Source organism: Lissotriton helveticus, chromosome 7 (assembly GCF_964261635.1).
Source record: "Lissotriton helveticus chromosome 7, aLisHel1.1, whole genome shotgun sequence".
Lineage (NCBI taxonomy): Eukaryota > Metazoa > Chordata > Amphibia > Caudata > Salamandridae > Lissotriton > Lissotriton helveticus.
Window position 1 is genome coordinate 1,851,039,850 of NC_136068.1, and position 288,358 is coordinate 1,851,328,207.

At 45.0% G+C, this 288,358-nt stretch overlaps 2 protein-coding genes across 2 annotated transcripts in view; both read right to left on the minus strand.

Moving 5' to 3' along the window:
• Nucleotides 1-7,807: 7,807 nt before the first annotated feature.
• LOC144767768 (killer cell lectin-like receptor subfamily B member 1B allele C) lies at nt 7,808-158,532 on the minus strand. Its single transcript, XM_078651150.1, has 7 exons — nt 158,387-158,532; nt 147,596-147,694; nt 124,610-124,714; nt 123,715-123,844; nt 123,622-123,649; nt 67,142-67,254; nt 7,808-7,931 (listed from the first exon to the last, which is right to left on the minus strand). The coding sequence occupies exons 1-7, from the start codon at nt 158,517-158,519 to the stop codon at nt 7,808-7,810; spliced, it is 732 nt and encodes a 243-aa protein (XP_078507276.1). The 5' UTR covers nt 158,520-158,532.
• Nucleotides 158,533-181,838: 23,306 nt separating this feature from the next.
• Nucleotides 181,839-288,358, minus strand: part of LOC144767770 (killer cell lectin-like receptor subfamily B member 1B allele C) — a 126,169-nt gene continuing 19,649 nt past the window's right edge. Inside the window, exons 2-6 of the mRNA XM_078651152.1 lie at nt 252,185-252,283; nt 222,560-222,664; nt 220,661-220,818; nt 201,465-201,577; nt 181,839-183,574 (exon numbers count right to left, since the gene is read on the minus strand). Of these exons, the coding sequence (XP_078507278.1) occupies nt 183,451-183,574; nt 201,465-201,577; nt 220,661-220,818; nt 222,560-222,664; nt 252,185-252,283 (599 nt within the window). The 3' untranslated portion in view covers nt 181,839-183,450. The remainder of the gene's footprint in view (nt 183,575-201,464; nt 201,578-220,660; nt 220,819-222,559; nt 222,665-252,184; nt 252,284-288,358) is intronic.

Consider the following 288,358-nt stretch of genomic DNA (forward strand, 5'->3'; position numbering starts at 1 on the left):
TTGGCTTGAAAACTTAAAACTATGTAGTAAGCAAGTGTGGAAACTCCAACACCACATGTCATACTGCATTCTGACGCCCCCAACCCGGATTCATTTATTAAATGTAACCCTGTTGTTTGGGCATTTGCCTGGTAGAGGTGAAGAGAGTCCGGCCACATTCAGAAGAACTCTGTGCACTGGTAAGTGATAGTAATGGTCATAATATATTTATTTGACAATTACACGAAAACAAGGCAATTGTAAAATAAAATCAATACATCAATGCACATATTAACTGATATATTTTAATAAAAAGAGACAACATTCTTGAGCATGTGGCCCTACTCACTCCAACATAATAATAAATGTATCCTGCAGAGCATCTTGCCTCTTACTCGTAAGGCTTATGAAAACAATTGCAAAAATGGTAAAACAATCTTCAGCAAATTGCAAAAACAGGAATGTCGGTCTCCCTTGATGGATCCAAGTGGGCACCACTATGGGTGTAAGGAGTGTGGATCTTAACTTGGCACAGAATTTAAAGTTAAATGATGAAGTAATTGAAGGCTGCAACTGAGGTTCTGTTACACAGACATAATTGTGACACAGCAGAACCACAATGTTTATTTATTTATTTGTTTATAAAGTTTTATATAGCGCGAACAAGATCCCGAAGGATATCAGAGCGCTTTATAAAAAGGATTGAAGGAAGGACATAAGAGCAATGACGTCATTGAGTAAGAATACAAAAAAAACCACAACCCCTCCCTCCCCCCCAAAAAAACAAGGAATAATCACATAATTACAAGGCAGATAAGACAGGATGAGTAATACAATAAACAGGTATATAGCAGGCTACGCAGGAAGGCACAGTATGCGGTAAGGAAGAACAGCATCAAATGTTTGTACAGTGAATGTAGGATCACTGGCTTCGAGCAGGAGAAACCTAGCTCAATTATGGTAAAAATGTATTCATTAGGACTCTTTTGGCTTCCAGTTTGAAAGCAGCCATTGAGGAGATTCTGCGTATTTGTTGGAAGAGAGTTCCATATCTTTGGGACCGCACTGGAGAAGGCTCGGTGACAAGTTCACTTTTTGCTAAGGATGAGTGGTTTCAGGAGGAAAGTGTTAGCGCCTCTTGAGGCTCTACCACCACATGATAATGCAAGCTTTTGCACTAGTTATCTGGAAATATTGAGATGCAGAGCTTTGTGCACCAGAATAACAATCTTTAACAGAATTCCACCACTTAAGAGATTTTAGGACTGGGGATATGTGCTCATTTCATTTGGTATTTCATGTTTCCAACTGCTTGATAAGGGAGGTTGTCCTCAACAGAATCTACTAAGCAGCCCCCATTCAGCTAGTATCTTTCAGGAAGAGGTGATGCTTTCATGAAGGTATCACAGGATTGCACTAGGAGGCACCTGCAGCACCAAGAGAATATATCAAGTATCTGAACCAAGGGTCAGGTGAGGAGTGTTCAAGATTAACTCCACCTTTATAACTGTTTCCATGGCAGCCGGGTGATGGAAGACAAGTCTGTATCACCATATGTATGAGACAAAAGATGTTCTCAACAGACTGCACCCTGCCATGCATAGACTTGGTTGTGGAGTTGGCCATGATCAAGATATCTATGAATTATCGCCCGCTTGTTCCACACACGGAGTTTTATTCTAAACGGGTCTAATCATAATATTGTAAGAGCGTAGGAATATTACATTACCTTTCTGTTCATTAGTTGTCAGTTCTTTGAAATATTTATGGTCAACATAACCAGAAAACCAAATATTACTGGCCAAATCGGGGGCAGGGGATATTAAGTTACAAGTACTTTGTGGGGTGCAAAGCGAGGCCTGGGGGGGACATGATGTGCCAACTCCTTGAGAATCTACACAGACTTTGAATTCCAAAGGTGCCAGGGTACGTCACGGTCTAACCGCCACCTGAAGCATTATACTGCTATATCTGAGAAGTTATTAAGCAGGCCTGTAATAATGTTAGGACAAGTGGGCTTATTGCCCAATCCAGTTATAGTCGCCCTGCGGTAATTACACACCTACTTTATGGGTGATCCTGTAACTTTAGATTGCATTTGCTGTTCTTTTTTTGCATGTTTTAGTTTAAGACATATGTAAATTAATCTGTTACTGACAAGTTTTCATGGTCTGTAGCCTGTGTTTGAGGCTTCCCCGCAGCTTGAAGAATATGCTCAGAACTGTGCGGCTTCAAGGTACCTCCGCTTCAAGGCTGCTGAGTGAAAGGAAGCTCTGAGATCTCGTCTTAGACAGCAATGGCTGAACAAGGAGTCGGTCACATTTTAACTTTCTCATCACTTTTTATACCCCTAGGAAATGTTATTCTTGTCATGTAAGCAAAGTAGAACATTCTGCATTATACTGAAAGCTCTCCAGAACAATTACTCTATTTCATCCTGAACACTCTAGAGAGGTAGATATTACCACAGAGCAGGTAGAAATGTTCTCTCTCACCATCTACTCATTCAAGGAGACTTCAGTTAGAAAGTCAGTCCCAACTGAGATCTCCCCCAGGCGATGGAAGCCACTTAAAACCACTCCTTTTCCTACGTGGAATTTTTTTCAGTCTCTTTAATGATAATAGTTTTTCCTCAGTACCCCTCATCCACTCAGGAACCGAGAAGACATCCTCGTGGCCTATCCGCTGCTAGATGTGTTTCATCGCCTGACGTTGCATTGCCCTGAGAAGATGTAACCAAGAACCTCACAGGATGTAAATGAAAAAAGCCAGCTCCAAACTTTTCAAAACTGCCTGCTGCCTGACTCTACTTGAAGGAGAACATTCAGTTCTTTTGAGATGACTGAGGGCTGATTTAGATCTTGGCGGATGGGTTACTCTGTCACAACAGTTATCGTCCCCTGAAATATAAATCCAATTAGAACATTGGAATGTTGGGAGCTCCATTGAAAACAATGGAGTGCTCCGGGCTTATAATGGCTGGTAGAAGCCTGGAGCTCCAACATTCCAATGTTTCTTTGTTCACAGCTCTGGCTGTGAACAAAGGCTTCAGGGAGCCTGAGGGGATTCCAATCCCCTCACGCTCCCATAAGGCTTTGCTCTTTTTTGTTAGAACATTCTGCCCTCTAGTGGCAGAATGTTCTAATAGCCTTATAGCCCTTCGTAGCTGGGCTATACCGGCTATTAAAGTCCCTCTCCCTTGTTAAAGGCCCTCGCCTTCGGCTCGGGGCCTTTAACGCTGGAGAGGGCCTTTAATAGCCGGTATAGCCCTCTACGGCGGGCTATAAGGCTATAATATATCCTATGAGATTTATATTTCGGAGGACGGGATATCTGTCATCTTTGTGAGATCTAAATCAGGCCCTAAGATTCCTATTGTGACCGTTCTCGGCGCCTCCAGCCAAGAGAAGTGAATCCTTGTGATTCAACAAACAGTGAGCGATGGATCGAGAGAGGAGACCCGCTCAGAGGCGCGTCCTGAGAGGAGGGAGGGGGTATGATCCTGCATGGTTCACTGTGTTTAGATACAAGTGCATGGTGTGGAGTGTTGGTCTTCAGACGTCTTTAATGAATGAATTATCTCTCTTTTAAAAGAAGGGAACACTGCATATTTTATTTATTTTTATTTAAGTTTTTATAGAGCGCGTAGTCACCCGAGAGTATCCCAGCGCTGAACCTCAAGCTCCTAAAGGTTGAAGGGGGAAGGATGTCGGCCACATTAAGGGAAGAGTAGGGTTTTAAGGGACTTCCTGAATCGAAGAGGTTTGGTTCCAATCTGAGAGTCGGGGGGAGTGCGTTCCATTTTTTTGCTGTGTTGACTGAGAAGCGGCGGCCACCTGCACGGGCCTTCTTCACCCTAGGAATCATGATAAGGTTTCCATGTTCTGACCGAAGCGCTCTCGTAGGTCTATAGGGTGTAATCCAGGTGTTGAGGATAGGCGGGCCTACGTTGTGCAGTGCCTTGTGGGCCAGACAGAGGGCCTTGAATGTTATTCTTTCCCTAATCGGGAGCCAGTGTAGTTTACTCAGTGCAGGTTTGGCTGACGTTCTGGCTGGAGTATTCGTGAGTAGTCGGGCTGCGGCATTCTGGGTTTTTTGCAATGTTTGGAGGGTGGATTCCGGTGCTCCCAAGTAAATGGCGTTGCTATAGTCCAGCCTGGACAAAACTAGGCCTTGGATCAGCAGTAATCTGGACTGGAATGGGAGTAGGGGGAGCACCTTTCTGCATGATCTGAGTAGGCCATAGCAGATGCCAGCCGTTTTCCTTGCCTGTGTTCTGAAGGTGAGATCTGTCTCTAACCATACTCCCAGACTCTTAACTTCAGTCTTGGGGGCAGGGGGTTCACCCATACAGGCGGGCCAGATGTTTGGGGGGAGATTCATGGTTTTTTGCCCTAGGAGTAAGATCTCCGTTTTTGACCCATTTAATTTTAGGGCCGAGTCACTCATCCATTGATGGATGTTGGAGAGGCAATCATGGAGATTGGAAGGTTGTAGCTTGGGGTGGGAGAGCGTCACCACCAGCTGAGTGTCGTCAGCATAGCTGACGATGGTGACTCCAAATGGTGAGACCAACTCCTCCAGTGGGGCCATATACACGTTAAACAACGTGGGGCTTAGTGATGAGCCCTGTGGCACACCACACCGAAGGGGGATGGAGGGGGAACGACTTTCACCTTCCCAGACTTGGAAGGAGCGTTGGGAAAGAAAGGACGTGAGCCATTTCAGCACTGTGTCTTTCACACCGATGTCCTCTAGGCATTGGGTTAGGACCTGGTGGCTGACGGTGTCGAAGGCCGCACTCAGGTCTAGGAGGACCACTGCCACTGATCCTCCTGCATCGATGATTTCTCTGGTCTTCTCTACTGCTGCGAGGAGAGCGGTGGCAGTGCCCTGACCTGGTCTAAAGCCTGTCTGTGAATTTTTGAGGAGATGGTTTGATTCTAGGAAGTGTGACAGTTTTTTATTCGCTAGTTTCTCGGCGACCTTACCTATCCAGGGAAGGAGAGAAATTGGTCTGTAATTAGATAAGTCAGCCGGGTCAAGCGATGGTTTCTTGAGAAGCCCTTTTACGACTGCTTCCTTCCAGCTCAAAGGGACTTCTCCTTGGGCTAAGGAGATGTTAATGAGGGCAGTCAACTGGGGCACTATGGTCCGAGTGATATCTTTAACGTACCGTATGGGAACTGGGTCACTGGGGGCGCCACTCTTAGTTGATGCAAATGTTGCTGCCACTTCCTCAGTAGTGACTGGGCCGAACGACGCTAGATAAGGCATATCGGGTTTCCCGGGGGGATTCCATAGTGCGGGAGGTAAGTCCTTAACTTTATCTGAGGTGTCGGGTTTAGCGGCAGGGAGGGAGGCAAGGATTTTTTTAATTTTTTCGTCAAAAAAGGTCGCTAGATTGACGCATTTTTCTTTTGCTGCTTTGGGGTCCATGGATTTCTGCGGAGGGTCCGGGACATGGAGGAGCTTTTTAAGGATGGAGAAGGTCTCCTTAGCTGAGCAGGAGGAAGTTTTTATTTTTTCCTCGTAGAAAGCGCTTTTCGCGTTGTGGAGAGCTTGTTTGTACGCTTTCATAGATGATTGATAAGCGTCTTTCTCCGTCCCCGACTTGTTTTTCCTCCAAGTGCGTTCTGTCCTTTTGCACTCTTTCCTCAAAACATTAAGGGAGGGTGTGTACCATGGGGCAGGGTTGATCTTTTTGACGTGTTTCAGGGTGCTGGTTAGTGGGGCAAGGCTGTCCAGGGGGTGGGAGAGCCATCCGTTAAATTCTCTGTCAGCTGTGTTAGGGTCCGCGGAGAAAGGTCCAGCGGATTCCAGTAACTTCCCTTCCCATTCCTCTGGAATGAGCTTATGCCACCGTCTACCTTGTATCCAGGATTTCTGTTTACGTGCAGGGGTGGTCTGGAGAAGCCAGTGCATAGGGACCAGCAGATGGTCTGTCCATGGGAAGGGGGTAGGGTCTTGGGTTATGAGGTTCCTGATATTAGAAAAAACCGGGTCTAAAAGCTGGCCTTTCTGGTGGGTGGCTTTTGAGTTCAGGAGGTGGAGGTCGGCTGATGTAAGGTCAGCTAGTAGGTTAGCAGCGATATTATCCGTGGGGTCTAGGAAATGCAGGTTAAAGTCTCCTAGGAGGAGGAAGTTGGAAGCTGTAATTGTTTTAAGTAGAATGTGATCCATCAGGGTGCAGGAAAAATCTCCTAGCGGACCTGGCGGTCGGTACACTAATAGTCCCGATAGTGAGATAGTTGGCGAGATCTGGAAGGTAAAATTACAGTTTTCGCAGTCTTTGACAGTACCGCATTCTATTCTACAGTTAAGATGGTCTTTGTAGAGTATGGCTAAGCCGCCACCTCTGCCGACCGGTCTGTTCAGGCAGCGGATTTGATAACCTGGTGGGACTGCATTGACCATATCGAAATCACTGTTAGGGGTCAACCATGTCTCGGTCAGAAACAGTACGTCTAGCGTAGAGTTTTGGGCGAGGATGTGTATTTCGTGAGCGTGTTTTACCAGGGACCTGCAGTTCAGAAGGCCGAGTCGCAGCGCTTGGCCGCGTTCTGTTTCCTCTGTTGCGTTACAAAGAATACATCCTGTAAAGGGGGTGTCTTCCTTGAGGATGAATTTACACTGGGGATGTTTGTTAGTGTTCCAGGCTCGGAGTGTATCTTGGGAGTAGAATATACGCTTTTGCGAGTTGGGCATAGTGTCTAGGCCTGAGGCCGTCTGGGCCCGGACGGGCCCAGACGGGCTTGCCTTTGGCGGGCCTTCGGCGCGCTGACGGCGCGCCCGCTGCGCCCGTCCGCTGCGCGTCCGGTGATTGCACATCCCTTTGGGGGTGAGAAAGGGGCGTGTGGGCGTGGCCTAAGGGTAGGCGTGGCCTCGTTCCTCGCCGTCAATGGCGGCTGGATAGGATTGTTTGCCTGGTGTTCGCTACAGCGCTAATTCCGCTGTGCAGGCGATTCTCTGCCAAATTCTGGTGATGCCAGGGGGTAAGTGCAAGTTTTAAAATACAATTCTAGTATAACGTGACACAAGTGATACAATTTTAAAAATAGGTCCGCTCCCGGCTTTCCGCCTCAGGAGTATGCGAGGTTGTCTGGTGTGGCGCGTTAGAGTTCCGCGTTTTATACCAGGTGGGCGAGTGGGCGTGGCCTAAGGGTAGGCGTGGCCTCGTTCCTCGCCGTCAATGGCGGCTGGATAGGATTGTTTGCCTGGTGTTCGCTACAGCGCTAATTCCGCTGTGCAGGCGATTCTCTGCCAAATTCTGGTGATGCCAGGGGGTAAGTGCAAGTTTTAAAATACAATTCTAGTATAACGTGACACAAGTGATACAATTTTAAAAATAGGTCCGCTCCCGGCTTTCCGCCTCAGGAGTATGCGAGGTTGTCTGGTGTGGCGCGTTAGAGTTCCGCGTTTTATACCAGGTGGGCGAGTGGGCGTGGCCTAAGGGTAGGCGTGGCCTCGTTCCTCGCCGTCAATGGCGGCTGGATAGGATTGTTTGCCTGGTGTTCGCTACAGCGCTATTTCCGCTGTGCAGGCGATTCTCTGCCAAATTCTGGTGATGCCATGGGGTAAGTGCAAGTTTTAAAATACAATTCTAGTATAACGTGACACAAGTGATACAATTTTAAAAATAGGTCCGCTCCCGGCTTTCCGCCTCAGGAGTATGCGAGGTTGCATATAAAGTAAGAAACAAACAACTCTGCTGCATTGTTGACTGCCCCTTGGATGAATACAGAGAAGCTTTGCTGAACTGGCTGCTATCTCCACTTGTCAGTCAGGCCGCTTTGTTGCCGCTCCCACAGAAGACAGTCTCCAGAGTCTAAGGTCTCTTTGCGTCCTTCTCACAGATCCAGTTTGCCTCTATGAGGCAGCTTTCAGAATAGGTTGATGTCTTCTTCGTGGCCGCACAGCTTCCTTCCTCATTGATGCCGGTGACCTGGAACCTGTGAAGGAAAAGAAGACAGAGTCAGGCCAAGAATGGTCATTTTTTTTGTAAATCACGCTCTGCAAGCTAAATTACATCTTGTAACTTAAATAGAAAAGTGGTTTAAAAGCTCCTCAAAGGGTCAACCTGAGAACCATTATCCTCGATGTCATGGCCAGCCGTGCAAAGCTTGCTACAGTGTCTGCCACTCACTTCAAACACATGACAGGTGAACACAGGTCGGGAGAGATGCTTGTCCCCTGTCTCGCGACTGCGACATGTAAAGTTTACAATGTTCGAAACTGAGGGAAAATCCCAAAAACCAAGGCCGGATTTGCCAATCCTGGCACCTGGAAGTTCCATGTGAAGGCCGGTATTTGATGTTCAGCAGTGCAAGATTACACTTCCTGCCGCAGTGACTTTCACCAGCACATTTGCGACCTTCGCATGGCTGAACTTCCAGTCGCGCCCGGCATGACTCGCGGGTAGGGGGTGAAGGAGGTCGCACGGGGTGGGGGTCACGAGGTGGGTGTCGGGGGCTTAATAAAACAAGCATTTGCAATGCAAGAGGTCTCGCGATAGGAAAGTTTGAGCTATTGGTATTGTAAATGACACTTTTTTATTTATGTGTTGGTTTTGAAAATATCGAAATTAATAGCTTTGTGATTTACAATGCCAATAGTTATAACTTTTGCAAATGTGACACCTATAGCATTTGTAATGCAATATGTGTTGTATTTACGTGACTTACATGTATTGATATTACAAATAACAATTGGGCTTTTTTTTAAAATAATTAATACTTAAATAAAAGTTATTGTAATTTATAATGGCAATAGCTTAAATTTTTGTAAATAACTTTTGTGAAGATTATGTTCAGTGTATTTTATTGTGATGAAAATCCAAGAACAGAAGTGAAATAATAACATCTTTTTGTGACATTTGTAATCAAGCTTGAAACATTGAGAGAACATATTTGAACCAGCTGTTGTTGAATGGCTGCACAGATTGAATTCAGTGTTGGCACTGAGTGATGTTGTGGTGGCGAACGAGTGATGCTGTGGTGTTTAGTGATGCTTTGGTAGCGCATAGTGATGTTGTGGTTCCCCTGGGTGATGCTTTGGTGGTGCTGAGTGATGCTGTATGCGATGTTTTGTTATCATATGTTTTGATTTGTTATGCTATGTTTTGCTATCCTATGCTTTGATTTGTTATGCTATGCTATGCTTTGTTATGCTATGCTTTGTTATGCTATGCTATGTTTTGTTATGCTATGCTATGTTTTGTTGTGTTGTGTTTTATTATGCTATGCTTTGTTTTGCTATGCTATGTTTTGTTTTGCTATGCTATGCTATGTTTTGTTGTGTATGCTATGCTATGTTTTGCTATGCTATTATGGGGCAGATGTATCAAGATTCAATTTTGCGATTCCTAAATAGCGATTTTTAAGGAATCGCTATTTAGAAATCGCAAAATGGAATGTATGAAAAAAATTCGCTATTTTTTTGCGATTCCTTACACTTCCTTATTTGCGAATTCGCATTTTGCAAATTCGCAAATAAGGAATAATTTCCCATGCATTCCTATGGGCCAGGAGGCCCATAGGAATGATTTTGAACTAATTCTCAAATTGCGAATTCGCAATTTGCTAATCGCATTTTGAGAATTATTTCAAGGGTGCAGGGGTGTCTTAAAGACACCCTGCTGCACCCCTGAAATGTACATATGTGTGCATATGGCGCACATACATGCCCCATGGGCATGTGTGCGCGTCACATGCCACCTTAAAAAATGCAAAATTGTGCATTTGTTGAGGACTTCCGCAAATTATCATCAACTACAAGTTGGTGGTAATTTACGATTCCTTAACCAAAATTCGCTAAGGAAAAATGCTTCATACATAGCATTTAAGGAATCGCAAAATTTGCGATTCCTTAAAGGCCGAAATTCAGCGAAATTCCGGCCTTTGCGAGTCGCAAAACGGTTGATACATCTGCCCCTAAATGTTTTGTTTTGTTTTGCTATGCTATGTTTTGTTGTGTTGAAAGTCAAAGGGCTACTATCCCTGGAAAAGTTCGTAGACAAGAGAGCCACTGCCAGAGTGCCACACACACTGAGTAACTCGTCTAAATCACTGGTCACTGACTAGAATATAACGTTTACAATCTATTTTTATTAAAACTTATACTCATTCAAAAATCAGTAAGAATTCTATTGAAAACTACTGACAACATCAGATTAAAACCATCTCATAGTGTAAACAAATTTACTATTTAAAAACCAAGCATAATACAAATACTAATGTATAACATATTAAAAAGAACGACAATGCATGTATATAGGACATAAAACAATTTTTTTAACATAAAAAATGGAAAGCGAAGTACATAAATCTCAATCCACAAAGGTAACCACACAGTATATTATCAGTCAACAGTAAAAGAACATACAGCATAACCCCCTTATTTCAATAGAGCACTTGATATTGCTACAGATTAATTGATTCAATAACCTTAATATAATTACATGGGGATTTCCAGTATTTTTCGATGTTATATCTCTAGGATCCCCCAGGTTTTAATGAATTCAGTACAGAAAAATGCGTCGACGCGTTTCGGTGTTGTAGCCCGTAGATATGGTCACACCTTCATCAGGACAGTATTTTTGTAAGGGGTCATCAAGTTCGAACGACCATTTCCTTTCTGTATGTTAGAAAAGCATCAATGAGTATGTATTTATGATTAAATATCAGCATCATAATGTGACCTAACAGATCTGAATATAACAATCAATCATATTTTTCCTCAGAGGTTTCAGTGTACAAGTTATGTCCCTATAACCTGGCATTTAAATTATCATTACGATTTTCTTCCATTACATTTTGTTAACGATATCCTTTTATCTAGTCCCTCTGTTGTAGTATAATTGGGTGACCAGTTTGGAATTCTCTCACTCGTTTGTTCTGTTACATTTTCAGATTCATGGTATCTAGTCCCTTCATTAGTTTATAAAAGGTAACCACCATTCATACGCATCTCATGCCAGTTGCGTATATATTTACTGACCTCTAGGCTCTGTGGTATAGTTCTTTTATATTTAAAAGTTCTCACATTCCATTGCCAGATCATCTTATTAATTCGATGTATGGTAGAAACTAATAAAGGGATAAAGCAACAAAGGAGAGAGTAGGGCAGATCTTCAGTCTTTCACTTCTACCAGCTACTAGTTAAAATGTTTCGATTTGCTCCAATTTCTAATTTTTCATATAGGTTCTTATTTGAAGTATAAAGAAAGGGATTGTGGTCATATTTATTCTCCCATATGTTTCTTCTATTTACCGAGCCCCTTATTCTCGTCCCTACCTTACCTTGAATAATTGGAGACACCTTCTTCCCCGTGGTTTCTCACTATTTTCGGACCGCCACTTGCGTCTTGGTAAAAATTTATAGAACTCGATGGTTTCTACAGCTATTTATCAGTTTTCTCCCATTTATGCCGTTTTTCTCTCTCTTTAAAACCCATAGTACTATGGAGGCCTTCCTCGACGCTAATACTGTAAACTCATTACTGGGGTATCTAGTCTGCCTCTTTCTAACTTGTTTTATGGAGGTCTCCTCACGTTTACCGTTTCTCTCTCTTCCAACCCAGTGAGGCACAAACGCCTACCTCAATGGTGGCGCGGTTGTATTATCACGGGGATATCTATTCACACCCTACCTGTTTTAAAGCGGGTCTCCTCATGTTTGCCATTTCTCTCTCAAGGAGGCACATAAACCTCCCCCACTAGTGGCGCGGTTGTCTTATCACGGGGATATCTAATCACACCCTCCCTGGTTTTAGAACGTAACAGTTCCCCCCGGAGTGTGTAGCATCACCGTCAGAACCTTTCCCGTACCCAGGCTCACCTCTTAGTATCTAAGTTCTTCATTCCCACGGGTACACCTCGTCTCGATAGTTGTTTTTTTCCGGACGTTTCCCTCTTCTATTTATATCCCACATTTCTTATTGTTTGCAGCTGCGATGTGCGTGTTGCGCTTCTACACTCGCGCATGCGTGAACAACGTTCCTTTTGCCTGTATATCGTGGCGGCCATCTTAACGCTATGTATATCTGTTTCTAGTTGAGAGGTTATGTACAGAATTAATGGCATTAAGTGATATCCGTGATCACTGGTGGGCAAACAGATCATAATTATTCGATGGGTGCCATATCATCTAAGTAACTTACCAGCATGCCCATGGAATTTACAGTTTTTAAATTTGATATTCGACATCCCCTACGGTTTCCATACGTTCATGAGCGGTATGTCTCTTAAGCATTACTCGCACATACCCGTGAGGTTTACGATATTTATAGTTAATGTTCGGAATCACCTCCCATTTCCGTGTATATATGGTTGGTGTCTTCGTTTTTAATCACCCCATTCTTCTGAGTTTAGTGATTTTATTTTATTTAAAAAAAGGCTCATCTTCCCGTATATTGTTTCATGTCTAAAACACTCCACATTTGGCATTTGAAACCTACCGAGTTGGGGGATCTTATTAACTGTACACCCGAGATCTTCATATGGGGTACTATAATAATGTCTTCTTAACTGATTCGGATTCTGTGAAAGGTTAAACAATTATGTAGTTGTTCAACAGCTCCCTTAAATGAGAGTGTCCCAGTCTTCTCTTGAATTTAACCCATTTCTAATTGTGTTGAACTTTATCATGAAACACTGTTCTTGTTGTTTGCGTCTCTTTGTGCTGTTGCCCATTCTGGTCTGCCGTCTGATCTTTTCTAGGATTACCCATTTGATGTCAAGCTCACTATGTTTTTTCTCTTGCCAATGACCTATAAAAGGTGCATTCTCCTTTTTTAATCTAATGGCAGATTTGTGCTCTCCTATTCGAACCCTAAGTTCACGACCCGTTTCTCCTATGTATCCTTGGCCACATGGGCATAGGATCAAGTATACTAGGTTTTTACTCCTACAATTATTTAGGGTGGTAATCTTATGTGTGGCTGAATTAAGACAGACCTCCTTAGTCACTAAACATTGATTGCACACGCTGCATGATCCGCACCTGTGGTTCCCTACTGCCTTGTCTCCTGTTACTGTTCTTTGTGTTTCTACTACGTCCTCTCTGTATGTATGAACTAAAGTGGAACTTAAGTTCTTATTTTTTCTGTATGCGTACAGGGGACGAGGGAGCTTACTCTCTGTTCCCTCGTTCAGGATTTTCCAATTGTGATTTATCACATTTTTGATTAGATTGGCTATAGCTGAGAACTGACTGACCATGACAATTTTGTCCATGGAGGTGTTTTTCTCTTTCTTTTCCAGGAGACTGTCTCTATTGTAGTACTGGGCCCTTTTTAATGAATGGCTAATTAACTTTTTAGGGTAACCCCTATCCCTAAATTTTTGTTTTGTAACTTCTGCACGCCTGTAGAAGTCGTCTAGTGAAGTGCAGTTTTTTCTTAATCGGAGAAATTCTCCGAAAGGTATACTGTCTTTCTGACTTTTAGGGTGGTAACTATTGTAATGGAATACAGTGTTACGGTCTGTTTCCTTTTTAAATAATTCTACCATTAACTGATTGTTTACATTTTTTATACTGATATCTAAAAAATTGACCTTTTGGTTACTGTATGTGGCTGTAAATTTAAGATTATTGTCGCCAAGGTTGATCCAAATTAAAAATTCCTTCAAAAGTTCTTCAGGCCCTGACCAAATGAAATATCATCTATAAACCTTACCCAATCTTTTATATTTTCATAAAAGGGGCTGATCTCATTATACACATGTTTCTCCTCAAATTTGCTGACGTAGATACAGGCCAGACTCGGTGCGCAAGTTGCGCCCATGCTGGTCCCTTTGCGTTGAATGTACAGATCTTTTTTGAAGAGAAAAATATTATTCAATAATACCATGGACACGCACTGGACTATGAATTCTTTATTCGCCCCAACTATCTCTGTTTCTTCTAGTAGAGTCCTAATAACCTTTATTATATCGTGTTGCGGTATGTTTGTATATAGTGACTCCACATCTAGAGTCACCATATACTCACTGTCTCCCTGAAACGGTAGACCCTCAACCCTGGTTATCATATCGGAGGTATCTTTTATATAGGACTTCTGTTGTTGCACTAATGGTTTCAGATACCTATCAGCATACTTGCTGAGGGGTTCTAATAAGGAATCAATGGAGGCCACTATCTGTCTTAAAGATGGGTCCTCCATGCTCTTATGGACTTTGGGTAGTCCGTAAAAGGCAGGTGTTTTTGGGCTCTCATTATATAAAAATTTAAATTCCTCATCACTGATAATTTCATTAGTTTTAGCTGTGGACAGGAATGACTCTACTTCACGTTTTAAGGAGTCCATTCTACTCTGGGTCACCTAAGTGTAGTGTTCTTTATTTGGCAAAAGGGATATAGCCTTTTTTTCACAGTCCACTGTGTTAAAGACAACTCCCCCCCCCCCTTTGTCTGCTGGCTTGATAGTTATATGGGTATCAAGGGCGAGGGAGTCCAGAGCTTCCCTCTGGCTTTTGGAGATATTCTGTTTTTGGGGGTGTTTAGTTTCCACTATCTTTCCAATTTCCATTTTCACCATACTCTCAAAAATATCGATATTTTTATCAACCATTCCTAAGCCTGGGGTAAATGTAGATTTAGCCCTCAAACCTGAGTCTACAGGGGGTCCCTCTCTGGCCTATTCTCGAAGAATCTACGTAACCTTATTTTACTAAAAAAAAGATCGCAGATCTTTCTCAAGTTGGAATTTATTGATGCCCGCCGTGGGGACAAAACTAAATCCCATCCTTAGAACTTCCTCCTCAGTATCTGTCAGGTTTCTACGTGATAGGTTTATGATCGGGGTAATCCCTATCTCCAGTAGACCTTGTTCCTTGTCCTCTTGTATTCTTGAGGTTCTTGGTTGTTTTAATATTCTTGGTCCTGGTCTCTCATAGTGGGTTTCCTTGTGTATGAGCCCCTTCCCCTGTTTGAGAATCCCCTTTGGGGTCTCTGTGGGCGCTGGTCTAAAAAATCATCATACTCTCTGTTTGGGTGAGTGCAAGTGGTTTCCTCTCTCTGTGGCATATCCTCTTCCCCACCACTGCTGTCAGAAGAGCCTGAGAAATTCATGCGTTTGGGTCGTCTTTGTTGGAATCTAACCCTTGGCCCTCTTTCCCAATTCTGTTCTGGCTTTTCTGTATAGTAGTCCTTTTTGGGGAAGGGGTAAATTACCTCCTGACTGAACCTGGTAATGTCTTTTCTTAACTTTTGGGTTTTCTTATTGTTTAAGTATTCATAATATCCGTTCATATCTTGATTTATTTCCTCTATCTTTTTCTTGGCATCTTCTAATACATTAGTGTCAATTAATGCCTTTTCTAGTTCTTCCATCTCCCTCTTTTCTATAAGGATGGTGCTCTGTGCTGTTTCTATTATCAAGAGCATCCAATCCCTGCTACACCTGTTGGAAATTAATGTCCAGGTTTCTAAAAATTTCTGATTATTGACAAAGAGGCCCGGCTCATTACGTATCTGGAGCCCTACCGGGATAGTACCAGCCCTCACATATTGTGCCATAAATTCAGCATGCAATTCGGTACGGATAATTTTCTTTTTTAGGTTCACTAGTTGATTCCATTTTTCTCCCCCATTTGGGATTACAGTTATAGAGTTGCCATTTCTATTGGAACCCAACATTTTTGTAAGTTGTTCTTCACTGAAGCCGAAGGTCTTAAGTGTGTCTATTTTTAAATTGGATTTTCAAATTTTAAGGTTTTACAATAAAAACCTACAGTAACTTAAGTTTAATCTCTCCAGCACGTAGCTGTGCACATCAGTGAAAAAGTATGAGAGAGGACCCCACACGTTCCAGTTTTGTTGTGTTCTGTTAAGCTATGCTATGTTTTGTTGTGTTTTGCTATGTTTTGTTATGCTATGTGCTGTTGTGTTTTGTTTCGTTATGTTATGCCATGTTTTATTATGCTATGCTATGTTTTGTTTTGCCATCCTACGCTTTGTTTTGTTATGCTGTGCGATGTTTAGTTTTGCTATCTTATGCTTTGTTTTGTTATGCTATGCTATGTTTTGCTGTGTTTTGCTATGCTATCCTTTGTTATGCTATGCTATGTTGTGTTATGCTATGCTATGTTTTGTTGTGTTTTATTTTGCTATGCTATGCTTTGTTATGCTATGCTATGTTGTGTTATGCTATGCTATGTTTTGTTGTGTTTTATTATGCTATGCTTTGTTTTGCTATGCTATGTTTTGTTATGATAGGCTTTCTTATGCTATGTTTTGTTATGCTTTGCTTTGTTTTGTAATGCTGTGCTATGTTTTTTGTGTTTTGTTATGCTATGTTTTTTGTGTTTTGTTATGCTATGATATGTTTTGTTTTGCTATGCTGTGTTTTGCTATCCTGGTGTGTGTGTGTGTAGTTATGTGTGTGGTTGTGTGGTTATGTGTGTGTGTGGTTGTGTGTGTGTGAGGTTTTGTGTGTGGGGTTGTGTGTGTGTGGGGTTGTGTGTGTGTGGGGTTGTGTGTGGGGTTGTGTGTGTGGGGTTGTACGTGGGGTTGTGTGTGTGGGATTGTGTGTGTGGGGTTGTGTGTGTGGGGGGTTTTGCGTGTGCGTGCGTTTTGTGTGTGTGGTTGAGTGTTTGTGTGTGGGGGGTTGTGTGTGTGGGGGTGTGTGAGGGGGCAGTGGGTGAGGGGGCAGTGTGTGAGGGGACAGTGTGTGAGTGGTCTGTGTGTGAGTGGGCAGTGTGTGAGTGGTCTGTGTGTGAGTGGTCTGTGTGTGAGTGGGCAGTGTGTGAGTGGGCAGTGTGTCAGTGGTTTTGTATGTGAGTGGTCTGTGTGTAAGTGGGAGGTGTGTGAGTGGGCAGTGTGTGAGTGGTCTGTGTGTGAGTGGGCAGTGTGTGAGTGGGCAGTGTGTCAGTGGTTTTGTGTGTGAGTGGTCTGTGTGTGAGTGGGAGGTGTGTGAGTGGGCAGTGTGTGAGTGGTTTTGTGTGGGTGTGTGGAGTTGTGTGTGTGGGGGGTTGTGTGTGTGTGGGGTTATGTGTGTTTCGGGGGTTGTGTGTGTGTGTGGGGTGTGTGTGTGTGTGGTTGTGTGTGTGGGGGGTCTGTGCGTGTGTGTGTGGGGTTGTGTGTGTGTGGTTGAGTCTTTGCGTATGTGTGGGGTTGTGTGTGTTTGGGGGTGTGTGAGGGGGCAGTGTGTGAGGGGGCAGTGTGTGAGGGGGCAGTGTGTGAGTGGGCAGTGTGTAGTTGAAAGCAAGCTGGATGGAAGGGTGAAAATTTAGGCAGGTGAAAAGGTGAATAGATGGAACGACAGAAGAATGGACAGATGGGAAACAGTGATTGAGAAGATATATATATGAATGGATGAATGGACGGAGGAATGAAAAAGGTTGGATGGGGCAGCGGGTGGGATGTTAGAAATGTGAAGCAATGGCAAATAGATTAATAGATCAAAGGGTGAAAGCATTGATGGATGAAAGGAGTGACAGCCTTGCTCGCAATCAGCACTCGGTAATATTAGACGAGTGTTTCTAGTGGGCTGGGATATTTATTTTCTGACTAGAAAGGCACCCAATGCTGCATTTAAGATAAAATATGTAATATTTTGATATCTGCATATCCGATACTTTTCTGTTCTAAGACAGCGCATTCCAGTTTTCACACTAGGAATACGATTTGCTGAAGGGAAAACAATAACTTAGCTGCAAACGGAAAACAAGGGTAACAGAGTTGCAATGCACAGATACCCGATTCCCTGCAATGCACGGTGAGGTTGGTGGTGGACGGGACCCAAGAAAAATACACGAGGGCTTGAAAGCTAAAGTATCAGGACTCACGACACTGAGAACACCATGCCACAAAGACATGGATGGACACTAGCTCAGATGAAAGATGCTGCTGAAGGAATGTAGAGAATTGTGGACAAATGAGTATGAGTATGATGCAGCAGCTGCGCAGTGCGTGACAAGTAAAGCAAGAGGGGGGGGGAAGTCGAGCCAGAGTGAGATGAAGCAGACAGACGAAGATGGAAGGCAAGGATCATTCCCAAACTGCATTTAATAAACACCTACGTGCCTATGACTCCATCCAATGATCCTAGTCTGCAGGCATGCAAATTCTACTGTCTCTCTTGCCGTTCCTCAACAACTGAGTGCACAATTATTTACCTTTGTTCAAGCCATGCTATAAGAACATGTATCCATTGGAAAGGAGCCTCGTAATGTGCGACTCTTCAGTGCTACAGATTAAACAAGTGGCAGCACTGAGACACGTCCAAATGCTTCCCAACTAAATTGAGTACATCCATTTCAGCAGATGCCAAAGGACAGGGATCGGGTATCGCCGCTGTGGAAGTGCGGCTGTCTCTCCAGCATGGTTAGGTACCCATTTGTAAACGGAAGAAGAAGTTATTTGGGCAGGCGAACACTTAGCTGAGACACAAAATGATTTAACACCTGAAAAGAAAGTGACTAATGATGTGCAAACCCCGGAGAGGGCTAAAGGAGGAATATTTGAAAAAGATTAAAGTAACAAAGTTATCAAACAAAAAATAGGAATTTGCAGTGCTTAAAGCAGCTGTTGTGTAATTACCCCACTGGGTGGCAGTAAACGATATTACTGGAAACACTTCCATGAAGATTCAGCTTCAGAAATGCCAATTGTGCACATCTGTTCACGTCATATTATGTCAGTCTGTTTTTCATTGCTTCACTTACTGGATGGTTGTTATATGCTGTGCTCTCCTCGATACTGTTGTTCAGTTAGTTTGGTTTATATTCCACGTGAGGGCAACGGTTTGAGCGGTCATAATGTTTTAGATTTTTTTTTTTACTGTCACTAAGCAAATGCGGCACTCAATAGGTCACGAGTACAAATCCTGACGGAGCTGTCTTAGCATTCAATATTTATTTCAACATCAGAGCCAGTGGTATATGATAGAGGTTTACTCGACTAAAGGCACCGCACTATCACTGGTCCCTTTTCTCAGGGCGGGTGTACTTCTGTCTGCAACACTGACGAAGCCAGTTAGACCCCTTATCGGGGTCAAACATAACTTGCACACATATTTGTATGCACAGGCCAGTTACCAATGATGAAACTGTGCAAACACACTTTCTAAGGTGATCATTACTTGAAAGTGGCAGTCTGACGGCCCCACTAGTCTCTCCAAACAACCAGTTTATAGATTTACTTCGCAGATAAGTAGCAAAACATTTTCAAACATGAACATGAAACAACGTTGCTCAGAATTGCTTTAACTATCTTGAGCGCCTCATCCAAACAAGTATAAGGAAGGTCAAAGAGATGGAACAAAAAAACAAGCATTGGCCAGAGCAAACAAAAAGCAAGGTCTCGGCATTGCTGTGGCGGGGGGGGGGCGGGAGGGGGGGGCGGAAGCGGGAGCACATTCCTTTGAAGTCTGATGCTTGGGGCGTGGGAGCGGCAGCCTTTGAAGTCTGATACGAGGCATGGCCAAATGGTGGTGTGACGTGGCTGGCCTTGTGCACGCGCCTGTCTCACATGAACTGTGTATAATCCGCAGTTTTGGTAGACTGTTCTTTTGCCCTTACTATAATCTCGCCAGCAATGCGCAAGTGCATTGGCAGGTGAGACCTAAAAAAGTTAACTTACTTTCACAGAAAGCAGCCCAGGCAGCCTCCCTCCCCGTAGCAATTAGCCAATCACAACGCAGCAATGGCAGCAATGTGATTGGCTGGGACGCCATCTTCGCAGGCGTCTATGGGCCGGCCATTTTCTCCAGCCTACATGGAGAAAATCCAGAGTGTATATGACTGGTTTTGTCGGCAACGGCATCACTAGGGTTGGTGTCACCTAGTGCGGTAAGTCATGGTGTCACCAGTGCGGTCCGCACCCTCCCTAGTGAAGCCACTGCATGGAGACTAAACCCGTCTCTCCAGCAGCGAAGTCGGCAGCTCTGACCATGACGCCCCCGCCCCTTTCATGGTTAGTAATTGGTTCAGTTTTAGGCGGCGCTCAAAGGAGACATGCGTACCAACTTGTACTTTTCTGTTCCATTGTGATTAACTCGGCTGGTGTTTGGAGGTCTTCTTGGCTGAGGAGTTGTGACGATGCATTATTTGTACTTTTAATGCTCCCGTTCTGCCGTTGTAGTGCAGCCCCGCTTCTGGTCTCGAGTTTACACGTGGCGTGGCCTAGTGGTTCCCTTTCAGGGGCAAGATGGTTTCTGTTTTTTAACATGTGCTTGGTTGTAGGCAATCTTGGCATGGTAATATAGGGCAGGCACAAATGAGTTATGCTTTTGTTTTTTCATGCTGTCTCTTGTCTTGACTGAGCACTCCCCCCGTTTCTCCCCCGCTACCTCAGAGTGCCTAGTCCTTGACAGGCTGGAGTTGCACTTTTCTAAAACGCGTGTTGGGCATGAAAGGGGGCGAGTGTTCGTAAAGCACAAAGCCATTCGGTAGTCGTGTTTTACATTTTTACAAAGTGGTTTAGTCCATCCAGAAAACAGGCTGCTCAGTTAACTTGCAAAAACCAAAAATACACACATAGTTTGGGAGAGCTATCTTTCATATATATGATGCATTAAAGACATTTTGGCTTTTCTATGCTGAAAAGTTTTATAACAATGTCCACTAACACACAATACAGGAAATATACGGACAACAACAATGCAAGCTTCACCTACATAAATATTCAGCACTTGACTGAAGGCGTCACCAGGTAAAATAGAACAAGGTTCCGTCACTTACACAACACAGGCACAACACAGACAGGGGCTGCAAACTGCACTGTCTGGGAGAACAGGCGAGGAAAGGGCGGCTGCTCTGCAGGCTTTACTGGTACAGCAAGGAAGCAGGAGTGCAAGCTTCCCTTCTTTACAGAAAATCTACAGCGTGGGCAGCCACAATGGACACAATTCCTTCAATGTTGTGATGGAGCAAGGTTGCACACATAGAGCGACTTGCTTGTACTCAACCCCCTCCAATAACTCATAATGTACTAAATACCATGTTTTGTATTACTAATAATTGCATTACACAACAGATTAGGTATCTAAGGGAAGCTTGCATATGTGTTTTACTAACATTAATCCGCTTGCATTAAAATGGCTGCTGCTACGCGAGATTTTTTACTGCGCATGCGTCTGTCACACTCACGTGACATGACGTACTACGTGCTTTTGGTGGGAAACTTTTGCTTATGCGCACTAGAACTAAGATAGCTGCACTGTGTCCTAACACGCGAGAAGCTTGCACAGCTGCTTTTGCTAAGCTCTTCGTTCTGCGTAACCTCTAATGCAATAGTTAAAATAAAGTAATGGGAATAGAGTAGAGATAAGTGGTATACAGAATATTAATTTATTCTTTGTTCTAAAACTGTTTCTTTTACACTTTGCTATTAGCTTGTGTTTTGACCTGAGATGTATCTGTGACTCCATTTTGAAAATCCATCCCGCACATGCGCACCAGAATTCAGAAACGTTCGAATCATGGCATTGAATGAATGCCAAGGACAGTCTCGACTGAGATGCGCCTGGGAAGCTTACCTTTTGACCTCACAAGAGGAAGACCAACTGTACAAATATATTAACAATGTATTACTATTAGAACATTCATTGATGGGTGGAATAAAAGTGCTTGGGAAAATAAAATGATGGGCGGGAACGTTAATTACAATATGCAAGAGAAAAGTTTCATTTTGTTATGGTGTTATGACCTCTCCTCTTCCTTTGTCCATTCAAAATTGGGGATCCTTACACTTGCAACATTGGGGGGTGGTACACTGCCCTGGAAAATAGTATAACTAAGGTAGGTTTAGCTAGTAAAATTGTCCGACTTGTCCGAATAGCTGACCTGTCACTTACCCAACGCACTCAATAGGTGATCGAGAGCAGAGTTGCTGGCGGAGCACTCTGTCAGAAGATTCGACAAACCAATCAGGGTTCGGGAGCTAGGGTGCTGGCGCAGCACTCTGTCAGAGAATTCATTAACCCAGTCGGGGTTTGGCTGTTAGCTGCAGAGAGGGTTGTAGCATTGGCGTAGGAACTTTAACTGTGGGTGCCGGTCTTAGCCTGTGGTGGTCCTGTCCTGATCCAATCTGGCTGCACCTGTCTTGATTTCTGATCAGCACCTGTTGTCTTGCTGGCACTTGCAATTAGGGTTTCTATCCTTTGACTGACCCGTGGCTAGGGTTGGTCTTCACACCATTCTAGGTAAATATACTGTGTGGGTATGTCATTATATTGTTTCCTTTTCTCTACCCTCCCTAATGTCAAATGCTTAAAGACAGTCTTATAAAATCTTTGCATATTTTCATTTTAATCATTATCTTCCTAATTGAAAGATCAGTAATGTTTGGATTATGACATTTAAGAATTTTAGATAAAGAGGTTAAACCTTCCCAGAGTTTGTGATTATTATATGAGTGCAAATGTTATTTCTCTACCTATTTTCTTGCTAACTCCCTTGATCCCTTAGGACTTTAGGTACCGATGATGAGGATTGGTAAGTCAAGGGTATAGGTCCTAAATGAAATATATAAATCACTGATTGGAGTAAAAGAGCACAGGTTACCTGGTTAGTTAAGGTTTCACATGCTTATGGGTCCAGGTGAGTATGGTAAAGCTAGTCGGGTGACCTGCGCGCTCTATCAGTTTATCTTTGGGTAGCAGAGGATGGTTCTATGTTGATGCTGTATTACTTTTATGTATTAACCAATACTTGTTTGTACGTGTTTTATGTTTTGTCTGGAATCCCCGGGGGCAGAATAGCGGGTGGTAAATGGAAGCCACACTGCAGTGAGGTCACTTGCCTGCAGGAAGTAGGTGCAAGGTTAGGTAGAACCGGAAGCACTGTTTTACGGAATTTTCTGTATAAATGTGTGAATAATTGATAGCAAAGAGTTCGCTGGCAAAACTTTAAGTGTGATATCACCTAGAAAGGGTCACACTAGAGAAGTAGCAGGTTCTTCTGAGCTTGATTGATAGCAAAGGGGATCGCTGGTAAAACTTTGGCCTTAAAATACACCTAGAAAGGGTAAAGTCCAAGTGAGTAACAGGCTATTTTATGCTTGCGTGGAGGGTAGTTGGAAGGGATCTACTCGTAGTGTGTGAAGAGTAAGCCGAAGGGATTTACTCGCAGTGAGTGAAATTATCTTTCCTTTGAATTAGTCACTCAGGCATAGTGGCGAATGTTTTTACGTTGCTGAATAATAAACTCTGCATTTAAAGTGAAAGAAATACGTTTTTGAATTACCTTGCAAAGGTGGGAGTCAGTCACCGAGCTGCGTTGACATCACTCAGAGCTGTGCTGGTATTGGTTGAGACAGCGTATGTGTAGCTGAGGTAATAATTGTAGAGGAGGGGTAAGTACAGGAGCGTGACAACTAGTCTCACAGGGAAAGCCACGCAACTATTTGTTGAGTTTATTTGAATTCAAAATTTTGATTGGTCTCTGAAAATAAAAGACGTGCTGGTTTCGGAAGCATTTCTGTAAACAATTGAGTATTACCGTAAAGGTTTCAATTTTCAAATTATATGTGGCACTTAGATCCATGGTTCATAGACCTGATAGAAAATATCTGGGTTTTGCTAAAGAACAGATGATAAGAGGAAGCCCTTATATCATGTACGGAGGTGAAAGAAAAATGTCAATTGGCAAGAAAATTAAGACTTTCTTTAAAAAGGATAAAGCAATCAAAACAAGAGAAGGAATTATTGTTCCACCTCAAAATACGCTTGCATCATACATGATGGTTGAAAGGGGCTATCACACTTGTTTGTGGTTAGAGAATTGGGTGGAATACACTAAAGATGACGGAGTTTTAGCATTTCCAGAACATGGTACCTTCAATGGCAGGATTTTGTGTAATTTCAGAAATCGTATGAATGAGTAAGATCCCAGAACTAGACTAACGCAGTATGAGGCACTAGAAGAATGGAAGATTGAGGCTTTTGAGTGAGACAGACCCAGAATTGACAGAAGTTTGAGTAAGTTTTACCCTAAGTTTCCGCGTGAGACTAGAGATAAGCAAATGAAACAATGGAGACAGTCCATGATAGTGGAAGGGGATGTATGTCATTACAACGCATGCTTTTACCACGCATGCCTTTACAACGTAGGTTGTACAACGCAAGTTGTTACAGCGACTTGCGTTAGGGGCGCTGGATAATGAATAGTTTAATTTACTATTCCAACTCCAGTCCCCGTGGATAGTAGGGAAGGTTTTGGACAGTAAATTAAACTATTACCTATCCTACAGCACCCTCCAGCGCAAGTCTTTGTAATGACTTGCGTTGTAAATCCTGCGTTGTAAAGGCACTGCGTGGTAAAAGTTGCGTCGTAAAGGATGTTTACCGTGGAAGGGCTGTATCCTGTATTTACTCAAGAAAATACGTCAGGGAGTAGAAGTACAGACAAAACAAGGGATCTGATGATTAGCGAAAATTCAGAAGATGATTATTTTGAGAATTTGTTAATGAAAAATCCACTACCGTATAATGAGGAGCCAAGCACGAGTAATCCTAGTTCTCCGTTCTTGAAACGGCCTTTGATTCCGCAAGTTATACACAAGACTTCATTAGAAAATATATTACAAGAAAGAGAAAGAGAAACATTAAATAAACAAAGAAGTGAGTTAATTCAGAACATTTCCCAATTGAATACCTGAAGTCCTGAAGCCCTACCAAATCCGGTAACCATTGGCCCAGTTGTTCCTTTGTATGGAGATAAAGAGCCTAGTCCTAAAACTCCCTTTCTAACTACCCCTATAGTACAGCCAAGAAAAGAGACATTAATTGTGGATGATCAAGCAATTGAATGTGAGTTGGTAATTTCCCTTATAGATTTACCTATAAGAGAACCTGAAAGGAGCTCATTCAGAAAAAGTACACGTGTAAGTTCTAAAGAAGTAAGAATAGAAACATCCTCAGGTACAATGAATGCAACTGTGGTTACCCCAGAAGAAATTGAACGATGGTCCAGAGAAATAGAAAAGCCAAAATCGCAACCAAAAATATTGGATATATTCAAATTAAGGGTTGAACTAGAAGAAATGATTCCTGGAAATGTGGGATTGGACAGATTAAATACGTTCAGTGAAGACGAATTCCTATTTATATGTAAAAGCATTACTAGAAATACAAGTGTTTCATGAAAAATTAATGGATATGGCCGCTAATATTGGAATTGACATTGGTAAATCTAAAGTGTTACAGAAACCATATCGAGCTGAATTTTCTGACAAAGACTTAGAAAACATGAATGTGTCAGGTAGAAAAGTACAAATTAAGGAGCTTATGTAATTATTGCAGAAATGGGGTGACCTAGAAAGATGGAAAACTAGATGGGCAAAGAAAAAAGAAGAGGCTCGAACAAAGCAAACTGCATCCGAATATGTATTAAAAGAAGCAGAAAAAGTGGAAAGGCTGAGTCTCATGAGAGAAGTGCCAGGTGGAGGTTATGTACATGCCCCATTGTCACGGAAAGATATTTTGTCATTTACCAATGATTTCCCAAAACTTCGAGAAAAACCTGTAGAGTGGTACAGACAAGTCGAGAGGTTTGTGAAGGTTTCAAAATGTTTGCTAAAAGATTTGGATGGGTTATTTGACATTGGTGTTCCTGTAGATTTGTGGACCGAATGCAAAATTGCTGTTAGTTGGCCTAGTGAAGAGTACCCTGGGGACCCAAAAACAGGAGCTCCATCTGATGAAGTGATGAAAAAGTACAATCAGGTAATACTGTACTTCAAAGGAAAAGAACCTGAAAAAGAAACTGATTGGACTAGAATATATAGAATTACCTAGAATAAAGATGAATCTGTGCATGCATATTATGTACGATTGTTACAAGTATTTAAACAAGACAGTGGTCTGGATAATATAGACATGAAAGACATGACGCATTTCATCTATCGGTTTGTGTCAGGTTTAAGACCAGAAATCTCACAATGGATTAAAGATCATAAAATTTGTTGGCAGGCCAAGCTGATTGATGATATTCTTAAATATGCAAATGATGAACTTGACAATAAACAGAAAGAATTAAAAGAAAAATTAATGTCGACACAAGTAAAGTTAGCAGAGCAACAGGAACTTCAATTAAGCAAAATGCGCAATAATGAGACTCAAGGAGATGGTAATGGAGGTAAGCCAAGGGGAAGATTCAATAGAGAGGAAGCCAAAAAGAAGGTCCCTTGTCACGGGTGCGGCAAGTTGGGGCACTGGAAAAATGAGTGTAAGGCTGTGCAAAATAACACTGTTCAAATTAACTATTTGAATCCACAGATGCAGAATGGGGTGCCACGGAAACAGCAGCAACAGGTAATACAAAACCAGTTACCCCTTGCACCTACGCCAGATTTTGGGAGCAAAGCACACCATAGTGTGGATACCACAAATTGGGAGGGAAGTGGTAGGAGAGATGCAGTGACATCACAGTTTCTGTTGAGTGACACATTTTTCGAGGAGGAAACATACTGACGGTGCCTGAGAGGGGAGGACGAGGAGTGCGTACTTGGCGCATCCTTGCCAGTAGATCAGGCAGGTCCATACATAGAAGGAAAGGTTGAGGGAAATGTTGTCACCTTTTTATTGGACACTGGCGCTACCCGTTCTACTGTGAGAAAAGCAGACGTTCCAAACCTACCCCTCTTGGGAGAAGCGATCCAAGTAGTGGGTGTTTCTAATAAACAGATTAGTACCCCAGTCACAGAATCATGGGAAGTTAGAATAGGTAATTTCAAAGAAATGCACACATTTTACGTGTGCGATTCTAGTCCAGTGAATCTGTTAGGCAGAGACTTGTTGTGCAAAATGAATTGCATCATCTTTTGCACGACAAGTGCTATTGAAATTCAAAACCCAGACAAAGACGGAAACTATCAATTAATGTTAGCAAAACAGGAAACTGAGAATAAAAAGTTAACTGTAGAAAACCTACCAGAAGAATTACAGCATACGGTGAATCCTAATGTGTGGGATTTTACAGGAAAAGATGTAGGATTAATGGCAAATGTCGATCCAATAAAAGTGACAGTAAAAGAAGGTGCAGTCTACCCAAATATTCGACAGTACAAAATGAGCCCAGAAATAAAAGCAGGAGTTGCAGCAGAAATAAAGCGCTTGGTTGTAACAGGTATTTTAGAAGAAATAATGAGCAGTCCATGTAATTCGCCCATAATTGGCATTAAGAAACTGAGCGGAAAGTACAGGGTTGTACAAGACCAACGCAAAATTAATAAGATTGTTGTCCCGTGCTGTCCAGTTGTGCCCAACCCTGCGGTGATCCTGTATCAGATACCGTGGGAAGCTGGATGGTTTACCGTAATAGAATTATGTCACGCATTTTTCTCAATTCCATTACACCCGGATAGCAAATTTCTTTTTCTTTTGAATTCGACAGCCATGTCTACGTTTGGAACCGCATTCCATAGGGGTATACAGAAAGCCCCTTGATTTTTAATCAGATTTTGAAAAAATTTCTTGAATATTTGGTACTGCCTGGACAATCAGTCCTGGTTCAGTATCTAGACGACCTATTGGTGGTGTCTAAAACTCGAAATGACTGTTTTGCGGATACCATTGCTTTACTGAATCATTTGGGTGAAGGAGGACATAAAGTGTCACCTGAAAAGTTACAATTTTGCGCTACATCAGTGAAATATCTGGGGCACCAGATAGAATGAGGTGTCAGAAGAGTTACCTCAGAAAGGATCAGAATAATCAAAAACATGAATCTACCTCAAACTCAAAAAGAGATCAGAATGTTTCTTGGAGTTGCAGTCCTAGCAAAACCATTGATACAAATGACAAAGAAGAAAGCAAAAGACCCAGTAGAATGGGATGACGAAGGCATGACTGCTTTCTTGAAATTACGAGAATGTCTGTGTACAGCTCCGGCACTAGGTATGCCTGACTATTCAAAGGAATTTGCAATATTCTGTGATACACGAGATAATTGTGCACTTTCAGTTCTGACCCAAACTCATGGTCTAATGAGACGTAATGTGGCATATTTTTCTTCCACACTGGATCCAGTGTCATCTGCACTGCCAGGATGTCTGAAAGCATTAGCTGCAACTTGCATGAGTCTCGAACAAAGTGAGTCCAATATTATGGGACATCCAGTAACTGTGTACGTTCCACATGCAGTTGTAATATTACTGACAAGAACCAAAACCCAATATTTAACTCCTAGTCGGCCGACTAAGTATGAGCGAATAATTGTAGGTGCAGGGAATGTAACCATTGCTAGGTGTAACATTCTGAACCCAGCAACACTGTTACCTGATTCACATTTTGCAGAAGTGAGGGGAGAAGTCGTGCATGATTGTATCGACTTGACGGAATACAGTACTAAACCACGTCCTGACATAACAGAAGAACCATTGATAAATTCAGAATATGAGCTATTTGTAGATGGCTCATGCATGAGACATGAGGAATGAGGTTTGAGTGCTGCTTATGCAGTGTGCACTTTGGGGGGTCCAGCTGAAGCATCCTATTTACCTTGAGTGAAGTCTGCACAAGTGGCCGAATTGGTTGCATTGACAAAAGCTTACACATTTGGGAAAAATTGGAAAGTAACCACTGATAGCCAGTATAGTTACGGGGTTGTTCACGACGTTGGCCAACTCTGGATGCAAAGGGAGTTTCTGACTTCTTCAGGTACTCCTATTAAAAATGGTCACTATGTAAAGGATTTGCTGGAAGCAATTCAATTGCCAAAAGAAGTGGCTATGGTCAAGTGTGCTGCTCACCAATCCGGAAATGACAAGGTGACAGCTGGTAACAGATATGCTGACGAATTAGCCCAGCATTGTGCCAAATATAAAATGACTGTAAATCAGAAAATTGATGCATGTGGAAACAGCTGCCAACTTATGTTGCTTGAAGGTTTGAGAACATGGGAAGAAGTGAAGGACTTGCAAAATGAGGCAGAACCCAAGGAAAGGGAAGATTGGAAAAAATAGGTTGTCAGAGAAGGGCTGAAGATGGTGTCATTGTTTACCTTGATGGTAGGCCTGTGTTACCAAACTGTATGCTTGCTCCTATGGCTAGGATGTTCCATGGAGATTCCCACCTACGGCAGAATGCCATGATCAGGTTATTCAGACAGAGTTGGTTCAATGCGAGGTTCAGGAATGTAGTAGAAAGTCTTTGCCAGAGGTGCCTAATTTGTCAACAAATGAAACCTGGGAAGAAAACGGTTGTGTTACCAGAAAAAATTGAGAAGGCAGAGGGTCCCTTCGTACGACGACAGATTGATTTCATCCCGTTACCCCCTTGTTGAGGATTAAAATACATCCTTGTCATTGTCTGCCTCAAAATGGGTGGAAGTCTACCCCACACGTACGAATGATAGCCACACTGTAGCCAAACTCCTACTCAGAGAACTCATACCTAGGTTTGGTTTTCCAGTGACGATTGATTCAGACCAAGGGTCTCATTTTAATAATGAAATATTTAGTATAATCTGTGAAGCATTCAAAATTGAGCAAAAGCTGCACTGTGCATACCGCCCAGAGGCTTCTGGAGTGGTAGAACAACTGAATGGCACTGAGAGAAGTTGGCCTGGTATATGATGTTTACTATTCTAGTGAGCACCTTGCACCAGTCCAAACAACCCTTATGGTGATGGTTGTAAAGTCAACCTTATAGACCAGCTATCCTAGTGGTAGCATGGACAAAGCAGTCTTAGGCTAAAACTTCAGAGAGCATGTGAAGCAAGCTGTTTTTAGATCAAGATTGGGGAGAGCAAGGGTTTTCCACTGTGTGGAAAGGGAGGGTACTCCTGGTCCCCTAGACTTAATATATCTCAACAAAAAGAGGAGTGCCCACTTGAGGTCAGTTACAACCCCAAAATATGTAAGGTGCTATTATTGTACCCCAATTGTGGGACAACCTTTGTCCTTAGAAGACCCCTCACTCACCAACCTAGTTGGTGACATGCTTCATCATCGGGGTCCCACCCAGACAGCCGAATGCCATCTGGGTGTGCTGTGACACCTGACTACAGTGGAGCTGGTTTTTGTCATTTTCTTATATATGCAATTAACTTTAAATAGTGTGTTTAAAAGTTGACCAAAACTACTCACTTGTAGACTTTATTCTGGAGTGATTGGGCAACAATTAAAATATAGTGGGACACTTTTCCCTGATTAGGTAGGCTGTTGGTGTCAAATATAGAAGTGTACTATGAGGAAAAAAGTGTTAAAATTGGTCTACATGTTTCAACCTATGTGTAATTGTAAGGTTTTCGTCAGGACCAGAGTGTGGGAGTCTGGGTGGTGTACACACCCTAAGGTGTACCCTGCCCTCGACCCCTTGAGTATCAAAAATCACAGAAATGTAATTTTTTTTAAAAGATGTTCTTCTCCTTGTTATTCTGGAAAAAAAAGTAAAGCTCTCGAATTACAGGCTTCATGGGCTTCCCTGGACTTGCCGTAGTGAGTTCCACAATTAGTGGTTGAGAATACGAAAGCGGTGAGCCTGAATACCCTTGAATACCAAATGAAAGGACACCACACAGGTTATATATAAAATATATATGTATTTATTATAAACACAACCCCTCTGAACTCTTTATGAGGTCAGAGGCTAAAGCACATAACAAGTTACTTAATTATCATACAATAAGTTGCACAATATACAGTAGAGCCCTAGGGGCACGTAAAACCATATGCTAAAATAGTGGTATAAGAACCATGTCACGAACACAGGATAGGCCTAGGGCCTAGGGAATTACTGGGGCTACGCTGAGCTAACAAGAGTTAAGAAGGCCCAGGGGATGCGTGTGCCTATTCCCACACACAAGTTACCATTGGGAAACAATGGGAACGTAAGAGTTAGAAACTAGTTCTTTTAGGACACTTCCGGATGTACTAGGAGAAAGCCACTGAAAACTAAGACACTAGGATAGTCAATACCTACAGGAGCACCGAAGTGCCCGCGTTACCTCACCCTCAGGAGCCGGGTGCATAGGTGTCAAGTCGTGTCGGGTTTCGTCACTGATTTCTATGGAGACCTGTAAAAAGATGCTGCAGGCGACCAGGAGAGAAGTGTCCGGTTGGATCCAAGGGTGGATCAAGGATGAAGAGTACCTGAAAGCAGAGGGGACAGAGTCTGGGTGACTAGCCAGTGACCAGGAAGGAATCAGGAAGGAACCAGGCGATGTCGGGAAGCAATCAGGTGATGTTGTCTAGCTTGACTCTGCAGCCACGTGGACCAGGATGCGTCAATGACAACCAGGAACTGGATACGGACTGTCCCATGAAGGATCTCGCTGTTGGCGGTGTCGGCTCCTGGATTAGAGTCAACAGGCCTTGGCAAAGGCAACCCATGCAGGAATTGAATATTCGCTTAGGATTAGACCAGCAAGGTCTATGGTGCTTCTCCTTTGCAGGGAAGCAGGGGCCCACCTTAAGCAACCAGGCAAGTGGTTTAGATTCAAAAGTTCGTTGTCACAGAGGCCACTAGCCAACGGGCAAGTAACCGGACAGACGCTTCGAGCACAAAAACACCAGCAGGCCCCACGCGGCACTCGTGGAGTGTGGAGGGCTGTGCATCGGTGCAGAAGGTGCTTGGAGCTGGGGCTTCTCAATCCCCAATGCATAACTTCGAGGGTGCCTCAGAAGCTGCACAAGTAGTAAAGAGCAGGTTATTAATGATGGCCAGTCCCACGTCTCTCGTTGCTTCCACGGGTCTCAGCTTTGCTGTGGCTGTGGATCGGGGTCAAAGAAGTCTGGAAGTCTGGCTCTTGTTGGACTCTGTGCACGGGCTCCGGCAGGAGCGGTGACAAAGTAAACCGCAGATCGCTGGATGGTGCCTGTTTGCACAGGGTGGTCACTCTTTGACCACAAGGGAGATTCTTCAGTCTTCTAGTTGCAGAAGAAAGTCGTAGGTCCAGAGTTTCGTTACAAGTTTCAGTTCAGGATAAAATCTAAAGTCTCTTGACTCAGCTCCTACCTATATACTAATCTGAGGGGCTGGATTGCCTGCTAGGTCCCTCCTATGGGTGGGACCGGGGAAGGGGGTGGTTACACCCCTTTCCCTTTGTCCAGTTTCACGCCAGAGCTGGGGCTGGAGTGCCCCAGCAACTGGTTTGAACCGGGCTATGCATGGGACACCTTGTGTGCCCCAGTCAGTGTCCCATTTCATTCAGCCCTCCCTGCCCCAATACACTATGGCCTGTCTGGGGTGGTGCTAGCACCTCCCATGACAGGAAACCTATTGTCCAAACCTCCCTCGCTGGAAGGACTCCCAGCAGCAGGAGGTCAGACTTGTGTCTGTGGCAACAGCATCCATTTTGTGATGCTGAGGCTCTGGTTAACTTTAACCGGGATTAACAGGAACAATATGTCTTCTCCCTCTAGAAGGGTGGAATGCTACCCCCGTCGCCAGAACTGGTGAGGGGGTAGTATTCCAAAGCGTATGACACCTTACACAACATGTTTTGATAAAGCCAAACCAGAGTTAGCATTTAACCACGAGGATTATAATCCACTTAAGAGTATATGGTATGGCTATATCATAGAACAGCTATAAGGACATGGTTCCGAAAGCTGCAGATAGGCTCAGCTCATGCTATAGCCTCATCTCACATAAAATCAAGCACTCTGCCTTCAGGATTTTTAATCCTGAAGGCCTATGCAATGTCAAATACCGTACTCGCATATGAGAACATGGTGGCCAAGGATGTGTTCAAACTATTCGACACCTACAAACACTGTGCCCAAAATATCACCTAACCGGAAAGGGCGGCACTTGTGAGTCTGAAGAATAACACCGATATTGTAATTAAGGCAGCAGACAAGGGCGGAGCAATAGTTATTCAAGACACCACAGCCTACAAAACTGAAATTCAAAGACAACTGGACGACGGGATCAGCTACGACCGCCTACGGACTGACCCCTCAAAAGATTTGGCCGCAGAAATCTTGACCCTCACCACCGAGGCAATTGAACAAGGCTTTTTGAAGAAACAGGAGTTTGAATTTCTGAACCAACAACATCCACGTTTGCCAACGATCTATACACTACCGAAAATCCACAAGGATCTGTCCAATCCACCGGGCAGACCGATTGTATCGGGCTGCGGCTCACTGGTGGAACCCCTTTGCAAATACATAGACTATTTTCTAAAACCCATAGCAGAGAACACAACTGCATACCTTAGGGACACAATCCGGACAATAAATCTTATCGACCAACGCCCCTACAACCCGACACAACAACTGCTAGTAACCTGCGATGTGGTTTCCTTGTATACCAGCATTCCGCAAGATCCGGCACTAGAACTCATGATGCAATACCTGAACAGACGGGAGGCACCTGTGGAAGTACCAACTAGATTCATCATAGATCTACTAACCATAGCAATGAAGAAGAATTTTTTCATATTCCAAGGTCACCACTACATCCAGATGAAAGGTGTGGCAATGGGGCAGCCTTTGCCCCAGATCTGGCGATCATTTACAAGGACCATTATGAGAAATCATTAATTTTCTCAAACAACCCCTATCATCAGAAAATAGATCTATGGAGAAGATACATAGATGATGTCCTGTTGATATAGACGGGAACTGAAACGGAACTTTCACTCTTTCATGTCTGGATGAACAACCGTGACCCAGATATACAATTTACGAAGCAGTCCCATCCTACAGAAATCGCCTTCCTGGACATTAAGATCTGTCATGAAAAGGATGAACTGATTACCACGCTCTACCAAAAATCCACGGAAAGGAACTCACTGCTCAGGTATGAGAGCCACCACCACAGAGCTCTACGCGATAACTTGCCTGTCGGCCAGTTCCTTAGGATCAAACGGAACTGCTCCAAGAAATCTGACATGGCAGAATCAGACATCCTGGGAGAAAGACTCTCAGCCAGGGGATACCCAAGCAGGTTGACCAGAAGAGCCCAGAAAAGGGTGTGGTTCAGCCCACGGGATGATCTTCTAAAACCAAGAGACCGCCAAGACCCATCACATAAAAGACTAATGAGCGTAACCACTTTTTCAACAAAGAGCAACACCTTAAAAAAAGTAATCAATAGGCATTGGAGTTTGGTGGCTGAGGACATCCAGCAACAAGTACCACCCATGCATGCCTTTCGAAAAGCAAGAGCATAAAGGACCATGTGGTCAACTCTTTTTTTCCGAGTGTTGTTAACCCCACAATTCAATCAATGTGAAGTCTACCTCCAATAAAGGGCCATCATAAGTGCAGTAAGTGTAAAGCGTGTGCAACCACCATACAGACACAAACTTTTGTATACAAACAACAAACGATTGATCTGGAGGCTTTTACCAACTGCAACTCATCAAATGTAATCTATATCATTCTATGTCCATGTGGCCAGATATACGTGGGCCAGACACAACAAAAGATCAAGATGAGGATTCTTCAACACCAAAGTAGGATAAGATGTCACGTACAAGGAGCACCATTAGTTGAACATTTTGTCAAGCAGGGCCACACACCGGAGCAAATACAGTGGCTTGTTCTGGAAAAGGCACAACTGGGCCCAAGGGGAGGCAACATCAGCAGTGTTCTCAATGTAAGAGAATCAAAATGGATGATTAAATTTGATTCAATCACTCACGGGCTCAACGAACTTGATACCAGTAATGCACAACTGGCCTGCCTGAGCTTGAGATAACTGACTTTACATATACACTCCATTACATGAAACCCAACATTGCATACTGTGCTGTCATTTTGTTGAATGTAACATTCCAGACTTGAACAAACATACGGTTCAGCAACCCCAACCCCCCTCCCCCTTTTACCAACGTCCAAGGCTGAGCCTGCAACCACTGAGCCCAATCAGACCCTAGGCTCACTGGTCAGGACTCTCACACACCTGGTCTCAACGCATTTGGTACATGTACAAATAGTGGCCACCATTTCTGTATGATTGTTTTTCAATAACATGTATTGACTCCTACTATTCTGCACCCATGGAGTCACATGATCATTCACTGTTTCTGTTTAAGCTTACATACATAAAACCCTGCAAATGAATTGATTTTACATTGTAAATAGTTGTTGTGTTTCCTACGATTTGATGAGTAAGAATATTTATTTATCTTTCACCGCCGACTGCATAGCTCAATTTCCAACCCCCTTTTAAATCAGGCTGAAGAAGTACTTTCTCTTTGTCTATAAGTGCCGCACACGCCACGCGCGACTTCCAACGTGCACGCTTCTGGCATAATAGGCGGCTATTTAGCATACAGGGTGCCGAACGCAGGCGTTCCCTGCCAGACGAGACACAGAGACCGTACGGGTAAGACGCTACCTCTATCACTGTCCCGGCCTGGACCACCACCCGAGAAAGGTGACCCGCTCGTTTTTCCCAGTAATGTTGATCCATCCTCTAGGGCCCCCTCGCAGAGCCCCCTTTTTCACTGTACCTGACACACGCAACAGACGTCCAGTAGTTTCCAAAGGTAGCGATTTTCAAACTCCGCCACCCTCGTTACCCTAAGATTGCATAGCTGCAATAACGCTTCTAATCTCCATGATGTCAACATTTTGGTCATGCTTTTAACCTTTGGGGAATACTGTTGATCACCGACAGCGCACGTATATCTGTTCCAATAAGATTGTGACACTTTGGGCATGTTTACTACTGTGTTCAAACTCACTTAGCCATTATTCCACAGACACTGTAGGTAATGCTTCTTTTAAGTCGTGCCCTCGGGGGCTACCTTAGAGCATCCACAGTGCGTTCATAATTGTGTAAAATGAGAGGTTGACACGTTTACATCGTTTAGGCATGTTTAGCCTTGTGTTCTAATACCCCTAGCCACCAATGTATCGGCACTGCGTATGATACTGCATTTAACTTATGCTTTACCTACGCATAGTCTTGGAGAACCAGGCCTCTTTTAAATTACACACTAAATGTTCATGCTCCGTACCAATGACACATATTGCCTTGATATTGCGACCTTAGCCGAGTTCTCAATCCAGTTCTTCTTCTAAATGTTTTTTTAGCTGGTTCTTATTTCGATTCCTCCACAGATTACATTGTCCATGATTGATTCGGGCTTTACAGGCCTTCGACTCCATTGATTAGTCCATTGCCTCATGCTCCAGTGTTGATTATGAACCGGGTAGACCAGGCAACCCCTAGGTAGTAAGTTGATACTTTCTCCTTCCTGGGCACTTCATTTCCCAGACCTACTTCAATTAGGCTAATTATCACCCTTTATTACTCAGGTGATAACCTCACTCCTGCCTCCACTTGATGCAATCCAGTGAGCCTCGGAGCCACCTCCCTCGACAACTGATCTGCGAGTGACTTCCCTTCCCCCGCTGCTTTATTCCTGGTAATTTTTTAACAGTTTTCCTTAAGTCTTTGATTCACCATGCACATTGGTCAGGGATTAATTCCACCCCCTCTTTAATTGTCTTTAGGTGTCACCCCCACGCATCCCCACTCCACCAGTCCTGAAGAAGACCCCAGCAGTAAGATCCGAAGTAACTACAGACATAGGGGTCGAAACGTCGACTGCATAACATTTCGCCAATACAGAATTGACAGTGATTAACTAACTGTGTTCACAATTGTTATATGGCAGACATGTACAATAACAGTGGATTTCAACTTTCTGGTATACGATGTATATATACCAAAACTGTACGTGAATTTCGGTCACTTCCACTGAAACTTCCCATCCAATCACTACCTAACACCCCTCCACTCCCCTCCTCGGCACCGCACTCCTTAAAGTGATACTTGTTAAGGGGTTTTTCTCTCTTTTGTAAAATCCAAAAATGATGCGGTTTCCCAATGTGATTAAACAACATTGGGATTAATATTTCCTTTTTCTTCATTTGTTTTTATTGATGTAAGTTATTGAATCTTTTCTTCCCTCCACCACTAAGCTAATCAAAAACTGGGACCACCATTATTCATAACGTCTTATACCCAGGTCCCAGTGACTCCGGGTTTTATCCTTTTGTATAACTACATTTCTGGATTGTTAAGGCGTGCCATAGGAGTGACTTATAGGTATATATGTATCTATATATAATGGTAGGTATAGGAACACTACACCTAAGCAAGGGGTGATTACACGACCTTGCCCCAGCTGAGTGATCAGCCAGTTGTGTCAGTTTGGATGGCCAGCCAGGGGAGGCATAAGATATGCTGCAGCCCCTGGTAGGCCTTGGATGTACCTATGCCCTGGGTACCTAAGGTACACTATACCGGGGGTCATAAGGTGACCCAATATCCAATTGGAGATGTTCCTAAAGTACATGGAGTCCATGTTACAGTGAGAGCAGATAGCCTGGGTCCCTGATTAGCAGGATCCCAGGCCAACTACGTCGAAAACCAGCTAAACACTGGGCAAAGAATCTGGGGTAACCATAGTCAGGTATCCACCTTCCTACAGGCACAATCAAGTCAAGATTGGGATAGATGTATGATTCTACCCAATTAGTTTGGCTTGATGCATTACCTCTTGTTCTGAAGGGCCTCAGAAGTATCCCAGACAGAAATACAGGTTTGAGCCCTCATGAGATACTCATGGGAAGAGCAATGAGGCAGGCATGGGTGCCAGGACATAAGCTAATAAATATATCTGATGACTTAGTACTAGAGTACTGCAAAGAAATGGCTGACCAAGTACGTTCTATCTCTCACCAGGTTGAGGAATGCACTGTGGCCAGACAATCAACTCCAGCACATGACCTGAATCCAGGTGACTGGGTAGTAATAAGGGAACATACTCGAAAATCTTGCCTAGCGCCAAGGTGGGGAAAACCACATCAAATGATATTGGTTACCACCACAGCTGTAAAGTGCAAGGGGATTTCGAATTGGATCCATGCCAGTCGCACGAAAAGAGTGACTGAACCTGATGAAACTGAAGTTGAAGGTTGTGCAGCTGAGGGGTCCCAAGATATCGATCCTGAAGTAGCTGAAGAGGAACAACCGAGCACCAGTCAGGATGATTGGATTCCAGTAGTCGACATACCTGCAGAATACGTGAGAACCAGAAGTCAGACATATCTAGACAGTCAGAGTGATAGTGAGGATGAGATAGGTCTAGAAGAACGAACTCAGAATACAGAAATCCAAGCCATTAGTAATTCTGAGGAGGACCAGATAAGGAAAGATCAAAATACTCAGACAATCGACACCCCACCAAGAACTCTTGAGTCTGAGGAGGGACAGATAGGTACTAGGGTGAGAGCTCAGGCGGAAGAAAATCAAGGGTTCGAAGAGCTTGAACAGGAACAGATAGGTGTAGAAAAACGTGTTCTGGAAGATGAAGGCAAATCAAATCAAAGTCAAAGTCGAATTCAAATTCAGCAAACACCTGAACAAGGCCAGATTAGTAACCAGGCAGAAGAAACAGAAATAAGACCTGGACCTAGTCAGATAGAGAGGGATACAGAGGACAACATTGAAATAGATGTGCCACAACTGAATGAAAATAAGAGAGCATTTGAAGAAGGACAGAGCACAGTGCCAGCTAAAAGGCTCAGAAAAGGAGATAGGTGGCCTAGGTTTGTCAAAAAACTGAAATTTCGCCTCAAAACAATAAATGAAGAACCAGAACAAGTAAATGAAATATCAAGTCAGACTGGACCATCCACAGTGCAGCCCAGAAGGAGGAGTCCACATTTGAAAAGACTGAATAATAAATTCAGAGGCCCTAAATGGACTTACGTCATTCTTGAAGATTTCGAAAACTTAGAAATAAGTGACGAAAGGGATAACAAATTAATTGCTGAGCAGACTGATGAGGAAGTGAGACCAACTTGGGAAAACTTCACAGGTTAAAAGACTGTGTAAGAGTTACAAAGAGGGGTTAGATCTCCTTGGTTAGAAATGGCTGATCATACAGATAATGGAAGACCGAAAAGAAACTGTTTAAAACATGCTGTAGAAAATGCATATGTAGTATAGTGATAGTACTCATAGTTTGGTTAGGACTGACAGTAGCTTTTCTGTATATAATGAGTAGACACATAAAGAATAACAGTAATATACCTGAGAAAGTAGATGTTCCTGAGCAAATGGATACACATGAGAAGGCACTTAGCATTAAACAACAGAAATCAGATTTAAAAGCATCAGATGAGGAAGGGTTACACTATAGTAGAGTCAAAAATGGGAAACATCCTTTACAACGCAACTTTTACCACGCAGTGCCTTTACGACGCACCTTTTACAACGCAAACCATTACAACGCATTGCGCTGGAGGGCGGTCTAGGATAGGGAATAGGTTTAATGTACTATCCAACACCTTCCCTACTATCCACGGGGACTGGAGTTGGAATTGTAAATTAAACTATTCACTATCCTGCGCCCCAAAGCACTATGCGTTGTAATGGTATGCGTTGTAAAACCTGCGATGTAAAGGTAGGCGTTGTAAAAGTATGCGTTGTAACATCATACATCCGTCAAAAATAGAACACACTTGAATGTATTTGCTAACTTGTTAGTATATTATGTAGAAGCTATGGAAATAAGTGATTGTTATGTCTGTATGAAATTACCGACATCAGTAGCTGAAGGCGTGACTTACCATCATTTGCCTTTGACTTATGGTATTTCATATAGTATTTTAGGTAGTCTATTCTATAAGAAAGGACCCATACAGTATTATTATTCTAACTCAAATGTGATATTTTCTGAACTACCTATAAGTAGTAACCTAAATCCTGTAAATACTAAAAGTGACGTAACACGTTATATGGGTGAATATTTTCTAACAATAGGTACTATAGATATAACTGAAGCACACAAGAACAATTTATCATGCATTTTACATGAAAAGGAGAAAATATGTTTTAATTTAGTTGAGAAAAGGAGACAGTATTTCCAGAGAAAAGCCACTGGTCAGAAATGAAAGATTCCCAAATGGGCTGAAAATGCAGGGTTTACCTCTAATGGCAAGACTCAAGCTGCTATGTTGCTGGATTTAAAAAAGAAATGGAAACTGTCTCCACCGGGAAAGAACAAGTAATTATAACAATATATTCAATGGTTCCAGTGAGTGCGAACACAATTATAAGGTAATTGGGGGTTGGGGATTCAAAGATGGGACTGAACATGTGTTTCCTGGAATTTATTATATTTTTCGGAAGAAAGCATATTTTAAATTGCCTGACCATTGGTATGGGAGTTGCTATTTTGGAATAGTATTCCCAAAGGTATATCATGTAAATAAAGTCACTGGAAACAATGAAGAAACAAATGGACTAATACGTAGTAAAAGAGCAACTTTTGCTGAAATTGTAGGTGATATATTTAGTGCAATAATACCTTCAGTGGGAGTGGTTCTGAACATTCAAAGAATTTGAAGATTGTCAACAGTGGTGGATTGTTTATCGACTGACACTGCTGGAGGATTTTTGATGATCAATACCGAATTGGTTGCGATCAGATCAATGGTTTTATGAAATCGACTTGCTCTTGATACATTATTAGCAAAAGAGGGCGGAGTCTGTAGAATGTTGAAAGCGCAACATTGTTGCACTTACATACCTAACAAAAGTGTGGAAATCAAAAGGTATGTAAGAAATATTACACATTTGGAAAGAGAACTCAAACCACTGGAGGATGACAGTGCATGGAAGAGACTTACAGATGGTCTCTCCTCCATAGGTAGTTGGCTTTCTAATGTAGGGAAAAGATTTGTAGGTAAAATACTGATACCAATGGTGGGAATAGTCCTACTGATTTTAGGGATAATGATTAGTTGCAAATGTTGAAAGCACAAAAAGACATACACAGTAAATAAAAGAGGCAAAAAGCGAAATATTGATGAATTCGAGTTAGAAGAATTGAATGGAAATATATACAAGAAAGTGAAAAGCTTTCACATGAATAATGAAACGAAATGAAACAGAAAGTTTGAAGAAATTGAGTTGGGTGAAATGTGAAAGTTGGCATCTGTTTCATTAATTAGTGATGATATAAAATATCATCAAAGAGGGGATTGATGGAGCAAGGTTGCGCACGTTGAGCGCCTTTCTTGTACTCAACCCCCTTTAATAACTCATAATGTACTAAATAACATGTTTTGTCTTACTAATAATTGCATTACACGACATATTAGGTATCTAAGGGAAGCTTGCATATGTGTTTTACTAACATTAATCCGCTTGCATTAAAATGGCTGCTGCTACGCGGGATTTCTTACTGCGCATGCGTCTGTCACACTCACGTGACATGACGTACTATCTGCTTTTGGTGGGAAACTTTTGCTTCTGCGCACTAGAACTAAGATGGCTGCACTGTGTCCTAACAAGCAAGAAGCTTGCACCGCTGCTTTTGCTAAGCTGTTCGTTCTGCCTAACCTCTAATGCAATAGTTAAAATAAAGTAATGTGAATAGAGTACAGATAAGTTGTATTCAGAATATTCATTTATTCTTTGTTCTAAAACTGTTTCTTTTCCACTTTGCTATTAGCTTGTGTGTTGGCCTGAAATGTATCTGTGAATCCATTTTGAAAATCCACCCCGCACATGCGCACCAGAATTCAGAAACGCTCAAATCATGGCATTGAATGAATGCCAAGGACAGTCTCAACTGAGATGCACCTGGGAAGCTTACCTTTTGACCTCACAAGATGAAGACCAACTGTACAAATATATTAACAATGTATTACTATTAAAACATTCATTGGTGGGTGGAATAAAAGTGCATGGGAAAATAAAATGATGGGCGGGAACGTTAATTACAATATGCAAGAGAAAAGTTTCATTTTGGTATGGGGTGATGACCTCTCGTCTTCCTTTGTCCAATCAAAATTGGGGATCCTTACACTTGCAACATTCGGGGGTGGTACACTGCCCTGGAAAATAGTATAACTAGAGTAGGTTTAGCTAGTAAAATTGTCCAACTTGTCCAAATAGCTGACCTGTCACTGACCAAACGCACTCAATAGGTGATCGAGAACAGAGTTGCTGGCGGAGCACTCTGTCAGAAGATTCGACAACCCAATCGGGGTACGGGAGCTAGGTTGCTGGAGGAGCACTCTGTCAGAGAATTCAATAACCCAATCGGGGTATGGCTGTTAGCTGCAGAGAGATTGTAGCACTGACGTAGCAACTTTAACTGTGGGTGCCGGTCTTAGCCTGTGGTGGTCCTGTCCTGATCCAATCTTGCTGCACCTGTCCTGATTTCTGGTTGGGACCTGTTGTCTTGCTGGCACTTGCACTTTGGGGTTCTATCCTTTAACTGACCCGTGGCCAGGGTTGGTCTTCACACCATTCTAGGTAAATATACTGTGTGGGTATGTCATTGTATTCTTTCCTTTTCTCTACCCTCCCTAATGTCAAATGCTTAAAGACAATCTTATAAAATCTTTGCATATTTTCATTTTAATCATTATTTTCCTAATTGAAAGATCATTAATGTTCAATGTTTGGATTATGACATTTAGGAATTTTAGAAAAAGATTAAACCTTTCCCGAGTTTGTGATTATTATATGAGTGCAAATGTTATTTCTCTACCTATTTTCTTGCTAACTCCCCTGATCCCTTAAGACTTTAGGTACCGATTGCGAGGATTGGTAAGTCAACGGTATAGGTCCTAAATGAAATATATAAATCACTGATTGGAGTAAAAGAGCACAGGTTACCTGGTTAGTTAAGATTTCACATGCTTATTGGCCCAGGTGAGTATGGTAAAGCTAGTCGGGTGACCTGCGCGCTCTATCAGCTGGGACAGGTCATAACTGGGCAGCAGCAAAACAAACTTTCTTCTCCAAAAGAAATCCGCAGCAGTGCAAGCTTCAGCTTCCTGAAGTATAGCAGCAGCATTGCCAGCTTCCACTTCCTGAAGTATAGAAGCAGCAGTGGAAGCTTCTATGTCCTGTAGTGTAGCAGCAGCAGTGCAAGCCTCCACTTCCTGTAGTATAGCAGCAGCAGTGCAAGCTTCCACGTCCTGAAGTATAGCAGCAGCAGTGCAAGCTTCTACGTCCTGTAGTGTAGTAACAGCAGTGCAAGCTTCCGCTTCCTGCAGTATAGCAGCAGTGCAAGCTTCCGCTTCCTATAGTATAGCAGGAGCACTGCAAGCTTCCACTTCTTGTAGTGCAGTAGCAGCAGTGCAAGATTTCCGCTTCCTGTAGTATAGCAGCAACAGTGCAAGCTTCCACTTCCTGTAGTATAGCAGCAGCAGTGCAAGCTTACATGTTCTGTAATATACCAGCAGCAGTGCATGCTTCTGCTTCCTGTAGTATAGCAGCAACAGTGCAAACTTCCACTTCCTGTAGTATAGGAGCAACAGTGCAAACTTCCACTTGCTGTAGTATAACAGCAGCAGTGCAAGCTTCCACTTTCTGTATTATATCAGCAGCAGTGCAAGTTTCTATGTTCTGTAATAAACAAGAAGTTTTTCATGCTTCTGCTTCCTGAGGTATAGCACCAACAGTGCAAACTTCAACTTCCTGCAGTATAGCAGCAACAGTGCAAACTTCCGCTTACTACAGTATAGCAGAAACACTGCAAACTTCTAATTCCTGTAGTATAGCAACAGCAGTGTAAGCTTCCACTTCCTATAGTATAGCAGCAGTGCAAGAGTCTACGTCCTGTAGTATAGCAGCAGCACTGCAAACTTCCACTTCCTGTAGGATAGCAGCAGCAGTGTAAGCTTCCACTTCATACTTATAGCAGCAGTGCAATAGTTCACTCCCTGTAGTATAGCAGCAGCAGTGCAAGCTTCTACATCCTGTAGTATACCTGCAGCAGTGCAAGCTTATACGTCCTGTAGTACACCTGCAGCAGTGCAAGCTTCTACATTCTGTAGTATACCAGCAGCAGTGCTTGCTTCTACATCCTGTAGTATACCAGCAGCAGTGCATTCTTCTGCTTCATGTAGTATAGCGCCAACAGTGAAAACTTCCACTCCCTGTAGTATAGCAGCAGCAGAGCAAGCTTCCACTTCCTGTAGTATAGCAGCAGCAGTGTAAGCTTTCACTTCCTACTTATAGCAGCAGTGCAAGAGTTCACTCCCTGTAGTATAGCAGCAGCAGTGCAAGCTTCTACGTCCTGTAGTATACCAGCAGCAGTGCATGCTTCTGCTTCATGTAGTATAGCAGCAAAAGTGAAAACTTCCACTTCCTGTAGTATAACAGCAACAGTGAAAACTTCCACTTCCTGTAGTATAACAGCAACAGTGAAAACTTCCACTTCCTGTAGTATAACAGCAACAGTGAACACTTCCACTTCCTGTAGTATAGGAGCAGCAGTGCAAGCTTCCTCTTCCTACTGTGTAGCAGCAGCAGTGCAAGATTTCCGCTTCCTACAGTATAGCAGCAGTGCATGCCTTCAGTTGAAATCAGCTCAGGAAGTGGGGCCCCATGCGTGACTCTCCGCAAATAATCATGTATATATTGACCCCTCGCCCTGGCACACCCCAGAGTTCATATTAATTAATAAGATACAATGGCGGTCATCATTTTTTGGGACATGATCCTGCTAGAGTACCACGCGATCACAGGAATTTAAAAAAAAATTCTTTCATTTTGCTGAAACATTTTCAGGATGGAGGATTATGCTCTAGAGTTCTGTAATGCGGCCAACCGATCAGATCACTCACTTCTGCGACTCCCTCACTCCCACGGGAATGAGGTGGCTTAAGGGAAATCAGTACGCTCTATTTTTTTAAGTTATGCTTACTGAATTCAAGAGTCCCACAAGCAAAACCGTCCAGATATACAAATACTTTTTAAACTTCCTTTCTCTACTGAACATATTTACACCAAATCTCAAAAAGCACACTTTCTGGACCAAGATCCCGCCTTCTGCAAAGTTGGTGTCATTCCATTCAGCAGCTTTGGCACGTTTTAAATATCCCTATGGAAATTGCATGGAGATTTTGAGTTGTGAGACCCTTATTTTCTCAACCCCAGCTAGATGGATGTAAAGATCCGTCAGACTGTGCCAAAGTTATTAGCAAACCCAAAAAGTTTTTTCTTATGGAAACACCATCCTAAATATAACTTCACAGTGGCGAGCACTTCTGGGGGTAATACATAGGTATATGTAAATCTTTGTGGGACAGATTTACAAGAAACTGACGAATCTGTACAGATACGTCAGTTTCCCTGCGCCTCCATGCGAAATCCTTGCACCACCATGGCGCAGGACTAATAGATGAGTCAGAAATTATGACGCATCTGTTGGAGCAAAAGTCACACATTGCTGGAGTCGTGTCGCAAGCATTACACAGCTCCAGCAATGGGGATTGGTGTCACTACAACGCGTTTTTTTATAACGCATTCCGTTACATCGGAATTTTTACAACGCAGGATCCATTACATCGGATGCCATTACAACGCATGGCATTACATAGCAGGTGCTATTACAACGCATGGCATTACATCGTAAGTATAGGTAAGTATACCTTTTAAAAAAAAATGTAATTCAGTTAATTTAATTAATGTAAATTAATTAATTTAATTAAAATACATTTTAAAATAGTAATTAATTTAATTTAATAGATTTAAATCTTTTTATTTAATTTAATTTTAATTAATATTGTAATTAATTTTAATTAATTAATATAATGAAATTAATTTAATTTAAATATTTTTTAAATTGTAATTAAATTAAATTAATTAAAATAATTTATTTAATTTAATTAATTTAATTAAAAAATGTAATTAATATAATATAATTAATTTAATTTAATAAATATATTTTAATTAATTTATAAATGGTAAATATAATTTAATTAGCCCTAAGCACAAACCCAACCCTGAACCCTAAAACACCCCTGTACCCCAAAACCCAAACCCTGTCCTGAAACCTAAAAACACCCCTGTACCCCAAAACCCAAACCCTACCCTGAAACCAAAAAACACCCCTGTACCCCAAAACCCAAACCCTACCCTGAAACCTAAAAACACCCCTGTACCCCAAAACCCAAACCCTACCCTGAAACCTAAAAACACCCCTGTACCCCAAAACCCAAACCCTACCCTGAAACCTAAAAACAACCCTGTACCCCAAAACCCAAACCCTACCCTGAAACCTAAAAACACCCCTGTACCCCAAAACCCAAACCCTACCCTGAAACCTAAAAACACCCCTGTACCCCAAAACCCAAACCCTGCCCTGAAACCTAAAAACACCCCTGTACCCCAAAACCCAAACCCTGCCCTGAAACCTAAAAACACCCCTGTACCCCAAAACCCAAACCCTGCCCTGAAACCTAAAAACACCCCTGTACCCCAAAACCCAAACCCTGCCCTGAAACCTAAAAACACCCCTGTACCCCAAAACCCAAACCCTACCCTGAAACCTAAAAACACCCCTGTACCCCAAAACCCAAACCCTGCCCTGAAACCTAAAAACACCCCTGTACCCCAAAACCCAAACCCTGCCCTAAAACCTAAAAACACCCCTTTACCCCAAAACCCAAACCCTACCCTAAAACCTAAAAACACCCCTGTACCCCAAAACCCAAACCCTGCCCTGAAACCTAAAAACACCCCTGTACCCCAAAACCCAAACCCTTTAATTATAATTAATATTAATTAAATGTATTAAATAAAAATTAAATACTTACCTATACTTACGATGTAATGCCATGCGTTGTAATAGCATCTGCTATGTAATGCCATGCGTTGTAATGGCATCCGATGTAATGGATCCTGCGTTGTAAAAGTTCCGTTGTAATAGACTCCCGTTGTAAAAGTTGCGATGTAACGGTGCATCACCGCATATGGAGGCCTAGTTACAATATATTGCATCACTCCTTATGCCTGCTCCAAGCAGGCGTGGGGTTTTGCTGCAGTGGAATCCTAGAAGTGGCGCAGTGAAATCTTGAAGATTTAACTGCGTCACTTCTACGAGGCTTTTTTGCATGGGAACGCCCACCCTGCATACATTATACCTGACGCAGGTATAATGTGAAGCAGGGTTTTACAAGGTGAAGCATGTCCCTAAATGTGTCACATTGTAAATGGGCCACAATGTAGCAAATTGTTTATGCCGCCGCTGCATCACAAAAAGAAATGCAACAGCGGTGCAAAAACTTCGCTAGAGGCTTGTAAATCTGCCCCTGTGTGTTTAGTTAATTTGAAAACTAATTGGCTTATGCCAGACCTTAAGAAGCATTGGCTAAAAGCCAAAATATTTTTGGGTCACAAAAAGTAGGCAAATGCCATAGTAGGCATGGGCACTGAACAGCAGTGGAAAAAAACAAGTGCAAATATACACCAGAATGCCGACACTCAGTGAGTTAGCCAATAACTAAAGTCCACTGAACCATTGCCTCATGCTGTTTGCAAAAGTGGGTGGAAGAAAATGTGAATGACACAATGGAAGAACAATGGATGTAGAGAGCTTGTGGGGCAAGAACAGGGTAAGATGGCCGCTGACCGGCCGTAGGGAGCAGTCGCACCCTCTCCTATCTTCCTAGGAATCTCAAAGGCTGCTGTGGTATGCTGGAGCATTCTGCGTATTTTCAGGCTGCTGCGGTGCTTATGATGTTGGCTATCTAAGGTGGAAACTAGACAGCCATATCAGCGATTTATTTTTTTATCGAGTGGAATAGAGAAACCTCACTCCTATCTGAACTCGTGCTTTTTGATCCACAGTATGGAGCCAAGAAGACCAAAGGCTCAGAAAGATCAGAAAGAGTCATCAGCTGTCACCGATCCCGTCGCACCAACCCCTGTGTCTGCTCCTAACCACTGAGCGGTGACACAAGCACGGAGGCAGACCGCCCAAAACCCTGAGTCTCTGAGGATTCATGAGAAGGGGCCAGCGGAGATAAAGTCAAGGATAAGGGGATTGCCGTGAAAAGAACTACCAAGACGCGTCAGAATGAAGTGGCTATACTAAAGGAAAACAGCTTGCGTCAACCTACTTTGTAGGAATCCCTCCCCGTGTCATCACCAAACCCGGAGGAGCTGCTTCCTGGTAGCACTCTCTCGCCGGACGGGATTCTTGGAAGACAAGGTGAGCCGAGCGACGACAGTGCGGCTGGCCGGCTTAACGAGTAGCTCACACAGATGATTGAAAGTGAGCTAGGGAGCCACGCCAATGCCGAGAAGGAGATGGTTGCTTCTGAAGAGACCGTGCAGCCCGAGACTCGGCCCGCGAATCACCCCGCAGCACAGACTGTCCCAGGCACAGATTTCCAGGCGTCACAGGTACTGGGTAATGCTAATGTGGGGTCGGAGCTGCAGCCGCATTTGCAAGCAGTAGTGGATGAGGGTCTGGTTGCTAATATCGGCACAGGCGCTGGGGAGCCCTTGGTTCAGGACATTCACACGACTGTTATGTCGTGGGGCCCTAGGCCCACATGGTGCAAAAACTGCGACACGGACACCAGTAGCTTAGTTGGTTAATGAGCCACGAGCTCGAGCGCTCGGCCCTATTTATTAACTGTGTCACGTGATGTCGTGACATCAGTGGTGGGTGGGTGTTTAGTGTAGCATTACATTTTAACCCTTGCCTGTGTCTGCTAGGACACAACATTCCTCCCAAAATTTGATAAAAATTAAGGAAAGACAAAAGTCCGAATCTGTGGGAGAAAGTACACAAATATACAATAATTACAAATTTACATTGAGTCTCTTCAGCTGCTTGCTTGATGACGACGGTGGAAATTGCTGCTATAACTTTAGTTCTTCTTGGCTTGACGTCTTGGTTCTCGGCGGGCGTGCTCTTCTTTACTTGCGCCGTGGAAGTGTGTTGGTCAGTCCACTGAGATCTTGCTTTTGAAGATAACGTCAAACAGGATGACCAGATGTTAGACTTGAAGGATGTTGTCTTCTGCTGGTCCGTCGGTTTCTTCACTGTAGGCAGCTTGGCTTAACTTTACAAAGGATGGAGTGTTCGAAGGACATTCTTCTCACTAGGATGCCCCTCTCTCTGGTGTTCTCCTGCCACGAGATGTCCCGGAGGCCCTTTTCATCAGGTTTCCACTGGGCCGGGTAATATTCCACAGCGTTGCTCCAACTCCACAGTCTGCGTGTGAATGGAGGAGACGATGGGGGTACTACCTCACAAAGTCCGTAGCTCCACCTGAAGGGTAGTTGTTGACTCCTGCCTTCGCGCACAAATTCCTCATCTTCATGGGACGTGCAGGTTAGACGGCGATGGATTCATCTCTCGTGTTGGGACCCTCTGCCACCGGCGTCCTTGAGGCCTTTGCCCCTTGGATCTCCACGGGCTGGTGTGGAATGGTCAGTTCTCCTTATTCAGGCCATCTGAGCTCCCTCCGCTTCCAGGTTTCCGCTCGATCCCTAAGGTGGGTGTTGCCAATGGTTTCGGCCTGTGCTCTCCTACCATCCACGGGTCGTCGGGGTCTTGTGAATAGGTGCCTGTTCTGTTCTTGGTGCTATCAGTGTTCTCCTGGACGTGCGGGTCACTGTACACGTTGTTGTGGTGCGTCACCTCTTCTTCTTCTTGTAGGTGTGTGGACTTGTTACACCTCTCTCCACCTTTTCCAGATGTTGTTCTTGGCGTCGTGCCAAATGACTTCTTACTTCAGTTCTTTTCTTCATGGCATCGTGCCACTCTTCTCCCTTCTCCTTTTCGCGACACGGTGCGGTCACCTTCCTTCCTTTGTCTTGCTGACCAGGCTTCTTCAAGCAGCGTGCACTCCTGCCTGTTTCCGTCTGGTCTAGTCCTGTCTTTTTAGGACACTGTCTTCTCTCCACTCTTCGGTCACTGAACCGGTCATTACAATTTTCTCTCTTGCCTCCTATTACTTCTAGTTATTGTTGGTGTTGCGTCCGTCTCTCCAGGTCTTCTGATCTCTCAGTTCACGGATGTCTTCTGGCAGGACATATTCATCCTGACTTGGCAGAATTTCTTCTTTCTTCTCTGGCGACCATTTTGGGTGATCGGCTTTTGTTTGGGCGCCCCTCTGGCTTGTCGGATCATCCTTTTCTTCTTGGGTGATCTTCTTTGCTACCAGATGGGGTGGACAGCTTCCTCTTCGTGAATCTTCTCGCTATCCGCGATCATTGGGATCGCCATGTGCTTCTGCTGCAGTGCTTTTTGCGTTGGCGCAGTTTCTCCTGCGCTCTTCGTGTGCTCTGCTTTTTTTTCCAGAGGGTTAACTTCACCTGCTCCATGGACCTTCACCGGTGGGTGCACTTCTCGTGCGCGCTTCCGGTGAGGCTCTTTAGCTTCTTGGGGCGTTGACCGAGCTTGGTTGCTTCGCCTCCTTTTGGCTGCGGGGTAACTTTGCGTTACTCTTCCGTTGCACGTCAGTGTGCATTGCAGTGGCAAGTTCTGGCTTCACTTGGTACCGTTGTGATACATCTTCAGTGTAGCTTTGTTCCTTGCGGTTCATTTGATTCTTTGGCGGCGTCGCTCTTCCACGTACATATCCCACTTTTCTTCTTCACACTTGGGTACTTGCCTCGCACGTCTTCTGGTGCTTTGGGTGTGGCTTCCTTACTTTCAGGCGCTGTCCTGTACTGTCCGCATCCGGGGTACACTTGCGCTCTTCCATCGGTTGCCTTTGGATCTTGCTGCTAGCGGTAGACGTCTTGACTCTCCCTCGACGTCCAGTGTGAGGTTGTTGTCTCTGCGATTGCGGAGAGCACCTGTGGCCACAGGCGTCACTTCTGCAGTGGTGATGGGTCTCCGTCCGCGTCGCTGTAGGCTTGTTCTCCCTGTAGGCTGTCCCTTGTGCTTACTTGTGCTTGTTTGGTACTTGGGCCTTCTTTTCGTGCACTGCTCACCACAGTCCACTAGATGGCAGTGTAGGCTGTTGGTTTTCTTTCAGTAGCAGCCTCCTCTTGGTAACTTTCTTTCCTTCCTGAAATTTTCTTTTGCTGCCCCAGCTTGCAGGACCTGCTTCTTGGACATGCCGGAGGGAGGGGTGCTGGAGCCACTGCTGATTCAGGTAAGTCTCAACTAATTATACTTATTAGCTTGGTGGCAGTAGGGCAGAAAAACACCTCGAGGGAGCTGCAGATGGAGGAGGGATCTTATCCGTGGCTAGCAGCATGCATTGCTGCATTTGCAGTTCGTTTTATTTGAAGGTGCTGGCCATTGGCAGATTTCCATTTCTCCTACAGGGGCCAAACCAGCAGCCATGCTGTGCTTTTCTTCTCCCTCCCTGCCTGCAGTAGCTTCAAATAGTCCTCGCGCAGGCAGGGGGGCTGGCTTCGATTTTCCCGTCATGCTCGTGGTCTCCCGGTGTGTGTGTCTTCTGACCGGCCACGGGCTGCAAGCAGTCTTTTCCCCGCCCGCAGCAGCTCTTCTCTTTACTTGCTGCGCAGGGTGGGGGAACGTCGGTGCTGGTGCCTCTTTTATCCAGCGGGCTGAGTCATGGGCGGCCAGTCGTCCCCGCATGTACTCACTCTCTCCTTTGCTGCTACCGCTTCACTCTCTCCTGCGGTGCGGGCGGGGACAGGGTGTTGGCGCTTTAATGCGGATGGGCTCCGCTGTGCTGTGCAGATGTAAGGGGCTTTCGCTTTTAATCTCCCTGCCCGAGGCAGCTCCTTTGCACACGCTGCGCGGGGCGGGGGATGATTCAGGCAGGCCGCGGGTGGGCTCCGCTGGCACTGCTTTATTCAAAGTTTATTGTTGGGCACCATAGCCACGCGGGTAGGCTCCGCTGTCGGCTTACAGCGCCCAGCAGCACTCCACGCGCAGCGGTCATTTTTTTTCACCTCGCCGCCACTTCTTACACGCTGCGCGGCAGGGGCGCTGCAGGCAGGCCGCGGGTGGGCTTCGCTGGCGCTGCTTTAATTAAAGTTTATTTGCGGCCGCGTCACTCGCAGCAAGGGGCCATGGTCATGCGGGTGGGCTCCGCTTGGTGCTTTTATATGAGGGGGGATCGCTTCTGGCATCTGCGACCCCCGGGGCCATTCGCAGCACCCGGGCTCACCTCCGGCCTACGGGCCTATCTTCTCCTGCGGCCGTGGCGAGTGGGCTCCGCCCGGCCAGCACTCTTCTCCGGGGCACAGTCGCGGCCGGTGCAGGTGGGCTCTCTCCGGTCCGCTTTCTGTATCGATGACTCGGCCCAGGACACGGCACACGCCCCACGGGCCTCTCGGCGGCCGGCACCGCCTCACCAGGGGGTGCCCTTTACACGGGCAGCATTCTCCCCCTTTCACCCATGACGAAAATGGCTGTGGCACGCGTAAACACAGCCACCACTCCTCGTCGCCAAATCGCTCGGCCCTATTTATTAACTGTGTCACGTGATGTCGTGACATCAGTGGTGGGTGGGTTTTTAGTGTAGCATTACATTTTAACCCTGTCCTGGGTCTGCTAGGACACAACAACGACCAGTGAGCTGGTTGAATTGGCCGGTACTGCTGAAACTGAAATAAGCGGATACATTAATGATACTGTGGCTGATCCTGTTGTCACGGCTGCGGGTGATACAGGAGAGGAGCTTTTCGTAGGAGGGCAGCAAGTAGCTTCGCCAACAATAATGCCTGCTCCCGCCAGGCAGACAGTTCCTTCACAGAGAACGGCCCCCTCTAACTAAGTCCCGGGTTCTCCTAGCGAGGACTGCTTCTTTTCCCTGAATGATGACTCAGGCTCATCGCTATCAAGTGGGGAGAGCTATACTGGAGACTCGGACTTGGATTCTGAGCCCTCGGCAGTAGAAAGCACCTCAGTCCACAGGGCTTCGGCTGTTCAGAGATCTAAGTATCAGAAAGACACACCTCGCTCTAAACCAAAGGTGGTAGGGAGTCCATCACAATCAGAGGTGGTTAAGAAGTTGGATTGGGATTATTCCGCTACCTCTCAGTCATATCAGGAGGGTGGGGGTATCTATGTACACCAGCCTCATTCTTCCAGTCCTCCACAGACCCCCACTATGGACTTATTATACACCACCTTGAAACAAATGCCAGGGGAGGCTAGATCAGAAAGTCGAAGGGCCAAGCAGGCAAATAAAATACAGGGATTATTATGGAAAATGAATAAACTTTGTGCTGATATGGCAGGAAGAGTTACTGAGGTGGAGGAGAGGACGGGGAAACTGGAGGACGAAGTTTCTAAATGGCAGGAATTTAAGGAGACACAGGAGAAAATCTTGGAGGATGTACAGTGGAAGCTCGAAGATTTTGAGAATCGTCTGAGGCGGAATAACATCAAACTGTTAGGTGTGGCAGACGGGACGGAAGGGCAGGATGTTCGGGCATATTTCATCGCCTTACGTAGGGGGGCTTTTCCGGCTATAACAGCATGGAACTGGGAGAACGAAGTGCAGCGAGCCCACAGGTTCCCTCTGATGCAGAGGAAAGGATATGCAGCATCCCAGGCTGATAGATCCAGGGCTATACTGGTCTACATGGGGAATTACCTACTCAGACAGGAGGTCATGGACAAGGCTAAACCCTAGGCCAGACGATCAGATAATGGCACGACAATTTTTGCCCGCCCAGATTTTTGACACGCCACAGTGGAGAGAAGGTGGCGGTTGAGACAATTGATATCTCTCTTCGAGAAACTGGGTTGTGAAGCTTTTCTGTTGTTTCCATCTCGTCTTAAGGTGCTGGTAAATGGCCAGAATAGGATGTTCTTTTCAGAAATAAAGGCCCAAGCATATTTAGCAGAGCTAAAAGAAAAAAGGGAGCAAAGTGGTGCCAGTGCCTCATTGAGATAATCGATAGCAATAAGTCTATAGCCTTAGTGATGAATTAGTATATTTACTAGACAAAGCACCACTACAGCACAAGGTTACTAGGGTAGGGCACATAGGGAGGGTGGGGAGAGGGCTTGACTTCCTGGGGGCTTTAGCTGTCACACATAGGTCAGGATTGACCTATTTGCCTGTAAGGTGGTGGGGATATGAGGGAGGGGTATTGGGGGGAGTGGGGAGGGGATTGGGTACAGGGCATGGCACATTTTGGCACTATTTTGAATATGGGTTTGGCACATGTTGGAGTACACAGCACGAATTGAAGGCGGAACTGGATTCAGTTGGAGCACTAGATACTAAAGGAAAATTGATTATATTTTGGCCGGTTAATCGGTTAGGGCAGCCGCCAGATGTATTCTAATGATTACACGAATATTTACACTTAATGTGTGTGGCCTGAATGATCGCCTTAAGAGACAACCAGTATCTGCTTTATTGAAAAATGCGCTCGCAAACTTTGTGTGTCTGCAGGAAACACACATTGAGGAACTAAGGGATTTTTATTACAACAATTAGGGTTTTACTTACTCGCCAACTCAAAACAGGGGGTTAAGACCAGAGGGGTGGCTATTTTGTCAAAACTTAAAGAGTTGTGGTGAGGAAGAAGCTCGAGGATCAATGGGGCAGATGGGTTTTGATAGAATATTTGATTGATGGCGACTGGGTTACCGTGGGGTCAATTTATGGCTCAACAGAATATGACCCGGAGATGTTTGATTTTCTTAACTTAGAATTGGCCACATGGGCTCCACGTGTTATTCTCACTGGAGATTTTAATATCAACGGGGCGGGAGGATTGAGTTTGGATTCTTTGGGAGATACCAGGGCAGGAAGAAGAGAGTTTGTCGAGCAAACCTTAGTCTGGCAAAGAATAATGCATTAGTGGATGTATGGGGAAAATTAAAACCTAGTAATTACGGGTTTACTTATTACTCGGCTCCCCATAAGCTATGTGTCAGATTAGATTATTTTCTTGTATCGAACTCTCTACTAGCAAAGTCACAAATTGAAAGACTGTCCCTGATCATTTCCGATCATAACTCTCTGATTTTGTCTTTGGATGTACCAACAAAAGTTAGTCAGGAACGGGTGTGGACTTTTGAGAGGGGGTTGCTAAAAGAATGATGACTACATTCGACACATGAGAGAGTGTAGTAAAGGCTTCTGGGAGATCAATAGGGGTAGTAGTACGGCTTCAGGAATCACCTGGGATGCCTTTAATGTGGGGGTCTGGTGGGAGACATTAAGTTTTAGTATTTTTAAACAGAAGCAGGAGCGGTTAAGGATGGCAGAATTAACCAGGGTGCTGGTAGACGCTGAAGAGGACTTGGCCCATTGTACGGTGACAGGCGCGCCGCTCGAACAGGTACTTATTAAGGTCACCAGGGTGAAAGCTGAGGCAGAAGAGAGTATAGCTAGTAAGGCTGCTGACACCTTTTTAGCAAAAAGGGAGCAGTGCTATGAATTCTGTGAACATGTGGGCCACACTTTAGCGGTTCGAGCTAGGAAGAAAGCAGCTATAGGCGAAGTAAAAGAGATCACGGATAGTGTTGGGTGGCTTCTTACAAACTCTGAGGGGATTCGCGAAGTCTTTAGACAGTTTTATCTCACACTGTATGATGAGGCACAATCAAAAGACCCCTGCGAAATTCAAGCATATCCGCATGATATCCCATTTCTACTCTCTCTGAGGACGAAAAGGAAATCCTAGACGCACCTTTGGAGGCAAAAGAGATTTTGGCCGCCTTATCAAGCCTGCCTTCTGGTAAAGCAGCAGGGCCAGATCAGATCCCTATTGAATTTTTTTATGTTTTTTGGGATGTAATCAGCTTGGCTCTGGTCACTGCAATACAGCAGGCGCAGCTAGGGGCATCTGTACTGGGCACCTGGGCAGGAGCGGATATAGGGATTATTTTAAAGTAAGGGAAGCTGTCTACAGAACCAGGGTCCTACAGGCCAATTACACTTATGAATTCAGATGTGAAGATTTTTTCTAAAGCACTGGCAGTCAGGTTCTCAAGGGTAATAGGTACACTGGTCAGCATTAATCAACATGGCTTCATCCCAGGAAGAGGTCCAACGCACCACATCCGCAAAGGTATTACCCTATTCGACGCCATGGAGGTTTCAGGAGACCCGATGGCAGTTTTGTTGCTGGATGCTGAGAAAGCATTTGATCGGGTCTCCTGGGAATTCCTGTGGTAAATGTTAAGGCGATCTGGCTTTGGGGAGGGCTTTATCATTCGGTACAAGCACTATATATAGCTTCCACAGCTCGAATTTGTGTAAACACAGGATACACATTGCCCCTTCAGATCATACGAGGTAGGAGACAGGGCTGCCCATGTTCTCCACTCCTCTTTGCTATGTATATAGATCCCTTAGTTCATAAAATGGAGGTGAACGACAGGGTTCCCCCAATAGAGACCCAAAGAGGCCATTGTAAGTTTTTGGCTTATGCCGACAACGTGGCGTTTATCATCCCAGTTCCCATGGAGGCTATAAGAGAGGTGGAGGTGGAAGCTGCGCGTTTTGGCCAGGTTTTAGGATATGCCCTGAACAGATCCAAGACCCAAATCATCAAGAATGGGAAGGCAGATTGTTCGGATCTTCGGGTGGTGCAATCTGGAGTTTACTTGGGGGTAAATATCTCCGCGGACCTCGACAGCCTGGTGGAAACAAATATAAGGCCAATAATTAATAAAGCTAAGAAGGATTTGGATAGGCTATATAACCTTCATTTGTCCATAGTAGGGCGCACCAATATTGTCAAAATGATCCTTCTGCCAAAGTTTCTCTATCTCTTCAGGGCAATGCCGCTTATGTTCGAGGCAAAGTGGTTCACTATATTAGAACAGATGATAAACAGATTTATTTGGGCGCACGGCAAGACTAGAAGGGCGCTGAGGTTTATGTTGCTTCCTAGGGAAAGAGGAGGGTGGGCCTTGCCTGACTTGAAATTGTACTATTGGGCAGCAGCTCTACAATACATGACGGGGTTGTTAGGGGAGCAGAGACGGAAGCGGAGGATACACTAGGATCTATAGCTATATATGCGCTGGTGCTTGGTGGGGAGGCAGAGAATGCCTTCTTGAAATATACTGACCCCAGTTACTTCAAAAGAACGACGTTTAAAACTGTGATTGCAGTACACAACATTTGGATGGCATTTATGAAAAAAATTGGTTTGGGGAGATTTAATGCATACACCAGGTTGTTTGAGAACCCAACACTCTAGCGGGAAATATTTACAGACACTGTTTTTTAGAGTGGGGGCGGCGGGGGTTAACGAAGGTGGGGGATATGATGGGGGTTGAGGGAATGTGCCAATGTTCTGATATTCGGCCATCATAAGGTCTTGATTCAAGGAATTTCTTTAAGTATTTACAGGTCAGGAGTTTTTTAGTCACTAAAAAAGGGGGACCGGCTGGCTTTGGGAAGAATGCAATTATGGAAGTAATTCAAGGTGGAGTTGGTTGCACGATTAAAAGATTGTATGCTGAGTTGATTGAAAGTAAAGAAGATGACCTCGAGAAGTACGAAACTAAAGGGGTAGATAAGTTAGGGATAAGGCAGGAGAGTTTTTGTCTGTCACTAGAGCTCGGTCGGAAAACTCTCTGTTCAGCGGCCCTTCAGGCTCAGCACTATAAAACAATGTATTCGTTATATCACACCCCTGCTAGGATTGCACAATGGGGAGGAACAAATGGAATTAACTGCCCTCGCTGTGACAGCTTAGACGCTGACATAGTACGTATTTTTGCCACGTGCCCACACTTGCAACCACTTCATGGTGCCATGGAATTATTTTAAAGAGATCATTGAGAGTAGAGACCACCTTAACGTCATCAAGAATCTTGCTTGGGGTAAACGGTGATGGCATGCAGGCTCAATCCGGTCACTATATATTCTTAGCTATGGCAGTTTTACGAATATGTATTCCCTCGGCATGGCTTGATCGACTTCCACCTACCTTTCATTAATGGCTGGCCAGGCTGCTTTCTGTTTACAATCTCGAGAAGGGGATATATGCAAGGAAGGGTAAAAGGGGAAGAATATTAGGATCACAAATTTGCAAAGCGAAACCAAGGGGATGATGGACGGAGCGCTTGAGCAAATCACACACTCACCCCGAGTCAACTGATCTGGGTTTAATCCATCACCCTTCTTTAGCTCACTCCACCACCCCAGTTTAGACATGGCAATTTGGAAATCAGTCTGACCCTGTGCCTCATGAGAACAGTCCAGCCCGAACTGCCAAGACATGTCTTCCCTAGACCAGAAACAAGCATCCTGGGACCGGTTTCGGGTACATAACCCTCATCAGCCAGGCTATCTTGAATCCAGTGGCAAAGTGAGCAAGGGGCCCATGTCTGGGCATACCCTGCCGACTTAGGGTGAACAAAGCGATACCAAAGGGGATGAAGGACGGAGCGTTTGGGAAAATCAAACACTCACCCCCAGTCAACTGATCTGTATTTAAACCATCACCATTCTTTAGCTCACTCCACCACTTCAGTTCAGACATGGACATATGCAAATCAGTCTGACCCTGTGCCTCATGGGAACAGTCCAGCCCGAACTGCCCAGCCATGTCTTCCCCGGACCGGAAACAAGCATCCAGGGACCATTTTTGGGTTCATAACCCTCATCAGCCAGGCTATCTTGAGTCCAGTGGCAAAGTGAGCAAGGTACCCACGTCTGGGCATACCCTGCCAACTTAGGGCGAATAAAGCAATACCAAAGGGGATGATGGGAAGAGCGTTTGAGGAAATCAAACACTCACCCCCAGTCAACTGATCTGGGTTTAATCCATCACCATTCTTTAGCTCACTCCACCACCCCAGTTTAGAAATGGCCATATGCAAATCAGTCTGACCCTGTGCCTCATGGGAACAGTCCAGCCCGAACTGCTGCCACTGGATTCAAGATAGCCTGGCTGATGAGGATTATGAATCCAAAACCGGTCCCAGGATGCTTGTTTCCGGTCCATGGAAGACATGGCTTGGCAGTTCGGGCAATCAGACCCTACTCCACACATCTGTTGTGTGTTGTTGTATGTGTATTTGTAAAGCATATTTTCACCCGCGAGGGTATCTGGCGCTGACCCTGTGTCGCTCCGAACCCTGGCCATCACCCCGCAGATTTGTTTTTATATAAAGCAAAATAATTCCGATGGTAATGGAGCATTTCCGTGAGCTCTGGATTATGCTACAAAAGGTTGGATTAATCTGTTTGTATTGTTTCTGGTCCTCTTCCTCTTCTCCTGCTCTGTTATTGCTTGCCCCCTCCCACCTACATTGTTGCTTGCTCGCGTTGTGCTGAGTCTACCTTCCGGCACTATATTGCTTTGCTTCCAGGCCTCCCACCCTCCTTTCTCCTGCCCACCAAGCCAGAAAAAAAGCCTTGGCAAAGCCGATTGGTCTCCAGCACTAATTAATCAAAAAGGAGCGTTAAAAAATCTCTATGAAAGGAGAGGAAGGACTCGATTTCTTTGAGCTCCTGAGGCAGTGTGTTCCACATCCTGAATGCAAGGTAACCAAGCATACAGCTCCCGGACCAAGTTTTCTTAAGGCAAGGCAGTAGAAAATTGTGAGCTTGTGATGTAAGACAGGGAGTGTACCTTGAAATTGCTCATGTAGGTAAGTCGGGCCTCATTTGTAGACTGCCTAGTATACCAAATTGTCTTGAACTTGAATATCTATCTGACTGGTAAACCAGTGCAAGTCTTTAGGTCTTGCCTGAGACAGTGTATGTGCTGTCGCTTCTGGGGGCTTAGAGTCTGCCTATTGCTTACCATTGGTTGGCTCCATCGTTATTTTCACTTCCATGCTTTTGTTTGGTTAGTGCATGCCGGCTTAACTTTCCTTTCGTGTTTGTTTCCCCAGTTGAGCGTGGCCAATGTACTGCTTCCTTTCTAAGTGAGTGTCTTTCCGCTGCTCCATAGGTTTTTGAAGTAGGAGTGTGGGGTGCTGTGGAACCCCCAAAAATGACCATGCTAAAATTTAGAAGGTGGATGAGCAGTAAAAATGCCTTTAAAATTTGTTTTTAATGTGGCACATATGCTGAATTTTCAAAGGCAAAGGTTAAATGTCAGGCTGTCTTCTGTAAAAATCCGTCCTTATTCCGAAACCGGTGTTTACTTTTATTTCTCTGACTGCAAAGTGAGAGGATATTATTAAAGTAACCTAAGTGACAATCTTGCTGGGGTACAGGAATTGAAAGGAATAGCTGCAGGATGTCAGTTATTTTCTATTACACAACAACATTTAAGTAATGACTGGACATATATTTCAGAATTTATTAACAATTATACACATATTTCACAATTTATCAGCAATTAGCAAAGCCAAAATGACACATTTGCTGTAATTCAGAAGTTTGAGGGAAGAAAGATTTGAATAGGCTCAAAATAAAACAAGAGACCTTACTTTACCGATTTCCACACATCATCGTTTTTGCGCTATATACTTTTACCAGTAAAACTACATGTCTATGCAGATTTAGTGGCCATTAAAACTGAAATCGTGCTGTCAGCAAATGAATGTGTGCTGCCTCATTTATTATCCAGAATGCATCACCAGCTACAAACAGCCCCCTTACCACCCTCCTTCTGAATGGGCATGGCACATTTGCCACACTTGTTTTTTTTGGTGATGCTTGGAATTTAGCTCAACATTTCTGTTATATTCTGGTCTTCTCCTTCTCTGCGGCTCAGCCTGTGTGTGTGATGTCATTGGAATGTTCGTGTATGCATGGTTTGAATGTGTGATCAGTTTGAGTGAGTGGGGCTGAGCAGCTGGATGCTGCTCCCGGTGGGGCCTTCCTTTCTACCAACTATGACTAATAAACCAACTTAAGTATACCTACGTTTATTGGATCTACTTATTTTACAATGTACATTTAACATTGTAACAATGGCGACGAGGGAGAAAGAACTATGTGTGCAGGAACTACATTTGGAACTTGAAACATGGAACTACAAAAATGATTGCAAATTAACTGTGGAAAAAGCTTTAAGAAGACAAGCAACGCTTTTGATGCCCCACCGGTGTCATGTTACATCTGACAGCCATCCATAAAGACATCCATAAAGGTATGTTACAAGCGTTGGACTTTATATGGGTTTTAAAATATTAGATTTAATTTTCTGGACCGTCGGACTTTGACATAAAAAAGGAGGAGTTTCAGCGTGAAGCTGTATTTCAAATTGTGGGGCTGGTATGCCTGGAAATCCATTGCCATTTGTAACGTACTGTACTTTGCCTACTGTCATTTCCAACTGTCTTTTTCTTCAGCTGAAGATCTGTTTCTTGGCCAGCTGAATGCTGAATGATGACTCAACAGAATACTGCCACAGTATTGGTGATTCTGTGGAACACGTTGTCATCTATGGACGCGCGTCAGCGTCATGAAGGGTCAAGTTCACGCAGTGTTTATGCGCACGTACGTTCATCATTGGCAACAACTGTCATGGCAGGGTCAAAGAGCTTCGAGATTACGGATGACTGACTGCCTAAGTTCTTTCATTGTGCTCCTGTCTCGTCAGTAACATTGAGCGGATTTTCAAAGGGTTCTTCATGAGAAAGGTACTGTGTTAATAGACATTTTGACTGAGATTGATTTTGAAACTGCCACAGATTGCTCACCGGAGCTGTTTTCTTCGGAAACTTCCAACATTACGTACTGCATACATTAATTCTGTTCCATCTGCGCCATCTAGTGTCAATTTTTCATTATGGCACGACTACAGGAAAATATTATCCATTCGATTTAGACACTGTGGATTCAATTCTTTGAATGTCATTTACCTGCCTTGCTGAAGAAGTGGAGCTGTTTATCGTGACAACGGTGACTACTTTTATTGTTTTAGTTTCTTGTTTTGAATTATTTGCTAATCACATGTGTACTTGTGATGATATGTTTACGCTTGTTTACATGTTATGTTCAGAGAGTCTGATTTGATTTACTGTTACTACATGAACTGTTTATATACTGAGATCTTTGTTAATGTGCTCCTTTACTGTCATTTTATTAGATTAATTTATGTTTACTGAATTTAGCTACTTATGTACTGAAACTTTTTTTTCAGGTGCTCATTTGTTTTCTTTAAGTGATGATTTTTAGTGGTCATGTTTTACTACGCAAAGTCGTGGAAGTTTTAGATTTTTCTTTTATAGTAATGAACCACATTTGTGCTAATTTTATTTGAGGAGTTCATTCTTTGTAGTATTGGCTTTAATTTGTTGAGCCATTGGAGTGCGCTATTTGAGTTGGGATGCTCAATTTAATTTATTTCCAGTGATTATTAGTAGGAGCGTGTGATTCTGCTATATGTTTTGGAACTACTGTTGGTAGGTGTTGAGATTTATTTTGCTGTTTGTTTTTGATGAACCACTTTTCTTAGTGCTCTATTCTAATAGAGGAGTTCACATTTTTACTGTGAGGAGTTGTGCAGGGGCTACATTTTTCTTCTATTGCATTGAACCACTTTTAGTGCTCAAAATGTTTTGAGGTATTCAATCCTAGTGTGAATTGTTTGAAGATTATTTTTTCAAGTTTGGATTTTTAGTGTGTATCTTTTGCGGAGCCACATAGGTGCTCATTGTTTGAGGTGCTCCATCTGTTTCAGGTTAAATTATATGGGGCTGCAGAGTCCTCAGTTCTGTTCATTCATGATTTATATTGTTGAACCACGCAAGTGCTCTAGTCAGTTAGAGGTGTTCAGTTTTACAGAGAGCCGATGGGGAGTCATGTACCTCGTGCGGAATGTTGTAATTTGAGTACATTAACTTGGGGTGTCATGTACCCCATGCACTTGGAGTTATGCGCCTTGTGCTGTGTGTTTTATTTTAAGTGTGTTTCGGGTAACGTGTGGGGACTTCTGCGTCCTATTTTTGTTATTCTATTGGGACGCCATTTTATCTAGTTTGGTTCCCTGTCTCTTGCTTTTTGTGACAGTCTGGCCAACTGGCATGATTTGTGATATTTAGGGTTTTGGTTTGTGATGGGTGATGGTGGTTATGTGAGGTCTATTTTGGCAGATTGTTTTGTTATGTGATGTCTTTGGCATTTGTTTTATGCGAGGTGATTTTATGCCTCTTTTCATGTTTTGTGCAAGAATTCCTATATTATGCTTTATTGCTATTTCAGAATATTTATTTGTAGTCATTCATTTATTTGTGTTGACTGCTTATTTGATATCCTGACCTTGTCATCGTCAGGGCATACTGTATTTATTTCCTCTTGCTTTCTTTTCTTTTCTTTGTTTTAAAAGAGGGAGATGTGTTATATTCTGGTCTTCTCCTTCTCTGCTGCTCAGCCTGTGTGTGTGATGTCATTGGAATGTTCGTGTATGCATGGTTTGAATGTGTGATCAGTTTGAGTGAGTGGGGCTGAGCAGCTGGATGCTGCTCCCGGTGGGGCCTTCCTTTCTACCAACTATGACTAATAAAGCAACTTAAGTATACCTACGTTTATTGGATCTACTTATTTTACAATGTACATTTAACATTGTAACAATTTCATGGCAGTCCACTTTTATCTTTTTGCTGATGCATTCCATAAGAGTGCACATGTTTAAAGACTGGCTCCACCTGTCCTGCTCCCTTTCCCCCCAACCCACCTTCTTGCCCTGCAAAAAAAGCATTGGCAAAACTATTAGGTCTCAACTACATGACCTATCGACAGTGAGAACTTTTATCCTGTAAATTTAGCTGCAAATTAGTGAGTGTATTTAATCACAGTGGATCTGCACCGTCCATGCACATTGCTTTAAACACCTCCATTCCCTTTTATTCACCAATGTTTTTGTATGTCACTCGTCTATGCTATTGCCAATCTGATTATTGGCACTGTTTCAATGTTGGAGAACCAAGGCAAGGGGCCATATTATAGAAGCTGCCACAGCTCCGGCGTGCACAGATCGAGGGTCTCATTTATGAGGTTTTGACGGTGTTGGACGTTTACAACAAATCTTTTACCATGCATTGAATCACAACGCGGTCGTTATAACAACCACGTTGTGATTCCGCATACCTTTACTCATGTAGGTAAGTACGGCCTCATTTGTAGACTGCCTAGTATACCAAAGTGGGTGGGGGGGTGTTGAATTTAAAATCCAACACCTTCCCTAGTGTCCACACTGACTGGAGTTGGAATAGTAAATTATACTATTCCAACTTCCAGCACCCCCCGTCCGCAAGTCGTTGTTTCGACTTGTGGATTAAAGGTATGCGGAATCGCAACGCGGTCATTGTAATGACAGCGTTGTGATTCCCTGCAGTGTAAAAGAAAGCGGGATATTGAGGTATATTCGGTTTTGACATAGGGTAGCGCTGCAAGGAATCTTGCTGTGCTGCCCTGCATCAAAACAAAAGGGCAGGAATATGTTGTATTAAAGAGATACGGCTCATTCCTGTCCTTTTCCACTGCGATGGCGCATAATGACCTGCCATGCGCCAATGCAGGCATCCTTGCGCCATGGTGCAAGGGTGCCTGTGTTGCAGGCTGATTGATTTTGTGCGGCAAGGGACACCTTTCTGCACAAAATCAATCAATTACGGCAAGTTCCTCTTTCTATATGTGCTGCACAATGCAATACACATAAAAAGAGGAAAAAACGAGGAGAAATTAAAACATGTCTCCTCATTGCACTGCCCTAATGCCACCGGTGGGGATGCCCTGGAATCTAATGCATTCCCAAGTTTATACTTCCTAGTAATTCTGCTTCAAATTCCATAGGTGTTGTGTTAAAACACCCACAGCAACACCCATGGAACACCCTTCAGCAGAGTTCTGCATGAAAGGGGCACATATTTACAAGCCATGTAAAGCCACGTAAAGTGACTTTGTGTGGCCTTGTAAATATTGTGTGGCCCATTGCGGCACCTGAGTGTCCAAAAAGTGAGTCTCTGGCACAAGGGGCCTCGTAAATTAGGCCCTGAGTGTCAAATGCATAAGATCACTGAGGCTGTGAAAGACTGAGCAAATGAAACTGCAGAAGTCACTCGCCAGGTGGTGAGTCGCTTTCTGAGTTTGTGCCTTGAGTACTTCAAAGTGTAGGATGTGCACAACCTGGTTTGTGTCCACTGGTTAGCCGTGCCTCCTGGGTATCACTCTCCTCCTAGAGTGTACTTGAATAATCTACTAGTTGCAGGACTATTACACCATAGTCCTCTCGCCCAGGGCATCAAGAAATTGCTGATACTTCAGCTAATGAGATTCAAACGTGATATTCATTGATTTGTACAAATGATTCAATCAATTTTATTCACTGTAGTTTCTTATCATCCATGTTATATTCACATATTTCGTCATATATATATTCATATTTCTTCCAAATGGTATTTTATACAATCCCCAATGTAATCACTTCCAATGCATTTCGGTGCCCTTTTGCATCTTCATCAGGGAAACCTGCAAAATTATAAATAACACTTGCTTCAACCTGTACTATAAACATAAGTATACAATTCTAATGTGCATCAACAGTAATGATATAACGATAGTACTTATATTCATTTAAACACGCTATCTCTAAAGTGAACGATCAGGGTTAAATCGCTGACATGCTATGTTCAATGCAATGTCCTCTTTATGCACACGATATATTATCGTTTGTGTACGTATAGTTACTAAAAAAAGCCTCGTTGTACATGGGCCGCCCACACGCTTGCATATTACGGTGAAATTTTAATAAAACATGTGCTTAATGCGATCTAGATAACACCTCAATGTCTCTCACCTAAAAATCGTTCCTTTCAGTTCCAAGCGCTGACGCTAATGCTGCTATGCTCTTCCTGGTGTAGGGCTCCCAGGTGTCAGTGGTAATTTCAAAAACTCGCGCATGCGCTGTGCTATCGATATGTGTTTTTTTGCAATTAACTTTACGCAAAAACGCCGCAGCGGTCCTACGTCTTACTACCGTTTGTGTTGTTCTAATGATTCCACGCCAGGGCCATGTCCAATGAAAATGTAAGCCAATTACTACTATGTTAGTTGATCTCTCGCTCGTGTGGAATACATAATTACTACCAGAATACATATTGCAGTTAATCACAAAAGTGTTCAAAGTTCACATGATTATATATATGGTGCCCAAGGTCCATATGGATTTTAACAAACCACCCTGTCGTCCAATAGTCTCTACAAAAGGAAGCCTCCACGAACCAGTGGGTAAATTTATAGACACATATTTGCAGCCACTGGTGATAAAATCTTCATCATATATCAAGGACTCAACAGACTTTTTATTAAGATTGAAGAGCCTCAAAATATCCGATGACATCATCATGGTAACCATAGACGCGAAGACGTTGTATACATCCATACCACATAAGGAGGGCCTGGAACCCATCGAAAATGCACTACTCCATAGTGCATATGAACTCAACATGCAAATATTCCTAATGGAGTTGATGGAATTCACGCTAATTAACAGCTATTTTGTACACCAGCAGTGATGGTTCATACAACGCAGTAGTACATCCATGGGAAATTGCACCGCACCGGCGTATGCCAATCTATTCATGGCAGCCTTTGAGAACCAACATATTTACCAACGACAAGAATGGGCAACACAACTATTGATGTACACAAGGTTCATCGACGATATTTTTCTAATATGGAAAGGTGATGCAGAAACATTATGTAGAGAACTAGAATTACTAAATAGCAGCAATGAACGCATTAGCTTCACGTGGCAAACCAGCACCGAAAAAATCCAATTCTTGGACGTAGAAATCACCAGGTCCAATCATCAATTTCAAACTAACCTTTATCGGAAACCAACTGATAGAAACAATTTACTCAAATATGAAAGTCATCACCCTCAAACACTAAAGACACACATGCCATATTCGCAATTCCTCAGGGTCAGGAGAGTGGTCTCGGAGACTCAAGAATGCCAAGAACAATTGACAAGTATGTCACAAAGGTTCCTAGAGAGAGGGTACCCAAAACAGACTATAGAAACTGCGTTAAAAAGAGCACAAAAATTGCCCAGAGAAGAACTTTTCAAGTACCAAAGAAAACAAACCACACAAAGAATAACGTGTGTAAGTAAATTCTCGAACGTAAGTACTAATTTCAAAACCATCATTAAGCGACATTGGCAGATCCTAAAATTAGAAGAGGATTTTAAAGGAATTTTCCAAGAAATTGTCATGTTACCATTTCCATACCATTTGGAAGAAATATGAATACATATATGACGAAATATGTGAATATAACATGGATGATAAGAAACTACAGTGAATATAATTGATTGAATCATTTGTACAAATCAATGAATATCACGTTTGTATCTCATTAGCTGAAGTATCAGCAATTTCTTGATGCCCTGGGTGAGAGGACTATGGTGTAATAGTCCTGCAACTAGTAGTTTGTGCCTTGAGTATTCATACAGAGGACGCTAATTCAGAAGTCTACCCCCTAGTGGCTCCAGCAGTCTCTTCTGCCAGGTCTTTCTCTACCACCTAACCAATATGGGCCCTAGGAAAAGAACACATGCATGCAGTTCCTCATCCTATTGGCTCCTAAGTTGCCCAGTAAGAAGCGTAGTAAATCTGACCAATGGCTGCAGCCTTGAGAAGGTACCCACCAATCACTGTTTAACATGGAGCCATTCACCCAGGTCCACTTCCTGTCAGGACACGCAAGGAAAATCCCGAGCCAGACCGGATTACTGTGCTTCACACTGCCGCGTACAAAATTCTGGGAACGTGAAAAAAGTGCAAGAGGTTAATGCTGGCAAATGAAGACGCACGTTTTGGTCTTTTTCATCATTAGATTTAATATTTTCAGAGTTACACATTAATTTTACTTTAAGTAGAAACATATTCTTAATTTGAAAAAACTAAAATGTAATGGGTCTAAATGTAACAGGGCTATCACGATGCCAGTAATTTAAGTTGATATAGATTTTAGGCGTCTTTGAATGGATAAATGATAGTTCCTCGTTGAGTGAAGATAAGAGAAATATTTACTTTTATAAAATAATTGTGTTTTCGTCCTTCCAGGGTCATAATAGCATAGCATCGATTTTAATTATCTTCTTTTGCACATGTTCATAGCCTATAATGTCTTATTGGAACAATGTCAGAGTTCTACTCTTCGTTACTTTTTGATTGTTATAAATGATATTGTGCACTACAAAAACAGCTGAACATTGAATGTTGTCTATTTCATTATCACATAGTTTATATATCTCTAAATGTTGTATTTCTATTCAGAAGCCTGCAATAGTGGAAGCTGTCATCGGTATCCTTCTGAAGGCAAGGTGATAAATGTAAATTTAATTGCAAAGTATTCTGGGTGTTTTTCTGAAACATACCCAGCAGTGGCGTAACACAAAGTAATGTCCCCCCCCCCCTGAACTGTATGATGGAGGCTACTGGGTGTCCCATATCTTACAGATGTTCATTGTCCTTTGGCTGAATAGTGCCCCCTGACGGATTGGGGACCCCTTGAAGCGTTGATGGCCCCTCCACTGCAGGAACTGTATGGGCCTGACTCAGTGACGCCCCTGGTACCTAGCCTTTAATCTCCATGGACCCTTGTTATTCTTTAGATCTACGTCATCGAGTGGTCGGATAAGTAGACCTGCATAAAATTCGACAAGGTACTCGAGTTGAGATGGTCTTGGAAACACATACAAGGCGGCCAATATTATTGAGGGAACTAACAAAGAAGACTTAGAATGGTTCCAGAAAAAGTGGAGGACACAAGATTCTCATTCAGCCCCAAAATAAATCAAAGATCCACGTAGACGTTTCATGCATAATTTCATACGTACCACCTTTAATAACAAATACACACATTTGTCCTATCGCCCTTCCAACAGGCTGTAGTCTTGTTCAGATCAGTATTTGGAAGAGATTAGATTTGCATGATGGGACAAAGAGATGACCACAGCAAACCCTGACTCCCCCATTTAGTCCCTGCTGAAATGCGGGGAAAAAAAACAATAAATATGATAAACAAGCTTTTGCAGTGCAATAGGTCTCGCATTTGCGAGCGTTTAAGCAATTGGCATTGTAAATGACAGCACCTTTTATTTATCTGTTTTGATAATTAACACATAAATAAAAGGCATTGTCATGTCCAATAGCTCTAACTGCTAAATGCAAGACCTATTCAAAGAAACAGCCGCCATTGTCCCTGACGGCTTAGAAGGTGAAAGTGCGCATGATGCGCTGAATGTTGCAGGAAAGCATGTCTTCCCTGCAGTAGGAGAAACTACTTAAAGAAAATAGTGCTTACAAATGAAACAAGCATTGACATAGCCAATAGGTCTTGCTTTTGGGACCTTTTAAGTGTTTAGTTACAATATCCATAGTGTAACAACATCAACTGTTGTGTGGCTAAACACTTATAAGGTCCCAAAAGTGAGACCTATTGGTTATGCCAAGTATTGGATCTGGCTGAGCCAAATTGTTTTTGTTGTAATGTATATATGAACAAACAAAATACGGGAACTCGCACAGCTGAAGGTAAATCAGGTAGTGTCTTTTGAACAGTAAGTGTGCAGCAAGAGGAAACACTGTCTGCTCCAACAGTGTGGAAACCAAGGTACTCGTACAAGGCTCCCTCAATAGAGAGAGCACCTCTGTGCACAACTAAAAGACCACAGGTCTAGTTCCATATGAACCGAAAGTACAAATGTTAATACCATGTGCAGTATTAGTCAGCTGTCACATTTTATTCATGTAAAACAGATGAAAATCCATGAATTTATCCACAAACTTAGATTCATTCCAAAGAAAATTAGTTCAAATCATCAAATCATTATGCATCCCATTATGTATCCCAATGCATTTCGGGTCAAGCCCTTCTTCAGGGGAAAGCTCTAAGGAAACAATCCAAAATGAAAACATTTCAGTCTCATGTTCTGATAAATAATGGCCAATAACATACATCACAAAAAATCCATCATGGTATGTATTCATGCATACAACTAAAATAAACCAAGGGGTGAAAGCCAGTGCATCCGTCATAAATACGGGTAAAAAGATTAATAGGTAAACGTGCTAGTGACAATACAAAGAAAAATAGCGATAACATGACAATGTCATTCTATCATTCACACCCTGTAAGTACCGGCACCCGGACCCACGTTTAGCCACGTTATCTTTGGTTGTTACAGGTTTCAGACTTTACTGCACGAGGGTGGTTTAGCGCACACGGAGTATTGGCTTGTAACACGCATTTTCGAATCGAATTTGAGCATTACCACAGCGGGCTATTTTGATCACTTTCACTCTCTCTCTTTAACTCAGGGATAATGGTCATGTTATCGCTATTTTTCTTTGTATTGTCACTAGCACGTTTACCTATTAATCTTTTTACCCGTATTTATGACGGATGCACTGGCTTTCACCCCTTGGTTTATTTTAGTTGTATGCATGAATACATACCATGATGGATTTTTTGTGATGTATGTTATTGGCCATTATTTATCAGAACATGAGACTGAAATGTTTTCATTTTGGATTGTTTCCTTAGAGCTTTCCCCTGAAGAAGGGCTTGACCCGAAATGCATTGGGATACATAATGGGATGCATAATGATTTGATGATTTGAACTCATTTCCTTTGGAATGAATCTAAGTTTGTGGATAAATTCATGGATTTTCATCTGTTTTACATGAATAAAATGTGACAGCTGACTAATACTGAACATGGTATTAACATTTGTACTTTCGGTTCATATGGAACTAGACCTGTGGTCTTTTAGTTGTGCACAGAGGTGCTCTCTCTATTGAGGGAGCCTTGTACGAGTAATGTATATATGTTCAGCATTAATATGCCATATATGCCTGGTACACTCAAATTATTTTTGCCCTGCTTTCGTATATGTGTGCCGCGGCCCAGAATGTGCCATGTACCAATTCAATAAAATATGTTGAGAAGAAAAAAAAAAGCAGAACCACAATGGGTGCTGCACTCCACCCAACCTATGCCCTAGGGCATTTTAAGCCTTAAGGTTAAAGTTAAAAAGCCATAGAGGCCACCGACTCTGCACCGGATTCATGAAGATACAGATTAAAGAGGAAATTCACATTCATTTATTTTTGTCTTAGATTTTTGACTTTTATTAGTATCCATAAACTTTTCTTCCCCAGACGTAGTTCCTGGAAATCTGCACAATGTACAGATTTTCAGAAGTACACCTGAACAGTGTTCCTGCAATAAAATGTCACTACTTTTGTATGCCTTTGTGAACTTGCCAATAAACCCCTAAAATGGCAATATTCATATAGAATTGGTGCAAAAAGAAATTACCTCTTTTCACTTTTTCTGATAGAGACTATGACATTTTGGAGCCGGTCACAAAGGCTTTCAAGAGTACCAGAAGTAGCACTCCAGCTGAACTACTTCTACTCATAGAAACCTTTTGAATAGGCACCACTGTTTCAATACCTTCAAGGCATTTCCTTGCATTATTTAATAACTGTGCGATTTCTCAATGTATTTCCAGTCATTATTGTCTCTTTAATTTCTATTTGACCCTTAAAACATATAATTTTAGTTGGCAACCACGTTTTTCAGTATATTTTGTCGGCAAAAAATCTTTAAACCAATTTTCAATTTTTGACTTGCTTTGCCCCAGATTTTTCTACATACTTTTGCCTTTTTGTCATCTTTCAGAATAACGTCATTGCCGAGGAAGCTTTGGTTACCTATTAAGCGGCTTTAACACACTATTCATTGTGGGTAAAAATGTAGGTGTGACAAAGACAATCACCAAAGCTACGCACCTATTCATCCGAGGTGCGAGATGATGAAATTGTATTGCCTCCCTGTCCTCCGCAAGTTCGTGCACCGCCTCTTTGTTAGTGGTTAAAGAATGCAATCATTAACAAGAAGAAAAAACGGTGTCTGTATGCCTGTGAGTAAAGCAGAAGGCCACTCTCCCAGCCTTCCCTCTTTGGATGTCAGACGGAGTCTGCAAATCTCCAAACCGAGGCAAGCCTGCTCTGTACATGAAGGCCTGCACCCCTGCCCAGCAAGTACCCATGGCATGCGGGGACAGAGCTAGGGCAGAGAGGTTCTGTGAGGCTCTGTGGTAATCTAGACCAATGAGATGAGGGGAGATGGACAGAGTGCCAAGAGCCGACACCAAGAGTTGGGGGCGGGGCCTATTAAAAAGATCATATGTACCCATAATTGTGTTATAAGTGAGTGTCAGCACAAGAATCACTGCTGGAGTTGTGTTCTCGTGAGTTCCCAGCCGTACCCAGCAGAATGGTCCATAGTGCGAGGAGCTTGGGACACGTTTGTGAGACAATGAGCTCGGGGTACATCATGGAGACTCATAAAGTTGAGGAGACTGAACTGTCGAGGGCTCTGCTCGCGTGCATTCAACTCCAATTGGAGCGTTACAGCGTCCATTAAATATTAATGCAACGTCTGCTCTATGCCCTGATAGATTTATAATTATAGATTCTGTAGAGGATGGTAACTGACATGGTAACTGACATCACTGTTTGGTAATGACACTCCAAAAAATTATGCTTGACAATCCGACTAATTCCTTCTAGCCTCACTTCGAACCTCACCACTGTTTTTGTGCTCTACCGCTGCTGTTTTTAAGCAGGCGTCTTCTGCCTTCGAGAATGTATGCGCAGATTAACAGACAGGGCTGTTGTTGCAATGGCTCAATGAAGACGACGCCCCAGCTCACAAAAATGACGTCCGTGAGGCAGCCTATTAATTGTACAATTTGTTTTGGTTGGAATGCTGGTGAAAAATGTGACAAATGACTTGAAAATGCGGAATGACGAATTTGCATTTCTATTATATGCAAGCAGTTTTTCGGCTGGAGCTGTGATAAAAAATGGGGTCGGGAAAACTCCTCAAAATACACAAGCGGTGAAAATCGCGGCCGCCGAAGTTAAAGCGAGGTTGAGGGCAGACCTCAAAGGTGTTTCAGTGGTGCGCGCAGCCGGAAGTCCATGTATGAAGTTTACCTCGCAGGAGCCAGCGCGATAATTACTAACAGATGGCGACGCTGCTGGCTCCCGTGAGGTAAACGCCATACATGCACGAGCACTAATAGGAAACAGTGCAGAACATGCACGAGTTTCAAGTAAAGTGCTGAGCGACTACAAGAGGTCCCTCTGAGCAGTTCTTACGCACTGCATAGCGAGACCTAAAAAGACTCACTGTGTAACAACCGCAGTAAAACGGCCAGTCCTCATGGGAGGTTTTGAATGAAGACAAGGCGGTACTAAGGAGGGACTAACTAGCCTATTAATGAATCAGAAGCCAGCATTTACGACGGACAATGACAAAAGCCAATTACAATTATGGGCGGAGAGTGGGCGGGGCCTCTACTCCATATTTCAATACAGCATGGCTTGCAGAGCAGCGCATGCGCTGCCCAGGTCCGACCTAAAAAGCATGTTCAGGCTTTGCACTTTAACTATTTAAACCATATCTGCTCCAGCGGAGAAAGGTCTTTAACTCTGAGCGAAAAAAAGTGTTTAATTAAAATGGAAGGTGGGAAACAGTGCAGAACAAATTTTTTTTATATTCTGTTTTTTTAACAGACTGTTTCCTCTCTCCTCCCATTTACATGACTGAGGCACTTAAAAGACGGCGCAGAAAGCAATTAAAATAGCGCCTGGACCGAGGTGGTGGTTTTGGCATTTGGACACGTATTTGTCCCTTCTCTGGGGCCACCAGGCTGGATGTGCTGACCTCCTGCCCTTTCCTCCCCAGCCCCTGTCATTCTGCACACAGTATGTCATACTGATCTAAGCAAAGGTGGCATGAGCCAGACCCTCTACTCAGGGGTGTTTATACATGAGCAACCATAAACACACACATTAAACATAAACACAGACGCGCTAGCATGTACACAAACATGCAAAACAAACACATCGCCAGTACTTGCAGAGAATGTGTGGTTTTCTATAAATTTTGCTTACAACCATTGTCCACTCCTGCGGAATTGTTTACATCGCCTGAGCGGACAACTGGTGAAAAATGACTGGGAGATGTCATCCACCCCAGAAAACTATGAGCAGGCCTCATTGCCTCATGGTTATTCACGGCTAGTCATACTTCATGGCTAGTCACTCTTCCTTCGTTGAGTCATATGCCACAGTGCCCTCTAGTGGCAAAGAGTAAGAATGCATGAAGGAGCCCTCCAAAGTCCTGATCATTGGTACAACCATGTTCTAAGTGGGCACCAATCACAGTCCAATTTATGTTTCTTCTCCCTGGGCAAACCTGGCCCCACTCACTCCTGCGAGCTGTGGAGTAACAAACAGCCATCCGTCCAGAAGAGCTGTGAGGACAGAGACCAGATGCTGTGAAGACTGTATGATGGAAGTGTAAGAAGTGAGGAGATCTGATTGTTGCACTATTCTCACTCAATCAACCTCTTAAATCCTGTGCACCTACTTCCGACACACAATTAATGCGATGCAAGGAATGCTTGAATTTATCTCAGTCACGGGGGATCGCTCGAGCCATGTTCCTGTCCGTGTCTGTCAACCATGTGTCACTCTAGACAGTGACCAGCCACTTGCATTCAGCCATGCCCCTGGTCCAATAGCAGTCCAGCCCGGACTGCGTTATAAGTTCCCTCCAGAGGGGAACATAGGCATCCAGAGTCCAGATTCATGTTAGTTAAGTCTTATCAATTCAACATAGCTTGAGCGAGCCCTATGGCACAATTTACACAGGACCCAGGTCTAGCCACACAAGGATGGTGCCCTTAATACAGTCCAAGAATAGCGTGACCCTAATTGGGTGGCGTCCCCTAGTCACAGCTTGATCCCATACAGGGTTGTAAGTTTCAAAAAAATGAAAAGTCCAATATCAATGTTCCAAGATTTTCTTTATTCTTCAATCTTGATCAATGTGTTTTCATGGTTTCAATATTTATGTCTTGCATTTTCAATGTAAAATATTGGGCATTCAGCTACGTGTCCCAAAAAACATATTTATATCCAATGCATTTCGGCTATACAAGCCTTCATCAGGGATATAGATTCTAAAATCAAAATAGATAAATCATGCATGAAGGTACATGGGAAAAAATGTATCTTATCAAAGGTTAAAACAAAAGAATAATGATCATTGTTTATCGACGCTATGTCTCAACAACCAATAAATAAGGGTGTTCAGATAGTACCAGAGTGAAGGTGAAGAGCACGAATAATGTGAAATCCCCACGAAGTCTGTTCTATTCAATCGCCGTGGTGAGAAAACAAATGATATGTCCAAAGTGCAATCACAAGAAATAATAACCAAACGTATCCCCAAATAGAAGGAAACAGTGTATGCTCGATAAAGTTGTGGTTACATGCATGCTCAATCTCCCGTTCGTTACGTATACAATCAATCAATCAATCATAAGCATTTATACCGCGCACTACTCACCCGGAGGGTCTCAAGGCGCTGGGGGGGGGGATCCGCTACTGCTCGAACAGCCAGGTCTTGAGCTTCTTCCTGAAGGAGAGGTGGTCTTGGGTCAAGCGTAGGTCTGTCGGGAGGGAGTTCCAGGTCTTGGCGGCCAGGTGGGAGAAGGACCTTCCTCCTGTTGTCGCTCTTCGGATGCAGGGGACGGCGGCGAGGGCGTGACTGGTCGAGCGGAGATGGCGTTTGGGAGCGTAGAAGTTGAGGTGGCTGTTGAGGTAAGTCGGGCCTTGGTTGTGTAGGGCTTTGTGTGCGTGGGTGAGGAGCCGGAAGGTGATTCTTTTGTTGATCGGGAGCCAGTGCAGGTCTCTCAGGTGTCTGGAGATGTGGCTTCGTCTGGGGACGTCGAGGATGAGTCTCGCCGAGGCGTTCTGGATACGCTGGAGTCTCTTCTGGAGCTTGGCGGTGGTTCCGGCGTAGAGGGCGTTGCCGTAGTCCAGACGGCTGGTGACGAGGGCCTGGGTGACCGTCTTCCTGGTCTCGGTGGGGATCCACCGGAAGATCTTACGTAGCCTGCGCAGGATGTTGAAACAGGACGAGGAGACGGCGTTGACTTGTCTGGTCATGGAGAGGGAGGAGTCCAGGATGAAGCCCAGGTTGCGTGCGTGGTCTGTCGGTTTGGGTGCGTTGCCCAGGGTGGGGGGCCACCAGGAGTCGTCCAAGGCGGAGGGTGAGGAGCCCAGGATGAGGACTTCCGTCTTGTCTGTGTTCAGTTTCAGGCGGCTGGTCGTCATCCACTCGGCCACGTCTTTCATCCCTTCGTGTAGGTTGGCTCTGGCGGTGGCGGGGTCGTTGGTCAGGGAGAGGATCAGCTGGGTGTCATCGGCGTAGGAGATGATGTTCAGGTTGTGTTGGCGTGCGATGGCCGCAAGGGGGCTCATGTAGACATTGAAGAGGGTGGGGCTGAGCGAGGAGCCCTGAGGGACGCCGCAGATGACTTCCGTGGCTTCTGATCTGAACGGGGGGAGGCGGACTCTCTGTGTCCTTCCGGCGAGGAAGGAGATGATCCATTCCAGTGCCTTCTCCTTGATTCCGACGTTGCTGAGGCGCTGCACTCGGGTGCGGTGGCAGACAGTGTCGAATGCCGCGGAGAGGTCCAGGAGGATGAGGGCCGCTGTTTCTCCGTTGTCCAGCAGGGTTCGGATGTCGTCAGTGGCAGCGATGAGGGCGGTCTCGGTGCTGTGGTTGGCCCGGAAGCCTGACTGAGATGGGTCGAGGGATCCAGTCGTCTCGAGGAAGGCTGCCAGTTGCTTGTTGACGGTCTTCTTGATGACTTTGGCTGGAAACGGGAGGAGCGAGATGGGGCGGTAGTTCTTGAGTTCGGTGGGGTCCGCCGTTGGTTTCTTTAGTAGAGCGCTGAGTTCGGCGTGCTTCCAGCTCTCAGGGAAGGTGGCGGTGTCGAAGGAGGTGTTGATGATGTCCCGCAGGTGGGGTGCGATGACAGCGTCGGCCTTGTTGAAGACGTGGTGAGGGCAGGGGTCCGTTGGAGATCCGGAGTGGATGGAGTTCATCGTGCTGATGGTGTCTTCCAGGTTGATCGGTGTCCAGGCGTTGAGGGTGGTGGTGGGGGCGTTGGTGTGGTCGTGGGGAGCGTTGTTTGTGTGCTGAAGCTGTTGTGTATGTCAGCGATCTTGTTGTGGAAGTAGGAGGCGAGGGAGTTGCAGAGGTCTTGCGATGGGGTGATGTCGTTGGTTCCGGCGTTGGGGTTGGAGAGCTCTCTCACGATGTTGAAGAGTTCCTTGCTGTTGTGTGCGTTGTTGTCCAGCCGGTCCTTGAATGCTGTTTTCTTGGTGGCGTGGATCAGTTGGTGGTGCTTTTGGGTGGCGAGCTTGAGGGTAGTCATGTTGTCCGGTGTAGGGTCTTTTCTCCAGGCTTTCTCGAGGGCACGGCAGTTCTTCTTGGAGCTCTTGAGTTCGTCGGTGAACCACGGGGCCTTCTTGCTTCCGGGTCAGCTGGGCGGGGTCCTCAGAGGGGCGAGTTCGTCCGCGCAGGTGCAGATCCATTTCGTGAGGTTGTCGGCGGCTTGGCTGGGGTTTGCTGAGCTGGCGGGAGGGTGCTGGTTTAGGGATGCGGCGAGTTGGTCGGCTGTGATCTTGTTCCAGCTTCTTCGTACAGCCTGTTGCTGGTGGTGGTGGACCGTGGTCCTTCTGAAGGTGAAGTGGATGCAGCTGTGGTCCGTCCAGTGGAGTCCTGTGGCGTGGCTGAAGGCGATGTCTTTGCTGGACGAGAAGACGGCGTCGAGTGTGTGTCCGGCGAGGTGGGTGGGGGTGGTCACCAGCTGCTTGAGTCCGAGGGTGGCGAGGTTGTCAAGCAGGGTGGTGGTGTTGCGGTCGTTGTTGTTCTCCAGGTGGAAGTTGATGTCCCCGAGGAGGATGTAGTCATCGGAGGGGAGGGCGTGCGGGCTGATGAAGTCAGCGATGTCTTCGCTGAATTGAGTGCGTGGTCCCGGGGGTCGGTAGATCAGGGTGCCCCTGAGGGTGGTCTTGGGGTCGGTGTGGATCTGGAAGTGCAGGTGTTCGGCGGTTGTCAGGGTGTCGTCGGTGTTGGTCGAGATGCGGATGCTGTTCCTGTGGATGATGGCGATACCTCCTCCAGTCTGCTTGTCGCGGTCTCTCCTAATGATCTTGTAGCCCTCTGGGATGGCGATGGCGATGTCGGGCGCTGAGGAGTCGTTCATCCAGGTTTCCGTGAGGAAGGCAACGTCAGGAGCTGTGGTGTCGAGGAGGTTCCAAAGTTGGACGGCGTGTCTGTGGACGGAGCGGGTGTTGAGCAGGATGCACCTCAGGTGGTTGCTGCCGGTGTTCGGCTTGGTGGGCGCTGGTGCAGTGCAGGTCCGGATGCAGGAGAACTTGCAGGACTGGCAGGTGAAGGGTCCGTGGGTGCGTCTCGGGGTGGCTCGGTAGCATCCGGGGGTTCGGCCGGTGTAGAGTGCGTTGAGGGTGGCGGCGTCGTACGTCCGGTGGGTGGGCTGGGGTCTGCGAGGGCCAGGGGTCCTGGCGCTAGGCGCGGTCCAGGCGCGGACGGGCGCAGACGGGCTTACCTTTGGCGCACCTTCGGCGCTCAATCGGTGCTCCCGCTGCGCGCGTCCGCTGCGTGGTTGCTCTGGGGGCGTCATAAGAGGGGAGCCGGGAGGGAGGGTCTGCGGGGAGGCAGGGAGCGCGAGAACCAATCGGCGGCCGGGGGGGCGGGGTCTCGTGGGACCCGGCGGGAAGCCTGGGGGCTCGGCGGCTGCCCTGTGGCGGCTGGGGCGTCGCTGGGTGGTCCTGTGGCGGCTGGGGCGTCGCTGGGTGCGAGGCTCAGGCAGGTAAGGAGGAGCAGGCGGGAGGTGTGGGGGTGACCAGGCCGAGGGCACAGTGGTCCCGACAGTGATATACGACAATTAATAAAAACTGTCTAACCCTCCTACGTGTTACGAGAAGGAATACAACTTACATTCAAGAAACCTTAAATCCTCTCTGCGAAACGCCGTTGAACCGAGGGTACCGGCTGCGTGAAAAGCCGCGTTATCTATTCTAGTTCTGACATCAAAGTAGGACTTAACCAGAAACTCTCAAACGGAGATTCAATCCAGCTCATGGTGGCCATCTTGTAATGGGGTCACAGTGAAAATCTACAGACATCAATAACTACGGGTTGTGCGCACACTGTGTATATATCAAAAAGGGAAATATAACGAACTAGAATGTATAAGGGAATATCGAGAATATTCAAATTGAACAAAAAGTGATTACAATGTACGGTGAAATGCGGCGGCCATCTTTGAATGGGTGATACCCCTCGACTCTGACCTGATAGATCTAAAACTTAAAAGATACCATGAGAACTTATAAATCCTAATTGATATACTTGTCATTCAGCTCTGGGCTCTGGAAAAACACGGAGGTGACACCCCAAAGGGCCTATAGAAAATTGTGCCTGGCAGCCCAAAGGCTGTCTAAAAGGTTATATGAAAGCTGAAAACACACATTAACATTACACTTCACTTATATGTGACTAACAGTGACCAACAGCGACTTTGCAACAACAGAGAGCCAGACCAAAGGAGACTGACAACCGGTTCCAAATCATAACCTCATTAATCAACAAAAAAGAGGAAAGAGAAACGTGAAAAAAGGAATATTCCACGTGAAAACTGGAGGCACCAACAAAATAACAAAACTAGAAAAACAATACAAACTACACAACAGAACAGCAAGGGGCTGAAGCGAGGGTAGCTGACCTAATTAACACTGTAAGAAGCCAGCTACAAGAGTGCCTAGAATTTAAGAATTTAATTTAAGAACTTAAGGTCTCAAGAACCTGCTGATCCCTCCCCTAAACCGAGAGGAGAAGCAGAGCAGAGAGGGAAGGTCGCAGTGGATACGGTGTTTCTAGCACCTGAAATTTGCCAAAATTGATGAAAATGCCCCATCTCCGCTACGGAGCACAGAGCTCAGTGCTCAGTGCTCGGAGGCTAAGCTGAGCATGAGCCGTAGCCTGAAAAAAGCTGTTGCGATCTTGGCGGGTTTGGCGTTCGGTGGGAAGTGAGAGGCTCGAGGCTAACCGAGCTACCCTCCAGTCTGCTTCTCTTGAGTTTGCCGGCCACCAGGTGAGAGTGCCTAGGGGGGGGCCAAGTACCGCACTCGGCTCTGCCCTGCTAAGAAGAAGTGGTGTAGGGAGGAGAGCACCGGAATCGGACTGTCTCTTTATCTCTCCCTCCCCCGCCTCTGAACTACAATCGCTGTACATGCCAGCAATTTGATTCTTGGCCCCCGCGGAGCAATTCTCCCCTGTTAGAGGCAAAAAGTGGCAGTGGCAGAAAGAGGATGAAAAGTTAAATGCCCCACAAAACGCCTCACAAACGCAAGGTTGCTGAGCCCTGGGCCATTACCACTCTATTGATCCCTCCTACCCCCACATAAGATCTCCGCATCTCCCGTCTCAACCAACTTTTCTCCTGCATTTCCCTAGTCCCCACCCGCCTCCCGCCAGTCCCCGACGGCTGCTGGTCGCTGTGGCTACCACATTCCCTCTGCATCGCCTCGCCTCAGCTTGGAGGCTTTGGGGGTATAGGTGATAGTGGGACGGGCACACAGCAAGCGAGCAGACAAGCAGGGGGGGCGGTGTAGGTCTGTAACGGGGGCCTGGAGAAGAGCGAGCGCGGGAGAGCGGAATAGCCTCACCTGTCTGTAGATCCTGAGGCGCGGCGTGTGGAGAGGAGAGGAGAGGAGGAGAGAAGTGGAGGAGGTGAGGTACCAGTGTGATCTGTGGATCTTTGGATATGAGATCAGGCCGTCAACGTGGGGCTCTGCCTAAACAGAAAAAACGACAAAAGCCTGAAGAGCTTAAGGACGTTGCAACCCAAATCAAGCAGGGTCAAGAAAATTATATTGAAGGAGGTCCCGGCGCATATGCTCCATTAAGGGACGCTACTGGGCATTCAACAGACACAGTTGAGGCAGCGACATTGGTCTTTAGAAAGGAGCATTTGAAAGACCAGGACCCGGCCCAATTGGTGGTTGCCCCCGCCACTCCAGGTCAAGACTGTACGAACTTGCCTCATGTCGCCCATGTTACCCAGCCATCTATTAAGAGCTTTTCCTTTAAGTACCAACAAAAGCAGTTTCAAAAACAACAAAGAAAAAACAATAATAACAATATCACTTGTGGTTCTGTTGATATTTGTGATACGCACCCCTTACCTTCCTTACCTTTTGTGCCACTGGGAAAAAAAGGTGCCCACCCATGTGTATGAATAGAGCCCTCATTGAAAATAGATGAGCAAAAGGAGGATGTAGTTTGCCATAATAAGATCACTTCTGTTAAAAGTAAAAAGGGGAATAGTGTTGAAAGTGCAGATGTAGCAGGGATCTCATCTGAGTCCAAACTCTCTTTTTCATCTCTTGGTCACATTGGGGTAAAAGCTCAAACTCACAAAGCTCAAATCCAAACATATAAATCTGCAGTTTGCCGCACAGAGTCCACCGGAGCCGTCAGTAGTCAGGGCGCTTTATGCAATCAGACTGCCGGAAGGCAAAAAGAGCAAGGTTCAGTCATTGATATTTCCTCAGGTTTAGAACAGAACACAAGTGATGAGGTTTTTGTATTAGATAGGGCGTTATCATCCGCCAACCTAGTATCTAGCCCAAATGGTCATTCCAACAAAAATGGCAATGTAAGACCCCTTAACCTGGATCAGTCAATTATAACCTTGGAGAATAGTTTCTTCTTGAATAAATCATTATTGGTTCCAGGTGTGGTTAATGGTGAAAAAGATCCCATTGTTAATGATCAAAGAAAATTCTTTAATATAGATTCAAACGATAGATTGAATTCAATGGATCTTTCTTTGCTAACCAAATTTGACGGGAATTTTCAGGTAAGATCAGGGCAAACAGAAAAAAAAACTGGTCCTGAGGGTGGATTATGGGATAGTCTACTTCATACTATGGACTCAATTACTAATGCCCTTAATTTCCACTCAGACAAATTAGACATGCAGGTGGACATTTTAAATACACTGGCATCACATGTAGTTGGAATAGATAAAAAGTTACACCATCTCTCTGATCTGATTACTAAAGTAAAAAAGGACAAAGAAGGTCAACTAATAACCTGTACCTGTGCTCAACTGATTGACAAAATTTCAGATCTACCGTCAATTGTTAGTTCTATGGTACAGGAGGTAAAATTGTTGTCTGTTAGAAAGGTTCAATGTATCAAAGAGGGTATCAATTGTCTCGGTAAACAAAATACTATTAATGTCCCTACTGATGGTGGGGGGTCCACTAGAGGCAATCTAGACATTTCACACGAAGGCAGAAACAGCTCAATTAAAGATGGTACAAATAAGCTGCATTTGTTGCCTGTTGAAGTGAAATGTAAGAGCTCGGAGGGAATTAAATCGCCAAAGGTTATCATCAAAAACTCTAAAACGAAAAAGATCCCAGAAATTGGCCAAGTAACAGGTGCAAAAGCTAATCCTGGTATCTTATCAAAAAGGGCCAGAAAGAGGTTGAGGAAAAGTCATAATAAAATCTTTCATGTAACTGAACTCCCCAGAGAGAAGATTCCATAAACCCCATAAAAATCAAGGAATGCAGGGTGAGATCCATGCTAGCATGAGGCCCGAGGTTTCCCAAACCAGAAACCCCAAGCCTGATCAAAAATTTGTTGAAACATTGTAAAAACCCGGAGAGCAAACCACCCCCAATTGGGATAACGAAAACTTAATAAATTCAAATGGTTCGGGAAATAAAACACATGCTGCTCCCTCATGCACTGTAGCACAAAAATCTAATGAGAAGTCTGCCTCTCATCAGCAGGAAGTGGCCGTCTTGGACCCTGTCGATGTGAGGAAGGCCTTGGTTGTTTCTAGAGTTAGCAATGAAAAAGAAAGCACAGACAGCCGGGTCGAAAAGAGGATAGTAGTATTTTGCTCCCAGTACACGACGAGAGGTCCTTATGATATTCTAAATCGTGGAAATATTCTGAAGTTATTTAATGCAATACCAGATCTGAAGAATGTAACATCGAAAGATCTGGAATCCGTGGAGTTCAAGACCGATTGCAACAACAAAACATCTGTTACTACTTGGCGAAGTGAGGAAATTGCCAGTAAAATAATTTCCAATGTTGATACATTTGACAAATGGGGCATTAAAGTCAGGAATATTTGTAGTAGTCATTACCCAACTATATTGATTCCTGTTAAATCTTCTTTTAGTATGACTCAAATAAAGAGCAGACAAAAACTAGTGCAGGGTTCACCTGTTAGAGTTCTGAAAGGTGCCTCAGGTCCGTCAACCGAGTTGAACCTACTTCGTGGTATTAAGATCAGGAGCTGTTACTCAGGTGCACGAGTATGTGAAGAACTAAGGACTTCCCCCAACCAAATTGAGGATTGGAGTTGGCTTCCTTCAATTCTTTCAAAGGCCAACTCCGCAAAGAATGATTGATGTCGACCTTTCCCTGTAAAAATACATTAAAACCTTTGAAATTCTGTTCTTGGAACACTAACGGTTTTAAAACCCTTCTTGAGGGCCTGAGTGTAATGAGTTTCCTGACATCCTTTGATATTTTAATACTACAGGAGACTTGGCTTATGTGTAGTGAACCTCTTATCGGCTATTTTGAATACCTGAATGTGGCAACTCGCGAGGCCTCTATAGGTCATCCTAGTGGAGGCCTCTCTATATATGTTTCCCTAAACCTCGATGTAAAACACTTTCAGATAGATCTTCAAGTAAAATGGATATTGTGTGTTAAATTAATTGCCAAACAATCAATTATTTTTCTAAATGTTTACTTGAGTTCAAAGAAAACAGTTATGGGAAACGGTGAAAGTGTTATATTATGACCATTTGGACTCGATGATCATCATTACTGGGGTTTTTAACATGCACCTTTTTTCACATTAAAAAGTGATGACTCCGTCAAATACTTTACTGGAATGGTCTGAATGTGAGTTCATAAAATATAACTTAGATATCCTCAAAGATGCTGATAATACACCAACATTTAGCAAAAGAGTTAGTCCTTCTATAATTGATTACAGCATGATTTCGGATAAACTTGTGAAAGCAATCAGAAGCTATCAGGTTGTACCAAGGATTGAAAGCGACCACAATCCTCAAGTTATTACTCTTGCTTTTGCCTTTGATTATCTGCCAGAGTTGAGAGTAATCAAAACAGCGCCTTCCGCCTTCAAACTAAAAAGACTTATATGGAACGATAAAATCAAAAAAGATGTCTTAGGGAGAGGTGTGGCGCCGCGGCCAGGGCGACTGACGCTGGAATCTGGGGACCACGGTTCGATCCCCGGCTCCGGCGGCAGTTTAGCCCAGCACCATGTGACTCTGGGCAATAGCTCGCTTAATCTTCCTGACGGCCCCCCAGCGCCTAGAGACCCTTACGGGTGATTGTGCGCTTTACAAATGTGGACTTTTAGAAGTGCTGGCCTGTCTAATTGTAGATCTACAAGACGCGATCTCAGAGGGTAATTCTATGGTAGAAGTTTGGCCTTGTTTATGTACTGCACTCTTAGCTAATTTCCCTAACATAAAAGCATCAGGTGGTAAGACGTTGATTCCTAGGAATCCAGAATGGTTTTCCCATCGCTTACAATACCCTTAAAAGTAATCTTAATAAAACTATAAGATCAATATATAGGAAAGCGAACGGATCTTCATACATTGTGGTAACTCAACAAATTAGAAAATTAAAAAATGTTTATAGGAACGAAATCTGGAAAGCCAAACAAGCACACTTTGAAACTATTTGGGTCAAATTACATCATGCCTGTAAATCGAAAGATCCAAGGCTTTTTTGGAATATTATGAATAATTTAGAAAACGGAAATAATAGAAGCAATAGTGCAAATATTGAAGAATCAACTTGGGTAATCTTTTTCAATAATTTTAAAAGTATTAATGTAGGCCCTCAGTGTATTGGTGACCAAACTATTTCTACTCGTAATAACTGCCCAGAGTCTATAGAAATATCGGGGCAAGATCTATTACGCACTCCGGATACTGAGTCATGGACGGTTGATAAAGTAAAAAAATTGATAAATAAGATTCGATCAAACGGTGTGCCTGGTCCTAACGGAATGCCGAACACCATTTTAAATCTTCTCTAAAGGATTGGCCAGAGGTCCTTACTCTCCTGTTTAATGATGTACGCAGCACCGGTAAAATTCCTACTTCTTGGCAGGGAAGCATCATACAACCAATTTATAAAAGTGGCCCCCAAGATAACCCAGCAAACTACAGACTAATAGACCTAACAAATGTTGATGCCAAAATATTTGCAAGCTGCCTTCTAGAGGAATTGGAATCATGGGCTTTAAGAGAAGATCTTATACCACATTTTCAAACTGGTTTTAGAAAGGGTGAATCCACTTATACAAATTTGGTTTTATTAACACTTTTAGGTGAAAGAGCTAAATTCAGGAAACAACAATTGTATATTTGTTTTATTGACTTAAAAGCCACCTTTGACTCTGTGCTCCGTGACTTATTATGGACAAAATTAGCTGATTGGGGGATATCTGACACACTTTTAAAAATGATCAAGTTATTATACTCCGATACTTGGCTCCAGATTAAAGTAGGCGATGGTAGACATACAACCCGTCGCATTGAAACCAATATAGGCTTGAAACAAGGTTGTGTTTTAGCCCCTTGCCTTTTTAATCTTTTTATGTCTGATCTTCCAGCCCATTTTAAAGACATTAATGCCCATTCACCATCTGTGATGGGTAAAGAGATCAAATACCTACAATATGCCGATTACACTATTTTTCTAAGCCAGACAGTTATAGGTCTTAAAAGATTAATAGATTCTTTTAATCTCTATGTTGAAGGAAATGGTCTAAAGATAAATACAAAAAACCCAAAAATTATGAACATGGGAAAAGGAAACCTAGGACCTAAAGAATGGAATATCAACGGTCTGGTTATTGAGTGTGTAAAATCATATAAATACTTGGGGATTACATTTGATCATAATTTATCTTTTAGGAAAAATTTTAATAACCTTGAGGCTAAGGGGTCATCTCTCACATTCGCCTTTAGAAATCTGAGAGACAAATTACTATGCCCGAATTATGATCATTTGTTAAAAGCCATGAAAGCAAAGTTAATTCCCTCTTTAGACTATGGTTCTATTATTTTTCGGGGCAGAGATGCGAAATTACTATCCGATATTGAAACAAGGGCATACAAATCGGTCTTTTGAATCTCTAACCACATTAGCCGTGCGAATGTTAGACTCTAATTTGGGCTGAAGAAACAGAGTATAGTCAGACAATCTATATTTTTAAAGTCCTTACTGTCTCTATCCAGATCCGAGGAAGGTTCGTTGCCTGAGTTGTGTTGGCTTGAGATCAAAAGAGGGGCCCACTCGAAAAGCTGGCAATTCTATCTAGATGATTGTGTACACACCTTTGAATGCCTGAAATTAGTGGATGAAACAAGGAGTCAAATGGTTTACAAAAAAATAATTAATCAATCAGCAGCCCTTTTGTCTTGTATAATGGACAAAGATGAACTAAGGGTAAAAAAACATCTTTGGTCAATTGCTAATTCTTTTATTAAACTGTATCCCCAACCTTATTTGCTATTCCATCTAAAACCTTTAATTAAGAATACGAGGGGAGGAGCCAAGATGGCGACGGAGACGGACGTGTAATCACCCGGCTCCCCGAGCCTGTTTTGCTGCTAATCTATCCTGATTACTATCCGGCGACAAAGTAGCCGCGAAAGGACGAACGAGGCGCGCTGTGGCCGGTGGCGTCCCTCCGGTGCTCCTACCTGCCCGATTGTTGGTGGTAAAGGCGGGTTTTCTTGACGACCGAAGCCGAGCCCTGGACCAGTGCCCCGGGTCGATGCGCCCAGCTGGAGACGGCCGGAACTCCACGGCTCCCGCCTGCGAGTGATGTGCCTGCGCCCCCCGCCATGACTGCCTGTCAGGTGCCCGCACTGATCCCTCCTGTGGAAGGACTCTTCGACCGGCTGTGAGTTCATAACGCCTTTCCCCTCATACCGATGTTACGGTGCGCTGCGTTGCTTTGAATTCGCTGAGGTGGAAATGGCCGCTGCGCTTTGCCATTGCTACACGCCGGGACGGGTTGCCATCCGGAACCTACAGGATCCAGTGCATGCTACTGGGGAGAGCTCAGACGTTTATCTGCGATTACACCCCGGCTGCCTATCGTGTGTCCCACTTGAATGAGCGGGGACCCTAGGTTGGTGCACAATATGGCGGTCGTCTCCTCCGCGGTACGGATGGATTCAGTCTCTGCCCCTGAAGATCTCGCCCTCCATGATCTCGAGTTGCGATCGGACCCCTTTGTCGTTCCTCGCACTACCGATTCACTAGATCGGCCACATCCCATCACCCATGCCTCCATCCTTGCAGCGCTAGCCGAGCTGAGGTCGGACTGGCATGATCGCTTCTGTGCGCTCGGTGAGAGGCAGGACGCAACCACTCTCGGGCGGGAGAATGCCTCGCCAGCTGACCCCCCTTGTGTGATCGACCGAACCTCTCCTGAAACCGGCATGGGAACATTGTTGCAGCGCAATTATCAGCTTGTGGAACATCCTGAGACTGTGCCCTTTGTGGGACTACCGCCAGCCCATGTCGTGAACGCTACTTTGTTTCCCTGCCTGCCTCAGCCTTTCCTGTTGGACAATGGACACTTGTCTTCGTTCGTGGCTCAGCTGGGGATACGACTCTGTTTCTACGTTGCCCAGGCCGGAAATGCTCTGGGTTTCAGTTGCTGTTTTGTGCTGCATTGGGTGGACTCGGGTGCGACATTATTCTGGATTCCCATGGTTTGTGACTGTGTTTGTATGATTCACGCAGGGGGACCTTCTCCATGTAGAGGGCGGCCATCTTATCCCTTTGTTCTGTTTGGGGCGGAGTGTCATCCGGGGCCATATTTGGATGGACGCTTGAAATCTGGCCAGGGCTAGGCGTGACCTTCTTTTGTGTTGACTGTGTTTAAGGGGCGGGTGGGGGCCCGAGACGGGACGCCTCCTCGAAGTGTGCTGCAGCGCTTTCTGATGTCTTTCCCTGCTTTCTATAAATATTGACGCTCTACTCGTTATTATGGGGGGTGACGAGGTTTTATGGCCGGGGAGTTCGGGTGATTTAGGATGGGCCCTCCTCCAATATTAGGGATTTCTTTTTCTTTTTCTTTCTTTTCTCCTTCTATATTTCGGGTTCTTGTGGGCGACAGACACATTGTCGGGGGGGGGGTAGGCCGTAGCCTCCGCATTGATGTAGGGTGGGGGGGGGGAGGGTTTACTTTCATATAGTTCGTTTCTATGGGCCTTCTATTTTCTGCGCTTTTCTTTACCTGTTTCCGTCCTGGGTCCGAAGGTAGGGTTAGTAGGAGCGGGTGGCGCTATGCGTGGCGTGTGCTTGCCAGTCTACGCTCCTGTTGTTTTGCCTTGATCCGCCATGTTGTTTTAGATGTCGCTTCTATGGGTGATATTGTACTATGCTGTTGCCTACTCATGATGTGCAGTTATAACACGGACTCAGTACTCCTTGATCTCTATTCTTCCCTGTTTAAGTTTTATACCTAAAAAATTTTAAAACCTAACCTTCACTGCTCCTGTTTTCCTGGTGGCACGTATTCGTTTGAAGAATTACTCCGTGTATTGGTACTGTTTATCCTGGTGCCGCTGGGAATCTGTAATGTTTGCTTTTATGCTGAAAGTATTGTGGCCGGCCTGACGGTTGTGGGCCCGTATTTGTACACTTTTCATGCACAATAAAGGTTTTATAAAAAAAAAAAAAAAAAAAAAAAAAAGAATACATTTATGTTGTTAAGGTTTGAGAGATACCCTACCAAAGATGGAACCCCAAAATGGAAAAAAAAAGGCAATCTAATGTCTGTAGATTACCCTTACCGAAGTTGAATACTACATTTAGTGGTTAAACTGTCTTTTTATAGCATTCGAAGACTATTTTATGCCAATTTTAGTATTCAATAGTGTTCTTTTTGGGAAGGCTAGTGCATGAAGACTACTGAAATGAGAGTGATACTTCTTGAATACTAACAGAATACTAAGCACATACTTATATGTAATCACATAGTCTTCATTTACAATGCAGAACTTTTTGTGAATACAAACAATTTGAATACTACTGGACTATACCCAGACTACTACTAACATTCTATTCAAGCTGCATGCTGAATGGTAGATCGGTGACTTATTTATTATACTATTTTTATGGCTTATTTATTATACTAATGTGGTGTTTTTGTAGTGTAGAGTAGTGTTTTAGGGTTTAGGGGAGTGCTGGGGTGTCGTGTAGGGTAGTGATTGAGTGTAGGGACCTGACTGGAAGTTGGGTAGGGTCGTGCTGGGGGTAATGTTTCAGGGTTTAGGGTAGTGGTGTGGTATTTGTGTAGTAGAGGGTAGTGTTTTTGGTTTTAGGGTAGTGCTTGGGGGTCGTGCAGGGTAGTGTTTGAGTGTGGGGACTGGACGGAAGGTCTGGGGAAGGTCATGCTGGGGGGGTAGTGTTTTAGGGTTTAGGGTAGTGTTGTGGAGTTTGTGTAGTGTAGAGTAGTGTTTTAGGGTTTAGGGTAGTGCTGGGGGGTCGTGCAGGGTAGTGTTTGAGTGTAGGGATCGGCCTGGGTGTTTGGGGGTTGTGCTGAGGGTAGTGTTTTAGGGTTTAGGTTAGTGCTGGGGGGTCGTGCAGGGTAGTGTTTCAGTGTGGGGACCGGACTGGGGGTCGGGCAGGGGTTGTGCTGGGGGTAGTGTTTTAGGGTTTAGGGTAGTGTTGTGGTGTTTGTGTAGTGTACGGTAGTGTTTTAAAGTTTAGGATAGTGCTGGGGGTTTGTGCTGGATAGTGTTTGAGTGTGGGGACCGGACTGGGGGTCGGGGGAGGGTTGTGCTGGAGGTAGTGTTTTGGGGTTTAGGGTAGTGTTGTGGTGTGTGTGTCGTGTAGGGTAGTGTTTTAGGGTTTAGGGTAGTGTTGTGGTGTTTGTGCAGTGTAGGGTAGTGTTTTAGGGTTTAGGGTAGTGTTGTGGTGTTTGTGTAGTGTAGGATAGTGTTTTAAAGTTTATGATCGTGCTGGGGGTCGTGCAGCGTAGTGTTTGATTGTGGGGACCGGACTGGGGCCGGGGGAGGGTTGCGCAGGGGGTAGTGTTTTGGGGTTCAGGGTAGTGTTGTGGTGTTTGTGTAGTGTAGGATAGTGTTTTAAAGTTTATGATAGTGCTGGGGGTCGCGCAGGGTAGTGTTTGATTGTGGGGACCGCACTGGGGGACGGTTGTGCTGGGAGTAGTGTTTTTCAGGGGTTAGGGTAGTGTTGTGTTGTTTGTGTAGTGTAGGGTAGTGTTTTAGGGTTTAGGGTAGTGCTGGGGGGTGGTGCAGGGTAGTGTTTGAGTGTGGGACCGGACTAGGGGTCGGGGAGGGTCATGCTGGCAACCCTATTTTATATTCATTTCGATGAAATGTCTCACACTATGGCAGTAAATCTAAAATACAAATGTAAGGTATAGGCAGAGCGGAGGTTCCAGGGGGTACTGGAACCTGAATATAAAATGAAGCCTCGGTAACCAGTTTACAAAGGTATGCAAATGGTCTTTAGAGACCTGTGAAAAATGTGGGCATGCCGAAGATAAGACTCCAGACACTGCCCAGCCGGGCCCACAGCTGCACATGAGACACACGGGGCGGGGGAATAATTGACCTTCATAAAGAGAACAGAACAGTTGTGTATAAATTCGAAATTCTTTTTTTTCAGTTTTGTATAGCACAAAGTCAACCCAAAGGTATTTAAGGGATTTACAATAGCACTGGTAACTCATGAACACGTTCATTTTTGTATACACGGCATGATTAGGTAATTTGCCCAAAATCACAGGATGTTGATTTGAGACTGGAAACCTAGACCCTCCCCGTTTTGCCACACTCTCCTTATTGTATAAGTATTGTAAGCAGCCGCGCACCATTGAACATTATAATACACCTTTGCACCCCTCTAAAGTCAGGCCTTCTCATTTCCAGATTCCGAGCCGACAATCTTCTATTATTCTTTTAAATGATAAGTTCAGATTTTCGCTACGTTTGAATAAATTAGATGTACTGTCTTCTTGTTACTCTCATGTGCTCAATAAAGTTTGTTTAAATAAACTGGATAAGGGCTATACAGCAATCAAACTTGTAGCCCTGTCTCCGCCTCCCGGGCTGTTTTGGCCAATCAGTCACTGCGATTTGTGTCCAAACAAGCATCACTGGCTAGCTGACAGCTCATTGGCCTTTGTTCTACATGGAGCTGAAAACGAGGGAAATTTGAAGCTGCGAGCATGAAACCGGAGGAATTATATTCTTATTCTCTTTGTATATCTTTTGAGATAGAAACAAAGAAATGTGCAGGTTTTAAATCAAGTACATCCAGCAGGATGGGAATTGGTGTAGGAGAGATGGGAGAGACGCGATGGCCGAGGTAAAAGTTACGCCTGAGCGATCCGCAGCAGTCACACTGCAGTATGCACAGAATTCAGATTAGCCCCGTTTCCAATCTGGGCCATTACAGGAGTGCTGATTGACGATTAAGGAATGCCTCATCCTCATGTTACTGCCTGTGCAATCGTCATGTAGAGATGGCTTTGCCAGGTCATCATCACTTTCACTATAGGTGGTGGCAATGTATTATACAAAACCATTCCTTTGCATTTACCCCTTGTCGCCTTCCCATAGGCCCGCCGTGCACCATACTTACTTTGGTCTGTACTGCGAGTTTGTGCTGGCGGCGCTGGTTCGGCGCAGGATGTTTTCCCTACCTGCACCTGTCCCCTTCAGCCCATCTGGGCTTAATCAACCGGCAGGGGCAGAGGGATTTGAATTTCACCCTTACCAGTGAAGCCCTCCAGCCAAGTCGTGTGTCCCTCTCTGGAGAAGAGGCGGGCTGTGACTGCATCCCTAACCTGAGTTGGGAGAGGGATAACACAGTAAAGAGGCTGCCTGCCGTGGCGCCACCAGCCCTGAACGGACCTCAGAGAGCACAGCTGGCTTGAGAGGGGCCGAGAGCTGTAGTGTGAGAGTTACTGCTCAGCTACAAGTCCATCCCTGCAGTGTCAGTGTGCAGTGGTCGGGGTATGCAGCTGTGGTAAACCTCCTTACAAGCTCTTTTTCTTCAATATTATCACTATGAGGCCCTTCTGCGACGTTACCCCCCTTCTATTCCTGGTACTTTTCAGCAGTATTAAAGTCTTCTTAGAGTTTCTTGTTGCTCAAATATGGGCGATTTGTGATATTTATATGCTTTCCTTGTCTTCCTTGCTTGATTTTTCTTGTGCGAAAGTGTCACGCCTACTCGTTGAATGTCACTCATAATACACTAAAATTATGAGAATGTCACACATAGCAATCTAAAACCATGGCAGCTATGACAGTGACATGGATAAGACTGTGTTAGCTTAAGAATTGGTTAAGTGAATTAGAACTACAACCCCCAAAATGCACTTCAATTTTAATTCGGACCTAAAAAAATGCAGACTACCTTGTGAAATGTAGTCACCTTTTGACATTACTACTGTAAATGGTTTGAGCTTTAAAAGTTGTTCTGCGTCTTTCAGACAATTTAATTTAAATATTTTACATTCATATTTTTATTTTCATGCTGCAATATGTTATTAATTGAACTACATATAAAGATGTTTGCTTTGCAAGGGATAATAAATGTTTCTCCTCTTCGTGCCCAGTCACGTTTGTAACCTATTTTCATCATTATGTGGAACTCAAGTTCTTTCAGGCTTTTGTCTTTCTTCTTTTGGTCTTCTGTTGATGGGCGTTGGGCTTGTTCTGTTGAGTTGGGCTCTTTTTGGGCTCCATTTTGGCCGACTTGGGCTGCAAAGTTCCCTTCTGCGCCTGCGCAGTGTTTTCAATTTAAATTAAGAGCGCCAACATGGACCACCGACCCAGGAGGAGCAGAGCTGGCACAACACCCCCAGAGATACGAGACAAGGGCCGTCCATCGGGAGAAGATGTCACAGGAAGCAGCTATCGGAGGTTGTGGGCCGGGGGACTTTGGGGGGGCTCTGCAGCCGAGGAGGGGGGTGACGCCGAGCTGAGAGAGCACAGCAGCAGGCGCCTGGCACAAAGAGCGAGGGGTGAACGGAACTCTGCATTTCTTAATTAACATTTCTCGTTTGAATCACTTGTCTCAAAAAAGTGAGACTCGCACGAAAACATTTTTAAAGATTAAGTAACCTTTTCCCTCCCGGCAAAACGTAATAATTAAGTGCGGAATCAACACATCGAGGCTAAAGCTGCTGCTCGGAGTGCGTCGAAGATGGCGGGGTGCCAGCGGGCAAAGTTTAAAATGCGAAGTTCTGGGGCAATGAAATGCATGCTGAACATGTATTTATATTTAATTTGGTCTCAGGCAGTCTTTATTTACATAGCCATATTTAACAGTATTAAAATATTTGAAATCCTTTAACTTACACGTTCCAGTGTTAACATACCAAATATCCTTGCACATGATATGGAAGACAGGTATACGCACAGGGTAGGTGGGAATGGAGAGGACAAGAAGCGTAAACACTCGTCCTCAGCTGTGAAGTTCCCAGCTCCTTGCAGACTCTCGGCGTGATCCTGAGCACCTCACACAGTATATTTATGTGTAGTCCTTCACGTGCGAGGCAACATTTTAGAACAGGAAGGAGGCAGATTTATTGTTTTGCACATCATGTTTCTAAATTTAAAAAAACATGTAAAAAACACATACATGCATGCAAAACCAGTAAAGATGAAACTCTCTTCTTTTAAAATGATTCCGCTGTCACTTTGCTGCCAGTGAAAACCGATAACAAAGCAAAGTATGGACATTTATTTATGCGATTTTCTATAGCGCGAACTTTACCCTGAAGGTGTCAGAGCGCTTACATAAGAACCAGTTGAGAAACCTAAGGATTTAGGATTACATGCGTTACATAAAGGATACATTTGCGGTATGGGGCGAAGGAGCCGGAAGGGAATAATTTAGATGTCAGGGTTTGCACAGCTAACTGCAACATCAAAACAGGCCATCACAACAAGAGCGCCCTGCCATTAAAAGCGACACCTTTCTCCCGAGTAGCCAAGCACACTGTGATTGCTGACTATTAAGTAGGGGTGGGCGTAGTTCGCGAAGTAGTGCTACGCGAAACTACGCGAAGTGCACTTCGCACTACGCGAACTTCACGTAGCACTACGCGAGCTGCGTAGTAGCATGTTCGCACTGTGCAAGATGTGTTTTCAATGAATGCACAGTGCGAACAAGCATCCGGCACTGTGCAAGCATTGAAAACAGCATCTTGCACAGTGCGAGCTGTAGTTTTCTGCTGCTCGAGGAGATTATTACTCGAGCGGCAGCTTTCTCAACGCGAACAGGTAGTTTCTCATTGAGAGCGGTCGCGAGCATGCGCAACCACTCACAATGAAAAACCTGACCTCCTCGCGTTGAGCGTTGCTTGCTCGTGGTCGCGAACATGACGTTCAGGACCGCGAACAAGCAAGAATCTCGCCGGGATGTCATTTTGCTTGCTCGTGGTCGCGAACATGACGTTCAGGACCGCGAACAAGCAAAAAATGAGCGCTGCACTACGCTACGCTGCACTACGCATGTTCGCACTGTGCTACGTGCCGCTCGCGTAGTGCGAAGTTGCAAAAACTTCGCAACCTCCGCGAGCGGAGCGTAGTGCTTCGCCCAGGCCTACTATTAAGAACGTATTAAAAACACAAGGACTGCTTGTTATCAGCACCATTATCCCAACACACGAATGGCACTGTGAGGTCAGGCACACACAGACAACACTAAACAAAGCAGGTGTAAGATCTGTGAACATAGAGGTCTTTGAGATGGGCACGGAAACAGAATCCTGAATTCCAACAGTAAACCATGGCAGGCCTACACATCACAGAGCAGAGCACACAAACAGCAGCGAGAATCTTACAAATAAACACAGAAATGACTCAGCAAAAACGCAACACTGTGAGTCCTGCACATAGATAGCACATAAACATCACATGGTAAGACAGAGGATGAGCAGCAATCTGAGTGTGAAGTAAACAGGTCTGCAGAACTAACACATAAACAGCGATCTGCGTCCACACAAAACAGGAGCACGAATGCGCACATAAGTAAGAGTGACGTGATTCGTGCTATGTTGCACTTATTTGCAAGCTAAGACTAATCAATGTATGGCATTTTGTCTGTTATTAAACCTCTATAAGAATGGCATGGGCCCTTCCAGTGATACTAAGTATGTTTACATTTTCACGTGGCATACATTAAGGCATCTTTGAATTTTTTATAATGGGCTTTGTATTTATTTATTTAATCATAGAGATTTCTGTAAGTATTTAATTTTCTTTATTCATTTAGGTGTTTTATGGGGAGCTGTCTTTTCACTTAAAGGCCACTTCACAGCGCTTAACAAGTATTTGAATGCAATGATTATTAGGAGCTTGGTGGTGCCACGTGGTGCTTTCCTTTGAGGTATACTATATCCTTTATTACAAGCATTATTGTAATTATCCCATCGTAAGATTCCAGCAGAGGGAAAGTGGGTTCAGAAAAAATTAATCCGAGGCCAAAAGATATTATTTGTGAGGACACGTGATATGATTGAGACAAAGTGAGCAGAGGAAGAGAGATGTTAGCAGGGAAGAGAATGGAACTGTCACGACAGCAAAGGGTGGAATTAATGATCTGACTTTTCGCCTGTGACGATGATAAAGCCCTGCTGCAGTAATGCCTTCAACAAGGTTGCTGACGTGTGTATTGTATTGTAATTGCATTTATATAGCGCTTACTACCCCTGATGAGGCGTCAAAGTGCTATTTCGGCGGGTAGCACACTACTCCGGGACCCATAGAGGATTAGTGTTTAATTAGTATGGTGAAATATGCAAGTACATTTTAAGTGGTGGATAGGTTAGTCAGTTATTTGGATTTGGAATGATAGCAGAAGGATAGAGGAGGAAAAAAGGTTTGTATTTATATAGCGCTTGTTACCCCTGATGGGGTGTTGAAACATGCTATTCAAGAACCCCATAAAGGATTAGTGGTGAATTAATATGGTGAAATATGAAAGTAATTTCAGTGGTGGATATTAGACAGTTATTTGGAGTGAGAAGGATAGCGGAGGGATAAAAGGGGAAGAAAGGTTTGCATTCATACAGCACTTGTTACCCCTGATGGATGTTGAAGCGCTTTTCTGGCGAGTACCACGCCACTCCAGAACTCATAAAGGATTAGTGTTGAAAATTAGTATAGTAAAATATGAAGTAATTTGAGTAGTGGATATGTTATTCAGTTATTTGGGTAGAGAAGGGTAGGTGTCAGGATAGAAGAGGTAAAGAGGTTTGTCAGGCATATCGTGGCTATCCATTCGGGAGGGTGCGGTTCAGGAGGAGGGTTCTAAGGTGTTTTTTGAATTTTGTGATGGAAGGGATAGTTCTGATGTATGCTGGGATGGGGTTCCAAATCTTAGGTGCGGTTCCAGCAAATGATCTCGCAGCTGTTTTGTGTTTGCGTGTTCTCAAGGAGATGAGAAGGAGGGTGTTCGAGCTCCTGATGTTTCTCGTCTGCCCGGCCCTCTTAAGTTTGTCGGCCAGATAGTCCGGTTTTCCAGTGTGGAGGGATTTGTGCGCGAGGCATGCCGTTCTGAAATTGGCTCGCTGTTCAACAGGGAGCCATTTAAGTTCTCTTAGTGCTGGTGAAATGTGCTCATATTTCCTGATTCCAGTGACCATTCTGGCTGCTGCATTGAGGGTTGTTTTGAGGGGAGCCAGGTTGGATTTTGTGGAATTAGGGTTGCATTGGCATAATCGAGCCTGGATAGCACCAGCAATTGTCTGGCTTGTTGAGGTCTTTAGTAGGGATGAATGGTTTGATTTTGTATAGAAGCTTTAGGTTGAGGAAGGCAAGGGTTTTTAATGTGGATGGTCATGTCCAGTTTGGGGTCTAGGGTGATTCCTAAGGATTTTACGGATTTAGCCAGGGTCAGATTACTGTTTAGAGCGTCCAAAGGTTTAAGCCACTCTGCGTTTTGTAGGTTCTCTTCTTGGTTGGAGATGAGGATTTGCTTGCAAGAATGTGTCACTCATAGTCATTCAAATGTCACTCATATTTAGACTAAAATTATGATGTCACACATGGCAAATTGAACGCTTGGCAGCTATGAAACCTTGGCAGCTATGCTGCAGGCAGATCGTTGGTAACATTGTATAAGAACACTTTTTGTCATTGCCAATGCTTGATGGCCACAAAGTTAAAGAATGCACTGGGAATGTGTCTGGTCCCTCTTTTGTTTCTCCCATCAGCATGTGATTGCTGGTGTAGGAACGGAAGCGGAAGTTCAGTTGTGCCGGATGGCGAGGGGAAGGCGAAAGAGTTGCTTAGATCTGCGAACCGTTAACAGCGTGGACTTTGTGCAAAGTTCGTTTAAAGTATGTTTTTTTGAGGGGTGTGGACTTGGAAGAGGCGAAAAGTGAGGCGGTTTTAATTTCCTGCCTCTCGTCTCCATTTCCGGTTCTCTAGTGCTGCGCTTTATTTGAAAGGCGGCAGCCCGCCTTTCAAATGCAGCCAAAGAGTAAAATCCAAGTACAAGGCGGGAGATGAAGTTGGGCGCTCTGGTGCCAGAACTGGGGGTGCCGGACTTTTCATCTTAAAGAGTGGGGGTGCATGGTGAGAGCCTGCCCGTACTTGGGCAGGAGGACTCATGTTACCACAATCGGTCTCTCAATCTTAAATTAAGTATTGAACGCTACGGTGCGCAGAGAAGTGCCGAATACCAAGGAATCCTGGCGATTGGCACTACAGATTATTTACACATCGAGTACGAGGCCCGCGCGCATTTTCTGTCCGTAGGATGTAGTTTAATGTAGTCTTTTTAATAGTGATACACTATTTGACTACCACTTTTTATCATGTCCAACAGCACCTTCCCGTCACTGATGCATGATCACTTTTTCTGGTTTAATCAAGTAAATATAAAATCAGGCAATTCTTTGCAATAAATGCAGGTTTTTTTTTGCAACTGAAACATTTGTCTCTCATCCTGTGTACATTACTGTTATAATCATCTAATAATAATGTTATGCATGCAATTTGTGTTTCCCTGATGGTGAAACATCACAGAGATTTATTTCCCTGTGAATCAATGTTTTTGTAAACATATTATAGTCCCCCAGGTTCTCAAAATGTATGGGGTTACCCTTGTTCTCCTATTCACATCGAGTTTTGTAGCACTTCAAGAATTAGTATTGTGATTGACCAACTCCACCGTGTTGATTTTGTTTACCCTGGTAGGATGAAAGTCTAGTTTGGCCCCACCGAGATTGGAACAGGTTTCCTTCAGGTTGCTCGCAGATGGCGCTTGTCTGTGCTACTGTCAGTCTTGGCTGGCCAAGTGTGTCTGCTGACATGATAGCTCAGTGGATCAGATCTGATGCTATATGCAGTGATCTAGAGGTCACAGATTTTAATCGTTGTGAAAAGAAATGTCTTTTATTAAGTGCCAATAAATAAATGCCAATGGTTGTTTCATGTGTCAGGCTTCGGCACATTCAGCAGTAGTGGTTGTAGGACACAAGGTGGGCCAGGAGGGCACGGCCCCCATCGGGTTCCCCTCTAGAGATGCCAGTGCCTCGCAAGATAAAGAAGAGCCCACCTTTCCTCATGACTTTGTGCACACACAGATGCGGAGCGCCCTTTTTACAATAGCATCTATAGTATGCTGGGCTTACAATCAACATAACTGTGGTAGGAAGAGCTGTGTGGCTCTTAATATTACACGGTCACATCGAAGTGGCAAGTTGCATAGAAATCTATTAATCGAGTACATTTTAACAGGCCCTGCGCCACCAAATTAACTATCAGTGCTTGCCTACATTTAGACTACAATCGCAGTGCACACTGACGCACAATGCATCCATGTATTAAAGGTGTTGCACTTTGTGGCTTCTGCTGCTTAGCTCCCCTGAGATATGCCACTCATCCTCGGCAAGTGAACAAGAACAGACTTTACTAGTGCCCAATAATGGCGCTCAATTTACATACCCCAAAAGGTATAGAGGATGTGGCTTAAAGGCTAGAGGCCGACCATGAAGCTGGGGCAGTAAGTTTGCGTCAGGCGGGAGGCTCAAACATCCTGTGATTCTGGGCAAATCGACTAATCTCCCCGTGCCTAAAAATGAATGTGTCCGTCTTTAATGCAACTGGGTGCCTTATGAGAAAAAGTGGGAGAAGAAGCCAGAAGGGTGAGATGTCACCAAAAGAAGATTTACAATTGATGAAGTAGATCGGTCCAGGGAGAGCCTTCATTGGTACCTGGCAGTAGCAGAGTGGGCACTGAGTACAGTGGTAGAGAAGAACTCGGAGGGGGCATTGATGTAAGTTCAAAGCTTGCAAAACATGACCAGACTTTGGCTTAATGTGGTGTGTGAAAGGTTGCACAGAAGTCAAGGAGGATAGGGACAGATGAAAGATGGCAGAGATAACATAGGGTATGCAGAAAGAGAGGATGCTGAGAGGAGTTTTTAAATGTATCCTGCTTGGCTGATCACACAGGGCGTGAAGAGATGCTGGCGGTAAGGGAGAACAGGCCCTTGTGGAGGGCAAATCTTTGAAAGGTTTCAGTGAAGAAGGTTTGGGGGTTACAATGAGCGTCAGTGAATGCAGCGGTGGTGACATTTTCAAAGTAGGGATGAAAGGTGGACCCAAAAAGCAGTGACTGTCAGCTAAGTGAGATTAATTGAGATTGTGAGGTGCCACTTTCTGCTGGCATGTTACGGGTATTTTTGCAGCCATTATTACCCCTGAAGAGGTGCTAAAGCATTTTGTGGATTGCTAGAATAAGGGGTCAAGTTTGTCATGCTGTTTCCATTAAGTGTCATTCAATTTGTAATATTCCTCTCGTACTGACTTGTGAAATTTTGTTCACACTACATATGTGGGCGCTAATTTGAGTTAATGGGATTTGTAAGAGTCATGCCTATGAATGCCAGCTGTCGTGCTGTTTGTTATCTAGTTATAATGCCATTCATGCGTATTTATCATGACACGTTCATAGGGATAGGTTCCACAATATACAAACAGCATAACAGTGCCATTTAATCTGTTAAGTACTTTGTTTGAATCTACAGGCCTGATTTATATGTTGGCGGGAAGGAAACTCCGTCACAGCGACAATGGTGTTCTGTCTCTGCAAACATAGTGGTCTGCCCGCCCGACCTATATGCGGGGAACCTTAAGTTTGGCCATGGCAGAGACTATTACGTCTCTGCTGCGGTAAAAACCTCGCCGATGGCCCTGCAGAGTAAGGGCCATTGGAGAAATGGCTACATGTCTGCCAGCACAGCATCACTCTGGGCCACATCAGTATCACTTAGCATCGCCTTTGCACTAGTACACCACCACATCATCATCACTCAGCAAGACCTGAGTATCATTCAGCATTACCTCAGCATCGTCTCTGCACCAGTCACCACCACTACCACCACAGCATCACTCAGCATCACCACAGCATCACTCGGGGCCAGCGCCGCATCACTCGGGGCCAGCGCCGCATCACCCGGGGCCGTCGCCGCATCACCCGGGGCCGTCGCCGCATCACCCGGGGCCGTCGCCGCATCACCCGGGGCCGTCGCCGCATCACCCGGGGCCGTCGCCGCATCACCCGGGGCCAGCGCCGCATCACTCGGGGCCAGCGCCGCATCACTCGGGGCCAGCGCCGCATCACTCGGGGCCAGCGCCGCATCACTCGGGGCCACATCAGTATCACTCGGCATCGCCTTTGCACTAGTACACCACAACATCATCATCACTCAACAAGACCTGAGTATCATTCAGCATCACTTCAGCATCATCTCTGCACCAGTCACCACCACTACCACCTCAGCATCACTCGGGCCATGACGGCATCACTCGTGGGGCCATGACGGCATCACTCGTGGGGCCATGACGGCATCACTCGTGGGGCCATGACGGCATCACTCGTGGGGCCATGACGGCATCACTCGTGGGGCCATGACCGCATCACTCGTGGGGCCACCACCGCATCACTCGTGGGGCCACCACCGCATCACTCGTGGGGCCACCTCAGCCCACTCTCGGAATCTATTATCTATTGATTCTACCCTAGCGTCTGGCCGCTGCTAGTGTTATAATACAGGTACTAGTTCCCAACCTTCACCCTCCGATTGTTTATGTCCCCTCAAAAAAAAAAAAGCTTTAACAAACAACCATTGGAATAGGCAGAAACAAGTTACCAGCATTGCAAGAACAAAAGAAAACCGAGGACATTTTTTACTGTAAATACTTTTTTAATATGGTTGTTCAGTTATACATAATGCCATCTTGGTCATATACAAGGTAACTTCTGTCACTCTCCCCCCCCCCCCCCTGCGCGAACCCCCACCCCCCTCCGAAATAAGAACCACCCCGCGTGAATACCCCTGCCCCCGGCGAGCACATTTTGTTTGCCAGTCCCCATTTCAATTAGAATCTCTGGGGGAAGGTCCTGGTGGGCATGATGTTTCTCCGCTTGTTCTTACCTTTCTAGCTCTTTAATTCCCCCTGCATTATTTGGAAGAGGCAAATGCAGGACTGCGCCTCTTTTGTGATGTTTAACAATTGTGGCTTTTTTGTTGTGCGTAAAGGACCCTGAAACAGGTATAAGAGGGCCCATGTAACTACCTGTGCTGGGTTAGAATGAGGGCAAAAAGTAAAGAGTAGCAAGTCACGGCATCAGTTTAAAAAGAAAGCAAAGAAATTGAGAAACTTCCAAAAGAAGCATTTGCAATGCAATAGGTCTTGCCTTTTAGTTATGTGTTTTATTTTGTTACGCACTTTGTACTTTCCAGGTTTACTGAACACATAAGTAAAGGCATTGTCATTTACAATGTCAATAGCTCAGACTGTCGTAAATGCGAGACCTATTGCATTTCAAATGCTTGTCAGTCTTGCAATTAACTTTCATGGTTTCCACCTTTGTTTCCGCTGTTCCTTACACCTCCATTTGAGGGTTTTTGCACACTGTAATCCAGGTCTGGTATAAAAGATGGCTTATTCACTCTGGAGATGGCTTTTACATTTTTGTGCAGTACTGGTATCACCCAGTACTGTTTGTTCAAGATTCAGCTGCCCAGTCAAGTTCACACTCGGACTCCTGGGAAACTGCATCATGCAGTCTTCTCCAGACAGTGAACACAGCAACTGAAAAAAATGTCAACTTGCCTCCCTCACCCAACCAGCATAGACCACAAAACGTAGAATCACTCTCTCATGATGACGCTACTGCTCAGCAACAGTCACAGTGAGGCCAAAAAGTGACAGGTTGGGCAGAATCTCGTGTGCCTTGCACTCGCGCCATTCCTTAAAAAAATGGTTGCCAGTCCTACCATCACTGCCAGACTCCCCCTCAACTGTGTGACATACTGATAATGTTTCCAGTTGTGTACTGACGTCACCCTCATTTTGATCTTGAAATATGTACATGTGTTTAGCTGTTTGAGTACATTTTGTGATCTTGACTGGGTTTGAATATTCTAGAATATGAAACAAACAATGGCAAAGCTAATATGCAATTTGGCTTTGTTATTGTTTGTTTTCTCACAGTTTTTGCAAATCTTTATTGATGTGGAACCTATCGGCCGCACATCCATAATTTTAAAGAAAAGGAAATATATTTTTGATCTCAAAAGGACACTTTGCCATAGTAGTCACTGACTCTTAAGGGCACTACTTTGTGTGGGGATTTACTTCTTGTGAAGGGGAAGAATGGCATCACACGCAGTAAAGTTAGCCAATAGCTTGGCTCACTGTCCTGTCCCAAGCTGTACGATGCAGTGGATGGATGAAAAATGGGAATGCCACAATAATAGACCAATTGATTAGAGGGTTGGCTGAAAGCCTCTATAGCTAATAGTGTGTATGTGTGTGTGTGTGTGATTATATATATATTCACTGAAAAAAACATAGGTTATAGACCATATATAGTTAGGAATTAGCATTTAAAAAACCTTATTTTACTCACACAAAACCATTGAAATTCCATATATAGTTAGTTGCACTAACTATATATCGCGCACCCGCAATCCACTGCTGATCATGTCACATATTACATCATTCATGACATGGTCAGTGACATCACTGATGACATCACTGATGACATCTCAAATGACATCACTGATGACATCACTGATGACATCTCAAATGACATCACTGATGACATCACTGATGACATCATCCAGCGACTGTGTGTTTCTATAAATTTTAAATATGTTTTACATATTGAAGAATGAGTAGATGTAGAAGTGTCTGGAAGAAGGATTTAGTAGGTGCGTGACTGACTGTATGAGTGAGTGATTAAATGTGTCTCACTGAGTGCATGGGTTAGTGACTAAACTGTTTTAATTTGTGCATCATTATGTCTGTTGTTCTGTAAACTGCTGCATGTGTTGATCAGTACCTATATGAGTAACTATATGGGTTATTGGTTGATTGCCTAAGTATTTGTATGGGAGACTGAGTGTGTGTGTGTGGGTGGCTGGGAGGTGTATAACTCTGTGCATAGATGTGTGAGCAGTTGATTCACTAGATGTATGGGTTGAAAAGTGCATGTGGAAACACCTGTATGGGTGGTTGACTGAGTGCATTAATGAGTGAATGGATATCTCAGTGCTACATGTGAAAGTAAGTACATATGTAAAACACAGTACATGTGAGAGTTGACATATATAAATAACTGTGCATAAGAGCCAGTGAATGTGTGAGTGGCTGTATGGATGATTGTGAACTTGTATCAGGGATTGTATAAGAGAGTAGATATGTGTTAGTATATGTTTGAATAAGTAAGGTGTGTATAACTGTATAGTTGAGGAAATGGAGGTGTGATTGATTCTTTGCATGACTGACTAGGTGTGTGAGTAACTCCATGGATGAGTGACAGTCTGTGAGTGTCTGTTTACACTGAGTGTATCTTAGGTTATATTAGAGTCTGAAGAGGTTCATCGTATTATCACATGAGTGATGTCATCAGTGATTTGATCAGTAATGTCAAATGAGATGTCATCAGTGATGTCATTTGAGATGTCATCAGTGATGTCATCAGTGATGTCATTTGAGATGTCATCAGTGATGTCATCAGTGATGTCATTTGAGATGTCATCAGTGATGTCATCAGTGATGTCACTGACCATGTCATGAATGATGTAATATGTGACATGATCAGCAGTGGATTGCGGGTGCGCGATATATAGTTAGTGCAACTAACTATATATGGAATTTCAATGGTTTTGTGTGAGTAAAATAAGGTTATATATGGTCTATAACCTATGGTTTTTTCAGTGAATTTTCAAGGTTTTGTAAATGCTAATTCCTAACTATATATGGTCTATAACCTATGGTTTTTTCAGTGAATTTCAATGGTTTTTTAATAGCAAATATCATAAACTGTCGAATGTCAAGTACGTGGTAAGTAAAAACATTTTCGTGTTTATGCACACTGATCTGCTTTGAATGCTGCTCCCCACCCCTCATTTCTATTAGGAGTACTCTCTCTTTGCAGATAGTGAAGGGTAGTTAACGCAGGCCTTTGCCCCCGTTGTAATCCGTCGTGCCTGCTTCTCTCTCCATTTGATTGATTGTTCTCTTTGGTTCATTCTCTATTTACAAACAAGCACAGAGTCGCAATACTCTGTTTAGTCTTTGCAGATAGCGAAAAATCGTGTAAAAAAACAAAAGGAATCGAGCAAAATCAGTAGGCCACTAATGGGATCTCTTTTTGACCTCGCTAAAATAGAAACATTAGCAACAACCTGTTGAAAATAGCAATGTGTATGTACATAAGCGGCGTTCATTTGTGTTCACAGTACCCCTTGTTGATTGTTTGAATCGAGCATTGAATTGTTCGAAGTTGGTTCTCTTAAGGATCTTCTCTGCCTGCAAACGAGGAAGAATAGGAATATTCTCTCTCCCTTTGCAGATAGTGAAGGGTAGGTAACGCAAGCCTTTAACACGTCGTACCTATTTCATTCCTCATTGATTGATTGATTGTCCAAACATTGACTGTTTGGGAATTAGTTCTTTTTGGAGGTATTCCCGGTTTGCAAATAAACGTAGGAAAATCTTTGCAAGTAGTGAAAGGGTACGTAATGCGGACCTTTCTCCCCCGTTGTAATCTGTCATGCCTATCTACTCCCCACTGATTGATGCACCTGTTTCACCCGGACCATTTACTAGAGATAGGTCATCTGGCCCGACCAGAGAGCACCCCTAGTGAAAAGGACATATGCAATAATAACGAAGTGATCACTGTATCCTGTTAACAGAAACTTTAGCATGAAACAACCTGGAAAGAAAAGAATAGGAAAACGAAAATCAGTAGGCCACTGATGAACATGAACTTTTATTAAACAACGAACAAAGAAACGATAACATAACGTAATGATAAAACCTATTAATGTCCTAGAAACAAGAAAACGTTAAAATATGCCAGTGGTGAGAGACCAGAAAAACAGTAAGAGAAACCAAATCACCCCTCGCTGTCCCACCGCCTGCCACGCCAAAAAAATCGATAGACTAGGGAAAATGCAAGTCAGTAGAACATCCGCCCCCACTCTGGAAACTACCAAGGTGGGGCAGGGTTGCGGCTACGCCCAGCCGGGAGCAGCCCATATAAGGCGGATCCTGTTGCCACGCCTCGGCCAGGAGATCCTAACGTAGGGTGTAGCCGGAGGAGAGGCCGAGGCCAGCGGGACCCGGCCAGGGGATTGCCTTTACAACGCTGAACAGTTGCAGGGGGGGGGAATGTCTCCTCGACCCTCCCCTCTCTCTCCCAGTCCGGCCGCGGTGGCCCTTGACAGTTTCAGGTAGTCCCGCCACATGCTCTTCCGGTCCGGCCACCAACGATCGGGGGGCCGAGGCCGACGGGATCCGGCTGCAGCCGATAAACCAAGAAACCCGTTCATTGGGCCAGAGCCAGGGGCGTCCGGCCGACATCTACCGGAAGCCCGGCCCGAAGAGGGACGGGACACTTCTTCTTTCTTGAATAATGGCTGCGACAACACTGGGGGGGGGATGTCTTGCACATGCCTCCGACCCCCCCTCGTCCTCATCGCCTGGTCCGGCCATAACAAATGTCAAGCGAGACGCCGTGGGGTGCACTGGGAGGGAGAGACGGTGCGAACAGGCCTCTCCCGCCTCCCCAGGTGGAGGCTTCCCACCTGCACCCTCAGCGCTCCAGGCGCCCGGAAAAGGGTTCTTCCACTGTAGCCATGCTGCAACGTCTCGCCCGGCAGGGTGGAGCCCGTCCGCTCATTTGACCCCGCGATCGCCAGTAGCTACCGAACTCTCAAAATGGCGGTCGACCTGGCAAGAGCGGGCCCAGCATAAAGAAATGGCCCGGTCATTGGTTGACTCCACCACCGTAGTCCTCCACGACCTTGAAGATTCTAGAGGAGCCGCGGGAGTCTCCGACCCCCGATGGGGAATGACTGCCATGATCGCCCGTGGAGTGACGAAACTGTATCCGCGGGACGTCGGCGCTCCCATGCTGGCGCCAGCCTCACTTTGAATTACTAGAATCCTGCAGACCTCAGTTCCGGTAAAAGCACAGTGTGACCCGGTAGGAAAAATTGTTGCACCCCCTCCCCTTTTTGACTGATAGTTCAAACCACCGATCCTTTCCTTTGCCCTTTTAACGGAACTTTGGACTGCCTCCCCCTCTTTTACATTTTCTAGAGAAAACAAAACATTAACCACTACATTAGCATAGCAGTTGACACCAGAACTGTTTTCAAATTGAAAACCAACAACATCTTCAACAGAATCCTTTTTGTTTCTGCTGTGACCCTGCTACAGCACAGGCATTGTCCCCAGCAGTAATTCTGCAATGCCGGTAAGAATAGCTGTGGTGCCTACTGGACTCACTCACCCCCGCGGCGCCCCACGCCGTTATTTCATTTGCAAGGGCAGCAACTTACTAGACATCACTTTCGTGCCATCTAGATTTCAGCGCGTTCTGCTGCCTTGGAACTATTCGCACAACAGACTGCTACTGACGACCCACCCCCAGGCAACATCTTCTGAGTTTTCATAATTTGAAAGAACTAATAACAGGTCCTCATCAGGAATTTCCTCTTCAATCATCTCATCAGGAATTTCCTCATGAAAAGTCTGCAATGATGATTCTTGTAACTCTATGGTCTCCAAACATTCGATAAATTCGCCATCAAGAGATTGATCAAAAAAATGATTCAAGTCATCTCCTCCTTGTGAGAATATTTCATTGTTGGTGCTGTCAATTGCAATAAATGTAGTGGATAATTCAAAATAAATTGCCACGGTCTCTTCGTTGTTTAAATGTTTTTACTGTTTTTGTTTTGTTGTATATATTTATATGTTATTAAAGTTTTATATTCCTACTACTTTGTTGGAGTGCTATATATTTTTAATGTGACACATAATTGTAAAAACTTTGATGTACAAAGAGTCATTCCTAGAATCTTCCGCTTCAGGCTCGGTCCCCTCCCCAATCACAATACAGGATGGTTTTCAGATAGTAGGAACACGTGTGGTGTGACGGATCTCATCGGGTGTGGGCCTTGATCTACTATAACTCCTTTGAAGAGGGGTGATTCTTTACAGCTGGAGCCATAAACTACATCTGCAGGGCTAGCTGATAGTCTGGACAATCGGACACAGAGGAAGAGGAGTGTCAGAGGGTGCGGTAGTGAATAGGGCAAAAGGGAGGTGTCGGGCGGGCACAGAGTGTGATTTTCAGGGAAGAGCAGCGCAGATGGGGGGAGGTTTATTGCCGATGCATAAGACAGAGAGCGGGGGTGACCAGTGCCTGGGGAAGATGCTTGCAAGGGTGGGGAGCCATGCTCCGAATCGACAGCGTGCAGAGAGTGGGTCTGCTCAAGGCATCTAAAATGGCTGCCGTGCACGACAAAAGTGTGGCATTTCAAAAAAGGCAAGATGGCGCAGACATTGTTTTTCAACACTTCCTCATTTCCTTCCAATCGAACGTTAACAGACGTTGGTGCATATTACCAAAGTTAAGCGATATTTATCGCTAACGATGCTTACCAACGAATTTTTTTTACCGCTAAGCATCGTCTGAAATTATCGAAGATAAACCTTGCTATTACCAAGGTTTATCGCAAATGCGATAATAAAAACGGCCGCAATGCATGAATATCGCTAAAAAGTCAGCGATATTCATGCATTACCGAGCTAATGCTCTTAGCCATGTTATCCACCTCCCATTGGATAACATGGCTAAGAACTGCTCAGGGCAGGTGTTACTTTTTGGAGATATTCGCGCTTAGCGCGAATATCTCCAAAAGTTGGTAATAGGAGATAGATATCTTGCATGTTGTAATGCAAATTATTGTGGTATATGGAACTCATACCATAATCTCTCAGGAAAGCAGAAACTGATCCTTTTGGGACCGCCTAAAAAGACCTAGGGGGTGAGGGGTACTCTACTTTGCTCCCTTTTCACGTTCCGAACTATTTTATTTTACTCTCTTCTGTAATTACACAAAATCGCAGCAATAAGATGCATCGGAGACACACAGTGAGAGAAAGGAGGCCGGAGATGAAGAAGAGATGTCAAATACACATTGGAGATAATATAGTGGCAGAAGGGAAGTAAATATGAGTAAACTTACCATGTAACATAAAAATGTTGCACTCTATACTATAAGTCTCATTTTATACTACAATCACTTCGCTACAACCTCATAAATTAAAAATAAAAATGAATAATGTCTCAAACAATTTTTGATTTCTAAATATAAATTTATTCTTCAGAATTTTCTAAATTTGAAAGAACTAGTAACATGTCCTCATCAGCAATGTCCTCATTAAAAGTCTGCAATAATGATTCTTGTAGCTCTATGGTCTCCAAACACTCGATAAATTCGCCATCAAGAGATTGATCAAAAAAATCATTCAAGTCATCTCCTCCTTGTGACAATATTTCATTATTGGTGCTGTCAATTTCAATCAATGTAGTGGAATCATTCAAGTCATCTCCTCGTGACAATATTTCATTATTGGTGCTCTCAATTTCAATCAATGTAGTGGAATCATTCAAGTCATCTCCTCCTTGTGACAATATTTCATTATTGGTGCTGTCCATTTCAATCAATGTAGTGGAATCATTCAAGTCATCTCCTTGTGACAATATTTCATTCTTGGTGCTGTCCATTTCAATCAATCTAATGGAATCATACAAGTCATGTCCTCCTTGTGACAATATTTCATTATTGGTGCTCTCAATTTCAATCAATGTAGTGGACAATTCAAAAGAAATTGCCACGGTCTCTTCATTGTGAGCCATTTTATTTTGAAATTGCTTGCTGTAAATTGCAGAAAAAAATAATCACTTTCATTTATCGTTTTTAGTAATACATAATATAAAACTAACTTTATCAAGTATTTAGTATAACAGAACGACTGCAAATAAATAACAGAAAACATTTTTCAAATTATCTTCAAGTGTACAACATAGTTCCCCTTACAAATTAACAACTCACCTTTTTAAAAGTAGCAGAAGTGTTAGTACTGTGTAAATCAAACACCAGAAATTCACCACCAAAAATTCCTCACAAATGTACCTCAGACAGTAGTATCACAAAATGGCTGTGGTTTCCTCTCATTTGACATATATACATAACCAATTAACTTTCATCACACACAAATACAAAACCAAAGTAACATTTTAATTGGTTCTAAATTTCAACACTTTCAAATGTGTTTCCCCCATGCAATTTTCCATAGGACATTTACATACGTCTACAGCCTGAATGGCTGAACGGAATTACACCAAACTTGGCAAAATGGTACATCAAACCTAAGAGGTCAGGAAGGATCTACTATGCCCCCTTATGGTCATTTGCCCCTTCGCTTTGGCCTCCTCTTGTCTCTCGATCCTACCGAGAGACAAGATGGCGGCCGCTACGGACTGTTTGGAATGTTTACAGACGCCGGAGAACCAATCAGCTTCGCAAAGCTCCGTAACGCGAAAAGTACGCGAAGCGGAGCGCTGTTACAGATATATATCTTTTTTTGAACGTTAATTTCTCAAAATCCACTGGAGCACATATATTGAGACCTAGCAAAGGCACATCGGGCTACCAGTCCCTAATATTTTGCCAAGTTTCGTGCAAATCCATTCAGCCGTTCGATTATTATTATTTTGTTTTTTTTTTCCCCGCGGGGCCCTTTTAAAACCTCCACATCAAACCTAGGGGGTCAGCGACAATGTACTATGCCCCCTTATGGTCATTTGCCCCTTCGCGTTGGCCTCCTCTTGTCTCTCGATCCTACCGAGAGACAAGATGGCGGCCGCTACGGACTGTTTGGAATGTTGACAGACGCCGGAGAACCAATCAGCTTCGCTTCACAAAGCTCCGTTGCGCGAAAAGTACGCGTCCTGGGCCGCTGCCCAGTCCGCTGTTACAGATATATATCTTTTTTTAAACGTTAATTTCTCAAAATCCACTGGAGCACATATATTGAGACCTACAAAAGGCACATCGGGCTACCAGTCCCTACAATTTTGCCAAGTTTCGTGCAAATCCATTCAGCCGTTCGCGCTAAAAGTGAGGCCAACCGCCCTATGGAAATTAACATGGGAAAAACGCGTTTTGGGACCCCCCTTTTTTCTCGGCCCCCCCCTTGACGAACCCCCCCAAAATTTTCAGGGGCTGCTCAGAAACAAAATGTGCCATTTTCCTGAAAATTTCAGCCAATTCCGTCCACAAACGCCAAAGTTATTAGACATAGAATTTTCAAAAAACCCATAGAGAAAAAATCCTAACTATATATACCTACTGGCGACCGCCAGTAGGTAATATATATATATATATATATATATATATATATATATATATATGAAATTCACTGAAAAAACCATAGGTTATAGACCATATATAGTTAGGAATTAGCATTTACAAAACCTTGAAAATTCACTGAAAAAACCATAGGTTATAGACCATATATAGTTAGGAATTAGCATTTAAAAAACCTTATTTTACTCACACAAAACCATTGAAATTCCATATATAGTTAGTTGCACTAACTATATATCGCGCACCCGCAATCCACTGCTGATGATGTCACATATTACATCATTCATGACATGGTCAGTGACATCACTGATGACATCACTGATGACATCTCAAATGACATCACTGATGACATCACTGATGACATCTCAAATGACATCACTGATGACAACATCCAGTGATTATGTGTTTCTGTAAAGTTTAAATATGTTTTACATATTGAAGAATGAGTGGATGTATAAGTGTCTGAATGAAGGTTTTAGTAGGTGCGTGATTGACTGTATGAGTGAGTGATTAAATGCGTCTTACTAAATGCACGGGTTAGTGACTAAACTGTCTGAAAGTGTGCATCAGCATGTCTGTTGTTGTGCAAGCTGCTGCATGTGTTGATCAGTAGCTATATAAGTAGCTATATGGGTTATTGATTGGTTGCACAAGTATTTGTATGGGAGACTGAGTGTGTGTATGCCTGGCTGGGAGGTGTGTGACTCTGTGCAGATCAATGTGTACTTGTATCAGTGATTCTATAAGAGAGTAAGTATGTGTTAGTATATGTTTTAAAATGTAAGGTACTCTATGTTTAACTGTGTAGATTAGAAAATGGAACTGTGATTGATTCTTTAGAGGACCGACTAGGTGTGTGAGTAACTCCATGGATGAGTGGCAGAGTGTGAGTGTCTGTATAGGTGTATGAGTGCATATGATAGTGTTGTAAAGATGAGTGATTGTATGTATGAATGATTGTTTGGGTGAATGAGTGAATGTGTGTGTAGACGTAGGAATCAGTGAGTGCGTATGTAGTAACTAGTATTGGTGTGTCAATGGTTTCAAAAATTATACTCTGTATTTAACACTGGGTGTAACAGAGGTTATATTAAAGTGTGAGGAGATGCATTGTATTGTCACATTAATGATATCATCATTGATGTGACCATTGATGTCAAATGAGATATCATCAGTGATGTCATTTGAGATGTCATCAGTGATGTCACTGACCATGTCATGAATGATGTAATATGTGACATCATCAGCAGTGGATTGCGGGTGCGCGATATATAGTTAGTGCAACTAACTATATATGGAATTTCAATGGTTTTGTGTGAGTAAAATAAGGTTTTTTAAATGCTAATTCCTAACTATATATGGTCTATAACCTATGGTTTTTTCAGTGAATTTTCAAGGTTTTGTAAATGCTAATTCCTAACTATATATGGTCTATAACCTATGGTTTTTTCAGTGAATTTCAATGGTTTTTTAATAGCAAATATCATAAGCTGTCGAATGTCAAGTACGTGGTAAGTAAAAACATTTTCGTGTTTATGCACACTGATCTGCTTTGAATGCTACCCCCCACCCCTCATTTCTATTAGGAGTACTCTCTCTTTGCAGATAGTGAAGGGTAGTTAACGCAGCCCTTTGCCCCCTTTGTAATCCGTCGTGCCTGCTTCTCTCTCCATTTGATTGATTGTTCTCTTTGGTTCATTCTCTATTTACAAACAAGCACAGAGTCAAAATACTCTGTTTAGTCTTTGCAGATAGCGAAAAACCGTGTAAAAAAACAAAAGGAATCGAGCAAAATCAGTAGGCCACTAATGGGATCTCTTTTTGACCTCGCTAAAATAGAAACATTAGGAACAACCTGTTGAAAATAGCAATGCGTATGTACATAAGCGGCGTTCATTTGTGTTCACAGTACCCCTTGTTGATTGTTTGAATCGAGCATTGAATTGTTCGAAGTTGGTTCTCTTAAGGATCTTCTCTGCCTGCAAACGAGGAAGAATAGGAATATTCTCTCTCCCTTTGCAGATAGTGAAGGGTAGGTAACGCAAGCCTTTAACACGTCGTACCTATTTCATTCCTCATTGATTGATTGATTGTCCGAACATTGACTGTTTGGGAATTAGTTCTTTTTGGAGGTATTCCCTGTTTGCAAATAAACGTAGGAAAATCTTTGCAAGTAGTGAAAGGGTACGTAATGCGGACCTTTCTCCCCCGTTGTAATCTGTCATGCCTATCTACTCCCCACTGATTGATGCACCTGTTTCACCCGGACCATTTACTAGACATACGTCATCTGGCCCGACCAGAGAGCACCCCTAGTGAAAAAGACATATGCAATAATAACGAAGTGATCACTGTATCCTGTTAACATAAACTTTAGCATGAAACAACCTGGAAAGAAAAGAATAGGAAATCGAAAATCAGTAGGCCACTGATGAACATGAACTTTTATTAAACAACGAACAAAGAAACGATAACATAACGTAATGATAAAACCTATTAATGTCCTAGAAACAAGAAAACGTTAGAAATATGCCAGTGGTGAGAGACCAGAAAAACAGTAAGAGAAACCAAATCACCCCTCGCTGTCCCACCGCCTGCCACGCCCAAAAAATCGATAGACTAGGGAAAATGCAAGTCAGTAGAACATCCGCCCCCACTCTGGAAACTTCCAAGGTGGGGCAGGGTTCCGGCTACGCCCAGCCGGGAGCAGCCCATATAAAGCAGGTCCTGCTGCCACGCCTCGGCCAGGAGATCCTAACGTAGGGTGTAGCCGGAGGAGAGGCCGAGACCAGCGGGACCCGGCCAGGGGATTGCCTTTACAACGCTGAACAGTTGCAGGGGGGGGGAATGTCTCCTCGACCCTCCCCTCTCTCTCCCAGTCCGGCCGCGGTGGCCCTTGAGAGTTGCAGGTAGTCCCGCCACATGCTCTTCCGGTCCGGCCACCAACGGTCGGGGGGCCGAGGCCGACGGGATCCGGCTGCAGCCAATAAACCAAGAAACCCGTTAATGGGGCCAGAGCCAGGGGCGTCCGGCCGACATCTACCGGAAGCCCGGCCCGAAGACGGACGGGACACTTCTTCTTTCTTGAAAAATGGCTGCGACAACACTGGGGGGGGGGATGTCTTGCACATGCCTCCGACCCCCCCCCCCCCCCCTCGTCCTCATCGCCTGGTCCGGCCATAACAAATCTCAAGCGAGACGCCGTGGGGTGCACTGGGAGGGAGAGACGGTGCGAACAGGCCTCTCCCGCCTCCCCAGGTGGAGGCTTCCCAGCTGCACCCTCAGCGCTCCAGGCGCCCGGAAAAGGGTTCTTCCACTGTGGCTATGCTGCAACGTCTCGCCCGGCAGGGTGGAGCCCGTCCGCTCATTTGACCCCGCGATCGCCAGTAGCTACCGAACTCTCAAAATGGCGGTCGACCTGGCAAGAGCGGGCCCAGCATAAAGAAATGGCCCGGTCACTGGTTGACTCCACCACCGTAGTCCTCCACGACCTTGAAGATTCTAGAGGAGCCGCGGGAGTCTCCGACCCCCGATGGGGAATGACTGCCATGATCACCCGTGGAGTGACGAAACTGTATCCGCGGGACGTCGGCGCCAGCCTCACTTTGAATTACTAGAATCCTGCAGACCTCACTTCCGGTGAAAGCACAGTGTGACCCGGTAGGAAAAATTGTTGCACCCCCTCCCCTTTTTGACTGATAGTTCAAACCACCGATCCTTTCCTTTGCCCTTTTAACGGAACTTTGGACTGCCTCCCCCTCTTTTACATTTTCTAGAGAAAACAAAACATTAACCACTACAATAGCATAGCAGTTGACACCAGAACTGTTTTCAAATTGAAAACCAACAACATCTTCAACAGAATCCTTTTTGTTTCTGCTGTGACCCTGCTACAGCACAGGCATTGTCCCCAGCAGTAATTCTGCAATGCCGCTAAGAATAGCTGTGGTGCCTACTGGACTCACTCACCCCCGCGGCGCCCCACGCCGTTATTTGCTGGGCGGCAACTTGCTAGACATCACTTTCGTGCCATCTAGATTTCAGCGCGTTCTGCTGCCTTGGAACTATTCGCACAACAGACCGCTACTGACAACAATATTTCATTATTGGTGCTGTCAATTTCAATAAATCTATTGGATAATTCAAAAGAAATTGCCACGGTCTCTTCGTTGTTTAAATGTTTTTACTGTTTTTGTTTTGTTGTATATATTTATATGTTATTAAAGTTTTATATTCCTACTACTTTGTTGGAGTGCTATATATTTTTAATGTGACACATAATTGTAAAAACTTTGATGTACAAAGAGTCATTCCTGGAATCTTCCGCTTCAGGCTCTGTCCCCTCCCCAATCACAATACAGGATAGTTTTCAGATAGTAGGAACACGTGTGGTGTGACGGATCTCATCGGGTGTGGGCCTTGATCTACTATAACTCCTTTGAAGAGGGGTGATTCTTTACAGCTGGGGCCATAAACTACATCTGCAGGGCTAGCTGATAGCCTGGACAATCGGACACAGAGGAAGAGGAGTGTCAGAGGGTGCGGTAGTGAATAGGGCGAAAGGGAGGTGTCGGGCGGGCACAGTGTGATTCTCAGGCAAGAGCAGCGCAGATGGGGGAGGTTTATTGCCCATGCATAAGACAGAGAGCGGGGGTGACCAGTGCCTGGGGAAGATGCTTGCGAGGGTGAGGAGCCATGCTACGAATCGACAGCGTGCAGAGAGTGGGTCTGGTCAAGACATCTAAAATGGCTGCCGTGCACGACAAAAGTGTGGCATTTCAAAAAAGGCAAGATGGCGCAGACAATGTTTTTCAACACTTCCTCATTTCCTTCGAATCGAACGTTAACAGACGTTGGGGCATATTACCAAAGTTAAGCGATATTTATCGCTAACGATGCTTACCAACGAATTTTTTACCGCTAAGCATCATCAGAAATTATCGAAGATAAACCTTGCTATTATCAAGGTTTATCACAAATGCGATAATAAACGGCCGCAATGCATGAATATCGCTAAAAACTCAGCGATATTCATACATTACCGAGCTAATGCTCTTAGCCATGTTATCCACCTCCCATTGGATAACATGGCTAAGAACTGCTCAGGGCAGGTGTTACTTTTTGGAGATATTCGCGCTTAGCGCGAATATCTCCAAAAGTTGGTAATAGGAGATAGATATCTTGCATGTTGTAATGCAAGTTATTGTGGTATATGGAACTCATACCATAATCTCTCAGGAAAGCAGAAACTGATCCTTTTGGGACCGCCTAAAAAGGCCTAGGGGGTGAGGAGTACTCTACTTTGCCCCCTTTTCACGTTCCGAACTATTTTATTTTACTCTCTTCTGTAATTACACAAAATAGCAGCGATAAGATGCATCGGAGACACACAGTGAGAGAAAGGAGGCCGGAGATGAAGAAGAGATGTCAAATACACATTGGAGATAATATAGTGGCAGAAGGGAAGTAAATATGAGTAAACTTACCATGTAACATAAAAATGTTGCACTCTATACTATAAGTCTCATTTTATACTACAATCACTTCGCTACAACCTCATAAATTAAAAATAAAAATGAATAATGTCTCAAACAATTTTTGATTTCTAAATATACATTTATTCTTCAGAATTTTCTAAATTTGAAAGAACTAGTAACATGTCCTCATCAGCAATGTCCTCATGAAAAGTCTCCAATAATGATTCTTGTAACTCTATGGTCTCCAAACACTCGATAAATTCGCCATCAAGAGATTGATCAAAAAAATCATTCAAGTCATCTCCTCCTTCTGACAATATTTCATTATTGGTGCTGTCAATTTCAATCAATGTAGTGGAATCATTCAAGTCATCTCCTCGTGACAATATTTCATTATTGGTGCTCTCAATTTCAATCAATGTAGTGGAATCATTCAAGTCATCTCCTCCTTGTGACAATATTTCATTATTGGTGCTGTCCATTTCAATCAATCTAATGGAATCATACAAGTCATCTCCTCCTTGTGACAATATTTCATTATTGCTGCTCTCAATTTCAATCAACGTAGTGGAATCATTCAAGTCATCTCCTTGTGACAATATTTCATTCTTGGTGCTGTCCATTTCAATCAATCTAATGGAATCATACAAGTCATGTCCTCCTTGTGACAATATTTCATTATTGGTGCTCTCAATTTCAATCAATGTAGTGGACAATTCAAAAGAAATTGCCACAGTCTCTTCATTGTGAGCCGTTTTATTTTGAAATTGCTTGCTGTAAATTGCAGAAAAAAATAATCACTTTCATTTATCGTTTTTAGTAATACATAATATAAAACTAACGTTATCAAGTATTTAGTATAACAGAAGGACTGCAAATAAATAACAGAAAACATTTTTCAAATTATCTTCAAGTGTACAACATAGTTCCCCTTACAAATTAACAACTCACCTTTTTAAAAGTAGGAAAAGTGTTAGTACTGTGTAAATCAAACACCAGAAATTCACCACCAGAAATTCCTCACAAATGTACCTCAGACAGTAGTATCACAAAATGGCTGTGGTTTCCTCTCATTTGACATATATACATAACCAATTAACTTTCATCACACACAAATACAAACCAAAGTAACATTTTAATTGGTTCTAAATTTCAACACTTTCAAATGTGTTTTCCCCATGCAATTTTCCATAGGACATTTACATACGTCTACAGCCTGAATGGCTGAACGGAATTACACCAAACTTGGCAAAATGGTACATCAAACCTAAGAGGTCAGGAAGGATCTACTATGCCCCCTTATGGTCATTTCCCCCTTCGCTTTGACCTCCTCTTGTCTCTCAATCCTACCGAGAGACAAGATGGCGGCCGCTACGGACTGTTTGGAATGTTGACAGACGCCGGAGAACCAATCAGCTTCGCAAAGCTCCGTAACGCGAAAAGTACGCGAAGCGGAGCGCTGTTACAGATATATATCTTTTTTTGAACGTTAATTTCTCAAAATCCACTGGAGCACATATATTGAGACCTAGCAAAGGCACATCGGGCTACCAGTCCCTAATATTTTACCAAGTTTCGTGCAAATCCATTCAGCCGTTCGATTATTATTATTATTTTTTTTTTTTGCCCCGCGGGGCCCTTTTAAAACCTCCACATCAAACCTAGGGGGTCAGCGAGGATCTACTATGCCCCCTTATGGTCATTTGCCCCTTCGCTTTGGCCTCCTCTTGTCTCTCGATCCTACCGAGAGACAAGATGGCGGCCGCTACGGACTGTTTGGAATGTTGACAGACGCCAGAGAACCAATCAGCTTCGCTTCACAAAGCTCCGTTGCGCGAAAAGTACGCGTCCTGGGCCGCTGCCCGGTCCGCTGTTACAGATATATATCTTTTTTTAAACGTTAATTTCTCAAAATCCACTGGAGCACATATATTGAAACCTACAAAAGGCACATCGGGCTACCAGTCCCTACAATTTTGCCAAGTTTCGTGCAAATCCATTCAGCCGTTCGGGCTAAAAGTGAGGCCAACCGCCCTATGGAAAACTCAATGTTAAAAACACGTTTTGGGACCCCCCTTTTTTCTCGGCCCCCCCTTGACGAACCCCCCCCCAAATTTTCAAGGGCTGCTCAGAAACAAAATGTGCCATTTTCCTGAAAATTTCAGCCAATTCCGTCCACAAACGCCAAAGTTATTAGACATAGAATTTTCAAAAATCCCATAGAGAAAAAATCCTAACTATATATACCTACTGGCGACCGCCAGTAGGTAATATATATATATATATATATATATAAATAATCAATACACTGCTTATGACCTCACATATTACATCACTCATGATATCACTGACATCACTCATGACATCATCCAGTGACTGACTGTTTTTATAGAGTTTAAGTGTTAAATATAAATACCAAGGTGTATATCGTGATTCGCTGGGTGTATGAGTGCCGGTCTGGATGATTCAGTGAGTGTGTGATTGACTGTATAAGTCTGTCAGTTGGTGTCTAAGTGGTTGTATGGGTGTGTGAGTGGGTACATGAGTGGCTCTATGGGCGATTGATTAGTTGTCTGAGTACCTGTGGGTGAGGGGGTGTGCGACTGCCTGTATTGATGAATGAGCGGGTGAGTCAGTAGCTGTATGGGTTAGTGAATGCATGTGTGAGGGGCTGTATGGGTGAGTGTGTGTATGGCTGTGTGGGTGAGTGAATGGATGTGCCAGTGGTGTATGGGTGAGTACCTGGGTATGTAAAGGTCAGTATAGGTGAGCAGTGGGGTATGCAAGTGGCTGTATGGGTGAGTGTGTGCTTGTGCCAGCAACTGTATGTGAGTGAGTCCCTGTTAGTATCTGTATGCATATGAAGTGGGGGGTGTAATTGTATGGGTGAGTAAGTGGCTGTGTGATTGACTGTATGGGTGAGTGAGTAAGTGTCAGTAGCTCTACAGCTGACTAACCCAGTGTATGGGGGGATAATATGGGTGTGTGAGTGAATATATTAGTGACTGCATGAATGAGTGGGTGTATGCGTGGCTGTATGGGTGAGTGGATGTGTGTGTAGATATATGAATTTGTGAGTGCGTGTGTAAGTAGTGGAATCGGTCTCTAAATGGGTTTGTGAATTATGTGGGAGTGGGTGTATGAAAGGTTCTATGGGGATGTGAGTGGATGTGTTAGTGATTTTGTGGATCATGTCATCAGTGATGTCACTGACCATGTCATGAGTGATGTAATACATGAGGTCATAGGTAGTGCATTGCAGGGGCGTAAGTTAACTATAACAGCTGAATTTCACTGGTTTTGTTCAAGTGAAACCTGAGCCTAGCTAAAACGTCCCTGTGACCTTTGGGTTTTTCATTGAACTACTAAAGTTTTTTCAATCTCCGTTTCCTAGCTATAACGTCCCTGTAACCTTTATTTTTTTCAGCGAATGTCTATAATTTTTTAAGCAGTAATGGTGTTTGCAGAGTGGTGGAGAAAGGTGGATGGGCCTCCAACCAGCTCTCAGGAATCCCGCTGTGTAGGACTTACAGGAGGTACAAGGAGGGCTTCTCAGCCTCCAAAGGTCCCTCAGGATTAAAGTGGAATTCATCCCCAACCAGTAGTGTGCCAGGAGCCGCGTTTGCGGAGTGGTGGAGAAAGGGGACATGGCCTCCAAAGACCTCTTAGCAATCTCGCTGTGTGAGACTTACTGGAGGTAAGGTTATTATTTTTTTATTTATAAAGTTTTATATAGCGCAGTGTCCCCTTGATCATCCACTCCACCCTGATCATCCGCCCCCTGGGTAGCAAGTGATGCTGCAGCAAGGGTTGCTGCAACAGGGGTTGTGGGCGCCTGAGAACTGGCCAGGAATGCCTGCTTAAGGCAACTGAGCGTATCAGTGTCGACGCCAGAGTCTCAGGGTCGCTTAAAAGGTGGTGGCTGAGCATCTGTCATGGCATTCCCTGGTGTAGGGTTTGGCACAAATAGCGCAGCTTTAGCCAATAGCTCACAAGCCTTATCAATCTTACGTGTCAGGCGATCCTCTAATGGCGCCAATGCCTCCGCGACTATGGAATTGTCCACTGCATCATAAAAGGAATCATCCCATGGTAGGGCGTTAAGGGGATCCTCCTCCCACTGGTCATCCTGGTAAGTCTCCTGATAGGAATCCATGACACCAGGCAGAAAAATCTATCCGAGCTCGGCGGAGATGGGTAGGTGACCATACACGGACACGGGCAGAATGAGCCAAATCTGAAGGCTCACCCCGATGTACTGACCCGCCGACCACTCATGTGGTATTTAGCCCTTAACCCTTAGGCATAGGACTTCCCATTGAGGTAAACTGCATACCTATACCACACCATATACATGACACTAGCATGTTATTGAGTTATATTTTCTTCTTTACTTTTCACGTTCTAAGGTCCTGATGAATCGCAGGATACTAATCCAATTGCGAGAAACATGTTGACCACTTATTGTTTTTCAGAGCTCTACATAGGTCACTCTACCTAACGAGGTGACACTGAGTGAGCTCGTTTTCACGATTTTAACTGCAATAGGGGGACCACCAGAATAAAATAGTTTCCGGTACCTCTTACTGCATTTTAACCTTCACCCTGGGCGCAGTTGCCTCTCCGCCCACACACCCACACTTCACCATAGGGCAGTTGGATACAAAAGATCTCCGCCAAAGTGCCCCTCTTTGAGGTGTGCCCGTCGGGGATTGCACCGCCCCCCCGACGAGGAGCAACCGCCGATGATGAAGCATGACATCCTTCGGGGTGTGTGAGGCAAATACATCCAACAAAAGGGATGCCCACAGGTGTTACATATACACCTCTGGTCACGCCAGTTCTTGCACAGCCCTCTGTAGTCTTCCTATTCTCTTCCCACTCCTTGCAGGAACAGTTCAGCCCCCCGTTTTGTTAGTGAAGACCAGGCAGAAAAACCCTTCAAAAAGTAAGTGGGTAATTCGGAGGTCAGATATGGGGGGCAGGGTGTCAGCCTACACTGTGGGCAAGCAGAGCCTACGTTTAAATAGGGCTACAGCCCAGGACCCAACATCCCAGGTGCAGGAAAAATAATAATGGGCAGTCTGCCTAACAGAAGTGGGACTATGGAATTCTAAAATTCCAACATAACAGACTCCCCAGGAGCAAATAACAAAACGGCCTATTACTGACCCCCCTTGTGTGCAATAACAAACTGCATAATGGCAGACTACAGACCCGAGGAAAACAGGCGTTGGAAAGGGCGTCCACAAAGACACAATTCCTGCCTAATGGCAGAGTACAGACCCAAGCAGGCGTGAAAATCAACACAGGAGGAATTAGAACAGTTAAGCTTTTATATGGCGACTAATTCCATTTTGCACAATTGTTCCTTCTGGGTAGTCTGAAAACAAACACATGTTCCAGGTACACATGTAAACATGTAACAAATAAAACAAATAAAATTTAGTCTGAAAGGCCCATAAGGCATCATTAAGAGAAGCCCTGTGCAAGAAATCAAATCAATCGCATTACTATAAATTAATCAGAGCGAATGTGACTAGTGTTCAATTAACATTCACTTCAAATTCTACTAGTCTTACTTGAGTCTTCACAATCATTGCCGTTAGTATTCAGATATTGCTCACAAAGAATACCACTAGTCTTCAAATAGTGGTCTGTTAGTATTCAGATATTGCTCACAAAGAATACCACTAGTCTTCAAATAGTGGTCCGTTAGTATTCATATATTGCTCACAAAGAATACCACTAGTCTTCAAATAGTGGTCACAAAGAATACCACTAGTCTTCAAATAGTGGTCACAATCAATGAGACTAGCCTTCATTTTGCTCTTGAAATAACACAAGAGCTGCAAATAAACACTAACAGAATACTACTAAGCTTCAAATACTATTCTTCTAGAACACTACTAGTCTTCTATTAGCAATCAATTGAAGTGTTCATCATGTATTTGAAGGGTAGTTGAGTAGAACTAGTATTCCCTCATTAGCATATTTCGGCTTGTGGGCATACTACTTAGTCTTCATGCATACTAAATGAATACTACGTTTTAATGGTAAATGAATACCATTGTAAACACTGAAATCACACTAAAAGAAGAGCTTCCATTTTGGTGAGGGTATGTGGCAAGAATGAAGAAACCTTACAGCATATAGTAACTTTGTGTCCAAAACTGCTTGCAGAACGAAAGATGATTTTAAAGCCGATTCTTAAAGAAAAGGGAGTAAGAACTTGCAGAACTGCAATTATTGTATGTTTAGGTGGTATTACAGCTACTTTAATTTGTCAGTTTGTTAAGTTTATCCTTATAGCTGAAACAAAATTATGTCAGGAAGACATCTCTGATATGAAAGTTAATTAAAAGGTGGATGACATAATATTTTTAAACATTTTTTAGGTACAGTTGGGCGATTTTAAAGCACGTTCTAAGCATATTTTTTACAATTGTTCCAACTTATTTTAACGTTTCCTGGATTATATCTTCTTTATGGATAATACATATTGCTAGCACTTGGCACTTTAATTTAATCCACGGTGTTACCGGACTAATAGTAACAGTATTTGCTTTTGTAAGTACAAGTCGAGGTGCCTGTCCCACTCGCATATGTTACTTTAATACAAAGTTCTCCAAAGTTGGCCTGGTGGCCAGTGTATTATGCTTATTTTTAATCTTAAATAGTTTTATCAGAAATCTTTGCTGCTTATGTTGATCAAGATTGCACATTGCACTTTATTCCTCTTGCTGTTAAATTGCCTATTAGAAAACTAATTTACTCCTACTTGAGCCAATTATGTATGTGTGTACTGTCAAACTCATCTCGGATTTAATAATGTGCTGGTTTTGTATTTTTTTGGGTTTTTTTTATCGGTCTGTTTTAATTGGATTGTAAACCGAATTTGCTTCCTGCTGTTTGTAATGATTTTAATTAATCAACAAATAAATAAACTACCCTCGTTGATGAATGCTTCCTATAGTTGACACAATCGGTCGAAATGGCGGATTTGTGAGGTCTTTGTGTATTTTAGGTAATATATGAATCATCGGGCTCTTTGGATGACTTGTGATTAAAAATCTCTTTGTTTTCTCATTAATAACTCCATTGTTGTATGCTTTAATTATGATTGTTTCAAGATGTTTTGAAAATTGCTCTGTCGGATTACCATCCAAGGGTAGATATACGCTTGTGTCCGTTACATGTCGTTCAACTTCTCTTTCATAATGTGAGGTGTTCATTATAACTATTTCACCTCCTTTGTCTGCCTTTAAGCAAATGATATTAGGGTTCTGAGCTATTTTCTGTAAAGCCTCTCTTTGTTTTTGAGTCAGGTTGTGACGTCTAGTTTTTTTTAGAGAAATTTAATTTGGATAATTCCATTCTTATCAAATCTTCAAAAGTGTCGAATGTTTTATGGATCAGTGGTGCTGTATAGGTACTGTGTGGTGATAAACCTAAAAGTTGGTCTTCTTTTATGTCACTTCTCTCTGTGACTATGTTAGTGAAAAAGTGTCTAAGACGTAATTTCCTCATCAGTTTATAAAAACAGTCACATATAACAATAACAATTTAGCAGCTCTGCTTTGTCCTGTATAATTTATGCCTTTCCAGCTCTGCTTTGTCCTGTATAATTTTGCCTTTCCAGCTCTACTTTGTCCTGTATAATTAATGCCTTTCCAGCTCTGCTTTGTTGTGCATCACTGATGTCTTACCAGCTCCGCTGTGTTATGTATCACTGACGTGTCACCAACCCTGCCTGGTCCAATATTATTAACCCCTCATGGCCTGTACCTTGTTCTGTTTCAACAGTGACTCACCAGCTCCTCCTGGTCCTTTATCACTTTACTTTAAAACTTTACTTTAAAAAACATTTGTAGCGCGCTCTAACACCAATGGTTTCTTGGCGCGGCAGGCGCGCGCTCCTTGAAGAGCAGTCTTCGTGGCTCTCGCTCCAGGTCTTAACCTCTTTGACTTTTGAGAAGTAATAACAGATTCCTCCATGGAGCAGCCAGTCCTTTGGGCACCGCTCACACCCAGGGCCTGTCAAAGAAGGGAAGGGAAATCAGCATTTGATACAGTCTTCAGGGGACTATATGGGAAAGTTAATTTATGCCGCGCTGTTTTCATTAAATTCATGATTTTCGAAAATGCTCCCTGTGAATGAACTATATTGCTTTGAACGACCTGCAGAGGAAACATACGCAGGTTGAAAGTGTATTTGCCACATTTAAGTGAATGCGCCCAACAAGCTTTGAATACATCTTTTGAAATGCTGAAACTTGAAAACCTTCCGCTCATCTCATAGTAAGTATTCTAAAGGTAACCTGACTCCTAATTCTAAGCAGTTATTAATACCACAGCGCCCTCCAGCGGATCTTCACGGAATCATGAAATATCAATCAATACTTCTTTCATCCTGTCTGATGCTTCTGCCCAAGTCAGCACAAGGAAAATGAGACTTCAAAGTAGCTGCAAGCAGGGATTACTAGCCCCCTTTTAGTTCAAGACTTGTAGGAGCATACTCCTTCCAGAGAAAAATTCCTAAATTCTCAAGTCTATTATGTAAAAAACAGAAACATTTCTGAATGAAAGTAGGCAAAGCAACATTCCAAACCCAGGTTATATACACTCCATGGATAAGGCATCAAAACCTGCCTCATGAGAACCCTGCATAGAGATGAGGGTCAGTGCATGGCTTCCAGGAACACCTGGTGTGAGACCCTGGTGAAAGGATGGATGCTCCAAGATGAAGACACCACACCCCCAAACAATATGTGGAAGGATTGATGAATAGACCACATGTACCTGCGCCTGCGCAGTCCGATGGTTCGTGACTGGACTCCTCCTGGTTCTCACACTGCTTGTCTGATGCTGGATGCACTGCTGCTGCCTCTTGAGAGTGCTTGAAGGCTGGAAGAGACATAGGGTGGAATTAGTTGTGGGTGAAATTTTAAAATTAGGGTGAATTTGGTGTTGTGCCTAACACACCTGGGTGCTTATTTATGAGAGGCTTGCGCGGCTGGAGCGTCACTTTTTTTGATGCTCCAGCGGCCTCTCCATCATATCAATGAGAGCCCCCCAATCATATCTATGAGGTGATGCAAAGCCACCCTGCGTGGCCTTGTATTGCCGGAGTGAGACAAAGACGCACTCTGCGAAAAGGAGGTGTACTTTTTTTTTTCTTTTTTTTATTGAGAATTTAAAATGTACCAAAAATAAAAGTAATCATGATCCTAGTACAAAAGATTTCAAAGTGCAATGGTTCACAGGATAACATAATACATTTCACAGTCATACAATAAATAGATATATATATAGTCCTAAAAAAAAAAAAAAAAAAAAGGAAGGGAAAAGGGGTTTCAAACATTTACGAGGAATTCATAAAATGAATTCATAGAATACAACCAACATATATATACGAACACACATCAGAATAAACTTACATCAGTCTATATTTACTGCTGCCTACCCCTCCAGTCTTTCAAGGGTGCCCATATTTTCAACCAAACTTGCGTTTTTTCCTACCCTTATGTACATAAAATGTAGATTTGATATTATGGATACCGAGGAGCCTGGTCAACCACATTTGAAAGGATGGGGCATTTGAATCTTTCCAGGCTGCTGGCAGAAGAATGCGCAGTACCGCAACGGCTAAAAAGATAAATGCTTCCGTCTCACTGTTAAGACCCATCTTTCTATCACTCCCAAAGATCATCATTGTCGGGGAAAGACTGATCTTAGAGCCTAGCAGCCCCTCCAGAAATTTCTCGACCTCACCTTTAATCATGCTGAGTTCCTCACAATAATAAAACATGTGTAGGAGATCCCCCGGGCCTTTCTGACATCTGGGGCAATTGTTGTCCACCCTCATACCCCAGTCAAATGGCTTAGAAGGAGTAAAGTAAAGATTAAAAAGTGTTTTAAAATGTTGTGCCTTCAAATTTGATGAACGTAAAACCACCTTATCCAAATATAGGGCTTTATCGAGATCCGAGTCAGGATCCTGCAGTTTAACTGCCCAGGCAGCCTCATGTTTCTCCAGGTCATCAGACAACCTTTCGATTAAGTCTCGATATATAACTTTGATCCTGTTCCCCCCTTTTATTAAATATTCCAACATGGGACAGCTAATAACTGGGGAGATGCAAGGTCTTAAAGCTTTAAGTATTTGCGAGACCTGAACATATTTAAAACTATGACTACTGGGCAGGCCGTACTTCTGCCGGATGGCATCAAAACTCATGATACTGCCCTCCTTCATTATGTCCCTCACTGTCCAGATGCCCTGCTGTTCCCAACATTTCCATGCCCCGTCCTGACTCAGATTATGAAAATGGCCTGATTTCCACAGTGGCGTATAAAAATGAATCCTTGGGACTCGAGCACTTTCTGCAGTGTTTTCCACAGCTCCCAAGCACTTACTAAAACCTTGTAGCGCATTTTCTTAAAATATCTGCGATCCGTTTTCCTTAGCAGGGCGCCCATAGCCTCCTTCCCCATTAACAGCTCATATACCGATGGAATATCATAGAGCTCAGATGTCGGATCTTGGGTGTATCTTTTACTTGATGCTGGATCAAATAGAATTGACATCTGTGTCAACAAACAGGCCCAGTGATAGTACCTTAAATTCGGAACACCTAGGCCCCCATGTTCCTGCAGGAGGGTCATATATTTTAATGACCGCCTAATCTTCCCGTATTGCCACAGAAAGCTGTTAAAGATGGACTCGATTTTTTTTATCACCCCCTCCTCGATTAAGAAAGGAATGGTACGGAACAGATAGAGGATTTTGGGCAGCATGGTCATTTCAACACGTTCGTCCTACCTATAAGAGATAGGTACAGCGTGTCCATTCGCTTAAAATCTTTCTCATTTTTTTTAGAAGTGGATCAAAGTTATCCTGGATGATTAATCCCGTTGCTCCATTAATTATCACCCCCAGATATGTTGCTGAATCAACATACCTTTGATCGGACTTAATGATGTTCTTTGAGCATATTACCTGGGTTTTCGCCTCATTCAGGCGATATCCAGAATGGCATCCAAATTCCCTGGTGATTTCGACCAGTATTCGCATAGCCTCGGCAGGTTCTGATGAGATCACTGCCAGATCATCGGCATAGGCTAATATTTTACTCTCGAATCCATTGGTTATCACTGGCTTGATCCCACGGTTCCCCAGTATCTGCTTAACCAATGGATCGATGTAAAGCGCGAATAAGATGGGTGAGCAGGGACACCCCTGACGGGTGCCCCTAGTTATCGTGATTTTATCTGAACACTCACCCATCATTAATTAATTAATTGTGGGTTTCTAAAGCGCTTGAATCGACTCCCGAAGGAGTATCTCTGCGCTATAGACCGCTGGGGAACCCGTCCTGGCTTTCCCTGTGAGATGGTCCCTACTGGGTATCTCCAAGGTGAAACCAGGCATCCCCGGCGTTTGTGGGGGGCCGTTGTGGAGATGAGGCAAGCTAATGCCCAGAGTTGCCGAGTGTGATCCCTGGGTAGAGTAGGCACCGAGGTGAGAATTATCGAGTCCGCTGACCCTGGTCCACGACCCTGCCGCGTCGGGAATTGAACCCTGGTCCCGGGCCGTCCTCTGCTTCCGGGTCTGCCGCCTCTAACCAGTGAGCCACACCACACCACAGTATCATCTGTATTCTGGTGACCGGGTCGACATACATAGCTTTCATAGCCGTCAGGATTCTTTGACCAAAACCTCTCCCCACAAGGACACTCCACATATAGTGCCATCTAACGCGATCGAAGGCTTTTTCCACGTCGAGCAGGATCATAGCCACCCCCTCCCCCCCAGCAGCATGGGCCTCAAACAAAGAGATTGCCCTTCTGATATGGTCTGTTATTCCTCAACCTAGAATGAATCCATGCTGCCAGGTGGAAACAAGCCCGCCAATGACCCTCCCCAGACGCAAAGCCAAAATCTTCGCATAGAGCTTGTTGTCTGAGTTTATAAGAGATATCGGCCTATAGGACCCAGGATTTTCTTTCGGCTTCCCTTTTGTATGAAAAACTAGTATATTTGTGTCCTTCCAGGTTTCGGGTATTTTCCCAGTGCACATGATTCCATTAAATAGGTCTAACAGCATTGGAACCACCTCGACCGAAAGACACTTATATAGCTCCAATGGGATGCTATCTGGTCCCGCTGCTTTAGCGGCCGCCAGATCTGATAATGCCTCGCGGACTTCGTCGACCGTCATATAACTCTCTAGCTTTTCCTTCTCAAAATCACCCAGTTCGGGTCCACCATCCGGATAATTTTCAGGGGGGAACTCACGCACTATCTCTTCCTTATATAAGGTTTGATAGAAATTTGCGAATACCCCAAGAATATCCTGTGGTCCCACAAACTCGTGCCCATTCTCCTGGATGCTAGTTATTATATTTTTCGTGTTGTCCTGCTTGATCCTCAGCGCCAGTGCCTTGCCTGCCTGCTCCCCTGTCTCATACATTTTCCCTCTGTATGTCCAATATCCTGACGCCGCTTTTTCAGCCAGCTGTTTCTGTAAGTCCGTTTTAATGGAACAGATTTTGATTTGACTTTCCTTTCCTTCCTTCCCATGTGTTATATCTTGACAGTGCTGTTCTTCTGCCTTAACCAAATCTGTAGGAGCCTGTCCTTTCCTGCCTTCAATTTTTTCCTGGCTTGGGAGGTATAGCTAATTACCTACCCCCTCAATGCGGCTTTAAACGTATCCCAGACACAATTTCTTGGTGCACTATAGCGATTGGCCTCAAAGAACTCACGAACCCATTTCCTCAGATACTCAACAAAGAGGGTGTCAGCAGAAGTTTCCTATTAAATGTCCACACCCTTTGTTTTCTAACTGGCCCTACACCATGATACCTAATTGCCAATGAGCTATGGTCCGAGAGGACTTTAGGAGCTTCCTGATATTAACCTTACTGATTTCTGTAGACGATATTGGGAAATAAACCAGTTTGGTATACTTCCGGTGAGGGCATGAAAAATATGTGAACCCAGGATCGCCCGGCTCCTTCGCTCCCCATACATCTATTAGCCCATGAGACTGCATCAGGGAGGAGAGTGCTTTGAACACCCTGGGCTTTCTACCAGTATACAGACTTCTCTCAAACAGGTCAGCAGATATATTAAAATCCCCGCATACCAGAATGGGAACGGGCCAGGTTGCCAGTTCCCCCTCCAATATTTCAAATACTTCGGGGTCGTCCTGGTTGGATCCGTATATTCCACATATTGTTAGTCCACATTCCATCTTGACCAATGCCCATCTACCTAGCGCATACGTTTTAACCCGTTTGGCCCCGCCCAGTACCGTTTTACCTAGGATCCCCACCCCCCTTACTGTTGAAGTCTGAGATGAGCATGCCAGAATGTCAAAGCCACCAACCCTAAGAAGCTGTTTCTTCGCCCATGGTTGGTGCGTTTCCTGAAGACACAGAATGTCAATGGGCTCTGTTTTAACAAACTCGGACAATCTGGCCCACTTTTTCCAATCATTCAACCCTCCTATATTAATCGAGTATACACTAAGGCTCGACATTTTTAATTTTAAGCATTTCCTGCAATTTTATTGCCAGCAATTGGGTAGAAAGAACTCTCTTAGCAGAGATGCCACATCCTGTATTAGTAAGAAAAACAAACTCTGTACCATAAATTCTCTTTTCTTTTTTTGCTTTTACCCCCCCCATACCCACACACCCGCTGTCCTCGACCCCACCCTACACACCCTCCATGAACCCCCCCTACCCCAATCCCCTTCCCCCTCCCACATGAAGCGCTCAGACCGAGGTCTGGGCTTGTGATGTGCATATGCAGCAGCGGAGATACATAGGTGCAGCTTTCAATTACATAGAAAGCAAAAATTAAATACCAAAGTGCTCCCCCCCAGTGAAGAAAAAGAAAGAAAGATCCGGCCAAAAGATCGGGAGCCATACGATTGGACCGGGTGTCAAAACATTAATAAATAAAAAATATGCTATTAAAAGACTATAGCCACTCAAACAAGTACAAGTACCGTGCCACAAACCAACCCCATGGTGTCAAATATCACAATCCCACGCCCAAACTCTCCTTATTAACTCAATTATCTGCTAGCCCCTAACTACCCAGAGAGTCCAGATACTCCTTGGCCTTTACTTCAGATGAAAAATATTGGCTCCGACCATCTCTCACGACCTTGAGCTGTGCTGGATTAACAAGATATACTTGCAGATGTTTGTACTGAAGAGGTTTAATCAATTGTCTCAGCCTCCAGCGCCTCTCAACTGTTGCGTGGCAAAAGTCTTGCCTGACGAAAAAAGACACTCCCTCGCTAGACCTTCTCGCCTCGGGCCGTGCTTTTTCCGATATGACTTGTCGGAGGATAAAATTGCCCAAGAATATTAAAACTGCCCTTGGCTTGTCACTACTTCCTGCCCCCGAACGGACCCTGAACGGAGTGAGGTGTGTCCTCTGGATTACTGCCGGCCAGTTCCATTCAGAAAGTTCTGGAAACGCTGTCTTAAAGAGATTGATCATTTAGGCCCTAACATCTGATCCCTCTGCCCCTTCTGGTATCCCCAGCACCCGTAGGTTATTGCGCCTTAGCCTGTTTTCCATATCCTCCAGTTTCCACTGGATATCAACAACCTGGGTGCTTTGGGACTCAACTTTGGCAGTGGGTGCAGCGGCCTCTGATTCCGTCGCCACAATTCTTGCCTCCAGATTAGTAACTCTATCCCCCACATTGGAGTATGCTTTGGACAGCTTTCTGACAACGCCTTGCATCTTACGCATTGCTGCTTGCGATTTCCGGCTGTCCTGGCTGGCTTCTTCCCTATGCGTGAGGATAGTCTGATAGATAACATCTAAGAGCGGGGGGTGAGCTGCTGGAGCATCGACATTAGGGCTTCCCTGTAGTGGCGTGGCCGAAGAATGGTCCCACGTTAGGTCCCGTAGAGGTTGATCATGCGCGTTCCCTTGACCGGCTAGTCTTTTGGCTGTGCTAGGGGGGTTCTGTTCTGTATCACTGTCGGTCTCAAGGTCACTGCCCCCCTGGTACGAGCTCCTATCGTCTGACCATTCAGCTTCCTCTGAAACATCCTTCTCATTTTCCTTCTCCTGACCTTTACCATCCTTTACGATCGTTTGGACCAGGGGGGGGGGGCATAGCATCGTTGCCTCTTCTCCCCCATCCCCACCTGATTCCAGTCCTTGCCCTGAAACTGCCTCTGGTTGGCAGCTATGTACGAGTACAGGTGAAGCAGCTGTTTCATCAACGACAATGCTCACAGCCACTAACCCAGCTACTAGCCCATCAGTTACTGCAGTCCCTGCAGAGCTTTGCCCTTGTTCCCCCACCGCAATCAAGCCTTCAAGCGGGCCACCAATCTGCACCGCTGCATCTTCTGGTAAAGGCCTACATACAGCTCTCATGCCTGTCACCGTGGCCTTCTGTAGGACCAACACCTGGGTGGGCTCGTGGCATCTCTTGTGCCGGCACTCATATCCTTATCCTTAGTATTGTGTCCTTTACCACTCCGGGCAAACAGCTCGGAGATTGAGGGGGCTTGCCGCGATCTCGCAGATGCATATTTCCCCTTTAAAGATTCCCCCGTAAGCGTACACAGCGTTGGTGGGGATACCTCCTCCGTTATCCCCTGCTCGGGTTGCTCCGTGGCTTGAGCTGCTTGTGCTTGTGCTTTCTCCTAGCAGCCGCTGCTGCTTTTGCCGAGACTCCTGCCATCACCTTGGGGGCCATAGCACCAAAGCTCGAGTCCCGTCTCTGCTGTCTCACGCTACTCTGCTTGGCTCTCCCGACGTCTCCCCTGGCTCGGCTTGCTCCGCTGCCACACTCACAACGCTGCCGGTGCTGGATCCAGAGTACGAGGACACTAACCAGCCGCCTGAGCAGCCTGACCTCCGCTGATTTTCTCGCTCTGATGCCCGTTCCGAAGCTCGCAATCTCGGATTCCAAGGCATTAAGGTACAGCATCGGATTACGTTTCACATTCCCTTGTCCGCAAAGGATGAATTATCGCCGTTACTGGGGGTTTATGGACCACTCCGCACCATATCCTGCTGCTGCTCTGCGGCTTCTCTCACACACCCGCCATCATGCTTCAGCTCACAACCGCGAAAAGGAGGCGTTCAATGGGTGTTGAGGTGGGTTTTCCCATGCAGCACCCATGGATTTTTACGCTGCCCCAGATATATGTAATCAGGTAAACCTGGGGCATCACAAAACCTTACACATCCACAGAGCAGGCTTAACAAGCAGGAAATGTTTTATTTCTCCTAAGTGTTTCCTCTTTCTATGTGTGCCGCATTCTGCAGCACACATACAAAGAGGAAAACACCTCATAGGATTGTTTTTGTGGAGGAAGGTATCCCTTCCTGCACAAAAACAATCCTGACTGCAACACAGGAACCCTTGCACCATGGTGTAAGCATGCCTACATTGTGGTAGGTAGCAAAATGTGCACCGGCGAAGGGGGGGAAGGACAGGAATGCACCATATTTTAAAAATCCTAAGTATTACTGCCCTTTCACATTGGCGTAGGGCAGTGCATGTAGAAGACTTGTGGTTCTGCTCTATGCCAGTTCCTAATAAATGAAGCCCCATATTTCAGAACTTACGCCATTGTGCCAAGTTGCGCAGGGAACACGAGCAGATATCGCTCACATCACTTGTGATTCTCGCACTATATTTTTACAACATTTGTTCTTTTGCATTTTGCATAATTATGTGTTGTTTCACTAAACTTTTATGTAACTATGCAAAAGCAAATTACTTGAATTGTGCACACCCCAAGTAAAAATAATAGCCAAACATTAATGAAAAAACAATACCGGTATTAGTCAAAGAGAACAAATGAGTCCAGAAGTTTACAGTGGACATCATGAGGTGGTGAGAGAGAGCTCAGGATTCAGGAGGGGAACTTGTTGAGGACTAAGACATTCATTATGATTGGCCAGGGAAATTGGCCAGTGTAATGCTACCCTGAAGGTACTGATACTGCAGGCACTAGTAACAGCCGGGGACTCCAAAATCCAGCCTTGGACCCTAAAGGCCCCCTATGAAAGGAAAAAGTTCCTGGTTAGTAGGTAATTCTGTGTTCAATTGCTCAGGTAATTCCCCATTTCTCCACAGAGATTCACCACAGCATCTGAAATCTCTGGCTGTAAATCAACAGATCTGTGAATTTAGTCAAAAATGCACACACCTGCTTTCTTCGGCGCTATTGCTAGGGCACACTTCTGGGAAGCTGTAGGGCTGTACAATCTATATTCTTTCGTTTTTTAATTTATTATGTAAAAAATGAGGCATATTTAATTTAAATGCATATGTCATTAAAGAGAAGCTTTGTGCTTGTAAATGCTCCTTTTCTAGGTATGGGCTCAGATTGTGAGGTTTAAGGTGTGGGGAGTGTGGCAGTAGTCATAGGGTGTGGACAAGGGCTGCACATGACCCTTTTGGGGCCCTTCACTGATGTCACATGGACTCCCAATTGACTCATAAACTGTCTCGAGAGCACATGGGGCTGGTGTCGTCATAAGGCAGGTCAGAGGGAACACCCTTGTGGTTCTAAGGAATGGGGTCTGTGATCTGTAATGGTGCATTGTTCATCAATGTGTGGAGCACATTGATTGCTCCTTGAAGCCCTGCTGTAGAATGGGAAGACCAGAGGGTGTAGGCAGGACCAGTTCTCCATTAAGCTACTACTAGGCTGCTGCAGCCAGCAGAGCAGCACTGTCACAAGTGGCCCTAAAATCATGAACCATGAGCTCCTAGCTGGGGGAGGAGGCAGAAAAGTAGCACTTTGTCTGTACTGTCAAAAAACCTGGCATAGACTCAAGGAACTCAACCCTAATTGGGGTTTACAGAAAAAAGGCTGAAGGCCGGTAGTGGCCAAAAACAAGCATTGCACGAAGGGGCGACCTGACTCCCACACCACCGTCTATATTTGGTAAACACCCGAGATAGAGAAACCAAAATATCGAGATGACAGAATATAGAATAGACATAATATAGTTGGGGATAATATCGACATATAGGTAAGTAATATTGAATGTCATTATATTGAATGTCATTATATAGAATGACATAATATAGAATTTCATTATATAGAATGTCGTTATATCGAATTTTTTTAAATTGTATTATATATTAGTATATGTGTTAAAAGTATATAATATTTTTTTTAATGTATGTTACACTTTTTTTAAGATAATGAATTTTATGTTAATTAATTTTTGTGTAGTTCCTTAGCGGGTTGTGGGTTTATAGGGGAATAGGGTGGGAAGTAATTTAATTTAAATTAAAAAAATAATAATGTATTCGTTATTAATTTATTGTGTGATAATTAATATTGGCAAATAATTTTTGCGTATTTTAGTTCCATAGCGAGTTGTGGGTTTATAGGGGAATAGGGTGGGAAGTCATTTAATTTAAATAAAAAAAAAATGATTTAGTAATTAATAATTTTATGCTTAATAATTAATATTGATAACTAAGTTAATTAATGTATTATTACATATTTAAAAAGTTATTAATACAAGTTTTTAATTTGATAAATATGTAAAATGTGTACATTTTTTTGAATGCGTATTTAATTGAATGTTAACTATTAATAATTAATGTATTACTATGTTAATTATGTTCATTTTTGAGGCGTGTGTTGAGTGTTTATAGGGGAGTATGGTGTGTTTTAAATTATTTGAAAGTACATTTTTATTAATATTTATATATTATTTAATCAAAGTTATTTTATACTTTTAATTGTGTAAATTAATTTAGATATCATTGTTTTTATTTTTTGTTAATTGTGATTAGCTAAATAAATACATATTCATTAATTATGTTAATGTATTAATATTTGTGACTATTGGAGGTGATCTTTATAGTGGAAAATAGTGGGAGGTAAATTACATTTAAATAATTTTTTTATTTTTTATTAATGGTAATTAAATTGTAGGACTGGTTCTACTAAATTATTACTCTACGCTATCTAACACTTTCCCTACGGTTGCATTCTCTGGAGTGGGAACAGTAATTTTTACCCCTAAGCTAGCCAACACTTTCCCTACTGTTGCACTCACTGGAGTGGGAATAGTAATGTTACCCCTACGCTATCCAACACTCTCCTTACTGTTGCACTCACTGGAGTGGGAATAGTAATTTTTACCCTCCCGCTATCCAAAACGTTCCTTACTGTTCCACTGGCTGGAGTTGGAATAATAATTTTTACCTAAACGCTATCCACCACTTTCCCTACTGTTTCACTCATTGGAGTGGGAATAGTAATTTTTACCCCTATGCTATCCAACACTTTCCCTACGTTTGCTCTCACTAGAGTGAGAATAGTATTTTTTACCCTTCCGCTATCCAACGCTTTCCCTACTGTTCCACTCGCTGGGGTGGGAATAGTAATTTTTACCTACCCGCTATTCAACACTTTCCCTACTGTTGCACTCACTGGAGTTGGGAATAGTAATTTTTTACCCACCCGCTATCCAACGCTTTCCCTACTGTTCCACTCACTGGAGTGAGAATAGTAATTTGTACCCACCCGCTATGTAACAAATTCTTTACTTCTGCACTTGTTGGAATGTGAAAACTAATTGTATTCCCTTAGCTATGCAACGTTTTTAATTTTGTTATATTTAATGTAGTGTAAATTATTAATTAACATAACAAATATTACTTTAATTATTTTAATTATTATATATTATTTATTTTTATATTTATATAATAGGTTTATATATATAATTTAAATATATGTTTAATAATGTTTTAAATGTGTTATTATTAAGATTAATACTTATTTTATAATGTGAAGTAAATATATATGTTAAAAAAATTATGCTTTTTTTACATTACATTTACTATTTTTACATTAAGATTTTTTTAATTATTGTAACTATGTGTTATTCAATTGTGTATTATTTAATTACTGTTATATTATTTGTAAAACATTCAAACAATTGGATATTTTAGTTAACTATATTTTAAACATTGATATTTTGTACTCAATATTTTAGTACTCACCTGTTTGTTGATAGGGACTTGATATTCTGTCCCTCAATATTTTAGCATCGATATTCTGGGCAGTCGATATTCTGTCTCTCAATATTTTGTCACTGATCCCCATATTTATTTGTTTTGTTTGATTAACTATATTCTACCAAATCAGGCCGAAAAAAATAGTTTTGCCATTGCTTGTTTTCTCCTGTGTGAGCACAGTATTCACATGTGCTGTACAGTGATGATATGGAGAAATCTGCAGCACGTGGTGTTGCACATGCACACAACGTGCAAGAAAACAACACCTTATGGGTAATCTTTTTTTTTCACTTCACCACCATGAGGCAGCCTCGTCCGCACAGACTTCCGTCATGTACCAGTGCTCAGAGAAGCAGCGCTTTAAGCTTAGGCTTCTGGCTCGACAACGCTTTGTCCTTCGAAACTCAAGCCAGAAAGACCTCTGCAGTTTGTCATGGGATACTCAAATCCCTGCGCAAAATCCTGCCCCAACTCCCTGAAAAAGCAAAGAAGACCGTAGTTCAATCCTTGGTTTTATCACGAATTGACTACGGGAATGCTTTATACCTTGGGGCACCGGCATCCACTTTTAAAACCCTACAAGTGGCTCAGAACTATGCCGCCAGGATTTTGACTGGAACTAGTCGATATATGTCGGCGAAGCCAGCTCTAAGATCACTCCATTGGCTCCCTGTGAAGGAACGGGTGCGATTTAAATCCCTATGCATCACATACAAGATCATGCATGGAGAAGGCCCTTCCATTTTGGAAAATATGATAAGTCCTTACAAGCCCCAACTCAATCTCCGCTCGAGTGACCACAACCTGGCAATCATTCCCAGGATAAAGCGAGCCCGCTCAGGCGGCCGGCTCTTTTCTCTGCAAGCAGCAAGAGAATGGAATGCCCTCCCATATAACTTGAGGCAGGAACAGACCTTCCTTCAGTTTAGGAAGAAACTCAAAACCTTCCTATTCCCCAGAAATTAGCCTGCAGTAGGAATGTTGATCGGACTAGCCCAGGGTTACCGTTGCCAAGAGCGCTGGGATGCCTACGGGTAGCCATGCGCTATATAAGTGATTTTACAATTACAATTACAATTACAAGTGGGCCGGATCCTCCCGGGTCCCAGACCTGGCATTAATTCACATTTGGTTTTAAAATAGGTCACTATTGGGTTCTATATTCATGTCCTCAAGTTTATACCCCAAAACACAGATCAATTTCTCAACAATTCCTGTAAACACCCCTCAGGTAATCTATGTCAGCAGTGCAGCCAGCCCCCGTTTATATTTCAAGTTTTACTTTATCTTGCATTTCCAAAGACGAAATAATTTTTTCAGATGTTGTGTTTCTCAGGTTGTTTTCATGCAACATATGACTGCATGTATGGGTTCTGAATGTGAGAGGGTGTTTATGATGGCACGACTGAGAGTGCTGGAGCTGAGGGTCAAGGTAGGGTGAGTTTCTCCAAGTGCCTCTTAATGGGTCATAAAGTGGGTCGGATGCAGTGCTTAATTTGTGCCGGAGCTTTCCGGTGACAGCTCCGGCACTTATTTTACCGGGCCGGGTCTTTCCGATTTTTCTCCTCCGGCAGATTGATGGCAGGCCCGGTAAATATTAAAATAACTTCCTCCGCTGCTCTTCTTCTGTGGCTGCTGCAGTGCCTGGTATGTCTTAGAGGAAGTCCCACCCTTGTCCAGGGATACCCGAAGAGCGTCCTCAATCATCACGTTAGTGATGTCAAGTCGTGAGCAGATCACGCCTCCTTTCACAGAATGTTGTTTCATTTTCTTTTAAGAATGGCGGAGGGCGGGCTTTTGGCTGAGAAGGGGCCCGTCAGGCTGGATGTGTGCAGGACGGCCAAAGTGCCAATAAATGTTTTAGAAATGCTTAATATGAGCGCCGGCACCTGCATTCAATGCAGGTATGATTTTTGAATATAGAATTTATTTGCTTCATAAAAGCAACAAAAGCTACTCTGCCCTCTCGATCTAACCAGGCCCCACAGTCTGTTGCAGATGCCGTACACAACCGGGACTGTTTCTTAGTTCAACGTATACATACCATACTCACAAACACCAACCCTAAACTTGTGTATGTGCAGATCACGAAGAAGCATCAGACCCAAGACCTCGGCTAGTGTGTTCTGGTTGTGGGGGTGATCGCGCAATAACCACTCCACGCATCAGTTAGCGTAAAAGGGCATTTATTAGGACAGGCATGACAGCCAAAATCAACATAACATCATTAACAATTAACAATCCCCCCAAACATCCTGCCTCTCAACCATCATCCACTCACGTACTCCAATAGCCACTCCCAATTCACACCACGACCTCTTCATGTATACCATTCACTTCCCCCTTTCATTTCCAAACTCCTCCATCATCTCCATCCATCGCACTATCGTCCACCACACCCCCATCCTGCACCTGTAACCCCCTCCCGGGAAGGGTGATTCTGCCCGTCATGGACTCCCCACCCCTCCCAGGTCCCGCAAACTCCCCCCGTGCCATCCTGTCCTAAACTGGCTTGCCTCACAACTTGTCGAACCAAAACGCCCAGTACCTCTACTCCTTTTAAACCTTGTAGGGTGGGTGGGCGGACAAACTAACCTAATCCCTGAGGCACTGGGGACAGGAAGAGGAAGTCCTTCCCCTCCTGTCCCATTAAGTAACCTCCTAACCCCCACCCCCTAATCCCACCCCCTAAACTAACTTCCTGCCCGCCCGTCCTATCACGCGAACACCCCGCGGAAAAGACTGGTCTGCCAACCTGCTTTCCCTGGGGGCCGCATGGTGAAGTTGGAAGAGTTTCAGAGGGCCTGCGATGGTGGGATAGTTAGAAGGCTCTCACCGTGATCATTCATTGGCTCAGGGTGATGTACCCCCCATTTCCGACAAAGTAGGTTGCACCTGCACGCACCAAAAAGAAATAACTTTCCGGCACGTTTGTTTTAATCTCCTGTGCTGTTTTATTATTTAGGGCTTGGGTTGTTGCCCAGGGAACTGGCGAACAGAGAAATAGCCACTTGCTGAAGAAGGCACCATGTTTTAGAGGGAAAATGGGATTATAACTGGTTTCTTTGTTTCACAGTTTGCAGTTTACCGAGTCAGTCACTGGGCCATATTTCTTCTCTATGAAGCTAATCTTGATATTCTTCATCGACCACAACCCGACTATTTGCGCCTATTTCAACAGGTCTTTTTATTGCTTGATTCAGTTTTGCTCGTTAATATTCCTGAAAGCTGCAGACATGGGGTCGTTCTAGCCAGGATTTGCATTAATCTGCACTTGTTACTCTGATATCTGAAGTTTGCTCACAGCCCACCGAGCTGTCCTCACAGAATGTTCTTACTATTAAATTCTAAAGGTGAAGGAGTCCCTTTTAAAGTCTTAAATTGTTGTGGAACGTTCTTATCAGTGAACAATTAAGATTCCAGGCTTACTACGAGACAACATCTTCTAAAGAATATATTAAATGTAGCGCCTCTATGTGTCTGGTGTGAGTAACACTAGAGCGGTGCTGTCGTCAGAATGTGTGTTAACACCTTGCAGGCTTTGAGTTCCACTTCCTGTTATCTCATAGTCCTGACTGGGTAAATACAGCTTGGTTAAAACGTATACATACCATACTCACAAACACTAACCGATTATTGTGTTTACATCTGTCTGTCATGCATGTTTTTCTATAAGACAGAGGAACAGTTGCTATTCTTTTGCCCAAAATATTCTAGCACTAGGTGGATTGTGCCCTTGCGTCATCTTTTGGGAATGACAAATCACACAAATGCTTTCAAAATTTGTAAAAGTGATTCTACAAGTATGAAAGTGCCTTCCTATATGTTATTATGTTATGATAACTTGATTTATATATCACAATCACCCGAGGGGGTGTCCAGGCACTTAAGCAGCAGTGCAGGCACTTAAGCAGCTGTGTAGGCGTGAGGTCCCGGAGGTGCTTAAGTGAAGAGCCTGGCCTGCGGCTTCTTGCGATATGCAAGATGTGAGGAGGTGGCTATGATGTACTGAGGCTTGTGTATGTGGGTGGGACCAATAAAGGAAGCGGGCGGAGCCTCTGAAGGAAGTGGGCACAGCCAGGAACATGGGTGGGGCCTTCTAAAAAATTTTGAGCACCTCCACCTAATATTTTACAAATTAAGCACTGGTCGGATGACATGTCCATCCAATCAATGGCCTCTCTGCAGAGCGCACGGAGCGATGATCACATATGTGCAAATTGTAATTTTGGGAGCCTGTGTGAAAGAGGCTCACAGCTGTTGAAACATGGACAGCAACGAGGGGTAAGAAAATGTGGTGCTTACAGGTGAGGGGTCGGGCTTTGTGGGTGAGATGTAGACAAGAAAGGAAGTATCTGAGAGGACGTTAAAGACCAGGTTGAAGAGGAAAGTCATGGCGTGTGAAATATGCAGATGGAGGATTTCAGAAAAATGTGGGGAGAAAAAAGGCATAAGTGTATAAGTGAATGACACACTCTAAAGGCCACTACTCCTTTCCCAGGATAATAATGTTTGAGTCAAAGACTCATATTTTCAAAATTGAAACATTTTCGGTTCTAATCATTTACAACAAAATCATAGTTGCTACTTCTTTATTTGATTCTGCTAACAAGCATTGGCAACGCCAATAGGTCGCAATGTGTTGGGCATATGTGTGTGTTTAAGAACATGCCATAGAGATAAGAAAACAGCTAAATGTTGGATGCTGTTGAGCAAGAATTGTTTTAGAGCTTCCTATTGAGGGTGCACAGGAACCACCGAATCAAAAGAAGCCTACAGAAAAAGAAAGATCTTATTTCACAGATAAAGACTAACATGTCAGCGAGAGAGCATACACAAATTGTCTTACGCATTGTTCCTCACGTGCCAGGCATAGCACAAGTGAAGCTCGAGACCAGCACATAATGAGTAGGTCATAAGGCAAAGTGCCTGTACAACTGTGAGTAATGTGAAGTAACTATACTAGTAGTTTTAGAGTTACACGGTCTACAAGACTAGGAATAGGCCTTGACAAGAATGCTTTGCTCTAGTGAGAGGGTAATGCAATGAGAAAAGACATAGATTGTTTCTAACAAAAATCTAATAAAAGTAATGTGTCCCTACAAAGGATTGTGCAACTTGATCACTACCTATGCTCTTAGAATGTGCAGGCTCGAGGAGCTATGCTGTGAACAAAGAAGATTTAGAAACACTTATTAAAAGAAACTGGGGAGCATATTATCAAGAACGGCGTTAAAATTATCGCCGCTTTAGCGGCAGAAAACTGAGGCTAAAGCGGCAATAATGGGCTTGATAATTTGTGTAGGAGAGTAGGGTCTGCTATCCTATGGTCACCCCAATTTTTGCTTTTTGCGTCACTGGTTTTCGACTTAAGGTGGCTGTGGGCCTGCTAATCAGACCCACAGCCTGCTGTTCTCTCTCTAAATTCACAGCCATGTACTATAGGTACATAACCAATTTGGTACTGGACACCTTGTCAGCCCCTGTACCATGCGCTATAGGTGCTCAGGGCATAGGTGCATCCAAGGCCTACCAGGGGCTGCAGCATATCTTTTGCCACCCCTGGCTGGTACTTAAATTGACACAACTGGCTGTTCACACACCTGGGGCAAGTTGGTGTAATCACCCCTTGCTTAGATATAGTATACCTATATCTAAACCTATATCTGGACACATATATACCTATCAGTCACTCCTATGGCAGGCCTTTACAACCCTGGAGGCAGAGTGCTTGATTTTATGTGAGATGGTGCTCTAGCATGAGCTGAGCCTGTCTGCAGTCTTCGGAACCATTTCCTTACTGCTGTTCCAGTGATACTGCCATACCATATACTCTTAAGTGCATTATAATCCTTACGGTTATTGCAACTCCGGTTTGGCTTTATCAAAACATGTTGTGTTTGGTGTCATACAACGTGGAATACTACCCCCTCGCCAGTTCTGACGACGGGGGCAGCATCCCACCCCTCTAGGAGGGGAAGACATGTTACTTACTGCAAATGCGGTTAATCCAAACCAGAGCCCCAGCATCACAAAATGGATGCTGCTGCCACAGACACATGTCTGGCCTCCTGCTGCTGACCGAAACTCGACAGAGGAGGCTTGATGAAAGGATCTCCTGTCACAGGGAGGTGTCACACCACCCCAGACAGGAGATAGTGGATTGTAGCAGGGAGGGTTGAAAGAAACTAGACACTGCCTGGGGCACACAAGGTGTCACTGGGCAGATTCCAGTCAAACTGGTTCTGGGACACTCCAGCGCCAGTATTGGCGGCAAACTGGACAAAGGAAAGGGGTGTAACCACCCCCTTCCTGGGTCCCACCCATAGGAGGGACCTAGCAGGTAATCCAGCCCCCAGATTTGGAATATAGGTGGGAGCAGTGCCAATGCACATCAGATTATCCTGACTAAAACTTATGAAACTAAACTCTGGACCCATCGACATCCTACTCGACGTAGAAGACTGAAGAATCTCCCTTGTGGTCAAGGAGTGACCACCCTGTGCAAACAGGCACCATCCAGCACCTCGACATTTGCTTTGTTGCAGTTCCCGCTGAAACTCGAGCAACAGAGATCAACAAGACCCAGCGTGCCTGCCTTCTAACAGCCCGATCCACAGTCCCTGCAAACCTGTGGAGGCGACCTGAAGCGTGGGAGCGGCCATCTTGGAGGAACAATGAAGCGCTGACCGTGCAGCATCCGAGGCTCTCTCGAAGCTGTGCATTAAAGTTTGAGAAGCTCCAGCCCCGAGCAGCTTTTGCACCAAAGCTCACCCCTCCACACTTGACAAGTGCTGCGTGGGGCCCTTTTGCATTTTTCTGCTTGACGGGTTGGTTCGGTTGCTTGCCCGTTGGCTAGTGGCCCCAGAACCGGCGAACCTACAAATTTACACAGCTGGTTTGGTTGCTTGAGACTGGCTCTCGCTCCCCTGAAAAGGAGCACCCGCTCTGACTTTGCTGGTCCGAGTGTTAAGCCATCTTCGAATCCTGCGTGGGGTGTCTTTGCCAAGGCCTGTTGACTCCGATCTTGAAGCCGACATCGCCGACAGCGAGAGCCTTTGTGGGACAGCTCGTGATTCACTCCAAGACATCCTCGGTGCCCCAGAGACCACGTGGCAGTGGAGAGAAGCTACACGACATCGACCTGATTGCGCCCGACATTGCCTGGTTCCTTCCTGGTTCCTTCCTGGTCACTGGCTAGTGACCCAGACTCTGTCCCCTCTGCTTTCAGGTACTCTTCAACTTCGATCCACCCTTGGATCGCACCGGACACCTCTCTTCTGGACGCCTGCAGTGTCTTCATCTCCAGGCACCCTAGAGCTTCGTGGCGAAACCCGACACATCTTCGCACCTGTGCACCCGCTTCCTGTGGGTGAGGTAACACTTGAACGCCGGGGCTCCTGTAGTGGTATACACCCCTAGTGTCTAACTCTAAAGTTTTGTCCTTCTAGTCCAGTCGGAAGACTCTTAAAACTGTAATATGATAACTTTTACGCACCATTGACTTTACATTGGTGCAAGCCTGTGCTTCCCGCACTGCACCCGAATCCCGCGGGCTACTCCCGTCCTAACTGCTGATAGTCCAGTGTAGTCCCAGTGATTCACAAGGCCCTAGGCCTTACCCCCGATCGATTAGTGATTGTTATACCACTTTATTGATATATGGTTTGAGTGGCCACCGGCCTCATCCAAAACGTGCAACTTTTCTATGTTATACTGGGCTTTTATTTAAACGCTTGTGCTTCATTGCTCATAAAGAGTAGTGGGGATTATTCTAAGAATAAATACATATATTTTGATAATATATAACTTGTGTGGTGTCCTTTCATTTGATATTACAGGATTGTATATGGTAAAACAGCTGGCTTCACATGTCCTCTTGAGTTAAGCCTTTAGGCTGCTTAGTCCATGCTACCACTAGGATAGCTTGTCTATAAGGTTGACTTACAACCACCACCTTAAGGGATTGTTTGGACTGATACAAGGTGCCCACAGAACTGTGGACATCATATACCAGGCCAACTTCTCACAATTTGCCCTTGAGAATTCCAATAGAAGCCCATGTTCACACCAGAACATGGGCTTCTATGGGAATTCACAAGGGCATATTACCAAGGAAGTGGCGGAGAGAGGCGTTAGCCGTCTCTTCTTAACCCCTTCCCCGCGGGGCTAATTCCCCTGCTGTGCCTGGGGGAGAGGGGGGCGCGCACAGCGCCACGGTGCTCGTGACGAGCTCAGCTCGTCACACAGCATGGTGGCGCTGTGCTCATGACGAGCTGAGCTCGTCACGACCACGGCCATTTTCATAGAACGCTCAGCACAGCGATGCAATTATCCCCGCGTGTGAGCGCCGCGCGTGTCATGACGCGCTCAGCTTGTCATGAGCACAGAGGCACCGCAACTCATGAGCTCGTCATGAGCATGGAAGAGATTAATGCCTCTCTCTGCCACTACGGAAATGCCAGGCTGCACCTGGCATTTCCCACTGTGATGGCGCTAAGTTACGCAACTTAGCGCCAAAGCAGGAACCCTTGCACCAGATTGCAAGGGTGTCTGCAAGCAGGGAGGTTTGTTTATGTGTAGGAAGGAGTACCTTCCTGCACATAAACAAACCTAAAATTCCTGTTTGTAAGTTACATGTGTGCTGCTTCGTGCAGCACACATGGAAAAAGCAAAAACAAGGAGAAATAAAGCATTTTACCTCGTTTCGCCACCTTAAGACCAGGAATTTTCTGGTCTTAAGTTCGGCGCTGCCATCTATTTTCGCCAAACTTGATAATAGGTGGCAAAGTCGACTTTAATGGGTGTTGCGGTGGAATGCCCACCACAACACCCACTGCACGCCCCCTTTCATACTAAGTTTAACGAGAAAGGGGCCCTTTTATCAAGGCAGCGTTAAGCCACTTAACATGGCTTTAAGCCACGTTAAGTGGCCTAACGCTGCCTTGATAATAGGGCGCTGACCCTATCGCCACCACAACATCACAAAAAGTGACGTTGTGGTGGCCATAGGGACTTGATAATATGCCCAACACCATGGCACTGAAAAATGAATATATATTTAGTATATTTTCAATGAAGTGCCATATGGTTCTTCCTATTTCCACAAGTTTATTTCTATAATAATTGATGATTTTGAGTATTTTTTAATTTATGCAGGTGGAAGTATAACTTTTTTGTTTTCTTTACCACAAAAGCCTTTTTGATTTTAGAAAGAATTTCGGAGCTGCACATGCGCACTGAGTGCTTTGGAAACATCACCTGAAATAAGCAAGCAAGGTAGAGGGGCAGTGCATGCCTTTACCTTTCGCCCAACACCATGGACTGCCATGCCCCAAGCCAGCTTCCTTCATAGGTCATTTGCCCCTCGCATATATGACAGTGATTTATAGTGGGATAACAACGCTGCTCAGTGCTTAAGCAGAATATGAAAGGCACTGCCCACAAGCAATGTCTGGAGGATGCTGAGCTGAACAAAGCAGGAGATGAATAGGTCTGACCCAAATGCCATCTTTATATATATTTTGTGTTGATAACATGATGTCTTGCACTCACCAAAGTAGTCTTTAGCCAGACCTCATTAGACACATATGAGCCAACTGTTGTCACTCTTCAATTACACGTAAAATGCATTGGAAGGACAGGACTTTAGGCTGTACAAATAACAGAGGCCTACTACACCACAAGCAATGCCAGGCTTGGCTACCTGCTGGAGGATAGTCTATCTGTGGTGGTCCATTCTGTGCAAGAAACCAAGCGGCGGTCATGGGGTGGAGATCACAAGGCACAAAGAAGTCTCGTGGACAAGATGTGTTTATATGCACCAAGACTTTGGAACACTCTCCTCCTCCTTCACCCTACAGTGCTACACGTCCTCCTCCACTTAGAAGAGAGCTTCGATCCATCTCCAAACCACCTCTTATCAAAGTCTTTGTTGATGTTGTAACCAACCACAGCAGGGCTCGAGTCGGGGTACCACGCGGGTGGACGGCGTCCCCCCACTTATTTTACAAGGAGCTCAATATCTATAAAGTGCAACTGAGTGCAAGCCACCTTTCATGATGTCACTTCCTGTCGTGATGTCAGCGTCCCCCCACCCCACTTCTTTTTTTAGGTATTGTGCCCTGAACCACAGGGTGAGTATTGGTTCACCTTCACAAGCCTTTGCATAACTTTAAAATCAGGTCCAACTGTGAAACTATCTTCTGTATATTATCTGCTGCTGCTTGAAGCCAGGTTTGTGTGACAGAAAAAAAGAAAAGGCACATGTGTGACCTCAGCATTGGCCGTGATCACAGGGAGGTGTGTGATTCTTCAACGCGTCGGTGATCTTCAAATTCTTCTTTGCATCCTCGTGTACACGAGCAAGGCCCTTTTTGATGGTAAAGTATGACATTTCTGATGCTAGTGGCCCTGAGGCAGCACCCCGCCCACTCTGTTTTGTAAGGATGGACCCCGCTGTGACATCTACTCCACTCAGCAGTGGGTCTATTGGCCCCCAACCTGTGACCCCTAACTGACGTAAATTGGACTGATTAATTAATGATTGTTCCCTGCATTTCAAGATAAGTCTAAGTTGATGATTGTAATCTTTCAATTTTTTTGTTTTACAGCAGCAATATAATTTTCCATCTTTTTTTTACCATTTGTCCTTCGATTACCGGACCTTCACCTCCTGAGAGCAACTAACACCTCTAGTGAAAGTCTTTAACATGTCTATTTGTAAAGCGCACGATTACCCAAAGGTCTCCTGGCACTGAATAACAGATGTTTATTGTTACCCAACTCAATGGTACTCATTTTATCGACCCTAGATGTATGAAAGGCTGAGTGGACCCACCATGATTTGAACCTGTGACCATGAGGTCAAACACAGACCCCTACAGTGGCTGCTTTAGTCCACTAAGCCACCAGACCCGTCATTCTTTGGTAGAATGGCGAAGAGCTGGGGTGATCGAACTAGGAAGTACCAGTTACACGGGTAGCTCCACATTTCTAAGGAGCCAGTCATGGCCTCAATTGTATTCCCCCAGTAACTCGGCCCCTTGAAGTTGCCCGTCCAGCAGTATTGGGGACTCTATCAGCCACAATAAATGAGAGCATTTAGTGTGATAAATGGGCCTCGGGCAGCCTCAGATGTCTCATGATACACTGTGCGGCAGATTTACAAGCCCCTTGCGCCTCTTTTGCAAAAGAGGCACCATTGTGCAGGGTATTCACAACGTGCTCATCTGGGAGATGCGTCACATTGTAAAGGCCTGTGCCAGAAGTAGGCGTTCCGGCTCAGGAGGGGGCGTTCCAGCGCAGGAATGCCTCCTAAAAGTGGCTGAGTGAAATCTACAAGATTTCACTCAGTCACTTTTGAGCCCATGCTGCGTCAAAACCCTGCGCCTGCATGAAGCAGGTGTAAGGATTGATGCAGTATTGCAAAGATAGGGCCCCCCAGAGCATTGCTGGAGCTGCGTGCCGCTTGCGACGCAGCTCCAGCAATGCGCCACCTTTACGGCACAGATGAGTCATGCATCTGTGCCGTTTTTGCCCCATGGTGCGCCGCATTGTAAATGCGGCATATCCATGGTGGCGGAGCCGTGGCGCACAATAACTCGCGCATCCCTACTGATATGCAGGGATGCACCAGTTATTGTAAATCTACCCCTGTGTATTTAGCTGTACAACATTTTTAGCGCGGCCTCCCTCCACTGTAACCCTCACACACTGTGCGAACAGCACTTACCCAAAACTCCAGCAGTAATGCCAGCCAGCAGCAGGAGGACGTTCAATGCTCCACTGATGACCAGCAGACGCCTGAGCCAGCGGGATCTCTTTGGGTTACCTGTAAAGTTAAGCATGGGAGAAAAACACAATACAGCATTTATGAATACTCACAAATTTAGTGCATGCTGTTTCATTGGCTGCTTTGGATGAGTACAGATTCATTGCATGCTGTTTCATTGTTTACATTGAATGGGTACACATTCATCGCACGCTGTTTGATTGGTTACGTTGAATGGGTACCCAGTCATCGCACCCTGTTTGATTGGTTACGTTGAATGGGTAAACATTCATCGCACGCTGTTTGATTGGTTACGTTGAATGGGCACATAGTCATCGCACCCTGTTTGATTGGTTACATTGAATGGGTAAACATTCATTGCACGCTGTTTGATTGGTAACGTTGAATGGGTACCCAGTCATCGCACCCTGTTTGATTGGTTACGTTGAATGGGTAAACATTCATTGCACACTGTTTGATTGGTTTCGTTGAATGGGTACCCAGTCATCGCACCCTGTTTGATTGGTTAAGTTGAACGGGCACACATTCATCTCACCCTGTTTGATTGGTTACATTGAATGGGTACACATTCATTGCACGATGTTTGATTGGTTACGTTGAATGGGTAAACATGCATTGCATGCTGTTTGATTGGTTATGTTGAATGGGTACACATTCATTGCATGCTGTTTGATTGGTTACGTTAAATGTGTACACATTCACTGCATGCTGTTTGATTGGTTACGTTAAATGTGTACACATTCACTGCATGCTGTTTGATTGGTTACGTTGCTTTGGAATACACACTGAGGTACAGCTGCTCCCGGTGACAAGCATTCACGCAGGACCTGTAAGCCACCATTGTTACTTTTGTGGCCCATGCAAAGCTCCAGCTGAGGCTCCTCGCGTGGCCTTGGGCTTGATGTTTTGTGCATGGGCCCCCGTTTGTGTGCGCGCCTATGGTACCCAAACATTCACCCCTGTGTATTTCATTACTTAATATGTTAATTTTGGATTACACATCTAGTAATAACTACTTCTGCTTGCTTTCACACTGATTTACACAATGAGACACTTTTTTGGTGAGCTTCCTTTTGCCAACCCAACGGTTGGTTTGTAAATTGACCAGGATACAAGAAAAAGCAATTGTTGTTTTTCTTCTCTCTCTGAGCTCTGATTAGTGATTTTGAATCTTTACCTGTTGTAATTTACATGAATTCATCCTGTGTGATTAGCAGCTGATGAAACCCAAATGCTATCAAAAAGGTCATCTATATTTTGAAGTTTACTTTTATTTTATGAAAGAGCAAAAATAACTCGAAAATCCAAGGTACAGTCTTAGATATGTTTAGGAGATTATCCAGCCATCCTGGTCCCACCTTTGTGTGTGTGCAATGAATGAAAAGAAATAACTAGGCACAGGCTCTGGATAAATTATGAAATTCCAAAGTGACTGACCTTTGAGCAAGGTACTGCTGTGAAGTGACCGACGTAAGATACAGCAGAGCACTTCAAGATACAACAGCACAGCATGAAAGCTAATAAGTGTGACACATTAGCTTCAACACAGGGACCACAACCTGATGGACTTTTACTCATGAGAATGATCAAAAAACAATTATTAATTTCAATTCCAAACAATCAAGACTATGTCAACACAAGTGTCAACCAACCAACCTGTTTGCCAGCATATTAAGATCCTTACACTCTGCATGTGGCCACCCATGTCTCTTAATTAGGATGAAAGATTGTCAAATTACTTCATCTCAAAATTGAAACGTTTTCCATGGAATAGAGACATATTAAACAAATTTAATAGTCAGGTGTACTATTCTAAGTCGCCTCGACTACTGTAATGCGCTGCTACTCGAGTCTCCAGCCCTGCTGTTAGACAGACTCCAAAGAGTACAATCTGCCGCTGCTAAACTGGCTCTTGGCTGGCCTAGGAGATCCTCGGCCACAGCGGCGATGGCCGAACTCCATTGGCTCTAGTTGAAACAACGAGTGGCCTTTAAATCCCTCTGCCTCGTCTTCAAAGCTCTGCATGGATCTGGGCCCAGCTCTCTGCAAGCCATGTTTGACTGGTACACCCCATCCAACTTCGTTCCACAACGGCATGCCTTGTAAAAGTGCTGAGATTTTTAAAAAGTTAGGACCGGAGGCAGATCTATCGGAGTTGCGGCCGCTAAACTCTGGAACAGTATGCCCCTAGACATCCGTCAAACGAAGGAGCTCCTTCCTTTTAGGAAGCGGGTCAAAACTTGGCTGTTTCCAAAGTGTTAACTCGATGGTCAACGCACTGCTTGCTCTTCCCCGTGCTTCCCCCCCTCTGGTGATATCTCAGCGCCAGGATGCCTGTAAGGCGACAGCTGCGCTATACAAATGTTCTAAATAAATAAATAAATACATCAGAGGAGAGGATCCATATGTGCTGAATATTCATACACATTTCAGACTTAATGATGTGCAAATGGCCGAGTGAAAATCATAAGTATGGTTAGTTAAGTTGTCGACATTGTCTTCGTACAATAATGTAAAAGCTCTTTGGAGATGTCACTGGTATAGTCAATACAAAGAATTTGTGCATCAAGGGGATCTCACCTCTTCTAAGCAGGAAGGAAGTGTGTGATTCTCTGGGCAGGCAGGAAATTCTGCAGAAGATTTGAGGTCAGTCAATTTCTGCAAATGCGATGGGTCTGATTTGTTACACACAAACAGAGAGTGCTGAAGATTTGAAAATTAATGGACTGTGGTCCTACTCAGTGGGAAAGCACAGAAACTGGAAAGCGAGGAGGACGTCCTAGGGGAGGGTGTCCTACAGCTGGAAGAAGAGATTCACCCTGAGCTATAAATGGATATAGGGGCAAATTTGTCAAAGGGTTTGCGCCACCCTTCGTTCACGCAAGGTAACGAAAGTGCACTGTAAACCGAGATGAGATTTACAAAGCCACGCAAGGCCACCTTTTGTGGCCCTAAGGTGCTTGGTAAAGCTGGAGTAAAGTGAAGCGGCACTAGTTAGTGACTTGCGTCATGCTGACCCAGGGAGGCGTTCCATGTGTTGAGCAACTGTGTTCCCATCAATCCATTCATGGTATTGGCCCATTCACAGATTTACCATGAGTGGTACCCTAGGAATACATCAAATATCTTTATTTCCCCTTGTTTTTTCCTCTTTCTATGTCAGTTGCATTCTGCCGCACATGAGGAAAGAGGATATAGCCTCAAAATATTGTTTTTGTGCAGGAACACGTTCCTTCCTGCACAAACATAATCCTCCCTGCAACATAGGCACCCTTCCACCATGGTGCAAGGATGTCTGCCCTGGCTTTAGGCAACCAAAAGTGTGCCACCGCAGAGAGAGGACAAAATGGTGCCATATCTTGATAGGTAAGGTGCATTACTGCCCTCCCCCTTTCACGTAGCACAGCACGTTGTCTTGTTGCATTGTGTTGTGTGAACAGCTGATAAATTTGGCCTACAGTGTCTACAGCAGGTCAACATGTGATGCACAAGGTCCCTTCAATGACAGGATAAGGTCATTGAATGTTGGGTCAACAGAGGTGTGACCTTTTCAGGGGATAAAGTGAAAAGGATGGAGTTAATGACAGCATTAAATACATGTCTCGTACCTGGGTGGCGCTCTCTTGGTGTGCTCGAACTAACATAAGCCAACTCTGCGGCACTGGGCACACGCATTAATACACGCACACAGATAGCCCATGCGGCACAGGTCCTGTGGGTGACGTCAGTAAGATGTTGAAATTAATTAAACCAACAAACATTGACATTTTGCAAATGAATTCTGCCAGCACTGGAGAAGTAAGAACCTGCAAATGTCTGCCTTTAGCCAAGGATTTAACCACAACAAAGTTTCAAAAACAAATATTCATTTCACAAGCAGGCTTGGACCCCCGAGCTTGTTTGCAAGCAGCCTCCATGTATATTATTTCAAACAGGCCAAATAAGATCCCATAATAGTTTCACGATCTAGAAGCAAAGTCCCACATCAACTTGTTAACCAAAAGCAGGAGTCTCTCAAGGGCGTTTAAGGGTCACAGAGAAGCATCACACTACCCCACGCATGGATATGTGGGTTACAGACATTTTTTGTGTAAATATTTTGAGGATTTCCAACGTCAGTCGATCTGAGCCATATTCCAAGTCAAGAGGCTTAAAGACACCCCCGATACTTGATAATTTTCCCAGGCCACAATTGTTAGTCATTTGAATTTACTTGCTGCATTGATTTCCTCAGCTATTTAAGTTCAGGCAACCAACCCATCTGAACGTTGCATTGAGTGCCCAGGTGGGCTCAAATGTCAATATTCGGTGCTGGGGCAGCTTATAATCTCTAATAAATCTAGAAATTGTATCTATTCAAAGAAGTGTTTCTTATGCCTGCCTACCTGCTAGAAGCTGACCCAGTTCTTCAGTCCAAAACGTTGTAAAGATGCCAACAGAACACTGCAGCTGTGCCAAAGAGCATACATACACACACCCCAAAAAAACACCCAACCCACATTTCTGCATTTTATATATGTTTAATGTATTTGTGAGCACTGCAGTAGTCCCATGGGGCCCCTGGTTCAAGTTTCACCTACTGTGACACTGTGCCATACAAGATTTCAGAGTAAAGTTTTAACTTTTTGCCAAATGTGTTGTCATTTCATTCAGCCATTTTTTCCTGTATCAGAGAGCAACATTTCCGAGGAGTTTTAACGTGGGAAATCAAGGATTTGGGACATCCCTTTTTTTTTGGGCCCTGCTGAATGGATCAGCACAAACTTTCTGGGGAGTTTCTGATTAAATTACGTTTTTGGAAAGATTTCTGCAGGTACATCAAGAGGTGCCAAAGTTATTAAGTAAACAAAAAAGATTCTTCGGAAACTTGAAACCACACTTACAACTTGAGAGCAAATGCCTGGCAAAGTCATGCTCCTAAGCATTACAATGGAGGAAAAATAACTCATAAGAAAGCAAATGCAATGTTTCTAAGCACTATTTCATACTGACCTGCCTGTTGTATCTGAAGCAACCAGTATCAATGGAATCGAAAAAACAATCGATTAGGTTGCCACTCTCTCAGGGGGCATTGGTATGAGAGGGTTTCTGTAGTTACACTGACCGGGGTAGGGTCTGCCAGGCAACCTTTGAAACTTTACATCAAGTCACTTGAATTTGCAAAAAATGCTCCCACTTAGGAAATATTGGCTGCATCTGATTTTTCATGTTTTACATATAAGATCCTACATTAAGGCTTTTACTTGATGTCTGAATGGGACCTCGTAAAATCGTCAGCATGAGTTTTAAAATATTTTAACAGGCTATCAAAGGATTGAGTCAAAAGAAGAGCACGTCTTAGAAATTGAGGGGCATATTATCAAGAACAGCATTAAAATTATCGTGGCTTTAGCGGCAGGAAAACTACCGCTAAAGCGGCGATAATGGGCTTAATAATATGCCCTGGAGAATTCCAATAGAAGCCCAGGTTCACACCAGAACCTGGGCTTCTATGGGAATTTTCAAGGGCCTATTATCAAGCCCATTATCGCCGCTTTAGCGGTAGTGGAATGCCACTAAAACGGCGATAATTTTAACGCCGTTCTTGATAATATGCCCCTGAGGGACTGAGCCTTTCTTTATTTAACAATCTTTTTAATCATCAGGTGAAATATGTCTCAAGGAGTTGTCTATCTTTTCTGAAACACAAGCACTTTTTGTCTTTTGAATCATGTGCAAAATGCATGTGTATTGATGAAAATGAGAATGTAAATAATCATACAATAAATACATATCTATTTATCTCTCCGTAGTACTAACAGGTGCGATCCTTCGCAACAAGCAGAAGAAGCAGATTATGACGAATATCTGTGAAATCACCTACATTAAGTAGATATTAGGCTCCGTTTAGGTCTGGCATTAGCCAAGACCTTTTGATTAAAGAAATATATGTATAATAAACGTATTTAAAGAGGTTTTTAATCAGCTGGTTGCATCCATTGGTCTATGGGTGTGTCATTCACATTTTGCTTCTGCTCACTACAGGATACAGTATGGAGCAGGGGTGAGCCCACTTCAGCCACTGGATATTTTCACTTTAAGGGGGCATATTAACAAGGGCATTACCTCCGCTTTTTTGGCTTTAAAGGCCAAAAAAGTGGAGATAATCTTTTCGCTCTATTTACAAGTGGGTGCTAATATGCATTAGCGCATGTTAGCACCCTTTTACCCAACGCCTCCCTTTGCATCTCTAATGAGATGCAAAGTGGGCATCACTGGGCAGAACAACCTTGCAAATATCGCTGATGTGCACATCGCAATATTTACAGGGCTGCCCAAGCATTTAAGCAGACGTTAGTTTCTGGAGAAAACCGCTGTTTTCGCCAAAAACTAACGTCTGCTAAAATGCAGACTTACCTATCCCTGACATTGGGGGTAGATTATGCTGATATGACCACAGGGTTGTATCAGCAAGGTTATCGATGTTTTGCAGGGAACATCGCTGGAAAACCAGCGATGTTCCCCGCAAAACGGCAATTTCCCCGCTATCGCTGGAATTCTTATCGCTCTGGAGAAAAGCGTTGTTAATAATGCGCTACTAGGGCGATAAATTCCATAGAAGGACGGCAATAAATCAAAAAGCGCCGAGCGCTTTGCGCTATTTATCGCCGTTCCTTGATGATATGCCTCTAAGTGACTACAATTGCTCTTTCACCAAGACAACATCCATACACATGTCAGTTCCTCAGTGCCGTTTTTTGTTTGTTTTTGCTTTATTACTTTGTTGTTGTCTTTGTATTTTTTTCCGAAATTTCTTTATTCACATTTTTCAGATGTTACTGCACACACAATTGTACAAATGAGAACCATCAGGGCAACAGCCTGACATCAAACAAGTAATAGTAAAACAAACTGCAGCATAGTAATGTCTTGTCCCCTAAAAGAGGGGATAGTCCAGTGAGCGTTTCATCCCCCGCTGAAATAGGGACGGGGGAATTGAGGGAATGTAGGCGTAAGACTGTTCCAGGAGGCGGAGGAATGGGAGGACAAATGGGAAAGACAGGGAAGCAACGCACAATCGCACATGTTGACTTTGTGTTTACAGCCTAATATGATGGCAGGACGGTTTCTACCAGCTCTTCCATGTTTAGCTCAGGGCACCTGCCAGCTTTATCAGTTCCTGACTCCTCTATTTCACAGCATATCAAATTGTGTCCAATTGAAACTGTTTTCATGAAGTTGTAATTTTGTTAGTGCACAATGAAGTGCATCTCCAAGTGCACTCCTGAAAGTCATGCTTTTAATTGATGGCTACAGTAATGTTTGTAAACCAATTTAGCCTGTATGTCCTACTTATGGGGCTTTAGTAGTTTGCTTTTAGCTCTCTTGTACATTCTTATATTTGAAAAACTATCTAGTCAGTATAATCTATCTATTCATCATCTATCTATCTATCTATCTATCTATCTATCTATCTATCTATCTATCTATCTATCTATCTATCTATCTATCTATCTATCTATCTATCTATCTATCTTTGCAAGCCTCTCAGTCTGCCTGCCTATGCAAGCCTCTATATGTATCTGTCTTTGTAAGCGTGGCTATCTACTTATAAGAAAGTTTTACCAAAACATTCCAAAACTGCATTAGCAAAGGCAATAGGCTGCCAGCCAACCCCTGACCGATTGCCTTTTAACCCCTTCCATGCTGATGACGGCCCGCATCCGTCATGCATCACGGTGGGCGTGTGCTGATGACGGCTGGGGGCCGTCATGAACCCGCCCACTGTTTAAAAGTGCCGCACAGGCGCAGAATCGCGGGCGCGCCCAAGGGATTAAGATTTGCTGTTAGCCAATACGCTTTAATTTTACAATAATAATAATAATCCACATTTGTATAGCGCACAATCACCCGTTAGGGTCTCTAGGCGCTGGGGGCCGTCGGGAAGATTAAGCGAGCTATTGCCCAGAGTCACATGGTGCTCGGCTAATCTGCCGCCGGTGCCGGGGATCTAACCGTGATCCCCAGATTCCAGCGTCAGTCGCCCTGGCCGCGGCGCCACACCTCTCCCACTATGATATGTATAACATAGTGAGTAGTATGGGTAAACAGCCAGACTTCAACCATTAGTCTGTTGCTGTGTCAATCACGTTTGTCTTCCAGCCACTGCAGCATGCGCCGTGAGGCAGGATGTTAGCACGCTTCAACCACTGGCTGCTTTCACTCTGAGTTACATTGTGCTACACTTTCACAATGAGGACATCTACACACAAAGTGGTCCCCTTAAGCATCAGGGACTACTGTGACAAAGGGTGCTTATTTGAATCTAAAGCAATATTTTTGACGTTAGTAGATAATTTTCTTTAGATTGATGATGGCCCTGCTGTCTCAACAACAAATGGTTCCGCCTAAACCATGACAGAACTAAACAAGAATTGCCAAAGCCAAACCTAATATATACCCGGCTGATGAGCCCATAATTACGGTGAAACCGATCCTGAGTTGCTTGTGTCCCGGTTCAGGGAGGACCTGGCTAGGCAGCTGAGCTGGAGTGTTCAAATTGGAGCACATCAAGACTGATTCGCATATGGTTGGGTCCAGACGGTGGTGGCATAGGGGCAAAATAATCATGGACTGGGATGCAGCCCCAAATAATTACCAGTGGCTGAGATTAAATAAAGCATTTTATCCATCACTTTAGTGTATTCTTTTAGGAATGTAACCTTTCCCAGTCTCTCACTTCCTTTGACAAGCAAGCTGTCTAAGATTTCCCAGGAATATTGTGGGAATAGTACTTGAACCATTCATAATAGTGTAAGTAAATATACATGAAATCAATCATCTGTCCTATCAAATAATGTAGCCTTCTGTTTTGATACTGGTGATAAAAACCTGAACAGCATTGCATCAAACAGCATGGAGTCTTGGCACCAGTGCTTAATTTGAGCCGGTGCTTTACGGTGCTCGGCACAAGCACTATTTCCGGTGCTCGGCACCGGCACCGTACTTTCAACACCATACTTAGAACAGTCTACCACATGGTGGCGCTACTCATCTAAATTAGAGATGAGCAGAACAACGGTAGTTTAGGAACACAATATACATTAAAATTGTACATACCTGCTACCCCAGCCATTCCTTTAGCTTTGGGGACCTGGAATAATCTGATCTGTTGCATTTACTTGCGAGAGAGAAGGCTAGTAGTTGTTTTGGCATAGATGACAAGGGCGATGGGTGGTGCAAGCTGCAGTGGCCTCCTGGTCAAAGCCCTGGCACCTAATATTTTACAAATTAAGCACTGCTTGGCACACAGCTTGCATGCAGGACCATGTTCACAGGCCAACAGTTCTTCAATGGAGCATGAAATTCACAGAACACAATTTAACTTGTTTCCTGTATTTCCCTTCCAGATAGGATGTGTTTATGGAGAGTTGTAGATTCTTGGAGCACTGGAGGCAGTGCAGGGAGAGCTGAAACTGCTAACCTCCTTTCTGTTCAAACAGGATAAAATGAAGGGGTCACAATCTTCTAGGGGATGGTAGATAGGACATGAAGAGGAGGAGTGGGTGGACAGCATCCGGTCAATGTGGAGAAAATCCTAAGGGTAATCCAGCAGGTGTGGTATGATTTGCCTCTGTCTCAAGCCTCTGCATATGGAGAGGCCTTTATCTCATGATCTTTAGAATTAACTTTACTGCAACAAGAGAACCCAAGAGTCAAGATCCTGTGGCAGTCAATCCTTGCCTGCTTCTTGTCCTGGACATGCTCAGTGAAGGGAAATAACAAGAGCTGGAAGGACAATGGTAGAAAATACACATTACGCCAGTGTGCATATATTATTTAGAGATGCTGTTCTTCTCCTCTGATTTTCCTCATTGTCCCAGTTTTATGATGATAAGATGATATATATGATAGTTTCATTATTCTTTTGAGCCTTTCTTGTAGGACTGTTTTATTTCCCTAATGCCATAACATTACTGAAAACAGTGGTGGTACAAACTGTGTAAACAAGAATAATTTGTCAACACAAAGAAGCCTCCTACCTGGGTATTCATATATTGTAAACTAACAAGGAGACAAGTCGAAAACTCGGGTTGCCAAGTTCCTTCTGTTCTAGCACTGAGCAGAGAGGACTGAAAAGTGGTAGCCTACAGCCCAAAGCACCATATTAGTCTTGATTTCCATTTTACCCAGTGTATTGACCTTGAACCTTTGAATGGACTTTTCAGCAACCAGGACCTACATGTTGAGTGTGCCCTTGACCTTGGCAGGGCCCAGAATCACTCTACAATAAAGAAGAACTTGGTGATGAGGCTGCCATTGAACTTCTCTGTATTCACAAAATATTGTCACAGCCTGAGGTAATTGGGCTGGGGACCTCACACCTGGCCTCTCAAAGACTTGAAAATGTTATCTGGAGATGGAGTCCACTGGAGACTTAGAATGCTGATATACTTTCCCCACCCATTAGGTTTTCAACAAGAAGTAAAAGGTGTATGAAAAGAGAGATAGCCTCAAGTGCTCTGTAAACTCAATTTTGATGACAGCCATATTACACCCTTTGTCTAAACCTTCTGTTGAAGTGCCTGCAGTAAGATGAATCCACTGGTGACAATATCCATCCACAGCCCTACTGTGGGCCCTCCAAGTGAAAGTCATGGATTGACTGACCTGGTAAGGTGCACAATATGTACAAATAGTGCAAAGAAAAGCAAAACAAGCAAAGGTAATAAAAGTAAAGGGACTTCTAACCTCTCAGTGCATCTTCATGGCTGTCCTCTGGTTGCCTCCTATCATTGAAATGCAGGGCTGAGTATCCATCTTCATCCTCTGGTTTCCTCCTCCCCTTGAACTGCAGAGCTGTGTATCCCTCCTCATCCTCCATTGATGAACTTTTAAAACTGGGTTCTGACAGAGAGTCTGAGTCTGAGTGAATGCTCTCAGAGCTAGAAGGCTGTGTCACAGCTGTCTAAACCTTGCACAGGAACCAGAAACCACCAGCCCTCAGACAGAAGCCATCGGACAGAGTAGTGCTGACCACAAGACCCTGAACAGGAAGCGATGGAAGTTTCAAACCTGAAATATGTTTTATAATTATTGCAGCTGTAAACGTGTGCCCAGGGCTTCGGTCCTGTCCACCTTAAAATGGAAGACCTAAAGGTGGAGTTCTTTGGCAACACAAGACCCACTTTTATACCGTGAGGGTTCAGAGTGAGTGGAGATAAGTACTACATTGTGAGTAACGTTGAGGTTGTGTTCAAGTTGGGTGGAGTAAGTAATTGCAGTATTAGTTCAGGTGGGTGAGAAGTTGAACCCACCTGAAATCTTTGTCCCAATTCTTGTCAGGGTGACCCACTCAAGTCACTAAATTAACCCAAGCTTAACTCTCTGGTAGCCTGGCCCACAGCTGTCAACCTTAGCTTAGAAGCAATATGTAGAGTATGTATGCAGCACTCAAACAGCAATGAAGTGCAAACACAACGTATAATAAGTATGAACGAGTTAGAAAAAACAGAAAAACCTTTAAATACATTAAATTACACTAAAATGACAAAAATCTAATAAGTAGAACCAGACATATGATTTTTTTTAAATGCGAAATAAAAAGAGAACCAAAAAGCACAAAGCACCAACAGCGGTTGTCTGGTCATGCTGGACAAGGTCAAAGTCAGAAATTAAGGCTGGCCACAATGGATACAGGGACCAGATGAATTGAGTAGAAAGTTTATCTTCAGAATTATAAACTTTTATGCAGAAAAAGAGGTAATTGGCGAGTTGTCGGCAGGTCAGGCTGCAAGCTGGATCTGAAGCATGGGCTTACCAACAGCTGATTGTTGAAGAGTGGGGTCCCATTGCAGTGGTCGACAAGGTCTAAAATCTGTGCACGCAGAGAGCTCATCTCAATAGTATACTGACTAGCATACCATGACCCAGCTTATCTTCTCCTTTGAAGGTAAGAATGCGGTGTCACAGGAGACCTTTCACCATTGTATGACCACCACGGCAGAATGGTTGAGCAACAACTCCTTACAGTTCAACAGCTCAAAGACCGAGGTGTTGCACTGTTTGATGGACCGTATCTACCGGCCTTTACCACAGGATTTCTGGCCCCCCTCTTTTCAGGGTACGGTAGCGGCGGCAGACTTCGTTCGGAATCTAGGGGTGATGCTCGAACCCAATCTCCAACTGGATGGCTTTGTGAATAAAACGGTGTCCACCTGTATGTTGTTGCTCCGCACCTTGCAGAAGATTCTTCCCCTGCTCCCGGCCCATGCCAGACCAGAAGTAGTGGGTAGTATCATCTTAAGCAGACTTGACTACTGCAACACACTACTTCTGCGGGCACCTATAACCTTGTTGGGCAAACTGCAGCGGGTGCAGAATTCTGCCGCCAAGCTGGTACTCTCTCGTTGGCGGTCTGATTCTTCCTCGGCAGCACTTATGGATCTTCATTGGCTGCCAGTCTCCCAACGTGTTGACTTTAAAGCCCTTTGCTTGGTCTTTCGGGCTCTCCACGGTCAGGGGCCGATCTCCCTGCAGGAGCTGTTCTCCTGGTACACCCCTACTAGATCCCTTCGCTCTGCCTCAGCCTACCTGGTGGTAGTTCCTAAAATCCTGAGGATGCGAATGGGTGGTCGTTCTTTCAGCTATACGGCATCAAGGCTGTGGAACGCGCTGCCATTGTCTCTTAGAAGCATGGGTGACTTATCCTCTTTTAAAAAGGGACTAAAAACTCATCTTTTCCCAAGGACATTGTAATTACAGCTGCCACTATAATATCGTGCTCAGGCCATTGAGGATCACAGCACCAGGATACCCGTGGGGTGACAGTTGCGCTCTATAAATGTGCCATACAATACAATACAATTAGTCCAGATGAAGCTCCTTCAGTGGGGCAAAGCAGAAAGCTGTGGCCAATAGGTAATTTAACGTTGATGGCTGCGGCTAAGGGGTAGCCTACCTACTTTTTCAGCACTTCCTGTTCTCTGTGTGTTCTACTATAAACTATCAAACAGTACCTCTCTCTACCTAAATCCAATATGGCAGAACATTTCTTCCCCTGGACCGAGCTCCTTCTGCTCACCCAGAGGTGTGTTCATGATAATGGGAAAACCCTTTCTTGTGATCACTCTAAACCAGTTCTGGGGCAGCTCATCCACCCCTCACTGTGCTTGTGGCCCGGAATACTAGCCAGACAAAAGGGTGTCTCAAGTTTAAGCCACAATTTCCAGTGAAAGGGTTGGTATTCTTTGAAGCTCAAGAAGAGACTGGACACAGCCCCCAGGAAATCCTATTGAAGGAAGAATAATTAATCTCCACACCTAAGCCCTTTGCCCACTGTCTGGGCTCAATCAACGTCTCACCACAGGTGAGCCATCAACAGTCAAGTGACTTTGGCAGAAAACCCTTTTTTTGGCTTAGTCAGAAAAATTACAACTTTCTAAAAGTGTCACTTTTAAAATAGTCAAATAAAATCTAACTTGACGATTACTTTGGGTTTTAAATTACTATTAAAATATGTAGTTACTCTCAAACTGAAGTTAAGCATTATAAGTTGTTATAGTGGAACCCAGTATTTTCCTGTGGGCGAGATAGCCTTGCCACAGTGTAAAACGACTTTGGAGGTTTTTCACTTCCAGGAGATGTAAAAGATCAAATAGACATGTCTTACTTTTTAAATACCACACATCCTGCACATGTGCAGAGTTTAAAAGCCTACAAAAAAATTCAGCACAAAATGGGGGTGATCATGCTAAAAGGAACTTCTTCCCACAGTTGTATTAAAGGAACCTCATTTCATGTTTTTAGGAAATATGGGCCAGATGTATCAAGGCCAAATGGGTTCGCAAATGCCGAAAATCGCAGAATTTCGGCGTTTGCAAATCCATTTTCGCAAAATGGTATGTATCATGGAATTTGGGTGCAAAATAAGGAATCGCAAAATTTGCCATTCCTTATTTTGCGATTGCATTTAAGGAATCGCACATTTTGCGATTCCTTAAATGCAATGTATCAAGCAAAACAAAAATCCAAAATGGCCTTAAGGAATCGCAAATTACCACCAACTTGTAGTTGGTGGTAATTTGCGATTTCTTTTACAAATGCACTTTATTCAATTTGTAAAGGTGCCATGTGACGCTCATACATGCCCTTAGGGCATGTATGTGCGCCATATGCGCACACATGTCATTTTCAGGGGTGCAGCAGGGTGTTCTTGAGACACCCCTGCACCCTTGAAATTATTTTCAATTTGCGATTAGCAAATTGCGAATCCCAAATTGAGAATAACTTCACATTCATTCCTATGGGCCTCCTGGCCCATAGGAATGAATGGGAATAATTTTCCATTCTATTCCTTAATTGCGATTAGCAATTTGCTAATCGCAATTAAGGAATATTGAGAAATCCCTAAAAAAAAGCGAATTTCTACATACATACCATTTTGCGATTTCTAAATAGCGATTCCTTAAAAATCGCTATTTAGAAATCGCAAAAGGGAATGTTGATACATCTGGCCCTATGTGGAATATTGAAATGCAATGCTTTAATCTGAAACTATCTGAAAGAATAAAAACAACATGACATAATGAATTTAGTTTAAACTGATGAAGAAATGGTTACCTATTATTGTATTTTCCAGTTCTTTTTTACCTCTAGTCCATATCAGTAGTACAAACCCCACCTCACTGGGGTATGAACAGGTGAGGCGAGTTTGTTGTGGGTACAGTGCATGCTGCAAAATGGATTTTAGTGTTAGATGTATGTCAAACAGCAATGAAGTGCAAACGCAACGTATAATAATTATGAACGAGTTAGAAAAAACAGAAAAACCTTTAAATACATTAAATTACACCAAAATGACAAAAATGTAATAAGTAGAACCATACATATGATTTTTTTTAAATGCGAAATAAAAAGAGCACCAAAAAGCACAAAGCACCAACAGCGGTTGTCTGGTCATGCTGGACAAGGTCAAAGTCAGAAATTAAGGCTGGCCACAATGAATACAGGGACCAGATGAATTGAGTAGGAAGTTTATCTTCAGAATTATAAACTTTTATGCATAAAAAGAGGTAATTGACGAGTTGTCGGCAGGTCAGGCTGCAAGCTGGATCTGAAAAGAAAAAAACAAAGTAAAGCCTACGGAACACTATTTCGTCTTTCTGGTTGTAAGACTGGATACCATCAATTGTCCAGTCTTGGGGTAATCCTTCTCAACACAATTTAATTGAAATAGTTTTAAATATAGAGTATCTCCAAAAGGATAGCCAAACGCCCAGAGCAATAAATATCCAATGTATAGTTCAACTTTTTCTTTTAATTAAACCACACTAGACCTTAATTATTGGTCTCTCACATTGAACAAAACTGTACACGATTCATATATACACACAAAACACATATATTTTTGATTTACATATATATACACTTTTTTTTAGGAACCTAACTCACGGTTCTAATGCCCCACTTATTTGAACAAGGATGTCAATGTATAATTCTTTCACATAACATTCCTTCACTTTAGATCACCAAAACAAACACAAAAGCGATGACAAAAAGGAGTGTAAGAGGTATATACCACTTTTGACCTCTCTTAAAATGGCACGCTCTTAAATAATTATTTCATTAACAATGCTCAAACAGATTTCTTGTTTTGGAGTCTTCCAATTGTGTGTGTCGACGCGTTTCAGCCTCTGTTTAATCCAGGCCTCATCAGGACTACGAGGGCAAACATACTAGAACCCAGGTCCGAATTTACTGTAGCCAAAGATACAGAATCCACCTTCTTACATAAGCACTTTCAATCGTCAGGGCTTTTAATTTAAAATCCTTCACAATGGGCTAACACCCCCACGGAAAAGTGAGCCTCATGGAATCTTCTTTTGGGTTCTCTAATAATCCACGACGGTAACAAATCCAAATCCAATTAATTATTAAACTGAGCTCTGTCACTCCGCTCAGGACTCCGTTCGCGTTTCCTGCAAGCTGGATCTGAAGCATGGGCTTTCCAACAGCTGAGTGTTGAAGAGTGGGGTCCCATTGCAGTGGTCGACAAGGTCTAAAATCTGTGCACGCAGAGAGCTCATCTCAATAGTATACTGACTAGCATACCATGACCCAGCTTATCTTCTCCTTTGAAGGTAAGAATGCGGTGTCACAGGAGACCTTTCACCATTGTATGACCACCATGGCGGAATGGTTGAGCAACAACTCCTTACAGTTCAACAGCTCTAAGACCGAGGTGTTGCACTGTTCGATGGACCGTATCTCCCGGCCTTTACCACAGGATTTCTGGCCCCCCTCTTTTCCAGGGTGAGTGCCTTAGGGTGTTCCTTACTCACAGGCTGGTGAACCTTACTAAGCCAGCTCCTCACCCAAACTTGCGCAGAACACTGCTGGACTTGTGAAAGGATACTAGGCGGACTGAACCTGCTGCACATGGCATCTGTGACCTGTGAGAGGGACCTAAGGAAGTTGGACTTCAGTCCCATTGAAATCCTATGATCTCCTTGGTGGCTCCAGATACCTAGAAAACACAAAGCTGAAAATGACTTTCCTGTAAAGAATCCCATCAGACCAGTCCCCACCAGACCTGGCCTTAGCTGTTGCCCATTGCTTGACACCCAGAGAATCTCTAAGTGCTCCCTCAAGGTCCTGAGGACCATGGAAGTGTTTTCCTGTGTTTGTTTGGGAATTAAAAGAAGTTTGGGAACTTTTTTCACAACTTTAACTTCACAGCTCCAGAGCTTCAAGGGGACCGACCATGAAAAGTATCCTTCTGGTAGTCCCACAGCATTAGATTGAATTTCAGTCTTGACCTTAGTGGAGAAATTTTTTCTTCAGAAAAACAACAAAGTCCCTCTTCAGATGGAGACTTGAACATTGTTATGATCTTCCCTATTTCCAGGCCCTAGCAGGGCAAATCTACTTGGTGTCTCTGACCTGTGCTCCATTGTGGTCACCCTCAAATCATGCCTAGGTGCTATTCTACCATGGCTTTGACTACCATTGGCACTCTGTACTTTCTATCACTCTTTTCACTTAAATCTTTAAAAATGTATATCTCCAGTTCAACTTATTGGATTTTTGGTGTCATTTTGCTGTTTACATTTTTCTCTAGTTCTTTAACCGCATCAATGCTGAGGCTTTTCCCGCTGTACGCGGCAATTTTAAAATTACCGTGTTACATGACGAGCTCAGCTCATCATGAGCGCACGGCAGGTTACGCTCATGACGAGCTCAGCTCGTCATCAGCCCCGAAGGGGTTAAATTGGAGTGGGATTTTCATTGTGTTATGTTTCTCACCTTTTCACTGTTTTGGATCTTCTAAATGCTTTACACATTTTCTTTAAATTAAGCCTGTCTGCTATGTGCCACCACTGCCAGGAGTAAAAGATAAGCTGTGTAGTCCACACCAGCAGGGCTACATTTGGCCGATGTATACTATTTGATTTTCTTGTGTTTATGAAATAAATGCAATATTTTATTATTAACTCTTGCAATATAGTGTCAATGGAACAGTCTGGAAGGAGGTGGCTAAATCTTCTTTGTCAAACGCTAGCCACCTCCTGCTCCTGTAGTGAAATCACAGAGGCACTCATTTCCCATCTGAGTCAACCCAGGGGCGCATTCCGTTAAAGATCAACCTATTCAGATCCTTTGTGACCGCTGTCCACAGTTTGACAAAGGAGAAGATACCAGCTCTTCTGGTGAGCACTAAAGATTGTGAAATCATGATGTCAAGAGACCTCCCAAAAACTGTGCAACCTCCAAGGAAATGAAAGTACAATTCTGAAAATATTTGCGAACTGCAAGTACCAGAATGCAGTACGCCCATATTACTGACCAATATGCCTGACAAATATTGATGATCACTCTTAGAAGGTTCACAAAATACTTCCAGAACATCACCTATTACTCCAATGTTGATGATAAAAAAGGTCCAGATAAAAACAACGAATGATCACCAGTGTGACCCCAGGGCGTACATTTATGCTTACAAGGAAAAAGGGAAATATCTGGTTTAGAACTTGAACTCACTCACTAGCTGTAAGGTTTCAGTGACAGTCAAGCATCAGACCTGGATGGAGTTCAGAAACCCCAATCACAGACATTCGAGAGTTCTCCTTTGAAGGAAGACTGAGAGCAATGTGGATTTCTTTACTTCACATTTCCACAGCACATGTCACAGGACAGCAAAAGATCCACTTTGATCAACCAAAACCACTGAGTCGTGGCACCAGTACTTACTCTGTTAATAAAAAATAAAAAAAAATGCAAGTACCAAACGTTTTCCCAAAGCCCACTTCCTCAGCTGCCTCCACACATTTCCATCAGCAGGTCGACCCATTGTTTCCATTTACATTGAACACAGCTAAAGTGCAGGGAGTGAGAGACGTGACTGACCCCTCCCTTCTTAAAAGAAGTAAGGGGGGTAAATAGTCTATTTTACAGCTCTAATGTCATCTGAATTGGCTAAAACGTCATAAACTCTGAAAAGATAAGATGTAAGGAAACTCATGAAATATTCTAGTACTTTCATGGGGGCATGTCAACAAGGGCTGGCGATATAATTATCGCCGCTTTAGCGTCCATTTTTGGGTGAAAAGTGGCGATAATTATATCTCATTATTTACAAGGACATGCTATTGCGTGTTTCCTTGATTCAGCTACCGTTTAGTTCATGCCTCACTTTGCATCTCTAATGAGATGCACAGTACGCGTTCCCTGCAAAAACTAAGGGAAAATGATCGTTAACTGTCCTTCTCCGTATTTACAATACAGCCCAGGAGACCCATAGCGATATAAAAAACAGCGCTAACCGCTGTTATCGCCAGTTATTTAAGTCTGCTATTTTTTATGGCTACCCTTTCTACGACATGGGAGGTGGATTCAGTGGCTGAATCCACATCTCCCTATCATCGAGATCTCTTCTATCTCTGTGGGAATATCGCTGGATTAACAGCGATATTCCCACAGTAGTGTGGCTCACTGGTTAGAGGCGGCAGACCCGAGAGCAGAGGACGGCCCGGGACCAGGGTTCGATTCCCGGCGCGGCAGGTTTCTGGACCAGGGTCAGCGGACTCGATAATTCTCTCGCCTCAGTGCCCACTCTGATCAGCGATCACACTCGGCAACTCTGGGCATTAGCTTGCCTCATCTTCACTAACGGCCCCACCAGACCGCCGGGGATGCCTGGTCTCACCCTGGAGATACCCATTAAGGGACCATCTCTCAGGGAAGCCAGGAAGGGTTTCGCAGCGGTCGAAGCGCCTTGGGATCCTACGGGTAAGTAGTGCGCTATATAAATGCCTATACATACATACATACATACATAGCGCCGCTTTTGATGTATAATTTATCGCCTTGGAGTAAAGCGTTGTTGATAACGCGTAATGCGGGCGATAAATTACAGCGATAGGTGGTGATAAATATAAAGGCCCTAAGCGCGCTTTGCGATATTTATCGCCGTCTGTTGCTGATATGCCCCATGGTTCGGTTTGGGGTAGAGCCAGGGCTGGGATATGTGCAGAGAAGCTTTGTCCTCGCTTGTTCAGTACAGTGCAAGCTTAGGCTCTGAGACCCAGCTCAGCATGCGACCAATAACACACAACTCCAAAGCACTTCCTTGTATGCAGCTCTGCAAAGTCAACACTCTTGCAACCAAGCATGCCTCGCTGCAGTGCAGCAGTGTACATGTCTGCCAGGGTGCTTCAGCGCCTAATTAGGGGTACGAAGCGCTGCTAAAAATGGAATTACAATGCAATACAACCATCTGGAATGCAGCCAGTTTCTTTGTGTGAGTGCCTGCATGGGTGCAATGCAATGTCCGCCAATTAAACATTACAAAGGTCTGCGGAAGTGTGTACTGAGTTCCTCAATCACTCCTGTTCTCCCTTTTACCACACATTCGTCTGCAATCTCTCCCTCTGCATCACTTAAGAATTGTACCCCACATCTCCCACTCTAGTCTCTGCATCAGCATATTTTACACTTCACCGTCGCAGCTGGCATTAATCGCTATTGGGGGGCGGGGGGGTGGTAAATGTAATAATACATTTTTAAAATGTACCTGTCCGCTTCCAGTTGGATCCCGATATTTCTCTGCTCCTGCTCATGCCTCCAGCAGGAACATGAAGCAGGCAGCCTCCCTCCCCTCACCTAAGCCAATCACAACGCTGCTATGGCAGCTTGGTGATTGGTCGGGACAGCCCCAGCCAGTAGCCTATAGGGAGCCCCTTTCTTCCATGTAAACTGCAGCCTGCACGGAGAATGGGCAGAGTGTGCATGAATGGTTTGGTCGTCCCCAGAGGGCCAACCAAATCAGTCCTGCTCACTCAGGAGTGGACACACCACTCCTCCCCTGCCCAGCCCTGCTCCTAGAGCAGGCCCGCCCACCCGCTCACCTGCAACCAAACACTTCTCCTTTCCTGCAGTGCGAGATTATGAAATATAAAATGGGAGTTCCACAACTTTATGTTTCTGCTTCTCGCACTGAGAGACAGCAGTGGGGCGACGCTCCTCCGTCCTAGTGGAGGAACCGACCATAAGACTTCATCGCCTTCTTCTTCATAACTTTCTTTTCAATCTCCTCCATGTGCTTGCTTTCGTCTCCTCAACTGCACCTTCCTCTCTTGTTCTCTTTTACTCTCTCTCTTACACACACACACACAAGCAATTTTTCAGCAGCTTTTCACCTCCTTCATACACTCTACTATACAACCAAATTAAAACTGGCAAACATTGGACCATCAAAGTGTGTGCTCTGCAGAGAGTCCAGAGTTTGATTGGGCATAAAGTCTGAACATTCTATGATCCATCTAGGAAATTGAGAAATTAGTTGTGCGGGGTAACAGGCCTGAACAAGTAATAGGTCCACAAATGTCTCTTTTCAGGGAACCAAGCACCTCGTTGTAGCACTAGACTTTCTCAGGGTAGCAAAGCAGAGGAGTGCAAGGCCTACTATGGGGAGGTGGTGTGAGCTAGTAATTGCCATCTCCTTGCTCACAACAATAATAGTCAACAACTGATTGTCTAGTATATACTTTTTTTTTTTAAGGAAACGTGTGTTTTTTTCACATACACACACCATACTGAGTACTTTATTTATTATTAATTTACAAATATATACATCAGGCAGTTGCCAAAACCTTTGGTGACATTCTGGAATCACATTTGTCCCCTACTGGGCCATGCATCCCAAAATCACAGTAGACCCCACCCCCACCTGTAACAGCTAGAGCATCACATTATAAGAGGGTCTCATTATAACTAAAGCCTGTAGTCTTTAGCAAAGGTGCACCACTTTAAACTAAAAGTGAAACCTATCAGCTTTGTCAAGGGGTTACCACTAGGACTAGGAGAAATGTTAATTATGCCAGAGTAATTGGAGTAGTTTTAGAACCTATGCTTTACTCTTGTGATGCAAGTACACCAGGTGGAGTAATTAAGAGTCATTTGGTACACAAATCATGAAGCAGGAGCACATTAACAATGAGAGAGTGAGTGGCTGCTGGCTACTATTGTTCATGTCCTGTAGCATTTAGAGCTATTTTCGTAGCACAAAATACATCCTCTGGCTCATTTTGGTGGCGAGGGTGCACTTTGCACTAATAAAATAGCACTAAATGCTTGATTACGCTTCTCGCACAATCACACATAATTATGAGTATTTTTGTGGTAATTACGAGTGATTATGTTAGAGAGAGCAACACCTACAGGATGGCAAGGTCAGGTAAACGCTTGTTGAAAGTCTTAAGTGGGTGGTCAATTAAATTGTAAACTAAATTAAAAAAATTGTAAAGTTGAACACCTGCCATGGTATGAGGCTGTCTGAACCTGTTCTGGTTTTACAGCATCAAACACCTTGGGAGCAGTTTCATTAGGGCACTACAAATACCAGAATGCTTTTTGTTACATGAAAACCCATGCCTGGATATAGTCATCAGGACATGGGGTCGGTCGATCGCGAGGGGTGTGTTAACATGATCCCACACAACAACAAACAAAAAACTACGTTAGGTTTTTTTAAATCATATGGACCTCATACTGAAAGGCGGTCAGCACCCTGTCAGAAATAGATTTGCATTTCTCAACAGCAAGCCCCAGATCTACAGAGCTATGCTGCTAAAGTGCGCTCCTTGAAACCTGTCCATTTGCAACTCACTCCTGTGTGCTTTATTGGATTTTGTGTCTATGTAACCTTCATTTTTAGTCTCCTGTTTTTCTTTGTAAGGTTTTATTGTGTTTCCACTGTTCTCTTGTAACGTAACTGGCTCAATTGTACAGCGCTCTGACACCTTCGGGTAATGTCCGCGCTTTATAAAAATGCACTAAATAATAAAAAAAAATAATAATAATCTTCAGAGGACCTTCTCAACCCCTCCCTGACCCTCAAATGGCAAACGTAAAGGGGTTAAGCCAGTACGCAGATAAAGACAGCGCTAAATTTGTTAAAGAAAATGCTAGTGTTACTAGATGTCAGTGCACTAAATGGCAAGGTTACGTAGTCTTGAAACTATCTTAGGCATCTTTAACTACCTCACTCACTCTGCATTTACTGCATTCTTTTTTGTGACGGGTTTTTGTCTCTCTAACTCCCTCTTTCCGCAGTTGTCCTTCTCCTGCAACTGTTAAATGAAAATAAGAGCCAGTCTGAAAAAAAACGAGAGCTGATGGACTCCAGCAGCCACCGGCTCAAATTAACCACCAGGCCCCACCTGCAGCCACCGGCTCAAATAAAGCCCTGCCTAACCAGAGCGATTACTGCAAGAACAAGAAAAATATGTGAGCCACCAGTGCACCGCACAGCCTGTCTGCCTGCCTGATGTCACCACACACTATTCTGGCATACTGTTCAAGGCATTTTAGCAGCTTACGTCACGGGGGGAGGAGAACATGTTGTTGTAGATTAAATGGTATAAAATGCACATACATTAAACAAAGCCTAACATGCGTACAGGGGTCCTGTTAAAACCGAACAAAAGCCAACAATACAAAAACATGCTGCAGCCTCCTGCATGTCTGAAACCTTCTCCATGTCACACTAAGTGGCCTATGGACCTTAAATGGCTCGTGGTTGGCCAAAACTTTTTTTATATTTCTGAGGTGGCGTAGCCAGCATAAGAACACTTCAAGTACAAACTTTACATATCACAATATGCAGCGTGGTAGTAGGAGATATATTTTTGCTTTAGCCCACTGACCTCAGTCACTGGGAAAGTTATAGCCTACTCATGGTGTCGTTAGCACAATTTATTAGGCATAACCGGCTCGACCAAACCTTTTGTAGAGGAACCTTTCCCGGGGTGCTGTTAAATAGCAGGACAGGCCCTCCTTCAGATGCACTTTTAGCTACATTGTTCCAGTAGCTATTTTCTGAATGCGTTGAAAGAAGACAAGGCCTTTCTTCCAGTTCCGCAGTGCTCATAAAACAAGCATTGCGTAAACACACGATGTAGGTGAAGCAGGCGCTAATCGCTATAGTGATTAAATTAAACAAGAAATAAGGGGGCAGATTTATGAAGGCCTCGCGCCGCCGGTGCGTCACTTTATTTGACGCAACGGCGGCGCAAACAATGCGCCCTATTTACAACGTGACGCATCTAGGAGATGCGTCACGTTGTAAAGCCCTGCGCCATCAGGAGGCGTTCCGGCGCAGGGTGGGCATTCCGGGGCAGGTGCGCCTCGCAAAAGTAGCTGAGTGAAATCTATAAGATTTCACTCAGTCACTTTCAGGACAATGCTGCGTCAAAAGCCTGCGCCTGCTTGAAGCAGGCGTAGGTCTTGACGCAGCATTGTGGAGATGGGGCACCCCCCGAGCCTTGCTGGAGCTGCGTCGCGCTTGCGACGCAGCTCCAGCAATGCGCCACCTTTACGGCACAGATGCGTCACGCATCTGTGCCGTTTTTGCCCCATGGTGCGCCGTATTGTAAATGCGGCGCACCATGGGTGGCGGAGCAGCGGCGCAGGATGACTGGCATATCCCTGGTGATGCGCCAGTCATCATAAATCTGCCCCAAGATATCTGTGGATGCATGCTCACGGACAAAAAGCAGTAGTGATATATTTTTTACACATTTACTCTCACACACTGACAAGTCCCAATTCTGACGATCTACTAGCTGGGAGCCCGTGGATTACAATTAGAGCTTGTTTTGGATTCGCTCTGGATAAGCACCTCAGCAGGGGCGAGAAGCGCTAGATGGCTAGGAAAATAAACTGCAGGAGATGTGGGACTCACCGCAAGGTGCTGGAGGAAGGCGGACCTCGCCGGGTCTCCCAAGGCTTAGAGGTCTGCGAAGCCATACCTCTAGTTTCTGATTCTTGCACAACTGCTCTAGGAGAATTGGCAGCTTCACAAAGAAAATGGACTACACATCGCTCCTTGTTCGCTATTTCTGCGCGTGGAAGGACTATACCTTAGCTCAGAGGTCTTCAAACTTTTGTAGGCTGAGCCCCCCCAGCTGAATTTATTTAGATGTTGCCCCCCCCCACCACCTGACAGAAATGTCTGGAATCGATCCCCACGGGCATATTCCGGGCATATCCAGCTAATAATGTTCAATACAATAAGAGTGTTTAGTAAACTACAGGTTTGTGAGTGGGTGAAATGACAGAGGCTTATTACAAGCTCAAAACAGCACTTTCCAAGATAAAATGTGCGCAAATTGTTTTTACTAGAATGCTTTGTTTTACACAGGACATTGATAATAACATCACCAACATAAATGTGACAGGTGTGCCTGTTTTTCAGAGACAACATAATTTCAAAAAGGGGGTGGTGATGGACAGAGTATCTGAGTTAATCAGAACACTCCTACCCAGTCCACAGATCAGGGCTTGATCCATCACCGTTTTTTAGCTCACTGCACCATCCCAGTTCAGAACCTGGCTATATGCAAATTAGTCTGTCCCTGGCCCAGTGCATCATGGGAACAGGGCAGACCCAACTACCAAGCCAATTCTTCACTGGAAAGGAAACAAGCTTCCGGGGACCGGTTTCTGGCATTACAGCCGTCTTCAGCCCGGCTTGCTTGAATCCTGATGGTGCAGTGAGCAAGGGACTCACATCTGAGCATACCCTTCCACACTTGTGGTGGCCAAAACGATTCAAAAAGGGGGTGGTGATGGACAGAGTATCTGAGTTAATCAGAACACTCCTACCCAGTCAACAGATCGGGGCTTGATCCATCACCGTTTTTTAGCTCACTGCACCATCCCAGTTCAGAACCTGGCTACATGCAAATTAGTCTGTCCCTGGCCCAGTGCATCATGGGAACAGGGCAGTCCAAACTACCAAGCCAATTCTTTACTGGAAAGGAAACAAGCTTCCGGAGACCGGTTTCTGGCATTACAGCCGTCTTCAGCCCGGCTTGCTTGAATCCTGATGGTGCAGTGAGCAAGGGACTCACATCTGAGCATACCCTTCCACACTTGTGGTGGCCAAAACGATTCAAAAAGGGGGTGGTGATGGACAGAGTATCTGAGTTAATCAGAACACTCCTACCCAGTCAACAGATCAGGGCTTGATCCATCACCGTTTTTTAGCTCACTGCACCATCCCAGTTCAGAACCTGGCTACATGCAAATTAGTCTGTCCCTGGCCCAGTGCATCATGGGAATAGGGCAGACCAAACTACCAAGCCAATTCTTTACTGGAAAGGAAACAAGTTCAGGGAGGCCAGACTGGGTAATTCGGACCTAGGGACTCCCGGGGCAAACAGAATGATTGAGTATTTTTATTTAATTTACAGCACTTAGTAGCGATAATTATCATTTTTATCTCACGCCTCCTAACACTGATGTTCAGCTTGCTTCCGAACACTCCCACTTTTGGCAGTTAAGAAACGTGAGGCATGAAGATTTAATGACTTGCGCAGTATCACTTTTATTTTATTTGTAGTCCCCGGGAATATAACTCCACTAGCCTGAGAGCTGACTGCCAATCCAACAGAAAAGCATGAAAATTCCTCAAGCTAGTATTTGGGAAACACAAACCTGTTCTGACAGTAAAACAATCCAAGCCATACTGAAACAGTGAGTGTCTTCTAGTGCCTTCATGAAAGGACAGAGCTGGTGTGCCTGTCACAAGTCGCCCGGAAGAGTATTTGATAGCAAGTCGGCGATAACTAGAAAAGGCCTAACCCCAGCCTTTTTCAGATGGTTTGGGGGCCCGTAGTGGTTAACGCAAATAGTTGTTTTTGGTCTGTTGAGAAACTAGCCTCGTAGTAGGGTCACATTCATAGCTTGGTGGTATATTTCATTAACCACTTCGACGCTAATGACAAAGCCAGCTCGTCATGGGCGTTACCTGCCCTGCGCTCATGACGAGCTGGCTTTGTCACAAACAAGCCATTTGCTCCTCTTTCAGCGCAGGGCAGGTAAACGCGGTAGCGCTGAAGGTGTTAAGTCTTTCTTTTTGCACGCCTAGGATGTCAAGGGGTCTACTCTGCTAAAACCGAAAGCGTGTCTGCTGGTTTGCTTTCAGTTTTAGCAGAGGAGTCATCCAGCCTCCCTCTGCAGCTTAACCATTCTATGAATTAACCCCCTCCTGGGAGGGTTAACAAAACAAAAGCATGGGCACTTCGTTCCCCGTCGATTTCCCCTCCCTCCAGCCATGCTGGACTTCACCAAGAGAACAAAGGTCAGTTAACAGTGTAGTGCGTGCCCCCCCTGAGATGGCGTTGCGCCCCCCCCCCCCCAGGGGGCGCGCCCCGCAGATTGAAGAACTCTGCTGTGAGCAGGCAGTATTGGGACCCCTTCAGATCACAATTCCAAAATGTGAAATGCTTCAACAGAATTAGTGTGCTAGTGCCTCCCAGCAAATTAATTTCCATGTTAAACCTGGCTACCGCATAAACTGCGCATGTGCTCCACTGAACTTTATGTGCAAAACTCATGTTACACTCCAGTGGCATTTCACTTATAGCTCAATCGCGTGCTTTTTATTGAACCCGCATGCGCAGAAGGTAGAGCTCGAGCATATGCTGTGAGGCGAGCAAGCCTCTTGAACTGGAAAGGAGAAATAATTCAATAAACTGCATCTAAACACATTTCAGGGAAAGTAATAAAAAATCAGAAAAATAAGTCAAGAACAAAGGAGTCGAGAGGGGAGGAGAGCAGCAAGCCCGTGCGTGGCCGATGTTAGCTGCCCTGTGCTATTCCTTGCATTACTCTGAGTGAACTCTTAGCACTTCATTCACACATGGCCGTGTGACCGGAGGCGTCGCAGCACCTCCGATAGAGCACAGCTGGTATTATCCAGCTTGGGAGGGTTAGTCGTTTTAAAAATACATGTAGTTTGTTCAGATGGAAAGCGCGATGGACGTGAAGCTGTGCGGTGCAGATGCGGGGAAACACAAAAAGAAGAAAAGTAGTCCCAGAAAAACACAATAACCATTTGAAGCATAAAAATACAGTACTTAGTCGGTGCTGCATCCGGGGAAACTGGAAACATAAAGGAGGGACAAACAGGAACAACGGCCCATTATCAAGCAAAGATTTGTAAAGGACGTGAACGGAGACAAATCACAAGCAATCGCTACAAATGGGCGGAGTTCAATTCCCAAAGCACATACAATAGGTTGCCTAGCAACAGCGCAAGCGCTGTTTTGCTCATCCAAAAAAAACTGTCTCCAAGCAAGTGGTAAATGTTTGTGGATGTGACATCACAGCATGTAGGATGTCCCCTAGGGGGGCTAGTGAGGGGTCTTGGAGGCCGTGGAGTAGAGTGCTACCACCATCCAGATACAAGAATAGGAGGGCTTGAACAGCAGGTCACATGTGAGGTACGATCTGGGTGGTGAATACTCATCTGGGGAAAACTAGAAACGTATTTTCCTGGGTGATATTATTTTCTTAACCACATCTTTCATTTGCTATAGTTATGGGCACCACCTTTCACTTATTTAGGGCCTTATTTCCAAAGATGCATCCATTTATGAGCCATAGATATGTGCTGTATGTTTGCAAATTCATATAACTCAAAATGGGTGCACAGAATAATGTATGAGAAATATAGATTTTATTATGGTTATTTGTCCACAATCCAGTGGAGCATGCATTGCAGAAATGTGCAAAACATGTAAAGCCTTGGGCAAGGTATTTCTTTCATGAAAAATCCAAGGACGGCTGGCACGTATATTCACTTGTGGGGCAGTCAACTAAGTGGTAGGTGGGTGGGTGCATGCACGCAGGCAAGGCGAGTGGCAAATAATAAAAAATAAAGTCACTTACCTTGCTGGCTGCATGTCCAATGTGCTCCTCGGTCCTTCTGTTGGATCTGTGGACTCCAGCCTCTAGGAAATTCCACTAACCAATCCTGGTGCTACTCTCTACAGCATGAGTGCAGCCCCAGGATTGGATGGAGCATCCTGGCCGGACGCTCTTTTAGGCCCTTTGGGCCTGTGCTTGGTCTCCACCCAGCTGTCTAAGACAGCTGAGTGGAGAGCTGCAAAGTGGTCATGGCAATTTGGCCGGCTCAAAAGAGCCGGCCAAATTGAAATGTGTACTTCGGAGGGTCCATCTCGCTTCTCCAGTCCTCTATGCTGCCAATCGGCAGCAGAGGACACTCATATATCTTGACTGGAGGGTGCTGCACACTAAACATGAAAAACACATTTCTAATACAATTATTTAATTGCCATTTTTTTCATGTTTAGCACCACTGCAGCTGGCAGGGGGCGATGCCCCATTGCCCTCTCGAAGCAACCACCACTGGAAAAATCTATTCCCTTATACCTTGGTGAAAAGTAGTGATATATGGACAATTCTTTCCCACCAGGCAAAGTTACTTACTCTAGCTTTTCTCTTAAAAGGAATAAAATACAGGGTATTTCCAGAATGAACGGTTTCATGCACTAAAAACTCCCATTCCAGCAGGGACATCTTAAGGATTTTTGCAGGCCTTGGGCCAAACATGTTTGGGGGCCTTTGTTCAGAACAGTTTTGAAGTTATGATCCAGTTTCAGTTCATTCAAGCCCTCTCTTGGCAGGTCACAGACAGTGCACAGGCACACTCGTCCACATTCTAAATGTGTTTACATCTAATATTCAGAGATAGTGACGTGTGTTTTCAATATTGTAACACAGCAGCAGCTCAGTAATATTACTGCAAGTAAGCTCTGTGACATCCTTCCATTTCTCATAAGTGAGATCCTCTTTTGATCTACAAGAACTTTTTATAGATGGTGTATGAAACACAAACACATTTCTTTTCAAAATGTATGTAAAATGCTCTCACAAATCACCCACATTAAAAATAAATTAATAGAAAAAGGTATTTAAAACAAGATGTTTGAGAATCATTCATGGCCATCAGTGCAAGACTTTCTGCATAACAGAGCTGGCTCAAACGGGGGGCCCCTGAAAGGCTGGGTCCCTGTGCCAGAGCCAACTTTACCCATGCTGTAAACATGTCCCAGTGCATTCACAGAATATCCATTTTAAATGTCATCTGACAAAATATAGTGACCAGAAAAACGACTACCATAATATCGAAAAGGTAAGTAGGTAATCCGCATCCCTGCACCTTGATGATATATGTATCATCAAGATGCCTAGACGTGAATATTGCAGGTACCCCGCCAGTCCCTTACTTTGACCCCAATGTTTCATCCCAATTCCGCCACAATGACGATATTCAGCAAGTTTTCAACAGCACGCACCAAGAGCACTGTAGACTCTGAGGGTCAAATACACAAGAAAATGTCGAAGCGTTGAGCTGCACCAAATATGTCTGACAATTTCAGAACACAGGGATGCACCATATTCACAAGAATTCAGCACACGCCCGTGTTTCCCCTAGCGCTGGCGCAAAAAAAGCTGCCTAGCGCCAGTGCAGGTACCATGCCACCATGTAAAATGGATGCCTGTGCTGTATGGATGGTTATTTATGTGCAGCAAGGGACACCTTAAACAAACAATCAATAATAGCGATTTTCACCTTCTATGTGTGCTTCAGAATGCAGCACACAAGGAAAGAGCAAAAAAGGAGGAAACATTCATTTCTCCTTGTACCATCCCAACGCCTGGTACTCCACGGCATTATTTTTTGGTGCTGCCTCAGCCTGGTACATCTGGTGCAGCGTCAAAAGCAATGGGTATTGCGATGTAACGCCCACAGAAACACCCATTGCACGCCCCTTTTCTGCAGAGGTGTGTGGCGGAAGGGGCATATTTGCAAGGTGTTATTAATCCATGCAAAGTGGCTAAGAGCTACCTTGTAAATATGGAAAATGGTGCTGCGCCACCGAAGCGTCAAAATAGGACCCTAAGGTGGTATTGAGGGCTTGTAAATATGCGCCTCAGACTTCAGAGTCCCCTGCGCGGACACCCACTACTCCATGTCCATGTTTGATCACACTCTCTTTCCTGCTCAGTATCACTGTAACAAGTTGTATGATGTCACCTATTAACAATGTTTATGTTATATATAAATTAATTAAAATATCCTAAAAAAAAGATGCCTAGATGTGAAGTTAAGACTAATGCGTTTATATTTACCATGATAGACTTACCTTCACTATAATTTAGTAATCGGTGTTTTGGTCAAAATATTGTAGAAGGACAAGGATTTGGCTGGAGGTATTCTGACACACAATCCACTGTCCTTGTCCTACAGGTATCAACTGTTGAAAGGTCTGCATTCTGATCTGTAGCCAGAAATGTCTGGTGATCCAGAGTCTGTGAATCAGAAACAGGGAATTGCAGATCGCTGAGCTTTCTGCTCCCATAACTAGCACTTAGGTGCAAATATCACTATGAGTTGAGGCTTAGTTTGTAAGTTTTCAAATGTGTTTTCTTTAGAAGTTTTCTAGAGCTTCATCAGTTCCAGCAACATCTTTTTTTTCCATAACTGGATTTCAGCTCAAAGGACTTTGGCACTCATTACAAGCAGGAGAAGAGTTGGGGACAGGATTTGGTCGACCTCGAATCTGGAGAACTGGTTTCGAGTCTCTGCAATGACGCTGAACATTCTGCAATTCTGGGCAAATAACCTAGGGGCAGATGTATCAAAATATCTATTTGCGATTCTCAAATAGCGATTTTTTCAGAATCGCTATTTGAGAATTGCAAAATGGTATGTATCTAAAAAAATCACATTTTTTTTGCGATTTCTTATTATTACTTAATTGCGAATAGCAAATTGCGAATTCGCAATTAAGGAATAATTTCCCATTCATTTCTTTGGGCCAGGAGGCCCATAGGAATGAATGGGAAGTTATTCTCAATTTGCAATTCGCAAATCGAGAATCGCAAATTGAGAATAATTTCAAGGGTGCAAGGGTGTCCTAAGGACACCCTGCTGCACCCCTGAAATTCACATGTGTGCGCATATGGCGCACATACATGCCCTTTGGGCATGTATGTGTGCCACATGACACCTTCAGAAATGCAAAAAAGTGCTTTTCTGTAAGAAACTTGAAGTTGGTGGTAATTTGCGATTTCTTAAGGAAAAATTGCTAAATTGAAATGCTTGATGCTTAGCATTTAAGTAATCGCAATTTGTGATTCCTTAAATGCTTATGCAAAATTTGCGATTCCTTATTTTTCATACACATTTTTCTTCATACATTCCATTTAGCGAATTTTTAGTCATAAACGCTGCTTTTTTGCGAATTGCAGCGTTTGCAACTAAAAATTCCCTTGATACATCTGCCCCCTAATCTCCCCAAATGAATGTATCCTCATATAATGCAACTGGTGCTATGTAAAGTGCTCTGATATCTGATTCGGGTCAAGTTTGCCCATATAGAACTCCGTAAAGAAAAGTAGCAAGGGAATCCTGATTCAAGTACAAGTGGTTTTTTTGCTCCCAATTCAGGATTGTAATTAGTGCAGGTTTAGTGCAGTCCCAAATTGTTTCCCCGTGTAAAACAGAAGGCCCTGTGAGATTTGCAAGGGGGAAAGGGCAACTCAAGAAAACATGTAAGAAAACTCCAAACTGTCCATCATACCTCATCTGAGCTCCCTCAACCTGGTTTAATCTGGTCAATTTGATCATGTGGTATCGCTATTTCTTATGGAGGAGGTCAGACTCTCTTTACCTCCCCCCGAACAACTCTTTGGGCTGGTAATTCACAGTAGAGGTAATTATGCATTTATTTAGCAATTATAAGACAAACAAGACAATTATAAAATACATGTACACATTAAATCACATACAGACTATTACATTTGAATAAAAAGAGACAGTAAAATGAAACAATTAATGTATACAATATTAAGTTAATCAGTCCTACATTATGAGTTAGAAAGACATTGATTGGTGCAGTGCAGAGCATCTTTCCTCTTAATCTCAAAGCTTGTGACAAAGTTGCTCAAAAAGTAAAAGAAATCTTCAATCAGCTGCAAACACAGTGCTCCAGGTCGACTCTGATGGATCCATGTGGACTCTAGCAGGGGTGTGAGTAATCTGGATCTCAAATCTAGCAAAGAATTTAAAGTATAAGACAAAGTCCATCAAAACCTCAATTGAGTTTCTGTTACACAGTCAGGTGCTTATTTACAAGCCCCTTGCGCCGCTGCTACGTCACTTTTAATATGGGAAAAAGTGACATAGCGGCGGCGCAAGGGGCTTGTAAATAAGCCCATCAATATTCTGATGGGTCTGAACCACAGCGTTGCTTTTTCCTGCTGCTCGGAAAGGGAAGCGGCTCTAATCTGAGTCTAATAATCTGCCTTATGTTGTGGAACTTTCCACACTCAGTGAGTATCCAATGCTGTGGTTGGTCTCTTCTTAAACCAGTGTCTATCAGACATCTGGGGAGTACCTGGGCTAAAAGTGTAGGTTGAAGCACTTGCAGCAGCAACAGTAATAAACAAGGTACTACACCGAGGAGCACCCATGAATATTCAGCATTATATCCCCCTTTATATCTGCTTGTGTCACTGAAGTGAATGAGCTAAGGCAGGTCTATTTCTAGATGAAAAGTATACATTATTGCTGAAATTCCATCCTTAAATGTATAGACAGTGACGGTACCACTGTTTCCTCTGCGCTTATAATGGCCCTGATATTCTGACACTTTCTATCTGTGTGGTAAATGTGATATGTGATTCCCTATTTATTAGCAGAGTACAGTTTATCCACCTGCTCTCAATAGTAGCCAACATATAGTCCTGCACAGTGAGTAATAACCTATGTAGGTCCTAGCCGCTACCGTGTTCAACAGCACTTGACACAAGCAGCCCTTTCTGACATTTAGAGGGCGCTGGTTCTCCCTGCATCATCAATCCTCTCCATGAGGCTGTTGACCCAATAGTCCCATCAACCAATATTCTGGTACCACTTACATTCAACTACACAGTGGTTGGTCTTGTTTGTGTCTCTAACCAAAGGCATCCCATATTCTATGTCAATTCTGATAAGACATTGACATTGGGAAGAAAATCCCAACGTGGTTGACCACACAATACACAGATTGAATTGACCACACATCGACCTAAGGGGCCTGGTCTTGTGGTGATTTGCTATTACCCTTTATTACTAAGAAACTCAAGACTCGAGTCTAAGGGCCTTATTACCACTTTGGCGGTCTTCGGCTGGGACTGCAGTCCCAGGAAGACTGCTGAAGCTGTGGTGAGCACACCTGCCAGATTACGGGTTTATTGTAGGCGGGCTTTCTGCAGTGGTCTATTGGCGGTGGTATGTAAGTCTCATAGGAGAGTCTACACAGCATACTGCTGCCTTGACAGTGGCGACTGCTTGTCCGTGCATGGTGTGGCATGCACCGTGTCGTGCAGCCCACACAGCGCATGCACAACCATGCACTTGTGGGGGGCACAATATGTGCCCCCTGCACCCACCCCATGGGCATTTGTGCCCAGGGCGCCTTTTGGGGGTTCCCTTCTTGCCCTTCTGAAAACGTCTTCATGGTGGGATCACCACAATGAAAGAAGGGCATGCAGAAGGGCAAGTCATAATATGGACCGACTCCATTCCTCCTCCCTGTGCACAGTGCCAGCAACGCAGGATCCAGGATCCTGGCAGTGCTGGTGGTGTCGTAGCGGACTGCTGGTGGTCCGACCACCCCAAATGTAGTATGGTGGGCAGACCGTGGTAGTCGGTTTGCCACAGCAAGGACTTCCGGATTCGTAAAAAGGCCCTCAATATGTACACCTCTTATATGTGTACTGTAAAATTCCTTATTTTACTATTGTGCGGGCACAGAGGACATATAGCACTCTTTAATTTATGTTTTCTTTCTTATTAGCACCAAGCATCTTCTATATTATGCATTTTCGCTGATTCCTGACAGATATTGTTAAATAAATGTATTTTGTAATGAACTTTCTACTAAGTAGACTAGCTTATGTTTCCCATTTTACATTAATTGGTCTCAGAAATTAATTTACCGATTCTTTAATTACAGATCCCTTAAGAATTGAGTCCATCTCTAAGGCATTGTTCTTTGCATATGCGTTTATACCCAGGCTCTCTGTGGCATATTGAGTGGCTCTTGTGCACCTTGTAGATTAATGTTTACCTCTTTGTAATCACTTCTCAGTGCCACAAAGAGGATATACTCAGATCTGTGCCCCTTTAAGGCACTTCAAAGCGCCTCTGCTTCAAGGCTGCTGAGAGAAAGGATGCTCCTGAGATCTCATCTTAGACATTAATGGTTGAACAAGGAGTCGGTCACTTTCCAATGTTCTCTTCATCCTTAAACCCCTTGGAAAATGGTATTCCTGCAAAGTAGAACATTCCACATTATGGACACCAGGACCAATATTTATTTGGTCCTAAATATTCTAAAACAGTATATTGTATTGCATACCAGGAAATAACCTTCTCATTCACTATTTATTCATTCAAGCAGATGTTGCTGCAAAGTCAATGCGCTCTGAGATCTCCCATCATTGCTGCCCTGATGGTGGAAGATACTCAAACCACAATTCCCTGAGTGTCTCTCTTTAATGATGGCAGCCTCTCCTCAATGTTTGACCTGGATCCAGTGTGGAACCGAGAAGTCATCCTTGAGCACTTGCTGTTGCGCGACGAGCTTCATCGCTTTCCATCTTATTGTCCTGAGCTGATCTCACCAAGGACATTGGGAAACAACCTTTACAACGCAACTTTTACCACGCAGTGCCTTTACGATGCAACTTTTACAACGCAAACCATTACAACGCATTGCGCTGGGGGGCGCTCTAGGATAGGGAATAGGTTTAATTTACTGTCCAACACCTTCCCTACTATCCACGGGGACTGGAGTTGGAATAGTAAATTAAACTATTCAATATCCAGCGCCCCAAAGCATTATGCGTTGTAATGGTATGCGTTGTAAAACTCGCGTTGTAAAAGCATGCGATGTAAAAGCATGCGTTGTAATGTCATACATCCAGGACATCACACCTTATAGATGACAAAGGAAGATCCAAACTTTTAACAGGTGTCGGCCATCTGATTACGCCCGGAGGAGGACAGTCACTTCTTTTTTGGGATGTTTCAGATTTGGTTGCAACCATCCTTGGTGCGTCCACCCAAGAGAAGGGAATCTTCACAGTACAACAAGCAAGGGTCGGATAGATCTGAGGGAGGAGACCCCAGGCAGAGTGTCCTGCTAGGAGAAAGATCAATATTATCTAGCATTGTTCACTGGGCTTTTTAAATACAAATATATGGTGTGGAGTGTTGGTCTTATGATGTCTTTTAAGAATGGGTTCTATTATTTTATAAAGGACACTCCTTATGAATTATTGACTCTTCAGTTGATGGACACAGACAACTTTTGCAACTGGCCAGCTGTCTCCATTGTGGTCAGTCAGACATCTTTGTTACCGCTCCTACAGAAGACGCTCTCTAGATTCTAAGGTCTCTTTGCGTCCTTCTCACAGATCCAGTGTGCCACTGTGAGGCAGCTTTCTGAGTAGGTTGATGACTTCTTCGTGGCTCCGCAGCTCCCTTCCTCTTTGGTGCCCGTGACCAGGAACCTGTGAAGGAAAACGTGACAGAGTGAGGCCAGGATTTTGTAACTCATAGGCTGCTAAATATTTAATATCTGGCTATTTCATTGAAAAAAAGATTTTAGAGCACCTAAAATGGGCCAAACTAAGATAACCTAATTTTGATGTCATAGTCGGGAGTTCAAAGTTTGACAAACCGTTTGCAAGTGCCCTTCAAAAGTGTGGCACGTGAAGAGTGTGGAACCTAGGGCCTCATTTATGAAGGCCTTGCGCCACCGGTGCATCACTTTTTCCCATGTTAAAAGTGACGCACCGGCGGCGCAAGGCCTTCATAAATAAGGCCTCTAGAATCTCCACGGTCAACCTCCTCTCTCTCAGTAACAAGAACAGAATGGGCCCTGTAATTGGTGGAGGGATGGGCCGGACTAACCAATAGGGCAAGCTAGCAGTGCCAGAAGGGCTGTGTGTCTTTTGACTGTTCGTACGCTGTGATTTGGCCCGGTGGGCTGGTATTTTCTGTTGACTTCCTTTATATCACTACAAGCAAATTGAATGCAGTCTGCCATACCCTGCAAAAGATCTATACAGCATGTCTTTTCAAGTTCTCACCTGCCCTGATTTGCAAAGTGGCCCACTTTTTTTATGTCTGATTCGCTAATTCGAGACACTTTTTGGTGCCTGAACCAATTTTCTGTCGCAGTCTATCCTGCGGGAGGGTGAGGTGGAGAGAGAGAGGTGTACTGTAAAAGAGTCAGCGGAAGAGAGGGGGCCTTGTGTCCTACTTCATAACTGCCACATGTGAGAATCACAGTGCTGGAAACTGAGAGGAAAACCTAGAAACTAGGGCCTGACTGGCCAGTCTGTGCACTGGGAATTCTCCAAGGATGCAGGTATTTCAGGCCTGCTCACTGCGACTCTCACCAGCCCACTGGTGGCCATCATTACTGGTGCTGCATGCGCACCACATACTGCACCTGCTCAAGACAAGCTACATGCTACAGACAGGGACATGGAGGTGGACTCTGACACAACTTGAACCTGATGTGTGTTAATCCAGCAACTTCTCAAGCGGCAAGCGTGGCACAAGGCAACCCAACCCTTACCCAAGCATGCAGCCTCTGGGTACCCTGCAGACGCACTACACTCCTTTGGATTTGGAGTCTGTTTCACTCTCAGGGTCTATAATCTTAACCCCTCACACCCCCCCACCTCATCCTGGCAGTCATAAGATAAAAACAAGTCAGTGGCGTAACAATAGTCCCTGCGTTGCGCGGCGGGGCAGAGCTCCAAGGCACTCCCTTTGGCACTGTGCGCGGGCGGCAGACCCCTGGACTGAGAGCTCCTAACTGGGTTCGGAGCTTAGGGGTTCCCCTCCATGCACTTTGAGGTGCTAGCTGAGAGCCTTTTAGCTTTGTCAGTTCTTGTTTTGTTTTGTCATGGTGTCTGGGTAACTTTATTGTTAGGGAAAATGCTGAGACTTCATCAATCTGCATCAAATAATAGAAATAATAATTATAATGATAATACTATAATAATTATAATAATAATTATAATATTATTGGCTAAGAGCAAAAAATAATTCTAGCCCCAAAAGCAATAGATTGCCATGGCAGTCCCTGCCACTTATGGGAACTATTTTGTGTTTGGATTTCTCCTTGTGAAAAGGTAGAATACTGTCAATCAGAGTGAAGCCAGGCAATGGACAAAGTGGGCTGAGTCAATGTGCCCATTCTATATGATCCAGTGGGCAGCACAAAAATGTGAATGACACAATACCAACAACCAATGGATGACGAGAGTTGACGGAAAACCCCTATAAATAAGTACATGAAACATATGACTTTAGTAAAAGTTAAAGGCAAAGCCTAAAAGTGATGCAGCCAGTGCACGTCACATTGGGCCTCTTCTAAACTGGCTGCGCCACTGACAGCTGCATCCCTGAGGGCTGCACCACTGACAGCTGCATCCAAGAGGGCAGCACCACTGACAGCTGCATCCCTGAGGGCAGCACCACTGACAGCTGCATCCAAGAGGGCAGCACCACTGACAGCTGCATCCCTGAGGGCAGCACCACTGACAGCTGAATCGTTGAGGGAAGCACCACTGACAGCGGCATCGCTGAGGGAAGTACCACTGACAGCTGCATCCTTGAGGTCTACATCATTGAAGGTTGCACCACTGACAGCTGCATCGCTGAGGGCAGCACCACTGACAGCTGCATCCCTGAGGGCTGCAATACTGACAACTGCATCCCTGAGGGCAGCACCACTGACAGCTGCATCCCTGAGGGCAGCACCACTGACAGCTGAATCGTTGAGGGAAGCACCACTGACAGCGGCATCGCTGAGGGAAGCACCACTGACAGCTGCATCCCTGAGGTCTACATCATTGAAGGTTGCACCACTGACAGCTGCATCGCTGAGGGCAGCACCACTGACAGCTGCATCCCTGAGGGCTGCAATACTGACAACTGCATCCCTGAGGGCTGCACCACTGACAGCTGCATCCAAGAGGGCAGCACCACTGACAGCTGCATCCCTGAGGGCAGCACCACTGACAGCTGAATCGTTGAGGGAAGCACCACTGACAGCTGCATCCCTGAGGTCTACATCATTGAAGGTTGCACCACTGACAGCTGCATCGCTGAGGGCAGCACCACTGACAGCTGCATCCCTGAGGGCTGCAATACTGACAACTGCATCCCTGAGGGCTGCACCACTGACAGCTGCATCCCTGAGGGCAGCACCACTGACAGCTGCATCCCTGAGGGCTACATCCCTGAGGAACCCTGATGCAGGTTGCATGTGGATCAGTGCTTTACAACATGACAATTCTGCCCAGATGGGTCACATTGTAAATAAGTGACAAAGTGGTGCATGGTCTATGTCGCCGCTGCATCACAAACGTGACGTAACTGTGGTGTAAAAGTGTCGCAAGGGGCTTGTAAATCTGCCCCCACATCAAAAAAGCAAAAGTAAACTAGGTTCCCATATATTAGGAGAGCTACCTTCAAACTCACAACACTTTGAAAGAAGCATTGACAATGCCAGTCGTTTTGGCTTTTCTATAATGAAAAGCTAAACTAACACAATTTATAGACAAAGTAAGGGCAGGAGGCAAGAGCAGAGAAAGCTGCAGTGGGGCATGGCTATGACTGCAATGGAGGCAGACGTGTTTGGGTACAGCTCTACAGGAGGCTCCCCTAAACAGGCTGCTTTCTCCACTTACTATCGTTTATGGAGGCTGCAACACTGAAGAGATAGCGCAGGACATTATGCTGAAGCAGCGACATGAACTCTGACTTACCCGAGCCCCGCTGCGTGAAACCCGGCTGCAGAGACTGGTGGCTGTGTGGTCCCCGCTGGGCAGGCTCTATCTACTGGAGTCCGCAGTCTGGCATCCGCCCACTAGGTCGAAGGTGATGGCATAGTGCCGGCGAGAGGACAGCCTGGTGCGCTGGCTACATGTTCTGTGTCTGCCTGTGAGAGTGCTGGCTGCCTCGTGGGGGAACGTGGCTGGGGTCCCTGCTGGACCGCCTGAATGCCTGGACTGCCCCGATTGAGAACTGTGGTGATACGGGGGGCGACACGCGTGTGGTGAAGACGCCCAGACTGCCTGACTGCCGTTGCCCTCGCGGCAGAGATCCGGTTTGCGTCTCCCCTCCTCTGTTGTGTGACTGTGGGGAGCTGCTCTGCTACTGTGCAGCCACATACATGGGCACTGACGGGGCATGTTTGGAGCCCCGGGGTGCCGCCTGCTGGATCCCGATCGTGGCCTCCCCCGAGTCAGCTCCCGGCTGGCGAGAGCTTTGCGACGACATGGTAGGCGTGAGCGACGCCTTCACTGGCTGTGCCGCCCTAACACGCACGGCGTATCTGAAGTGAAGGTGCCCCCCCCCCACCGGCGTGTTGGAGTCGACTGTGGGCTGAACTGGTTGGACTGCCTGCCCTCCACTGGCTACGCAGCGTTTCCGCGATGTGTACAGCCCCTCCGCTGGTCCATAAGGTGAATGTTTGCCTAGTATTACTCTTGGCTATGCCAGCTGGCGGGGGAGGAGAGGGGACTGGAGCCCTGGCTGTGCTGCCAACGGGACAAACCTAGTCACTGGCCCACTGACACCTACTGCAGGAGGGGTGGCGGGACCCTGCAGGACTACGCTATTGGGACAGGCGTGGTTGCTGTCATTCATGCAGCAGGCATCTGGGGCGCAGAACCCCTCCATGAGATTACACACTGCATTGCACAAGTCATTACCCCACTCCGCAGGCCGTCACATGTTGGTATGGCAGATGGCGCTAGTGAGTGCCATTACGCACTAAACCGTATCTATGGCCTATGACTATTGACCACCCTGCCAGTGTTTCTGTGGGAACTGGGGGGGTGCCGCCTGGTAACCCTATGAATGGATCTTGCCTGCTGCTTGAGACCTGCGAGGCTGCCACTTCATCAAAGCTGTGCTCGAAAGGGAGCGACGACGCGACTCAGATATCCAGCCTGTAGTACCCTGAAACGGCGGAGAAACGTGCGTGGCTCCCCTGGCGCTTGTGCCCACTACCCAGTCTGCTCCTAAGGGTGCTCTCACTGATACCCAATGCAGGATATGCCCCCTGCCCTGATCATGTGGGTTCTCCTACTGAAATTAACTGAATCCCTACTGTCCCCTGGGGCCTGGACGGCTGAACTGGGCAGCTGGAGGCCTGGTTGCGAAGAGGCCATGAGTATGTGACGGGCTGGACTACACAAACTTAGCTGTGAGTTATAAAGTGTTGGCCAACTGCGCGCTACTGTCACAGAACTGAGACTCACGGCACTACCTCTGCCCTAGACATATTGTGCCATATACCTAGTAGCCGCGGTGCGCAGCAGACATACGTGTTCTGTACCTGATGTCGGGCGGCATCCGAGCACGTACTGGGACGGGAGGAGCGCAGACCATACCACCGCCGTCCAAGTTTAAACTGGAAAATATGGTGAAGCAGGAACTCACGGATCAGACCGCGAACAAGCTGGATGCAGTGCTCGCTGCCATGGAGTGACTGGAGGAAAAATTCAACCAAACCCGCACCTCCCTGGAATCCAACATTGATAAGGTAGCCATTGACCTTACCCACTTGCACGCTGATGATCGGAAATTAACGGATCGCACTACCGCCATGGAGTCCGTGCTTGCTGACATCAAACCGCAGGTGACACAAACAGACAAGCACGTGCAAGATTTGCTGAATTGTGTGGAGTTCCTGGAAGAAAGAGATGAGGATGCCAAGTGGCGGGCACGACGTAATAATGTGCATAATGTGCAAATAATAGGCATACCGGAACAATGGGAAGGGAGAGAGCCCGCCCTACACATGGAAAAATGGCTCAGAGAATTATTGCCGGAGGGTCCCTCTCATCACATTTTGTCATAGAACATGCGCACAGAGTTCCGGCGAGGCCCCCCCTACGGGATCAAGTCCACGGGCCATGCTCCTTCGGATCCTCAACTACTGGGATTGGCATTCAATACTGCAGGAGACCAGGAAACTCCAAGATGTTCAAATCAACAATCACAAAATAATGTTTTTCCCAGACTATACTATCCAGGTGCAACGGTTTTCGTTCATGGAAGTGAGAGGCGTCTCCGACAACACAATCTGAAATATTCTTTGCTATTTAAGGCCCGTCTACGAGTGATTGGCAACGATAAGACACACTTTTTCAATACATCAGAAGTGGCGGAGGACTGGCTGCACACCTTTACTAATGCGGAGCCCCAAGACAGTACTGCAACACTGCCAAAGCTGAAAGGCCCCTTTCGCCGCTGACGGAGGGAGCGTAGGTCCACAGGAGTAAGAACACCGCCCTCACCGCCTGTAGTCCCGCACTCAGAGGTGATCCTCAGCGGGCAGCGGGACGCCCTGCAGGCTGTAGCAGAAATCAGCGACTCGCTGGTGACTGAGGATGCGTCTAATTTGAGCCAACGAGATCTGTCCAGTGACGACGAATGGCTATATGGCCTGCAGAACTCACAGGACTCGGCTGAGCAGCCGGATGTCACCCTGCAGACGGCAGACTTCATAGCATGAACACCACTGGCTCCTATCTTTGCATGGACTGCGAATTGAGGTATTGTAGTGTGTATGGGGGGTGGGCAGTCATTGCTAAACTGGGGGTCCATGGTGGTCGCTGATGTGTCTGCAAGGTATCCACTCACAGCTGGGACTGATATCATACTATATGTGGGGCTGTGGATTCTTTATTATGTGAGTTGTTACTATTGTGAGGGTATCACTGTGCACCACTCATTTGATAAATGCTTCTAGATTAATATGTGCAGCCAGCGACACTTCTACTGCATTCTGCCTGGTAATGGGAGCCTCCGAGCTGCTGGATCCGCGGACTGTTAGCTAACGAAACGCAGTTTAAAGTTCACCCCTCCGGATTGTTTTGACTGTTGTCTCCATATGGGAATTTGGACGATTGCTGGTTGCATTTTCACCCTTTTGGTATTGCATATGATCATGTTTTTGTTTTTGTTTTGTTGTGAGATATCATCCATTATGTGTGGGTTCATGCACTGGAATGTGCCACGGGTCATCGTCCTGGGCAAACTGAGTGGTACTAGGCCCTGTTTGGTAGATACACCTGACTGGCCGCTGCGGACATGGATTCATTTGAAGGGTGTCATACATATGTCTTCGATTAAAATTGATACCTGGAATGTGAGAGGCATGCACACACCATCACGTAGATACCAGATATATACATACCTCAAACGACATCACACACAAAAAGCTTTACTGCAGGAGACCCACCTGACCAAATCAGAGGTACAACGCTTACACCACCGCTGGCGCGGCCAACTGTATGCTACAGGGTACTCCGCTTTTGTGAGAGGAACACTAATGTGGGTGAGGTCAGGTGTTCCGCTTACAATTACACAATCACAGATAGACGCAGAAGGGAGGTATGTGGTGGTTAAGGGCATGCTAGATGGCCGACATATAATACTTGCATTACTGTACACTCCTAACACAGAACAAGCTACATTCCTATATAGGGTGTCACACATCCTTGCACCATGCCACGACGTACCCATGTTATTGGGGGCGACTATAACAGTGTACTTGATGTATCACTAGACAGGTCCTTTCTGCCCCTTCCGGGAACGAGTACCCACCACGCCATGAAAGCCTTGACTAACTGGGCAACACAGTGGTGCTTGAGAGATACCTGGAGGCACCGTTACCCCCACGACAAGGTGTATTCCTATTATTCAGGGGCTCATGACCTGCATGTGCAGTTAGACCGTAATATGCTATCGGAGGTACTTTTTCCCAATATATTGTCAGCTTACTATCTAGGCAGGACGCACTCGGATCACAATCCTCATGTATTAGAAATGCTGTGGGAACACCCTCGGCCACCAATCCCGACTTGGGGGCTTCAGCCTGATTTACTGTGAGACTCACCCTTTCGTACACTACTAGCTGCCAATATCACCCAATATTTTGAGGACAATACCGGCACGGCTACAACACCTCAGGTAGAATGGGATGCATTTAAGGTGGTGAAAAGGGGCGACTTTCTCAGTGCACAGGGGGCATGCAGAGACCATTGGAGGCAGACCTTGCACGCCTTGAAACTGACATGCTCCATAGAGAGGGAGACGCGATAGGGGGAGATACTGGACCTTGTGAGCATGTTAAGGAAGAGCACGCTAGATTGCTTGAAAGTCTCCATAATCTTAATCATGCAGCACACTCACCATGCACCCATCATGAGGGGGACAAACCTGGCAGGCTGCTGTTGTGGCTGATACTGGGAACAAAAGGGGTTAGGTCCTTTATGTGGTGAGGGCTAGACCTAATAACATTAGTAAACAATACAAAATGCCCAAACCACAGTTACTCAATACAATTATTTGATATAGGGTAAGAAACACTTTATTATCGCTTCCCTGGACAACATTATTTTGTGTCAATCATTTTGTATTTTCTGTAATTTGAAAAAACTGCTGACAGAAAAAAGACATTGATTGCAAATATTTACAAATATTTACAAGGCTGGACTAATATTAGCAAACATTAAAGGCAAAGACTATTTACACATTTAGAATTCTTTGTAGAATGCTGAAATCAACAATTCCATTTTGCGCAAATGAGAGATTAAATCAAGGTAGGCAATCCCTTCTCAAATTCTCCAAGCGAGTGTTTAACATAACGTGCACACTGCTAAGCGTCTGAATATTAATCTTTCCCATATCTCAGAACCCAAACTGATGGTCACGCCGCTTTTAATGGACCCTGCCAGCACTCGGCACTACTGAAAGTAAAAGGTATGCTTCCACTCCCCAACTGGTTTTAGCTAGTGAATATATTGCACCAATCTCGTAATGATAAAAATTAAAAACATCTCTTAAATTCTTTTAGGCTTCTCTGCTTGGCCACGTTATTTCAATTACACGGACCCCCAAAAGACCCGATCTGAAATTCAACACTGAGCAGCCTTGGTATGTAGCGCACACCGACATTACAGCTACTGCATGATAAAAAGGAGCCCACACACTAGATTAAGCAAAACATTGCTTTTGTATCCCACAGATACAATATACATACAGCCCTGATGACAGACCAGTGACTCCAGTCTGGTCTAGAAACGCGTCGGCAGTATTGGTTGGGAGATATAAAGTATTACTGTTGCACTAAAGCTAGGACCGGCTGGTCCAGCACTAAAATATACAAGATATTTAATCATTTATCTTCCCAACCCCTAGTTTCTCTCATTCAGTGTTTGTTAGCTTTTTGTTGTTCGTAATTGATATGTTTGTATTATTATTTTTTCAATAATGTCTGATGTGAGAATATTTTCTATTGTGTGTTCTAATGATTTCTAAATGTGTAAATAGTCTTTGCCTTTAATGTTCGCTAACATTAGTCCAGCCTTGTAAATGTTTGTAAATATTTGCAATCAATGTCTTTTTTCTGTCAGCAATTTTTTCAAATTATAGAAAATACAAAATGATTGACACAAAATAATGGTGTTCAGGGAAGCGATGATAAAGTGTTTCTTACCCTATATCAAAAAATTGTATTGAGTAACTGTGGTTTGGGCATTTTGTGTTGTTTACTGTTGTGGCTGATACGGCAGGAAATAGCTACGGCACCCGTGACAGCAATACGAAACATGCAATTACTCACGGTGTATGCCCAAAGCAATATACACCGCGCTTTTGTGGAGCATTATTCCACGGTATATAAATCTTGTTTGACAGCTATGGCAGCCGATATACAAGACTTCCTCTCTACCTTAATATTGCCACAACTGATGGAGCACCAACAGGAGGAGTTGGGTGCTCCCCTGCTTGCGGAAGAACTGAGAGATAGTATCTATTCACTTTCTAATGGCAAAACGCTGGGCCCGACGGCCTTCTGGCTGAATTCTACAAGGCAGACTCAGGTATACTTGTGCCGGAATTGTTGCATGTATATGAGGTGGCTCTTGAATATTCAACATGCCAACGCAGAATGAGGCTACATTAGTTTCTCTCTTGAAGCCAGGCAGAACTCCTGATCTCCTAGGCTCTTATCGCCCGTTGGCTCTGTTAAACACAGACTATAAAATCCTTGCTTCCACACTGGCCAGGCGCCTCTCCCCCTTTGTGCCGTCTTTAGTGCATACTGATCAGAATGGTTTCATTCCCACCAGAAGCACCTCCCTAAATATTCGCAGGTTATTTAGAATTCAGAAATATGAAGTAGAGAATTGGCCCTATTCTGGTTGTCTTGTACTGGACTTGGAGAAGGCCTTTGACTCACTGGCCTTATCTTGCAGCGGTTTTGCGTAAATATGAGTTGGGTGATGGATTCTTGCAACTAGCGCAGCTGCTCTATCAACGCTCCACGGTGCCTACCCGTACGGGCAAACTCTTATCTGACACCATAAAGGTGCGGAGAGGAACTAGGCTGGGATGCCCTCTGTCCCAGCTGCTCTTCTCTTTAGCTATGGAGCCCCTGGCAGCTCGCCCCTAGGAGGATGGTGATGATTGGGGCATCCCCTTGAGGGATGGAATCCATGCAGTGTGCCGATATCCGGCTTAATTGGTATCCGACCATGTTCAGATATCTCAGTATATACATATACAGATCCCCAGTGGACATACTGGAGAGTAATCTGGTTTGCGCCATCTCCTTTATACGATCACAGATACAATTCTGGAAGACGCTGCCATGCAATGTGATGAGCGCATCACCTTAGCCAAGATGATAGCGTTGCCCAGGCTTCTTTATTATTTTGCAAACCTGCCGGTGTATGTCCCAGTGAGGCTGTTTAGAGAACTAGAGGGATTAGTCAGACGCCTAATTTGGAATACAGGGTGACCCAGGATAGCACTACAGAAGCTATATGCACCCCCGGTGTGTGGGGGTTTAGCAGTTCCCCATCTGGAAATATACTATTTAGCTGCACAGTTGCAAAGGGTCGCAAAATGACTAAGTGGCAAAAATCTGACGGACACGGTGACCAAGACAACGGTCTGGACGCAGGCTCATATATACGGACTGTTTTATCGGCTAGGCAAAGTTCCTCGCCCTACGCAGCTATATGTGGAGTTAGCGCATAGATGTTGCAAGAGAAGCCTCCACCTCACAAAAGCCACGATCCCATATGCTCCGACACTGCCTCTCGTTGGGACGGCCAGAGGTAGAGACCCTATAACAGACATGATGATGATGCCCTGGACTGTAGCGGGAATCGACATGATAGGAGACTTGTACGCAGATGGCACCATGTTACCTTTTGAGACATTAGCAGCGGATAACGGACTACCGATGGGCCAGTTCCTTTTACACGCAGCCATTAAACGTACACTTACGCTAGCATGGAGAGACAAAGCTGTTGAGCCACTAGCACATCAGTTATTGCAATATCTACACGTCTTAGGGAGGGATCGCATGTGATACACTGGTTAGCTCAAGCCCTGCTCGCCCATATATTACAACCACTGAAGAGGCTTTTTCGCGCGTTGGACCGAAAACAGAGGCCGTCCCTGGATTGATAAAGAATGGCAGCGTCTTTTTGCCAGTGCTACACACATGCCACGTAACTCAAGGTTCAAACTTATCCAAACTTACATACTACATAGGGCGTATTTATCACCAGATAAAATTAACAAGTATTTTGCCATCAATACCTCCGAGTGCCCGAGATGCCGTTCCCTAGGTGCTGACCTACTGCACATGCTATGATCCTGTCCCTTGCTTTTACCTTACTGGCGGGCGATCACAGGCACACTTGCCATATGCACTAATGCTGAGGTGTCTAACACATGGGAGCTCTGTATTCTGGGGTTTTCTAAAAGAACTAAGGCCAACAAAGCAAGTTCCAGATTTCGCGACCTGGGCCTAATAACAGCGAAGGGACTTATAACTAAGCGTTGGAAGCATAAGGATCCTCCAGAAGTAGAACACTGGGTGAGGTCCCTCAAAGTCTGGGCGCAGGCAGAGGGTACCACTTTGCTTAGGGAAGAAACAGCAGGCCTGCGAAAATATCCAACTGCACAGTCCTGGGATGGCATGCTCAAGACCCTTATCCGCACTCCTGCTGCTCTACAGGAGCCTCCCGCATGGGAGGCATGACCAAACATCCTGCAGACTGCAGGGAGGAAGAGGATGTGCTGTACCTAGGTGTCACCTTGATCACAACTGCTATGATTAGTGTAGGCCTCGCAACCCTCACAGGACCTTACACAAAAATGGCTTTGAGATATGACACCATAGCATTTCTGTGAACCGCATGACAAAAGAGAATAGTGGCCCACATTTCTTAATTGCATGTTGTTCTAGCTGTCACCATGCACAGATGGCACATCGCACATTAATTATATATCCTCTCAGTTTTTTTATCTCTTTGTTTTGCTTTGACATTAGTGATAAATAACTATAAGTCCCTTGTTCCGGCACCTTATTTCAGCATACCGTTCTCAATGTCTGTTAAAAAACAATTAATGACATTACGATTTGGTAAATTACCATCTTTGGCAGACCATCCAGCCTGGGTGCACACAGGTTCTAAACTATGCCGAGTGTGTAACTGCCAGAAAGAAGATTTCATTCATATAATCTGTATATGTAACAAACTGTACAATGAACGAGTTATGCTCCTAAAATCAAGTTTTAATGTAAGAGGTATTAGGTCATGCAGAGCGGCAGTAACATGGTGCCTAAATCCGGAAGATCCTCCTCTAAATGGCAGACTGATTAAATTCCTTAATGCATTTACTAAGCTCTGTTAAAAAGACTGGAAACTCGGTTAAAGAGAAAGACGGTTGACCATACTGTGCTGTATTTTTTATAATGAATTTTAGAACAACCAGAAGAGATGAAATGAATGTATGTAAATCCGGAAGATCCCACCCTCTGAAGGGCAGATTGATTAAATTCCTTAGAGTATCAACTAAGCTCTGTAAAAAGACTGGAAACTTGGTTAAGGAGGAAAACGGCCGATATTACTGTACTGTATTTTTTTTTATTATTATAATGAATTTTAGAACAACCAAAAGAGATGAAACGATTGTATGGTTATTTTTCTTGTACGACAATCATTTGTTTTGATTTTTTCTTTGTTTTGAAATACTGGTTTTTAAATTGTTATGGATTTAACTAACTAAACAATAAACTTTGATTTGATGTGATTTGCTTTGACATTGTTTTGTTATTATTATTAGACATGGTTGTCTGTTATAAAAAATAGATATCTAACAAGAAAAATTAGCATTTGCATGTAAAGTGATTATGCTTACCCAGGAAGCGCTCCGTACTGTAAACTAACAATTGTGCCACTTTTAACAGAATATGTTTACATGTCTGGATGCATTACTGCATTATCAAACATCGATACGGGGAGGTGCAGTCACTAGACCCACTCTGACCCCTGACTGGAGATAACAGACTGTACGGGCTGTAGGTGCTCGAGGCGCTAAGTAAAGGTACAGGCACTCCTACACAAGCGATGCGAATATTATTACAGCTTTGATACGGAAATGTGTTAGACTTTAAACGCACTATCATACAGTAAATGTTATCATAAATGCTGACATGTATTATTGATAGTAATGTATGTAACTGACAAAATAAAATTCAATCAAGATATAAAAAAAAAGAGCGGAGCAAGCTGCAGTACCACAAATATTAGGTAATGAGAGGTGGCGGCAGGAGAAACAGCACAGGGTTGTGTCAAACACACAGAGACATGCACATTACAGACAGCCCAAACACAATTCCCTGTCTGGCAGAACTTGTGAAGTTTTGTTTTAATTGTTTTTCATTTTGGCAAATTTATATTTTCACTTGATAACATTCAATTAAAAATATATTTTTTTTACTCTGCAGGTATTTTTAATCATACAATGGACACATTCGTATGAAATGTTATAGAATTGGGGGCCATATTATCAAGCAAGGGCGATACAATATCGCCGCTTTTATCAGCAGGTAATTCCCGCTAAAGCGGCGATAATGGGCTTGATAATATGCCTTTGTGAATTCCCATAGAAGCCCAGGTTCTGGTGTTAACCTGGGCTTCTATGGGAATTCACAAGGGCATATTATCAAGCCCATTATCGCTGCATTAGCGGCAGTTGCCTGCCTATAAAAGCGACGATAATCTATCGCCCTTGCTTGATAATATGGCCCTGGGACCCTATATGATACAAGGAGAAAAGAGTGTGTATCTTTTACTCAATGTTCATAAGTCTCCTCTGGAGCTCATTCAGAAGTATCAAGGATGTGCTTTCGGTTTTTCTGCTGAATGGAGGCACAGTTCATCTTTTTGTGTGAACCATCTTGTCACAAAACACTTTCTGTTTCTCCAACTTTAAATGCTCCTCTGATTAACTATTAGCAGAGGTCACAGTGGGAGCTATTGAAGGGAGTGGGGAAAGGTGAGGGCAACTTACACATGATCCTGTGCTCCCCTTGAGGTTCATTCTCAGACTCCTTCTCTTCCAACATAACAGACTCACAAAAGCAACCCTTAGACCAAGAGGACAGGGTAATATCGCAGAAAGACAACAATGTACAACCAGGTATCAATCATCACAAGGAATATCTGAACATAATATAGAAACAGTGATTGCTCTTATCTTGTAAACAGATTATTACTACTACATACAAAACTTCAAACAATTGCAACTGTATCTGTATTGAACTGTTTTCATAAACATATATGCAAAAGAGATATTGAAAGGCACTAGGGGCCAGATGTAGGTCGGTCGGTAACGGCCGAAAATCGGTATTTTCGGCCGTTACCGACCGGTATATCAGAAATGGTATGTAGGGCCCTTAATTTTACAGATTCGGTAAATTTACCGATCGGTAAATTTACCGAATCTGTAAAATACCGATTCGGTATTTTTACCGATTCGGTAAAATTGATATGTAGGTGGGACTCTTCTGAGTCCCACAAGCCTTACAGAATCGGTATTTTACCATCAAATTCAATTTGATGGTAAATTACCGATTCCGGTGTGCATGCACATGTGTGCATGCACACCTGTGCCATATGACAGGCAGACCTGCCCTTAGGGCAGGTATGCCTGCCACATGGCACCCGAGCCTGTTTTGGGGGTGCCAAAGGTGTCAAAGTGACACCCCCTGCACCCTTGCTACAATCGGTAATTACCGATTCTGTAATTACAGAATCGGTATTGCCCATTGATTCCTATGGGCTTTACAGCCCATAGGAATCAATAGGAAATACCGATTCGGTATTTCCAGATTCGGTAAATACCGAATCTTAATGATTCGGTATTTATTTACACATCTGGAAATACCTACATCTCCCCCCTTCATATTTACCACTTCTTAAATACCGAATCGGTAAAATTCGGTATTTAAGAAGTGGTAAATATGAATTACCTACATCGGGCCCTACATATCTTAACATAAAGTATAGAAAAAAGTCTACAATGCAGATAGTACTCTATAAAATGAGTGGTCAACCTGTTCAAGTGAAACAAACAACTACCAAAATGCCGGGTAAAGAGTGATCAATTAAAAATGGTGACAAAAAAGAAAGGCCAAAATGTCTAATTATGAAGTAAATGCAAAGCAGCATGTACAGATAAAGTTTTAAAAAACTCAATGATCCTTTATAGCCATATTATTTTGTAAAGTATTTTTGCCATGGACTGTCAACACCGTTTCAACCCTGTTTGTGTTTCAGGGTCATAATCACGATTTGAAAATTTCATAGCTGTGATTCTCTTTGTGTGTTTCTTAGAGATCAAGCAGATCCGGTGTATGATGCCAAGAGATGTTTCTAAACGAATCTGCATTAGCCCGTTTTGGTGTCATAGGACATAATTGGCGATGATTAGGAGGATTTCCATTTTCTAATTGCACTGGGATTTAGCCCCATAGACTGGGCAGGTTGCAGATTCCATAAAGGTGCTGTGCGGGGTTCCTTCAGTTCTGTGAGAACACAAAGGGGCCCATTTCGATGTCGGGCGGATTGCCTCCGCCAGGCTGGCGGTAGCCACCACCGGCCTGGCGGAGGCAATCCGCCAGACATCATTTCCCGAATTATATGGTGGTGGTGTCTATCAGACACCGCCAGCCATATTAGGATGAGGTGAAACAGATGCCTTTCCGTGGTGGCGATGGAGGGGTGGGGGTGCACAAGGGGGGTACCTGTGGTACCCCCCTGCATTTGCATATACAATGCGGTAGGCACCGCGCGGTGCCTGCCGCATTGTGTATGCAAATGCATACAAGCATTCATAGCATTGTGGCGGGTGGTGCAGAGAGCACCGCCCGCCACAACGTTATGAATGCAGGATGTGGCCGCCACTGTGGCGGCCGCATCCTAATGCCACCCACGGGACCCCCGCCCTTATGGCGGGCGGTCCCTACTCCCGATAGGATGGCGGGCGGACTAAGTCCGCCCGTCATCCTAATGACCCACAAAGTTTTTCGCTGTTTAGCTCGAATTTGCTTGGTTGTAAAAGCAGTATAGCTCTTTCAATGTAATATTCACAGGGGTGTAACAATCGAATCTGATAGGGAACAGTTTCAGGACAATAACTGCAGGTGGTGAAAAGAGGCCCAGTGACATGCTGCATGATCTCCAATGCAGGCGTAAGTCTCATCTGTTGTCAATGTCACACAGCTACCAGGCCCGCGCACCAATGCTGCACGTACCAGGACCTACAACAGCAAGATGCTGAGCTCTGCAGGAGACCTTCAACTCCACTGTTTCTAAGAGTCACACCCATGGACCTTGCACCTCTCTTAAGTTCAGCAGTGATTGAGACAGTAATGGTGTCTTCCCATTATCTCCAGCAGGGAAAGATGGATTTGTATTTCTTTAAGATTTGTAGAAAACAAGCAAAGAAGAACATTAAGATGTCACTGGGGCTGATCTTAAACCAATCCATAACAGCCTGCAGGCTAAAGAATTTTTAATTTTACTGCAGTGTGGTGTCATTTAAATGTCCTTCACAGTTTAGGTAGCACACAGCAGCAGGTGTCATAGGTTACTGAGTCTTATCTGCTACATGGTCATTGCATGTGTGTTAACACTTTACTCCGGAAATGTCCTGTTTCATCGCGTCCAAAGGCTTGACTTAAGTTGTCTTTATTCTCTCCCATCTCTAGTCTGGCCTAGCCTGCTTTCTTCACCCCCTATAAAGGCACCTTCTTTAAGAGTTCGGTAGAATGTGGTTCCTTCTCCTCTGCTTGCTGTCCATTATATCATGTGTTCTCCTTCACCTCTAGCCTTGTGACATAGTTGACAGACTGGCGCACGGTGAGAACATAGTTATTCTTTGGGTGTACTCTGAAGGCTGCTTCAATGTATATGTTCACTAGGAGTGGTTTACAAAAATATATTCACCTTCTGCCTTGTATTGTATTGTAGATGCCTGGGGAAAGCTCCTTGTACCCCCAACAATGCTTGAGATGCCTTTTCATCGCAGGTAGCACTCTACTCTTGCACATGTGTATGGGTGAAAGAATGAGGCTGTGCACTGTAACCTGTTTAGGAACAGTGTTGGTGTCATGAGGAATAGAATGGTGTTCTTGCCATAATCCTGTGTACATGCTTTGGAGCAAGGAGAGGAGCAGAGTCTCTTCCTGTTATGAACACCACCATTGTGTTTTGTTGTAAAGCGGTTGGATTCCCTGTGGTTTAAGTTGGAGTGTGTTGTACTAATGTGTGATGACTAGAATGGTGTGAATATTGTTTGGTGGCAATCGTGTTGCAGGTGCAAACGTTGAGCCAAGTGAAAAGAAGTGAGTATTGGAGTCGCTTATGTATGGACATAGCATTGTGTTTGGTTGGCAGAGGGGGTTCATAGTGTAGATTATGGGGGCCGTGTTTTGATGTCATGATCACCACAGGGGATTTTACTGTGCCACTTATGTGGCAAAGAAGCCGGTGTGCCAATGCGCAGCGGGTATGTAACCTCAACGCACATTACCAAAGACACCGCACTCATGTTATTCACGGTGAATACTGACTGTGGCCCCTCTAAGCTGTCACCATGCTGACCACTGTTACCCTGTGAATGGTGGAGGACCAAGGCAAGGGGTCATAGTTTGGAAGCTGCACATAGCCCTGGTGTGCTTCAAGTGCATGAGATCTGAGAGAGTTTACAAGACTGAGCAAATTCAACTGCAGAAGAAATTTGCTAGGTGGTGACTTGTAATACACTCATTTTTGTGACCTGAGTCAATATGCAAAGCCGAAGCCCATTCAGAAGTCTGCCCCCTAGTGGCTCCAGCAGTCCCTCTTCTCAGGTCTTTCTCCACCACCTAACCAACATGAACGCTGGTAAAAGAACACATACAAGTAAATCCTCATCCCATTGGCTCCTAGGTTGCCCAGTATGACGCGTGGTAAATCTGACCAATGGCCGCAGCCTTGATAAGGTACTCACCAGTCACTGTTTAACATGGAGCCGTTCACCCATGTCCAATTCCTGCCAGGACACGCGAGGAAAAGCCCGAGCCAGACCGGGTTACCGTGCTTAACACTGCGGTGCACAAAATTCTGGGAACATGAAAAAAGTGGAAGACATTAATACTGGCAAATTGCACATTTTGATCTTTTTCCTCAGACTTTATGGGGCAGATTTACAAGGCCTTTGCGCCACTTTTGCGTCAATTTTAACATGGTAAAAGTGACGCAAAAGTGGCGCAAAGGCCTTGTAAATAAGCCCCAATATTTCTAGAGTTACACCTTTCTGTTACTTTAAGTAGAAATATATTCTGAAATTAAAAAGGAAAGCAAAAATCTAATGAGTCTAAAGATAATGTGTCTATCATCAGAATAACAGTAATTTCAAATATGTGCAGCATCTTGCGAAAGAGTAAAGGCATTTTCACTTTCTTCAACAGTCATAATACCACATAACATACGTTTTTAATATATATTTATTTGCACATGCTCATAGCCTAAATTCCTATTTTAGAACACTGTCACAGTGTTCCAATCAGTACCTGATAAAAAACAAAAACAAGTAGGGCCATCCTCGTCACAGTTCCAGTATACCACAACAAGGATGACCCCCACCCATATCCCCTTAAGGATTGTGGGGGCCCAATATACTCTGCCTGAAATTCAAACCAAAATGAGTTAAATACAGCCTTGGAGATACGAAACAATAATAATTGGGAGGAGAAAATAGGAATTTAAAGATCCTCAGGAACTTCAACCTTTGCTGTAATCACTTGATCTACATCCCAAGTAGGTGCTGCCGTCCTCTCATGGACGGAATTAAGCGTCAGGGGGTCTTACTCAGTTGGCACCGGAAACCTCTAAGTCAGACACAGGTACTTTGCAAATGAGACTCCGGCACCTTTCAGGATAGTCTTCTCAAGAAGATGGCCCCCCTTGAGACAGAGACAAGTCAAGATCACCCTTTAAGGCTTGGAATCCAGCTCACAATCAGCCTGGCTGAGGATGTTTGAAGAGCTCCCTACTTACATTATGCTTTCAATGATTGATACACTATACAATCATTGATATACAATACCTTGAACATCTAGAGCTACATATTTGTAAATAGTGGGGCAGCCCATGGGCTACTTTGAAGGGAAACCCACCCAAGAGCTTAGTGCTGTTTGTTGCTTTAGGGCTTCAGTGTTCATGTCTGAGGATTAAGCTTCTCCTGTTGTCTCTTGTTCTTATTGTATGAATCTATGCCAAGGAGCTCCATACTCGCACATAAAATTTGGATTTCTTTAAGATCTTATTGGATCAGTGCTCACAACCTGATGATGTCTATGTCTAGGGCCCTCTTCTTGTGTTCTCTCAATATGACTTATAATGTTTCCAAATACATTGAAAGTATTCTTTCACCTTAGATCTATTTTTGGTACAGTTATTGTGCTACTTTCTAGCATTAGGTTGTTCTCCACTTTACTCTGCCTTTTGAGGTAACCAAAAGTCATCAGGACTCCAGGTTGGAGTGGCATCAATCTGAGATATTCGGTCGTCCAGGTTTCTGCATGGAATCCAAAATTAAGAGGGACTCAAATGTAGTAGCTAGCTCTGCTGAGGGCATCACTTATTGCTGCGGCTCGATTGGTATCAGGAACTAAAAGAAATAGCCACATTTATCCGACCTTGAGAGCTCTGAACTGGCTGCCATATGAGGCAAGAATACACCTAAAGGTTGCCTGCATGACCCATAAAGTACCTCATAACAATACACCCAGTTATTTAGCTCTAAAGCTAGAACGATCAGGAGGATGCAAGACAATTACGAAGCGTGAGTTCTTTACTTCTAAAACCACAATCCGTTCATAAAAAGAGAACTGGTTGCAGAGCATTCTCAGGGATTGCGCCAAAGATCTGGAACTCCTTACCTCCAGGGGCACGTGGAATCTCATCATTTACCACCTTCAAAAAAGAAGTAAAAATACTCCTAATGAACAAATTCACGTCCTAAGACTTGATTCTAGGCAGACATCGAGTCACCTATGCAAACCTCTTATCAGTGTCTACCTCTTGTGGTTGGAAGGAGAATATTATATGTATGTGAAGAGATCCGGATTAGAAGAAGTATTCAACACATTGTAGGATATATAAAGGTGATTTATTTATATCCGAGATAGCCAGGAGAAAAGCCCACGCCAACCGCTGCACAAGAATCCAGGAATACCGAGACACTGGATTCCAAGTTCCTGTGCATGCGGCGAGGCGAGCGCGAGTATAAGCACGAGGATACAACACATCCTCCTTACTAGAAAAGAAAAAAAAAACAAATATAACAACATATAATTTTTACAAGCAATACAATGAATAAAATGATATAACAGTTTGATGAGGTGGAAGTCATTTACCAACATTGTAGTCTTTGAGCCAAACAGGAGGTTTCCTCAAACGGGGGTTACATACATTGCGGGAGTAAACGGGAACAGGCAGGAGTGGATGTGAGGTGGTAGGAAGATGACATGAATTGGAAGAATGAGAAATTCCTGACTGATTGGGAGGAAAGGAACTGCTAAGAAGAGACGGAACTTTGACAACTTTTGAGAGGCTCCAAACATTACCGTCTGACAATTCCACAACTTGCCTTCCCACTCTAACCACTAACATAGGGTCGGAGAAATGTGACGCACCCGATCTGATAAAACCAGACTTTCTCACGCGTACCCAATCTCCAACTTTGCAAGGATTATTGGTATTAACATGAACCACAGGAGCATTGCGTTTCTTAAACCTACCATTGACAAGATCTCTCATCCAGGGCTGGCTCATGTTACACACACCCTTCCTCCCCCGCATTTTCTCAAAAGGAGACAAATCACCTTCGGACTTTGGAGTATTCCTATAGCTCCACAAGAGTTTTCTAACAGCATTGTAGCAATTCTCACCGTTGCACAGAGCAAGTTGTATACCTTCTTTGAGTACCCTAATCCATCTTTCTACCATGCCATTGCCCTGAGGATAATACACAGAAGAGCGTTTGTGTAAAATACCATGGTTGCAACAAAAGGATTTCATCTCCACAGAGGTGAACTGTGTGCCATTATCAGAAAGAATGGAAGTAGGGAAACATTCTTTTTTCAAAAATTGAATTAAGGAAGTCGATAACTACCCTAGAAGACACATGGGGAACAAATGTTACCTCGGGCCAACTGGAGAACTGGTCTATCAAAACAATGGCATAGATTGGACTGTGACCTAAAGACATCGGACCAGCAATGTCTATAGAAACACACTCCCAGGGTTTAGAAGGCCTCGAGACTGAATCATGTTGGTATTTTATGGGTTTTTGTGATTTATCACTCACACAACATTCAACACAAGATCTTACTCTTTCCTCAATCAACCTGTCGACCCCCGGCCACCAAAATTTACTTCTTATCCTCCTCTTCATACTGGACATGCCCGGGTGACCATCATGTGCCATGTCTAGGATGGTGTTCCTCAAACCGTGTGGTACGACCAAAAGGAAACCCCTCAACAAAGTTTCACCCTGGATGGATAGTTCTTGAGCTACATGGAAGCATGGCAAAATACTAGAAGATAGACTGTTCTTTGAAGGCCAACCATCTCTAACGAAAGACAAGACATCCAAGTAATCGCGATCCTCACCACAAGCCGACACCCAATCATCCTCACGAATGCAACCATTGGACACCTCACAAATTGATACAACTTTATCAGGATCATCATCAGGAGCAACTTGATTATCATCTTCTATAGGTAGTCTAGAGAGGAAATCACGTTTTTAGCTCCTGGAATGTATTCAACTGTAAAATGAAAATCTTGTAATTTGTATTGCCATCTGGCAATCCTAGAAGTGGCTTTACTACAACCTTTAGTTGTGAAAAGCTCCACAAGGGGACGATGATCAGAGCGAACAACAAAATCTGTGCCATATACATATCTGCGAAAATATTCAATTCCCCACCAGCAAGCCAAAGTCTCTTTTTCTAAAGTGGAATACTTCGTTTCTGCGCCACGTAACGGTCTTGATGCAAAAGCAATGGTTTCCAAACCACTACTTTGCTTCTGCATCAGCACCGCTCCAACTCCAACATTGCTTGCATCAGTGACAATAAATGATTTACAATTGGTGTCAAATGGGGATAATGCAGGAGCAGAAATAATGCATTTCTTTACAAATTTAAATTGATCCTTACAATTGTCATCCCAAATGAATTGTTGTTGTTTTTTCATCAAATTCCGCAAGTGAGAAGTTTTATCAGAAAAGGAAGGAATAAACTTTGCATAATATTCGGCTAAACCGAGAAAGGATCTGAGCTGATCCTTGTTGACTGGTTCGGGAGCATTCTCAATAGCTTTAATCAAACTCAATTTGGGAGAAATACCCTCTTTGCTGATGGAATGACCAAGGTAATCTACAGAGTTTTTTCCAAATTTACATTTTTCTTTGGTAAGGGTAAGACCGTTGTTCTGTAAGATGGACAGAACCTTAAATAAAATTTCCGAATGTTCACATTCATCTTTACCGAACACTAGTATGTCGTCCTGGAAATACAACACATTAGAAACATTTTTGAACATGTTATGCATGACTCGCTAAAACACTGAGGACACGGACACTAAGCCAAAAGGCATTCTCTTATACCTGTATGCACCCTCAGTGGTTATAAAAGATGTCAGATGTTTACTGTCTTCGTGAAGAGCTATCTGGTGATATGCGTTAGATAAATCCAATGTGGTGAAAACAGATGCATCCTTAAGTTTAGAGAACATTTCTCCAATATTGGGTAGAGGATGTCTGTCGACCCACACATTGGAATTTAAATCGCGCATATCAACACAGAGGCGAATTTTCCCATTAGGCTTAAGTGCCACAACTACAGGGGAAAGCCACTCAGAGGATTCAATTTCCTCAATCACATCCAGGTCACATAATCTCTGAAGTTCTTTCTTAACAGATTCTCTCAAAGCTAAGGGAATATTGCGTACCTTATGTACCTTGGGAACCGCATTGTGTTTAAGGATTATTTTATGTTTAAAGTTTTTTAACATACCCAAATTGGAGGAAAAAACCTGTGGAAAAAGTGTTTCCCATTTGTTTTCAGAAGACACATCAACAGAATTGATAAAATCAGAATACCCCAGAACTTGATCAGGATGATTGGGATCGAGTTTCATCATTAACTCTCTTTGTTGTGGCCAACCCAGTAAACACGACCCATCTTTGGCAACATACACTTTAGCAGGAATCGACTTGCCCTTAAATGATAAAGTGGAATGAAAATACCCAAATACTTCAATGGGTTTTTTACCATAACCACGTAGCCTTATGTCAGAGGGAAATAAGGATATAACATCGGGAAATTCTTTTAACAAAACATCGTCACCAATTAAGGTGTACTTTGCACCAGAGTCTGCCATGACTTTTATAGATTTTGATCCGATTTGAAGCATGCAGAATGGTGAGTCCTTTTTTTCTTCTCCTACTTCGTATACGGTGCATACATCATCATATATTTCATCATCCATGTCTATAGATTGAATTTGTGAAAATCTGGGGCGTCTAGAATCCGAAGAAAAGTTCTTTGACTTGTTGCGATTCCTGCACATCCTCGCAAAATGACCTCTAGATTTACAATAGTTGCAGAATTGTCCTATAGCTGGACATCTTTTATCCGTTGCGACATGTCCGGGAAAACCGCATTTGAAGCAAGCTACTTCCTTCCTGAAACCTTGACATGATGTAGAAGGAAGTACAGGTCTGTTAAAAGTAGATTCAATTGGACCTTTCTTGACAGTTTGAACCACAGAAACGTTGGGTTTATCTAGAACTAAATCTTTTGGGTTTTTTTCGGACAATTCTTTGATGCCCAACTTCATGTCTTCAAATCGGTGTGCAATATCAAGGGCTTTTGAAAGAGATAAATCTTTCGCATCGAGTAATTTTTCTTGGAGTTTTACATCTGAAACGTTATGTACGAGCTGGTCTCTCACCATTTGATCATGAAATTGTTGGTAGTTACATTTGGCTGCCAGAATTCTCAAATCTTTGACGAACGAATCAATGGGTTCAATGGGAAGTTGTTGTCTGCTTAGAAACTTGTGGCGAGCTACAACTTCGTTGACTTTCTTGATGTATTGTTTATCAAGCTGCATGATGGCATTTTCATAAACGTCAGTTTCTTCCTCAGAAGAATTGTCAAAAGTTATAGGAGGAAGATGAGAAAGGACTTGCCTTCCTTCAGCACCCAGAGAATGTTTGAGAATTGCGAGTTTTCGTTTGTCCGTGTAATTTTCGCCACCTATGGCTTCAAGGTAAGCTTCGAACCCTTCACGCCACTGTTTCCACTCTAATGGAGGTTCACCTGGACATGCCAGAAAAGGTGGTGGAGCATTAAAACTCTCCATTGTAAATGACACAGAGATTTTTCAGGGACAATGTGAAATCATAAATAACCTTGAAAAATAGTCTGAATTGTAAGTGATTCCCTTGTAATTATAATTATTGTGAGGAAATAGTTGTCCTTTGTTGATCAGATTAAGAGTTTGCTGGAAGGAAAGCTTTGTGATGTCACAGAAGCGAGAAGCCTGAGAAATTGGAGCTTACTAGTGCTGACGCTGCCTTTATGATGTAGCTCGAACGTGGAACACAGAGTTTGCTTGTGCTGACGCTGCCTTTGTTTTTGCCTTTGACGCTGCTTGTACTGACGCTGCCTTTGTGACGTGAAATTGAAGAGCGAGCTTGTGCGCGTGCACTGGATTGCTCGAGACGTGAAGTCAGGCGCGTGAAGGTGCGCATGCGTTGATTTAATGTGGCAAACTGAAGAAAGTGGAAATAAAGTTTTAAACTCTCACCGCTTTGGTAGGAAGAGTGGGATTTTCACGACGACTGGGTTCTTTTGTTAACGAAGCTTCGGTGAGGTGCGTGGTGAAGGATGCGCACTGAGCTTCAGCAACGGTAATCTTGTCCGGTGGTCCCGGGGCTGTGGGCTCCGAAAATTGCGTGAGTTCACTTCTCCGACGTCGCCAGTGAAGAGATCCGGATTAGAAGAAGTATTCAACACATTGTAGGATATATAAAGGTGATTTATTTATATCCGAGATAGCCAGGAGAAAAGCCCACGCCAACCGCTGCACAAGAATCCAGGAATACCGAGACACTGGATTCCAAGTTCCTGTGCATGCAGCGAGGCGAGCGCGAGTATAAGCACGAGGATACAACAGTATGTTTATTACCACAACCACCTAATGTTCAATAACTATATATAGTGGAATGTTCTGTTGCCCTCTGGGATCATCATGTGTCGTCTACGGGTCACCTATGTTACCCATTTATTACATACCTGTCTTTTACGTAATGACGAATACCTAATGCCTTATACTACCTCATATCTTTAGGTTTTATAACTGTATACTGTAAAGCGCTCTGATACCCTCGTGGGTCATGTTCGCGCTATATAAAACCTTATAAATAAATAAATAAGTGCATCAATTTTTCATGACCCCCCAGTGACTCCGAACCTCAGAACAGCCAATCAATCAAGAACAGAAACATTCTGGTGAATGTGTTGCTCGCAGGCCTGAGGCAATAACACTCTGAAATTGTACAGAGTCCTCCTTGAGAGAGCTGCCTCCAGACAGAAAATTGTTACTGAAAATGTAACAAAAGTGCTCCCATTTGTCTCCTCCTTGTTCAAGTCCGAGCTTGTCACTCTTGTGTCTTGCTCTTCAATGGATCATAACCTTTTGGTCATCTGTTTCACTGGCTGGCTTCTGTGCTTTCATTGCTTGCTTAAAGGGAACAACTTTTTTCTTTTTGTTGAAACACTACATGAAAGTGCATGTTTTTCCAGCTGTCTCCCCTGTGTGTTTTTTCCCCTCCATGTTGCTAACTCTTGCCCATATGCTGCTGTCCCACACTCACACTTGTGTTGCACTCTGTTGCCTTTATACGCTCCTTTCCGCCACCTCCTATGCCCACGCTGCTCTTTTTCACTCATGTTGCTTTCCCTCTTTTGCTTATCCCTCATCCAATCCCCAACCCTCTCTGGCAATCTGATCATGACTTTTTACATTTTTTTACATTATTTTAGCACTTTCTCACTGCCTTTTAAAGCAGCACTTTTGAGCTCCTTCTAGAATGTGCCAATCCATCTCAGATCTGTAAGTAAAAGACAACAAAATCCCATATCGTTTTGTAGGCATGTGCATGTATGTTGTGTAAAGGTGCATGCCTACAAAATAATGCGGCGGTGTCATCATCACGGTTTTTTTCTTAAATACCATGCTGCACAGGATGCACAATGCTGTATTGAATGGCAAAAAAAGATTGTCACAGCCACTAGGTCAATAGGCGGGACCTATTATCTTAGCTTAGCTGATCCTTGCTTAGCACCTTCCATGCTCAGGACGGCTCCCGGCCGTCATGAGTCACAGTAGGCGTGTGCACATGACGGCCGGGAGCCGTCCGAACGTTGCCGCTCCGCCCACGCGCAAATAATTCCCCGCCTGTGCGAGAGAATTAATCAGTGGGCGGAGTTCGGATGGCTCCCAGCCGTCATGAGCACATGCCTACTATGACTCGTGACGGCCGGGCACCATCCTGAATTCCCTAGCGCCACGCCCAGCCCCCCCTCACGCCGCAGCAGAATTTGCCACACAGTGAAGGGGTTAATAACTAAATAGGCACGGACATGAAAGTTGTGCTGCTTTGTGCATGCTGCTGAAAAGTGTAAACAGGTCTACAGTGAAGTGCAATTTTTTAGCTTTCCACTAGATGGTGGTGATTACTAAGTGAAATTATGTACACAGCCACGTACATAGCAAACTCTTTTGAAAAAACGTTCTGGCACATTTACATTCACAATAGCAGCGAATACACAAGAAAATCCTGCCTGTTTAATTTTTTCGCTTGCAAAATAAAGAAAATTAGACAAACATGAGGACAGAAGAACACACAAAAAATGTTTATCACAAAAAACATAACAGCGGCCAACCAGCCCTTTCTGGACGAAACTAAAGTTGGACAGAGCAATGGATGAAAAGGTCTGAGTGAAAGACCTCGTGTATTTGTATATATTCCTATATTTAAAAAAATATTTTATCTTAAAAAGAAAAGAGCAGGTTTACAAGAAACTGATGCATCTGTCAGATGTGCCTGTTTCCCTGCACATCCATGCAAACCCTTGGGCCACCATGGATGCACCGTTGGTCTTATTTACAAGCCCCTTGCACCACTTTTGTGTCATTTTTAACAAGGGAAAACTGACGCACAAGTGGCGCAAGGGGCTTGTAAATCTGCCCCTTATTTACAATACAGTGCGCCATGGTGTAAGGACTGACAGATGTATCCGAAACTCGGATGCATCTGTTGGCGCAAATGGCGCGTATTGCTGGAGTTGTGTCGCAAGCACAATGCCACTCCAGCTATGCACGGGGAGGCTTATTCCCAATACACTATATTGCTCCTTACACCTGCTCCAAGCAGGTGTAGGATTTTCACGCAGTGGCGTCCTATAAGTGGTGCAGTGAAATGTTGTAGATTTCGCTGCGTCACTTCTTCGAGGCTTTCTTGCATGGGAACGCCCACCCTGCATACATTATACCTGACACATGTTTAATGTATATTAGGGCTTTACAAGGTGACACATCTCCCTAGATGAGTCACGTTGTAAATGGGCCGCACCGTGGCGCATTGTTTACACCGCCACTGCGTCACAAAAATTGATGCATTGGCGGCGCAAAAGTGTCGCAAGGGGCTTGTAAATCTGGCCCCCAAGGTTTTGGTTAATGCCAGAACACTTGAAATAATTTGTCTTTCTTACCATCAACATGCATGACTTTTGGTGCAGATCGGCGCTTAAAAGCTATGAGGTTTGCATTACAAGCTAAACATTCAGGGGTATATTTATTAAAAAGTGCATGGTAGGGAAAGGGCAGGAATGTGCTGCCTATCGCCAACGCAGGCACCCTTTTAGCACGGTGCAAGGATGCCTGTGTTGTAGGTAGGATTGTTTTCGTGCAGGAAAGGACACCTTTCTGCACAAAAACAATCCCCTGAAGCATTTTAATATTTGTATGTGTGCGTCAGAATTTAGCATACATAGAATAAGGAAAAAATGATGAGAAATTAAGATGGTTCCCCTCGGTATGCCTTCCCTAGGAAGGTGTAGCTTTTTGTCCCATGCGCAGTTCTACCAGTAATGGTAAATCTGGGAATACATTAAAAACCATGGGTGTTGCATGGGAACACCTACGCAGCACTCATGGAACACCAGGGCAGAGTAAGGCAACACAGCGATTTTAAATTTAAGAACAGATAGGATTAAATGGAAATGTGTTGAGCTTTACCCAGTTTGCGTGGATGAGAAAGATGCTTCTGTAACAGGACGTTTGGGCCGATGAAACCTCCACAGTCATGCAGCTGTGTGCGCCGTTGGGATGTACGTTGTTACAATGCATGCTTTTACCACGCATGCTTTTACAATGCAGGTTTTTCAACGCAAGTCGTTACAACGACTTGCGTTGGGGGTTGCTGGATAGTGAGTAGTTTAATTTACTATTCCAACTCCAGTCCCCGTGGATAGTAGAGAAGGTGTTGGATAGTAAATTAAACTATTACCTATCCTAGAGCGTCCCCCAGCGCAATTCGTTGTAATGACTTGCGTTGAAAAACCTGCGTTGTAAAGGCACTGAGTGGTAAAAGTTGCGGCGTAAAGGATGTTTCCCACACCGTTGTTTGACTATGAGAACGAGGGAAGTTCTGACGATAAAGGTCCTCCCGTACCAGGACGTTCAATGGCCATGCAGCTGTGTGCGCCTTTGATTGATGATGAGAACGAGGGAAATTTACCCACTCCAAGAAGACAAAGAGTCCCGATTAGGCCTTACAAATGGGAAGTTAGTGGAAAGGAGTTTTGAGGGAAGAGGAATATTTTAATTGTGTGTTCTTAGTAGAGACATTTCAGATCCTTTCCTGACCTTATGATGGAGAGGCCCTTTTTTCTGACTCAGCAACAGCTCCCTACTATTTGAGATTGACATTGCTTGTTCTTGAGTTAGACTCTCAAATGTAAATGCCTACCCGGACTTTGGGGCATGTTAGCAACAGCCAGCGATAATTAACGCTAAGCGAACTTAGCGTGAGGATAATTATCGCCAGCTATCACTGGATTATATCGCCGAGATAGCGCACTATCAGCAACGCTTATCTCCAATGCTATATATAATCCAGCGATAGCTGCAAAATGTGTGATTATCTCTGGGAATCCAGCGATAATCGCACAGCGATAGGAGAATCCTTGTAAATAGGGCAAGGTGAGCTTATGCTCACAATCCACCTCCCATAGGATAATATGGCTAAGTAAGAATAAAAGCAGGCGTAATTAAACCTGCGATAAGCGTGGTTAGCGCTACTTCGTTGCTACGCAGGTTAGCGACCGGATTGATAATAGGAGATATGTTTGTTTGCGACATTATCCACGTTATTTTTGTATGGTTCACCCACTTTGTATATCATTGGCATTGCAAAGCTGGGCATTAGGGAAACGGGCGCAGAGGCATAGAAACACGCGCTAGCGTGTTCTTGCTGATAGTGCGATAAAATTATCGCTGTTTTTCGCCAGAAAACGGACGCTAGAGCAGCGATAATTTTATTGCTTCCCCTTGATGATATGCCCCTTTGATCCTATGTTGGTTCAGCGTTAGAACCTATTGACAGACACCTACTTAGAATTTCCTCTTGTCAATGTAGTTACTCTTAGTTTAGTTTAGGGATGTTTGTTTAAGGAGCTGTGAGTGTCAGCTTTGCATTTTGCTCTATTGTTATGATCTATGCCATAGATGTCCCATTGTATTCCTGGTGGACTGATAGACCATACTGAATTGTGATGATTTATTTATTAATGATTAACTGATTGAATACATTCTGCAGTTTAATTGATCTACTAATAAACCTTCATGGGTTGGAAACCATCCTCTCTGTCATTGTTGTGTGTTTCACTGTACTTCTTCATGATGCTAATTTCTGCTAGCTCTCATATTGCACTTTCAGCCGAAATCTCAAGGTCCATCGACCAGTTGTGGTATTCATCTGGTATCATGAGCAAAGTTTAGGGATAGAAAATTGTCCACACGATAATATTTTGAAGAAGGGATTTTTTCAAAAAACTATTATCAGTTATTTGCACGTCCTTCACCAAGTATTGGTGCAATAGTCTCCTCCAGTGGTACACAGTCAGAATGCAGCCTCATTCGAATCATAAGCTATAATAAACATGTTCTAAAATAGGCACCAGGGCCCACATGCATCATTGTTACATTTTGCACTTCCTAATTTGCGAAAAATAAGGAATCGCAAATTAAGAAGTGCAATATGCTATGCATCATTATTTTCGGTATTCATTTGGGATTCGGTAAAAATCGAAATTTTTACCGAATCCCAAATGAATACCGAATTCTTAAGTAAATTTTCGCAATTCCCATTGATTCCTATGGGCCAAAAGGCCCATAGGAGTCAATGGGAAGGCATCAGCAAATTGCGAGTGGCACTTAGAAAATTTCATGGGTGCAGGGGGGGGGTCCAAAGGACCCGACCATGCACCCCTGAAATGTATTTTTCGCATCATGTTTCACACACACATGTCCTAAGGACATGTGTGTGTGAAACATGAATGTTGAAAAAAAAACATTTTCACCATTTTAAACACATTTTCCAAATTTACCGAGTGGTTCAACCACTCGGTAAATTTGGCACCCTAATTGCGAATTTCCACTTGTAAAAGTAATGATGCATTGCTTTTAAGAAATCACACATATGCGACTTCTTAAAAGCACCCTCAATTTTAGAACTCGCAACAATGTTACGAATTCTAAAATTGCTTCATGCATCCCAAAAAGCACTTTTGCATTCGCAAACGGCCGATTGTAAGGAATCGCACCGTTTGCGACTACAAAAATGCTTGATGCATGTGGGCCCAGGGCCCAGACCAGTTGCGATGTCTTCTCCCTTCAGCCAGGCCATACCTAGCCACATTTAGTCCTGGTAACCGAGAAGACAAGTGAAAACCAAAAATTCATCAGAGAGAAGTGAGAACTTTGGCAAGAGAGAATGCATGGCTGAAGTGTAAGGATTCAAACAATCTGATTGTTAGACTATTCTTCCACCTGGTAAATGTTTTAAAACTGGTGCTTGTAACTCTGAGACAACAACAAACAACAAAGTGATGGAAGGAATGCTTGAATTAATCAAAGTTACCGGTGATCACTCGGGCCACGTTCCAGTCCAGAGTTTTTCACCACTATGCTGCTCTAGACAGAGACCAGCCATTTGTCAATAAGCATTGCTGCTGCTCCAATAGGAACAGTCCTGCACAACCTCTCATGCCTGGTCCCATCCAGATGCAAACAAGCAATCTCAGACCTGTGTTTTCCTGTCTAGGTCTTGCGTCAGACTGGAAACCAATGTCGCCAATTGGAAAATGTTAAATGCAGTCCCACACTGAAGAAAGCTGTGACCAGAATGGTCTATGTGAGCCTGGTTTCCCATGGAAGCTCGTCCTCCTTTAACCCCTTCAACGCTCATGACGAGCTCAGCTCGTCATGAGTTACGCCTCTCGTATGCTCATGACATGCTGAACTCGTCATGTAACGCGGGTTTTTTTAAAGTGCCGCGCACAGCGGGAAAACCGCTAGCGTGCATGCGGTTAAAAAGCAGCCCTTGCCTGGAGACCACTTTGAAATTGCCAGAGTGGCACCACAGTCCAGTCCAGCCCTGAGGCCTGTTCAGTGACAAGTATAGCTTCAGCCCTGTGGCATTGTGAGTGTACAACCACCACAAGGAACCCACTCCCACTGCTCCCAGCAGCACGCAACCAACACTTAACAGCTGGAAAGCCCTCATCATCGAAGACAGTCTGAGAATAATGAAGACCACCCACTCCGGAGTCACCACAGATCCCTGCCCCCACCATATATACCATAAAGTTGCAGACATTATCGCCCCCAAACTTCAACGTATCATCAATGACTCTTTCAAAACCGCCTCCTTCCCCGAGACTGAAACACGTTGAGATCAACCCTCTCCTGAAAAAACCTTCAGCGGACCCCACCATCCTCAAGAATTTCAGACCGATCTCCCTACTCCCTCATCCAGTCAAAGTCATGTATAAAGCACTCAACAGCCAACTCGCCGCCTTCATCAAAGAGAACAACATCCTGGACCCTCCCAATCTGGCTTCAGGATGAACCACAGCACCAAAACCGCACTCTTGGTAGCAACAGACGAGATCCGCACCCTCCTTAACAGAGGAGAGATATTAGCCCTCATCCTCCTGGACCTCTCCACGGCCTTCAACACTGTCTCTCACCGTAACCAAGCCCGCAGACTCCATAATGCAGGAATCCGGAGCAAGGCCCTCAACTGGGTACTCTCTTTCCTCTCCTGCAGAAAGCAACGAGTCAGACTCCCTCCATTCCAACCACCAGCGGAGTCCCACAAGGATCTGCATTCAGCCCGACCCTGTTCAATATCTATATGGCCCGGTCGCAGCCATCGTGAGAGCACATGGACTCAAAATCACAACATACGCAGATGACACCCAACTCATCCTCTCCCTATCCAACGAAACCAAAATCACCAAATGCAACTTTCAAGACGGAATGGAAGCCGTCGCCAGATGGATGAAGAGCAGCTGCCTTCAACTCAACACGGACAAAACAGAGATACTCATCATGGGCCCACACCTCGATGCCTGGATGCCTACCCGCCCCCATGGACCACACACGCAACTTTGGGATCCACCTGGACTCCGAACTCAAAATGGATTGCCAGGTCAACCCCATCACCTTCTCCTGCTACCACACCCTCTGCCGACTCCGCAAGACCTTCAAGTGGATCCCACCCGAACACAGGAAAATGGTCACACATGCCCTCATCATTAGCAGACTGGACTATGGCAATGCACTCTACGCCGGGATCAAAAAGAACCTCACTTGCAAGCTCCAGAACGTCCGGAACGCCGCTGTCAGACTTGTCCTCAACCTACCATGCCACTGCCACATCAGCCAACACCTACAGACCCTACATTGGCCCCCCGTTGAGAAGAGAATCACCTTCAAGCTTCTCACCCATGCACACAAGGCCCTCCAAAACGCCAGACCCAGCAACCTGAACCATCGTCTCATGCACCATGCTCCCCAGCGCTCTTCCTGCTTGGTCCAGCTCTCCCTCTCAACTGCACCTCAGATCAAGAAAAGCAGGACAGGAGGGCACTCTTTCTCCCTCCTTGCGGCCAAGGCATGGAACTCCCTCCCTCTCCACCTCCGACAGACTGAATCGCTCCACAAGATTCTAAAGGATCTCAAGACATGGGTCTTTGACGGAGTTCGGTGATCCGGCAAGATCTGCAGACCCCACCTGCCCCTCTCTCCCTCAGTACCTTGAGACCCGTTTCGGGAGAGTAGCTTGCGCTATACAAACCCCTTGATTGATTGATTGGACTGGTGAAACTCAGCAAGTGCAAACTTGGGCAGTTTAGTTTATAATAGGAAGGAGAAAATATGATTCTGCTTCAGCTGCACTAAAGGATTTACAATGGCTACCAATAAACCAATAAGTTCTCTTTGAAACAGCCTGTCTATTGCATTGAGTTTTTTTGTCAGATGAACCCAACTACCATCTCAGAGAAATTACAGTAATGTGCCCCAAGGAGGACACTGATGTCAGGAAAAGTTTTACTCCTCACCACTCATAGATTTAAAGTAAAGAGGAAGGGTGGTAGATCCTTTTCTGTACTGGCTCCAGAGCTATGGAATAGCCTCCCCTTTTCCCTCAGGGCTGAAAACAGTCACTGGCAAGTCCAGGAATTGTTGAAAATGTATCTGTTTAATAGAACACAACTTCACTCTTTCAGTTAAACAGCACTCGGACACCCTTATTAGGGTACAAAGTTTCAGACTCTATAAATAATTATCATCCTTATCATCATCACCTGTGTCTTGTCCTGTATCACTAACATCTTACCAGGTCTTCTTTGTTTTGCATCACTAACACCTCACCAGCTCTGATTTGTCCTGTATCACTAACGCCTTACCAGCTCTGATTTGTCCTGTATCACTAACGCCTTACCAGCTCTGATTTGTTCTGTATCACTAACGCCTACCAGCTCTGATTTGTCATATATCACTAACACCTTACCAGCTCTGATTTGTTCTGTATCACTAACACGTTACCAGCTCTGATTTGTCCTGTATCACTAACACCTTACCAGCTCTGATTTGTCCTGTATCACTAACGCCTTACCAGCTTTGATATGTCCTGTCTTTACATTTTTGTGCAATTTAATTCCGTAGTGGGTTGTGGATTTATAGGGGAATAGGGTGGGAAGTAATTTAATGATATTAAATTAAATATTCATTTTTTATTTATATGTATTGATAATTAATTGATTGATAATTAATTATTAATTGGTAATTACATTTTAGAAATTGGTAATTATTTGTAATTAATTGATTAATTGATAATTTTCTTAATTGTATTTTTTATTATTAGGAGCGGGTTGTGGGTCTATGGGGGAATAGGGTGGAAAGTAATTTAATTATAGTGAATTAAATATTACATTTTATTGATATGTATTGATAATTCATTAATTGATAATTAATTATTAATTGGTAGTTAATGTTTATTAACCGGTAATGAATTTTTATAAATTGGTAATTAATTTGTATTAATTGATTAGTTGATAATTATGTTAATTGTATTTTTTATTATTAGGAGCGGGTTGTGGGTTTATAGAGGAATTGGGTGGGAAGTAATTTAATTGTAATAAAGTTAATATTTATTTTTATTTTACCGTAGGGGTAAAAATTGCTATTCTCACTCCAGTGAGTGCAACAGTAGAGAAAGCGTTGGATAGCGTAGGGGTAAAAATGACTATTCCCACTCCAGAGAGTGCAACAGTAGAGAAAGCATTGGATAGCGTAAGGGCAAACATTACTATTCCCACTCCAGAGAGTGCAACAGTAGGGAAAGCGTTGGATAGCAGGAGGGTAAAAATTACTATTCCTACTCCAGAGAGTGCAACAATAGGGAAAGCGTTGGATACCGTAGGGGTTAAAATGACTATTCCCACTCCAGTGAGTGCAACAGTAGGGAAAGCGTTGGATAGCGTGGGGGCAAAAATTACTATTCCCACTCCAGAGAGTGCAACAGTAGGGAAAGCGTTGGATAGCGGGAGGGTAAAAATTACTATTCCCACTCCAGTGAGTGCAACAGTAGAGAAAGTTACCAGTTACCAGCTCTGATTTGTCCTGTATCACTAACGCCTTACCAGCTCTGATTTGTTCTGTATCACTAACACCTTACCAGCTCTGATTTGTCCTGTATCACTAACGCCTTACCAGCTCTCATTTGTCCTGTATCACTAACAGCTTACCAGCTCTGATTTGTCCTGTATCACTAACGCCTTACCAGCTCTGATTTGTTCTGTATCACCAACACCTTACCAGCTCTGATTAATTTTCCTGTATCACTAACGCCTTACCAGCTCTCATTTGTCCTGTATCACTAACAGCTTACCAGCTCTGATTTGTCCTGTATCACTAACGCCTTACCAGCTCTGATTTGTCCTGTATCACTGACACCTTACCAGCTGATTTGTTCTGTATCACTAACACCTTACCAGCTCTGATTGGTTCTGTATCACTAACACCTTACCAGCTCTGATTTGTCCTGTATCACTAACGAGTTACCAGCTCTGATTTGTCTTGCATCACTAACGCCTTACAAGCTCTGATTTGTTCGGTATCACTAACGCCTTACCAGCTCTGATTTGTCTTGTATCACTAACACCTTACCAGATCTGATTTGTTCTGTATCACTAACGCCTTACCAGCTGATTTGTCCTGTATCACTAACGCCTTACCAGCTGATTTGTTCTATATCACTAACACCTTACCAGCTCTGATTTGTCCTGTATCACTAACGCCTTACCAGCTCTGATTTGTTCTGTATCACTAACACCTTACCAGCTCTGATTTGTTCTGTATCACTAATGCGTTACCAGCTGATTTGTCCTGTATCACTAACACCTTACCAGCTCTGATTTGTTCTGTATCACTAATGCCTTACCAGCTGATTTGTCCTGTATCACTAACACCTTACCAGCTCTGATTTGTTCTGTATCACTAACACCTTACTAGCTGATTTGTCCCGTATCACTAACGCCTTACCAGCTGATTTGTTCTGTATCACTAACACCTCACCAGCTCTGATTTGTTCTGTATCACTAACACCTTACTAGCTCTGATTTGTTCTGTATCACTAACACCTTACCAGCTCTGATTTGTTCTGTATCACTAACGCCTTACCAGCTCTGATTTGTTCTGTATCACTAACACCTTACCAGCTCTGATTTGTTTTGTATCACTAAAACCTTACCAGCTCTGATTTGTTCTTGATCACTAACACCTTACCAGCTCTGATTTGTTCTGTATCACTAACGCCTTACCAGCTCTGATTTGTTCTCTATCACTAACACCTTACCAGCTCTGATTTGTTCTGTATCACTAACACCTTACCAGCTCTGATTTGTTCTGTATCACTAACGCGTTACCAGCTCTGATTTGTTCTGTATCACTAACACCTTACCAGCTCTGATTTGTTCTGTATCACTAACGCCTTACCAGCTCTGATTTGTTCTGTATCACTAACACCTTACCAGCTCTGATTTGTTCTGTATCGCTAACGCCTTACCAGCTCTGAATTGTTCTGGATCACTAACACCTTACCAGCTCTGATTTGTTCTGTATCACTAACACCTTACCAGCTCTGATTTGTTCCGTATCACTAACGCGTTACCAGCTCTGATTTGTCCTGTATCACTAACGCCTTATCAGCTGATTTGTTCTGTATTACTAACACCTTACCAACTCTGATTTGTTCTGTATCACTAATGCCTTAGCAGCTCTGATTTGTTCTGTATCACTAACACCTTACCAGCTCTGATTTGTTCTGGATCACTAATGCCTTACCAGCTCTGATTTTTCCTGTATCACTAACGCCTTACCAGCTCTGATATGTTATGCATCACTAATACATCAACAGCTCCCCCTGGCCCAGTATTATTAACCTCTCACCATTTGTACCTTGTCCTGAATCTCCATTGATTGACTCACCAGCTCCTCATGGTCCTTTATCACTAGCAGGCGCGCGCTCCTTGAAGAGCAGTCTTCGTGGCTCTCGCTCCAGGTCGTAACCTCTTTGACTTTTGAGAAGTAATAACAGATTCCTCCATGGAGCAGCCAGTCCTGAGGGCACCGCTCACACCCAGGGCCTGTCAAAGGAGGGAAGGGAATCCATGAAACTGAATTACATCATGAAGACATAAATATTATAGTTTCTGGAGCTATACTTATATGAGAAGTATCAAAACTGTAAATCACCACTATGGTACCTTTTGTCAGAGTAATGTAATGTAATGGACACTTATAACGCGCTGCTACCACTCCAAGGAGTATCTTGGCGCTTACACAACCCAGATGGCGGAGTTGGATAGGGAAAAGAAGTCCTAATTTCTACACGTCCACTACACTAAGGTCCTACACAGAGCATCAGGCAATGAGAAAATCCAGGTTTTCAATGCTTTCCTAAAGGGGGCTTCTTGGGAGAAAGATCGCAGGGAGAGGGGAAGTTTGTTCCAGGCCTTAGTGCCTAGTACAAAGATGGATTTGCCACCCTTGGTAGCCAGTTTAATGCGAGGAGTAGTAAGTAAATTCTGGCTAGCGGATCTCAGACAGCGCGCTGGATAGTATCTTTTGAACCCCTTTCGTAGGTAGATTGGGCCACGTTGGAGTAACTTCATGCAAAAAAGAACTCATTATTCGTTTAACCTCTTCACTCACCCCAACAGCAGCAAATACAAACCCAAGAATGGATTACAAAGAAAAAAAAACGAACCATTTAAACTAGAACTCTTGTTTTCAGAGACAAATGTCTCTATCCTGCTCTATCCTGCACCTGCACCTTGTATATCACCCACATCTGTAAGTAATTTGAAATTTGTAAATTGAACCATTACCTGCTCTGGACTCTCCAAAACCTTCAGTTTCAGACAACCTAATCAACCCATTTACCTAGCAGGGTCGTCTTGGAAGGATATGTACCTCATTGTTTGCAGAAAATACTTGATTTTCGATCATGCAAACTTACACAAATAGTCTACAAGATAGAGGAAAACCAGCAGAAGTCAATTGCACACGTTTAGAGTGTGTATTTGAATCAGTTTTAAAGTCAATGCACGAAATAAACCATGAATAACATTTTTGAAATGCTAAATCATGCAATATCTCCCGTCTCATTGCAAGTATTCGAATATAACCCTCTGTCTAACCCTCAAAAAATATTACTGCTACAGCTCACCCAGTGAGCACTAATTGTGCAAGCCTATTACCTTAATATCAGAACCGATTATGAAAAAAAGTAGACAAGGCATCATTCCTACCCTGTGTGAAATACACTCCCAGGATAGTGGTGAGGGTCTGATACAAGGCTTCCAGGAATACCTGGTGTGAGGCCCTAGTCAAAGGATAGATTCTCAAAGATGAAGACACTAAGGCGTAGACTTACAAATATTTTGAGCTGGCTTAGCGTCACAAAGTGATGCTAACCAGCACAAAATGTTGTTTTCCTAATTTTCTTTCCAGTCCAAAACTTGTTTTGTGCTGTAAAGTACCCTGAAAGTAAATCAAAGCAGAGCAAGGCACTGCTTTGCGTTACTTAGTGCCAAGGGGTAGTACATGGGTAGTACATAGGCATTTCCATGCTACCACCCATGCCATTTGATACAAAACCCAATCTAAAAACAATTGTAGAGATGATTCAGCACCAAATGAGAATGGCACTTGAAAGAAGACAAATGTTTTTATTTCTCCTTTCTTTTCCAAATGTGCATGCCTGCTGTACTTTGCAGCACACATACAAAGTTTGAAAAGCATTACTTTTTTGAAAATCTTGGCCTACATCTAGTAAAAAACATGGAATAATGCGTGCATTAATGGAGACAGTGATGCACCTACCTGCTCCTTTGCAGTCTAATGGTTCCTGATTGTAAAGTTCCTTGTTCTCACACTGTGTGTCTGACTCTGAAGACAATGCTGCTGCCTCTTGAGAGTGCTTAAAGACTGGGAGAGAAATGGGATCAAATGGCAGCGAGGGAGACATTAATCATTGAAGAATTCTGGTGTTATTCAAAGAGAACATAAAATTTGTCAATTAGTTTGCATTGGACAAGATGAGGCACAAAGAGCTCCTGAGGCAAGACAGAAACCAAACTGAGGACTAAGACCCTCATGAGTGGCCCACAAAAGGGAGCAGCATATCTCCTCCCAAAGATGCAGATACTTGGGTACCAGCACCTCTGTTGGTGGCAAAAATCCAGCCCGCCAGTTAGCTCCAAGGGTCCCCAAAGAAATGAGGAATTACTAGGCTAATATTTCATTATGGGTTTGATTTCCTTGGTAATTTCTCATTTCTTTTAAGACACTAAGCTAAAATGTTCTTGGTGAAAGCAAGCAGGTCTTAGAAGTTACCATGTATCTCATAAATCCGATGGGGCAGTGTGAGAAATTGGGTTGGCTGAGTGGGGTGAAAATGTGGGCCAAGCAACAGCCACAATCCGTGTCAGGGTGAACTACTAAAGTCACTAAACTAACCTCTGCTTCACCCCCTGGTAGCTTGGCACAGAGCAGTCAGGTTTAACTTAGAGGCGATGTGTAAAGTATTATGCAGTACCCAAACAGCAATAAAGAGAAAACACAACACAAGAAAAATACTACACCAATTTAGAAAAATAGAATAGATTTTACTAAATTAGTTTACACCAAAGCAACAAACTCCTATTAGTAGATCAAGGGATATGCAATTTTAGAAGTTTAGGTAAAAAATGTTGCTTGGAAGCACACAGCGCCAACTGTGGCTATTTGGTTGCAACTCCCAAGATTAGTGGAGCACGGGCCATATACAGAGATCAAGTTACTCTAGATAAGAAATGTACCTTAAACTAAAATCCTAGTTGCAGAGCATTGTGACAAACAGCAGCGGTCTGAAAAGTGATGCTTGATCCATGTTGAAGGTGAGTTGCTTGGGCTGGCTTGCCGGCTTCCGTCGAGGCCGCGTCAAACTGCGTCTTTCCCAATGAGAAGCTGTGGGGTCTGTGTCAAGGATGCATCATGCAGCAGCAGTTCCAATGAGCTGTGCAGACTGCAAAGTTGGCTTGCGTCGTGGATGCATTGTGCTGCACCGGTTCTGATGAGGCACTGTGAGGAGCCGAGCCAAGTTTGCATCACGATACGTTGTTACTGATGAGACTACAGTTGGCGGGCTGAGCACATTTAGCCCCACTTCCAAGGGTCCAGGACTGGAGGCAACCCACTTGGGGGGTTAGGACTCACACAAGGCAAAGTCCAGCTGGAAGGGTCAAGATTATTGGAGCTTTTTCTGTGCCTGGGGCTCTGATCAGAAGGCCAGTTAACTAGCCCTTGGAGTCACTCTGGTAGTCCTGCGATCAAGATGCAAGTCCAGTCCTTCTCGCTTGGACAGCAGGTCAGCAGAGCAGTCTTTCTTACAGTAAAGCAGCACAAAGTCCTTCTGAATCTTCCAATAGTCCGGAAGTGTACTGAAGAGTGGGTTTGATGGTCCTATTTTAATAGCTGGTGCCGTCTTTGAGGAAGGAGACATTTTTAGTGATTCCTTTTGATCAGTACTTGGAATTACCTGCCTCTCTTCCCTTGCTACAAGCACAATTGGCCAGTGTAAAGCTTTGTGTAAAGGTAGGGCACAGCTTATTGAGTTACAAGTGGGACTTTACTCCGCTCAATCTGTCCCATCCTGCCAGTGGGAGCTCATCCTGGCACACCTAATCCCTCTTTTCGGTGGCTGTCTGGGAAGAAGATACAAAGACCAACTGTCACCTACATCTAGTCAGGTGACCCAGTAACAGGCTGCAGTCACCAAATCGTTAGGGCAGGAAAATGGCATGTTCCAAAAGTGGCATTTTCCAATTTGTGACTTAAATCTGCGGTACCATTAAAGATGGTCTTAAATTACAATTTCACAGACACCAAATATGACTTTCCTACCTGTTCTGATTCACAGTTTCGCATTCATTAAATGTATTATGATAAGTCAATGTTATCTTTTGGGAGAGGTAGGCCTCACAGTAGTGAAAAACATATTTAGGAAAGGTAAAACCTAAATGTAAATGTCCAGCATTTTAATTACAATGTACCTAGCCCTCTGAGCTGTCTAGAGCCTACCTCAGGTGTAACTTACATGTAAGATAAAAATCGATTTTTGAATTGGCAACATGGTTATATTGCCAAGTCGAATTAGCAGTTTAAAACTGAATACAAGCTGCAATGCAGACCTGGGACATGTTTTAAGGGGCTATGTAAGTGGTTGACACAATAAGTGCTGCAGACCCAGAAATAGCTTTTAATTTACAGGCCCTGGGTATATGGTGTACCACTTTACAAGGAACTTATAAGTAAATTACATATGCCAAACAGTTTGTTTTACCACGTTTAAAAGTGAGACCACAAGCACTTTAGCACTGGTTAGCAGAGGGAAAGTGCTGACAGTGCTAAAGGCAGCAATAACGTTTCAGCAAAATGGATTGGGTGTAGACAAAAAGTTTGGAGGTGACCCATCAGGGAGGGCCAAGTGTTCCAGGTAGTGACTGACTTTACCAGCCACATCAAAATTAACTGTTACTCATAATAAAGAGGCCTATCAATATGTTAAGAGTAGAGTGCCAGATGGGTAGAGGCTAGAGTGAAAGATGATGGAAGACGGGGTAGAGACTTATAGCTGCCATGTTTTCGGATTGCTCATGTTTGTGACAGTTCTATGGTTTCAGTTGGTGCATTAGTGACATCCTACTGTCTATTATGTGACACTTCATGTGAGACTTTCTCTTGAATAAATCAATGCAATTGCCATTACATAAGTGCATCTCCATATGTTTTCTGTAACTGAATCCGGATACATCGAACAACAAAGAGCAGACAGCTAAAACAAGCAAGACCTATTAATGCTGCCAATGCTTGTTAGCCGTTACTGCCTCTCTGTAGTAACAATGATTTTGTTGTGAACAAATAGAACTGAAAATCTTTCAATTCTGAGAATATTAGACTGTTGATTGGATATTAGCAGGTCTGTGGAAGGAGTAGTGGCCTTTGTAGTGCCTCCGTCTCCTCTGGTCTCTACTTCATACCTCTTTCATCAACAGTCTCTCACTCTGACACATTTCCCTCAACTTGTTCATTAAATTCTCTATCTGCAGATTTTGCACATCAACTCCTTCTTCTTCACTATCTTTTCATTCTCTTTGTCTGCATGTACTTCTTTGCATCACACCCTACACCCTTCTCTCTCTCTCCCTCGCTCTCCCTCTCGCTCCCCGACTCTCTGTCACCTTTCTTACCTGTAAATAAAGCATTTTTTTGTCCTGAGTTTAATGCAGTCATTGCATCAGCGGTGGACTGCCTTCACAAAACATGGCAATTACAATTGTCACTCATGCCAATCTGCCAAGATGCTACAGCTTGGTTTTGTTTTTTTAGAATCTTTATTCGATATTCAATATTGAATTCATAAAAGCATACAAGTTAAAAAGAAACAGCAATCACAACATGTCACAGAAATACAGAAGGATAAAAACATATGAGATTAAAAAAATGGGCTTGTTTGAATATGTAGTCAAGTAACAGTATGACTCACAGACAGGCAATGTGGAGATCTCTTACTTCAGTGAAAGTAAGCTACCTAGCTGGGCCCAGGCGGGTTTCCACAGCAACAATAGACCTCAATTTGGGAATCCTCATAATAACTTCTTTGGGCACCACAGCATGCGTGCTGGCAGCTGAGTTTATCTACCCTGCAGAGCCACAGCACCTGGGCAACACATTGAGGAGCTCTCCACAAACTTAGCCAGTGGTGATGGGAGTACAGGCCGTGTGGCTTTCAGCACATGATACGGTTATGATTCTGCTCTGGTCATCCTCTAAGTCAAAGTGCCATGGCCGGTCTCAGCCAGGGCTTTAAGTGGAATAAAAAACAACTGGGAAGTCTCTCAAAGGGGCGTGGCCGATGTAATAAGGGTGTGGCTTAAACACTATGCTAAAAATCTGTGCTTAGCATATTGTGCTGTCAAAATGGTAATTTGCAGCTTCTGTCATTGCATCCAGCTGTTTAATGCAACACGTAACATTACACCTACTACAAGCCAGGACTATTGACTTTGTCAATGGTTGTTAGTTGCATGAGATAAATAAGCAACACATATGGTTTTGTTGTTTATAATACTGAAAATTCTTTAGTTCGTAAATGATACTGTGAAAAAACTATAACGAATCTCTTTGAAGTTACATCAAAGGCTGTGAAGGGTGCCACTGCTGCAGAGTTAAGATTTTTTGAGGGTGATGGCAAAAATGAAGAGCCCATAGGGACCTGTCTCAGCACCTGCTTTTCAGAACTTCCGGTGCTGAGAACCGGCAGGACCCGGCCCACTTAAAGGCCTGCTCTCAGCCATCATCATCACATTAGCGCCCACCATGCACCAGCCTCAGACGGCCATGACAGCCCGTGTGTAGGGTGCACGGCTCTCTCTACCACTGCATCAGAGGTGAAGGTGCAGCCAGGCAGAATTACCCACTCAGCCAATGCTGGAGTTCCATGAGCTCCCCCCAATCATCTATGCCCCCAAATCACGGATGGGTAAGGAACTGATCACACAGTGTGCTACTCAAGGGGAAGGCATGCTGATGACATCCAATAATATTACATTTAGTTATAATTCCCACACCATGGGCCTGGACAGCAAAAGCTGTTTCTATATTTGTCCTGATGAATGCAGGTGGCATATGAAAGGCAGTTTTATTTGCTGAGACAATCCATTGACATTCTGGCCATACTACAAGTTGAGCGCAGTGGCGGCTCCTCAACTAAGGCAGAGGAGCGTCGCCCCACACAATAAACATTAAGTGATAATAACGCCAGGTTATTATCATTTTATTTTTCCCTAGTGGATCTCCAGGTGCGGGGTGGGGCTGAGCTGCATTGCCCAAAGAGCAGGGGAGGACTGGTTGGCACTCCTTAAGTGCGCATAACTGCTTCTCCAGCCGTCTCGGCTCAGCCAAACACTCATGCACACTGTGCATGTTCCTCACCAGGCTGCAATGCACAGCCTAATGAGGAGCATGCCCAGACCCACAGTCCCAATCTGAGCACTGATCCACGGCGGCCAGACCAATCCCTATCAGCAGCGTCGCTATTTGCTAGAGGACTCAAGAAGCCAGGGTGCTTCCTGTTCCTGCTGTTGTGGAAGAAGAATGGAGGAGAGGCGGCCGCCGGCAAAGTGTTAATTCTTTTCTTATTTTTTCAGTTTTTCTTTCTATCCCCACACCCCCTTCTAAACCTGCCACCTCTGCACACCTGCCCCACTACAAATGTGCGGTAGCAGCCGCTACTGGTTGAGCAAAGAGGGATGCTCAGGAGCAGAACTGGTGTACTCAATGACAGTGGCCTGGTTCACACACCAGGAAAAGGACCAGATTATATTAGCTGATTAAAGCACCTGGCTGACATGTTTATGGGGCAGTTGCATCCATTATTGGGAAAGGTGCAGTGTGAAAAGGCAGACATGTAAAGTGTGGGCCTCTTTATGACGTTTTGGTGCAGGGCAGCACCACAAGGCATCTTCCTGCGCTGCCTTGCATCAAAACAAAAAGGCAGGAATGCACCGTATCCATGAGAAGCGGCACGTTCTTCTCCTTATCCCCAGCGTTGGTGCACAATGGGCTGCAATGCGCCAGTGCAGGTATCCTTGCACCGTAGTGCAAGGGTGCCCGCGTTGTGGGACTTTTTGATTTTCTACAGGAAGGGACACCTTCCTGCTCAAAAGAATAATTGATGGTGTTTTCCTCCTTCTATGTGGCTGCAGAATGCTGCACACATACAGTGGCGTCACTGGGGTTGGTGTCACCCGGTGCGGGTAACTCATGGTGTCACCCCCTCACGACTTACCGCATGGACCACCTCTGTTGGAAATGTACGGCGCTAGGTACTGTCTTACTCCCTCTAGCTCCCTCTCTCTGTCTAGCTCCCTTTCTCTGTCTTACTCCCTCTAGCTCCCTCTTTCTCTGTCTTACTCCCTCTCTCTGTCTTGCTCCCTCTAGCTCCCTATCTCCCTCTCTTACTTCTTCTAGCTCCCTCCCTCTCTGTCTTACTCCCTCTAGCTCCCTCTGTCTCTGTCTTGCTCCCTTTAGCTCCCTCTCTCTCTGTCTTGCTCCCTTTAGCTCCCGCTCTCTCTCTTACTCCCTCGAGCTCCCGCTCTCTCTGTCTTACTCCCTCTAGCTCCTGCTCTCTCTCTTACTCCCTCTAGCTCCCTCTCTCTCTGTCTTACTCCCTCTAGCTCCCTCTCTCTGTCTTGCTCCCTTTAGCTCCCTCTCTCTCTGTCTTGCTCCCTTTAGCTCCCGCTCTCTCTCTTACTCCCTCTAGCTCCCGCTCTCTCTCTTACTCCCTCTAGCTCCTGCTCTCTCTCTTACTCCCTCTAGCTCCCTCTCTCTCTGTCTAGCTCCCTCCCTCTGTCTTACTCCATCTAGCTCCCTCTCTCTCTGTCTTACTCCCTCTAGCTCCCTCTCCCTCTGTCTTACTCCATCTAGCTCCCTCTCTCTGTCTTGCTCCCTCTAGCTCCCTCTCTCCCTCTCTTACTGCTTCTAGCTCCCTCTCTCTCTGTCTTACTCCCTCTAGCTCCCTCTCCCTCTGTCTTGCTCCCTCTAGCTCCCTCTCTCCCTCTTTTACTGCTTCTAGCTCCCTCTCTCTCTGTCTTACTCCCTCTAGCTCCCTCTCTCTGTCTTACTCCCTCTAACTCCCTCTCTCTCTGTCTTATTCCCTCTAGCTCCCTCTCTCTTATTACCTCTAGCTCCCTCTCTCCCTGTCTTGCTCCCTCTAGCTCCCTCTCTCTTATTCCCTCTAGCTCCCTCGCTCTGTCTAGCTCCCTCTCGCTCTGTCTTACTGCTTCTAGCTCCCTCTCTCTCTGTCTTACTCCCTCTAGCTCCTGCTCTCTCTCTTACTCCCTCTAGCTCCCTCTCTCTCTGTCTTGCTCCATCTAGCTCCCTCTCTCTGTTTTACTCCCTCTAGCTGCCTCTCTCTCTCTCTGTCTTGCTCCCTCTACTTCCCTCGCTCTGTCTAGCTCCCTCTCTCTCTGTCTTGCTCCCTCTAGCTCCCTCTCTCTGTTTTACTCCCTCTAGCTGCCACTCTCTCTGTCTTGCTCCCTCTAGCTCTCTCTCTGTCTTACTCCCTCTAGCTCCCTCTCTCTCTATCTTGCTCCCTCTAGCTCCCTCTCTCCCTGTCTTGCTCCCTCTAGCTCCCTCTCTCTTATTCCCTCTAGCTCCCTCTCTCCCTGTCTTACTCCCTCTAGCTCCCTCGCTCTGTCTAGCTCCCTCTCTCTCTGTCTTACTCCCTCTAGCTCCCTCTTTCTCTGTCTTACTCCATCTAGCTCCCTCTCCCTCTGTCTTACTCCCTCTAGCTCCCTCTCTCTGTCTTGCTCCCTCTAGCTCCCTCTCTCCCTCTCTTACTGCTTCTAGCTCCCTCTCTCTCTGTCTTACTCCCTCTAGCTCCCTCTCTCTCTGTCTTGCTCCCTCTAGCTCCCTCTCTCTCTGTCTTGCTCCCTTTAGCTCCCGCTCTCTCTCTTACTCCCTCTAGCTCCCGCTCTCTCTCTCTTACGCCCTCTAGCTCCTGCTCTCTCTCTTACTCCTTCTAGCTCCCTCTCTCTCTGTCTAGCTCCCTCCCTCTGTCTTACTCCCTCTAGCTCCCTCTCTCTCTGTCTTACTCCCTCTAGCTCCCTCTCCCTCTGTCTTACTCCCTCTAGCTCCCTCTCTCTGTCTTGCTCCCTCTAGCTCCCTCTCTCCCTCTCTTACTGCTTCTAGCTCCCTCTCTCTCTGTCTTACTCCCTCTAGCTCCCTCTCTCTCTGTCTTACTCCCTCTAGCTCCCTCTCTCTCTGTCTTATTCCCTCTAGCTCCCTCTCTCTTATTCCCTCTAGCTCCCTCTCTCCCTGTCTTGCTCCCTCTAGCTCCCTCTCATTTATTCCCTCTAGCTCCCTCTCTCCCTGTCTTACTCCCTCTTGCTCCCTCGCTCTGTCTAGCTCCCTCTAGCTCCCTCTTGCTCTGTCTTACTGCTTCTAGCTCCCTCTCTCTCTGTCTTACTCCCTCTAGCTCCTGCTCTCTCTCTTACTCCATCTAGCTCCCTCTCTCTCTGTCTTGCTCCCTCTAGCTCCCTCTCTCTGTTTTACTCCCTCTAGCTGCCTCTCTCTCTCTCTGTCTTGCTCCCTCTAGCTCTCTCTCTGTCTTACTCCCTCTAGCTCCCTCTCTCTCTGTCTTGATCCCTTAAGGTCCCTCTCTCTTATTCCCTCTAGCTCCCTCTCTACCTGTCTTGCTCCCTCTAGCTCCCTCTCTCTTATTCCCTCTTGCTCCCTCTCTCCCTGTCTTACTCCCTCTAGCTCCCTCGCTCTGTCTAGCTCCCTCTCTCTCTGTCTTACTCCCTCTAGCTCCCTCTTTCTCTGTCTTACTCCCTCTAGCTCCCTCTAGCTCCCTCTCACTCTGTCTTGCTCCCTCTCTCTCTCTCCCTCTAGCTCTAGGCTGTCTTGCACCCTCTAGCTCACTCTCTCTGTATAGCCCCCTCTCTCTCTGTCTTACTCCCTCTAGCTCCCTCCCTCTATGTCTTACTCCCTCTAGCTCTCTCTCTCTCTGTCTTATTCCCTCTAGCTCCCTCTCTCTCTAGCTCCCTCTAGCTCCCTCTCTCCCTCTCTTACTCCCTCTCCCTCTGTCTTGCTCCCTCTCTCTCTGTCTTAATCCCTCTAGCTCCCTCTCTCTGTCTAGCTCCCTCTCTCCCTGTCTTACTCCCTCTAGGTCCCCCTCTCTCTGTCTTACTCCCTCTAGTTCCCTCTCTCCCTCTCTTACTGCTTCTAGCTCCCTCTCTCTCTGTCTTACTCCCTCTAGCTCCCTCTTTCTCTGTCTTACTCCCTCTAGCTCCCTCTCTCTGTCTAGCTCCCTCTAGCTCCCTCTCTCTCTGTCTTACTCCCTCTAGCTCCCTCTCTCTCTGTCTAGCTCCCTCTCTCTCTCTGTCTTACTCCCTCTAGATCCCTCTCTCTCTTGCTCCCTCTAGCTCCCTCTCTCTTATTCCCTCTAGCTCTCTCTCTCTGTGTCTTGATCCCTCTAGCTCCCTTTCTCTCTATCTTACTCCCTCTCTCTCTGTCTTACTCCCTCTAGCTCCCTCTTTCTCTGTCTTACTCCCTCTAGCTCCCTCTCTCTGTCTAGCTCCCTCTAGCTCCCTCTCTCTCTGTCTTACTCCCTCTAGCTCCCTCTCTCTGTCTAGCTCCCTCTAGCTCCCTCTCTCTCTGTCTTACTCCCTCTAGCTCCCTCCCTCTCTGTCTAGCTCCCTCTCTCTCTCTCTGTCTTACTCCCTCTAGCTCCCTCTCTCTCTCGCTCTCTCTAGCTCCCTCTCTCTTATTCCCTCTAGCTCCCTCTCTCTGTGTCTTGCTCCCTCTAGCTCCCTTTCTCTCTATCTTACTCCCTCTAGCTCCCTCTCTCTGTCTAGCTCCCTCTCTCTCTGTCTTACTGCCTCTAGCTCCCTCCGTCTCCCTCGCTCTGTCTTACTCCCTCTAGCTCCCTCTCTCTGTCTTACTCCCTCTAGCTCCCTCGCTCTGTCTTACTCCCTCTAGCCCCCTCTCTCTCTGTCTTACTCCCACTAGCCCCCTCTCTCTGTCTAGCTCCCTGTCTCTCTGTCTTACTCCCTCTGTCTCCCTCTCTCTCTGTATTACTCCCTCTCTCTCTGTCTTGCTCTTTCTAGCTCCCTCTCTCTGTATTACTTCCTCTAGCTATCTCTGTCTCCCTCTCTCTCTTACTCCATCTGTCTTCCCTGGATTTGTATAAACAAGAGTGCGAGCAACAGGTGGCACTGTAGTGAAGAGCAAGCTGAAATTTGGAACTGGTTCACTGGAAAACTGAAGACTGTGCAAGACACTGAAAAATAGGAAACCATGCACCCTCAGGTGAGCTAGGCTGCTATAGAGTTGCCTTGTGAGCAAAGAAAATTGCAGTCAAGCATTGCAGATCTCCTGCGAGACGCTGGCGAGGGTGAACAGCATGAGGAACAAGCTTGCACAGGGAAGGGAGCGACAGTAAAGGGGAGAGCAGAGGCGAGGCTACAGTGCAGATTGGTGTCACTATCCAGGAGATTATCGCGCGGACGGGCCACATCGGGATCAACAATTACTGCAGCCCCGCTCATCCAGCTGGGAATTAACATCTTCCCTGCGATGCTTAACAGCGTGATACCGGTTATATAATCAACTTGGGACCGCAACCACGTCTCACTAACCAACTGGGCACAGATCCAGGTGGCCACAGTAATCGTTAAGAAACACCAACAAAATAGAAGCTAATCGAAAGTCTCCGGAAAAAGACATTAATCAAGGCTTCCTCCAGCCTTGCCAAAAGTATCAACCTGTACATACAGAATTCCTGAGGAAGGCCAACCGCCGAAACGCGTTGAAGGGGAATTAATTCTGTATTATTTGAAATAGTTTATCTGAAATTTGTTTTGAATTGTAAAGCACTAATTTGTATTATACACATGTAAATAACCTTTCAACCTGATATCAATTGGTTCAAATATGGGAATACAGTTTATAATTATAATAAAATAAAAGAAAAATATTTTCATATTAAATTCAACTAGGCATTGACTTTATTTTTTAGCGTTCACTAGTATGATGTAAATATGTGCACATAACCCGGTGCTAATTTCTCTTTTTCTAAATAAGTTTAGTTTCCTTGCTAGGGTTTATCCTTTAAGGCAGGGGCCCCTGTTTTTTCACAAGTACCCCATGTGTTGGTGTCACCCGGTGCGGTCCGCACCCCCCGCACCCCCCTAGTGACGCCACTGCACACATAGAAAGAGGAAAAAACGAGGAGAAATAAAGGTATTTCTTCTTGTTGCGCCACTTTAATGCCTCTGCTGGGGAGGCGTAGGAATCTGACTCATTCCCATGTTTACGAAACCTTGTTAATCTAGGAATACATCAGAACTCCTGGGTGTTGCATGGTAACACCCAGAGCAACACTCATGGAAAGCCTCTTTTGCGCAGAGTAATGCGTGAAATGGGACCATATTTACAAGGCCATGAAAAGCCATGCAGGGTGGCTTTGCCAGTCCTTGCAAATGCAGTGAAGCAATGTGCGCCACTGGGCATCAAAAAAAGTGACGCTTCAACGGTGCTAGGGGCTTGTAAATATGTCCCTCAGTTCGTTAGGCCAGATGTCTTGGGAAAGTGTCACATGGGGGCTGTACTGCAGTCCATCACCAATACAATTTTGCAAGCTGGATTTTTGCCCCCCTGTTGAAAGTTCATACAATGGAGGGGTAAAACCTCCAGCTAACCTCAGTCGAAAAACATAGAGGAAAGTGCATATATTACGGGATCTTATTCAATATATCCTCATAAATGAATTACCATTACAAAAATTGCAATAAACACGACAATCTAAATGTAACATTAATACATAATTTATCGAGATATTTTACATTGAACCATGTAAGAACACTTTTTATTTTTAATATAATGTACAAATCATTTAATATTAATAAATATGAAAAAAGTTTAAATAATCCGGCCCTAATATCCCAATAAACGCCACAACCCGAAAGTTTTCTTTAATGTATCCAAAATTGAACAAATAATTAAACCTTGTAACAAAATTAGCACACAAAATAATTAACATTAACTAAAATCACATTTTAAAAATCCCACCCCAAAATAATACCAATATCCTGAAATGAATATGTGACTCCCACCCACCCCATGGACACTTATGACAAATGGTGACAGGACAATGCCTCTTCCAACATTAACTTCTTTAAAAGTTGGCTAATATATGTATTGCAGGTAGTTAAGAAAATATAACTATGAAATGTCACATGTCCTATAAAATTTTCGAAATCTATATAACAGCTTTCATGGCTACATTATTCCAACAAACAACTTCCAAGCAAAGTTGTATATGTTAGAAAAGAGAATCTACATGGAGGGGTCTGAATGAAGATCTCACTATATACAAATTTCACAACCACAGGCAATAGACAGCAAAGCTCGACAAATCTTACAGGCTCATATAGGAATGTTACCACAAATTACACAGCAATCACAAACTTAGCCAGAAGTCAGGGTAGCCTAATGTGATATGTTGAGAAAATAGTAGTCATAAAATTATAAAATCTTTATCAAGCAGAAGATGAAATCACTCTGTACACTGCAGGACAAAGCAACTCTAGCACGCATTGTCCGCTATAACCACAGAACCAATATGAAGCTGATTATGGGTCTGTCCGTCCGTGGACCGCCAGACTTCCAAGGGTGCAACAGTGGTAGAATCCCCACCGCCCTATTACAAGATGGGCGATGGGACCGCTACAGTCCTGCTGCAGCCGCCAGGGAACCGCCATTCCCTGGATGTGATGCAGCGGTCAGGAGGCATCTATATGCTAGGTGGGACTGATGCGATCCCACCAAGCTTATTAGGAGCTTCCTCTCTGCCAGGTTTTTCATGCCGTCTCCTCCTCCAAGAAAGCCCTAACAGAGAGGAAACAAAGAAGGCCCTGCAGGGAAGATGCCACCTTACTACGCATTATTTTTCCCCACAGGCAATTACAACTCGGTTGTTACAACGACCGTGTTTTAACATCGCATATCATTACTCTGCAAGTCGTAACAATGACTTAATTTTTAATCCAACACCTTCTGACCCCTCCACAAGTCAGTGTTGTGACTTGCGGAGTTATGGTATGTGTTGTTACAAAGCGGTCGTTGTAAAGACCGCTTAGTAATTGCCTTGGGGAAAAGGATTTGTGGTAAATGATGTTTACCCCCTACAGGGCCTCTGGTGCCTCTGCTTCCTGTGGATGCACACAGAGGGGCACAACATGTGCCCCCCTGTGTGCATGCACACCAGTTCCTTCACGGCATGGACTTTTCATTCTATGCTGTGCAGGAACTGTTTTTGGTGTTCCCATTGCAGTGCCTGTTTTTTAAGGCACCACACTGGGAGTGTTAAAAAAAAGGACACCATATAGGGGGAAACTCCTAATCTGGCGGGCGGCCTCACCATGGGTTTTTCAGTGCGGTGGTGTGGGGGACCTGTCATCGCACTGTCACACTCGTAATTAGGCCACAAATGTCCCAAATTAATCATGACTTCTCAGTCAAACATTAACTGTAAATAAAATGTGTTGATACAGTCATTTTTGTGCACTGTTAGTTTGTCAGTTTCTGAGAATTGAAACAATTTACAAACCATGAAATAAAAAATTAATTTGGGTCAATAAGCTTGCTTAACCAGAAATAGATGCTTGTCATACATATTCCTAAACACTCAATTTTTATTTTTAGCTAATATATTTTATGGTACCCAAACATGAGCTTGCCATTTTCACCAAGCACTCATAAATTTCTCACATGGGTAGCTTCTTCCTTTAATGCCCATTTATCACCAGCATTGAATAATCAGAGGTCTATCACATGGCAATACGTTTTATCACCATTATGCTAATGACTGCTAACATGATGTCAGCCATGGCAACACTAAGTTAAGAATGGGAAACTTATAATTAAGGGATATACAGTTGTTAAGGAAGGACATGGGTGGGTAATGATGGGCCACAACTGGACCAATAAGAGCCAACATTTCTCAAGATTGCAACCAAATATGGCACTCATGGACAACTAATGTGCAGGGATACAGTAAGTCTCCAGGAATGCCAATAAATATACTACAGATAAGCAACTTTTACACAGGGACAGGCAACAGGTCAACTAGAGTTCCAACAAAAATGTCACTCATAAAAAATTGTGAGATTGTCATGGATGTCCTCAGTATGTCACGAATGGCCATTGAACCCAATGTCTGCAGCCACTGATAGTCATGTATACACTGAGAGGTACATATACCTAATATGCTCACACAAACTAGTAGCTACTCAAAACGTAGTTTGAATTTGAATTTAAAATTTTGAATTTAAAAAGACTTATTAAGCGCACGTACACTGAATCAGTTTCTTGGCGCTGACAAGATCACTGAGTGAGTACAAGGAGAGAGCTAGGAGCCGAAAGCCTGCTGGAATAGGAACGTTTTTAGTGACCTCCGGAACTCCATATAGGAAGAGGAGAGTCTTAAAGATAGAGGGAGGTCATTCCAGTGGGTGGGTGCAAGGACAGCAAACTTCTGCCCTCCTGACCTTTTCTTTTTAAAGCGCGGCGTAGTTAACAAGGCCAGGCTAGAGGAGCGAAGGTCCCTGGGGGGAACATAGGAAGAGATTGCCGAGTTGATAAAAGCAGGGGCCGTGCCCGCTCTTGCTTGAAAAGTCAAACACCCCAACTTAAACCTGGCCCGTTGTTTTATAGGCAGCCAGTGTAGGCTTCTGAGCAAAGGGGTCGAATGGTGGGACCTGGATAAACCAAAAACCAGGCGGGCCGCCTGATTCTGTACCAACTGCAGACGTTGCAGGGCATAGGCAGGAGCTCCATTATATATGATATTGCCATAGTCGATCTTTGACAAGACCATGGCCATTAGGATCAGCTTTAATGCAGAGGTGGTAAAGAACCTGGCAACTTTCCGAATGACTCGTAGTGTAAAAAAGCAGGAGGAAACCACCGAGTTGATATGTGAATGAAGAGTTAGTTGATTGTTGAGCGTGATCCCAAGTGTTTTAACTGAAAAGGAAGGGAGAGGAGGGGACCCAAGTGAGAGGGGCCAAAAAGAGGGGGACCAGGGGTTGGCAGCACCGCCCGTCACAACTAGTTCTGTTTTATCCGGATTAAGTTTTAACTGATTGATGTTCATCCAGTCTCGGATAAATAACATGACGGACTGGAAACTGCCAACTCCTGAAGGGGTGGATAGCTCAAAAATGAGTTGTAGGTCATCTGCATAGTTGTATACAGTGACCTCCATGTTCTGTAAAGCAAACACCAGTGGAAAGATATAAAGATTATATAATAACGGGAAAGAGCGGACCCCTGGGGAACACCACAGTTGACATTACACAGAGGAGCCGAGAAGGTGCCTAGGTGGACTGTCTGAGTGCGGTCCATCAGGAAGGACTCGACCCAAGCTAATGCCGGTCCCCCTATCCCCGCCGCCCTGACACGTGACAGAAGAATGTCATGGTCCACAGTGTCAAAGGCGGCGGATAAGTCCAGGAGGACCAGAATCTTGGGGGTGTTGGCATCGAGTCCCTTCCTAAGTTGGTCCATGACCGAGATCACCACCTTCTCGGTTGAGTGTCGTGGACGGAACCCAGCTTGACACGGGGCCAGGTAATTGCTGTCCTCTATGAAGGAGCTCAGCACCTGAGAAACATGCGCCTCAGCTACCTTTCCCAAATAGGGGAGCAAGGATATGGGACGGTAGTTGACTAAGGAAGAAGGATCAGCCCCGGGCTTTTTTAAAATGGGGATAATGGTGGCAGATTTGAATGCAGTGGGGGCTAGGCCATTGGAGAAAGTGTCATTTAAGACAGTGAGGGCGGGAACAGGACAGGCCAAGAACACCTGGGCAAGAATGCGAGCCGGGCAAGTGTCAGATGGAGACCCTGATTTTACGCGCTTGAGGAGCGGAAAGAGGGACTCACTAGTTAGCTCTGGGATATGAGTAAGGCACTGGGTGTTCTGTGGTGAAGAGCAGTCCAATGAAGGGTTTGATGGGAGAGGGATGTGTGCTTTTATTTGTGCAACTTTGTCAATAAAGAACTCGTTCAGTGAGTTACACAGTAACTGAGAGGGCATGATCGTAGGCGAAGGCCTGTCTGATAGAGCTAACTCGTGAACAGTTGCAAAAATTTCACGAGGCTGGCATTCTGCTGCCAGTATGCGTTGCGAGAAATAATCTTTCTTGGCCTCTTGGATGGCCTTTTTATACTCTGAAAGCAAGGTGGTGTAGTTAGTTTTACTAACAGGGCAGTATTTCGACCTCCAAGCCCGTTCTGCTTGACGAACCGTTAATTTAATTGCTTTCAGAGCAGGGGTGAACCACTTATTAGCGTGGTGATGGTGATTGATGGTAACTTTCTTCAAAGGGGCCTTTTGATCACGGAGGTGGATTAGCCAACTATCCAGAGTGGCCAACTGAAATTGAGGAGGCACATCAGTGAGGTCAGGGCAGGTGGCAGTTAAGGATTCGCAAAACGCAGGGATATCAACACGATTCCAGCTCCTAGCCCAAAGGGTTTTAGAACTAAGGGGGGCATTTCGCAAGCGAAGGTCCAAGGAGAAGGACAGTAAGTGATGTTCGGACCATACGCAAGGAGTAATGGACAGGTTGGTGGCGGGTAGGTTAAGGGTCCATATTTGGTCTAAGATGTGGCCCCGGGTGTGTGTAGGGGCACGGACGTGTTGAATAAAATTTAAACTTGATAACAGTGAGGTAAAATCCTTGGAGGTGAGGTCTTCTGCGGGATCACTAGGCCAGAAGTTAAAATCGCCAAGCACAAGTACAGTAGCGTTGTTAACCACTAAAGGGGCCAGCAGCTCCTGAAAAGCAAGGATAAACTGGGAAGAGGGTTGGGGGGGGTGGTAAAACCAACACACAGGTTACGGGGGATTTCGATAAGACAGAGCGCACGACCAAGCAGTCCGCTGCAGGCAAAGAGGGGGATGCCAGTATTTGAAACCGAAGGTTGTCACGGAAGATAAAGGCAACCCCACCACCAGTTTTGCCATCAGGTCGGTCAGCCCGAAGAATGGAATAAGAAGAAGGAAGGGCCGCCAAGACACTGGGTTGGGAGTCAGGGTGGTACCATGTCTCGGTTAAACACAGTATGTCCGGGCTGTCGCTGTCAAGGAGGTTGAAGATCTCCTGCTGATGCGCGACTGCTGACCTAGTATTTAATAAGGCGATGGAAGTGCCCGGGTACGGGAGGCTGCTGGGTGGTGTGGACAAGGGGTTGATAGCCTCCAATGGGGGTGGGAGTCGGGTAATGCCTAGGGCCAAAATATGGGAGGCGGTTGCTGGGTCTACGGGGTAGCTCTTGGATAAGGATAGTAAATGGCTGGGTGAGTATTCCAGGACAAATCGGGCATGATGACAAGCCCCGGGTCCCATGCGGTCACGGACGGGCACAGACGGGCTTTCCTTTGGCGCGCCTTTGGCGCGCCTCCGTCGCGCCCGCTGCGCCCGTCCGCTGCGCTCCCGGAAGCACATTGCCTTTTGTATCCTGTCCCACCCGAGCACTGGACCGCTAACTCCGGCCAGGCTCGTGGGACTCCCCTTCCCAAGATGGCGGCTGCCCTCTACTCTCTCGGCACCGGGGCCGGTGAGGATCGATGAGGGAAGACCGTGAAGGAGTATGGGAGCGCCGGGATCCTGCACAACAAAAATGGGGTTAGTGCATCAGAACACAGAAATGCAGTTTTAAAAGATTTTGTGACTGGGCTGAAGTTCTACTCTCCGTGCACTTCCAGGTCCGAACCTCCCATCTCAACACCTACCCTCTCCATAAATAACATCTCAACGATTCGTGGCTCTGCACTTCCCAGCTCCATACATATCAGCTCCACACCTTACATCTCAACAATTCATGGTTCTGCACCTCCCAGCTCCACACCTTACATCTCATCAATTCATGGTTCTGCACCTCCCAGCTCCACACATATCAGCTCCACACCTTACATCTCAACAATTCATGGTTCTGCACCTCCCAGCTCCACACCTTACATCTCATCGATTCATGGTTCTGCACCTCCCAGCTCCACACCTTACATCTTAATGATTCATGGTTCTGCACCTCCCAGCTCCACACCTTACATCTCAATGATTCATGGTTCTGCACCTCCCAGCTCAACACCTTACATCTCAATGATTCATGGTTCTTCACCTCACAGCTCCACACCTTACATCTCAACGATTCATGGTTCTGCACCTCCCAGCTCCAGACATATCAACTCCACCTTACATCCCAATGATTCATGGTTCTGCACCTCCCAGCTCCACACATATCAGCTCCACACCTTACATCTCAATGATTAATGATTCTGCACCTCACAGCTCCACTCCTTATATCTCTAAGATTCATGGTTCTGCACCTCACATCTCCACACCTTACATCTCAATGATTCATGGTTCTGCACCTCCCAGCTCCACACTTTACATCTCAATGATTAATGGTTCTGCACCTCCCAGCTCCACACCTTACATCTCAACGATTCATGGTTCTGCACCTCAGAGCTCCACACCTTATATCTCTAAGATTCATGGTTCTGCACCTCACATCTCCACACCTTACATCTCAATGATTCATGGTTCTGCACCTCCCAGCTCCACACCTTACATCTCAATGATTAATGGTTCTGCACCTCCCAGCTCCACACCTTACATCTCAAAGATTCATGGTTCTGCACCTCACAGCTCCACACCTTATATCTCTAAGATTCATGGTTCTGCACCTCACATCTCCACACCTTACATCTCAATGATTCATGGTTCTGCACCTCCCAGCTCCACACCTTACATCTCAATGATTAATGGTTCTGCACCTCCCAGCTCCACACCTTACATCTCAACGATTCATGGTTCTGCACCTCCCCGATCCACACCTTACATCTCAATGATTCATAGTTCTGCACCTCCCAGCTCCACACATATCACCTCCACACCTTACATCTCAATGAATCATGATTCTGCACCTCACAGCTCTACACCTTACATCCCTAAGGTTCATGGTTCTGCACCTCACAGCAATACACCTTACATCTCTAAGATTCAGTGTTCTGCACCGCCCAGCTCCTCACCTTACATCTCAACGATTCATGGTTCTGCACCTCCCAGCTCCACACCTTACATCTCAACGATTCATGGTTCTGCACCTCCCAGCTCCACACATATCAGCTCCATAACTTACATCCCAATGATTCATGATTCTGCACCTCCCAGCTCCACATTTCTCAGTTCCTCAAAACAGAGCACTCCAAGTAGGAGCCATGAAGCTGTCATTAATGACCTGACCTGGTCCGCGAGTTATGCCCAATCAGAAGTTGGATTGAGCTGTAAGTAGACATTTCACCTCTATGCATGATTGACAAACACCATTGACCTCTTCCACAGGCTGAGGCATGAGAAGCATGTCATCTATGTATTGTCCCCTTGTAAAAAGAGTGCTTCTGCAATTGCTTATTGAACACATGGAATACAAATGAAGCCTGTAGAGCTGGCATACACTGCCAACATGATGTTAAAGCTGTTACTTGTAACCAAAGAACCTAGTGACATTGTTTCCATGTACAAGCTGTAGCATGTTGGGCAAGTTGTTGGGAGAGGCTAAATGTGGTGGTGCATTGGTGCCCTCATTCATGGGTTACCACCATTGGCAAAGAGTTTGGCCAGAGTTAAATGAAGAAATACAATAACAAACCCAACCCCCTGATCTCCCCTCGGCCGCATAGCTTGGTGTGTAATGTTAGTGCATATGGCTAGAGCAATCATCTGTGTATCTTTTTTCAATCTTGTCAATGCCAAACACTTAAACCAATTATCACACACGACTCACAAAAACACCTTACGCATACTGACATTCTGAACCACCCACACAGCCTCAGGCAGTCCACCTCTGTTGCTAAGGTATAACTGACTGGTATGCCAGGGCAAAACAGTGTACCTGTAACACTCCCTCCTACACAGAACAGTCACCCTCCTAAACCAGGCATAATTGTGATCTGGCATTGCAAGATACCACCATTCACTTTCATTCTCCCAAGCGGCATTTTCTTTTTAAGCCTAACATTTACTGATGAGCGCTCTGCAGAAAACATTTGTGCCACAGGAAAAAAGTACCAGCAAGAGTTCCAGACTGCTTTTTGCTGTTTATAATGGTGCACAAACAATGCCTGGTTCATGGGAAGACAACTTATTTAAACACTGAGGGTCTCAGGGATAGATAGTGAGACAAAATGGCTGCTAGTAGGAACACAGGCATAGCCGAACTGAGCCATGACCACCCATACGTTTTGATTTGCTTATCCCCCTCTGCCCCATCCCCTCACACACATGCACTTACACTTTGCATATTCCCTGAAATGGCAGAGCCTGGGGCATTTCTGAGCTCACAAGACTTAAAGGATAGTACTTATATAGGGGTACTATGTATTTGTTCATGCTCATTCATTTGGCCTCAGCAATATGCTAGTGACTCCATTTCCAGGCTACAAACTTTGCCAAACTATGATGCATACACTTCACTTCAAGCTATGTTTGGTAATCTTGGGAAAGGTGGAAGATGCCTTATTCCAACACTGTCGACAAGGATGGGATAAAGCACCATCCACTTCCACTGGCGACGAGGTGTTTTAGCCTGATTGGGGACAGACACCTTCAGCACCAATCCCCCTGTTTGTTTACTTGGACTATCTGCCCATTCGGGATTGTTATCGCAGCCATGGGAACTGTGAGTATTAATATAATTTTTTTACATCCTGGATGCAGTTTTGGGAAAAGCGCAAGGTTGTTTGCTAGCTCACCGTTAATGGACACTTCACGAGCTGTCACTCAACCTTCCTCGCGCTCCTTCATCACTGCTTCCATCACTGGAACGCATGCCGCACTCCTGCATGAAGTGACGCAGTGACAACGCGGTGTGTGATCATTCCTCTCTTCAACGCTTGCATTTGTCATTGGAACGCACGCTGCATTTCGGCACGTATTAATGCCGTGATTACGCAGTGTACGGCCATTTTGAATTTACTCTGTTTATATTCTGCCAATATCGGACAACTTGTTGGCACAAATTGTAATTGATCTTCAACGAAACATTCATAAGGTGTACAGGGGTACATAACGTCTACAGGGGACAAGGGTGCAAGATTGGGAATGTGAGACTTATCACTGGAAGCACATAACACACAGTCCTTGACAACATCTTCAGACATGTGATCCATGCCGGGCCGCCAGTATCTTTCTCTCACCCAGGCCTTGGTGAGATTTCTACCCAAGTGCCCTTTGTGTGCTTTGGAGATGCTTCAGAGGATTTTTGGTGGCATACCAGCGGGGGAGCAGCGGCGACTACACGCCCCAAAATCCTGGCGAGGCGGCCGGCGAGAGCAGCAGCCCCTCCCCCTGACACCGGGGGTTTCATTAGCGCTTCGCGCCTCCCGCTCCGCGGGAGACATTTGAGAGGATTTTTGACAGCAGACCAGCGGGTGAGCAGCGGGGAATACACGCCCCACAATCCCGGCAAGGCGGCCGGGGAGAGCAGCAGCCCCTCCGCCTGACACCGGTGGGGTATTAATTCAGAAGGCCCATCCCGCTGTGCAAGACACGCGCGGGCGGGCGCCGGGCTGAGCCCGGGCAAAGGGCCATCTGTGGCCATCAGGGGTCAGAAGAGGTCGGGCCGGACCACCCCCTTTGGTTCTAGTTCCAGTGATGGGGAAGCGCAAGCAGGACAGCAATGGTGAAGGGGAAGGTAAGAAGGCCAAAGTCCCGATGAAATCTGAGTCCATTATTTCGTATTTAACTTCGGCAGTTGGGGTCTTGAGTGTTGAAATCGCCAACGCCGAGAAGGAACTTGGCTTGGATATCCCCTCCACTGTACGTGAGGACTCAATAAACATGCCTGTACCGGGTGCGGTTTCTATTATTCCTCCTGACCCTGTAGGGGTGATTAAGAATCCATCTTATGTGTCTATCAGTGATATGGCTGCGAATGAAGGCCTGATTAGTGACAAAGGGGGGAATCCTCCCGGCCAAGCATGATCGGGCATTGAGGGGAAACGAAGGCGGCCTAAGAAGACCACCAAAAAGCCCAAAGCAGGAGATGCCCCACAAACCATTGACTCAAGTCTCCCTGTCCAATTGGCGGCACTCGTGGAAGGATTGTTTGAATCACGGCTGGAGCTTGTTCTTACAGGCATAGCCAAAGACATTGTGGACACACTTAACACTTGTGTTGTCAGTTTATTGAAGAAATGTGACCATATCAATAAGTTTATAGGGAGCGACAATGTGTGGCTAATAAAACATGTGAGGAGGTTGAGTGTAATAGGCCGAAGAGTAGGCATCAGGCCCCCACTGAAATCACCCTTCCCGAAGAGCGCCATATAAATGCATCTAATTACGAGAGGTCGGGGGCCACTAATATGACAAAGGGTTGCCTGCAGCCAAATAATACAGCTGAGGCAAGAACTATGGTTGCTGTGGGGGCGGAACCTTTTAGAACACGCCTAAGCAGTAATAAGCCTATTCCCTCCAGGAGTTTTACTTTAGATCTCCCACCGGATGCTGCTCCCTTGGTGGCTGTCTTAACTGGGGTGTCTCCCTTAAGTAACGACATGGTCGAGTCCACGCAAGATCTTATTGGGAAGGCAAAAACCTGGTGTACCCAGCTTAGTAGTGGTGGATTAGATATCTCATCCCATATTATTATGTCAAGACGGGTCGGGTGGGTGGGGAAGCGTAATAAGAGTATATGGGGGGACTGTGTGGTGGTTAACTTTAATAGGCATAATGTTGCGAATAGATTGTTTTGGGATGCCTCAGATATCGGTGGTTCTGGCATTAGGCCACTCCCATTGGGCTACTTTTATCCACCGGTAGCCAACTCACAACCATTATTGCTCGCACAGAAAAACCAAGCCCCTAGGCTGTTTTAGCCTTATGCTGCCGCCCAAAATAACCTAGTAAGAGGGCCCACTCAGAGAGAGGAGGGACTACTATCGACTTCTCCTTGTCTTTCTGGCAATCCACTAACCGAATGGGGCACAGACTTAGCTCTGACAAATCACTTCTCCCCACTATCCTATATGGAGGATAATGATTGACTACAGGATACAAATCAACACTTAATGGAACCCATTAGGGCGCCAGGCCGCGTTCCTACTTGTAAAATTCTTAGCTGGAATGTGGCTGGTCTTAGACAAAAACGCACTGATGACATTTGGGTTGATTTTATAAAACAGTACGATATTATTGCCCTACAAGAAACATGAGACACATGTAAAAGCTTTAGTCTGGATTGGTATTCCAGCTTTGTTGTGGGAGCAACTCCTGGTTTAGGGGGTAGACCAAAAGGAGGTTTACTTCTGCTTATATCTTTAAAACTTAGTGGTCCCCTTAAAATGTTGGAGTCTGGCTCAAATAATATACTAATTCTTGAGTGTACTGGTCCTGATCTCCCTACTATTTTATTGATTAATTTTTATAACTCCAGCTAGAAGGATTTGAGGAATCAACATTTAGGTTCCCTGGTGTTTTTTAAAAAATGATTATAAATTGGCACATGACACTGTCTTCGAAATCATCATCATGGCTGATTTTAATATTCATCCCTGCAGCTGGGATTGTCTTTTAGATAGCCATCAAGGGCCCCCAGGCTCTGTTGTCCCGCGCTTCGAACATAGTTGCTAGGGAGAGGCCCTGGAGGACCTCCTAGCCTACATGAACCTCTTTGAGGTAGCAGGTGATCGGGGGGAGGAAAGAGTTCCTACATTCAAGGGTAAAGAATCTGACACTGTTATTGATTTTATTTTTGTTTCGTCTGTTGTGCTAGCTAGGGCCACCCTCTATGAAGTAGTTGTCTCTGTCTATAGCGATCATAACCCAGTAATCCTGGAATTGAATCTAGGGGAGGTAAATAGCAGGGATAAGGTTTCTGCGGAGACTAACAACTTAACCCCAAAAGATCAAGGTAGGAGGCTCAATTGGGCTAGGGTGGTCCCAGATGCCTTTATGGAGGACCTTTTAATTAAGGCTGATGTAAACCTGGCCATATGTCTAGACAGTTCTGCCCCAAGTGGTGAAATTATTGGTGCTTATGTTTCCATTTGTACTCAGATCGGAAAGGACCTGAAGGTAAAAACTAAATGGAATGCTAATCACCAACATAGATGGTTTGATGGTAGTTGCACCAAAGCTCATGGGGTTCTCCTTCAAACTATAAAACAAAAACCTAGAGATAGAGAGCTTGTTGCCAGCTTAAGGAAAACTTACAAATTGGCTATTGCTAATCGGAAAAAGGATATCAAATCTGAGGCCTGGAACAATCTTCTGTCATCTGATGTTCTAAGGGACAGTAGCAAATTCTGATCAACCATCCCTTTTTCTCAGGCCAGGATAATTTAATTCTAGACTGTGTAATCCCAGACGAAAAATGGCTCTCACATTTTAATGAGATTTATGGCAGTGAGGGTAGTGCCTCCCAAGAGCTGGTGCACATACCCATGCAACCAGCTCCACCTCTCATATTTACTGAGGACGAGGTCCAAAGAGCGATACTGGAGATGTCCAAATATAAAGCCCTAGGCCCGGAGGGCGTCCCAGCGGACCTATATGGGACTTTACCCAAATTTTGGGCAAATATTTTAACAAATTTTTTTAATGCGTCCAGTATTAATGGGTTCCCGGCTTCTTGGGCTACTTCAATAATAATCCCAGTTTTTAAAAAGGGCCTGAGGAGTGACCCCTCCTGCTACAGACCTATCTCTTTGATTGACTCCGCTGTTAAAATCTTGGCAGAGTCATTCTGCATAAGCTTAGAGATTGGCTGGAGGAGAGAGGGGTCCTCTCTAATCTTCAATACGGGTTCAGGGAGAAAAGAAGTACCCTAGATCAATGCCTAAATGTGCATCTTTTAATAAGTAAATACACTCAGGCAAATGAAGGATTGCTCTACATGGGTTTTATGGACCTCTCATCGGCCTTTGACCTGGTTAACCGGGCAAAGTTGTGGCCAATTTTACTGAGAATAGGGATAGACCCATCTTTAGTTAATTTTTTTGCTGTTCTTCACCACGGGCTTTTAGCATCAGTCAGGGTTACTAGTGAGGGGGGTTGCACTAGTCACTTTAACTCTAAGCGAGGTGTTAGGCAGGGTTGCATCCTGGCGCCCCTTCTTTTTACTTTATATATTAATGCTCTTGATTTTTAGAGGGGGTATCATTAGACGTTCCGCGTGTTGGAGATTCCGTAATACCAGTTCTCCTCTACGCGGATGACGCCGTGTTACTGGCCCGAACTGGCCTGGGACTCCAGAGACTGTTGGACTCCTTTGGGGATTTTATGGGTTCCTTAGACCTGCAGGTAAACAACAAAAAGTCACATGTTATGGTTGCTAGCAGACACCCCAGGGGCCTAAAATTAAAACGCTTCTTTTGTAATTGCGCGGAGGTATCAAGGGTACCGGTTTTTACATATCTTGGGGTCATTTTTTACGAAAAAGGTACTTGGGGACCTCAGCTGAAAATTAAGTGTAACGCCGTAGCTAGGTCAACGGCAGCGTTATTGGGCTTCGCGAAGTGGCTGGGGTCGAGACCTATGGAGGCTCTTTTAAAGGTTTATAAATCTAAATGTCTGACTATAGCCTCGTATGGTGCCTCACTGTGGGGCTTTTTACCTCAAGAAAAGATACAGGTAGCAGAAAATAAATTTTTAGGATCCCTACTGGTTGGTTCCCCAATCTACCCCTACATTCTCTTTGCACTCTGAACTGGGGCTGGGCTACGTTATTGATCAACTGAAAGTTGCCCCATTGATTTGCTGGGTAAAAACTTGGTTGAATCGTGAGATTACACTAAATCATCTTATCTTAAGAGACTGTATGTCAATGGAAAAGGTTGAAAGGGTTCCCTGGTTAGTCTATATCAAAGAAATGTTTTTAAAACTTGGATGCCCAGAAATGTATATGTCACCTGATCTTATTAAAAAGGTGGATTTGAGCTGGACTAAGAAAAACTTTTTGGGTATGTTATCACTGGAACGGGAGGAATTGGAGCTGAAGAAACCTTGCGTCAGAGCTAATTATGTACTGTTAACTTCATTGCTCCTCGAGCCATGCCTAAAAATTGCTACAATCCCCTTTCATTGTCATCTCTTAATTAGATTTAGGTTCAGTATAATTAATTTCTCTTTGGGTTACTTTCCAGTTTGCGGCAAACCTGAAACTTCCATCCCCTGTAGTTTTGATAATTTTCTAATCAAAGACATGATGCACCTTATTATGTTTTGTGAGCACTACGCCGACATTAGGAAACAGTTTTTAGTACCATTACTAAGAGAGGCTGGGTTCGTACAAGTTAGGCCCGCCCTCACCTATTTACAACTGTTAAGTAGTACTCGTGTAATTTTTGGGGTTGCTAGCTTCTTGGTGGCCGCAGTACGGAATAATGTTAAAAGAACTGCGGCTCGTAATCATCTTGTCTGATTTTATCCCCTTTTAATATTGTATTTACCTTTTATTATGGAATTTTACTATTCTGTGTATATTATATGATAAATTTGCACCTATGATTGTATGTATTTTTAGGTATGAAATGTTTATATTTGCTTTTATGATTTTAAGTAATCAAATAACTGACTGACTGATGGGCTATATTACTTATCCTGTTCTTACACCAAAGTGTTTTAAGTGTGGTAGTTTCTCGCACTTCTCCAACTATCCTCATTGCTTTGCCAAGGAGTCAATTTGCAACAAATGTGGTGTCAAAGGACACTATGCCAGGGTTTGTAAATCATCCATCAAAACTCGGAACCCAGAGAAAGGAACTGAGACCATGCGTTGGGTAAGGTCTACGTAGCTGAGAGAGGAGACAATCTTTTGGGATGGAGACACCAACCTGACCTAGATATCATACTTAATGCTAGTGCACAAGATCCCAGGGACCAGGTTATGTTGGTGGACTATGAATATGAAGGCCAATCTTCTAGTTACTTTGAGAAATTTCCAGAAGTCTTCACAGATACCTTGGGATGACGTAAGGGGTTTGAACATCAGATTGTTCTCAAGAAGAGAGCTGTACCCTGTGTGCATAAAGTCAGAAGGGTGCCCAATATTATGATGGCACCATTAGAGTCTGAGTTCAAAAGATTATTGAGGCAATAGAAGGCTCGGAGTGGTTGGCCCCCATCGTTTTTGCCCCTAAAGATGGTGGTGCCAGCGTTAGGATGTGTGTGGACTTGAGGGGTCTTAACGGGAGGATATGGGTAGATCGCCAACCCCTACCAAACAACTCTGAGTCCCTTAGCATGCTCAAAAGAGCACAGATTTTTTGTGTATTGGACGTATCGTCCGCCTTCCACCAGATACTTTTCCACAAGGACTCAAGACACCTTACGACTTTCGTTACGCCTCTAGGAACTTACCGCTTCCTGAAAATGCCTTTTGGGTTGGCATCGGCGGCGGCATGCTTCCAGAGGGTGAGGAAGATGGTTCTGAAAGAAATACCCAATATCATGTTCGTTCAGGAGGACATTTTGTTCGACGGGAAGAACGAGGTTGAACACAGCGTAACTCTGAAGTCTGTTTTAGAGAAGTTGAAAAAGAAGGGACCTACTGTAAAGAAACAAAAAAGTTGTTTGGCGTTGAGATCAGTCACTTATTTGGGAAATGTATCTCTGGTGAAGGGATTCAACCGAAGTTAGAACTTGCAGAAAGTATTGTAAAATCTTCTGCACCCAAAGATAAAGATCATGTCAGGTCATTTCTAGGACTGACCGAGTTCAATTCCAAGTTTGTGAAGGGATTTGTCAGTGTGACTGAACCCATCAGGGCTTTCCTTAGGAAAGGCACACATTTTTTATGGACAGATGATTGTCAAAGAAGTTTTGTTGACATTAAAACTGAGATTGGGAAGTTGCAAACCTTAGGGCATTTTGATGTCAACCGGAAAACTGTGTTAACTACTGATGCCAGTCTCAAGGGGTTGGGGGCAGTGCTCTCCCAAATTGTGGATGGAGACGAGAGGACGGTCGCTTTTGCCTCTAGGGCTCTTAGGGATGCAGAAGTCAACTATTTGTGTATTGAGAGAGAAGCTCTGAGTGTGTTTTGGGCTATTCAGCACATTAAGTTTTATCTTTGGGGCATTCCATACCTGGTTAGGACAGACCATCGTCCCTTAATTCAAATCTTTTCATGCCGCCATTGTGAGCATATCACGCCCAGACTCAAGCGCTGGAATAAGGGTTTACCTGTAAATAGTAACAAGTCTGCTGACTGCCCTTCACATTTACCTGTTGAATGTGAGCAGAGTGAGTCCGACATTGAGAATGTTTGTTGGGTGGCTGAGTCAACCATGTCTGGTGAAGAATGGTTGGATGGTGTAAAGAAGGATAAGATTATTTCTTCCCTCAGGTTGTGGACGAGTCAAGGCTGGCCTGACTATAAGACTTTGGACCAAGAAATGAAGTCGTATTGGTCTGTGAGGGAAGAGTTATCATTTTATGGTGGTTTTTGTCGTTTCCCAAGAGATGTGTACGTTTCCTAAAGATCATCTTCAGCTTGTAACCACAACAAAAATTAACAAGGCCCGCTGGGGCGGCCGTTCTTTCTCCCATGCTGCGGCCAAACTTTGGAACTCCCTCCCCCTCTCCCTCCGAGGAAACAATAATCTGTTGTCCTTCCGAAAGGTTCTTAAAACGCACTTGTACGTAAAAACATGTTGATCTACCCGGTGCCCGCCACAAAATCAGTCTCAAGCGCTGCGAGGCCTCCGGGTAGTTATGCGCTATATAAGTGCAATTTTCATTTCATTCATTTCATTTCATAACATCATTCATCAAAAACAGCTCTATACACGCCCCAGGCTAATGGTTTGACTGAGAGGATGAACCGAGTTGTCAGAAGTTGTGCTCAACGTGCTTTTGAATCTAAAGGGTCTTTCAATTGTGTTTTGAGGGATACTTGGTGGGCACACCGTACTACTCCCAGTGTGGTCACACAAAAATCACCTTTTGAAGCCTTTAGAGGAAGGAAGGCGGTTTCTAAGTTAAACCGAGTTTGGCTGCCTGCTTGTATTGAAGGTGGCATTTCTGTTGAGACCAGGCGTACCAGAATTTCTGAGTATCAGCAGGAATACAAATCTAGTTATGACTCTAAGATGTGAGTGAAGAAGAAAAAATGGCATCTTGGTGACAGGTTTATGGTGAAAAATCCTGGGCATACTTCAAAAGGGATATCTAGCTTCTTAGGTCCCTTTACCATTGTTGCCATTAGGAAGAATGTGGTGAATGTTAAAACAGGTTGCATATGGAGCATGTCTAGACTTGTGAGATGTACAGGAAAACTTTTGGATCCACCTCCAAGTTTATATCCTCAGTCCTCAGATGTGAATGTCAGCTGCAAAGAAGGTTTTTCTTCTGGAGGATGTAAAAATCTGCCTGTGAAGTTAAAGGACTATGTTTTATTCTAATGCTATGTTGTTCTATATTTATGTTCCTTGCAGGATTTTTGTGAGATATATATTCTGTTCTGCAGTGTTTCTCTTATCACTTATTGCTTGCAGGGTCTTGTCGCAATTTTCCTTTTATTGTATTTTTACTGTTTTGTTTCCTATTCTTGTTTTTTTCTCTATTGAAAGGGGGATGTGTTGTAATCTCGGGGAAGGTTAGAAGCCTGCTATGTCATGTCTAGAAATTGGCTGTGTCATGGAACGCAGTGATGCATGCCTCTTGGCAGATCTGGCATTCCAGAGCTTAGTATCCTGCTGTACAGTTGGTGCTGTGCGTTCATGCTGAGATTCATAATTTAATACATACACTACAACCTCATGTGGAAGATGCTTTAGTCCAACACTATGCCAAAAGTTTGACTTCTTTGTACGTTCAGTCCTTACCCAAAAATCCTAGGGCAATTGTGCTGAGGAAAAAAAGGAAGAACCCTGCTCCAGAAATTGTAATCACATTTCGGTGCCAGCGGGGACACTGAGGGCCACCTGCAAGATATAACAAGTGTATAAGTAAATTAGGTAGACAATGACACAAAGATCAAAGTAGACATCATAATGAAACAAACAAGTAGTAGCAGTGGCAGACAACAGATTTTCCAGACAAGATAACTACATTAGAAAGAGATGTGCTTGAACTATGTTGATGCTTTTCTGCATCTAAAGGGCTGATTGATGGACCGGGCTTTGTGAGAGTGTTTAACCCCTTGGGCGCGGCCGCAACTCTGCACCTGTGCGGCGTTTTCCGTAGTGGGTGGGTTCATGACGACCCCCAGTCGTCATCAGCACACGCCCACCGCGGTGCATGACGGACGGGGGCCGTCATCAGCACCGAAGGGGTAAAAGGCGAGAGCCCTTAACACAAGGTCATGCAATGCCAGAGAAATCCTCTTGGAAAATCCACACAGGACAAGTTATCCAAGATAAGGTTCAAAATGCAAACTATGAAGGTTTATCAAAGGTTAACAATCAATACAGAAGGCGAAAAGGCAGTAGTTAGTCAATCAATTTGTAATTTTTAAAATGCAAATAACTGTAGAACATTTTTGGCCTCTGATCCAGTATCCTAATCTAGTCAAAAGCCAGCACCATTTATGGTCCAGCACAAGGCAAATTAAAATTAAACAACATTTGCCATGAGGACTGCTCAGTAAAGGCTGGAGTGAGAAAAATGCAAAATATCTGCAGAATGGTAAACAGACTAATATGGAGTCTGCTCTCAAAGAGGGCCGGAGGAAGACTTGGCTCGTTTCCCAGAGTTTTTATACACTTTTAGACAAAGAAACTGTACAGTCATTTTGATCTGATGAAGAAAGTTACATCATTACCCAATAGTAAAACAGAAAACTCATTACATGATAAAATGACTTTTAATCTACATCTATTGATTAATATTGTTTCATACCCTACAACTAAACATTGCATTTGTGACTCCCTAGTAATAATTACTAAAGTGCAAAACTATTACTTGTGAAATCTGCTACCCTAACTTCTTGGGGGTTTTGTATTTTGACAAAAAGAGCTCAATAATGTTTTCTTTACTCTGCATGGGCAATGTCGGAATTAAAGCATGGCACCTCTTTAGCAGCAGAACAATAGAGAGAATGGCTCTAGCTGTACAAAGATTAGGCATACCGAATATTTGTGATTTGAATTTGGAAACAGCTATTCCCAATGTATGAAACTCATTGCATTTTATTTAGTGATTCTTAGTGTGTAACAAATAGAGCTTTCTCATGAATATTAATGAGGTAGGTTGCAATATGTGACCCACTATGATTTGCTGGAATCACCGGGATAGTGGCCTGCTGGGGTCAGCAGACCACCATGTCTGTGACTGCTTTTAAATTAAGCAATCTAATTTTTTCAAACGCAGCCCGTTTTCCTGAAAGGAAAACGGGATGTGTTTAAAAAGAAATAAATGAAATGTTTAAGTAACATTTTTTAAGAGTAGACATTGATCCCTTGGACCACTGCCTGCTCTTAAAAAATATTTTTTCAGCCATTCTCAAAGGGGAAGGGATCCATTAAGTACCCCTTACCATTTGAGAATGGGTTCCCACCAACTTTGAGGTGACGTTAAATTTTTTGCAACTCATTTCTGTCGTGAAAGATTGGTACATACCAATGTGAAGTAGCATTTGGAAGGGATGCCCTAAATATGGTACTACCAAATACCGATACACAATCCCAAATTCCGATTCGATAACAGGTTACCGAAATGCAATTTGGAGTTGTACATTTGGAAATGCCTTTTTGAATTTTGCCAAAGGCAAGATTCTGCACATGGGGGAATTTGTGACCTAAAAAATGCTTCGTCCATCTAGCCCAAAGTCTTACTATTCACCAAAGCTGGACCAGGACAAGTAATATATTGATGTTAAAACTATTTGTATGAGCATTGTTGCCCTTCCAGTGAACTAAAACAGGCACAAATGCACTGAATCACCAAACAATATAGGGGGAAATATGGAGATTGCTGGAGGGTTCACCAGCCAACCATGTCAGCATAGGTTATAGCCTCCACTCTCCTGTTGGTGGATACCCTGCTAGATTTCAAGATTCCCATCTGCTTGGCAGGGATTTCTGTGCTATCGGTGGAGCTGCGACGGTGGTGGATCCACTATAAACACCGATTTGCTGTAGAACAGATGCATGTTTGGTGCACCAACTTGGCATATTTTTTTGTTTTTTTTTAAAAAAAAGAGTTGTGTTTTAAAAACAAAAAAAAAATGTCCAGGAGGGTCATTTTTTTTGTTTTAAGTGTTGCAGATGAGACTGTCCCTGGTAATCTCACACAGTAAAAATATATGTCTCTAAATAGGGTGGTTGTTCTGATGTACATTGATCAATGGCCATGTGGCACATGGCCGTCAGCCAAAGATTTTCAATGGCGGAGCCAGCTGAGACTCAAAAGGTGTAAATGTGGCACTTAACCCACCTCCCAATCGGCTGGGATAACTGCGAGTTTGGCAAATGTGCCATCCCCACTTGCTGGCAGGGGGCTTGCATTTGACAATTTCTAAATACCTCCCATGACACCAAGAGATGGAAAGGAGTGAATTTGAAAGAGAGCGAGTTACCTGTCACTTGCACAGTTTTCCAAGTAGCACGATGTGCATGTATCTATACGTGTAATAAAATATTAACCTTTTTCTCACACGTAGCACACAAAAAGCTGATTGATCATTATGAGTTTTGCTCTAAATCAGGCACAAAACGTCTAATGTGCAAAATGCTTCATGTGCACTTCACTGTTGCACCAGGTTGCTGCCAAGTTTCTGGAATTGGTTTAGCATTTTTGGGAAACATGAGGCCCCATGGGTGTAAACAATTTTGATAGACATTGTGTGCCTTGTCAGTTGCATGGTTTCATCCTAGCAAGCTGTAGATGCTTTACCCTTAGCTCACCACTCGACAATCCTTCATGTGTGCTAAAGTCTATTTGGGGACATGGAATGAGGCCCAGGCTGGTCTTTGAGGTCCAGAGGGGCACACCATAGGTTAGCTCTTTTGTGAGCATGTCTTCTGTCAGTTTACCAAGGTGTGGTGCACCGACAGTGGTCACAGCAATATGATTCTAGAAGAAGGGCAGGTCTTTTTACTTTACTCATTTACCCTTTATCTCATTTAGGGAGGGGCAGACCTTTAGTATTCCACTTATCGAGCCCCTGTTGACTCTAACGATGGAATACCTCCTCTAATGGCAACTCCCACATTCAACCAACCCCATGCCATGCACAGCCTTTGCCCCTGTGTGGCGGGTGATTAGCTACAGGGCCTGGCTGCCAATTCTACAAAGGCACTCAACCTGGGTAGGGAGGAACGCATCTCCTGGGCTGATTTCAGCCTCCAGGACCCTATCTCCGATGGCCTGCACATTTCTTCAGAGGAGGGGGTACGTGACTCCCACCTCAGGGCCATATTTGGCCCTGGGGACTATATCCCTTGGAGCCCATCCCATAAATGATGCAGGAGGAGGAAAGCAGCCCACTTCCCAAGACCAATTTTGACCCTTGGGACCCCTAACTCTCGGGGTCCGCCCAGTACATACTGGACCCAATCTCCTGGGGTCTGGGCTTATTCTTAAACCCACTCACTAAAGTGGGAGGGGGCATGCAACCCCCATCCCGGACTAATATTGGACCCAGGGACCTCATCTCCTGGGGCATGGCCAGACATTAAAGGGGGAGTGGGGCAAACAGCCCGCTCCCCGTGCCAATATTGGCCCCAGAGACCCCATCCCCTTGGTCCTGGCCAAACACTAAAAGGGGAGGGGGCATGCACCCCCCTAAGACAATATTGGCTCCTGGGACACCATCCCCTGGGCCCTGGCCAGTAACTAAAGGGGGAGGGGGAACACAGGCCCCCTACTTGGGCCAATATAGGCCCAGGGACCACATCACCCAGGGCCTTGACAGACACTAAAATGGGAGTGGGGTATACATGTTGAAATTGGCAATGTATATACACATAAGCGGCGTTCATTTGTGTTCACTGTACCTCTTGTCGTAAGCAGAATGGGTATTGCAAAACACTGACTGTGTTATCCCGCTAGCATAGACGCATGCACACATATATACAACAGCCATTTTAGGTGCCATGGTCTCCCTGTTCGCGATCGATCATCAGCGCCCTTCCCTGACCCTGCAAGCATCCCCCATGCACCCTGACCGCCCCCGCTCTCACATGCACAAGTCATGAACCCTCCCCTCCCGCATGACTCTGTCTCTGAGAATCACACCCCGCGCCTGACCAACACCTCCTTTCCTTCCATGAATACCCCTCTTCTGATAAACCCTCTTTTCTACGCTCGATTTTCCACACTGATCCTTCCTTTCATGAATATCTCTCCTTTGATGACCTCTTCCTCTGAACCTAATTGTCTACATGGACCGCTGGTCATCCCTTAGCCTGAGGATACAGTTTATTGCCCACTACTGTATGCACTTGCCTCTCTTGAAAGGAGCCACTATTGATCATGACCTCCCCACCCCCTGAGATTTGCTCAGGCGCACACATTCCAAAGGAATCAGCAGAACACTCAGCTGTGTGATAGCCCCCTCCCATTGTATGAGGGGTAAGGGCCTCTACTGTTGTCATGTGTTGGAATTGTCCGGAACTGGGGGGGTGCCGGGGATGTCATCCTCATACTTCACAATGTCTTTGTTGTAATAAAGAGCGTTCCCATGTCTTAAACCAGTGTATAAAAGACCAGGCCTCAGAGAGGCTGACAGAGCACCTCCTGAAGACACTATGAGAGTGTCCGAAATGACAGGCTCTCCTCATGAGAAATAAAACTCTGTTCTTGTTTTCCTGCTTCCAGCGCCCGTCTCTTTATTTGGTAAATATTCAAGATGGGAACTAAGAGGCGTCTTGCGCCAGCAGCCTGGGCATCAGGAGCGTTATGGGCTGACTTTTTCCACATACAACCATACCCCCAGGCCAATATTGGCCGTGATTACCCCATCCCCGAGGCCTGGCCTTATTCTTAGGGGGAAGGAGGCATGCAACCCTCTACCCGGGCCAATATTGGCCTCAGGGTCGTCATCCCCTGGGCCCTGGCCAGTAACTAAAGGGGATTGGGGCATATTGGACCCGGGGAACTCATCCCGTGGGGCCCAGTCAGACACTAAAGGGGAAAGGCCAATAATGGCTGAGGTGCTCCTGGAGCCTTGCCAAACACTAAAAGCGGAGAAGCATGCAGCCCCCTCCCTGGGTCAATAGTGGCCCCAGTTACCCCTTCCCCCAGGGCCCAGCCTTATTCTTAAGCAGGAGGCGGGCATTCTGCACGTACAATATGGACCCGAGAGACCCCATCCACAGGCATGCACACTAAATAAAGGGTGAGGGGGCACGAAGGCCCCCTCCCCGAACCAATATTTGACCTGGGGACACCATCCCCGGGACCTTGCCAGACACTAAAGGGGAGGGGGGAAGCCGCCCCACTCCCAGGGAAAATATTGTCCTTGGTTGTTCCATCCTCCGGGCCTGGCTACTACATGATGGGTGTCTGGAGCCCACCCAGGGCACCCACTGGCTTTTGGTGGTGGCCATGGGGGAGCCCCAATTACCCTGCAGCTTCACCTGGCTTCCAGCCTCTTGCGTGATCCAGCATTGCTCCCACCCACAAGTAGCAGCTTAAAATGCTGCTCCCTGCAGACAAGAGCAATTTTTTCATCTGTTTCACTGCCCGCTTCACAGTGCTGACATCAGCAGTGGATCAATACAACTCACACACTCATAACACAGTGAGACAGAAATGCTCCTTGGGCGGGACAAACACAGGTGTACGGAGGAAAGGCATTGAATCAGCAGCAAGGAATTCAGATAGACAAGAAAGTCATCAAATCATGGGCAGTGGGCACACACAAACTTACTGTAGGGGCCTAATTACGAGTGGGTCAGTGTATTAAGACCTGTGGTTAAACCCTTATATATGCATGGTTCAGAATTACAAGTTGGAAGGTATGTAACATATCCAATAATTATCAGATGCGCCAAACAATTCAAGATAATCTTCTACGCAGAAGTGACTACCCCTACACACGAGATGCACCGAGACACAAGCCCTCATCACCAGCCGACTGGACTATGGCAATGCCCTCTATGATGGAGGTCGCCGCACAACTTCTGCAGAGACTTCAGACCTTACAGAATGCAGCAGTCAGACTCATGCTCAGGCTTCCCTGATAAACCCACATCACAACCCACCTCAGGAAACTCCACTGTGTCCCCATACTGAAGAGATGCTAATTCAAGATGCTGACCCACGCACATAAGGGTCTACATAAGCAATGACCCACCGACATTAACCCCTGCCTGAACTTCCACCAACTATTATAAGACTATGCTTCACCTCCCTGTCACTTGCCCACACTCCCTGTATCTACTGAAGCAGAAGTAGAGGATGCTCCTTTTCCCACATTGCAGCAAAGACCTGCAACAACCACCCCACACACCTCTGACCCATCACCTCACTTCTGGAATCCCGAATGGGCCTCCAAACCTGGCTGTTCCAATAATCTTCTAGGGCATGCAAGCGGCTGTATATCATTTCTGGTGATTAGATGCGCTTTAGGCATTCTGATTGATTGATTGATTGAACCTTCATTCATTTTCAGCAGGCCATACCTCCCAAAATTTAACAGGGGAAGGCCAAGGAGGCTAACGACATGCTCCACCACTTCCTTGTACATATACCCTATAGTGATGCACCATGGTGTAAAGGTGTGTGTGAGCACTATCATAGGTTTTGTAATAGAAGCACACCCTTCCAGTACAAAATGCTTCCATATTTGTATGTGAGCTGTGCTGTAGGATCTCACAAGCAATGGTTTGAGGCAAATTAATCTTTATCCAACTTTACTTCCTGGAGCAGGCACACATTTTTGGGGACCAAGCCGTGCCCACATTGCGTAGTAACTAGGGCTTTGCATAAAAAGAAAACAAGGATGTTTACATGGAAACACTGCTGCACTGTCTGTAGGATGGCACCTTGTTGCAAAATAGTGCAAAGTAATGTAAAACGTAACTTTTTGTTATTATAGAGTTACTTTCCAGCCCGAATCAGTATGTGGGCTGGAATGAAAAGCCCAATTCAAGCCTGGGGTCGGTTTGCATCGCTTTTTGTGGTGCTACACCCTAGATGTATAAAGGAATGAGCAAATTGGGCTCTGGCACAGGGCCCCTAACTTTCTAGGAGCCCCATCATTAAGCTTTCAGAATGGTCTCAGAAAATGGCATAACACAAAAAGTATGGAGCCTCCTTCACAATATGAAAAGGGTCTCCCAGGTCTTCAATATCTCATAAACGTTCAAATACTTTGCAATTAATGCCCCCCCCCCTGAAGGACTGTGGTCCCCTTAAAGGTTTGGGGGGCACAAAGAGTATTGTCTATGTCTAAGACTATAATTGCTTAGGGCTTAAATGAGCAGAACATGGATGATAAATTTAGAGTAGCTTCGAGCATTGGGCCCCAAATTATGGGGCAGATTAGGATGGCGGACGGACCTGCGTCGGTCCGCCACCCCAGAGTTGGAGGGACCGTCCGCAGGGGCAGCGGCGGTCCCTCCATGCAAATTACGATGTGACCGCCACCCTGGCGGTCACATCCTGTATGAATAACATTGCGGCGGGTGCTGCTTTAAGCAGCACCCACCGCAATGTCAAAAATGCATGTATTACATTTACATGCACAAAGCGGCAGGCACAGCGCGGTGCCTGCCGCTTTGTGCATGTAAATGTTGGGGGTACCATAGGTAACCCCCATGTGCACCCCCTACCCCCCGACACCCTGGGGGCCCGCAACGGGCCCCCAAAAGCCAAAGTCCACATGCTTTTCCACGGCGGAAAAGCCGCCGCGGAAAAGCATGTGTCCGTGCAATTCCTAATTTGGCTGACGGTGTCTTGCAGACACCGTCACCAAATAGCCCTCCCCACCCCGCGGATCAGCGGCGGACGGACCTTCCGTCCCCCGCTGGTCCAACCGCACTCCCACCGCCATCCTAATCTGGCGGTGGGTGTTCTATTTCACTGCGGCGGTGAATCTGCATACTCCGGGCCGGCGGTGGCTTCCGCCGGCCCGGAGTATGCGGATTCTCCGCAATCATAATGAGGCCCTATGTTTGGCGGGGGCCCCCAAAATCCTTCAGATGCTCTGTGCTGCAGTACTGTAAAGGCTTGCTAAATCTGGCCCCAAATGTTTCGGTAATGTGACATTATAATGGTCCATTAACATCTTTGACCTGTCAAAGGAAAGGGGTTTCAACCAGGCAGAGTGTAGGGGTCTGGCAGATGTGAATCACATCCAGTGACTCTTATTTGTAATGACAATAAGACAAAATGCAATACATACACCCTCATTTAGCAATGGTATTTGTAATGCCTAAAAATAAACACCACAAGACTATTGGAAACACTGAGCGTGAGAGAATCTCTGACCTCCAAGCGAGGTCTGTTCCTTGAAACCAGAGGATGTGGGTTTGAACCTAGTGGCGGTATATGATAAACTCCGTTTGCTTAACAAACAACTATGATTCATTGTTACTGTTTCCACCATAATGGAGTTTAACCCCTTTTTTTTATGAAACGTGTATGTTGTTTAGCATTTATTTTTGCTATTTGTTTTATTATTTCATGCGCTCTGCACCTAGTTATCAATGCAGCGAAGGGGAAGAGTTGTATAAGGTGCAGAATAACAAGCCAAACCATAAACACATGGAACATTAGGAATCCCAGAACACCAGGTGATGCCATTTAGAAACCCCAGATGAAGGGGCACTGACCTGAACACTCTTGAGGTAAGGCATGACCTCGCATGAGAAATTCATGATATTGAATCCCTTTTTACACATTAATGGTTCAAAGTTCGAGTTGAGTTAACTGGCGCTTCTCCTGCTGCGTAGGGCTCTGGCTGTGCAAGTTCATCATTATTGTCTTCTAGATAAGTTATTTCAACTTCTGTACCTTTCTTTGTGGCAAGGCTGTGCAGCATAGCACAGGTTGCAATGATTTTACAGCAGATGATGGGTGTGTACTGACGTGCGCCTCCGCTTTTTTCGAGGCAGCAGAACCTGCTTTCCAATAGTCCAAAAGTGCACTCCACAACGTTGCGTGTTGATTTGTGTGCCCCATTGTAACGTCTCTCACTCGGGGTTGATGGGTTTAGGTAGGTAGTGAGGACAAAGGACCGCACAGCATAAACGCTATCGCCTAGGTGGGAAAGAGAGTGCCATTAGTTACATACATCAAAACACATTCAGCTGCAGTATCTATCAGGGTGTGTCACAGTGATTTACCTAGCAGTTATCCTTCCCCAAATTCTCCAGTAGCCAGGCGTGTGTAGATACCACTGTTCTGGAAGATGTACGAGTCGTGGGTGCTCCCAGGAAATTTGATCACAATGTCAGTGATTATGTTGCCAGCGTCGCAGATTACCTGCACATTTATGGAGTGGGTGGACTTTCTGTTCCTGTAGATGTACTTAGTGGCTGCAGGAAGGCAGATTGGAATGTGTGTCCCATCAATACAGCGTATGACGTGCTGGAACTGTGCCATCTGGAAAATGTCTGTCTTGGTTTTCTGCAGTTCCACCTGTGTGTTTGGGAAGCTGATGTAGTGGTGCATTCTCTGCATCATGGCATCCAGGAACTTTCTAAATGTTGGAAAGGCGATCCCAGGGGAGACAGAAGGTGTCTGACTGCCCGCCCCGAGACCCACCTCTCGGTATAGAATAGGCCGAGCGCCGTATGGAGGCCTCCTTGGTGAGGCTCCTCTCCTACAATCGTAACAGCAGAGCAATCACACTACTTACAGATGGACACCACACAGGAGGAATATTCACAAGAATCTTTATATAAGTAATTAAGGCAAGTTCTTGGCAGGATAGCAGGCAGGGATTGAGGGATCCGTAAAGTCTTGGTTTCGGGGATAGGGGGTAGCGGGACAGTCTCGGCACCAACTGGTGCGTGGATAGTTCAAGGGGTCAGGCCGCGACAGCGTCAGCAGGGCCTCGAAGGTGGTTCAGCTTGGTCAGGCCGCGACAGCGTCAGCAGGGCCTCGAAGGTGGTTCAACTTGGTCAGGCCGCGACAGCGTCAGCAGGGCCTCAAAGGTGGTTCAGGTAGGTCAGGCCGCGACAGCGTCAGCAGGGCCTCGAAGATGGTTCAGCTTGGTCAGGCCGCGACAGCGTCAGCAGGGCCTCGAAGGTGGTTCAGTTCGGTCAGGCCGCGACAGCGTCAGCAGGGCCTCGAAGGTGGTTCAGTTCGGTCAGGCCGCGACAGCGTCAGCAGGGCCTCGAAGGTGGTTCAGCTTGGTCAGGCCGCGACAGCGTCAGCAGGGCCTCGAAGGTTCCAGGTGCAAGAGTTCGGATCAGGATCAGCCGCAACGAGGTCAGCAGGGCTTCAACTCCAAGATACAACTGAAGCCCTAATCCGGGACTGGCCCATATATAGGACTGGAGTCCTTTGATGTCCGGACCCTCGCGCCTGGGGGTCAGAGGGGCCGGGAGGAAGGTGTCCAGACACCCAGCAGGGGGGTGGAGCCAGCGCCCAGGGAGGCTGGAGGGCGATTGATACCAGGCGTCCGGGGACGGCTGGAGGCCCATCGAAACTCCCCTTCTCCGGGATCCGCCAAGTGGCCACTCAACCACCTGGGAGGACCTTGGTGCCTCGATGTCGGGGCTTGCTGGGCCGGGCCCAGGGAAGGCTGCGGCCACGTGCTCGGGACGTGATGGCCCCAAGATGGCGTCGGGCCGGACAGGGTGGCCTGGCATGGGCGACCGTCCGGCAGCGTTGTTGAGCGGGGACCGCCGGGGTACCAGGAAGGGGGAGAGCCGTAGGTTGCCGGGGAGGCTGCTCTCGCCGAGGGTTCGTGAATGTTTGTATCAGGGGGGTTGATAGTAGGTTGATGGAGGGCCGAGGTCGTCCTGGGCCCACCATGCGGGAGGGGTCGGACCACGCCACGAGGCCGTGTCCAACACACGTCCCCTCCAGCTGAAGACGGGGAGAGTCATCCATCTTCCTGTGGACTCTCTTCATCGAGGCGGAAAAACCGGGACAGGCCATCAGCGTTGGCGTGGTCGTTGCCAGGGCGATGCTCCACAGTGAAATCCATCCCTTGGAGGGAGATGGACCATCGCAACAGCTTCGGGTTTTCGCCCCGCATGTGCATCAGCCACCGTAGGGGCCGGTGGTCGGTCTGCACCCGGAAGTGGGTGCCGAAGAGGTAGGGCCTGAGTTTCTTGAGGGCCCACACGACGGCGAAGGCCTCTCTCTCGATGGTGCTCCATCGTTGTTCTCTGGCCAGCAGCCGCCGGCTGATGAAGGCCACAGGATGGTCAACCCCCTCGGGGTCAATCTGAGATAGGACCGCCCGATGCCGTGCTCCGAGGCGTCGGTCTGGACTACGAACTCCCGCTGTAGTCAGGGGCTTGGAGCACAGGGGCGGTGCACATGGCTGTTTTCAACGTCTCGAAGGCCACCTGACACGCGGGTGTCCATTGTACTTTCTGTGGCCGGTTCTTCGAGGTCAGTTCTGTGAGGGGCCCCACAATGCTCCCATAGTTTTTGATGAAGCGCCGATAATATCCAGTGAGCCCCAGGAAGGCTCGGACGGCGGTCTGGGTGACTGGGGGCTCCCAGGCTATGATGGCGTCAATCTTAGGTCGGAGGGGAGCCACTTGGCCGCTCCCCACTTGGTGTCCCAGATAGGTCACGGACCCTTGGCCTATCTGGCATTTGCTTGCCTTCACAGTTAGTCCGGCCCGTCGGAGGGCCGTCAGGACCTCCCAGAGGTGCTTCAGGTGCTCGGCCCAGTGGAGGCTGTACACCGCAATGTCGTCTAGGTAGGCGGCACTGAATTCTCCCAGTCCCGCCAGCACCTTGTTTACTAGTCTCTGGAAGGTGGTCGGGGCGTTTTTCATGCCGAAGGGCATCACTTTGAACTGAAAGTGACCATCGGGTGTGGAGAAGGCTGATCGCTCCTGGGCGCCAGGGGTGAGGCCGATCTGCCAATACCCGGCTGTGAGGTCGAAGGTACTGAGGTACTTGGCGGCTCCTAGGCGGTCGATTAGTTCGTCGGCCCGGGGGATGGGATGTGCGTCGGTTCTGGTAACAGCATTCAGTCCCCGGTAGTCGAAGCAAAACCGGAGTTCTGGCGGGTTGCCAGGTGCGGCGGCCTTGGGGACCAGGACAACTGGGCTGGCCCAGGGACTGTCTGAGAGTTCGACCACCCCCAGGGCCAGCATCTTGGTAACTTCTCTTTGGATGCAGGCCCGAACTCGGTCGGGGACTCGGTAGGCCCGGTGTCGCACTGGCTGACTGTCCCCGGTGTCGACATCGTGGACACACCACTGGGTAACCCCGGGGGTGAGGGAGAACAGGTCCGTGAATTGTCCCAACAATTCTTGGCAATCTCTGCGCTGTGCGGGGGTTAGGTCGGGGGAGAGAGAGATCCCCTCGACGGAACCGTCTTTCTCAGCGCACGTTAGGAGGTCGGGCAAGGGCTCGGAGTCGTCTTCGGTCCCATCGTCGGTAGCTAGCAGCAGGCTTAGTTCTGTGCGGGCGAAGTGAGGCTTGAGCCGGTTGGCGTGCGGAACCCGGAGGGGGTTCCGGGGAGACTCCAGGTCCACGAGGCAGGTGACGGGGCTCTTGCGCTCGATCACTTTGAAGGGGCCCGACCATTTGTCCTGGAGGGCACAAGGTTCGACTGGGGACATGACCCAGACCTGCTGGCCCGGCTCGAACTTGATGGATGAGGAGTTCTGGTCATACAAGCGTTTCATGTCCTCCTGACTGGCCTCCAGGTTGGCCTCCGCAAGGGCCCGGAACTTCCGAGTTTGGTTTCGGAGGGTCAGGAGGTACCGGTAGACATCCGGCGGTGCGTTTGGACTGTAGTTTCCCAGCCTTCCTTGACCAGGCTGAGAGGACCTCGAACAGGGTGCCCGTACAAGAGCTCAAAGGGGCTGAACCCCAGAGACTTCTGTGGTACCTCCCGATAGGCAAACAAGAGGCACGGCAGCAGAACGTCCCATTTGCGGCGGAGGGGCTCTTCTAGGCCCTGGATCATCCCCTTGAGTGTTCGGTTAAACCGCTCCACAAGTCCATTCCCTTGGGGGTGATACGGGGTGGTGAACTTATATGTGACCCCGCATTGTTGCCACAGGGACCGCATATATTGTGAGATAAAGTTCGTGCCCCGATCGCTCACGACCTCTCGGGGGAACCCCACTCTGGAGAAGATCCCCATCAGGGCTCGGCCCACCACGGGAGCCGTGACGCTTCGGAGGGGGATGGCTTCTGGATAGCGGGTGGCGTGGTCCACCAGGACAAGGATGAAGCGATGCCCCTGCGATGTTTGGGGGTCCAGAGGCCCCACAATGTCAATCCCCACTCGCTCGAAGGGGGTGGTCACTACTGGAAAGGGTTGGAGCGGGGCCTTCACCTTCCCCCCTCTCTTTCCGCTGGCTTGGCATGTCGGGCAGGTGCGGCAGTGGTTGTGCACATCGTTGCGCATTTTGGGCCAATAGAAGTGGGTCACCAGGCGACTGTAGGTTTTGTCCTGCCCCAGGTGCCCGGCGAGGGGCACATCGTGTGCCAGGTTCAAAAGGAAGTCTCTGAATCGTAGGGGGACCACTAACACTCGGCTGGCCCCCAGCTCGGCAATTTTCTGTTCACTGTATAGGAGGCCGTGGTCCCAGTAGACCCAGTGGGACCCCGAGGTGTCCCCGGTAGCTTGGGCAGTGGCTTGCTGCCGGGTCCCCTCGAGGGAAGGGCAGGTCTTCTGTTCCTGCCGGAACTGTTCTCGGGTGGGACCACCCTCTTGGCGCCATTGGGCTAGTTCGGGTATGTCGCTGAGCTCGGGGCTGTTTCCGCGGTTGGGCTCCGATGGTCGGGCCTCGGAGTCAGATTCTTCGCTGTCTGCGGGTGGTGGTGGCTCGGGCCACTCCGGCTCTTCGGTTGGGGCGGCCTCGGTCGCCGCCGGGGCTCGGGCCGCCATAGATCGGGTCGTCGCGCAGACCCACTCTGGTAGTCCCATCATCCCGAGGTGCTCTCTCCGCTCGACTTGGGCCCAGGGAGAGCTCTCAAGGTCGTTTCCAAGGAGGCAGTCCACGGGGGCGTCATCCCGGACGGTCACCTTGAGGGTGCCTGACACTCCCCCCCACTCGAAGGGGATTCGGGCCATCTGGCATAGAGTTTCGAAGTTGTCGGCGGCCCTCACGGGGCATCGTACGTTTGGTATGATCTGTTCGGGGGTCACCAGGTGGCAGCGGACGGCCGTCACACTGGCTCCCGTGTCTCGGAGGGCTTCGGTCCGCCGTCCATTGATGTGGACCCACTGACGGTACTTTCGAGTGTTCCTCGGTAGCGGGGCCTGGGGGACCATGTCTCTTTGGCCCAGGCAGGCTAGGGCCATGGCGGCCGGTTCATATTCTATCTGATCTTCCTCGTAGACCTCTTCGTCCTCTTCTCCCCCTTCTCCCAGGGCTGCCGCAGCGAACTGGCGGGTCGGAGGCCCAGTGGTGCCGGGACGCTGGTTCATGGGGCAGTGGGGGTCACTGGCATAGTGACCTGGCCGCTGGCATCTGTGGCAAGTAATGTTCGGGCGGGGCCCCGGCCGTGCTGGGGGGGTCCCTCTTCTGATCAGGGACGGTGAAGTGTTATTCTGGGGGACCCCCGAGGTGGACTCCGGCCCGGTGCCGGTGGAAAGTCTCAGCTCCGGTTCTGGCCTCCTCCGCCGCCTCGCTGGCTGGGGTGCCCCCGGCCGTTCGGTCCTGTTTCTCCTATCGAGGTCCGGGGGACCCGGGTGCTCACCCATCGATCAGCCTCGACGGCAAGTTTTCGGGGCTCGGTCAGCTTGCTGTCGAGTAGATGCTGTCTGAGCTCGATGAAGCAGTTGTTGGAGAGGTGCTCCCAAACGATGAGGTCGAACAGCTGCTCGTAGGTGGACACTTTGCTGCCCTTTATCCATCCTTCCAGGGCCCTGCTATAAAAGTTCACGTACTCGACCCACGTTGTACCGGGGATTTTCTTGCAGTCTCTGAATCTCTGCCGGTACATCTCGGGGGTGAGGCCATACCGGACGACCAAGGCGTCCTTCATGTGGCCATAGGAGGACATCACGTCCTCGGCCAGCTCTAGCAGGTTGTCTCTTCCTTCGCTGACGAATCTCCCCCATAAGCCGGCACCCCAGTCTTTTCGCGGGATGCGGTGCGCGGCCATGGCAACTTCGTACGCCTTGAACCATTGCTGGATATCGTCATTCTTGTAGTACTCCTTGACGATATCCTTCGGGATGTGGACCTTCGGGTCGGCAGGAGGTGGAGGGTTACGGGCTACCGCGGCGCCAGCCTCTTCGATCTTGGCTTTGATCTCTAGTTCTTTGAGGCCACGCTCGTGTTCGTACGTGAGCTTTTTTTCTTCCAATTCCCTTTGCCTTCGCCTTTCTTCCAGATCTCCCTCTAATCGCAGTTGTTCAAGGGCCATTTTCTTCTCTGCTAATTGGAGTTCTCCGTCCAGCCGGAGTCGGGCGAGCTCTAGTTCATGGAGCCGACTCCTCTCTCGCTCCCGGGCGTCTTCGTGGGAGAGGCCCGGTTCTCTGTTGTCGGTTCTTTCTCCTACGGGGCTATGACGGTACTCACGGGTACTTCTAGGACAATGTCATTGTTCGTTTGGGGGGTGGCCGCTCCGGTCTCTACCCAGGTTTGCAGCGCTCCTTTGAAATCGTCTTTCGTGTTTAGTCCGGTGGTAGCGATACCCAAGTCTTTGCAAAATTGTTTAAGTTCTTTATGGGTGTATTCCTCTAATCGTTCCTTCTGGAATTCTGTGGTCGTTCCGGCTTCCTTAGTAGTCATCGTGGTTGTGGGTCTCTGTTAGTAGTGACGTGTTACTCGCTGTACGATTTGCGCGGGCTCGGATCCCGTCGCTTGCCACCAATGTTGGAAAGGCGATCCCAGGGGAGACAGAAGGTGTCTGACTGCCCGCCCGAGACCCACCTCTCGGTATAGAATAGGCCGAGCGCCGTAGGGAGGCCTCCTTGGTGAGGCTCCTCTCCTACAATCGTAACAGCAGAGCAATCACACTACTTACAGATGGACACCACACAGGAGGAATATTCACAAGAATCTTTATATAAGTAATTAAGGCAAGTTCTTGGCAGGATAGCAGGCAGGGATCGAGGGATCCGTAAAGTCTTGGTTTCGGGGATAGGGGGTAGCGGGACAGTCTCGGCACCAACTGGTGCGTGGATAGTTCAAGGGGTCAGGCCGCGTCAGCGTCAGCAGGGCCTCGAAGGTGGTTCAGCTTGGTCAGGCCGCGACAGCGTCAGCAGGGCCTCGAAGGTGGTTCAACTTGGTCAGGCCGCGACAGCGTCAGCAGGGCCTCGAAGGTGGTTCAGGTAGGTCAGGCCGCGACAGCGTCAGCAGGGCCTCGAAGATGGTTCAGTTTGGTCAGGCCGCGACAGCGTCAGCAGGGCCTCGAAGGTGGTTCAGTTCGGTCAGGCCGCGACAGCGTCAGCAGGGCCTCGAAGGTGGTTCAGTTCGGTCAGGCCGCGACAGCGTCAGCAGGGCCTCGAAGGTGGTTCAGCTTGGTCAGGCCGCGACAGCGTCAGCAGGGCCTCGAAGGTTCCAGGTGCAAGAGTTCGGATCAGGATCAGCCGCAACGAGGTCAGCAGGGCTTCGACTCCAAGATACAACTGAAGCCCTAATCCGGGACTGGCCCAGATATAGGACTGGAGTCCTTTGATGTCCGGACCCTCGCGCCTGGGGGTCAGAGGGGCCGGGATGAAGGTTTCCAGACACCCAGCAGGGGGGTGGAGCCAGCGCCCAGGGAGGCTGGAGGATAATTGATACCAGGCGTTCGGGGACGGCTGGAGGCCCATCGAAACTCCCCTTCTCCGGGATCCGCCAAGTGGCCACTCAACCACCTGGGAGGACCTTGGTGCCTCGATGTCGGGGCTTGCTGGGCCGGGCCCAGGGAAGGCTGCGGCCACGTGCTCGGGACGTGATGGCCCCAAGATGGCGTCGGGCCGGACAGGGTGGCCTGGCATGGGCGACCGTCCGGCAGCGTTGTTGAGCGGGGACCGCCGGGGTACCAGGAAGGGGGAGAGCCGTAGGTTGCCGGGGAGGCTGCTCTCGCCGAGGGTTCCTGAATGTTCGTATCAGGGGGGTTGATAGTAGGTTGATGGAGGGTCAAGGTCGTCCTGGGCCCACCATGCGGGAGGGGTCGGACCACGCCACGAGGCCGTGTCCAACACTAAAGAAATGGGACAGGCAACTCTGAGAAATCCCCGCCTACCGCAGCTATCACCCCCTGGTAACTGCCAGATGCAAGTAGATGTAGGCTACAGAGCACCTGCACATGTGGTGGTATGGCGTGCGCCCTTGGTGCTGGGTGCTCCAGGAGTGGGTGCAGGTCCCTTTCCAGGATGGTGTGGGGACTGTAGCCTATACCTTTCATGGATATCAGCCTCAGTCTGTTGGAAGAGTGTGATGCGCTGTCTGCAAATGCGCTCCTTCCGTCTCCAGATCTTCACTCCTGCTGCCTGTAGACGTAGCCGCCTTACAATCACGTAAAGAGCCGCCATAGTGATCACACTGTTGCATTTTGGGACTGCTTATATACAATGTGGCTGATTACCACCTGCTTCCAGTCAGTGTTAATTACCGATTCTTAAATACTGAATTTAATGAAATTCGGTATTACAGAATTTCCCTACATATCTTTTCTCGTTTTTCTCGTTTCTTATTTACCGAATCGGTAAATAAGAATTAGGGAAATACCGATTCGGTAATTTAGAATTCGGTAATGATGAATCGGTATTTACCGATTCATAATTACTGAATCCTTATTTTTGGCCTCCTACATATCAAATGCCTAAATACCGGTCGGTAATGGCTAATTTACCGAATTGTGGCCGTTACCGACCGGTATTAATTTACCTACATATGGCCCTTGATCTCCCCATGCGTAACAAAAAATGAATGTGTCCTCATTTAATGCAACTGGTGCTATATTAAGCGCTCTGATATCCAATTCGGGTCAAGTTCATGCTATATAAAACTCTGTAAAAAAAAAATCACATCTCAATATTCTTGAGCATGAATGACTGGCATTCTTGTGCCATTTAAGTCTATTTCCATCATGAATAGGGTTGCCACCAGGCCAATATTTTAGAAACATGGATAGGGTTTTCTTGTTGAGATCTGTGAACAAATAAGAAAGTATATGCTGCCTGCGTCACATGCAGAGTGACAATTTGAGCAGGCCGTAGCTTATTGTAGCAATACCCTGTCAGGCTTGGCACCTTCAATTTTGCCTTATTACCGTCCTGGTGTTTTTGAGGGAAGTAGATCATTCCAGACTGTGGGAAACAGGTAGGAGAAGGCTCATCCACCGGGTCTGCTTCTGCTTACGTGGGGGCCTGAGCAAGTTGGACTCCGACTGATCAGAGGTGCCGGGTAAGTATGTGGAAGTTAATGTGATTGTTGAGGTGGGGCCAATGCTGTGCAGGCTTTCTATGTGTTCATGAGGAGTATGAAGAGTGCATGGTTGTGGATAGGGAGCCAGTGGATGCTTTTAAGGTGTGGGGTAATGTGGGTGTGGGGTGGGAAGTCTGTGGAATCTTGCAGCTGACTTCTGTATGATCTGGGGTCTTCTGTCAGTTGTGTGTTGATTCTTATATAGAGGGCATTGCCATTGTTCTTGACTTGTTAATGAAGAGGGCATGGGTGACAGTTCTGTGGGAAGTCACTTGAACAACTTCTTGAGCAGCTTGAGTGTGTGGGGAAGGAGGTGGAGAGCATGCTCTCATGGCCTCTCATACCGAGCTTGTTATTAACTATTTTTCTAAAGTTCTTGGCATGGGTGGTTAGGTTGGGAGTGTGTCCAAGATCTGCAGGCCACCAGGTGGGGTCCCTTAGCGAGGTGTCTTTACCGAAGATGACTGCTTCCATCTTGCCTGCATTGAACTCAAGACAGTTGGTGACTATGGACATGCAGGCATAGAAGTTGTTTCTGGTGTTCAATGTTTTATCGGAGAGGATGATATGCATGGTATTGGCGTAGCATATAATACTGATTCTGTGGGTGTGAGTGATGCTTGGGAAAAGGAGCATATAAACATTGAACAGTGTGGAACTGAGTGAGAATACTTGTTACTCTGCAGAAAAATTTGGCTGCAGCTGGAGAAAAGGGAGTCAGGCTGACCGACTGGATGAGTCCTGTGAGAAAAGAGAAGTTCCAACAGAACTCTGGTCCCTGATTGCCAGTATTGTGTATGCATTACATGAGAATGGGATGGAAGATGATATTTGAGGCCGTGGCCAGATCCAGAATGATGAGGACAGCAGTGTCTCCTCTGTCCAAGATCATTTGGATTTCATCCATGGTTGCAATGACGGTGGCTTCAGTTCTGTGGCTGAAGCCGATATAGTGAAGTCAAGGAGGTTGTTGTCGATGATGTGTGAGACTAGATGTTTGCTTAGGATCTTCTCCATAACTTGGAAGGGTGCAGAGTGATGGGCCCCATAGTTGGCTAGTGATTTAAGGTTTTGCTCAGGGTTTCTTTAGGATAGAAAGACCTGTAGTCTGTTTCCAGGTATACAGGAAGGTGGATATGTTGATTTTGTTCAGGATCAGGGTGAGGTTTGAGCTGATGTCACCTTTTGCCGTAGTGAACATGTGATAAGGGCAGGGGTCTGATGGTGCTCCAGAGTGTATGGTACACATGGTGCTGTGGTTTCTTGAATAGTGATGGTAGGCCAGGTGGTCAGGGTATTCCTCTGGAGATTTAAAGCGATGGGTAGGGGGCCTGCAGGGATAGATAGGTCTGGCTGGGACTCAAAGTTGTCTTAGATGTTGGATATCTGGCTTCTGATGGAGAGGGGCAGCAGGGTTCAGAGGTTGTGTGATGGAGCTTCCAGCTGTAAAGGTAAAACCTTTAGCAGTGGTGAAGATTTCCTTGCATTATTGGTGCTGCTTGCAATACATTCAGTCAAGGTGTAGTATTTAGTAGATCTGGATTTGTTAGTGGTATCTTCTGAGGACTGATCTGTAGTTGCATGGGTCTGCATTGCTGAACTGTAGTTGATTTTGCTGCTGTTGTCCTGGCTTTGTCTCCATCTGCGTTTTAGCTGCTTTCAGTGGCACTTCATGAGTTTGAGCTCTTCGGTGTACCAGCATGCCTGAAGTCTTGAGTGGGGCCATGGTGTCTGCGCTGGTGGTAATCCAGGCATTGAAGATGAAGAGGGACCCGAGGAAGTCATTGTAAGGTGTTTGGGGGTATAGGAGCTTCAAGGTCAAGAATTCTTCAGAGACCTTGTTCTAATCCTGTCATGAGGATTTAGAAATGGCATTTCTGCTGTGGTGAGGGATGGGTATGTTGAAATGAATGAGAGCCTGGTCAGGCCAAGTGATGGGTGTGGGATTTTCCACTGTAATTTCACTGAAGCTGGTAAAGATGGGGTCCAGTAGGTTCAAGCAGCCTGCATGGGACATACTACCCACTGGGTGAGTCTGAGTTTTTCAGATCCTCCAGGAGGATGGTTGTGTAGGGGTCGTTGGGGCCGCCAGGCAAAAGCTGAGGTTGCTGAGTAGACGCTGGCGTTGTGTATCGGGGGTGACATATTCCATGATTGGGCTTCTGAAGTTGGCTCAGGTACTGGGGGTTGGAGGGTGAGGGTGTGGTTGGTGGTGAAAAACATATTTCTTATTTCTGATTGGTATTTTTGGTCAGACGTTCTACCCTGCTGTTGGTGCTAGCCGAGTTAGTGGAACACTGCATATGTTCTATGAAAATGACTCCTTCTCTGGAACTGTTAGTCCTGTCCTGTCTTATAACCTTGTAACTGAGTGGAATAGCAAAGATAATGTTGGGAGCCAACCCAAGAGTCAGCCAGGTTTCTATCAGGAAGATCAGATCCGGTTTGTGGTCATGCAGCAGGTCCTAACTTTTGGTGGTATGTTTGGTGAAGGAGCGAGTGTTGAGGTGGAGGCAAAATAGAGAGGGGTGAGAGTGGGGAGATGGGTGTGGATGAGTTTGAGCTGTGTGTTAGATGCAGTGTGCATAGAGGTGGCATGCAATTGCAGGAGAAATGTCAGATTGAGCAGGAGAAGGAACCTTTGATGTCGCGCCGGCAAGACTAGGCAGCAGCACTGGAAGCTGCATCCTGACTATCATGGTGAGGAGGAAAGCAGAGGAAAAGAGACAAGGAGAAGCAAGGGTCCTGGTGCAGGTTGCGGGTGGGGAGCGGATGTGTATAGGTGTGCTTGCCTTTGGTGTGCCTTTGACGCTCAAGCAGTGTACATGCTTCTCTAAATAGAGATCATAAAAATATCAGTTTCAAATTCCAAAACAAATTGATACATCATCCATATCACAGTATGCAAAAATACATGTTTATAATATTATTAGGAAACTGGATTAACTAGAGGGAGAACTATGGATGAACTACCAAAAAGTTAGCAATGCGTGTTAAGAAACAACAGATGAAATTTAATGAATTTGTACTTGTAAAGCACACTTATACCCCAACTGGGGTTTCCTGGCGCTGTACGCATACCGCTGTGGAACCCTTCCTGGCTTTTCCCTGTGAAAGGGTGAAGCCAGGCATTTTTAGAGTAGAGTCTTTCTAATCAAACACAGTCTTAGTCACTTTCAGTAGCAAATGTCCAAGCTTCGTTGCTTAGGTTCCAAGAGGACTCTCAGAATATCATCTGGGGCCCCTAGGAACTGGTTTGAGGGCCACTTTGCACCTCTTCTTTCATGTCTAATTTTACACAGCGCTGAATTTCTTGTGACTGGTCACTCAAGAAATCACAAACTGCTAGGCACAGTTTACAGAATAATAGGGCACAGACAGAATTGGAGGGGGGTGGGGGTCGCAGGCTCAATCACTGCCTTCAGCCAGGGCCCAGGCACAGTCCAGTCCCAAATGGATGTCAGGAGGCCATATTGCCTGACCCTTGAGAATCATCTTCAGAGCTTGGGCTCCAGAGAGTAGAATCCAAGGCCTTGATCAACCCCTAGCAGACCACAAGGAGTATTCTTCTTCTTGCTTTCGGCATTTATGGTAATGTTCTGACTTCCAGATTGTGGCAGGCCATAGATATAGTGGTAACTCAGGAGTGATTGGTAGAGGGTTCTAACCAACTCTCACAGAATTCCTACTACAATGGGCCCTTCCGAACTTTGCAACACATTTCATGATTTTTGCCTAATCTATACCAGAAATCTCTATTTTGTTTATTTACTAAGCTGCTGTCTAAGCCACTGCATCTCCCCAAGCCCACCCAGAGGATGTCTGGTATAAAGATGCACCATCTTTTCCCCATTAGTGGAACATTTGCACAAACTAGACCTATTATTCTGGTGTCCTGTCTGTAAAAGTTACCACTGTGTAGGGCAAGGCCAACTCACAATACCTCTTAACCTGACATAAACATGGCAGGTCAGGTTTACCAAGCTCTTTCAATGCTTTTGTATCACACAGTGTGATGAAGGGCTACACAAGGGCTTATGTCAGATTTGCTAAGCCACCTTGCATGGTTCTACATAGCTTAGTAACACTGCAGTAACTCAAGGCACAGCAGGAAGCTGCCTTGTGTTACTGTGTGCTGTAAACACAATTGAATAGGTGGAGTTTATGTGTTCCCATTCATCCTCTCATGGTTTTTGATGCATTCCCATATTTACTAAGACTTGTAATTCTTGGAATCCTGCAGCACATGTGGAAAGAGGAAAATGTCTCTGTGGATTGATTTTGTGCAGGAAGGCGCCCTTCCCTGCAAAAAACACCCCTGCCTGTAACGGAGACACCCTTGCATATGGTGCAAATAATCCTCCATTTGCTTTTGGCAGCCACAAGTGCCCCAGCATTAAAGGGAGAGCAAAAAATACATTGTATGTTAGTAATTATGGTGCATTCCTACTCTCTCCATTTGATGCAGCGCAGCAAGTTTTCTTGCCAAATGTTACTAAACAACCTAGAAGTTCCCAGCAGATCCTGCAATTCCTGTGTGTATATAATTTTGTCTGAGCTACCCTTTCCTCACCTATGTATTTATCTAATAAGTGGAGGCAGATGTTTCCTGGTATCTAGATGTCTGCTGAAGATCCTTTCATTTTCCAAGAAGATACTGATGACAATATTGTACACATTTTTTGAGCAGACGTGGGCTGGGTGTTGAGGTTGACCATCATGACAGGTTGGGAAAATCACTTGTTCCACAAGAAAACCTTTGATTATTGAATGAATAAAGGAATGAATGAATTAAACTGCATTTATAAAACAAAAACAGTCACCCCCGAAGGACATCTTGCTGCTAAAATCAGAGAACAAAGAAAAGTTGTCCAACTTCAACTGAAAAAGGAAAAGTGAAACATCTGTTAGGGGCCACATTGTATTTATTACTGCAAAAAAAAAAATTAATTAGCTCAAAAACCATGGGTCCGGCCAGCAGATCTGACAGGACCCTCATAAAAAAGTCTTCAATGTTGTGCCTGACAACTCTCATCCTCCCCAAAGGTCCTGCCACAAAAAAGTGGAAACAAATGAAAGCACCATTGAGCATTCATAATCCAGTTTCCTGCAAAATAGCCTAAAAAGCGCAGTGCAAATTATTTGGTATGCAAAGAGTCTTTTACCATTTTTAAGATAAAAGTGATGCCAATTTTCAGTTAAAGTTCCTTTTTATCTGTGTTCTATCATATTTATTTTTCTACCCTGCTGCGTCCATGTATATATGTCATTATATATTATTATCAATGAGACCCTACTTGCATGCGGCAAGGTGGAAAAATGAAATGTTATGCACAATGAATAGGCAGCAAGGCTATGCCCCTAGTGAGACCGACCTTACAGGCTCAGTCACTGGAGCTTCTGTTCAGGTTACAGAGATTTTACAAGTTCAAACAGCAGGGATATCTTTCCACTAGATACCCTGCTAGGGACCCTCATTTGGGGCTCGGGCCGCAGGCATTTCGCCCTGGCAAAATTACAGCTGCCTCTCGACCAAGGAGGGCTAGCTGCCCCATCCTTTGAGGCTTACTTCCTTGCCGCCCAATTACAATGGGTATCCCGCTGGACAGCGGGCCGGGTGCAAAGAGAACTGATCACTACGGCTAGGCAACTTCAAACTTCCGCCATCCATTGCATGCTGCTACCAAGGGCTGCGCTGCCCCCGACCAAGCCACTCCAACTGATGACAGCGCGCGCCTGTCTCGCACGCATCAACAGAATGCATTGCGCGTCACCTCCCTTCTCCTCTCTTCTGCCGTTGATAGGGCTTCCCAAAGGCCGCACACATTATACGGAGAGAATGCTGCACATATGGACTGAACACGCCCTGACGGATGCTGGGGCGCTGTATTTTAACGGACAATTGCAGACATTTGAGGAACTCATGAATGACTTTGAGCTCCCTAGGGGGCAGTTCCTAGATGGCTGTTGCAAACAATGGCACACAATTAATGTAGAACCCCCTGCACACCCGGTCCTCCATGCAATCCTACAGATGGGTTCAGTGCGACACCTAGTCACCTGGATATACAAAGCCATACGATCCCTTGAGAAACCCACTCAGGGAAAAATGGAAAACCAACTTTCTCAGACCTTTACATGATAGGGAATGGATCAAAGCACTATCATACACCAAGAAGGTATCCCGCAACTACCGCTTCAAAAACATACAATTGTACATCCTGCATCAGGCATACCTCACTCCGGAAAAACTCCAGAAGTATTTCCCCGATAGTTCCTTCGCCTGCCCCAGATGCCGGGAGCCCACTGCCTCATTTTTACACATGCTATGGGAATGTCCGTCCTTCTACAGCTACTGGCGTACTGTCCATACTACCCTTAGTACGGTCACGGGACTACAAGACCTCTACACATGGGAAGCTAGCGCCCTTGGTATCTGTAAGCCTGCCAAGCACATGAAAGTAAAAATGTGCTTTGCCTCCTTAGTGATCCTCCTGACCAAACGATGCATAACTATGCACTGGAAGGCACCAGAAGGCCCTCACCTGGTGGCTTGGGTGGGTGTAGTCAAGAATTGGGGCGCAGCGGAAGAGGGAATACTTCGAGGGGAGGAAGTCCAGGGAATCCGCAAACATCCAATCCACATGCCCTGGGCCATGCTACTCCACTCCTTTACACAAGAAACGTTAACAGTGGTGGAACCACGGAGGGGCGGTTCCCCCAGGGCCCTTATAGCCCCTGTGGATACTCGGGAGGGAATGCAACGGGCCCAGACACCCAACGGGCCAAACCTAATAGCTGCCGACGACCCATCACCACACCCTAATACAGACAGCTTTTAGCGTTGACCCTCCCCATCTCTACCAGCACCAGCGCAACTTTAACATGATGTCTCGCAATAGTGCAGCTTTCAGGCATTCATATGCACGCGATCGCAACGTAGGACACAGTGCATCCCAGTTCTATACCCCAAGTTTGTTCACGGTTAGTATATGGCAGACATTCCACAACCCCTACGAGAAAATGTGTAGGGGGACAATGCACGTCACATCCCCAGCGTGGCGCAGCGGTCGTCCTGCATGATCGTTAACTGTATATGGACACAGAACCATGAGGGTCATCGCCAATCAACAGACTGAGCGGGAGGGCTCTACAACCTTCAAATGATATGCTCTTATGTCAATTTATGATGTACCCGTGCGAGATCACTTGTACGCCAATACCATCGGCAGTGCATGATGTGATGTATGTAATAATCTCAAATGCCAATAAAAATGTTTTACAAAAAAAAAGCAGGGATATCTTTCCAGTTACACTAATTTTGCAAGGTCTGGATAGAGGGTGTACAATTCAGGTAATTTGCTTTTGCATAATTAAGTGAAAGTTTGACATATTACGCGATTATTCAAATTGCAAAACTGACATTTGGCTCTTTGTTTTAGTGCAGAATGCGTCCTCGCATCAGCTTTGGTTATGGGTATGAATTTCATGTTAAAACAAAGTGCCAAAAAAGACCAGAGACAACACCCGCTCTCGCTCTGTTCCTGTACAATTGCGGAAGATTTTTACCCAAATAAGCATTTGTGATAAAAAAAATACTCACCACCAGCACGTAATTACGCAATGTGGCATAAGAGCATTATTTCAGAAATTTCCAGGTGACAGGAGAAATGCGAAATTATCTAATATAAGATATTTATCCCAGCATGCCACAAATTTTGCTTGGGCTTAGTTCTGGGCTCACACTGTGCAACAGATGATATTGACATAAATAGCATTACCACTACTAATGATAAAGCTGCTTCTCATAATTCAAGAAATATCCTTCCTTGCAGAAATTGGCTTCAGTCAACAAGCATCGGCAATATGTGTACCCAGCATGGATAGACACTCAAACACCAGTCCAAATATACTATGGCAATGCAATTATTTTCACCATATTTTATATCTTCACCTCCTTTATTTCTATTATCTTGAGTCCTTTCGTTCTTTCTTGAATCATTTCAATATCTCACCTTTTATTTTGTGCTTTCTAGCTTCCCTCCTTCCTTATTTCCCATTCTTTCATCTATGATTTCACTCGTTAATAAATAACGTCATATTTTTTCCTTGCACTCACTTACTTGCCCTATTTACCTATCTCACTTTGCTCTCTTCCTCTTTTTTCTCAGTTTCTTTTTCTCTCTCTCTGGCTGTGTTTGGCTCATATAGTGTTAATTGTACTCTTTTGTTTAGAGACAAGCATCTGTGGTCAAAGTTTTAATGCGACACATCTCTATAATAAAGTTGTGTATAGGTATAAACCTCCATGATCCTCGCTATGGAAAGACACCTATTGGAGGAAGGTATTTTTCAGATCTAGGAACAAACAGCCTGATTCATCAAGCCGAAATCGGCTCGCAAAGGGCCAGATTCTGAGAATCTGGCCCTTTGGAAGCGCTATTTTTACATTTAGGATTCATCATCCCAAATGCAAAAATCGGTAATAGCGATTTCGCTATTTTGCGATGAATTACATTTAAGGAATCTCTATTTGAGATTCCTTAAATGCAATTCATCATCCATTTAAAAATTGCGAATTCGCAATTTCGGCCTGCTATTTACCGCGAGGTCAAACCTCGTGGTAAATAGCGAAAACTTCGAAAAATGCTTTTAAAAGCATTTTTCTAAGTTGCATGTTGCACACACACATGTCCTTTGGACATGTGTGTGCGCAACACCTGTTTCAATTTGCATTTAAGGGGTGCTACAGGGTGTCCTTTGGACACCCCTGGCACCCTTTAAATCGCTATCTTATTTGCGATTAGCTAATTGCTAATCGCAAATAAGGAATACTCCCCATTCATTCCTATGGGCCTTTTGGCCCATAGGAATGAATGGGGAGTTATTCCTTATTTGCGATTAGCAATTTGCTAATCGCAAATAAGGAATGTGTATGAATCGCAATATTTTTTGCAATTCCTACATGAATACCGTTTTGCAAGTCCTTAATAGCGATTCCTTATGATTCGCTATTAGGGGCTCGCAAAAGGGGAGAATGATGAATCAGGCTGTAAGCCTTGGAATCAGCTGCCTTCTCATATACAGAATAGTGAGAACCACAATATTTAAAAAAAAAACACTCAACATCTATCTATACGCTTGATCTGATTCAATTTCTATTCTACCCTCTTCACAATAGTAACATTCACCGTGTGTAGTATATATTGACACCTTTTGCAGGTATACTCATCTTATTTCATATCTACTGACACATTTTCCAATTTCTCCTCAGTTACCTATTCTCTGTCACAGTTTAAATATTTGCAAATCACCTTATTAAGGCCTCAAGCAATACTTTAATAACGTGTTTCCAGGGCACACACTAAACTATATTCCGTAAATCAATTCATATGAAACACATTTCTTGTATTTTATCTTGATCTTTTAGTTTTTCGCCCTTTGATATGCCCAGCCAGCCAACACGTGTTTCGTCATCTTGGGTGTTCCCCACGGCTTCATAAGGGTTGGAAAATAACAAGAGTACTATTTGTAGTGTGCTAAACATAACAAATGTTGTGCCTTTGTGGAAACACAAACAAACCTTAGCAATATATTCATCCAGTGTTAGGTGAAGATCATTATTTTACACCAGTTGCTATTTTGGTAATACATCACATTGTACTGCACTCGGATGATTATATCTTATCATGCATCACACATCTATTATCAAATTACAATATCATCTATCCTGTTATCAGACAGGACGTGGTGCAGTGAACATTAGATTACTCCTACTTTTAACAGGTGATTAGACGCACCTACCTGTGGACTATGTATCAGCTATATGCTCAACGTATACATGTATGGGTACCTGTGTTTCTGGAATTATCCTTGTTTAGTATCTAAAATAAATTTAAAATTAAAATAGGGGCCTCCTCATCAGCATTATTGTGAAGACCGGTGAACATCCAAATAATTCAGGTCATAACCCACAATGTCAAAGAAACCTATCCTACCTCCACACCAGTACTACTTCTGTCCCGGCAACTGATTAACAATGTGTTTCTTATTCCTCTTCTCAGGAAAAGTGTACTCCTGGTAACAAAACCCAAAATGTGCTATCTTAAAATTTGTACCCATGTCTGCTATACCTCATAATAATGAGCAAGTAGTTGGTCTCACCTTTTAAACTTAGATCCATATCTCCAGAATCATTTATTGTGTCACTATTACTATGCGGTAAACATCGTTTACCACGAAGTTTTTACAATGCGGTAGCTTTAGCACGCATCCCTTACAACGCAAGTCGTTACCCCGACTTGCGCTGGAGGGCGCTAAAGGATTAAAAATAGTAAATTTACTATCCCAACACCTTCCCTAGGGTCCACGGGGACTGGTGTTAGAATAGTAAATTATACTATTCGAAATCCGCGCCCCCAACGCAAGTCGTGGTAACGACTTGCGTTGTAAGGGATGTGTGGTAAAGGGATGCGTTGTGACGGTACGCGTTGTACCGTCATACATTCTACTATGCATCCATGATAATGTGACCCGAGTGCATTGCCACTTATAAAGCAAGTACATTTCTCCAAGTTAGAAACCACTGTCTTACAAACCTCTGCCATTGCCTAGTCGCCACTGTTATTTATTGCAATCTGCCTTTCTTATCCCATATTTCTCACCTTGTACGAGGATGCCAATATCCGTCCGCTTGCTCCGGTTCTGTTGCGCCGAGTACGGCTTTGTAGCACACGCAGTGCGGTTGCACTTAAACACACTGGCCAATCAGGCCCAGTCATGCTGCGCGAGTGCGCAAGGGTCCATTTCAGGGCTGGCAGCCAATGCTGATATAGTGTTGTGTTAATGCCGATTGCCGACACTGATAAGGCGCCTCCCCTGCTTATAAAAATGTGCACAATGGGCTAAAAAACGCCCAAAAAGTAGCTGCCCAAAATTTGTGTTTTTTCTCGCGCAAATTGGAATAATGTTGCCCATTTGTGCAGAAAGTAGCCCAATATGGCAACATTGCTTCTCCCATAACATAAGTGCAGTTCCTGAATATGGTTTTTAATGAATGCGGCCCCTGGGGGAAGTGAAGGTCGCAGACCAGTCTTCCCCCGGGGTATTCGCGCAACGGCCGGAAGGACAAGGTGAGTGTGAGACTATAGGAGTGAAGGAATGGGCGGGAGTTGGGAGGAGATATAAGGTGTCAGGAGAGGAAGATCCGGCCTCTTCCTGACACCTGAGCACCACCGGGTGGAAAATAGAAAAGTTTGTCCACCCACACACCCTACAGGTCTTAAGGGGTGAGTGCTCAGATTTTCAGTTTAGCTTCCACATTAAGACTGGCTTAGTGCGTAGTGCCTCTATGCGGAGTTCCACAGAGTTGATAAACGCTCAGTGGAACTCTGCTCCGCTCCCTCCCCCTGCATGCGCATAAGCAAGGTATACAACGTAGAGGTTATCAAATAAGTAGGACGACGTGGATGAGGAAGGAGAACTGCCATGGTGAGGAGGAGGCAGCCACGGCAGATATGTGCCTTTTTTACATTATAATTACTTTGGGAGGGTGGAGGGGCCAGCTAACTCCGCTCTGCCATTGAGTCGGGAGTTTTGCCTAAACTCCGCATTCGCAACGAAATGCAAAGTATGCAAAACTCCATAAACCCTGCTGGCGAGCGGAGTTACCCGCCCGGTCTTAATTAAAACATCATCCTCCCCAAACACTACTACCACAAATCCGTGTGAAACATGCATAGGACAGTGCAATGATTCAGCGCCTCTAAGAATTAAACACAAAGTATTACCCTTCGATCTAAAACAGGAAATAGAAGGAAATAACCGTGTACTGGTTGAACTGCACAAAAAAATTGCACTAGTCCAGGCTTCCACTTGGCCACATTGTGCTATCCTTTTTTTTAAACAATGACTCCTTTTCCTTCATCATTATGAGAGCACCTTAAAATACATAGTCCAGTGTGTGCTGCGCGAGAGCAAAAGACCATAATGTTACTACATCTATGGTAACACCATAGGCCACGTATAGGAGTCAAAAAGACGGCTTTCCGCTTGGTTCAAGAGAAGGGGGGGCCAATCGGCCCCCACGCAAGCATGGCGGGGCCCGGCCCCTCCCACACCCCATCCCTTTCGGGGTCGCTTGCCCCGCGCCCTCACCCCGGAAGTAGTTGTGCGCTTCCGGGGTGAGGGGGCGGGGCCGCGGCGGCGAAAGGGTTAAAAGCCTGGAGAGCGCGGGAAGCGGCCTCTTTGTGCCCGCGCTCCCAGGCTTGCTCCTCGCCCCACCGTGGGGCTGTGTAATTTTCTTTTCTTGTTTCCCCTGCAGGTCCTCGCAAGATTCCGCAGCCGAATGGATCGGGCACAGCTGGAGCTGGCCATGCGGCGCGGGCAGAGTCTGAGGGATCCGGAGCGGATCGTCGCCGTGCAGTGCCTTGGTCGAGTGGAGGTGGTCCAGCAACAAGAGAAGCAAGAAACCTTCAGGCGCTGGGCAGATGCATGGCTGTTGGCGGGGTGCTGCTCTTAAGGTGAGACGTTGGCGCGTGTGCCGGGTCCGACCCTCAAATGCCCGAGCGAGACAAGGTGTTGGTTCCTTATGGGCACGTATGCTAATATTGAAAAATATTACAATTTAGCTTGCCCTCTGCATCTAATTAATTGTACAATATGCCAAGATGTTCTGAAAACATTGTGCATTGAATAGACACCGCTATACTGCAGATTGTAATGTATTTGCATACTCCTACTCTGCCTCTACCTAACGGGAGAAGTTACAGCGACAACTCGGTCAAGTCAAAGTTAAGTTGCGTGGTACGGGCACCATGTATCTTGCAGTTTGGGCGCAGTGCGCTGATGTGTGCCGTTGGCGGAATGCTATTCCATGGCACGCGTTTGTTTCCTGGGCGTAGAACGTGAGGATAAGTTACAACGCAGAGAAGGCAGCGCGAAGGTTTACCCGTTTTTGGTGTGGCTTCACCCGTGTGTGGGGGGGTTAATGGACTACGGCCCGCAGTGCTTAACGACTCGACAAAGGTCACATAGGAGTTATTCCTTTTTCTTTGTTTCTGGCCTTCATGCTAAGGGAGCGTAATTATAAACCTCTCGAAATACGAAAACGAATCAGGCATGGTGCGGGTTTGGAGCCAGGAAGATAGAGTCGGGTTTGTGCTAGGGTGTTTATATCGAGTTCCGTGCAGCGATAGGATTGTTAATCTTAAAGGCACGCGGCCGGTGTCGACCTTGATGCACGGAGGGAGCGTCACTATAGGCCCTCGAGGACCTCATTTAATTTAGGCCTTGGTCAACTGTGGCAATAGGGTTATTACGAATGGTGTGGCAGACTCAGCGGCGCCGGTTCCTAAAGTTGTCGGAATGCCTCTGAACGATAAATATTGCTGTATTTGACGACTAAATGGGCGATTCAAAGTGCAGTTTTTAATTACAGTGCGCTGATTAGAATGGGGTGGCAATCACAGCAATTAGAAAGAATTATTCGATGGAAGCATGAGGGACCGATATGTCAGCAGGGTTTTCATCTTAACTCTGCTTTTCTTTACTCCTTTATCCAGAGTTGGGTGCCCGCTCGCCTCGTGCCCGCGGGGATTGCTATTGACTATGTTACACAGCTAGTAGTGTGCACCACGCACATGTTAAAGCTAACCAGTAAGTTATGTATTTTATTAGCTGCTTACCCTGCAAGCGTTAAGCCACGGTGCGTCGTGGAAGGAAGGCAAGATTATGAAGTGAAACGTAGCCGAGTTTTTTAGGGATAAATTCTGCACGTTACAGATGTTTGGCCACAGCGTGGCAGGGTTGTCCGCATAGTGATCTGGCGAGTGCATCTGGGAACGCTGTCAGATAATATTACAGTGCACGTGAGAGGTGAAGCATTCAACAGGGCATAGCCCTACCGGTGACATACAGCACAATACGTAATTTGTCTTTCAGACAGGCATGGAATATAAACGAGTTACTGCTGAATAGGAAGCTTAAGCAGAGGCGCGCGCCAGACAGGCTGCGTTTGATGTGCGCCGTGGTTTCAACTGATACAACAATACAGGCGGTCACTGTGTTCCTTAATGCTTGGAAATGCCTCTGATCAGAGTACTGTGGGTTTGATCTTGCACTGCATCGTTAAACATTGATAGACTGTGGTTTAAGAGCAGACTGATGCACATGGTATGTATGTGGATTTTCGTAGACAAAACGTGTACCAGTCGTGTTCCTTAACGTTTGGAAATGCCTCTGATCAGAGTATGGGTTGTTTGATCTTGCACTGCATCGTTAAACATTGATAGACTGTGGTTTAAGAGCGGACTGATGCACATGGTATATATGTGGATTTTCGTAGACAAAACGTGTACCAGTCATGTTTTTAGCACGTCACACGTGACTCAGTACTAAACACTTCTATTTTCTTATCGACTCTTCTGGCCTAATCCATAAGGACTTTGCTGTGATTTATTGCTGTAGTGAATGTGCCTTCCTGGATTTCCACGAGCAAGCCGGGTGTATGTCAGGAGATCCCGAATTGCCCTTGGAATTCAGGAATACTCTAAAAGTAAATTACTACAACGGGTGGCAAAACTTTGTGAGTCAGTCCCTTATGCTCAACATTTCAGTGAACCTGTAGTGAGGATCTTTAAGCCCAACTAACAAACATTTTTGTGTAACTAAGTCGTACTTTACTGCGCTACGCAAACAATTTGTGATTGAGCTAAAGTATTAATTTGATGGTGGAAAGCAGTGCCGGCTTTAGTGTTGGTGGCGCCCAGTGTGACAATCTTTGTTGCCGCCCCCCCCCCCATGACATTTACATCATAAACACCTGATACAGAGACAATAAGTCATACAAGTGTGTAAATAAATGTATAGGAAATGTTATTTAAGACACTGAGGAATACAAGACATATGAGTCACATATAATCGCCGTGATTATAATAGATTGAGCCAAGGGCACCATTTAAATGTTAAGTTCCCCGCCTTTCCTCATGCGGGTGTAAGGAGTTTGGGCAGATATATGCTAGGAGGTTGACCTATGGTTTAGGGACTGGCATTTAGGCCCCTCCCTCCCTCCTTTCTAATCGGTATGGAATAGCATTCTGCCATGGAATGTTAGTTGGTTGAATTACGAACTACAACAGCAGCAAGTCTATGGTTTTGTTTTCTTGCTCCGTTTACTGGAAGGGGCTGGCCCAAAGCTCAGGATGGCTCTTGTATTCATAGTCGAAGGTGGCTCATTCCTAGGTGAGGGCGTCATGTGGTTATCCCATGAACAGCCAACTCTTCTCTTCTGAACCTTATGCATTACTGAATGCAACGAATCTCAGGTGATTATGACGTCCAGGGCTTGGCCACTGGGAAAAGGGAGTCCTCAAGTGGATTCTTTGGTGAATCTTGAGTGAGAATCAGGGGTGTTGCCACTCTGGTTGTCTGCATTGCTGACATTTTGTTTGTAGTGTTCCTCCTTTTCCTTGAGAGGTTTTGTAGATGGTTCAGAAGGCCTTAAACATTGATCTAGCCAGATCAGGGAGCCAGATTATGTGAGCATAGTGCGAGAGAGTTGATTGACATTATAAGGGGCGCACTGCACTAGTCTAGGCGACCCTTATTGACGGTAGGTTAAAGACAACCTTATTAGAAAGCTATCCTAGGGGTAGCTGTGGTAAACAGCCGTCCGGCTCAGGCGGCTAGGGAGGAAAAGCAGCTGGTTTTACCAGTCTAAAAATTCTCACGAGTGAGGAAATTAAAGTAGTACCACACCAGGTGGATATAGATATGGATATAGGTATTTATTCTGAACACTTTCCTCGGGTCCCTTTAGGAAGCTACGAGGCAAAGAACCCTGTTTTGTCTACATCACTTACAGTTGATTTATAGTGGTACTCCTTTTCATTGAGATGCTCTGTAGATGGTGCTAAATGCGTTAAAGATTGATCTAGCCAGATCTATCAAATGTGTAGCACAGGTTAGCAGGCACAGTGCGATTTAAGCCTGGTTACAGTGGTAGAAAACCTTTGACGCCCCCGGACCGAGGTAATGCTACTTACCAACGGTACCATGGTAAAGTGGCTACGTAAGGGATACATCTATCGGGAATATTGACAATACTAGTTCTGGGTCACCTGGGTGCACTTGCGTGTTTACTTAAGTCAGCCGTACCAAATGTTAGCCAGGAAATTGCCATTCCATAGTAGGCCTGTTAGTTTCAGGTACTTTTCTCAGAGGCCTTAGAGCACGCAAAGGACTCACTATAGTAGAGTTGATCTAAAGAGGAAGGTCGTGACCATGCCTAAATCCCATCTCTGATACTGCTGGAGCTCTTGTATGGGCAGGAGGGGCAGACAGATGTGCTTATGAACAGGGCTGAACTGGGGGAGGCAGAATGGGTTAATGAACGGTAACACATTAAACCCTGATCGGTTGAAACTAATGTTGCATCATGATTTACAATAGGTGGCGGTATACTATGAATTGTGGAAAATCATGTGTGGCAGTTGGAGGGCCACCTGTTACTGCAACTTGTTAAGGGAATGATGCTCAGTCTGGTATCTTAAGAATAATATATATAGTTTATGGTTGCCCCTTAGTTATATTACGCGTTACGGTCGAAGCCAACAGTCAGGCGCGAGGGGTTCGATACTTAGAATACGTATATCTCACCAAGTTGTGATTGGGTGGGTGCTAATACAAACGGACTGTTCCTTTTAAACTGATATCCTAATCATCCTTAAGGAGTCATGAGGGCGTTATGGTATGCACTGGGGACTCCATGCTTTGTGTCACTGCACTACACACTGGGTAGTATTCGTTAATGAAGGCCATGTTACAGGGCACTCTTCGTAACACTAATACAGTCACGCTACAGGGGACACAAACTGAGGCTATGCTCAACACTTAGTCGGAAGTGTTTAGGAGTATGCATCTGACGCTAATCGTATCTCAAACGTGGCAAGGGATGGCAATGTAGGACTATCACGTGTACAGCAGTTATCACCAGAAACACTAATGGTTTGTGTTTATCTTTTTCATTTATGTATGGCCGGGTCCATGGTGGATATCTGGAGTGCTCCGCATCACAACAGCTGCTCCAGGTGGACAGCCCAAGGGATGCTGACGTCAGGTAGAGGATGGCAAACAACAACGCAAGTGTGATGGGCGAGCGATCAAAAGACGCAGGAGGTGCCAACACAGAGTTGATTGTTTCGGTGTGTAAGCCCTTATATTGGGCTGGCGGCAGTAATGTAGCAGGATGTGGTTTCAAAAAAAATGGCAGTATTTGCCGTAACAGGAAAATGTATACCTACAGTAACGGCGCCTGTGCACGCAGGGCCACCAGTGTCAGCATGATATGCATAGATAACCAATTGGTAAGTGACAACGGTAGAGATGGGACAGTACACAAGGGTGTGCATTCCTAACCTCGGCAACCCCAGGAATGATAGGCCTATGCAACGCCTCATTTCCCCGGTTCAGGAAGTGGGGACTTCCATGGTAAAAGTAGTACCATACACTTAACACTTTCCAGAGCGTAGTGGCTAGGTGTGGATGGTTAGCAGACTGTACAGTATGCCAGTGGGAAGGGTAGAATGG

What these genes read in the sequence shown, in the direction of transcription:
- LOC144767768 (XM_078651150.1), bottom strand. Translation starts at nt 158,519, where the DNA reads ATGGAGGATGAGGAGGGATACACAGCTCTGCAGTTCAAGGGGAGGAGG. An exon ending in CCATGAAGATGCACTGAGAG is followed by an intron (nt 147,695 to 158,386) that starts GTTAGAAGTCCC and finishes TTAACTTTACAG; the next exon opens with GTAACCCAAAGAGATCCCGC. An exon ending in ATCGGACTGCGCAGGCGCAG is followed by an intron (nt 123,845 to 124,609) that starts GTACATGTGGTC and finishes CTTCTTTGACAG; the next exon opens with GCCCTGGGTGTGAGCGGTGC.